The sequence below is a fragment of the Pelodiscus sinensis genome, chromosome 19, assembly GCF_049634645.1.
Source record: "Pelodiscus sinensis isolate JC-2024 chromosome 19, ASM4963464v1, whole genome shotgun sequence".
NCBI classification, from domain to species: domain Eukaryota; kingdom Metazoa; phylum Chordata; order Testudines; family Trionychidae; genus Pelodiscus; species Pelodiscus sinensis.
In genome coordinates, this window is record NC_134729.1 from 17,535,018 (window position 1) to 17,814,412 (window position 279,395).

At 54.0% G+C, this 279,395-nt stretch overlaps 7 protein-coding genes and 1 long non-coding RNA gene across 24 annotated transcripts in view; 5 read left to right on the forward strand and 3 right to left on the reverse strand.

Annotated features, from left to right (window-relative positions):
• The window catches only part of PLK5 (polo like kinase 5 (inactive)), a 12,201-nt gene extending 11,589 nt beyond the window's left edge, over positions 1–612 (forward strand). For all 5 annotated transcript variants that reach the window (XM_075902726.1, XM_075902725.1, XM_075902724.1 and 2 more), the window contains one exon: positions 1–612. This exon is cut by the window's left edge and continues 31 nt beyond it. In XM_075902726.1, the coding sequence (XP_075758841.1) occupies positions 1–155 (155 nt within the window). In that variant the 3' untranslated portion in view covers positions 156–612.
• A 2,401-nt stretch (positions 613–3,013) lies between these two features.
• On the reverse strand, positions 3,014–19,174 carry THOP1 (thimet oligopeptidase 1). Of its 2 annotated transcripts, none has more exons than XM_075902713.1 (13): positions 19,017–19,174; positions 17,656–17,859; positions 15,950–16,098; positions 15,204–15,311; positions 14,126–14,228; positions 13,654–13,814; positions 12,654–12,789; positions 12,202–12,568; positions 11,275–11,476; positions 8,612–8,798; positions 8,129–8,257; positions 7,692–7,828; positions 3,014–7,455 (listed from the first exon to the last, which is right to left on the reverse strand). In XM_075902713.1, the coding sequence occupies exons 1-13, from the start codon at positions 19,030–19,032 to the stop codon at positions 7,297–7,299; spliced, it is 2,058 nt and encodes a 685-aa protein (XP_075758828.1). In that variant the 5' UTR covers positions 19,033–19,174; the 3' UTR covers positions 3,014–7,296. The 2 variants fall into 2 exon arrangements, with proteins under 2 accessions (XP_075758828.1, XP_075758827.1); XM_075902712.1 differs by lacking the exon at positions 19,017–19,174 and having other exon boundaries at positions 3,014–3,480; positions 7,279–7,455; positions 17,656–17,995.
• A 186-nt stretch (positions 19,175–19,360) lies between these two features.
• Positions 19,361–34,454, forward strand: SGTA (small glutamine rich tetratricopeptide repeat co-chaperone alpha). Of its 2 annotated transcripts, none has more exons than XM_075902734.1 (12): positions 19,361–19,517; positions 23,624–23,760; positions 25,191–25,294; positions 25,559–25,643; positions 27,066–27,165; positions 28,983–29,087; positions 29,284–29,422; positions 30,293–30,355; positions 30,745–30,782; positions 32,114–32,203; positions 32,635–32,757; positions 33,053–34,454. In XM_075902734.1, exons 2-11 carry the CDS (start codon positions 23,661–23,663, stop codon positions 32,747–32,749), a joined length of 939 nt encoding a protein of 312 aa, XP_075758849.1. In that variant the 5' UTR covers positions 19,361–19,517; positions 23,624–23,660; the 3' UTR covers positions 32,750–32,757; positions 33,053–34,454. The 2 variants fall into 2 exon arrangements, with proteins under 2 accessions (XP_075758849.1, XP_075758850.1); XM_075902735.1 differs by lacking the exon at positions 33,053–34,454 and adding an exon at positions 32,867–33,046.
• Positions 34,455–36,065: 1,611 nt separating this feature from the next.
• Positions 36,066–47,466, forward strand: SLC39A3 (solute carrier family 39 member 3). Of its 4 annotated transcripts, XM_075902733.1 has the most exons (4): positions 36,190–36,208; positions 39,788–39,887; positions 41,647–41,983; positions 43,221–47,466. In XM_075902733.1, exons 3-4 carry the CDS (start codon positions 41,777–41,779, stop codon positions 43,959–43,961), a joined length of 948 nt encoding a protein of 315 aa, XP_075758848.1. In that variant the 5' UTR covers positions 36,190–36,208; positions 39,788–39,887; positions 41,647–41,776; the 3' UTR covers positions 43,962–47,466. The 4 variants fall into 4 exon arrangements, with proteins under 4 accessions (XP_075758846.1, XP_075758848.1, XP_006125012.3 ...); XM_075902731.1 differs by lacking the exon at positions 39,788–39,887 and having other exon boundaries at positions 36,066–36,208; XM_006124950.4 differs by lacking the exons at positions 36,190–36,208; positions 39,788–39,887 and adding an exon at positions 39,579–39,634.
• An 8,082-nt stretch (positions 47,467–55,548) lies between these two features.
• DIRAS1 (DIRAS family GTPase 1) lies at positions 55,549–72,176 on the forward strand. Of its 2 annotated transcripts, none has more exons than XM_075902737.1 (2): positions 55,549–55,673; positions 67,785–72,176. In XM_075902737.1, the coding sequence occupies exon 2, from the start codon at positions 67,809–67,811 to the stop codon at positions 68,403–68,405; it is 597 nt and encodes a 198-aa protein (XP_075758852.1). In that variant the 5' UTR covers positions 55,549–55,673; positions 67,785–67,808; the 3' UTR covers positions 68,406–72,176. The 2 variants fall into 2 exon arrangements, with proteins under 2 accessions (XP_075758852.1, XP_075758851.1); XM_075902736.1 differs by lacking the exon at positions 55,549–55,673 and adding an exon at positions 55,854–56,003.
• A 13,271-nt stretch (positions 72,177–85,447) lies between these two features.
• LOC142818999 (uncharacterized) lies at positions 85,448–139,013 on the reverse strand. Its single transcript, XR_012896683.1, has 4 exons — positions 138,941–139,013; positions 112,086–112,210; positions 90,302–90,358; positions 85,448–86,104 (listed from the first exon to the last, which is right to left on the reverse strand). It is a non-coding gene; the product is annotated as an uncharacterized LOC142818999 (long non-coding RNA).
• Positions 87,383–229,284, forward strand: GNG7 (G protein subunit gamma 7). Of its 7 annotated transcripts, none has more exons than XM_075902746.1 (6): positions 87,386–87,467; positions 114,910–114,986; positions 175,897–175,921; positions 215,433–215,472; positions 220,827–220,944; positions 224,388–229,284. In XM_075902746.1, exons 5-6 carry the CDS (start codon positions 220,864–220,866, stop codon positions 224,511–224,513), a joined length of 207 nt encoding a protein of 68 aa, XP_075758861.1. In that variant the 5' UTR covers positions 87,386–87,467; positions 114,910–114,986; positions 175,897–175,921; positions 215,433–215,472; positions 220,827–220,863; the 3' UTR covers positions 224,514–229,284. The 7 variants fall into 7 exon arrangements, with proteins under 7 accessions (XP_075758863.1, XP_075758861.1, XP_075758858.1 ...); XM_075902744.1 differs by having other exon boundaries at positions 87,402–87,536; XM_075902743.1 differs by lacking the exon at positions 215,433–215,472 and having other exon boundaries at positions 87,387–87,467.
• A 41,676-nt stretch (positions 229,285–270,960) lies between these two features.
• GADD45B (growth arrest and DNA damage inducible beta) lies at positions 270,961–272,942 on the reverse strand. The gene is made up of 4 exons (XM_075902740.1): positions 272,712–272,942; positions 272,484–272,585; positions 271,981–272,197; positions 270,961–271,716 (listed from the first exon to the last, which is right to left on the reverse strand). Exons 1-4 carry the CDS (start codon positions 272,753–272,755, stop codon positions 271,603–271,605), a joined length of 477 nt encoding a protein of 158 aa, XP_075758855.1. The 5' UTR covers positions 272,756–272,942; the 3' UTR covers positions 270,961–271,602.
• Between the last annotated feature and the right edge of the window lie 6,453 nt (positions 272,943–279,395).

A 279,395-nucleotide genomic window follows, 5' to 3' on the forward strand; every position in this document is an offset into this window, starting at 1 on the left:
TGCTGGGCTGCCCGGGCGGCGGGCGCCTCCTGACCTTCCTGGACCAGCAGCGCGTCGGGGCCACCTTCCCGCTGGGCGCCCTGGCGGCGGGGGGCTGCGAGCCGGCCCTGCGGGAGCGCCTGCAGTACGCCCTGGCCCTGGCCCGCTGCCTGTAGCACCTCCACTGCCCCCCAGCGCCAGGCCGGGCAGGGGCACGGACGGGGGCGGCTGAGGTCACGGCGTGGCCCGGGGCAGGCCCATGAGGGGCCCCCATTGGATGCTCCCGGGAGAGGTGGGTCCTTTCCTCTCTGCCCCTTGCGCCCCTGAACCCGGAGGTGCCCAATGCCAGCTTCACCCAGCCATCCAGGCTCTGGGGCACTATCTGGGCCGTGGCCTCTGGGGGTGGCTGGAGCAGCCGATGCAAGGGAGGGGCAGGCCAGGGAAACCCCAGAATGGCTGGGGGCGGCAGACAGTCGTACTGGGGAGGTTCCCGTGGGGTGTGGGGCTGGGCCAGGCTCTGTGCTGGCCGAGGACAGGGGCTGCCAAGCCAGGATCCCGCCCGTCTTGGGACCAGGCCGGGAAGGGGCACTGAAAGCCAAGCTTACGCCATGTGGGGGAGGCGCGCTGAGGAGGCTGGCAGCTCGGGGGGTGGGGGGGGAGAACCCAGGAGTCCATGGGAGGGGACAGCAGGGGGCCCATTGAGTCTGAACCCCTCTCCCCACCTGAGGAGACAGCCCGGCCCTGCCCAGGCTGCGGGTGAGGGTGGCACAGGGACCGGGGGGTGCTAGGGCTGGGAGGGGCCCTTGGCGCACATGTAGCCCAGCGCTGAGGGGTGCAGTGAAACAGATGGGATGGGGGGGCATGCGTAGATAGCGAGTGGGGGGCTATGGCAGAGCTGGGGGCGGGCAGGACTGGGGGCTGTGGGGCAGGAATGAGGGGCACTGGCAGAGCTGGGGGCGGGCAGGACTGGGGGGCAGGAGTGAGGGGCACTGGCAGAGCTGAGGGGAGGCAGGACTGGGGGGCACTGGCAGAGCTGTGGAGAAGTCCAGACGGGGGGCTGTGGGTCCGGCATGGGGGGCAGTGGCTGCAAGAGCAGCAGACACTCAGCCATTTGTGCGTGTCCAACCCCAGCCCCACACGTTCCCCAGAGGCGGCGCGCGGGCCAGCGGGACCAACAGGCCGCCAGCCGCAGCCCACGAGCCGTGTGCGGCCTGGGCCGGCGTCAGTCACGGAAATACGGTTTCCAATTAAACGCCCGTGGGCCTGCTGCAGGAGTGTCTGATTTGGAGGGCTCTGGGGCAGAGACATTGGGCTGCAAACCTGCCGCCGAGCAGCAGGCCTAGTGGCAAGAGCACGTGGCTGCGACGCCGGAGACCTGGGGGCCGCTCCCGCTTCTGCCACTGGCCTAAGGCAAGTCACGGCCCTGCTTCGGCCCTCAGTTCCCCCCCTACAATGGGACAAGGCTGCTGCCCTCCTTTGCACAGCCCCCTGCCCCTCCTTCCGGGCAAGTCCAGGGTGCGCGGCTTGGGCCCTGCCACTGCGCTGAGCCCGCCCTGGGGGCAAAGGGGCATCCGGCCCCACTTGGCCACTGCCCTTCCGAAAGGCCCTGACTTAAGAGCTTCGCCTAAGCATCCCAGAGGACCCAGCCTCTGTGGTGGAGGCGTGTGAGAGGGGGGTGCAGCCAGCTGGTGGGGCAGGCAGTGGTGTCTAGTGGTTACAGCTTGGGTATCTGCTGGCAGCGCTAATGCTGCTGGCAGTAGCGGGGCAGGACGGGTGCTGTCTGACCCCCTCCCCCCCAGCGGGTCCTTGCCAAGAATGCGGCACCCAGCTCACATGCCCGTGTTTGCAGATTAGCCCCTGGCGTGCGACAGGGTCCCGGAGACGAGGCTATCGGGTCCTCTTGGCCGAACACAGCAGAGGAATGCGCCCTGCTCCCCCCGCCCTGCTCCAGCCAGGACGCGTAGGGGCCATGCCCCTGCCAGGCCCCGTGGGAGAACCACCAAGGGCTGCAAGGCCCAGTCCACCGGAGCGGCGCGAGGGCGAGGTCCTGGCTGGGCTGCATGTGGCTGTGCCCGGTGGGGGACACCCTGCTCCATGCCCCCGGCAGGCAGCCCTGCCCAGCGGGAGGCGCCAGGCAGGACAGGGTATCCCATGGCACCAGTTTCCCTTCCCTGGGAGGGCAGGGAAGTGGGGCTTTGCCCAGGGAGTTGGGTGTTTCAGAGCAGTAGGCGGGGGAGGAGAGAGACAGGAGCAGACAAACTAAGGTGATCCTGGCAGCCTGGGCCTTACTTCGGGCTGGAGGAGCCCAGCCAGCTCTGGAATCCATCACGTCTAGCTCAGCTGCCCCTTTGCCCCTGCGGCTGGAGGGCTCGTTGTGGAGGGCGACGGGGGTGGGGCGACCTGATCCTCTGCCCCCAGCGGCTGCACTCCCGGCTCCGCAAATAGAGCCCAGGGCCCTTCCTGCAGCTCGGATTCCAGGAGAGACAGGCCAGGCCAGGCCCGGCCCGGAGCCCCGCACGGAAAAGCGACAGGCCAGCCCCGCAGCCCAGGGCAGAAAGCAGAGTCACGCTGCCCCCTTCCGGGGAGATGTGCTTCCAGCAGCAGCACATGACAGTCCCAGGAGCCGTGCCCCTCTGCTCTGCGCAGAAGGAAAGGCTGCCAGCCAGGCCGCAGGCTGGGAAAGGTGGATCCAGGAGACACCCTGTGGGAAAAGCCTCTGACCGCTCAGTGTCTGACCACGGGGCTCTTGGGTTTGTGCAGCACCCAGCACGGGGGCGGCTAAGTGCAACCGCAACCACTGAGAATGGAGGTTTAAGGGTGGAACAGGGTGGATGTGGGAGACCCAGGTTTGATTGCGGCTCTGCCACTCTCCGTGTCCCTCTCTGTGCTACAGGGAGCAAAGCCCTGAGCGGCCCCACGGCCGAGCAGCGAAGATGAATACATTAGCAGTCCAGGCTTTTCCCTCCCCCCCCCCCATGCTGCATGGCAGGGGGGCGGCGAGCCAGGGCCCCGGCAGAGAGCGAGCGACATCAGCTCCATTTACAAAACCCTCTTTATTAGTGTTAGGAATCCTCTCCAATCCAACCAGGCTACCACACAGGGCTGGGCGTGACGGTTACAGAACCCAGGCGGCCGCCCTGGCCTCGGAGAACAGGAAAGCGCCCGCCCTCGCCCCGGCCGGATGGGGGAGGCGAAACAGGGCAGAACGGAAAGTGGCCAGTTGGTGCCGGTGGGTTTGGGTGCTCGGAGCACCCCAGTGAATTCCAGGGCTAGTGAAGGGAGGGCGCACAGCCCGGCTACCGTGGCAGCGGAGAACCCACTGCCTGCTGCCGGTCCAGTCCTGAGCCTGGTGTGAACACAGACAGTCAAAGGGGGGTTGTGGGGGATGATAGGAGGGTTCACAAGTGAAGGTGCCCCACCCTCCATGCTCCAGGGAGAACGAATTCCAGCCTCCGCCTGCAAACGGCCAAGGCGAGGTCTGAGAGCAACAGCACAGGCGGCCTGGGCAGGAGAGAGCAAAGCGGACAGGTTATCCCATCCCAGTTTATTCTGAGTGGGGCGAAAGGAGGCAGGAGGCAAATCCCTTCCAGCCCCCAAGCCCCACCACTGAGTCCAACCGCAAGGAGCCAGGCGTGCACGCACCCCCAGAGACAGAGCTGGGGCTCAGACCGGGGGAAGATAGAAAACATGAAGTACCCAGCGGGCACCCAGGAGCCACATGGCTGCCCAGGGACAGAAGGGCAGGAGGCAGCTATGGAGAAAGGATCCCATGGTCGATAGAGGCCCCAGGAGGGGCAGGGAGATGGGGCTGCCCTGGTGATTTCACCTGCAAGGGTCATGCAGCAATTTTTGCTGATCCCTTCCTGGGTCTGGAGTTTTCTGTGGCGAGTTGCATCGCGCCAGGCGTGGAGAAGGGAAGAATACAGATCCCGAGCGCTGCCCAATAGAAAGGGGCTTGCATTGAACTTCTGGACAGAGGCCTGGGGTGGAATCCAGGGCTCAGAGGTCTAACCCTGAGAGGGTCTGAACCCATCCCTCAGTGTGGGATTCTGCTCCAATCCCGGATCCTACGCCCGGGGCGCTGGGCTGCACATGGCAGCAGGTGGCCGAGTAACAGCACAGCCGTACTCATGGCAGGACTGAGCTCTCGCTATTGATACTCATGGCAGAAGGAACTCAGAAGCGGAAGGGAAGAGGGAGGTGGGCAGGACCCGGAAGCTGGTACTTAAGGGTGGGGTTGATTTGCAATTCAAAGAGGGGGGCTGGACAGACAGCTAATGGGCGGGGTCCTGCCAGAAACTATAGGTTGTTCATGTTTGCAGCAGCTGCCGTGCCAACAACCGCCAGAAAACAACAGTCTCCCCTTCACCGTCAGAGGTCAGGGACAATGGAAAATCTGGGGGATGCCAGATCCTGCCACTCCTCACAAGGCGCTTGGCTCCCCGAGTTCAGTTTCTATCCTTCCCTGCATCTGCGGCTCAATCAGTGCCACCTCCTGCTGGCAAAAAGCAGCGCAGGCCTGAGCGGGGTTTCTTAGGGCACAGGCTGGGCGGGAGCTCCCGAACCAGGCACTGTAAACACGAAGGTTGTTAATGGGGCAAAGACATCCTGAAATTCAGGGAGGAAAAAAGAACTAACACCGGTTACAATTTCTACCACTGTCCCTGGGGCCTTCTCCAGGATGGGTCAGCGTTTACACTCCTGTTTTCTTTTGCGGAGAAAGAAAAATGTTCTCCCGCCTGTCATGGAGGCTCTGTCTCTGCTGCACAATTTCAGTGTCGCAGCTGCGTTGCTAAAACTCGGGCTGCACAGCTGCTGTTTGTCAGGAGAGCATTCCTGCCACAAACACGCCCTGTACCCTGGTGTTTGCCACGGCAACACTTCTGTCTTTCAGGGGAGCGAGGGGGGTTGGCGCTCAGCAGTCAGTGTAGACAGGCTGGGAAAGCCGAAACAAGGGGAAACTGAGAACTGGGGTTGCCATCCTGGTCACACTGAAGTCAACGGAAGCAGGGTTTCCCCATGTGTCTAGTCAGTTTCACAAAGCGCCGTCAAACGCACAGAGTCGGCGTGAAAACGTAGGGAAGATATCCCCTCCCCACCCCCTCCCGGATCTTTCACTGACGGCGATTTTAAAGGGGAAACTTGGGGGGTAACAAAAATCCAGGCAGAAGTGAGATTTTTAAAGGAATGGGGTAGGGATGGAAATATCTATTCAAAGAGTGAAACGATTCAAATTATTGCACCGTTGGCAGCCTGACGCAGACGCGGCCTTGCCTGCTGCCCCGACATGGCCAGGGCTCAGTTACCCGGCAAGCAGTCCAGTAAGTCTAATGATTACCAAGTACCCACTTAACCTTTTACAGCCTAGAATGGAGGCCCTACATGTGCTGTTGTTTTTTAAACCTAACCAGGAATGGGCACATTTTCAGACGGCTCCGAGGACTGCACTGGGCACCTACAGCTCCAACTGAAATCAGCACTCCCAGAAAAAACATCAAGCTCATAGAGGCTCATGTCGGGTCCCCCACAATTAAGCTCAAATTCAGTGGCTGCGTTTGAAAACGCTGCACCTCTATCTGCCCTCACCTTTCCCTGCGCAGGGCAGGGGAGTTTGGGGAGTTTTGGGGGGGGGGGGCATTTCAACAGAAAACAAAGAGGTTTTTGGGGGGGGGGTTGGCCCCATTTACCAGAGATGGCTCGATAGTGGTTTGGGGCACAGTCACTGAGAAAAGGGAGTGGGGATGAGAATCCATTTACTACTCAAACCTTATCCTACGGGGAGGCTTCTACCATTTAAATGAATTTCACGCTTTGCTATGGTCCTTAAAAGCAAAGCTTGTGCTAAAGGGAGGTGAGATTCCTGCCTGCAATCCACAGGGCTTTTCTGTAACACTTGATCCAGCAGCAGCAATTCACGTTAATAAGCAAATAAATATTTCAGCGAGTCTCCCTGTCTTGCATCTAGTATCATACTATTCCAAAGTAGGAATCAAGTAGGACAGGAAAGGCCTGGCCCAAAATTTCAGAGAGGGGGAAGAGAAGAGGTTTTCCCTCGAGCGAGGAAAAGAAGACGCAATGACAGCGGGCCGCCGTCTCTCCTCGGGATCAGGTTTTCCCCAGGAGAGTGAGGACTGAAACAGCGTCTCAAAGGATGCACCAGTCAGTCAAGGGTCTCAGCGACCCGCCATCACAGAGGGCGGAGACCAAGGCCCCTGACGGCAGCCTGTGAGAGGGGCAGAGGTGGCCGGACAGCAGAGGCGGCACATGACACCAGCCCTGACTTTGAGGCCCCCTCTGCATTAGAGCTAGTTCTAGGCAGTATCCGTAGGCCCTGGCTCCCACAGGCTGCAGTGCTGCACCCACCACCTGGCATTAAAGGATCCCTAGCCAGGGCCCGAGGTGTTAGTACCCCTGTGAGCCATGTTGCTGTCGTCTGCCCGTGCCCCCTGGACCAAACTCTGCGTGCGGAGCGGGGAGAGGCAGCAGCCCAGTCATGCTGCGTCATCCGGGTGCTCCCAGCGTCACGAGCGTCTGAGCCTGCACAGTCCTGACTGCGCCCAGGAGGGTGCCTGGCACCTTTGCGGGGTGGGGTCCCTTCCAGCTCTGAATACACCAGGGGAGGAGGAGGAGAAGGGACAGCCCCCCTTGTGACTTGGGCTGGAATGACATTTGCTTTGACCAACGCAACAGGGGGAAGTTCTGGGGCAGGAGGGGACTCAGCCCCCCGCAGGCCGGTGGTAGGGAGCAGGAACCCCACCGCTCCTAGGGGTTCGCGAGGCTACGAAGTCAGCACAGGAGCAGCTAGTGGCTTTGGGCACCTCGGCGACTCAGCCAAGCTTATTGGGAGGTTTCCGATCAGAGGCCAAACCGCCCCGTCCTTTCGTTTCTCCCTGTTCGTTTGTTCTGCGCTCAGAGCCGGGAGCGGCGCAAACCAAGCTGAGGAAATCCCAGCTCTTAAACAACGGTGCCACTTCGAAAAGGAGAAACCTAATTGTTACCACCCCCCACCCCCGACGCAGACACACTAGGTGCAAAGTTTCAGCTTCAAGCCAATTTGTTCCGGCTACTTATCACGCCCGCAGACCCCACGCCGAGGGGCGACAGACAGCGCCACCGCCCCTTGGCATGGCTGTCACCACAGAGGAAAACTGGCAGCGCCGGACCGAAACCCCTCTGCCCGACGTGAGGTCTGCGGAGGAAGAGCAGCCGCCGGGCAATGCTTGAAGGACAGAGGAATGTGGTGTTGCCTGGTTCTTTGGCTCAGGAGGACGGGCATGTAAAGGAGCTGGCTCTACTCACAGGGCGGCGGGCGAGGTTTTAGCAGGCGGTCGGCAGCGAGCCGGACTCGACCTTCAGCCCTTTACTAGCCAGGAAGGCGTCTTCTTTGGGGTCTCGACCCAGGAACTGCCTCAACATGTCAATTGCGTCCAGGGACCCTCCGGGCTGCAGGATGTGGTTCCTGTAATCCGTGCCCACCTGCAGGGGAAGACCAGTCGGCAGGTGAGGGAAAGACGGGGAAGGGGCGGGAGCGGGACTCAGGGATGGGAGGGCAGCGAAGCAGCCGATGCCCGTGCTGTCTCCTTCCTCCCGCTCTGGGCTGGTCACTGCCAGAGAGGGTCTCCCCGCGGATCCCTTGCCCCTCCCGCGGCAGCCCCACAGGGCCGCATTTCTACAGCGCTCGGGGGAGAGAGACCGACCGGAGCTTCCGCTACCTTACAGTTCATGATCCCCTCCTGCTTGAAGCGCGTGTGGAACATGTCCATGGAGTAGACTTCGCTCCAGAGGTAGCCGTAGTACTGGGCGTCGTAGCCGCCAGCCAGGTGGCCAAAGGTGGCCGGCATGTTGGTGCCTGCAGGAGTCAGACAAGCATGCAGCCCGCTGAGGAGCAGGGCGCGACCCCAGCCAGGGAGCGGGGTGGGAAACACCCTTGGGCCAAGCTGCAAAAACCCAACACGGACGGTTTACTGGCCCAGGCAGCAGGTCAGCGTCCCCGTGATCATGGGGGGATTTTCTGCCAGGCTCAGCAATGGCTCCATTGGAGCGAATTCCCCAAGCCCGATGCTCCTGGGTGGACCACCCTGCCGTGCCCACAGGGAAGCCGCAGCCCCTGGAGTCCGAACACGCGTGTCCACGAGTGCCAGGTAGGTACCTGGGGTGGCAGGGATGCCCAGCACCTCCTTGCACAGCCGGGCGTACTCCTCCACCGGGTCGGCTTTCGTCTGGGTGTGAAGGGCCTGGTCCACCTTTGCCAGGACGATCTGACGCAAGTTGAACAGCCCTGCTCCGGGAGGGAAAGGGTGAGCCAGAGGGGGTGGCCCCGGCAGGCGGGTAGCAGCCAGCAGAGGCTAGGTGAGGGTGCTTGCACCCCACGGCCCCAGCAAGCCTCTCCTGCAACCTCCCACTGCTCCAGTGCTGAGCCCCCCAATGCCATCAGCAGCCCCCCCACCCCAGCAGTTCCCCCACAGTGACTGCTAGTGATCGCTGCACCCCACACAGGCACACCAAACCCATTTCCCACCCCCCGGCCTACGTCTCCCGCCTCCCAGAGCCCAGGGAGGCACCGCCCTGCCCGGGCCCGGGGTGCACGGCCCAGTGCCAAAGCAGGAAGGGGGAGGGGGAGGGGAGCTCCTACCTGTGTTCGCCTGCCGGGATTGGATGAGCTTGTCCTGCAGCTCGTCGGGCATGGGGCTGCCGGTTCTGTAGTGCCTGGACATGCGCAGCAGCGGCTCCCTCTCCCACACCCAGTTCTCCAGCATCTGGGACGGGGCTTCAACAAAGTCCCGCTCCACATGGGTCCCACTGAACATGGCGAACTCCGCCTACGAGGGGCACACGGCGGGCTAGGCGCCAAGATCGCTGACCCAGAGCCCCCCTGCTGCGGAGGGAGGGGAAACCTGGCCGAGCTGCAGGGCCCTGGCGGGCTCCTAGAGGCGCACAGGCAAATGACCGGGTGTGTGGGGCATGGGGACTGGAGTTTAGCACCTCCCTCAGTGGAAGTGAGCCGAGCCTGCTGCTCCCAGCCTTGTGCCTGGGAGAAATCGCTTGCCCCAAGCCACTGGGCTCTTGGGCACAACTGCCGGCTGCGGCGCGGGCGTGGCAAGGGACTGGCAACGCGGGGCTCTGCAGCCCGATCCCAGAGCTGGGATAACAGGGCGCAGGAGGGGGGTTCCGCTTAGAAGGGAGTAGAGCTGGTGGAAGGGCAAAAAGTTGGGGTCAAGGGGCATTGGCAGAGCTGGGAAGGCAGGAGACCCAGGGCTGGGATAGCCAGGTTTGTGGGTGAGGACGGAGGGGCGTGGCAGAGCTGTGTTGGGGATTCCCTGACGGGGGTAGCCGGGGGCTGCGGGTGAGGACCGAGGGGCGTGGCAGAGCTGTGTTGGGGATTCCCTGGCGGGGGTAGCCGGGGGCTGCGGGTGAGGACAGAGGGGCGTGGCAGAGCTGTGTTGGGGACTCCCTGACGGGGGTAGCCGGGGGCTGCGGGTGAGGACCGAGGGGCGTGGCAGAGCTGTGTTGGGGACTCCCTGGCGGGGGTAGCCGGGGCTGTGGGTGAGGACAGAGGGGCGTGGCAGAGCTGTGTTGGGGACTCCCTGACGGGGGTAGCCGGGGGCTGCGGGTGAGGACAGAGGGGCGTGGCAGAGCTGTGTTGGGGACTCCCTGACGGGGGTAGCCGGGGGCTGCGGGTGAGGACAGAGGGGCGTGGCAGAGCTGTGTTGGGGACTCCCTGACGGGGGTAGCCGGGGGCTGCGGGTGAGGACCGAGGGGCGTGGCAGAGCTGTGTTGGGGATTCCCTGGCGGGGGTAGCCGGGGCTGTGGGTGAGGACAGAGGGGCGTGGCAGAGCTGTGTTGGGGACTCCCTGACGGGGGTAGCCGGGGGCTGCGGGTGAGGACCGAGGGGCGTGGCAGAGCTGTGTTGGGGATTCCCTGGCGGGGGTAGCTGGGGGCTGTGGGTGAGGACCGAAGGGCATGGCAGAGCTGTGTTGGGGACTCCCTGGCGGGGGTAGCCGGGGGCTGCGGGTGAGGACAGAGGGGCGTGGCAGAGCTGTGTTGGGGACTCCCTGGCGGGGGTAGCCGGGGGCTGCGGGTGAGGACCGAGGGGCGTGGCAGAGCTGTGTTGGGGACTCCCTGACGGGGGTAGCCGGGGGCTGTGGGTGAGGACAGAGGGGCGTGGCAGAGCTGTGTTGGGGACTCCCTGGCGGGGGTAGCTGGGGGCTGCGGGTGAGGACTGAGGGGCGTGGCAGAGCTGTGTTGGGGACTCCCTGGCAGGGGTAGCCGGGGCTGCGGGTGAGGATGGAGGGGCGTGGCAGAGCTGTGTTGGGGACTCCCTGGCGGGGGTAGCCGGGGCTGCGGGTGAGGACAGAGGGGCGTGGCAGAGCTGTGTTGGGGATTCCCTGGCGGGGGTAGCTGGGGGCTGTGGGTGAGGACAGAGGGGCGTGGCAGAGCTGTGTTGGGGATTCCCTGGCAGGGGTAGCCGGGGCTGCGGGTGAGGATGGAGGGGCGTGGCAGAGCTGTGTTGGGGATTCCCTGGCAGGGGTAGCCGGGGCTGCGGGTGAGGACCGAGGGGCATGGCAGAGCTGTGTTGGGGATTCCCTGGCGGGGGTAGCTGGGGGCTGCGGGTGAGGACAGAGGGGCGTGGCAGAGCTGTGTTGGGGATTCCCTGGCAGGGGTAGCCGGGGCTGCGGGTGAGGATGGAGGGGCGTGGCAGAGCTGTGTTGGGGATTCCCTGGCAGGGGTAGCCGGGGCTGCGGGTGAGGACCGAGGGGCATGGCAGAGCTGTGTTGGGGATTCCCTGGCGGGGGTAGCTGGGGGCTGCGGGTGAGGACAGAGGGGCGTGGCAGAGCTGTGTTGGGGATTCCCTGGCGGGGGTAGCTGGGGGCTGTGGGTGAGGACAGAGGGGCGTGGCAGAGCTGTGTTGGGGATTCCCTGGCAGGGGTAGCCGGGGCTGCGGGTGAGGATGGAGGGGCGTGGCAGAGCTGTGTTGGGGATTCCCTGGCGGGGGTAGCTGGGGGCTGCGGGTGAGGACAGAGGGGCGTGGCAGAGCTGTGTTGGGGATTCCCTGGCGGGGGTAGCTGGGGGCTGTGGGTGAGGACAGAGGGGCGTGGCAGAGCTGTGTTGGGAAGTCCCAGGCTGGGACAGTGGGGAAGCAGGATCAAGACCCATCAGCAGAGCTGTGTGGGAGTCTGTCTGTCCCCCTTGCACTGTGTGTGGCTCTGGCCAGGGCTGCAGCCTTCTCCCCCAGCAGCACTCAGTGTGGCTAGGAGGAGCCCGCGCCCCGCTGCCCCCAGGCCACCCCGCCCTCACCTGGGAGCAGAGCTGGTGCATGACGTGGCCGAACTCGTGGAAGTAGGTCTCCACCTCGTCGTGCTGCAGCAGGGACGGCGTGTCCGGCGTGGGCTTGGTGAAGTTGGCCACCATGGCGGCGATGGAGATCTGCCGGCTGCCATCTGGCAGGAGGCAGCCTGGCTGCAGGCCGAAGCAGGCCGCGTGGCCGTACTTCCCCTCCCTGGGCAGGGGGAGGAAACTGTCACAGGGATCCCCCCACACAGCCAGCCCCGGCCCAGCCCCCTCGGCAGCCTGGGAGGTGCAGACGGATCCATGCAGGTCTGCTGGGCCAACCAGGTCTCTCTGCCCTTGCATTGGGGTCTAGGGAGGCAGGAACCGGACGGAGCAGGAGCAGAGGGGCCCGCAGCAGATCTCAAGCTGACCCTAGCAAGGGGTTTAGGGTGGCCAAGGCCCATCTGCCCCCTCCCTCCCCCGTGACCTGGATGTTGGGGGCTGTCTGTGCTGCTGTCAGGCGCCCCCCCCACCAGATAAAAGAGGCAGGAATCAGGCCCTCCCTGGCCTCATCTCCAGGGGTCAGCTGTGACCGCAGCTCACAAGGGATGGGGAGGACACCCCAGGGCTGGGTGGGACAAGGACACACCCCAGAGCGAGGCGCAACGGAGAGCTGCTGAGCGAGAGTAGGAACCCGCCGCTGGGCAGCATGTGCCCGCCATCTTGTAGCCCAGCCCTACTGACTGCAGGAATCAAGCCAGCGCTGCTCCCAGGGGCAGGGGGGCACTGCTGGGGCACTGCCGGGGGGAAGGGGAGGGGAGGGGAGGGGACCACCCCACCCCACCAGCCGTTTCGCACAGGGGAGCAATCCAAGCCCTGTAACCTGCTGCAGGCAGACTCCCCGTGATCCAGCCCCACTGCCCCCTCCTCCACTCCGGCGCGATGGGGACTCACCGGGGGTACAAATCCAGGTAGAATTTCCCGATGGTCTTGCCCGAGGCAGCGTCCTTCACGGAGTAGAGCTGCACGTCCTCGTGCCAGACCTGGGCGTGCTCCTCCGGGTGGAAGCTCAGGCCCAGCAGCTCCTGGTAGATGTCCAGCAGGCCAGCCGTGACCACCTGCATGGGGAAATACTCCTTCAGCAGGTTCTGGTCCACGCTGTACACCGTCTCCTCCACCTGGTTCATGTAGTAGCGCATGTCCCAGGCGTAGATGTGGGCGTCAAACTCCAAGCCCCGCTTCTCGCACTCCTTCTTCTTCAGGTCCAGGATCACGGCCCGTTCCTTCTCCCCCAGGGGCTTCAGCTTCTGGGCCAGCCTGTCTGGACAGACAAAGAGGGGGCAGCGTGACAGCAGGAGGGATGGGAGAAGCCAGCCCGCCCCCCGCACCAAAGCCAGGGGCAGTACCTAAGAAGGAAGCCACAATCTTGCTGGTTTTCGCCATGTTCATTTCCAGCACGAAATTGGCGTGAGTGTCAAAGCCCAGGAGGTCGGCTTTCTGAGCCCGCAGGTCCACCAGCTCCTTGAGGATCAAGCTGTTCTCCTGCAAGGGAGCAGGACGGAGAGCTCAGCCCACGGAGCCGGAAACGCCCAGCAGGGCGGAGGCACGAAGTCCGAGGGAGCAGAGCAGCCCTCCCGGGAAAGCGGCGGCTCGTACGTCCCCTCGCACCTGGAGGATGTTGCAACTCCTTCCCCTACAGCAGGGCTTTCCACTGGGAGCCCCAGGGGCCGCGATACATGCCGAGGGCCGCAACTTAAGTGGGGTTGCATAGAGGTGCAAATATATATGTAAATATATGCAAATAGCTTTTCACACTGACGGGCACGAATAGAAAGATTAAGCCTTAAACCTCAGGGCTGGACCCAAACGTGGCTAGTGAGAGCCAGCTGGCACCTCTCTGGCTCTGCCCACAAGGCTAAGCAGCCAGCCCGTCCCACAATGCCCCAGCGCTCCCGGCTCCTCCTCCCCGGGGCTAGAAACGCCGACACCCTGCACCCGTCTGTTCCTGCCAGCCCGTCCCCTTGCGTCTTTCACTGCTCGCCCCGCCTGGGAGACGCCTCGCCGTCGTGGGGGCGCGTTCCCGGGGCGGACCACGTTCAAAGGATGCCCACAGGCCGTGTGCTGAGCCCCACGTAAACCCAAACCGCCCCACGGGCCGCAAACCAATGTACCGCGTGTTGAGTAGCCCTGCCCTACAGCTTAGGCCGGGGCATCCCCCCAGCCCCCGCCCATTCTAACCCTGGGCTTCTCTGCCGAGGCTGCTCAGTGGGCCCTGGTCTGGGCTGCTGTGACCTCGGCCTTGTCCCCGCCATCACAACGCTCCGACCCGATGCCCACGTCCGGGAGGCTGTTGCTCTCCAGCCTAGCGGGTCTGCACGCTCTGGCTCCAGACCGTCCCCTGCCTACCTCCTTGCACCTGGAGTTGAACACCTCCTCCATCTTCTGCCGCGTCTCTGGCACCCAGCATTTCTTCATGAGGGGGAAATAGTGCGGGTACTTCAAGGTGACCTTCAGCTTGCCGTCCTCCGTCTTCTCCAGGGAGTTCAGGAAGTCGTCAGGGAGCCCGCCTGGGAGCGGAGGAGACAGACGCTAGCTGCAGCCCCCCTACCCCCTCCCCGTGCCGTGCGCGCTGGGCAGCCCCGTCGGGAAGCAGGAGGATGCACATCGGCCTGCCGACTGGCGAGTGCACCGGCCAAACGGGGCTTCGATGGCAACTCAGCTGCTGCCCAGACCAGCAGCTGCCAGTTGCTTCCGCTGGCTCTGGCCCTTAGCCAGCGAGCTCAGAGAAGGGGCATCCCTGGAGACTTAGCACCAAGGGAAGTAAATCTGCCCGAAGGCTCCAGCAGGCCAGATTCCTCCGTCCCAGAACAGCCCTTACCCAGTTCCTCCTTGGAGAAGGGCAGGGAGGTGGTGTCTTCGTTCAGGTTCTTGTTGAAGTCGATGCACAGCAGGCTCAGCCTTTTCTTAATGGCTTTGATTTTCTTTAAAAAGACACACGCGGAATCAGACAAAACTAAATCAGACGGGAGGAAGATGAGCAGAGTTAGCTCTGCACCATCCCCTAGAGGCTGATCATGCCCCCCCCCAAACAGAGCTGGCCGTGCAGAGACACAGACACAACGGGGGGACAGGCGATTGCGGCTCACGCCTGGGGGGAGCCGGGGCTTTGGCGTGATGGCTGGGCTATTTGGGGACAGTTCAAGGAGCTGCGGGTGTCTAAGGCCTGTCCAGATCTCATTCCCTCTGCTTGTCTGTTTTAAACCTGGTGTCAAGCTCCCCTCTGATCTGCTAGCTCCTACCTGCTGCAATGAGGCCCATGTGAGTTACCCTACTCAACATGTGACACTCCAGCTAAATCCGCTCGCCGTTCCCCAGACGCTCTGCCCCGCTTTTGGGCTGGATTCATCCCTAGGCAGCTATGTCCTATTGTGACTCCCCACCAAGGATCGCACAGGGAATAAAGATTAGCTCCCCGGTATGACAGGGTCCCGGCTGAGAGTCTAAGAACATAAGAACGGCCGTACTGGGTCCGACCAAAGGTCCATCTAGCCCAGTAGCCTGTCTGCTGACAGTGGCCAGCACCAGGTGCCCCAGAGAGGGTGGACCGAAGACAATGATCAAGCGATTTGTCTCCTGCCATCCCTCTCCAGCCTCTGACAGACAGAGGCCAAGGACACCATTTTATCCCCTGGCTAATAGCCTTTTATGGACCTAACCTCCAGGAAATTATCTAGCTTCTCTTTAAACTCTATTATAGTCCTAGCCTTCACAGCCTCCTCTGGCAAGGAGTTCCACAGGTTGACTACACGCTGTGTGAAAAAGAACTTTCTTTTATTAGTTTTAAACCTGCTACCCGCTAGTTCTTCTATTTAGGGAACTAATAAATAACTTTTCTTTATTATTTAGCCGTCAGATCTCTCTGTACAGCTACTGAGGGTTACTAGTGATAGACTCACCTCCTGCGTCTCCTCCGGGAGGTGAAGGCCATTTCGTTTACCCAGTTTGATCAGCCTCTCTAGATACCTCTTGGCTTCAGGCCTCAGGGAAGCAGATTCCCTCTTCTCCTGTCAAACAGAAAGGGGAGTGTCGGGAGCCGACAGGCAGGACGTGGCGTTTGCTAATCTACAGCCGCCACACAACCACAGCACATTGTTTGCGTCGGTCCTATGGCTGGAGGGTGTCAATGTCTGCAGACCCCAAACTAGACGAAAACAGCCCCCTAGAAGAGTCAGATTCAAGAGACTGGTCCCCACTAGATTGTTTTCAACACGGGTCTCAAAGCCCATCCCAAATTGCTAGCCGATGTCGGGCCTCTATGGGATGTAGGGCAATGTCACCAGCCTCCTTTTACAGAGGGGGAAACTGAGGCACAAAGGGACAGGACTGGCTCACAGTCACACAGCTGGTCTGAGATTGGATCCCAGAAGGAAACTGAGGCACACAAGGACAGGATGTGCTCATGGTCACACAGCGAGCCAGAGGTGAGACTGCATCCCAGAAGCCCCGAATCCCCAGTCCCTTGCTCTAACTACTAGACAACATTGCCTTCGTGTTGTAATTTAGCTCTCAACTGAACAGGAAAGGTGGTAGGGAGAGGCACTCATGGAAATTACAGGGAGGCCCGCAGACACTCCCTGTTGGGATGCTGGACCTGCCATCTTCTCAGCACTGAGCCACGCCGGTTACCCCTCCCCAGCCGAACCTGGAGCCAGACGATCCTCTGGTACACGTCCTGCCTCATGCTCATCTCCACATCGAACTCCGAGAGCTTTTTGTCCGCCTCCGTGCTCGCCGTGCGGATATCTTTGTGAGGGGAGACGTGCTGGGGGAAGTCCAGCATGTTCCTCTGAACTGCAACGACAAAGCCAGGAGCTCAGACTATAGCTGGAGCCGCCAGGTTAGGGAAGGAAGTAGGCGGCAGTTTCACAACCCGGAGCCTGACATGCACCCAATCGGCGGGGGCAAGGCAAGCCACTCCCACCGACATGCCCCACACCCAACCTGAAACAACCCTCTCTAGCACTGAGCTCCATCATCCACAGGTCCTGGAGTCAGATCTGCCGGTCAACTCTACACTGCAAGTTCTTGCTGCTCCGGATAGGATCTCACAACCCTACAGCTCTATTTAGCAATACCATTGATAACACCTGTCCCTTACAAAATGGCCTGAGACCAATGTTCCCTCTATAGTTTTGTTGACAAAAGTCCACTTTTGTCGACAAAACCCTGTAGTCTAGACACACTCCTAGTGATCAGACTGAGGAAAAGATACTGTTGTAGGATTTATGCACCACAGAAAACAGGTGTTACCCTCTGGGCCAGCTTCCTTTACAAACATGGTGTTACTTTTTCAGAGCATTTTAGCTGGAGTCGTAAAGAGAAATAAATTGTTTGCACAGGAAAAGGAACCAGACACACACATGCCTGCTCCTCCCACACCCGATCATAGAAGTTACAGCTGGAAAAGCCCAGACTGGTCATCAGTGTGCAAGCTGGGGAGAGGTTCAAATCTTGCCCAGCTCATTAGCAGGTTGCCCACAGCTAGGTTTGTGTTTCTATGGGGGGTACACATTCGCACACGCCCCAGCGTGCATAAAAATGTATTCCGCACATGGCTGGAAAAAAATGCACACGTGGCCGGAAAAGATTAGAGGGAATATTGCTCGTCACCCAGTCATCTCTCTGCCAACACATGGCTGATCCCTACAGCACATCGCCTAGCCTTTTGTCCAGATACTGAAGCAATTGGCAACTTCAACGTCTTAAATGTTGTTTTTTAAAATCACAACTAGCGGGGCTTCCAGCTTGGAAACCATCCCATTGCCGAAGTCACCAATGGGCCAATTTTTCCCGACATTCTTTGTTTCCCCATCCACAGACTGGGGGTGGTGGGAAACAAAGGAGGCAGATGCTTTGGGATCTAGTGATTCAAAGGAGCCCTTTAAATTGCTGCCTGGAGCCCCTTAAATCACCGTTTGGAGTACTGTGCTCTAGGCAGCTCTCAGGGCTGCCTGGGAGGTCGGGGCACCACAGAATCCAGGCAGTGCTGGGGAAATGGGGGGGGGGGGAGGAGCACTGTGGTCCAGGCAGCATGGAGGGCTGGCCGCCCCCAGCTCTGCCCCCTCCGTGTGAGGTCCTGCCCCTCCGGGGGCTTCCTGCCAGCCATCTTGCCCAGAGGCACTGAGCACAGCAGTTGGATCCCTGCCCATCCAATTTCATCCTATTTCTCCAAGTTACACGCTTGTGTAGAAACCCTACATTTCCTCCAGGTAAGACAGGCTAATGGAGTTACACAAGGAAAAGCCAATGATTCAGTTGACCAGAGACGCACACGATCTAAAAACCACTCAGCGACTAACAAAAGCTAGAAGGGTTCCAGAAACAGCCAAATCCTGTTTGTCCACATACCTGTATACTCCACTTCCACATCAGCTAGAATTTTGAGAGTATTTTCATAGGAGACCTCCCCCTGCTCCTGGGAGCCCACGTGGTCGTATACTTGCTTGGTCTTCTCTAGGAGCTCCACGGTCATGTTTTCTATTTGCTCTGCTGTCAGGTCCCATCTTAGCCGATTCACTGGGAGTCTGTGGGACTGGCTGTCCACAACGTTACCTGAATAGGTTGGAAAGAGATCCATCTCTCAGATATTGCCCTAGAAGAGGGTGGAGAACTAACTCACAGGGACTCAAGAGACAGGTACGGCAAATACCGCAGAGCTCAGAAGAGAACCTGATCTGTTTGAACCAAAGAGTAAAAAGAACAGTTGCAACACTTTATGCCTCCTATGTATGGCAACTCCTGGGTAAAACTTGATTCCTTAATTAGCTTGCCCTAGATCAGGTTTGCTATTGCAGAAGGGCTGGCAGAGATGTGTGGCAGAACCTTGCAACACTGGTTTCGGGGTGGGGGAAGTAACACACAAAGAACCCAGAGAACTGGTGCAGGAGGAGGCAGATGTTGGGAAGGCAACACTCAGCATAGGCTTAATGAGAAGACAAGTGACTGCAGCAGACCCAGCAGCAGAGCTGCCACCCTCCCGGTGCTGGGAGTAACTCCATGCTGGTGAGCTTTCTCTCTGAGACTCATTCCGGCTTGGCAGAGCTTTGCAAACCTGGGGAGGAACCTCTTCTTGCTTGTAGGGGGATATTTAAGGGTCATGCACCCTGCCCCCACCTTCCTATCCCCATTCCCCCAGTCATGCATCCTGCCCCACCTCCCCAAGCACTGTCTCCAACACACGTAAGAGTTACCTGCTCTCCCCACCCCTCCCTCCTCCTCCATCCCACACTGCCCCCCAACTCCACATCGTCTTCCCATGCCCCCGCCCTACTCCCCACTCTAGACTTTGCCCCCTTCCTAGATATCCCACCTCCCTATCCACTCACTGCCCCATCACCCCGCCCCCACTGCCACCCCCTAAATATACCCTCCCCCAGTACCCCTTCAGCCCTCCATTGCCATCCCCTAAATATCCCCTCCCCCCATCACCCCACCCCCACCCCCAAAATATCCCCTCCCCCCCACTGCCACCCCCAAAATATCCCCTCCCCCCATCACCCCACCCCCACCCCCAAAATATCCCCTCCCCCCCACTGCCACCCCCAAAATATCCCCTCCCCCCATCACCCCACCCCCACTGCCACCCCAAATATCCCCTCCCCCCATCACCCCACCCCCACCCCCAAAATATCCCCTCCCCCCATCACCCCACCCCCACTGCCACCCCCAAATATCCCCTCCCCGCCCCACACGCGCCAGCCGGGCGGTACCTGTGGGGGGCGCCATGGGGGGGCGGGAGGAGGCGCCGCAGCCACTGACGCTCAGCCCCGAGCACGCGGGCCGGGGGGGGCGGCGGGGAGGAGAGAAGGAGGCAGCGCGAAGGATTCTGGGAGGGTGGAGGACTGCGCGGGGCCAGCCGGGGGCGGGGGGAGCTGCCTTAGCGCCCCCTCCCGCGCTACGTCTCTATGGTCAATCGCGGGGAAGAGGGGCCCTGCCTGAGCGATCCCACAATGCATTGGTTCACCCGCCCCCATGGCGTATTTCCGCTTCCGTCTGGCGGGGGCGGAAGGGGAGGCCTGTTGCGCATGCTCGCTGGCTGGCATGGGCGGACCCGCTGCTGGGCGCGTGAGTCGCTGCGAGCGGCGGAAGTGTGGGGATGGAGGGCGGCGCCGCCGAAGCCTTGGCGCCTGCGCAGTAAGGGGGAGGGGCTAGCGCGCGTGCGCAGCGTGCGCCTGGCGGTGAAGGGGCTGAACGCAGCTCGGAGGCGCCTGGTGAGTAGCCGGGGCCCGCGGGGGGGCTCAGTCTCCGCCCCCCCCTTGTCTCTGGGGCGCTTGGCTGGGCCCTGGCCCGGGGGGCTGGGGGCCTGGCTGGGGGGAGGGGGGTTGGGGGCTGGCTGGGGGGAGGGGGGTTTGGGGGCTGGCGGGGGGTTGGGGGCTGGCTGGGGGGAGGGGGGTTTGGGGGCTGGCGGGGGGTTGGGGGCTGGCTGGGGGGGCGGGATTTGGGGGTTGGGGGCTGGCTGGGGGGGCTGGCTGGGGGCTGGGGGGGTTGGGGGCGTTGGGGGCTGGCTGGGGGGAGCGGGGTTTGGGGGCTGGCGGGGGGTTGGGGGCTGGCTGGGGGGGCGGGGTTTGGGGGCTGGGGGGGGTTGGGGGCTGGCTGGGGGGCGGGGTTTGGGGGCTGGGGGGGTTGGGGGCGGGGTTTGGGGGCTGGCTGGGGGGCGGGGTTTGGGGGCTGGCTGGGGGGCGGGGTTTGGGGGCTGGCTGGGGTTGGGGGCTGGCTGGGGGGCGGGGTTTGGGGGCTGGGGGGGGTTGGGGGCTGGCTGGGGGGCGGGGTTTGGGGGCTGGGGGGGGTTGGGGGCTGGCTGGGGGGCGGGGTTTGGGGGCTGGGGGGGCGGGGTTTGGGGGCTGGGGGGCAAGCAGGGGCTATGCTGATTGTTGAAACTGGCTTGGGGTGACTGTTTCCAATAAAAGCTCTTTCAGGAAGGTGGCTGCTGGCCTGGACTTTGCTTTATTTGGGGTTTAAATAGCAGCTGGCAGCTGGGTCTGTTAACTTGAAAGCAAAAGTGACGGTGGAAGGTCTGATGGGTTTTTCGTCTCCTGTCAAAAATGATGAGTGAGCTTTTCAGCTGGGGTGGGGAATCTCGTGCCTGGGGGCCGGAGGCAGCCTCCAGCTTGTTTGGATCCAACCCTCAGGGCTCCCCCCAACATTGGGGAACTCATGCTGGCACTGCAGCTCCCCCGCCATTGCCCTACAGGACTGGAGCACACAAAATCTGCTAGCCAGGCCCCCCTAAACTCTAGTGTGGGAGAGGAATGTGGGGAATGTCTTTCTCCTCAATCAATTTTTGTTTTTTGTTTTTTTCTTTGCTTTTCACTTGTGTGTGGCCCTCAACTGATTTTTCTGTGCATCAGCAGCCTCTGACCCGAAACAGGTTCCCCACACCTGTTTTAGCCATGTCTAAGCTAAGAGTGCCTTACTGGTGTATGGATACCGGTATACTATACCAGCAATGTGCTGCCAGTGTGATGCAGTTTATACTGGTCTAGCTTATTCCACTCACACTCGGACAAAACCGGTAAGCATGCAGTTACTTCAAGTATCTGCCTTAAGGGCTTCTTCCAGGACACTGGTTAGTCAAGGATCACACCTCTGTCTAACATGGCTATGCTGGCAGAAGCCTATAGTGTAGAGAGGGTCTCTGGGAAAAAAAGTATATCCTGCGGGAGTTTCTGGGCACTGGTGATAGCATTATATGTTCTCATAGTTCAGTAAAAGCAGGGGGGGCTATTCTGTATGAAAAAGCAGAAGTAGGATTTGAAACTTTCCTGAAGTTTAGTGTAAGGATGCAAAATCCTTTTTAATTCGTTAACCAGTTAAATGTTAAGCTTAACTGTTAACTGATTAAATGGGGGTGGGCGGGCTGGAGCGGCCCATGGGTAGGGGCTGTGTCAGGCTGGTTGCTTCCACCCCATGCTGGCCCCCGTGGGCTGGGAGCCGGCAGCCAGCCCTTCACCTGTGACAGGCCCTGGCCTGCTCCCAGGCAACAGATAACTGTTACCCAGAAAGCTTTGTCCATTAAGGTGGGCTTAAATTTGGGTTCCCCACTCCTGAGATCATGTAGTACTTATTGTTGCCATGCAGTGAAGTCTGAGAACCTCTGCTTTAGTTAACAAAGCTGATTTATTTAATGTCTCTGGATGTGCTATCATTTAATTCCATTCAGTGCGAGGCTGAGCAGACTTCCTCTGTGCTGAGGAGCAAGTAGACTTGCCAATGGGTATAAGTATCTTACTGATTGATTAAGTTATTCAATTATAGGTGGATTTCTACTTAAAATAGGTAAGGGTTAACGTTCATTGCCGGGGGGAGGGAAAGCACATGGGGAAACCTGTCCTGTTGCTGCACATGCTTTGTCTGTCTTTAGTGGATAGGGGACTTTGGTTGCTGGTAGGGATGTGAACAGGTAACTGGTGAACCAGTTCCCAGGGAGCAGCCCATGGGAGAAGGGCTGCTCCAGCCCCACCTGGCCCCAACGGGGGTGGGGTGGCAGGGACTGGGAGCAGGAGCCCTGCAGGCTGGAGGCTGCTTTAGCTGGGCTAGAGCGATTTCCCCCACCCAGGATCCTGCTTAGTTGGTTAAATGTTACGTTAACCGTTCCTGGTGTTAGTTGTCATTGACGGGTGTGACCCCAAGTCATGAGTTTGACATGAAACTTTCACCTATTTTCTTCCCACTTTGGAGATCAACTTGTCCCACTCTGCTCTGCTTGGTGCTTAGCAGGGTTACTTTTGCAGGTGACTGTTGTTTTTTTCTGGCATCTTATTTAAATTTAGACTCTGCAAAGTTAAATTGAATCTTTCTCTGCTCCCACGCTAACTGCCTGATCATCTGTGCAGAACTTCTTCTAACGCTGAACTAAGTCTTTTATTGTTAACCGGGTCGAGAAGTATAAGAGCCAGCGATATCCAGGGCATGGTGGGAAGTGTGATAGTGGACTGGCACATGACTCCCAGTGCGGTCTTCCTGAATTATTTCCAGCTCTGATATTAATGTTGGGCAAAGGATTCTGCCTCTTGCGCGCAGTTTCCCATCTCTGAAATGGTCGTATGTGTACCGAGCAGGGGTCGGGCTAGATTGTCAAGTGTCTTCTGCCTAGGCCACAGGTGGGCAATAATTTTTGATAGGGGAGGGGCACGCCATGATTTTGGTAAGTGGTCAAGGGCCGCACTTTTCTATGGAGTAAGTCTGGGGTGGAGGTTGGGTGCAGAAGGGAGCTCAGAGTAGGGATGTAAGCAACTAATCGACAAGCTTATGGTTATTGGATAGTTGATTAGTGATGTGACTAGTTGCTTCCCCCACTTGCTGCCTCTATCAGAGAGAGGCAGCAACTGAGGGGAGCAGGAGTCGGTGTTGTGGGGAGCCAGCTTAAAAGCTGGTTTCCCTCCCAGCACCATCTCCATGAGGGACAGGGGAGGTAGAGGCACAGCGGGGAACGGCATGAGTTGGGACTGAAGAAGCACCTGGAGTGTGGGGCACTTCCCCATGTTCCCTGCGGGGCTTCCTTTTGAAATGTACAAGAGCCTCACTAGGGCTCTAGTACATTTCAAAAGCTGAGGCTCTTCAGGGAACCAGCAGGAGTCCTCCGCTGGCCCCACACTCCCTGTGGGGCTTTCATTTTTGAACAGTAGCAAGAGTCCGGCAGTTGCTGCAGTTCAAAGACGGAGGCGCCCTTATAGACTAATCATATAGCTGATGGAAATCCTCTCCACTATTTGATTAATCTAAATGTAACATCCCTAGTAGGGGATTTGGGTGCAGGACAGGATGTGGGGTCTGAGAAGGAGTTTGGAGGAAGGAGGGTGTTGTGACCTGGCACAGGGGATTGGGATGCAGGATCTGGGAGAGGGTGTAGGTGCAGGAGAGAATTCTGGCCTGGGGGAGGGGGCAGAGCTGGCCAAGCGCCAGAGTTCACTGTCGAGGGCCGGTTAACCAGTAGGTCTCGGGCTTACCAGTATGCTTACTGGTGAACTGTTTAACATCTCTATCTTCACTGTTGTATTCAAGGTGCGTACATCACTGTAGTATCTGAGTGCTCACAGTCATTAATGTTCACCCTCATAGCACCCCTGTGAGGCAGGGCCATGCTAGTGTCCTCATTTCACAGGTGGGAAACTGAGGCAGGGAGAAGTGACTTGCCCAGACTCTCACATGGACTCTGGCAGAACTGGGTATTGAAGGCTTGAATTATAGGGCAGAGCCCTAACCAGTGGACCACCCTTCCCCTCCGTATAGATGGCCGTATTTTACTTAGCAGAACCTTTCTGTTTGCCCTGTTGCTCATTAAAGGGAACCATTTTTTTCCTGCCAATTTTTTTCCCAGGAGAAATAAGAGCAAAAAGTTCTGAGACACACACAAAATGGCTGACAAGCGACGCCTTGCGTATTCCATCATCCAGTTCCTACACGACCAGCTACAGAATGGGGGCCTCTCTCCCGATGCCCAGGAGAGCTTGGAAGGTAGGTGGGTGGGTGGGTGGGCTCCTTTCCTGTTCATGCCTTCTGGAGCAGAGCTGCTTGACCTCTGCTCCATGACTTCTGGGGACACCTAGATGATCAATCCCTCTTACCTGTGCAGTTCCTGCGGTTCTGCGGTACCCCACCCTTCCTAATTGTCCAAGTGCAAGCTTGTCCCATGCAAACTACTGGTGAGAAGCTCTGGCAAACGTTAAGCAGTCAGACAGGAGAACAACTTTCCTGCCAGCCTCTGCCAGGAGAAGCACAGGCTAACCCAGGGAAGGAATAGATATATAGTAACTGAAAGACTTACCTGACGTTGCCTGTGTCCGGAGCTGGCCTAGGTGGGTGGGGCCCATGCAGCCTGCCCAGGAGTGCACGGAGGTCATGCAGCCTGGGCCTGGGCTGGCCTGGAGTGAGAGGAAGCGCATGCAAGCCACCCACTGGCTTCTTCCTGGCGGTGGCAAGGGCCACGTGGCGCACCATGGCAGTGGCTGCTCCCTGGGGTTGGACAGTAGAAAACTGTCCTACCTGTCAGGGAGGTTAAACACTGAAATAAATTGCTTAGGGAGGTTGTTGAATCTCCATCACTGAAGAGATTTAAGAGCAGGTTAGACAGACACCTGGCAGGGAAGATCTCTAGATGGTGCTTGGTCCTTCTGGGAGGGCAGGGGACTGGATTTTGACAACTTCTCGGTGGCCCTTCCAGTTCTAGGATTCTAGGATTCCATTGTCCTGGTACAACCAAACCCTGGCCTTGCTTTAAGTTAGAGGAAGAGGACACTGCCTACTGAATTTGGTGGGCCTAGTTCTTACCATTTGGGAGGAGTTCTTAACCAAACGGACTCAGATGGGCAGACAGATACAGGGAAACTGGAAGTGCCGGGAAAGGGACTGTTTTCCATTACCCGGAAAGGGGAGGAAGGCTGGGCTGTTCGGAGGGCCACTGTATTCATAGTGGCCACTGGGGGTAGCGAGGCTACAAGGGAAGGCCATCCTGTATTCCATGGGTTCCCAAACCGGGGGTGTGAAGAAATTCCGGAGGGGGGGGGGGGCGCGAGGCGACCCAGCCCCCTCCCCCCATCAAGTTTTGCTTCCCTGGTCAGTTCCTTTTTTTTTTTTTCTTCAACCAGTTTTGCTGCTATTTGGGGCAGAGGGGGTGTGAGGGTTTCTCAAAAATCAAAAAGGGGGTGTGATGCCAAAAAGTTTGGGAACCACTGCTTTAGACTGTCTGCTAGAGGCAGCCGCACCACTAAGGGAGTGGCCAGCCAGGGCGGGGCTCTGCCAGCCCACTGGTTAAGTAGCCTCCCTGCCCCAAACTCTTTCCCCCCCAGCTCGGCCTTTGGCTAGAAGTTCAGACGCCACTGGAAGGAGGGAATGAGACAAACTGGTCTTTAGAGGAATGTTAATTGTCGACCTTCCTTCCCACTCAGTCGCGATCCAGTGCCTGGAAACCGCCTTTGGCGTATCCATGGAAGACCAAGATCTGGTCGTGTCTCAAACTCTCCCTGAAATTTTCGAAGCTGCTACAGGAAAGGTTTGTGTCCTACCGACTTCTCTGATCTACTAATGAAAATCAATGTCTAAGCAACGTCAGAGCATTTATTAATAATATTGTAGACCCGAGACTTCAACTACAACAGGGGACAACTACCCATTGTGCTTAACTTTACAGCTGTGTCACCCTGTGGGGGGAGTTGAAAGGTGGGACTATTTAACCCCTCGTGGACATTGGAGCCTTGGTTTATAGTAAATATCGATGCTAGAGCATAACTTCCTTATTCTTCTTGGATTTTATAAGGAGCCTCATTACGTCAGAACAAATTCTGAGCCAGTCACCCCCTCGGAAGAAGACATGGCTGAAGCTGAAAGACTGAAGACTGAAGGTAACCACATACTGGACTGATGTATTGACAAGGGAAAGACTACATCAGGGGATGCCTGGATCCGTCCCCCAAGGCTCAGCCCCCCTCCCCCCCAGCATTGGGGAGCTTGCGCTGATGCTCCTGCCACACCTCTGCCCACTGCAGGGCTGGTGCACACACAATCTGTTAGGCTGCCCCCCGCCAGGCTCTGGTGGTCAAGGGGAATGTGGGGAGGGTCTTGCTCCACAGCTGGGGGCCACGTTAGTGAGGGGTATTTTTGCTTCTCGCTTGTGTGCGGCCCCTGACTGATTTTTCTGTGGATCAGCGGCCCCGACACAAAAAGGGCCCCCCTCCACCCCCCCCACCCCATCCCTGGCTTGCAGTGCGGGCATCTAACGATGCAGGAAGCAGGCTTATCTCACAGAGTGTCTGCATGTCTACGCAGCGAGAAGGGAGAGGAAGCATGCGGGCTGATGTAATTAGGAGCAGTGGGGTGTAATTAAGAACCGTTTCATTTCTGTGTATGTATGTCCACAGGGAGTCAGAGAATGCTCCGCCCATGTGGCAGTTCACCCGTTTTTATGCTCAGATTGAAGAGCATGCCTTTCAGCCCCCAGCACTGCTGCTGAAGGGCGCTAGGCCGTTGCTCAGACTATAGGTATAAGAACTGCTTATTTTTTCTTGACTGTCACCCCTTTCCCTGCAATGTCAAGGAAAAGACAGTAAAACGCTCCCCATTCTGCAGCACCCCTAGTGGCCAGTCAGAGCGCTGCTGAATCTGTGGCTATAGACTGAAAGCTGTTGCAGCATAGGGTCCCAAATTAGGGGGCTTGCCCCCCTGGGGGGCTGTGAAGAAATTCCAGGGGGGGTGCGAGGCTACCCAGCCTTCCCTCCTTATAAAGTTCTTTTTGGGGGACTTGGAAGATGCAGAAGAGAAATTAATGGAGGAGCCTACAGGATTAACCTGGGAGCCCCATAAAGCCCAGATCCTACAGTTTCCTCGATGGAGATTTCGTCCTGCAGAGTTCACTGAGCAGGTCTCCCAGTTCCTCATACTCTAAGGCTGTGGTCACCAACCAGTAGATCACGATCTACCGGGAGATCTCAGGGGCTCTCAGAGTAGCTCTTGAGCCCTCTCGGAACTGCACACCTGCGCAGGACATTTACATTAGATTTCCTCATGTAATATAGGCGGGGCTTCAAGGAAGGGGCGGGGCAGTAGATCTTCGCCTCTTCTGAGACTTAAAAAGTGATCTTGGGTGTAAAAAGGTTGGAGACCACTGCAAAAGGGGTCTGCAAAAGGGCGGAGTCCTCAGCCTATCGACACGCTCCTTTCTGCATTATTTTTTTAAGCAGAGGCCAAGGAAAATTGAGGCCTCAGCCCGCTGCTCGAATTGCTTCATCTGTTTGGCTTGTTCCAAAGCTCTTTGTTTTTCTGTGTAGGAAACGAACAAATGAAAGCAGAAAACTTTGAAGGCGCTGTGGCTTTCTACGCAAAAGCAATTGAATTAAATCCATCCAATGCAGTATATTTTTGCAACAGGTACTGGCGCTTAACTCTTTCTTGGCAGGTTTTTACATTCCCATTCTTATATTTTGAGTCTTTCCTTGTTTTTCATTGTTACTCAGCCATCGCGTGGTCGGGTGCGTGATTTGTTCTTCGTTTGTTGCCCTTTGTCGTTTGTAAACTTGTCCTTTGTAAACCCGCGTTGACACGTTTTCCTTTGACTTCTGCCTGCCTTGTGGCACAGGCATCTCTAGCTCGGGCTGGCTTCCAAATCCCCGTCCTATTAAGCCCTGGGTGAGATATATTGATACCAAGTAAAACTGACTGGCTCTGCTCAAGTAGCCCTTTCTCACTGAGGCAGACAGCGCAGGTTTGCGTTATTAATGGCCAAAGCAGCAAAACAAGATTTGATCTTGCAGAGACTGAGGACTGAAGAAATGGATTTCAAGAAAGTTGGCCTGCTGTTGTGTGTACAAAACACAAGAAAACTGTAGGTCTGAGCTAATGTTCATTGAAATGAGTGGAAAGACACCCATCGGTTCACTGGCTCAGCCTGTCTGCCCAGCTGATACATACTTGTTTGCAGCTACACAAATGGCCATGCAAATAACCTGTTACAGTAGACTTCCAATAATCCGGCACCTTTGGGACCTAGGTGGTGCCGGATTATCGGATATGCCAGAGTATCAGGGGGTACTGCATACTCCCAACCCAATTCCCCTCAACCTTATGCTAGGGTCCCGGAGCTGCCGGTACAGACGCACATCCCCCTCCAGGCACTGGGGCGTGTCCCCCTCCAGGCACTGGGGCGTGTCCCCCTCCAGGCACTGGGGCACGTGCGCTGAGCATCCGGCTTTTCAATCAGTTGGCTGGGATGCCGTGCGCAACCCAGGCCCCCTCCCCTTCCCCTTTCTCGGAGCCAAACACTTCTCCCTGCTGTAACCCAATCCCACCCCCACCCCACCCCAACCTTAAGCTCGGTCCCGGTACAGCCACATGTCTCCCTCCAGGCGCTGGGGTATGTGCGCTGAGCGGCCGGCTTTTCAATCAGCTGGCCGGGACGCCATGAGTAAACCAATCCCCCTCCCCTTCTCCGGAGCCAAACACTTCTCCCTACTGTAACCCACATGAGAGCGGCTGACCTGAGCGGTTCTGGGTTCCATTCTGGTTCCATCAGGAGCACTTGCCATTTTGATGCCGGACTGTCGGGAGTGCCGGACAATTGGGTGCTGGACTATTGGAGTTTTACTGTATTATTATTATTAGCCTCAATAAGCCTCCGTTTTCTTACTCCTGAATTTTCCCTGTATCCGGTGACCATTGAGGGCTTGAGTTTATGAGGTGCTGAGCACCTACAGTAGAAGTGGCAGGACTGAGGCATGAACAAGCATATTCCAGTCATTATATTTTAAAACCCCTTTTTTGCCTCTGCCTGTGTGCGTGGTGGGGGGGGAGGAGGAGAAGAGCACAGAGGAAGCAGAGCCATTATTGTTACCTGAGAAATCAAGGCGTAGAGCTGTGATATTTTTGTACTAAAGATCTACTTCCATCCTGAAAAATACAGATCTACAAACCAGTGAACACTTCTCCATCACTAGTCGCTACCACGGGTGGAGCCATGCTCCATGGCACTTTTGAGACAGAAAATAAAGGAGAAGGATACCATGTTTTTCCCTGAAACTACCGGGAGAGCTTAGGATGGCAGTGGGTCGTTACCCAAGTTAGAATCTGAGCTGATGGCAGATTTGAAGTTTAAACCTTCCCTTGGACGTGGAGGAGGGAGCATGAAGGGTGACTTTGACTGGCGTATTCAGGCCCATAAACATTCTGTGCGTTCTTTCCAATCTTTCCAGGGCTGCTGCTTACAGTAAATTGGGAAACTATGCTGGAGCAGTCAGAGACTGCGAAAGAGCTATAGGCATTGATCCGAACTACAGCAAAGCTTATGGCAGAATGGGGTAGGTATTGACAGCTGATTGTTTATAAAGGCATGGATTTAAAAACGCATGGCGGGTCCTGTGGGGGTGAGAAGGGTAGTGGTGGAATGCGAACTAGGTGATATCCACTGCTTAGGGGGGTGTGGATCATGGAAAAATCCACACTTTGATGTGTAACCTTCTATGCAGTCCTTCATTTTGTGTTCTCTCTCAATAGCTTAGCCCTCTCCAGTCTAAACAAACACACAGAGGCTGTTGTTTACTATAAAAAAGCCCTGGAGTTGGATCCAGACAACGAAACTTACAAATCAAACCTTAAAATAGCTGAACAGAAAATGAAAGAAACGCCTAGTCCGGTAAGTTCTTTCCCACCCTGTTTGAGGGCCAAGCCAAGAATTACGCTGGGAGCAGTGTTCTCTGTAAAGCTTGACTCCGGACAGATTCTGATGCCACCTAGCTGATTAGCAGAGCGCCCACAGCTATCTTTTTGTTTCTACTGGTGGTGCGCATGCATTTGTCTCGGTGCATGTAAAAATATTGTTCTGCACATGGATGGAAAAAATAGAACATTGGCTCGGGGAGGGGGTTGATAAAGTAATGTCTTCATTGTGCTACTTTACAGTGTTACTGACCAGTTCTAAGTGCTACGTTAACGTGTCTCAGTATCCAAAAAAGATGTTAGCTTGGGGTAGATCTGGAATAAAGGTGTAATGCAAAAGGTGGCGATGGTGGAGAGGAGTAGGGGGAAAGGCAGTATATAGATCCTATCTCAAGTAACGCAATTCAAACCCGGTTAGAATAACTTTCCTGCAGTGCTGTGAACCCAAACACCACAGCGTTGAGCTTATCGGGAAAATGCCTAGAAAGAACACAACTAAAATGTGGTTTCACTACCCTAAGCAATGTTTCCTCTTTTATTGCACTTTCATTATGAAAATCTTCATGTTGGTCAATTCTTCTTACTGGCAAGGAGGAAGGAGTTCTTTGAAGTATGTTTCTATACCTTGATGGCTTTTTTAAGGGGCAAACTCGAGGGGAAAAAAATCTTTGCTTGCACTCAGTGTTTAAATCACAAATCCGTGTACAGAATGATTCACACCTGCAGGGATGTTCTGTTTCAAGATTCGCCCCCTTAGGTTAATGGCAACGTGCCACATGCTGAACTGGAGGCAGTTAGATGTTGTCAGTGTGCCTGACTAAATGTATGTTGGGTTTTATCCTTGCAGACGGGAGGCACAGGAGGATTTGATTTAGCCGGATTGCTGAATAACCCGGGCTTCATGAGCATGGTAAACTTGCACCCATTCGATCCTGGCCAGCTTGTCATGTGTCTGTGTGTTGGGATGTGCGGAATGAAACGCCTTGCTGCATGACCTCGGGAGTGCTAGGTTTCATCCGCAGCTGTGTTTCCATTTCATTCGTCACAGGGTTGCTTTGAGGAGACTGAATTAAAGGGAAAGGGCCGATGACGTACCGGCTCTTCAGTGGGAGATGTGAGGGCATGATGGAGGCTCCCTGCTCTACATGACCAGCCTTGTCTTGTGCGTTGTACTGTGTGTCTCGTCTCGCTCCTCACCCTGTTCACATAGCTTTGTGGAGTTGCATGGCATGACGCGTGCATATCCCCGCCGGCACGCCTGACTAAAGAGGATGTTGTCTTTTTTTTCTTTTTAAATAGGCCTCTAACCTCATGAACAACCCACAAGTACAACAGCTGTAAGTCTGGTGCCATCTTGTATTTCGTCTTTGCAGCACTCATTTGTCTTTGTGCTTTGGTTGGCTGGGGACTTTGGTGATAGGGCCCATTGACATGTATGAAGGCATTTAAAGCAACACATCGTGGCTGTGGTGATCATTATGGAACTTGTATAGCCCAATAGAAGAGTTAACACAGAGAGCCAGGCGTAGGGAAGTCAACTGTCTGTGTCGCTGGCGTGTCACTTCACCTCTCTCATTCCTCGTCTAGAAAAGGGGTTATTTCCCTGCCTCACAGGAGGGTGTGTGAGGACAAATTCATAAATGTTTGTGAGGTGCTCAGAGACTGAGGCGTGTGACTCCTCTGTCCCCTTTAAAGCATGATTGCAGTTAGAAATGGGGCGCACTACTGCAATTCTGGGGAGGCTATAATTATTGTGACTTCCTGGTTTCATTGGCTTGGTTCACAAGCCAAAGATCTGGTGTCCCCATCTCCACTGGGTTCTTTCTGCCTCTTCCATCGTCGTCGTTAGAGGTTCTGCAGTTGGAATTCCACTGACAATTTTGTTGACAACACAAAAGGGCGTCTCTTAACTACGTTTAAAAGGCAGATCCGCAGCAGTCTGGACCCAGCGCCCCATCTGGGACTGCTTGGGTCCCGCACTGCATCTCTGCCTTTTAAATGTATTAAGAGCTGCAGTGGTCCGGACCTGACACAAGCCACTTCAGTCCCGGCTTGTGCTGTGTACTGGACCTTCTCCCGCTGCTGTTCTTCAGTCTAAATGTAGTAGGAGCTGGGCTGCTTGTATGTCTGGTTCCTTCTACGTTTGAACTGCAGAACCACAGTGGCTCCCTTTCAACTCATCATGTACTCGATACAAATTGTATCGAGTACACGATTAGTCATTTACCGGCTACTTAACATCCTTAGTTGTCATAACTTGAAGACACACTGAGCAGATCTCTTACTAAGGTGCATAAATTACAGTTAATCTGCAGCTGATTAAATTAATACCTTGTGAATTGGCGAGGTTCTGCTGTAGCTGTTTGATTGTCACAAGACGTTAAAGAGCAGAAGGCAAGGGTCAGAGGTTTCAACAAGATTTTCCTGCATGGATGACCAAGCATTCGGGGGTTGAACAGAGGAGGAGGAACAGGATGACACTTCATCCCATGAGAAACTCTGGCTCCCCCTCCACTTAAATTGAATCCCTAGCCAAATCATTTTCTCCTTAATCATGAAACTGACATGAATCGTACTAAAGTAACGGTTGTCCCTGCCCGAGAACTGGTGGGAAGTGAAATCTCCGTGTCTCCGTATTCTGAGCAATAAATGTTTTGGGTTTTTTTAGGATGTCTGGGATGATTTCAGGTGGCCAGAACCCTGTGGGAGCAGCAGGAGCCAGCCCTTCCCCCAACGACCTTGCCAGCCTTATCCAAGCGTAAGTAGAGTGGCTTTGGAATAGTCTGTAGACACATTTCAGTTGTCTTCCTGCATTTACAACTGAGCATCTTCCATAAAACTTTAGTCTTTCCCCTTGCCTTTCAGCAACATAGCCTAGCTGCTTTTCTTAGACAGAGCAGGGTCTGGCTCTTTTGCTTTTAGAATTACTCACAGGGTATGTCTAAACTACATGGCTCCGTTGACGGAGCCATGTAGTTTAGACATACCCACAGTGCCTTATGCTGCCCTGACCTTGGAGCGATCAGACAGCAGGTGTGAAAAATAGGAACAAAGCATCTGGGGCTATGAGGCACCTGTATAGGACAAAGCCCCGAAAATTGGCGCTGTCCCCGTAATATCGGAGCGTGGGCACCCTGCCTGACGTGGGCTGAGAGAAGCTGATTAGAGGTGTCGCTTTCTCCCCTTCAGAGGCCAACAGTTTGCTCAGCAGATGCAGCAGCAGAATCCAGAGCTAATAGAACAGTTGCGAAGTCAGATTAGGAGTCGAACCCCCAGTGCCAGCAATGAGGATCAGCAGGAATGAAAATACAGGTGAGTCATAAGCCGTACATTATAATTATTGAGCAAGGACTTCTATGCTGGGTCATTCAAGATCTGTCTCATTGACTTCACCCATTCTCTCTGCCTATTTTCCTCCTAGTAAATGGGCGTGATATTGTACCGCAGAGAGAGGCACTGAGGGTTAGTGTCTTTGAACAAGATCAAGTTTCTATTTACACATCCCTCGCTGGCCATCAAACAAACAAGTCTCAAGTCTCAAAGGAGTTAGGAGAGGAGTGACTTAAATAAAAAATCACAAATGCGTCTTGACGTTCTGTCTTTGCAGTGCTACCCATGGGAATTCTTCACTATAAAAACTGGAAGCCATGCGTGTATTGCCATTTCTTCAGCCGGAAATGTCCGAAAGACAAAAAGGAAAACAAACCAGAAAAAAAACTTTTGACTGCATGTTCAAGACAGATTCTCGTTTTCCTCCCCCAGTCCCTGAGCTTGTCCCCAGATCACTCTTTACTCTCTGGAAAATCCAGCAAACATGAAACAGCATCAATTGTCTTTCTAGAACTCAGAAAACCAACCACGTACCCGCTACTTTGGGGATTTTAATCCATTTTCAAGGACACAGCACTGTAAGAAGCCTCCACCTTCCTGACCTGCTGCTTAAAAGGGGTGAACAGCTCCATTCCCCCTCTTTAAGTCTTTTTATCTTGTTTGAGACGTCCGTGTTTAAACACAATTAACCCGTTGCAGGTCACCGAATCTCCTTGCACCCAACAGTGGGGTGTCAGAACTCACTTAGGTTCGCTGCGTTGCTCATTCAGGGGCATAGCGATATTGCCGATGCGGTTTCTACCCAGGAGACCAAGGTGGTGGACCTCTCTAAAGGCATTTGTGACTGTAAGTGTATCTCGGGGGTGGGGTTACCAAGAGGAAAGACCATTTTCTGTGAGTCCTTCAAATTGAGCATTTTTGATACACTTTTTTCAGCTCTTTTTTGCCAATAATGACACAATTTGTCTAGTGTTTAAAAAAAAATCATGGTTCTATCTGTATCAGCAGCCCTCTCTGCAGTGGTTGGGCAGGGAGAGACGATTTGAGTCCTTTTAAGTGTTCAGAAGTGATTTTTTTAAGTTTTTGTCTCTTGCATGTGAGTGGTCGCAGAGATCAGGGCTTCTGTGGTTGAGCAGGTGCCTGTTTCGGAGGGGCTCAAGTTGCTGAATACATGGGCATATCAGCTGGTGAAATAAAACTTCTGACTGGTCACTGATTCAGCTGTGGGACTGGCAAGGAGCTCTTCTGCCTCAGTGTATTATGGGCAGGATGAGGAAGGACCCATGTAATTTACCAGAATAAATATGCTGCATCTACCAGGACCGCTAGTATTACCAAAATGATTTGATAGTTCAGGTGCCCGGTAGCAGACTGTCTTCACAATGGTAAGTGACTTCCCTGGAGATCTCACTAGTCAAGCGCAGAAAGAATTGATAAACCTGAGGTTCGAAATAGAGAAACACAAAGGTTGTGTGTGAAGTGTTATATTCCCAGGTGCAAGAAAATCTAGGTGAAAGCTTAGTAGCGTAAGAGATTAAAAAGCCTGGAGGATAAGAGAGGCGTGGGAGGCAGGTGTCCAAGTAAATAGGTTTCTGTTGTTGTTTTGATACCCTCTGTAATCATTTTTTAAAATATAACTGGTCACTGTAACTTGTGGAGAATAAAATTCTTTGATGCTCTCTTTGTCATCCTTTTTGACCAGAGGTGACCAACAAGGCCTAGAACGCTTCAGTTTAATTGGCTTGCCCGGGTCTTCACTGGAATCATTAATTTGGGCCCCATTGGTGGCATAGATAGATTGCAAGTAGACTGTATGGAGATCTGCTTGCCTCAGCAGCATCTGCCCAGGTATACAGCAATCCACCCTGGTGGCAACCTTGCAGAATCGAGGCCTAGCTTCCACTCTGCAGCAGTCACAATTAGACTAAACCTACATGTGCGTGTTTTCTTTCCCTTTCACTCCCAGTCTTCAGTGCGTGTTTTGCTCCTGTGCGTGATGTTCTCTCCCAGTATATTTCTAAGCAATTTGACAAAGGGAAATCTGACAGGATCTTGTATAGTTAAATTGAAAATGAACAAGGGAGAGGTGCCAATTAAATTCACAAGCTGCTTAGAAGTCTGTTTATTCATTTGGTACCAATTTCACCAGAGATTAATACAATGATAAATAAGCTGCATGGAGAGGAAATTAGAATATTAAAACATTTAAATTGTATTTGGCTCTGCTTGGCTATTGAAAATAAGCTTGTTAGTTTCACTTCATTTATATGCAGCTTCTAATAGGTGTCTCAGAGCGGCACAGTGCTGTAACCCTTGGGATGCAATGACTGCAGCAGGATGCTGCTACATTGAAAATTAACTGGTCCTAAAGCAATTTTTTTGGTAAGAAATGGTGGAAATATTAGGTTGCACTAGCTGATTTTTAATTAAGCTCCTGGAAAATATACAAGTAACGCTCAAGATTATTAGAAATGGAAGAACTCGGTGACAGTGTGTTTTATTCCTGTTTCATTTTGTACATTTGATAGCATTGTGTAAAGACAGTTTTGTTGCTTCCCCTTAAATTGTCCGTGTCCTTTGTTTGGGTGGGTCTTTCCCAGTGTCGTGGGAGAAGCCATTTGAAAACTGGGAATATGAAATGGAAGGCCCACACAGGTGTGTAGGCTAGAGTTTACAGCCGCCCCAGGGCAACGTGTGTGGGGGAAGGGAATGGCTCCACACCCCAGAAGAGGTGGGGGCTGACTGCAGGCAGTCTTTAGCTTGGCCCAGGCTACAGTGCTGCTTCTGTCTAACTCTGGTACGTGTAAAATCCCATTTAATTGGCTAAACCATCAAACATTAACTGGTTAACCCATTAAAGGGTAAGCAAGGGCCTACTCCACCAGGTTGGAATCCCTCCCTGCTGCAGGTGGGGGCTGCTTGGGTCCAACCAGAGCAGCCTGTGTGGGGTGGCCCCTGTCCCCTGCCCCCCGGGGCTGGAGCAGCCCCCCTGCGTGTGACAAGCGGGGTGCCGGTTAGGGGGTTGAAGGTTCCCATCCCTGCCCCCACCCCTGAGCCCCCTGCCAGTGGACACCCTCCGGGGCGGGGGCTGCAGCAGGGCCCAGGCCCGCTGCCCCCAGGCCGCCTTCAGCACTAAGTGCCCCGGACAGCGCTGCGGCCTCCAGAACAGGCCCCGGAACGTCTCCCCGCGGGCGCTTGTTTCTCGTCGGGCCGCTCTGAGCGTCGCACGCTGACACGGGGAGGGAGGGGGCGTTTTCCTGTTCTCATGGGGGGGGCGTGGCCAAAGGCGCTGATCGGCATCCGCTTCCGCCAGTGAGCCACGGCGGTTTCTCCCCTGTCGTCACCAGCAGCCAATCCCAGGCGGGCTTCTCCGGAAAGGGCGGGGCTCGGTGTTCGGGGTCACCGGGGCAGGAGCCGGCCGGAGATCCCGCGGGTAAGTCAGGCGGGGCCGTCCCGGAACCCGGGGCGGGAGCGTGGGGCGCCCGACGGGGTGTGGGGGCAGCGCGGAGGGCGAGGGGTGATATGGGGGGGATGGGCGTGACAGACAGGTGAGGGCGGGGCTTAGAGGAGCACTCAGGGGGTTGGAGGGGAGCTCAGGTGGGGGCCCTGGGGGAGGGGTCAGGTGGGGGAGGGGGTTGGAGGGGAGCTCAGGTGGGGGATCCTGGGGGAGGGGCCAGGTGGGGGAGGGGGTTGGAGGGGAGCTCAGGTGGGGGATCCTGGGGGAGGGGCCAGGTGGGGGAGGGGGTTGGAGGGGAGCTCAGGTGGGGGATCCTGGGGGAGGGGTCAGGTGGGGGAGGGGGTTGGAGGGGAGCTCAGGTGGGGGATCCTGGGGGAAGGGGCCAGGTGGGGGAGGGGGTTGGAGGGGAGCTCAGGTGGGGGATCCTGGGGGGAGGGGTTAGGTGGGGGGAGGGGGTTGGAGGGGAGCTCAGGTGGGGGATCCTGGGGGAGGGGCCAGGTGGGGGAGGGGGTTGGAGGGGAGCTCAGGTGGGGGATCCTGGGGGGAGGGGTTAGGTGGGGGGAGGGGGTTGGAGGGGAGCTCAGGTGGGGGATCCTGGGGGAAGGGGTCAGGTGGGGGAGGGGGTTGGAGGGGAGCTCAGGTGGGGGATCCTGGGGGAGGGGTCAGGTGGGGGAGGGGGTTGGAGGGGAGCTCAGGTGGGGGATCCTGGGGGGAGGGGCTAGGTGGGGGGAGGGGGTTGGAGGGGAGCTCAGGTGGGGGATCCTGGGGGGAGGGGTCAGGTGGGGGGAGGGGGTTGGAGGGGAGCTCAGGTGGGGGATCCTGGGGGAAGGGGTCAGGTGGGGGAGGGGGTTGGAGGGGAGCTCAGGTGGGGGATCCTGGGGGAAGGGGTCAGGTGGGGGAGGGGGTTGGAGGGGAGCTCAGGTGGGGGATCCTGGGGGGAGGGGTCAGGTGGGGGGAGGGGGTTGGAGGGGAGCTCAGGTGGGGGATCCTGGGGGGAGGGGTCAGGTGGGGGAGGGGGTTGGAGGGGAGCTCAGGTGGGGGATCCTGGGGGGAGGGGTCAGGTGGGGGAGGGGGTTGGAGGGGAGCTCAGGTGGGGACCCTGGGGGGAGGGGGTTGGAGGGGAGCTCAGGTGGGGACCCTGGGGGGAGGGGTCAGGTGGGGGAGGGGGTTGGAGGGGAGCTCAGGTGGGGACCCTGGGGGGAGGGGTCAGGTCAGGCGAGGGGAGGGGAGCTCAGGTGGGGGTCCTGGGAGGGTCAGGTGGGAGGAGGGGGCTGGAGGGGAGCTCAGGTGGGGGATCCTGGGGGGAGGAGGTTGTGGGGGGGAGCCTAAGGATGGGCCATTAGAGGATTTGGGGGACTAGGACCCTGTGGGAGGCAGAGACCCAGCAGCTCTCTGGGACCCTGGGCAGGCGAGAGCCTTGGTGCTGGGGGAGCCTGGCACTAGGGACCGTGGGGCCCGTTTGAGGGGATGGGGGGTGGCAAAGGCAGGGGTCAGGCCCTGCCAGCCGGATGCAAAAAGAGGTGACTTTATCTGGCTATGGCCCAGTTGTGTGAGCTGGGTGGGATTTTCTCCCACATCCCAAGGCTGACAGGGCTGTAAGACCGTTCCAGCCTTACTTTGGGTGCAGGGGGATGGTGCAATGTCCTGACCAGAACAATGTCCTAGAAAGGCAGCAAAGCTCGGCGGAGAGTAGCCCCCCGAATAAGGGACTAGCAGCTGCTGCTACAACATGCAAGTGGGGTTCCATCCCTCCTGTCTTGGGTCAGCATTTTTGATTACCTGGGAAGGCCGGAGTACCCGTTCTCTGGCAGAGAGCTGTTCAATCTAAGTTTGCCACGTTGTACCCAATTTGTTAGGCTGCCTGTGAGAAACATTCCCAAGTGTTTTCAGAGATCCCAGGTTGGTCTTGTTTGTATGACCACATAAGCATGATCAAAACATCATCATGACTTGGTCCTGGAGGGCAAAGCCTTTAAAAATGTCAAACTTTGTTCGTCACTATCTCTTTTATCAAGACACCACTGGTCCAGATCTCATGCACCTTTTGGGGAGGCATTAAAGCAGTCTTTGAGTCTGGTACAATGTTACAACCAATGATTTTGTTCCAGGAGAAATTATCTACAAAATGGTAATTCCCCTCTGCTATTAGAACCATGGCAACTCCGAAAGGAAAATATTCTACACTGTTCTTAAAAGGTTGTACGTTGCTCCAAAGAAACTAAAGGTGTTTCCAGCTAGAGTGCATGTGTATTCAGATATCAGAGGGGTAGCCGTGTTAGTCTGAATCTGCAAAAGCGACGAGGAGTCCTGTGGCACCTTATAGACTAACTGAAGTGAGTCTATAAGGTGCCACAGGACTCCTCGTCGCTTTTGTGTATTCAGAATCCTCTGTGAACTTTGATTGCTAATTACATAAGAACATAAGAACGGCCGTACTGGGTCAGACCAAAGGTCCTTCTAGCCCAGTATCCTGTCTACCAACAGTGGCCAGCACCAGGTGCCCCAGAGAGGGTGGACCGAAGACAATGATCAAGCGATGATCAAGCGATTTGTCTCCTGCCATCTCTCTCCAGCCTCTGAAAAACAGAGGCCAAGGACACCATTTTATCCCCTGGCTAATAGTCTTTTATGGACCTAACCTCCATGAAATTATCTAGCTTCTCTTTAAACTCTATTATAGTCCTAGACTTCACAGTTCCACAGGTTGACTACACGCTGTGTGAAGAAGAACTTTCTTTTATTCGTTTCAAACCTGCTACCCATTAATTTCAATGTAGTTCAATATAGGTAAGACTGCTAATGTTGAATATGATACCTTTAGTTTGGTTTGATACACATTCATTGGGGAAGATATTTTCCTCAGGTGATTTGCTGTGCTGGCTGGATTGACAACTCTGGGGAATAAAGTTCTCTCTAGCTCAGGGGTCTCTAATTCCTGGCCTGTGGGCCATCTACAGCCTGAGTTCTTCCCCAATCTGGCCTGCAAAATATTTTGAAAAATGTATTTAATCAGGACCACACAGCTGCTGGCCTGGGGAAGGGTGAGTGGGGGATGGCATGGAGACTCACTCGTGCACATGGCTCCCAGTGGCAACCAGGCCCTCTGTGCTCACATGGTCCTGGCTTCAGAGTATGTTGCTCAGTCCAGGAAACCATGCTGGTCCCGCTGGTCCAGGCAGCCCACCTGAGCTGACACTGCCGGCAGGGTGGGGCTGGTGGGTTTCACTTTCGGTTACCCTAGTCGGGTGGGGATCACAGTGCGAGGATGAACATGTTACTGGGAGGGGGTATCCCGGTGCAAGGACATGGGGGTGTCAGGAAGGACTCAGTTGCAGGTCTTTTGTAGGATCTTGGTTTCTATATGGACTCCTGGACGCAGCAGGAGACACAATCAACTTGCAGGTACTTTTGCCAACCCCAAGAGTTCAAAACTCATGAATCCGCCTGTCCCAAAAGAGAATGGCTTCTTGAAATCACAGTCTGGCAAACGCTAAAAACTCTGGCAGGCGAGGAATTGTATAAAGTTGTATGACAGATTTTTTTTTTATTTCTAAGAAATTTGAAATAAAAAATAGAAGAAAACTTTTTTCAAACACCATCTTCAGCAACATTATTGTCCTGCTAGGAGGATTTGAGGACTGGCACTGCCCTGCAGGTAAATTGAGTTTGAGACCGCTGCTGTAGCTACAGATCAGGTACAACAGATGTAGTGGCAGATCAAACTTAACTGGCAGTGTACCTAAGCCCTGACCTGCCTGGGCCACCTTGGAACCACGACAGAGGAGTTCTGTCTCTGCATTTGTTTGCTCTTTGGCATCTCTGCTAAGTTTGAAAATGGATCCACTTGTCCCACTCGCTGGAGAGGTATTTCCTCATGATTGGACATGCCTCTCTGCTGAGAACTTGATTGAGATCCATCAGCTCACGTCACACATGCTGCCAGACAACCCTCAGACAGTAACCCCTTTAAGTTGCTACTGGCTTGGGGTTGGATTTGTACAAATAGCCCCTAAACCCTTTTATCAGCTCCACAGCCATTTAATTTTTTTTAAAATTAACCAAAGTGTAGAATAATCCAGACCAATACACACAAATAAAGGTGATGATAAACATTCTCACCTACCACTCAGGGAAATCTTTTGCTCCAAAGTTTTTTTGGTTTCAGTCTCTTTTGCTGGTCCAACTAGGTATCGATTATCTACCTTGTCCATCACTGGTTTGAGCATTGGTATGGCTACAAACATTTTGTCTTCATTCATTAAAGTGAAGTGGTTCAGATTAATGAGTGAGAACTTTTCAATGTACCATTGACTTGACTTTGTAATTTAGTTTGGTGTATTAGCTAAGGGAAATCAGCTACAATCATAATTGTACTTCTTTGTAATTTCTAGACCTCGAGGAAAACACCATCAATGGCAGTATACCTTTAAAAATGTTTAATCTTAATTTTACCTATTTCTTCTTGTAATGTGCTTTGTAAAATACTGGCTGCATATGCCGCGAGGGGGGAAATCTTGGAGGTTTCAGAGTAAAATGTTCATCATAATCCAGGGATTTTGAGTTTTACATCTGTGTCTTCTGTGAAGCTACCATCTGTTTGTTCTTTCACCCATTTGTTTTTTTGTGCTCTGAGAAAATAAAGAATAAACAGTGAATATCTGCCTAAGGCTTCCCTTTAAAGGGGGATACACAGAGGGTTTAGGTTTGGTTTAGGTTTTTGCCAAACAAATATAATCATATTTCAAAATCTAACAATACCTGTGGCTTTGGGACTGCGTATTCATTTAATTAAAACAAGCTCTTCAAATAATCCAGCTATTTACCTGCACAACTGGCAGCCCAAACATTGCCCCAGGATTTTCAGCCCAACCATAGCAACACTGCAATACAGGCATAAGAATCTGAAACTGATCAGCTATGTGAAATTTAAAAAGAAAACCACATAAATGGTGGGCTTTAAAAAGTGTAATTTCCACAACATAACTACATAGGTGATGTAATAGTCTTCCAGGGTGGCCTAATTAAAACCTTATGCTGCTGTTGGATTTGGATGGCTATGAAGTTCAGCCTATGGGGATCCAGTTGCAGGACTGGTACCTAAGTTCTGTGCATTTTACGGTGGCCGAGTCTCTCAGAGGGTGCCTTAAAACAAAGGCTGTCTGTATTCAGTATTGAAGATCATGTAAGTGGCCTGTGTCCTCACTTTGAAAATTGTTCCTTTTATTTGCTTACTCCTGTTTGTGTGCGCTGGTTATTGGCTTCCCTCCAGCCTCGAGATGGCTCCATTTCAGTGGGGAGTGAAGTAATTCCTGTATATGGGCTGAAATGCAAGTTTAGAATGAAAGGAGCTATATTAGCTGTTAGCGCTATTTATCAGCATTGGAAAATATCATTTCTCTCGCTCCTTTCCACAGCTGGTGGCCTCGGAACCACGCTTCTCCGGATGCTTGTCTTAATGCTGATGTAACAATTAAAGTAACTGAAGGACGCCAACAAACTCACTTTCCAAAGAGTCCCTGGCGGGGTCTTCCCCAAGGAGACAAGATGAATATTAAAGCCGCCAAAGTTCTGTGCCTGCTGGGGGTCTTTTTCCTCATGCTGCTCGGGTCCCTCCTGCCCGTCAAGATCATAGAAGCAGATTATGAGAAAGCTCATCGCTCCCAAAAGGTCATTGCCCTCTGCAATTCCTTTGGAGGAGGGGTCTTCCTGGCCACCTGCTTCAACGCCTTGCTCCCCGCCGTACGAGCAAAGGTAGCCGTGGGCAAACTCTCTGGGGCTTTGTTTTGCAGCCGTAGTGACTCCTGATAGACCTTGCAGGTCTGACATGGGGATTTGGGAAAGCCCTCTGTGCTTAGGCCAGGCCTACAGTGAAAGGGAAGGTCGACTCAAGATACGCAACTCCAGCTACGTTCATTCCGTCCCTTGTTTCAGGTTTTCCCCACAGCGGGAAGCCGGCGGGAGCAAACGCTCCCGTTACTCCTTGCGAGGCGCCCTCTGAGTTCAGTTCAGTGAGTCTCAACTAGACTCACTCAGTCGAACTCCGGAAGATCGATCACAGCAATGAAGATGTGGCCTTAGATGATACTGCTTGCAGATGTTCAGTACGATAACGGTTAGGGTTGTAATAGTGTAGTCGAATAACTGATAAACAAAAGCTTATAGGTTAATGCTATAGACTACATGCATTCCCTTGCCCTCCCCCCCCGCCCACCACCCCCAGCAGCCAGGCTCAGCTTTGGCTTGCCCTGGGTCCAGGAACTTAGACATGCCCCTGGACAGGGGCTGCTGCCACCGCATGCTGCTGCCTCTTTATCAGAGGCAGCAGCACATGGCGACAGGCAGCCGGTCCACAAGGGGAGTTGGTTTTTAAACTGGCTCCCCTTGCGGACCAGCTCCCACCTGGCACCCCACACTGCTACCTCTGGTACTGGCAGGGGGCTCCTCAGGAGCGAGGCCGGAGCGCACTGGCTGCCAGCCAGATTCCCAGAGACTAGAGTTGAGTCACTGATCCAAATTCATGAGGTTACTCGACTATTCAATGAACCGCTATTTAACATCCCTAATAACGGTGCCATAGGCCAGAGCTTCCCAGTGTGTTCAGGAGGCTCCCATCTCGATGGACTAACCCTCTGCTTTGCCAGCTGGTGCCGTTTCAGCTGCAGGCCTCGTCGGGACTTCTGACCCTTGTCCCTAAGCGCACGTATGGGCCGCCTTCAACGCCAGACTCCTCGCTGTGAAACGAGGCAGTCCCCGTTCCTTTGCCGATTACACTTTGCCCCAGTAGACCGACGCCACGGGATCCCAGAGCCCCCGGGCCCACACCGGATGTATCCTGGCGGCGCCCGTGCTTGGGACCTGCTGCGCTTCCGGCCTTTCCACTAAGACCGTGTAAAACTTAGGGAGGAGTCTGTCCCCCCCGCCCCTCCCCCCGTGTCCTTTCGAATGGTGCAGCCAGTTTCACGGCAGCTGCCCTTTTCCTGTGTTCCAGCTCCAAGAAGTCCTCAAGCTGGGGAACGTGACCACAGATTATCCCCTGGCCGAGACCATCATGCTGGTGGGTTTCTTCATGACCGTGTTTGTGGAGCAGCTCATCCTGACCTTTCGGAAGGAGAAGCCTTCCTTCATCGACCTGGAGACCTTCAACGCCGGCTCCGACGTCGGGAGCGACTCGGAATACGAGAGCCCCTTCATTGCCTCTTCCCGAGGGCGCGCGCTCTACCACGAGCACAGCCACCACGCCCACAGCCACGGCCTGAACGTCCAGGAGCTCTCCCAGGCCAGCCCCTGGCGGCTCTTCAGCCTGGTGTTCGCCTTGTCTGCCCACTCCATCTTTGAGGGCCTAGCCCTGGGCCTCCAGGAGGAGGGCAGCAAAGTCATGAGCCTCTTTGTGGGCGTGGCCATCCACGAGACGCTGGTGGCTGTGGCGCTGGGTGTCAGCATGGCCAAGATCTGCTTGACGCTGAAGGATGCTGCCAAGCTGGCCCTGACGGTGAGTTTGATGATTCCCTTGGGCATCGGGATCGGCATGGGCATCGAGAGTGCCGAGAACGTGGCCAGCAGCGTGGCCTCCGTGCTGCTGCAGGGCATCGCCGCGGGCACTTTCTTGTTCGTCACCTTCTTTGAGATCCTGGCAAAGGAGCTGGAGGATAAAAACGACCGCCTGCTAAAGGTCCTCTCTCTGGTGCTGGGCTACACGGCCTTGGCGGTGCTCGTCTTTTTCAAGTGGTGACAGCGGGCGCGGCGGGCGGGCAACCCCGGCGCCTCCCCATCCGCCAGTGGGGCCGAGCGCAAGACCCCTTCGCAGCCGAGGCGGGAGGCTGAGAAACAGCCCCTGGGAGGTGTTTAAACATCGACCTGGCAAGCAGAGAACTGTTCCCTGGGGGTGCAAAGGGAATGCGGTTGGGGCAGGTCCAAACAGGCTCCACATCATGGCATGGAGGGGCCCCCCGTTGGAAAATCAGATGGGCAAGTTTGTGCAGAGATCGGGGGGGGCCGTGGCGAAGTTGCTGCTTGTAACGTTGCCACCAGGGACCTCGTTAGCTCTTCGTTCTGCCATGTGTCTAGAGATTTCCTCCCCTCCCCCCGCAGGGTCCCCTGACTTCACTGGGTCTCCTTCAATTTCTGGTTCCAGGGCGGGGAAGTAATGGGAGAAATAGGACAGAGCGCAGGCCGGGGTATTGGCTCACAAGTCAGCACTAAGCCGCCTGGGCCAGTTTTGAATAGAAACCTGCCTGGTGTTAACTACCTAAAATACCCACCATTCGGGGATGCAGATGTCTTTTAAGTGTGATTTCGGCCAGGCCGCTCTGCTGGCAGAGCTTCTGTTAACCCAGAAACGTCCATTGGGTTGTTACGGTTCCTCAGAGATCAATCAGAGAAACAGCCCAGAGCCCTTTTTCTTCCCACGGGTCGCGTTCCACGACTCTTGTCTGGCCCTTCGTTTACGTGGTCTGAGGTGGAGTTTGGGCCACACTGGGATGGATCCGAAATGACTCCCAAAGCCATGGCGTCTGGGCTACCACGGTCACTTCTGTCTCAGCCTGCTCCGGGAATGAACGGCTGGTTCAGTACAGGCAGAACTTCCTCTGCCCTTGCCAGATGGAGACTTTGCTTCTGGGGACGCTGTGGGCAGTGTCGCTGGACTTCAGATCCGACTATTGGACGTGGGGGCTCCCTCCTTTAATCCTGAGAGCAGACTCTCAGTCCGTGGCGTCCCTCCTGTGTGTGTGCACGTGCGCTCGGGGGAGACGGGCAGGCGATCTCAAAATGTCCATCAGTTTTGCTCTGCAAATCGTAAGGCAATAACACTCCCTCCAGGGCCCTGGAAGTTCGTGTGTTGTAATCACATGCGGCTGCAGGAAAATCGCAGGCTTCCGAGAGGCGAGTTGAATCCTGCGGCTGCATTGACAGAATGTTAATAAGGGCTTACCGCAGCCTCGTCCTCTGTGCCTGCCCTGTCCAAGCCAACAAGACGGCAGTAACTCTCCCCGCGCTCACACTCCGCAAGGACCCAGAATGAGCCCACGGACAGTCCCATCGAGCGCAGGATTTGCAGCCAGCACCTGGCACGTCTGTCCCATATGGTGACTGACAAGGACCAACTGATGGTGTCTGGCGACCAATGTTTTAATTGCTGCAGAACATCAGAGTTAATTAATCTTTGAAGAAGCTGGGGGGATGGGTGATTGTAGCTTTAGATGACACCATTTAGCAAGGGCCAATTAAAATACCCTTAATGTGTCAGTTTGGTTCCCAAATACAGAATGGCTGGCAAGCAGCACTAAACTTGTCTCGTTTATCTCCCGCTAGTCGCCAAAGGGAGATCTGGCTCCCACGCCGCGATCACAGCCGAGCCTGCCGCTTCTGCGGCTCACCCTTCGCGCTGGCCTCTTCGGAGCCTTCGTGGCGAGACGTATTTCTAAGAGCTGCTTCCTGTTTTGCTTGTAAAACCGCGCACTTGGATGCGAAAACTGCACAACAGCTGCGGAACACGGGTGGCGAGGGAATGTGCTCGGCAGGGGGGTGATGCCGCAGACTGTGAATTTCCTGCTCTCGTGCCACCTTGGCCCTGTATCGGGGGATCAGTCAGTTGGGTTTAGATCTTAAATCGTCACCACAGTGGGGACTGAGGCCAGGCTCATGGGCCTTGACGATCCCAATTGAATTCTGACAGCCACAGGCTGCCAGTGACCATGGGGAAGTCTTTCCCGCCTGTGAAAAGGGGCTGCTGCTCCTTCTGCCCCCGGGGGTGCTGGGAGAGTTAGCCAGTCAGTGTCCCTGCTGCGGAAGGGCTGAGTGTTAGCGCTAGAATGTGCGCTGAGAACGGACCCTGCTGTGTTTGAGGTGAAACCAGCGAGGCCGGGGGCCCGTCTCACCGTGCTTGTTCATCCGTTCAAGGCAGTGGCAGTGGGCGGGGTCAGAGTACCTACTCAATTGGTCAAGAGCATTTGGTTTTCTTCCTCTTCCCCGTTTGGGATCCTCCCTGATGCCCTGTGACTGGGGCTGTGGGTTTGGGGGTGACGTGACCTGGAGAAGTCGGATCTCCCGTCTGCCATCAGCTCTTTCCTGGAAGGAGCCGAAACCCCCAGGTTGTAGCCTGCGGGATTCTTCTGTCAAGAACGTCTACGGTGCTCGTTTTAGCCCCATGGCCCGCCCCCGGCAAGCCAGAGTCAACTGACCCAGGTTCAGAGACTCCCCTCCCCCCCCGGGCTTTTCTTTGTAGTGTAGATGTTACCCCATGACGCCTAAAGGGCTGATGGTCGAATGTAGAACTAGCCCTGGGAAGAAGGCGAAGCAAACGGCAGTTCCTGTCCTCGCCCAGACTAGGAAGAACGACTTTGTTCGTCTCTCTCGTAAATACTTGATTTCTCCCAAGGCCCGTCAGTTTGGGAGCAGGGCTGTGGTGAGAGAGAGAGAAAGAGAACCCGTTAGGGACTAGAACCATCCCCTTGGCAGGGCAGACGGCGCGTCCGCTAGTCAGCTACCCGAGATGAACCTTCTATTAAAGGGCGAGTGAACTGTACCCCTTTGGCGTTGTTTTAAAACAGCTTATTGTTCAAGTATCAGCCCCAATTCCGCACACATCCCATCACAAAGTGGGGGCTGCCGTTCAGGGACAAACCACCAAGCACGCTGGGGCATCGCGAAGTTGTGATCTGTCTCCGGCGTGGGCCCGGGTGAGGGTTGCTACCCAGGCACGCTGGCCGACCCTGCTCCCTCACCATACACCACTGTGCTCTGGGGTAACGTGTCTGAGCGACACCAATGCAATTAGTTGACTAGAAACTGCTCGGAGTTTGAGACCGCCCAGTCCCGAGAAGGGCTCGGTGGAAAGTGAATTCTCGAGCACGGCGCGGCTCCGTCTACCCGCTTGTGTCACGTGCGACGTGGATACTTGTGAAAGGGGCACGGCGAGGGTGCGGCAACGGCCTCCGATAGACTCCTCGGAAGAAGAGACAGACGCATCTTTAACCAAGGGCTAGGCCGCCACAGCTGTGACCTTTATAACTGGGGGCAGTGGTTGTAAATAGCAATGTTGGTACCAAGACACTCGTCTGCCATGGGACGGATCTAGGTCCCGGGTTAGAAAATCAGGGCGCCCTGGATTTAAAGGCGTGTTTGACCCCTGAGCCTTGCTGGGTGTGTTAGATTGTTGTCTCTGCCTTGGGGAACTTTCTGTGGGGAAATTCGCTTGTGGCCCGTCTACCCCCCTAGCGTCCAAGCCCCCTCCTTGATCCTCCCTGCCCCCTTCGGTCACTCTGGCCTGAGATGGTTCTCTCATAACAGAGGGGCCGGGTTCAAATCCTAACACCAGACAGCCCTAGCCATGAGGTGTCTTTAAAAGAACTCGGTGATGTCCAGGGGCCTCCGCTCAGGACGGGCAAATCTTGGAGTGGACGCCGTGCTGGTAGCAAAAGGCACTTTCAGCTTGCTGGGGTAGCGAGAGAGGCGGATACGGTTTAAAATTCTCGCGCGGGGGGCGCTGTTGGAAGCGATTGTGTTGACAGCAGAGGAAAGTGGCTGGACAGAGCCCGTGGTACCCGTCTGCCCCTCGGGTGACTTGCCAAGTCCCGCTGCTGTGGGCTCAATTCCAGCTCTCCGGCTCCCTTGGCCAGGGACAGAAATCCTGCGAGGGGAAGCTCCTAGCGAGGCTAGGCGACGCCGCTGCCCGAGGCCCCTGTCCCCCCATGAGAAGGGTAGAAAGCTGCGCTTGCCGGGAGCCAACGAACCCAACTCGTTTGTGTTTGTGGGGACCCGCTGGAAGCACAGCTGGGCTGGAGGGAGGGGGGATTATCAGGTGACAACGGGAACCAACATGCCGTCCAAAGGAGGGGTAGCTTATGGATAGCTCATTGGCCTGCTAATCTCAGGGTTGTGAGTTCAATTCTCGAGGAGGCCATTTGGGGCAAAAAGCTGTCAGGGATGGTACTTGGTCCTGCTGTGAAGGCAGGGGACTGGACTCAACGACCTTGCAAGGTGCCTCCCAGCTCTAGGAGAGAGACAGGCTCCATTCATATCGTATTCATACATCCTAGGAAGACAGGTACCTGTTAATGTTCCTGCAGGGGGGCCCCTCGGAGCTGGAGCTGGGCTTGGGGTGTGCAGGGCTGGTCGTTCGTCCTTCCTCCTTGGGTTCCCGTCGAGCTGATGGAAGGGGTGCATTTTGCAGGTGGTTCAGGGCTGCTAAAAACACTAAGCTCAGCCCCTCTGACTCTGCTGTGCTCCACAATGATCCGGGCGTGTGTGTTGGGAATATTTATTGGCTGGCCGAGAGGGCCCCGTGCGGTTATCAGGTGGAGGGTGATGCTTTGGGTGGGAAATGCGGAAAGTGGGCCCCTGCTCCCAAGACACTTGGCTCTTTTCTTGATTCGTTGCATCTGTTCTGCTCTTCGGGTTTCTGGGTTGCTCCGCCTGCTCCACCGTGCTGGGGACGTGCACGTGCCCTTTGCCTCACTGCGTGTGCATTTCACGTCGGGTCAAGGGGCCCAGCACTGGCTGAGCCTCCCCAGCTGTGGCCCAATTCCAGATTTACACCCTGGGCCTCTCACACTGCCTCGGTTCACACCTGCTTTCCATGGAGCTGTGTCTGCTTGACCCAGGCAGGAATTTGGCTCGTGGGGGCTGGCACACGGCTCCCCTTCTCCTCTGGGTGTGTCCATAGCGCCTCTGTGCGACTGGGACTGTCCCAGGCACAGGGCCAGGCAAATTAGCCCACCAGGTCGAGAGTAAATTGAAGAGCAGCTGGGGCAGCGCATGGGGCTGGGTTCCCTAGGGAGGGGGTGGAGTCTCCATCCCTGGAGGTGTTTCAGTCTCGGCTTGACACAGCCCTGGCTGGGTTGATTGAGTTGGGATTGGTCCTGCCTTGATGACTCCTGAGGTCTCTTCCAGCCCTAGGGTGCTCTGATACAGTGCTGGTGATTTCTTTGCGCTGCGGCAGCTAGGCGCTAGGCGCTGTACAGGCGGAACACAAGCCGGCTGGTGCGCCCAGGCGTCGGGGTAGGGAGGGGACGTTCCTGGTGGAATCCAACGCGCTTCCCCAAGCGGCGAGCGGGATTCCCTCCGGCCGGAGCCGCGGGGGGGGGGGGGGGGAAGCTCGTTTAAATGACCAAGGAGCCTCGAGTTCGTGTTTTAATGAACGACCGTTCGGCTCATGCCGCTCCGGCCTGCGACAGCCGAACAACAAAAGGCCAGGACTAATCCGCATGCAGGGGACCCGCCTCCTGGCCCTGGGTCAGTGGGAGAGGAAGAGCCTGTCCTCCCGCCTCCAGCGGCCCCTGCCTCTCCTCCCTCGCAAGCATGGCGTCCCCAGCAGGAGCCTGGCGTCCCCTCTCCAGGGAGGAGTCTCCCCAGGATGCGGCAGCCCCTCCCAGCTGGCCCTGGGCCGTTCCGCGCCCGTGTTTCTCAATGGGAGCTGGGCTGACAGCTGCGTGGGGGCCGCGCTCATTCAGCGCTGGCCAGGCAGCTATTAATAGCAGCTGCAGATTTTAATTGCCGTGGCGCCAGCGCTGGCGTGAGTCATCCGGTCCCCGGGCGGGGATTTTGAGAGGCGCTGAGCAGCCTAGCGAGCCCAGTCCCCCGGGGTGGGAGCTTGCGGGCCCTCCGCAGAACGAGGCCTGCCGCCCTCGGCTTCTTCCCCGGCTCCGCTTCCTTCACGCAGCGAGAGCCGCCTCCTGCCCGACTGGGCTCCGGGCTGCGCTCAGGTCCCTCCGAGTTTTGAAGAGATTTCTAAAAAGAATCCACCCCTCCCCCAACCGCCAGCTCCCACCCCCGAGAGGCAGCTTCACAGCCACGTGGTGCTGGGGGGCGCGCGTTTCCCGTGAGCAACTGGGTTCCTTTCCCAGCTCTGCCACTGAGCAAGTGGGTGTCCCCAGGCAAGTCATCCCCTCTCCCACCCACCCATTGGCTTGTCTGTCGGTGCCGTATGTTGTTGGGGACAAAGACCCTCTTGCTGTCTGGGCGCTGCCGGGCAGGATGGAGCCTTGATCTCAGTCCACTGTTCGGTCCTAGTAACGCCCAGAAAAACGGCTGGCGCTGAGAGGCGCGGGGCGCTGTGGTTGCCTGTCCAGGCAGCCTGGCCGCCCTGAGCAGCGTCTGGCTGAGAACTCTGGGGTAGCAGCTGGCAGCAGGCCCCGCTGCGGGCAGCACGACGACCAGAAGAAGAGTTGCTCTGGTGCTCTCATTGGAAACTGTCTACATAGCTCTAGGTGGCCCCTCCCGTCTCCTGTGGTGTTACCCTGGAAGGACTCCCTGCCGGCAATCGGGATCCCTGCTGAAAAGCTGAGGCCGGGCGCAGGTGCGTGCTTGGAACGTATCCAGTCCTCTGGTGACAGCAAAGTGGGTGTCCTTGACTTACATGTGGATTGAAATGAGGTTTACAGGGATGTCGGAATAGCTGGCCCGTTATTTCGAAATCACAGGCTGGTTGGAAAGACGCAGAACCTCCGGCATCCCGAAATAGCGCCGCAGTCTAGCCCAACCCTTGGGCTATGTCTACACTGCAGGCTTCTTGCACAAGAACAGCCGGTCTTGCGCAAAAACGTGCAGAGGATCCACACTGCACATGCGTTCTTGCGCAAGTACATTTACAGTAAAGCGTTGGAACAGAGGGCTGCTTGCGCAAGAGTTATTCCTCTCCCCATGGGGAATAAGCCCTCTTGCACAAGAAGGCAGTGTGGACGGGCAACCGGGGTTTCTTGCACAAGAGAGCGTCCGCACTGCCATGGACACTCTTGTGCAAAAGCACATGGCAGTGTGGACGTGCTCTTGCACAAGAACACTTGCGCAAAACAGTTCTTGCGCAAGAAGCCTGCAGTGTAGACGTAACCTTAGTGTTTGGGAGACTTGAGCGCAGTCTGCTCCGCTCAGCCATGGGCTTCCCGGATGACCCCGGGCAAGTCACGACTCTCTAGGCCTCGTTTCCCATCTTGAAAATCAGGATAATAGCACTGCCTTGAGCCACAGGGAGTTGCTGATTTTCATTGGGGATTTCTTAGAAAAAAAGGAACGTGAAAGGTGATCCACGTGACGGAATTCCCATTTAAAACGTTTATTTAAAAATTAAACTTTTTTTAACAATCCCTTTTTTCTAAAATCCCAAATGAAAATTAACATTTAATTTGTCAATTTTTGTAATGGTAATTCCATCAAGGGTCTAACATCTAACAATCCTTTTTTGAAAGAAATCTGAAATAAAAAGTAACTCCATAAAGCGAACACTCTTTTTTTTTTCATTTAAATAAAGCGTTGCTCATTTTCCTTTTACTTTCCAAAACTCCCCTCCCCCCAGAACCCTTCATTTTGGTACAGACCTGAGCAACTCGGGGTAAATCTGCTAGAATAAAATATTAGTGACGCACCTCCCATGAAAATGAATGCTTATCCAACAACCGCAGCAGTATAGCTTATGTTATTAAAGGGTTGTAAACACACTAAGTTAATCTGTTGAATTTAGGTTAGTAAATACAAAAGAAATGTCACAGAAACAAAAAAAACCCTTATTATGTTAACTAACGTAAGCTGTTTCAGACAGCCCAAAGGCACCAGACGCTATCACACACACCCCCAAACACCAGAAGATACCAGTATACAGTGAAGGAACCCCCCAAGCATGAAGAACAGACAAATGAAGTGCTTTATACATAAGAGACTGGCCAAATACATTTTGCTCTTCCACATGCGGACAGTTGAGTTGGCGATCAGCTGAAAGCTACAGTCAGTCCATTTACACCTGGCTACGGTGTAAAAGAACCTAGATGGTTGCTGTGTTGGATTGTTGCCGTACGCCATGTACAATGTGCGGAGCATTGCTCAGCTGTTTAACCAACACCAAGATAAAAATCAACAAGCGAGCAGCAGCAAGCGACATGACGGAAGCGGGAGGGAGGTGGAAAAACCAAATTGGTGAAGAAATGAAATGTTACACTGTGATTACAAATGGTTGGGTAAACCAATTCCCTGTTGGTGCCAGTCATAATTTGGGTCCGTGGCACTTAGCCTAACCGAGACCCGTGTTATTCTGAACAGCCTCGTTCAATGCTCGGCTATCCACGCCAAATCCTGACACCGTGATTCTGGATTTATTGGTTACTGGCCGGTCAGTGGGTCTCTGGAAAACCGCCTCCGTAAGAAACAAGTCCATCCCTGGCAGCTACCCCTCAGCACGGTGACCCATGGAACAGAGACGCTACCCACTCCTGTTTCCTGCCCCATGCCGCTTAACCCAGAAGGTGACTGCCACCCCAGCAGTATGGGACACGGGGAAACGAGGGCACGAAGACGCAGTTCTGGGCAGTAACGAATGACAAGACATTTATATAGAAAGGCTTCAGTTGTATAGAGGTGTAAAAATCGTGTAACAAAAATCGTGAAAATCTCAGCGGTTCCAAGGGTACCCGTGTGGCGGGCTCTGTAGTACAAATCTTAGCGTTATTCTGCCCAGCCACCATGACGCCTCCGCCCGGCTCCTGGAGAGGCGGCTTCACTGCGGGTAACCAACACGGTAACCGATAAGCACCCGCTTTTCGGTTAAACGGTTAGTCATTTACATGCCAACATCCGTCATTTGTAAGGCCATGAGTCCACATTTCTGGTTTATTTCCCGCACACGTAGCGCTGTGGGGAAAACGTCCAAGCCCAGTAATTCAAAACACTCAGCCTGTTACCAGTAATGCTACTGGGGATAGCGGCAGTTGCCCTGATAGGAGGGTGTAGCTTTCTGGGGTACAAAAAGGGCCAAACCACAATCCCAAGTTGGAAAAGGATGGTTATGTTTGATGTAGGACCGGGTCATATGTGCACATCCATACTATACAAGCACACCCATATGCACTGCAAATATATACACCAGATCCATGTTGTTCAGCTCTGGTCATTATTTGGGAGTTTTTTAAAACCTTTTTTTCAAAGCAATGATGTAGGAAATGCTTTTTTATGCCACGTGCCAGTGGAACTCATTGCCACAAGATAAAGCGGAAGCCCAGAGCGCAGGAGGATGCACTGGACGTTTTGATGGAGAATGAGAGCAGCCACTGTTACAGCAGGAAGAGGTATTTGTTAATTTAAAAAACAAAACCAAAATGCTTGGGAGGACTCACCTCTTCCCCCTGCCCCTCCAGACTGGACAACACACTGGAGAGAGCCAGCTGGCCGTAGACAGAGAAACCAGAATCACACGACTGGACTCTTCTCAGGTACTTTTCCTGGGTAGATCTCAAAGCTTTTCACACAGGAAGGTAAGTGTCCTATCCAGTTTGCAGGGAAACTGAGGCACAGGGCACTAAAGGCTAGGATGGAATTTCTGCTCCATCATTGACTCCTTTCAGCATCCCAAAAAAGTGACTCACCAATGTCTCCTGACCCTGACTCCACTGCATTGACCACTAGGTGATGCTACCCAGAACTCTGTTGAGCCTCAGACTTTTCTGAAGGCTACAAAACAGCCTCCGTTTCCCACCCTTCCCCTTCTCCTTGTTTTCAACAGGCTTATAACTGCCCCGGAAACTCACCTGTGGAGACGAAATGTTCTTGGGTTGGCGGGAGCCGGAAGGTGCCTTTGTTTGGGAAAAACGGGGCGCCTTTCCCCCGAGTTGCTGCTGAGTTGTGGTAGAGGAAGGGTGTGTTTGTGTGTGCAGTGGGGTGTGAGGAGCAGTAAATGCAGAGGTTCTACAGTGGGAAAAATGCATCGTATTTTTAAAAAAACATCGGCAAACCCCACAGGGGCGGAGCGGCACCGTCGGTGGGTTGGCAGAGCCGCGCACGAGGCCGGGCAAGCCAGCCTGCTGGGCCTTTTTTCATCTCCAAGGTGCATTGGTGCAAAAGTTTAGCGAAGGGTGAGTGACACTTACCCCCGTGCAGAAGCCCCAGAAAACCCCAGTGAGGTAGAAAACAAGGTTTGCCAAGGGGAAGGTGCCTCTGATGCGCACTGAAGCCCCCCATCCCCATACCCCTCTGCCCCCATCCCCATTTCCCTAATCTGCATCCCTGGCAGCACCACTGTGGAGCTAGGCAAGGCTGGGGGCTAGTAAATTACCATACGTGGGTGAAATTTACCGCCATGCAGCAAGGCCTGGGACCACCTGCACCCTTGTTGAAGGAGTTACAGGCTCCCTGCTGGCCTTCGGCCCCAGCTGAATTTCACCCCAAAGCCACAGTTTGCTGCTGCCGTCCATCAGGGTATGTCTCCACTGCAGAGTTTGTCCAGAAAGACAATACTTACGTCCACACTGCTATTGCCTTCTTTCAGCAGAAAGGCGGAAGAACGGAGGGTTTTTTCCGACGGCGGTAAACCTCATTCTACGAGGAAGAAGGCTTTTTCGGAAAAAGGTGTGTGTGGACGCGGCAGAGAGAGTTTTTTTGAAAGAAGAGGCCTCCAGGAAAAAGCACAGGTGCCCTGGTGGCCATTCTGTCCATAGTAATCACGACTGAAATGCGAGAGAGCGTCCAATCAATGGGGACGCTCTCTTTCGAAAAAGCAGATTGCTTTTTTGATGGGCTTCGGCCGTGTGGACGGGCTCTTTCGAAAGACGTTTTTCCTGGAAGATCTCTTCCGGAAAAGCTTCTTCCGAATGAAGCCTGCAGAACAGACGTAGCCTCTGCCGCGTTGGCCCGGAGAGAGGGCATGGTTGGGATGAATTGTTTATGCCACTGCAGCCCGTCGGCGCTCCGGCCATGGCCAATGCACTGGGCAAAGACAGGAGTGAAAGAGGGGCCGGGCCAAACAGGGCTCCCATCAGAGGAGCGGGCTGGAGACGGTGGGGGGAGGTCCCAGGGGTCAGCGAGCCCAGGTTGGGTGATATTCCCTTCCCTTCCGACACGCCTAGGAAAGAAACTGCAAAAACCACCATGCAACATTCAAGTGGTACAAGAACATCAGAACGGCCAGACTGGGTCGGACCAAAGGCCCATCTGGCCCAGTGCCCCGTCTGCCGACAGTGGCCAATGCCAGGTGCCCCAGAGGGAGGGAACAACAGGGAATCCTCAGTGATCCCTCCACTGTCGCCCACTCCCAGCTTCTGGCAAACAGACTAGGGACCCCCTCCCTGCCCAGCTGGCGAATAGCCATTGCCGGACCCAACCTCCACGAATCTAGCTAGCTCTTTTTTGGAACCTGTTCAAGTCCCGGTCTTCACCACATCCTCTGGCGAGGAGTTCCACAGGTTGGCTGTGGGTTGGATGAAAAAGCACTTCCTTGTGTTGGTTTTAAACCTGCTGCCTGTTCATTGCACGTGCTGACCCCCCCCCCCCTTCTTCACTTTCTCCACGCCCCCCTCATGATGGTCTTCTAGACCCCCCCCCCTCCTCCCCCGCCCGCCCCGCGTGGCCGAGGCAGGATGCGGCAGCCACCCAGTGAGCTCATCACCTTAACGCTGCCCCTTCTGGCGCCTGCCCAGCCTTCCAGCTGCCGTGTCCAGCCTCGCCGCGGGGACTCGCCGCCGGGCGCCAGGTGAACCCGGGAAGCAGCTTCCAGCAAGGTCACCCGGTTCTTTGGGCTCCCCCCCCCGCCGGCTCCGGGGCTGCCCTAGGCCCGGCGGGCGCCACGCGGGGGGGCAGCCCCCCTGCTGCCGGGGGGGCTAGTAACCCCCCCCCCCCCCGCGCCCCGTGGGGGCTGCAGCACCCGCCTTGCGCCAGCGGCCGGGGGCGGAGTTTGCGCGCCGCGGCGGCCGGTGTCAGGCGCTCGCCAGCCGGCTCGGTGCGCAGAGCTGGGGCCGCGCCGGGCGGGCAGGGAGGAGCCGCTGCCCCATGAGCAGAGCCCCCGCGGGCGGCCGGGCGCACGGTAAGGCGGCGCCGCGACGAGTCTTCAGAGGGGGCGGGCGGGCGGGAGCCCCCGACCTCGGGCCCCCCCGTCTGCAGAGCCCCGGACCCCTCCGCCCCCGCCCCCTTTTCCCTGCCCCATCCTCGGACCCCTCCGCCCCCGCCCCCTTTTCCCTGCCCCATCCTCGGACACCCCTGCCCCCCCCCGCCCCATCCTCGGACACCCCTGCCCCCCATTTCCCCTGCCCCATCCTCGGACTCCCCTGCCCCCCATTTCCCCTGCCCCATCCTCAGACCCCTCTGCCCCCGCCCCCTTTCCCTGCCCCATCCTCGGACTCCCCTGCCCCCCATTTCCCCTGCCCCATCCTCGGACCCCTCCGCCCCCGCCCCCTTTCCCCTGCCCCATCCTCAGACCCCTCTGCCCCCCCCCGCCCCATCCTCGGACACCCCTGCCCCCCATTTCCCCTGCCCCATCCTCAGACCCCTCCGCCCCCGCCCCTTTTCCCTGCCCCATCCTCGGACCCCTCCGCCCCCGCCCCCTTTCCCCTGCCCCATCCTCAGACCCCTCTGCCCCCCCCCGCCCCATCCTCGGACACCCCTGCCCCCCATTTCCCCTGCCCCATCCTCAGACCCCTTTGCCCCCCCCGCCCCATCCTCGGACCCCTCTGCCCCCCATTTCCCCTGCCCCCCATCCCCAGACCCCTCTGCCCCCCATTTCCCCTGCCCCCCATCCTCAGACCCCCTGCCCCCCATTTCCCCTGCCCCCCATCCCCAGACCCCTCTGCCCCCCATTTCCCCTGCCCCCATCCCCAGATCCCTCTGCCCCCCATTTCCCCTGCCCCCCATCCTCAGACCCCTCTGCCCCCCATTTCCCCTGCCCCCATCCCCAGACCCCTCTGCCCCCCATCCCCAGACCCCTCTGCCCCCCATTCTCCCTGCCCCCCATCCCCAGACCCTTCTGCCCCCCCATTTCCCTTCCTCCCATCCTCGGACCCCTCTGCCCCTCCCCATTTCCCTGCCCCCCATCCTCAGACTCTCTCTGCCCCATCCCCATCCTTAGACCCCTCTGCCCTCCCATGTGCCCCATCCTCAGACCCCATCCCCATTTTCTCCCTCCCATCCTCAGAGCCCCTCTATCCACCTACCCTCACACCCCCCCCCCCCCGTCCCCACACCCCGCTCTGTATCCAGTCCCTTCTCTCCATCCCGCCAGCCATCCCACGTCACCCCCCCCCCCCCCGCGGTCTGACCGGGTGCGCCCCTCTCTGCAGTCCTGCATTCCTAGCACACCTCTACCTTTGCGGCCGGAGAGGCACCGCGGCGCGTGGGGGGGAGACGTCCCTGCACAGGGCAGCCCCGCGGCGTGTGCCGAGGTGCAGAGATGGGCTTGGGGCTGGATTGTGGTAGCGCGCTGGCTGGCTCTGCTCTCTCCTCCTCCCCCCCTCGCGTGCCGTCTCCCCCGGGACTGCGAGGCCTGGAGCGCCAGCCCATCCCGCGTGCCTCGTCCTCCGCCAGCGCTTCCTCACGCCCCCCGGGAGGAGCAGTCCTGTCACCGGGGCCAAGCGCCCCTCGCCCATCCCGCCCTCCGGCGCCAGGCGAGCCAAAGAACCTGGAACTGCGCCAGCTCCGCCGGTGCCGGGCACCCCCCAGATCAAACCCTTCCATGACTCCTTCCCACGTCCTTTCCTAATCGGGGGGGGGGGGGGGGGAGCTAACGAAGGGGAAGGGGAGCCGCCAGGGAGGGCTGCGGTCAAGGTGGGTTTTGTTTTGGTGCGTGAACAAAAGCAGGCGCAGCAGGATGAGCCCTGCGCAGGCCCTCGGGGCGGCTGAAAAGGTGCGTACGTGTGTGGAAGCAGGTGGGGTGTGTGTGTGTGGGGGGGCTATGTACACAGCAGATCCACATGTATTAGCGCGCTCTGTGTATAGACATACGTGTCACACGGCTGTGTATCTAGAGGGCATATCCATGTGCTTGTGTGTATCTAAACCTGTCTCTGTGTACATACCTAGAGGGACACACACACACACACACACCTTGAAGCACAGGGTTTGACCCGACGGCCTGCTGAGGAAGGTGGGTCCAGGGGCAGCCCCCCTTCCTGGCCATGTCCCCCCCTTCCGCCCCCCAGGGAAGTGGCTTTGGAGAGTTAATCGCCAGGAGTTGCTCTAAGCTCCCAAAACTTGCCCTCTGGCGGATTCTGCGGCCGGGGTGGGGCGGCCGGGGTGGGGCGGCCGGGGTGGGGAGGGCTGGGGTGCCTCTGATCCCACCCGCCCTGGATGAACTGAGGCTCGCCTGGTAATTGTCTGTAACGTGAGGGTCGCTGATTCTGCCACCGGCCAGGGGCTTTGCTCCCCTCGGAACGTACCTCGGCAGCCGTTTGCAGCAATGTGCCCAGCCCATCGCTGCACCCAGCACCTGGTCCCAGGGAGCCGGGCGGTGTCTGCGGAGCAGGGAGGGAGCGAGGCCTCGGGGCTGGGGGGCATCACTGGGACCCCATGAGCTCTCCCTGCTTCGGTCACCTCGTCACCGGGGGGTGGAGAAACCTGGGGGCCAGAGGCTGGTGTCGCCCGGCGGGCGAGACCAGCTTCCCATCTGAGGTGCTTCTGTCTCTCTCCGGTACCACGGGCCCGAGCGCCCAGCAATCGCTGAAGTATTTACCCCCCATGCCAGCAGGGCAGGGCTATTGTGCCCATTGCACAGATGGGAAACCGAGGCATAAGGCCCTCCCAATATTTAGGCACCTGACTCCCATAGGAATCAATGGGAAGGAAGCACCTAAATCCCTTTGAGGATTCGGACCTAATCCTAAATGTGTTAGCTGCTCGCGGTCAGGCCAGTCCCTCGTGGACCAGACACGACCATTCTGCACCAAGGGCAAAATGTTGTTTATTATGAAGGCAGCTCCTAGAGTCCCCAGCTGAGATCAGGGCCCCGTTGGGCCGGGTGCTGCACAGACACAGCGAGAGACAGGCCCTGCCCCGGCTGAGATCAGGGCCCCGTTGGGCCGGGTGAGGACAGACACAGCGAAAGACAAGCCCTGCCCCGGCTGAGATCAGGGCCCCGTTGTGCCGGGTGAGGACAGACACAGCGAGAGACAGGCCCTGCCCCGGCTGAGATCAGGGCCCCGTGGGGCCGGGTGCTGCACAGACACAGCGAGAGACAGGCCCTGCCCCGGCTGAGATCAGGGCCCCGTTGTGCCGGGTGAGGACAGACACAGCGAGAGACAGGCCCTGCTCCGGCTGAGATCAGGGCCCCGTGGGGCCGGGTGCTGCACAGACACAGCGAGAGACAGGCCCTGCCCCGGCTGAGATCAGGGCCCCGTTGTGCCGGGTGAGGACAGACACAGCGAGAGACAGGCCCTGCCCCGGCTGAGATCAGGGCCCCGTTGGGCCGGGTGAGGACAGACACAGCGAGAGACAGGCCCTGCCCCGGCTGAGATCAGGGCCCCGTTGGGCCGGGTGAGGACAGACACAGCGAGGGACAGGCCCTGCCCCGGCTGAGATCAGGGCCCCGTTGGGCCGGGTGAGGACAGACACAGCGAGAGACAGGCCCTGCTCCGGCTGAGATCAGGGCCCCGTGGGGCCGGGTGCTGCACAGACACAGCGAGAGACAGGCCCTGCTCCGGCTGAGATCAGGGCCCCGTTGTGCCGGGTGAGGACAGACACAGCGAGAGACAGGCCCTGCCCCGGCTGAGATCAGGGCCCCGTTGTGCCGGGTGAGGACAGACACAGCGAGAGACAGGCCCTGCCCCGGCTGAGATCAGGGCCCCGTTGTGCCGGGTGAGGACAGACACAGCGAGAGACAGGCCCTGCTCCGGCTGAGATCAGGGCCCCGTGGGGCCGGGCGCTGCACAGACACAGCGAGAGACAGGCCCTGCTCCGGCTGAGATCAGGGCCCCGTGGGGCCGGGCGCTGCACAGACACAGCGAGAGACAGGCCCTGCCCCGGCTGAGATCAGGGCCCCGTTGTGCCGGGCGCTGCACAGACACAGCGAGAGACAGGCCCTGCCCCGGCTGAGATCAGGGCCCCGTTGGGCCGGGTGAGGACAGACACAGCGAGAGACAGGCCCTGCTCCGGCTGAGATCAGGGCCCCGTTGGGCCGGGTGAGGACAGACACAGCGAGAGACAGGCCCTGCCCCGGCTGAGATCAGGGCCCCGTTGTGCCGGGTGAGGACAGACACAGCGAGAGACAGGCCCTGCCCCGGCTGAGATCAGGGCCCCGTTGTGCCGGGTGCTGCACAGACACAGCGAGAGACAGGCCCTGCCCCGGCTGAGATCAGGGCCCCGTTGTGCCGGGTGAGGACAGACACAGCGAGAGACAGGCCCTGCCCCGGCTGAGATCAGGGCCCCGTTGTGCCGGGTGAGGACAGACACAGCGAGAGACAGGCCCTGCCCCGGCTGAGATCAGGGCCCCGTGGGGCCGGGTGCTGCACAGACACAGCGAGAGACAGGCCCTGCCCCGGCTGAGATCAGGGCCCCGTTGTGCCGGGTGAGGACAGACACAGCGAGAGACAGGCCCTGCTCCGGCTGAGATCAGGGCCCCGTTGTGCCGGGTGAGGACAGACACAGCGAGAGACAGGCCCTGCTCCGGCTGAGATCAGGGCCCCGTTGTGCCGGGTGAGGACAGACACAGCGAGAGACAGGCCCTGCCCCGGCTGAGATCAGGGCCCCGTTGTGCCGGGTGAGGACAGACACAGCGAGAGACAGGCCCTGCTCCGGCTGAGATCAGGGCCCCGTGGGGCCGGGTGCTGCACAGACACAGCGAGAGACAGGCCCTGCCCCGGCTGAGATCAGGGCCCCGTGGGGCCGGGTGCTGCACAGACACAGCGAGAGACAGGCCCTGCCCCGGCTGAGATCAGGGCCCCGTTGTGCCGGGTGAGGACAGACACAGCGAGGGACAGGCCCTGCTCCGGCTGAGATCAGGGCCCCGTTGTGCCGGGCGCTGCACAGACACAGCGAGAGACAGGCCCTGCCCCGGCTGAGATCAGGGCCCCGTTGTGCCGGGTGAGGACAGACACAGCGAGAGACAGGCCCTGCCCCGGCTGAGATCAGGGCCCCGTTGTGCCGGGTGAGGACAGACACAGCGAGAGACAGGCCCTGCCCCGGCTGAGATCAGGGCCCCGTTGTGCCGGGCGCTGCACAGACACAGCGAGAGACAGGCCCTGCCCCGGCTGAGATCAGGGCCCCGTGGGGCCGGGTGCTGCACAGACACAGCGAGAGACAGGCCCTGCCCCGGCTGAGATCAGGGCCCCGTGGTGCCGGGTGAGGACAGACACAGCGAGAGACAGGCCCTGCCCCGGCTGAGATCAGGGCCCCGTTGTGCCGGGTGAGGACAGACACAGCGAGAGACAGGCCCTGCCCCGGCTGAGATCAGGGCCCCGTTGTGCCGGGTGAGGACAGACACAGCGAGAGACAGGCCCTGCCCCGGCTGAGATCAGGGCCCCGTGGGGCCGGGTGAGGACAGACACAGCGAGAGACAGGCCCTGCCCCGGCTGAGATCAGGGCCCCGTTGTGCCGGGTGAGGACAGACACAGCGAGAGACAGGCCCTGCCCCGGCTGAGATCAGGGCCCCGTGGGGCCGGGTGAGGACAGACACAGCGAGAGACAGGCCCTGCCCCGGCTGAGATCAGGGCCCCGTTGTGCCGGGTGAGGACAGACACAGCGAGAGACAGGCCCTGCCCCGGCTGAGATCAGGGCCCCGTGGGGCCGGGTGAGGACAGACACAGCGAGAGACAGGCCCTGCCCCGGCTGAGATCAGGGCCCCGTGGGGCCGGGTGCTGCACAGACACAGCGAGAGACAGGCCCTGCCCCGGCTGAGATCAGGGCCCCGTTGTGCCGGGCGCTGCACAGACACAGCGAGAGACAGGCCCTGCCCCGGCTGAGATCAGGGCCCCGTTGTGCCGGGCGCTGCACACACACAGAGAGAGGCAGGCCCTGCCCCGGCTGAGATCAGGGCCCCGTTGGGCCGGGCGCTGCACAGACACAGCGAGAGACAGGCCCTGCCCCGGCTGAGATCAGGGCCCCGTTGGGCCGGGCGCTGCACAGACACAGCGAGAGACAGGCCCTGCCCCGGCTGAGATCAGGGCCCCGTTGGGCCGGGTGAGGACAGACACAGCGAGGGACAGGCCCTGCCCCGGCTGAGATCAGGGCCCCGTGGGGCCGGGCGCTGCGCACACACAGAGAGAGGCAGTGCCTCCGCCGAAGAGCTGACCATCGAAATGGATGAGATGAAGGCCAGGAGGGAAACTGAGGCACCGTGCAGTGCCGTGACCTGCCCAAGGTCGCCCCGCAAGGGAGAGGCAGAGCTGAAACTAGCCCACAGGTCGGCTGGCTCCTAGCCAAATGCCCTCCCCTCCTCTCCCCTGCCCCCCAGCAACACGGCCTCTGCCCGGGCTTTCTAACGCGCTCTGTGTACCCTGTGTAGCCTGGGCCATTCAGATGGCTCAGTGCTCGGCATCTCGGGTCCAGAATAGCAGCATCCCCTCCCCCCCCGCCTTCGCCTTGCCCTGATCGTCACCCATCACATCCTGGCGTCTGCCGAGGGATTCCCCCCTGCTCCGGGGGAGCTGCCCAAGATCCCAACCAGCGGGGCTGCCCAGTCGTACCCGCTCGTTTTGAGGCCAGGCTGAGCCGGTCGCGAGTTGAAAGCCCGTTTCAGGCTTGGAGGCCGCTGGTGTTCTGCTCAGGAGAGCGGCTGAGGATAGGAGCTGCGGGGGGTGGGGGCGGCACAGGACAGGGCAGGCAGGTAGATTCCTGCGCGGATGAACCGCCAAACCAACTCCCCCCGCAATAGGATCGTGGATTCCCCTCCCCCCTTTTGCCTCTAAGCGATCACCTCACCCACCACGAACATGCAGCCACCTCTGGGCTGGAGCGCAGCAGCTGTTGAACAATAATGCTTTGCCACAAGCCTGGGTCTGTCTTTCCTGGGTCTGTCTGTCACTGGCAAGATATTAACGAGAGAAAAGGCCTAGCCAGTGATGGGTTAAATACACCAAAGGGGAAGCCGCCAGACTGGGAATTAAACCCGCTAGAGAGGTGTCAGGTGCACGGGGAGACTTTTCCAAAACAGATCTCCCTCCCCAGCGCTGGCAGGGACGCGCACGGAGGTTTTGAGAGCATCCCGGGAGGGAGCCTGCCTCAGCCAGCTGGCGGATGGAGGGGCCTTCAGCCTGCATCGGCCCTAGCGCTGGGGAGTGACAAAGGGTTATCCCCCTTGTCCCCATCCTCCCCTCTGGGTTGGCCCTTCTCCGTAGGAGGTTCGTAGGCCCTCAGCTCCCATTGTTCTCGGTCAATTCCCCATTGTTTGGGGCGGGGGCGGGAGGGAATTCACCATTGTTCTCCAGTGAGTCTCCATCGTAATGGGGGAGGGGTGGTGAAGTCTCCATTGTTGCTAATTTCGGGGGGGGGGGGGGATTCTCCATTGTAATGGGGGAGGGCTAGTGAATTTGCCATTGTTCTCTATGGGGGATAGAAGGGAGGGGTTCTCCGTTGCTCTCAGTGGCGGGGGGGCGGAGCGGAAGGTGCTGTGGTCTTAGCAGAGTCTGGCCGGCGGTGCTGATGCGGGTTTGTCTCTGTGATCAGGAGGCCCTGAGAGGAAGGGCTGAGACCGCGCAAACTCGTGACAGTAGCTGACAGTCAGGGGGAGGCAGGTTGCAGCTGGTGCCCTTGGGAGGGGGTGTCTGGGAGAAGCACTTGGTTCAAGCCCCATAGCAAGCACCCCCACCTGGGGCAGGGGAAATGAGTCCCCGCCCGGCTCTGCCTTGGGCTCAGGTCGGTGTGTTACTGACAAAGGGAGCCCCCCACCCAGTCGCTGTCTCCACTTGCCTGGTAGATCCCCTTGCTGGAGGCACGTCTGGGTCAGCAAAGGTCTGGGCTTGATTCTCAGGGCACCTGCTCCTTGCGCCGCCATTCACACCCGTGCGAATCGGCTGCACGGCATTCGCCCCTGGGCCCGGTGGCGTTTCACCACCACTGCAGGGCGAGGGGGAGCCGGTCCCCGGGGCCGGCTGGGACGTGCTCCGGTTCACAGTCCCTTGGAGGCCAGCTGGGGGGATGTGACGTTCGCCGTCCCTGTCTACACTGAGCGCTGGGGCCGGGCAATGTACGCGTTTCGGCACCCGTCTGGGAATCTCCACGTTGAACCTCTCTAGACCGGCACCCTGGGGACCTGAGCGGCCGAACCAGAGGATTTCCCAGGCCCCCGGAGGTCAGTGTTGTCTAGCAGCACGACCAGCACGGCCCCTGCTCCCTGGGCGCTGAGAAGACACCAGGGGGAAAACTAGAGCTAAGTAACAGCCCAGAACCCTGCGAGCCAGGCCTGGGGGCTGTGAACAAACTTTCTGGGACCACGGGAAATTTGGCCACGCTAGCCTGTCTCCCCGAGGAAGTCGTGACGTCCCGGCGCCGCTCTCCGTAGTGCACCAGCTCGAGTCTGTCCCTCCGGCTCGCTCCCAGCTGCAGTGGAGACGCCCGTGTTCCGGGTGTGCCCTCGTGCTTTACGCAGCCAGTGTCGGTCTCTTGCACAGATGGGGAAACTGAGGCGTGGCAGTGATGTGACTTGCCCAAGGTCACCACCAGGTCAGTGGCAGGGCAGAGAAATAGACGCAAGTGTCCATATTGCTACATCAGTGCTCTACCCACTAGACCACACTGCTGCCCAGTCAGGTGCAATTTGCAGGGCAGAGCAGCGTTGGCACGTTCCCTCCTCCCCAAACCTGCCCGGATTCCGACGTCCCTGTTCGCTCTGACTGGCTTTACCCCGGGGCCCTTCGCTCACTTCCCTGGAGTTGCTCCTGACGTGCGTCGGCGTAAACGCCCGGGGATCAGACCGGCCAGTGCGCTCTGTTCTTGGGAGCGATTTCCTTCCGTGGCCGAGGGACGTTTCTGAACTGTAGGCTGCATCTCGGCGGGATTCGGGGCGGCTGGGTAATGCAATCCACCGGAGGGGTGATTAACCGCAGCTCCCGAGGGGGCTGTTGTTGTTCACGCTGTCCCCGGGGCTCGCAAGCGGCTGAGCGACGGGGGCTGCGAAAGACTCTTTGGAACAGGCACGAACGTGCGTGTGAAAATGGCAGCTGCTTATGCAGCAGCTCTGCGCCTGGCGTGTGTGCCGGAGTCGGGCCTGCGTGCAGCCGGCGCGGCTCGGGGTGGCATGAATAAAATCCCGGTGTTAGATGGAAGCGACGCGAGGCAGCGGAGCCTGTGGTGAGCACCAGGACTTTGGATGTCAGCTCCGCGGGGGTGTAAAATCCTGCTTAGTCGGTTCACCGGTTACACGGTAGGATGGACCGATTAGCGGGAGCCCCCCCCGGACTGCTGACTTCTGCTGCCAGCCTCCCTCCCCTCCTGTGCCGCCCCCCCCCATGGGGGTCCCGGTTAACCCTTGTTCAGTTAATACTTGTTAAGGGTGATGCTTCCCGGGTAACCAGTTACCTGTTCACACCCCGATAAGTCCCCCACGCCTTCTCTGGTTTGTCTAGTTAAGCAGCAAGCTGTTTGGGGCAGGGCCTGCCTCTCGCTGCGTCTGTGCACGACGGGGCCCTGATCTCTTCTGGGGCGTCTGAGCATCCTGTGCTCGCAGCAGGAGTCTGTCCCGGACCAGCAGCTCTGGCTGGAGAAAATGTGGGTCCCATTTTCTTCAGCTTCGTGGCAGCATTCCCTGTCAGCTGAGCGCTTGGGCGCCCACCCAAGAGGAATTCAAATGCCACCCGGCTGATGAGCAGAGCGCTCCCCGCCAGCAGCGTGTGGTTCTCCAGGTGGTGCACATCTACACCTGCCTTGGTGCACAGAATAAAATTTATTCCACATGTGGATGGAAAAAAAATGTCGTGTAGTCGTTTCAGTGCTGCTCCCAGTCCGACAGGCCCTTGCAGTCTTTTAGCACTGGTGTAAGTGACCGGACAGGCCCGGAGGAGTCTGTCCCTTTGTTCCCAGCGTTGAAGTACAAAGAACGGGGCAAGACTTTGCTGACCCAGGAGGGATGTGACACTGCTGGCGAGGAAGAAGCCGTCGCTGTCCCTGCGAGTCTCCCTGCGGAAGGGCAGAACGCTTAGACTGAGTCGAAAGTCACCTTCCGGGACCCGGGCAGGCAAGGGCAAATGGAACGTCTCCGTCAGAGCAAGCACAGGGCGTGTCTCCTGGATCTGCACGGAGACCCCCTGGCTCTGAGCGGCTCCCCTGGGGAGAGGGCTTAGGAAAGTTGGGGGGCAAAAAGCCCCCCAGTGTCCCAGCGGCCTCCCCCCCACACACATCAGCAGAGCCAGCCAGGGCAGGGCGGATTCCGGAGGGGGTTTAACGAGGCCCTTTGCTCTGATCATTCCCAAGCCGGATTCGCCCTGCACGGGCCGCCGGGCAGAGAGGGGAGCTGGCTCTCCAGCGGTCCCAGGCCCCTGAGTGTCCGTGAGTTCAATTCCCCAGCTGGTTAGTGCGGGGGGGCCCTTCCTCCTGCGCCTGGCCTGAGCCCCCCACGCTCTCGTGTCCCCTGGCACGGCGATGCCGCCGGCTGGCCCGCATTGGCAATGTGCCAGGGCCCCCTGTGGCCACCGGGGCCTGCAGCCAGCCAGCCTGGCCCCTTCCAACGCTGCGATCGCCTGGCTAAGCTGCGGGGCCGGTGGCAGCCCCGGCCATATGGCCGCACAGGGGCGTCTTCTAAAAATAGGACGAGCTGCTCTATTCTTGGGTAGGGCCCCCCGGGCGGCGAGGCGGGGCCGGGCACCGCAGCCTGCTTGTTCTCTGGGCTGGGGCAGGTGCCCGGGGCTTTCTCAGCGGGGGCGATGCCAGCAAGGACGCTGCAAGGGCACGCGGCCGGCACGGTGCTTGTGTGCTGGGCCTCCCCCGCAGGGGGGCGGCAGTGCGTGGGGGAGGGGGGAGTCAAGGCTTCTGGGCGCTAACCCGCCAGCCCTCCCCCCCAGGGCTGGAGATGAAGTGGGGGGCTGGGAGCCAAGGCTTTGCCGAGGGGTGAATCGCACCCAACGGGCCCTTGATGGCAAGGAGAAGGGAATTTGAAAGACCCCCCCCTCCCTAATTGCAGCCCCCCCCCCGTCACCGCCTTTTTCCTTTTAAATCACTAAAACAGCTGGGCAGGCCTGACCCACGGTGCAGGACTGCCGGCCCCTCCCCGCCCCCCGTTGCTGGCTGGAGTGGCTAGAAACCAAACCCCCATGGCAGAGTGGGGCTGCCCGCGGGGCGGGGGGGGGGGGCACAGAACTGCAGCCTGGGGGGTTCAGTGTTCCAGGGCGGGGGGAGCTGCCGCTGGGGAAGGAAGGAACGGGGAGGGAGCCCCGTGGGGCGCACTTGGGGACCCGATGGGCACGTGGCCGAAGTACCCACAAGCCGAGAGGAAAGTTGCTTTTGGGGCTAGGGGAGCGGCTGGTGCCTTCCGTGGCCCTGGCAAGTTACGCAGGGGCTTAGGCACCTAAATACCTTCCAAAGCGTGGGCTTTTTGTGCCTCAGTTTCCCTTCTGTGAAATAGGGTGGTTCCAGGTGGGCGGGATACAGGGCCAGCAGGAGGATCCGGGGGTAGCGGGATGTAGGGTGGGAGGTTCCAGGGGGGGCAGGACACAGGGCGGGAGGTTTCAGGGTGGGGTGCAGGGCCAGTGGGATGATCTGGAGCGGTGGACAGCTGGGGGGGTGTCGATGGTTGGGGCCCATCGGGCAGGTGCGCTGTGCACCACCCCGGGCGCGCAGGGCCTACCGCCAGTGTCTCACCCTCCCCAGGCGACCCCGGCGAGCCAGCCCGTCCCGCCCCCTGCCGGCCCTCCCCTGTGACTCTGCCTCTCTCCCTCTGTCCCGCCCCTTGCAGGTACGTCCGCGTCCCCGGGCCAAGATGCCGGAGCAGAGCAACGACTACCGCGTGGTGGTGTTCGGCGCCGGCGGCGTGGGCAAGAGCTCCCTGGTGCTGCGCTTCGTGAAGGGGACCTTCCGGGACACCTACATCCCCACCATCGAGGACACCTACCGGCAGGTCATCAGCTGTGACAAGAGCGTCTGCACCCTGCAGATCACGGACACCACGGGCAGCCACCAGTTCCCGGCCATGCAGCGCCTCTCCATCTCCAAGGGCCACGCCTTCATCCTGGTCTTCTCCATCACCAGCCGGCAGTCCCTGGAGGAGCTGAAGCCCATCTACCAGCAGATCCTGCAGATCAAGGGCAGCGTGGAGACCATCCCCATCATGCTGGTGGGCAACAAGTGTGACGAGACCCAGCGGGAGGTGGAGGCCAAGGAAGGGGAGGCCGTGGCCAAGGAGTGGAAATGCGCCTTCATGGAGACCTCGGCCAAGATGAACTACAACGTCAAGGAGCTCTTCCAAGAGCTGCTCAACCTGGAGAAGCGCAGGAACATGAGCCTCAACATCGACGGCAAGCGGTCCAGCAAGCAGAAGAGGACAGACAAAATCAAGGGGAAATGCAGCCTCATGTAACGCACCGGACTGGCCCTCCCGCCGCCCCCGCCCTCCCTCCTCGCTGCATCTTCTCACTGTGACTGCTCTGGGGACTGCGCCCGGCCCCCGTGGCCTTTCCGACGCCCCCGCCCCGGGAAGGGGGATCTGCAATATTGGCGGGGGGGTCCTTTGGCCGCGGGGGGGAGCCAAGGAAACGCTGCAGGGGGAGACTCCTCCATTCACGCCGCCTCTCCTCCCTCCCCCCCGCTCCGGCGTTTGGCTCCAGCGGTGGCCACCGCCCCGGGGGGACCCAGCAGGGCCGGGAGCCCCAGCCCTTCGCGGCCACGCTCACGAGACCGGCCCGAAGCGAGCAGAGAACGCTGAGCACCCTGCCGACTTCCCGCAGCGGCGCGGGGGCCAGGCCTCGCTGGGTTCCCGAACACGGCGGAGACCCCGACCCGGCGGCGAGGGAGCAGAGCCTTTCGCAAGACCCGTCCCTGCCGGTCCAAGGAGCCCACCCGATTCCCAGCGGGCGGGTCTGATGGGCGTCGCTTCCCCGGAGACCTGGACAGACTCGCTGGGCGCTTGGCGTGTCCCGGCTGGCGCACAGACTGGCACAATCCCACAGTCCCAGCTGGCCAGGGGCCGCTCTCCGCTTGTTCGCCCGCGTTCCAAGAGACGCTGGTTGGTCAACCAGCCTCCGCACCAAGCCCTGGACGCGGGCCGGTCCCTGAGGGAAGCCGGCAAGGACATGGGGGCGCTCGAAGGAGGGGTCCCTGAGATGCCCGATGCCCTGGCTGTGTGAACCGGGAGAGACACAATGCACGGGATGGGCGGGAGGCAGGTTTAGCTGGCCATGGCCAAGTGAAAGGGAGGAGACACAGGTCCTAGGACAGCGGTTCCCAAACTTTTCAGCATCACGCCCCCTTTTTGAGTTTTGAGAAACCCTCATGCTTCCCCCCCCATACCCCCCCACCCCACAGCAAACTTTGTTGAGCAAAAAAAGAGGAACTGACCAGGGCCAAAAAACAAAAATAGCAGCACAACTTGGGGGGGGGGGGAATTAATGGGGAGGGGCTGGGTTGCCTCACCCCCCCCCCCGAATTTCTTCACGCCCCCCCAGAGGGGCACACCCCCAGTTTGGGAACCCATGTCCTAGGAGGGGCCGGTCAGGTGAAGCAGCAAGAAGAGACCAAACCGTGGGGGAGGGAATTGTTCATGCAGGGGCAGGGTAGCCAGAGACAAGTCGTTTCCTCCCCCCCATCTCCCGTTTGCCTTTTGCGGTTGCCAGAATGCCAGCATGGTGCGGGGGGGGGGGGAGGAGGCGATTGCAGGATCAGCACATATCGAGCCGGGCCGGGGTGCCGGAGGAGGACGGCGTGCCAGCCGCGACTCGTGGCGTGTTGGACGCAGCCTGGAGCCGGCTGCTTTTTACGCTGTGGGTGGGATTTTCGGGGTACCCGGGGGCCGAGCTCCAAGCGGCTGGGTCCGAGTCGCAGCCTGCAGGGAGCTGTCCTTGGCCTGTCTGCTGCCAGCCCCACTGTCGGTGCCAGCAGCGTGCAAGCCGGCGGCTCTTCCTGCACAATTGGGGGGGGCGGGGTGCAGACCAGGCTGTTGTGCTCGCACTATGCGAGGGGAGGGCGTGCCCTGTGCACGCAAACACAGGCCCCCGCAGGCTCGATTGCCTTTTGGTGCGTGCACAAGTGCGTGTGTTGGGACCCCCGGTTTCCACCCTTCCCCTTTTGCATGCCCCCGCCCCCCCCCCCCCCGCCCGTCTGCAGGGGCCGTAGGTGCCCGTTTTGTGGATGGTGGGTAAATCTGGCTCGAGAGCTCCAGCGCTGCCTCCCCCGGCGGCCTCAGCCAGCAGAGAGGCCCAGTCCGGCCCCGTGACATCTGAATCAAGCACAGGGCTGGGGGGGGACCCTTTGCGCTTAGCCCCCCCACACCAAATCCCCGTGAGCCGGCCAGCCAGCTGTGACAGACGGCTCAGAGTCTGCTCCCGGGGGTGCCAGGCAGCTTAGAAAGACCCTCCACCCGGCTCTCCCGGTGCCACCCTACCAATGCACAGCAGCCGGAGGCCCCCACCCTGGCTCGGCTCTGCTCTCCGGACAGCCCCACGCACTGCAGGGGGCAGCCACGGCGGGGCTGTTTTAGCCCCACGCTCCCTATGGACCTGCCCAATGGGGCCCCAGGGCTTTGAACAGCCCCTACGGCTGCAGGGGCTCGGTGGGGGGGAGGGGGAGGTGGCCCCCAGCCACGTCCTGGCTGGAGCCAAACTGCACCCAGCCCTGGTGGTTGTGATAGGCTGACCCACAGCTCTGCCCCCCTCTCTGTGGCCAGGGCCCTGGCGCTCAGACCCCCCACTCACCAGCCCCCCCGCCCCCAGACTCCTTCACCTTTCACGGCCTGGAAGCTGCCGGCTGAAGCACAACATGTCGGGCTCCCCCGGAGCTCTGACCTAGCACAACGGTGGGGAGGGCTGGCGGGCGTGCTCCTGGGTTTGCGGGGCTGGGCCCTGGGAGGGAGGCTGGGCCTGATGCACACCCCGCCTGCCGGAGTCTTGGAACTCTTGCATGCCAGGTGGGTCTGGAACTGGGCCCAGTGCCCTCCCCCACCCCACAACCGCTAGATGCCCCTGGGACATCGCCACGGCCAGGTGGAGGGGACAGTGCAGGGCCATTACGGAGGGTAGGGGGGCAGCCCCCGAGACTGGAGACGCCAGCAGAGTCAAAATTCAAAGCAGCAGGGAAGGGGAGACTTCTGAGCCGCCTTCACCCCGTGCCCCCCTCCCTGACACTCTGGTGGGGGTGGGGGGGGGCAGGATTTGGCCTCCTTGAGCCTGCAGCCTTGGGCAGTAAATCTGCCCGGGGCAGCCCAGCCCAGGCCCTGCTGGTGTAAATCCCTGCGGATGGGCTGGGACGCTGAACCCCCGCAGGGCGACCCAGCCCTGGGAACTCGGAGCCAGCCGCAAACGTGCACAGTAAGGGGTCTGAGCAGAGAGGGCCCAGGCGGGTGGGGGGTGCAGCTGGAGGAGGAAGCGAGGGATCCAGGCGCTCGCTCGGGCAGGCAGGGCAGGATCGGGGGGCTCCCTTGTGCCCAAGGGCTGTTCTCGCCCAAAGCACTAGAGGTCTCCCCACCTTGGGCAGCACGTGGGGTTCGCCAGCTGCTCCTGCCTCCCCCGCAGGGGGTCCAAGTGGCCAGCTGGGGGGCTGGGCGCTAAGGGGAGGGGCCATGGCCGTCCCCGGGGCTGGCACGGCTTTGCCAAGCCCCGGTCCCTCCCGCGTTCCCGGGCGGCGTCTGAGCCAGCGGCCTGTGGAGAAGCTGCTCCGCTCGGGAGGCCGATCCCTCAGGAATTGCAGCTCCCCAGGGGAGCTGGCCGGGCCCCCGGCGAGGAAGCGAGACTCTGACTCAACAGTCGCCCCCTTGGCCCAGCCGTCTCAGCCCTTGTCTGACGGGGGAGCCAGGCCTGGGCCCAGCCCCTTGGCCTGTCTGGTATCGAGAGCCGGGCCCAGCAGGGGAGGGGGCCGGGCCCCCGCAGGTTTGTCCAGGCTCTGACCCGTCCGGGATAACGCCGTGCGCCCAGCCACGGGGCTGCTGTCTCGACTCGTGTATGGTGCTTTGAAACTCCACTCTCGTACCTTGCCTTGTACGTCCCCCTCCTGCCTCCCCGACGCCAGCATGAGATCGCTCACTAGCTCCCATGCACGGGCTTTTTCAAACCAACCGACGAGGGAGCCGAGAGGGAGGAGCGCGGCGATGTAGCCTTTCTGCTAGAACTAGTCTTCCTGAAATAAAGCCGTTACTCCTGCAGGCCCGTGTGCGCGCTGCTTCCTCGCACGGCTGGCTGGGAACCGCTCCGGGGGACAGGGCGGGAGTCCCCGTCGGTCGGGGTCTGTCGCCCTCGCTGCAGCCCTGCCGGGCCCAAACGGGCGCCTCGCTGCCCACCGGAGAGGGGCCGGGCCGGGCTTTGCCCGTCTGAGCTGGCTCCCGGCCTGCCTTGCCAGAGCCCCCCGGCAAATGGGCCCCGGAGGCCGCCTCCTTTGCCCCGAGGCAGGAGGTGACTCCCTGCCCCCACTGTGGGGCACCCTGCTCCGTTGGGCTTGTAGCCCGGGAGCGGGAATGCGCCTCGGGGGGCCCCAGGGCCACCCCATTACCTGGCCCAGGGCCACCCCCTCAGCCCTGGACACAGTGGCCAAGTCCCAGCTACTGCCTGGGGCGCAGCGGGCCTGTCGCCCGGGGCCACTTCCCGGAGCCAGCGCCTCCGGCATCTCGCCCATCTCGCCGGCCTGCGGGATCACCCTGCCCCAGAAAAACCCAACCCCCCAGAGCTGCGGGGCAGTGGGGAGGGAGAGACAGTGATTTGCCCAAACAACAACCCCTGTGTGGGGTGCCTGGGGGCAGGAGCAGGCAAGGTGCAGGGGCCAGATGTAGGGGCAGGGTGAGAGGGGACGGGCTGTGATGGGGCAGGCGGAGAGGAGAAGGGGGTGTGATGGGGGCAGGGCGAGAGGGGAAGGGGTGTGATGGGGCAGGGCGAGGGGACGGGGTGTGATGGGGAGGGGAAGGAGTGTGATGGGGCAGGGGGAGGAGAAGGGGTGTGATGGGGGCAGGGTGAGAGGGGAAGGGGTGTGATGGGGCAGGGCGAGGGGACGGGGTGTGATGGGGAGGGGGAGGAGAAGGGGTGTGATGCAGGCAGGGCGAGAGGGGAAGGGGTGTGATGGGGGAGTGAAGAGACACCGGCATGGGTGCACGCCCTGGCACGTGTGCCTGTCCGTGAGGAGGCGTGCGTGTGCGTGCACCCCCGTGCGTCACTGTCCCAGCTGCGCACACTCCCCGGCCCTCTCCGTGCCAGGCCCCGGCAGGTGCCAATCACCGCCCCTCCCCCTCTCCGCCAGCGCGGTGGCAGGGTCCCCGGAGGGGAGAGGAGCTGGCGGTGCGGGAATGCGTCATTCGGCCTGTTGCCATGGAAACCATCTGCTCCCTGGGCGCTGGAAGCAGGCGGCTTTGGCACGTGGGGGAGGGGGGCCCAGGTGAGCGGGGGCCACGATCCCGGATCCCTCCCCTGCCAGGCCAGAAGGGTCCATCGAGGTCGGCTCGTCCGCCCCCCCCGGACCGTCCCGAGGGCAGAGCCAGGCCGCCACCGGCCGCTTGTCCAACCGCTCCTCCCCTCCCCCGGGAAAACTCCCCCCGTGGGCCCACCCTGCAGCTGCTGCGGCCCCCCCGCCCTTCCCGAGCGGCCAGGGCCCCCCCCCGCCTGCAGCGCCCCTAGACAGCGCCTGCCCGCAGCGGCCACACGGCTCCGATTTGTCTTTCCCTTACGCACGCCTCCCAACGTGGCCCGGGCTCATCAGGCCGCCCGGGGAGCCCACGGTCAGCTCGTCTGGCTCCCCCCGCCGCGTCCCAGGGCAGGGTGGTGCACCGGCGCCCTGCCCTCTGTGGTTCCCCTCCGCCCCGCTCCACGGCGCATCGCCCGGCATACGAGTCTCTTTGGTCGCGCTGCATCGGTGCCCCGCCCGCCTGGGGGCTGGCCACGCCCCCTCGTTTTGTGCCATCTGCAAACTGTATCGGCCACGGCGGGGTGGCTTCTGCCGGGTCATGGCCCAGCGGCTGGCGCCGGTGGGATGCGGGAGGCGCCCATCTCCGCCGCTGAACAGGGCCCGTTGCCCACCCTTGCAAGCTCCCCCCTCAACCCCTCGCTGGCCTCCTTCCTCCCTGCCCAGGCCTCCCCCTCCAGCTGGGTTTGGCTGCAGGTTTCCACGGGGCCCTCACTTGCTATCCCGGCTCCCCTCTGTCGCCTCAAGGTGCCTTTGCGGGATTGCTCTGCCCTTGCTGGCATCCAGCCTCGTGACCCTGTTCCCAGCCGGGCAGGCCTGCCTGGCACCGTCCCTCCCCCTAGGAACGCCAGCCACACCCCCGCAGGCCTCAGCCCTTCCGGCCACATTGCAAGAACCAAGGGCTCAAACTCTCCCTTCCACCGCTTAGCTCCACGGGCTTCCCCGGGGTTTAGGCTGCTGCAGAGCCCCCTCAGGATCAGGCCTCAGCTGCCCTCCCAGCTGGAGAGTGACCCGGCCGAAGCAAAAAGCAACCACATTGGCCTGGAGTGATCTATTCCTCCCAGCCCCTGCTGCCTGTTCCTCATTAGCAGCGCTGAGGCTATTAGCACTGCCCAACCCCCACTGCTCACCTGTGCTACAGGTGTGCACATCAAGCAGCAAGGGGCTTCCATTGCAGCCAGGGAGGTTGAGGTTGGACATCAGGAAAAAGTCCCCAACTGTCCTGGTGGTAAAACACTGGGATCAATTGCCCAGGGGGTTGTGGAGTCTCCATTGCTAGAGATAGCTAAGAGCAGGTTGGACAGACACCTGGCAGGGACGGTCTAGACGGTGCTGGGTCCTGCCATGGGGGCAGGGGACTGGACTCGACCTCTGGAGACCCCTTCTGGTTCTAGGCTTCTATCAGCTGCAAGGGGCAAAAAGGGGCCATGGATTTGCTGAGCTGTTGCCCTGGCTGCATACGCCCGTCCATGGGCTCCACCTGCTGCTGGGCGTGATCCGGGGGGGGTTGATTCCTGGGACTGGGGTAGCGCCTGGCAGGGTGAATCTAGGCCCAGGGCCCCAGAGAGCCGAGGGCTGTTCAGAGACAATCCCTGCCTGGAATCACCCGCAATCGCTGTTTCCGGTGAGGGACAGCAGGCGGCCGAGACAGACAGACAGACAGGAGCCGCAGGTGAGCGCACAAGGTGCAGTGTCAGGAGCAGCCGCCCGCCCGCGGCCAGGGGCAGGAGGAGAGACAGAAGGACCCAGGTGCTTTTTGAGTCCACACCCCTCCCTGCAGTCTGTGGCTGGAGCTCATGCAGACTTTGCAAAGCCAAACAGCCCCCAAGCCTGAGCCAGCTGCTGCGCTGGAGGAGGGAGAACAGAGGCCCTGCCCGGTGGGCCGGAGAGGCCTTGTCCCCCAGAGCTGGGCTGCGGGCGGGCTTGTCCGGAGCAGGGGGAACGGACCGGCTCGTCTCTGTCCCCGGCATCGGCCCAGCAGGGTCTCTGCGCTGGTTGTGTCGAACCCGGCTTGGCCACCTGAGGGAGGAAGCCAAAGATCCGGCCTGCTGCAGCCCCAGAGGGGAGATCTGGGGGGGCAGCGATGGCTTTGGCTCCCACTCTCCCCGTGGGGTTCCCGGCTGCCCCAGAGAGCCAGCCGGCTGGGACCAAGCAGGAGAGACCGCCTGTGAGTGCCGCCCGGGCTGGTTCTGATCCAAGTCACCCCGAGCAGATCCGCTGTCGGGGGAGTGACCTGGGGGGCGACCGGGCCGGGGGTAGGGAGAGGGGGTGGGCCAACACAGGGGCTCTGCCAGAGCCAGGGAGTGGCAGGATGCCAGGGGCTGGGTCCACCCTCTGCGGGGGGGAGGGGGGCTGTGTAGACAGGGAGGTTCATGGGGGGGGGGGTATTTTTTCCTGTTGAATCCAAACCCCCAGTGAATTCCAGGAGGCCAGGAAAATTCCATGGGGGGGGGTAAGAGTGTGACTCTGCAATGAATGGGGCCAGTCTCCCCAGCTCTGGCGCTGGGTGCTGGCTCATATCCCCTGCAACGGAGACCTTGTCAGGGCAAGGGGGGCCACTGTTCCCTCTAAGCTGAGCACATGTGGGGCCTGCTCAGGAGAGAGTCCAATGCTGCCCGGCAGGTTAGCCGAGCGCCTGCAGCTAGGTTGGTGTGGTGCACGTTCACACTCACCTTGGGGTACGTAACAAAATTTATTCTGCACGGGGTGGAAAAGATTAGTGGAATGCTAGCTCTGATGGGTGCTTCCCACCCTCCCCGAGGGCAGGCTGACCTCATGGCACAGGGAGCCCTGTCCACCCTGTCCCCCCACTGCCACAAGCCCTGCAGGCAGGGAAGGGCCTGGATCTCTTCCAGCTATAGAGCGGCCAAGCCCAGCATGGAGATGTGGTTTTGTCCCAGGAGCAGCGACTCCCTGCACTGTGATCATGCACCCACCAGCCAATCCTAACCAGGGCTAGAACCCACGACCTTTCACTCCAGAAAATCTGCCTCTATCCCAGCTGAAGGTGCTTCTCCCAGATCATCAAACAAAGGGCTTCTACCTTGGCCAGGGGTTTGCAGACAGCCCACATGAGCCAGGCTGGCACGGTAGCCAGCAGGGGGCAGCGGTGCCCCTGCACACAGCCCAGCCCTACCACCGCCTGGCTCGGGGAGACCTCCCTCCTCCTCTCTCTCTGCATCTCCCAGGCACTGGCAGCTTGTGCTACTCCCCTGGCGGGTGGCTGGCACCCTGGCCTCAGCCCTGTCACCTCCCACATCCCCGGAGGTGTCTCAGCCCGGCATGCCCACGTGCCAGGACTGCTCAGGTGCAGAGCAGAGGGCACGGTCTGGGCGGCAGCTCTGGAGCCGGGCCGGCTGGCGAGAAGCCCCCGTGCGGGGGGGGGGCCGAGTCGGGCTCCGGTGCCTCTTGCCAGCTGACCCCACCTGGGAAGCACGGAATGAGCCAGGCGGAACCAGCGGAGGGGAGCGCGGGGCTGGCTGGGCGAGGAGTGGGAGACGTCTCCACGGGGTGTTGGAGCAGTGCCGCGGAGAGCAGGGTTGGGTTTCCAAGTCCCCGTCGCCCCTTCCCTTTAAGGACCCCATGCTGGTTCCTAAATTCCATCTGCTCCTAGTCCTGGGTAGGGCCTGGCTGCATATGGCCCTGCCTGCCCCCCTGCCATGAAGTCAGCATGCTCCTGCCCTTGGGGAGGGTGGGAAGCAAGAACAAAACCCTGGTTGAGGGGGTGCAGGGAAGGAGGCCTGGGTCCTGTGCTCCCCTTCACCTCTAGGCTGCCCAGGGTCCTGGCTTCATATGGAACAGACAGTGCTTCTGAATGGGGAAACTGAGGCACGGAGCACTGTCGCGATCTCCGCAAGGCCAAACAGGGCCAGATTTCCAAGGACTCCGCACCCACAGCCAGGGCCAGATCTTCAAAAGAGCTCCCATGTATTAGCTATATTGTGGTAGCGCTTACACGTCCCAGTCACGTGCCAGGCGCTGTACAAACACAGAACCAACAACGGTCCCTACCCCCCGAGAGTTTACTACCTTGGCCTAAGACTGGAGACAGACAGACAGAGGAGAACAAGGAAACTAAAGATACACCCGCACTGCGTTTCAGAGCCCTGGTCAGCTGGTCCCACCTAATGGGGCCAGGCCGTGGGGCTAAAGGTTGTAGTGTTGATGGAAAGGTTTGGGCTGGAATCCAGGCCATGAGACCCACCCCTCTGGGACCGAATGTATCCCTGGGTCTGCACTGTACACCCTGCGAGTGAGCATTTGAAAATTCCTACTGAGCCAGTCATTAGTGTCCCGATGACACGTGTGGGCAACAGGCTTGTGAAATGTTTTTCCAAACTCATTAACAAACTAGGGAAATGTAGGAGCTCCATCTAGGCTGGACGGTGGGTGCATAACTGGTTGCAAAACCAACAACCGCTCCCAGAGAGTAGTTGTCAATGGTTCAGAGTCATGCTGGAAGGGCAGAACAAGGGGGGTTCTGCAGGGGTCTGTTTTGGGACTGGTTCTGTTCAATATCTTCACCAGGGATTTAGATATTGGCATTGAGAGGGTGTTTATGAAGTTTGCAGACAATGCCACGCCGGGAGGGCTTGCGGCTGCTTTGGAGGACAGGGTCATAATTCAAAATGATCTGGACAAACTGGAGAAACGGGCTGAGGTCAAGAGGATGAAGTTCAATAAGGACAAATGCAAAGGACTCCACTTAGGAAGGAACAAGCCGTGTCTCACATACAGAACGGGAAGTGACTGTCGAGGAAGGAGCCCTGCAGAAAGGGATCTAGGGGTCAGAGTGGACCAGAAGCTAAATATGAGTCAACAGTGGGACACGGTTGCAAAAAAAAGCCAACGTGATTCTGGGCTGCATGGACAGGAGTGTTGTGAGCAAGACACAAGAAGTGATTCTTCCGCTCTGCTCCGCGCTGATTAGGCCCCAAATGGAGGAAGAACTGGGACTCCGAGGTTTGCAGATGCCGAGGAGCGAGCCAGACCAGGTTAGGTGTGTAGGCTGGCGGGGGCTGGGCTCCGAGGTTGGGTTTCTCACCCGGTGGGGCGCAGAACCAAACTGGGTTGCTCCGATGGGTCACAGGGCCACGTGGGGGACTTTGTAGGGGATGCTGCGAAGTGGGGTGGCCACCCGGTGGGCCTGGTGCTCGCCATGAGCAGAGGCACGGCTGCCCGACCGGAGAAGCCCCCGTCTGCGGCAGGCCCAGCTTGGCCCGGCATGCTGCAGTCACGGGTGCTCCAGCCCAGCTGGAACAGGCCCCGTGTGTGGCACGCATGGGCTGCCATGGGGGGGGGGGCGCACTCCACCCTGCCATCGCGGGCGGGGGGGCACTCCAATCCAGCCCCTGTTTAATCAGTTACCCAGTTAAACATAATGTTGAACCAGTTAACTAATTCAACAGGATTCTCCATCCCTAGCTGTGATCTCATGCGCCAGGTTGAAACGCCGCTCACACAAACTGGGCCTGCCCCCCCAGCGGTGCTGGGACCCCCAACAGACACTGCACTGCCCAAAGGAGGGAGCTGGGCCAAGCCAGCCCCCCCAGCCTCCCCGAGCAAGAGCAGCAGCCAGGGTAGCCACGGTGTACTTTTTCCACACCTCCTATGTTCATGTGTCGGTTGTGCTTCGTGAGCTGGACGTGTTTTGTTCTCCAGCTGTTCACAGGGTCACGGCAGGCTTACGAATCCGTCCTGTGTCCGAAAGGATGGAGAGCGACTGCGCTCCTGGAGCAGCTTTCGACCTGTGGTAGCATCGCAAGGCCTGGGCTGGGCTGTGTGGTTAACTCACCCAGCCGGGCAGAAGCAGCGGCCGGCTTTGTGCTGCAAGGTCAGGGAATTCTCTCCGGCACCGCAGCGCTTGCTGCACGTCCCTCAGGATCTGGCTGGCTCGGGGCGCGACAGCCACCAGCTGCCGCTTTGCTTTACGTGCGAGAGGAACGCTCCACGGCAAACGGCGAATGGAGGTTTTCCTCGGGGCGGACGGCTCCTTATAAAGGCCAGACGGAGCGTAGCACCGCCTTCTCCTGCAGCACGCCCCACTTCCCGCCCCACAGGAGAAGTCGGTGATCACTGAACATTCCGGGGGGGCTTTGCGACCAGCTGTCCCCAGAGAGAGGCTGCCACCCAGGCGGTCTCCTGAATCTGCGTGTGCTCCCAACAAGGACGTGGCGTAGGGAGGGCGTGCGGCCGCCGGGTCAGCCCCGGGGGCGCGTTCAGAGCCGTCGAACCCAACTGCGAACATTGCGTAGGAGGGGAAGCGCTTCCGCGGGACTGCGGCGCGTCACGGCCCCCTCCCCCGCACGTGCACCCAGCTGAGGGCGCTGTAGCACGCCAGCTGGGGCTGGAATAGGGAGCATGTTTGTGCCAAGGGAGGGCCACTTTCCCTGCATGGTGGCGAATTCAGTTTCTCACTGGAGAGCGTCTGTGAAGAGTAGAAAGCACCAGGTCTGGGATGGGGGGCTGCCCCTCCCGCCAAGCAAAGCTGATTGGCAGATGGCAGTGCCACACTTGACCAAGCAGGCAGGTGGGAGATGCCAGAGACCAGAATCAACAAGCCAGGAGTCAAATCCCTAAGCTTATTTATCTTCCTTTTTCTACACAGAATGATAGCTGGGATTTACTGATAAGCCTGGTTCCTAAGTCACTTGGTGTGACGGCGCGTTGGGGGTCCCCCGTCTCCTGCACCCCGAAATGGCACAAACAGACTGCACCAGCCGGTGGAATAGAGGAAGTTTATTGCCTCTCCAGGATACAGCACAGCACAGATGGAATCTGGTCACAGAGCTGGGCTAGGATGCCTCAGGCCCCCTTGAGATGGGGGAGACTGGGCCCCTAAACTCCAGCCCCTTTCCCTAGGCTGTCTCCTCCATGCTCCCAGCCAGCAACTAACTAACTCTCTTCCAGCCCTGCTCCCCAGCCAGGGCAGCATCCACCTTCCTTTGTTCCTCTCCATGGGGGGTGTCTGGCCATACTGGTTGAGAGATCCCTTTGCATAGTGAGTGACTCATCCTGTTTTGCTGGGTCGTGGTACCCACGGCAGCCAGTGGGGGTTCCCCCAGAGCCAGCAGCATAGAAACCAGCCAGGTACCCCCACTACGTCACACTTGGGCACTTTGGAAACTACCAACTGGCAAGGAGTAACATGTGAGCTGTCCTAAAGAGTTTAGCTGGGAACCCCCTAAGGATGCTAGGAGTTAAGAGTCGGAAATCCAGCCCTTAAGCCCTGTTCCAGCTCCTCACGTAAGCAACTGCTTAACTTTAAGCGCATAGCTCATCCCAGGGATATGGAAGCAAATATTTAAGTGCTTTGCTGGATCTAGGTCTTGAATTATTTTAATTTGAACAGGCTGGGGGGTTGGGGGGGGTTGTAAATCTATTGACTCATCGTTTGCTACACTGAAATAATATTAAATTACAGTCGGGGAACGAGGCAGCGAAAGGGCTCTCGTTACAAATCTAATTGACTTTTCTGTTGATTAGGCTCCAGTGCGCTCGGGTTGGAAGAGGAGAATTGGCCTGGTCATTTCACATACGGTTTCTCGTTCATTTCCCCCGTGCCCTAGCGAGACAACGCCACATCTGTTCTCCCTTCTCAGTCCCATCTAACATCCTGTAAATCCGGGGGTGGCATCTGGCCCTGGATTTAGCAGCGGCTGCGAAGGACGAATTAAACTCATTTGTGGCCGAAAAAGCTTATAACACCCGTGCAGATGGGGCCAAACTGGATTACAGCTGGGTTAAGCCAGAAAAATAAATCTGTCTCCAAGCCTAATTCTCTACCTGGACACGATGTAGATCAGCTACTAGAAGACTGACCCAGCCTTGCTCAGGTTCTTAACTTAATTCATGTTTATTTTTTGGAAAATAAAGTGAAAATGTCCAGGTTTCATTTAAATCCTAGCTCTGGGGCGAGGCTGAGGAGGAGGGGTACAGGGTGCAGGCTGCCCCGGGGAGAGACGACACTCCTGGGTCTCTCTCACCACGGTAGCTTGGGGCCAGGTAGGAAGCCACAGCTCCAGTGGGCACAGCTGGGGGGGGGGGAGGCGGGCATGTCCCCCAGCTGGGGCAGGTCCAGGTTCGTCTGGCCCCAGAGCGAGGGATGCAGAAAACTGTGCACTTCCCCCTCACTCCCTGATGAAGGGAACGGCCAGCAAAGTTCCTGTACGAATGGGGTGCGGGGGAATTGGGGAGAGGGGATGCTCAGGACTGGGGCAGTTCTGGACAGTGGGGTGTGCCCCCCCCAGCCCCTTTCATCCGCCTGGTGATTCTGTCTGGTTGTATAGGAAACAATCCCATTCCAGACCCCGTCCATTGTCCTGGTACAACCAAACCCTGCCCTGGCTTTAAGTTCGGAGAAGAGGAAGCTGCCTTCTGAATTGGGTGATCCGACCTCTTCCTGCTTAGGAGTCCTTGAACAGGCCGACAGACAGACTCGCAGACAGACAGACGCCCTGAAATATATAGTAGCTAAGATGGGAGTCAGTGCTGCAAACACAGAGGAGGGCTCTGGGAATTACTCCTGGCTAGAGGTGCTCCAGCGGGCCCCCGAGGTTTGTAGGATCAGGCCCTCAGTTTGGCTGGCTCTGTGCATGCTCGGGAGACGGGGGGAGGGCTCTGCGGATGGACGCCCGCTGGGGGGGCTGGCTCAGCCTCTGGCCCCATTTCGTTCTAAGCCACAGCTGTTGCTGTCCGTGGCGCGGGGAGGTGCCTACTTTGTGGCCCGTTCGCACCCACCTCGGTGCACGGAACAAAATGTATTCTGCACATGGATGGAAAAAATCCACACGCGGATGGAAAAGATTGGTGGGAACATTGCTCCTGCCCCCGACTGTGGTTATTTCCCTCGGCTGCCTGCCTGCTTCTCACCGTTCCTTTGAGCTTGGATTCCCCCTTCCCGGCATCCTGGCCGAGGGCTGGGCTGTTGAACCTCCGCTGCCTATTGCTGTGCAGGGGAATCTCTCTGGCACAGCCCCAGATGTGGGGGACTTGTAAACCACTGGGTAGGCTCTTTTATTTCCTGGGGACATTCCCTACAGGGTCTGGCAGGTGACGTCTTTGTGGTTCTTATTTATGTGCATTACGGCAGCTCCCCGGAGCTTTGCGCTAGGCGCTGCACGTCATCATTGCTATCGATGAGTTACTCAGGGAGTCCACCGCAGGTGGAATTTGGCTCTCGGCCATCGATAGACCGCCCCCGTCTTTCCAGAGGCCCTGGGGCAGGGAGGTAGTAACGCCTGGTGCAGGCACAGGTATGGGATTGTCTTGGCTGCATCCTCCCCTGCACCGTGACGTCACTTTGGAGCCTGGTGGCTGTTGCCATCAGGGAGCCGGGGCCGTGCCAGCTGCAATTAAAGACTCGATTTTCCAGTCGGTTTCCCAGAGCCTGCACGCGAGGAGCGCTCCCCCCCGGGGGGACGGTGCAGATGGCTGAGCCGAGCTCGGCGGGCGCCGTCCCCTGCGAGCTGGGAATAAAAGCACCGTTGTGGCAGGGAGGGGGAGACGCTTTCCCCCCTTGGCTCTGAGCAGCCTGGGGACGTGGCCGGGAGGCCAGATCCAGGACGGGGCAGATTTCTGGGCAGCTGGGGCCTGACTCTTGGGGACTCCCGTTGTGCCTGCCTGCCAGCTGGTGGCCAGATGCTAGATGGTCCTAGTCGAATAGACAAGTCCTGCGTTGGGGGGAGCTCGCCCTGCCTGTGCTGAAGTCTCTGGGGGCTGTGGGTGGCAGCTCCCTTGTACTGAGCACACACTCCTGGCAGCAGGGGCTGGGCTGGCCGGTGGCAAGCCCCCAGACCTGCCCCCCAGTCCCGCCCCTTCTGCCCAGGCCCCACTCCCCACAGAAGCCAAGCCAAGCCCCCCCATAGCACCATGGGGAGGGTGAGCGGCTCACGGCCCCAGCTCCCTGGCCCCAGAGCACAAAAAGGGCAGGAGCTAGGGGGCAGCCACGCTCTGCCCCCAGTAGCCTACAGCAGGCGTTCTGGGGGCAGAGCATGGGCGGGACCAGGCTGGTAGTTTGAGAAGGCAAGGCCAGAATCGGGCTGGGGACCTTGCTCAGGCCGGCACAGCTGGCCAGTCCCCTGGCCAGCGCCACAGGGAGACTGTCTCCTCCTCTGCAATAATCTGCTGCTTTCTGGATCCGCCCCAGGGCTGGAGTCCTCGCCCGTCGGCTGATTAACGGCCTCTGTCTGGGATTCGCAGCTCAGCGAGCGCCAGAGTCCCCGGCGACCGCCTGACGGGTGGATGGGCAGCCTGTCGCTGCATCCCGCCTGATGCCGTCTGCAGGGAGCTCAGAGGGTGGCACGGAGGTTGGCTCCACGTCTCGCCGTTCCCTGCGAGCGAGCCACGCCGCTCGCTGTCGCAGGTCTGCTTCTCCGCAGGGGAAACTGAGTCAGGGGGCAGTTGAGTGCGTAGCTCTACATCACCCAGCAAGACAGGGATGGAGTTGGGACGGGACCCCAGCAGGCCGACGCCCCAGCTGCCTGCGGTAACCATGAGGCCGGGGTGAAAGTAACGTGACATTTCCTATGGGTGCAGTCCTATTGCAACCCGCGTCCCTGCCCGATACCTGCTGGCTTTGGCCGCAACTCAGCCAGCTCTTGCTGTGGCCCCCGCATCCTTTCACCTCTGCATGAGACCAGCCTCCCGTTCCAGAGCTGGGCACAGAAACCAAGACTCCTACTTCCCGGTGCCTCCTGCTCCATCCACCGGACTGCTGTGGGCTGGGATGGGTGCTTATGTGACTGCTTCCCACCTCCCGGGACAGACCGTTGCTCGAGCTCCCTCTCTCCGGGTAGGGATTGTGGGGCATGGCCTGCGTGCTCCCCTGCACTCAGCTCTCCAAATGGGACCTGTGAGACGGGAAAGGCACCACCCACCTCGGATCGTTAGTGCCTCAGTCGTCCTCCTCACCCAGTCATGAGGCTGGCAGCTGGCCGGGGGGATGGGGGAATGGTATACAAAGCCTTGATTCATACGCCAGCCCGGGAGCCCCAGGGAGCATGACTTCCTGCTCCTGAGCAGGGAGAGGGGGAGGCAGCTGAGAGCCTCCCAGCCAGATCTCACCCTTGCTCTGCCTCACTGACACCCATGTGCCTGACCAAAGGGTCTGGCCCGGAGGGGAAAGCCAGGGCCTGATTCTCAGTTCCTGGGGAGGCGTTCCTTGCATTGTGGGGCTGTGCAGGAGCTAACCTGACCCTGGGTGTATGTTGGAGCAGTCACAGAGACTGGGCTGAAGTGATCTTCTCTTTCCCCTGGCCCTCGAAAGGCGTGTCCTGCCTGAGGGTACGTCTACGCTGCAACACTCTTCCGAAATAACGAGCGCTGTTCCGAAATCACTTCGTCCGCGTCTGCCCAGCCGGCGGTTATTTCGAAATGGTGTCAAATTACTGTCGAGCTGGAGGACGTCTTACTCCGACTCCTGTACCTCTCGCTGTACGGGGAGTAAGGGAAGTGGGAGGAAGAGGGCTCTGTTTCGAAAGAAGCGCTGTGTAGACGCGCCCAATTTCGAAATAAGATCCGCAATTGACGTCGCTCCATTTGCATAGCTTATTTCGAGGGAAGCCCTGCTGTGTAGACGCACCCTGAGTCAGGGCCATAGAACCAGGGGCTCACAGAACACTAGAGCTGGAAGGGACCTCGAGAGTCATCGAGTCCAGTCCCCTGCCCTCCGGTAGGACAAACCCCACCTAGATCATCCCTGATGGATGTCTGTCCAACCTGCTCTTCAATCTCTCCAGTGATGGAGATTCCACAAGCCCCCTAGGCAATTTATTCCAGTGCTTCACCACCCTGATAAGGCACCTTGGTGGAGTGGCTGGGTGTGTGGGGCTGGGTGTGTGGGGATGCTTAGCCCTGCTGTGCTTGTTCAGTCAATAATCAGAGGGCTTCAGCCTCCGCAGGGCTGCAAACTGGGCATCTTCCAGCAGTATACTGGCAGCTGTCGATAACACACACCTCCCCCCCCGCCCGCCTAGCTTGAGAGCGAGACTAAGGGAAAGGTGGAGGAGGAATAAAGGTTTTATTGGCACATGTGTGGGACGGTCCCTTTCCTCACCAAGCACGACGGGGCTACGTGTGGGTGAAACGCTGGTAAATTTCACACCAGACAGCACTGGTAGTTAAAAGCACAAAGAAGTGAAATATCAAAAATCCTCCACCGACCCCCCAGCTCTTGCTCTCTCTCACTGTCTGTCTCCAAGAGGGCCCCTCTGACATCGGATGAGTGGAGTGGCAGAGAAGTGCAGAAGCTGCAAGACCGAGCTGTATAGTAAGAGGGTTAAAGTTGCAGCCAGAAGGACAGGATGCGAAAGGGGTTGGCTTTCTGGTTTCCGAGATGCTTTGTAGCAGCATGAATGTCTTTCGTCTAGTTGCATGGAGCCAGGTGGCTTTGAAATGCCTCCTTCCGGACCCCTCCTTGTGCACAGCTGGCTCTAGTGGTTACAGCAGGGTGTAAGTGGTTTAAGCACCACTTACACCATTTACACAGGGGACTGGTAGTTAGAAAAGTCATTGTTTGTGCCCTGCTCTGTGGCTGACTTTGGGTGTGAGGTTGGTGGTGTCATCTCAGTTCTCGATCTTGGTTTCCCCCATCTGTGGAGGGGGGTTATATGTATCGACCTTCATGGAGCACTTGGAGAACCTCAAAGGAAAAGCCCAGCAATGGATTTTACTTCTGGCTCCAAGAACCTGTTGGGGAGGAGGTGCAGAGGGTTCTATGGGTGTTTGCTTGTCATGGGGCAGCAGTCTGCCAGCCGCAGCATTAACTTGGGACCAAAACATTAATAAACGTCAGCTATTCAGCAAGGAGGGAATGCATCCCCAAGCATGGGCCAACATCACAGACTACAAACCCTTGGTGCCCAGGTGGGACACAGTCAAATGTTTATCAGAGACTTCCTCAATCGGCTCTGTCTTCAGCCAAGGGACCACTAGAGGGAATAATGATCTAACCAAGTTGGAGTCTCTTGCCATCTGTGCACTCAGGAGTGGGATCTTCACTGCCCTGCCCTATGCTTCCTCCTCTGTACTTTGGTCAAGTGCTAGTTGGGTTTCTCCTGAACAGGGCACCACTAAACGAAGACTGATTCTTGGACCAACACACTTGCATCTTTTGGCACAATCTTGTCACTATTGGTGCACGGGCCTCCTCCCGACAGCTGGGCTAGATTTTTGGGTCTCTCCCCCTCTTTTACTCTGACTCCAAATCCCTAGGCCCACATCTGTTCCGTCTCTTGCTCAGCTCCTCTTTCCCCTCTGCTGTCACCCAATAGCTCCCTACCCGTGTCACTTCCCGCCGGGAAGGATTTGGGGGAACGCAGGGTGAGAGGTGGAAAATAAAATAACGATGAAATGGGGATTTCCTTTTGCATGTCTGGATAGAATTTAACGGCCGGATGGGTTTATTGCTAGATCCTGGCGTGTTTCGGGCCCGCGTGTGGCGTCATGAGGTCAGTCTGGGGCAGGGGGGAGAGGGATGGTTTTAGACAGGCAAAAGCCCCAGTGTAGATGCAGGTCTGTGGACTTTTGCGGTTCTGGGGTGCCCCCTGTAGAGGCCTTGGCCCTGCCTGGCAGGGGGGCTGAGCCCCCGGGGGGGGGGCTGGCCGTGACCCCTAGCACAGGCGGAGAGATAGGCCAGGCTCACAGCAGGTGTGAATGACCATGCACGAGGGGGCCATGCACCCTCTCTGACATAGTGGCTCATTTAAATACATTTAAATAAAACACCCCAGCCAAGACAACCCCACCCCCAGGACCACATTGCTCATCCATATGAAGAACCCTTCATTTGAATGGCCCCGCCTCCCTCGTGTCCTGATTGGCCGCTTGCCTCGTCACTCCTTGGCCTGCCTCCCGGCCCCGCCCCGCTTGCTCCCCGTTACTTGGAGGCCCCGCTAAGCAGCGCGCAGCCTAACTCGCCGGCGGCGCTGGGCCCCGCCTTCTCGGGTGGGGTGCTGGGCGCTGATTGGCCGAGCCGGGGTGTCGCTCACGCCGCGGGGGCTCCCCCTGTCCCCGGCTGGGGCTCGGCAGCAGGTTGCGTTGCGCGGCGGAGGTTGGTGTCTGAGGCGGCCGCGGCGGCGGGATCCCTCCTCCGCCCCCTCGCTGCCCGGCCCCACGCAGGGTGAGCAGCGGCCGGGCCCGGGGCCTCGCCCCGCCCGGCAGGGAGCGAGGGGAAACCCCGGCGCAGGCCGCGGCCTGGCGGAGCCCCCCCCCCCAGGAACCCCCCCCGCTGGGGGAGGGGCGGGAGGGTGGGGGAGGGGCAGGTACTGGGGCGCTGAGGGGTGGGGGAGGGGCGTGGGTGAGGACTGGGGGGTGGGGTGGGTGAGGAGTGGGGGAGGGGCGAGAAGTGGGAAGTGGGGGGTGGGCTGGGGGTGGGGGGAGGGAGGAGTGGGAAGTGGGGGGGTGGGCTGGGGGAGGGGCGAGGGGTGGGTGAGGGAGGAGTGGGAAGGTGGGGTGGGGGATGGATGAGGAGTGGGGGAGGGGCGTGGAGTGGGAAGTGGGGGGATGGGCTGGGGGAGGGGCGAGGAGTGAGGGGTGAGGGAGGAGTGGGAAGGTGGGGGGAGAGGTGTGGGGTGGGGGATGAGAGGTTTTGAGGGTGGGGGATGGTGGTGGGAGTGGGGGGATGGATGGGTGGGGGGGATAAAGGGTATGAGGTGTGGGCAGATGGGGGTGTGAAGGGAGAACTATGGCGTGGGCGTATGGTTGGGAGAGGCACATGAGGGAAAAGGCGGGTAACAAGGGGTACTGGGGTGATAAAGGGAGATGTGGAAGTACGGAGAGGGGGATAAGGGCGTATTGGGGGATAAGGGGATTTGCATGGGGGAGAATGGAGGAGTGGGGGCGTGCCAGGGTACTGGTTGGATAACAGAGTAACAAGGGGTACTGTGGAACAAGGGAGGTGGGGGTCTGGGGAAGGGGATGTCTTGGGAGAACTGAGGCAAGAAGAGTGTGCATGTGGAGTTGAATGATAAGGGGAAGGGCATGTGGATGGGAGCGTAGCTAGTAGGAGGCATGTGGGGCTACTGGTGGGAATAAGTGGTTGGGGAGTGTAGGATAATAAGGGGGCATGTTGTAGTCCTGGGTGGAATAAGGAGGTATTGGCATGTGGATAGTTGAGTTGGGGATAATAAAGGGGTATATGGGGTACTGGGGTAATAAGGCAGTAGGTATGTGGAGTGGGAAAATAAAGGAGCATATCAGGGTAATTAATGCAGGAGACGTGAGGAGTTAGATAAGACCGTTTTTAGGTAACTGAGGAGCGGGCACTTTACGATATAACATGGCTATTGGGGACAGCTATAGTGGGGTAACTGGAGAGCATGAGAGTAATATTGGTTGTATGTGGGACTGGTAACATGCATGCATATAAGATATAAATACACTATCGATATATGCCATGTATATGTGACATTGTGAGGGTATTCTAAGGGTAATATGAGGGTTGGAAGGTAGCAAGTATGGAGCATTATTAAATGTGTGGGTGGCGTACACCGCTGGCAAGGAGTTGATGACTGGTTGAAGGTAGTAGTTTTCCTGTTCTTTTGGGGAATCTTTGGAAGGGGTGTATGATGGATTGTAGGTCACTGGCTAGCTTAGGGAGGAGAAGTTCTGATAAATCAAGGTTTTTCACTTTTGGAGGTGAGGGGAAACCAGATACTGGCATGCGTTCTGGGACTGTAGGAGGGTATAGGGAGGGAAGGGTTTTTGTATGAGGGGGTGCTATGGCTCATTATGGAGGCAGTGGATTTCCTCTCAAAGTTGTTTCATGAGGCTGTGTTGGAGAATCTAAAACACTAGTGTTTTCCTTTGTACCAGGCCATTACTAACAGATGTGATCTTAAAATAGAAAGAAAAGGGAAAATAACTAATTAGGTTATATTCTAGTGTTAGATTTATTTTGTTCTTTGTATCTTTTTATATTAGTGATTGTTTTGGATTATTCAAATTCCCTGTTAGTATAGCGTTTGGGTGGAATTGCACTGGATGGATGGTTCTTGGTGAAATTGACTACCTAGGACTATCTGTTTTTTGTGTAGGTGTTTAAAAACATTCTGACAAATACAACTCTAGTGACTTTACCAGTAGAGGAGCTGACTTCCTGACAAGCCATAGGAGTCAGTAACTTAATATTTAAGAAACTTAAAAAACAGCAAATAGTTCTGTAGCCCCTTAAAGACCTAACAAAAAAATGTAGATGGTGGTATGAGTTTTCGTGGGCACAGCCCACTTTTTCAGATGACTTGAGTTAAGGGGTCCAGAGTACAAGTAAATAGCAGAGAAAGAAAGACATTTGATATTTAATTTTAAACTTTTGATGTTGAGTCTAACTCTATAAGAGAACTTGAGGTCCTTCATGGTAACTGTTCTTGTGTTGGTTATGTTTTGGAGCACAGTAGCCTGCAAAACATCCTTAATGAACTAAGTGCTACATAGTCCTGTATTTTGTTTAATGAAGTAAGACCGATTCTGCAAATTTAAAGCATATTGTTAACTTTATGCACTGTTGGCTTCACATGTGGGTAACATTTTGTAGGACTGGAGCTAAAGTCACCATCAGCTTCATAAACAATCTACTGCCATTTAACTCTTGTGTTAAATACAGTTGAAATAATCTAGGTTATGGCCAGTATCAAATATATTGCACAAATAACTCTGGTTTAATATCTAAATACAGTTTTTGTGCACGTTTCTCTCATGCCTTTTGGAAAACAAACAGGAATATCACTTTTTGTTTGTGGTGATCCAAGTGTTGTAACGTTACACATTCCAAGGGAAGCAGTTTTCAAATGTAATGAATGTGTTCCACTTGTAACACTTATTTCCCTCTTATAGTATTTATTCGTATCATTTTGTCAAATATTTTAAAAGCATTAACTAAATACTCACAACATAGAGGGAATCTTGCTGCTGGGGAAACTGAGGCACAGAATGTCTTCTTCTAGTCTGGGATAAGCAGAAAGGATGATGTAGTGGTTAGGGTACTAACTTTGAACTTGGGAGATCATGGGTCAGTTCCAAACCCTATGCCGACTTCCCCCGTAAGCTGAGTGCTTGGGCTGCCAACCAGGAGTGATTCAGGTGCTGCCAGCATGTGTTTCTGTTGGTGGTGCACATATGCACTTGTCTTGGTGCACATAACAAAATGTATTGGTCACATGGATGGAAAAATTAGATGGAACGTTGCCTGTGACTGTGGACAAATTGTTTTAATCTTTCTGGGTCATAGTTGCTTCTCTAGGGCTAAGGGCAGTATTTCAGAGGTAACAAGGATAAATACAGTAAATATTATGAGGTATTTAGATATTGCAGTAATGAGGGGCTGGATATGTTCTTAAGATATGGGAAACTCAGGACTGATGAGTATTTGGGGAGTTCTAGCCCCTGGCTCCCAGATTCATAACTACTAGACGCTGTTCTCCTCATACTTGAGCAGACTCAGGCTTTCAGAAAATATTAAATCCTATTTTGCCCTGACCTCCGCTGCTAGTGAAAGTAGCTTGCTATTTTGTAAAATGACAACCATGTAACTGAATTTGCCACTTTTGGTAATCATGGTTCCTTATCTGGAAAGACAACCCATTAGCACACTGACATTAAACACACTGGGGTGCTGGCAAAATGCCGCAGCTTAACTAGTTATCATTAGAATAGTTTATGATTTGTGCAAGGCTGGAAATAGTCACTTGTCCTCTCACCAGTAACTAGTGGGAAGTTTCCCCTGACATGTTTGAAGGGGGTGGAGAGAAGCAGAATTTAAGCTGCCATTAAAAAAACCTTCTTGCCCTTTCAGTTGTGTAGAAATGTGGGCCTGTGTAGTACTGTCTTACTGCATTTGCAGACCCTGGTGCAGTGTAGAATTGACAGGAGATCAGTTTCACGGCTGCTGTTCAGAACCCTCGGGGTAGAAGTAAAGCTGAAAAATAAGTAATAGGGTGAAACTGTCATGCTACTTGGAAAAGGCAGGCTCTGGGGGAGGATGGTCCAAACATGGTGGCTTCAAGAAGAGCGGAGAAACTGTCTACAACAGGTGAGGGGTTCTGTGGTAGGGCAGCGGAGAGGTAGCAAGAGAGTTCTCTGTAACAGCCATGGGGGACTTAATTTGATCAGAGCCCTGCTATGAGAATAGTGATATATGAAAAGTGAACCCCTTGTTGAGTTTTGAGCAGGGTGCTAAGATCACTAGGATTAGAGGCTATAAAGTGCAGCTTGCTCCAGTCATCCATATTTTTCCTGTAAATGCTAGAGGTTTGCACAGTTAACTACAGTGGTGGCTAGCGATGAATGCTTGAAAACTGACAAGGTGTCAGTTTCCCCATCTCTAAAAATGGATGCTAGGGCTGAAGCATTGAGGCTTGACTTGCTACTGTTTGAACAAGTGCTTTGAAATGTAAAGTGTTAAATGATCATTTGCCTTGTCTGACGTGTTGTAACCCTTCTGATAGTGTTTACCACCTGTTAGTTCTCTTAACCTGTGTTGCCAAGGTGATGTGTCATGCTCTCCTCCTCCTTTATGGATCTCTTAACTTGATGTGCAAAATGTCAGAAGAAATTAAAGAGGGAAGGGAATGATGTTAAGAAAAATGTAAGTAATGTTCCTTCCCAGAATGCTCTGTGGTCTCACCTGATTAAAAATTGTTAGAGGACTGCCAGCAAAGCTGAAGAGGGCATCAATTTTACCCACAGGTTTTCACGCTAGCATCCTCAGCTTGTTAGAAAAACATTGATCACGAAAACTTTTGCAGCATAGATAAAATTCAAAGGGGCAAATTTTGCCCTTGGATTTATACATGACATTTCTTTGACTTCAGTGGGAGTTGTGCATTGCGTATGCATATCTGATGGTAGAACTTGTCCATAATTTCTCTGGGCTAGCCTACAATATTAAGCCCAGCATTTAGTTTTATTGCGATAATCTGAACACGTCACTTTCTCGTTTGTTCTGGTTCAGCTACATAGGTAGTTGTGTGGTGGTGGTGGTGGCCCTGAAGCAGCTCTTGCTCTCTTTACCAAGTAGAATTTTCAGCACGCTTTGGTTTGAATGTGGCTTAGCCTTCTTGGGGGAAGGGGTACTGACGTCCCTATGTTTCAGAAGGGTAGCAGTGTCAGTCTGTATCTGCAAAAATAACGAGCATCTGCAAAAATAACCTTGTAGACTAACAGACTTATTTGTGCATAAATTCTTATGGGTAAAGTCTTTGCCCACAAAAGCTTATGTCCAAATAACTCTGTTGGCTTTTAAGTTGCCGCAGGACTCGTAAGAACGGCCAGACTGGATCGGACCAAAGGTCCATCCAGCCCAGTGTCCTGTCTGCCCACAGTGGCCAATGCCAGGAGCCCCAGAGGGCGTGAACAGAACAGGGAATCATAAAGTGATCCTTCCCTTGTCACCCGTTCTCAGTCTCTGACACACAGAGCCTAGGGACACCATTCCTACCCCATCCTCATGATTGATGACCCAACCTCCATGAATTTATCTAGCTCTTTCTTGAACCCTGTTAAAATCTTGGACTCCTTGTTTTTGAAGTTCCTATGTCAAAGACCAACAAACAAAAAGAGAATCTTTGGGTGTGCTGGCTTTAACTTTTAGCCTCCTTCCTCTCCGGGAGTCCTCAGCAGCAGTGACTTTGCTTACCACCTACCAACCACTTCCTGGTAACAAATCAAACGAATAGTCTGCCTGACCTGTCTTCCAGTAGGAAGGCCCTGGCAGTACCTAGCTTTCCCCAGGCCGCCACCTCAACGTGGTGACTGCCAGTCTGCTCTCCTTCACAGTAAGGGTCCAGCTGAGCGGTCCTCTCCCTACTTTGAACTCCTTCTTCCATGTCTGATGCTCAACACAGTTATTATGGAGCTGGTGTGCAGCCACATGAAGCTCTTTAGCCTGTTCCTGATCAGTGTGGGGTTCATATACCGTGTCAGGGTAGCTTAACAAAATAAATGTGACTGAAACATGGATGCATATGTTTAATTTTCTTTAAAAACAACAGTTACACAATTTTATTTCATGCATGAGTTTACCAGCATTCTAGACTGTAAACTTCATATTTGATGGGATAAATTTTTACGGCAAATGGGTGGTGTTTAGACTCATTTTAAATATTGTATTTTGTCTCTTCCCCCCCTTCCCCTCCCCTCAAAGAGATTAGAATCAAAATTATTTTAAGTCATGAGAAGAGATTACAGATGGTCTGGCAAGTCAAGAGAAAATCTGCTTAGTTTTGAAAAAGCTGAATATTCATTATATGGGCATTTTATTTTAATAAATAGAAATCTTAGACATACGTCTTGTCCTTCTTCAATACCAATGTCTGCCTTTGCAAAGTGGAAATATTTGTGTGTGTGTGTGTGTGTGTGTGCTTTTGTTTAATATGGAAACCAGATTTTTTCTTCTGAATTGGGCTTCATGTATCCAGCTGATCTTAAATATGTGTTTGTGACTGAAATAGTGCCAATAACTCATTATTATCTTTGATCTAAACTTGTTCTAAATACTTTCTATGAACAGCCTTTTAAAACTACTGTTTACAAAAAAAAAGAGGAAATTCAGGCAAACTGTTAGTGTTGAGACACAAGGCAGGAAACTTAGTTAAGGCAGATGCTGTCTCATGATGTGCCCTCTCCTCCCCCCCCCCCCACCTACTCCGACAGACCTAAGTGCCTCAGTCTTATCCTGACATTTCCTTAAGATTTTCAGGCCTGTATTTGAAAATAATTACTTTTGTTTAAAATTATTTTAAAATGTAAAATCTGAGAATTCTTGGGTCATCCATATGCTGTTCCATTTGCTCATTCCTATAGTAGGAGGAAAAAGCTAGAACACGGATTTGTGAGTGTGTGCTCTTAGAAAATAACCCATACTTTTGAGTGTGAATATGACAGTAACCGAACTGCAGGTCTCAGTGCAAAGAGGATTTCCTTTCCTTTCTGTCCCAAAGCTAGTGTTAGGAACACAGGGCCCTGTGCTGGTGGCAAGATATTATTTTTTATCAGACTCTGTACCTTACCCAGTTCTGCTGCTATCACTGTAGAGACATGACAGCCCTCTATTTTCCATTAGTCCTCATGGAACAATCAGTGTGTGAAATTGACATTCTATTAAAGTTCTTCAAAAGGCTTTTCAATTTATCCCATTCAGAGGGTTTAACATCTATTTTTAAACATATAGAAGAGATGAGGTTGGTGGTTTTTGTTTTTGTTTTTTCCCCCCCAAAGCCCTGCAGGATTTTTGTCCATTTCTGCTTGAGCGTTTAATCCTTGGGTGTGTTGTGATTTGTCCCTCCCCCTCCTGTTCTACATGTGTTTTAACCCTTTCCCAGCCACGTCCTTATTTTTTGATACTGTTCCTTCAAAATCAGGCAAATGTTTCTCTGCAGATGTCATTCGGAAATTGCTTTTACAGAAAGTACAGGTCAGACCTGTCTAATTTGACACTCTGTGGTCTGGCATGATTTTAGTTAGCTAGACGTCCACTTATCATGGGTGTGACCAGGTTTCCCACGGTCCCATAAAGTTTGCTTACAGACACTAGTCCTAGCTCTCAGTGTTCTGTGCTGTTACTTGACTCTTATTTACCCCTAAATGTCTTCTAACATCCCATTAAGCAGTGGAAGTGTTGGTAATGCTGCTAGACAATATTGACCTTCCATGGTCCAGCAAATTATCTGGTTTGGCACCAGTCTGTTCCCGAGGGTGCTGGACTAGAGAGATTCAACCTGTAGTTTTTTTTTCTTCCTAGCTTGGTGTCTGATACTATGATCTCTGCTATATGCTGGTGGTGAAGTTTCTGTTTTGACTGGCAATAGAGTGGTGCTTTTGCTCAGTTAGGTCATGACTGTTAGTGGATTACTGAAAAGGAGAGTTGTGGTACACCACCTGGCTATTCCAGAACACAAAATCTAATAATTTTAAGGTTATAGCTCCCCTTGCTGCATCAGAAGTCAATCTTCTGGCATTTGTTTTAGTGGGTCTAGTAAAGACCTTCTAAATCGAATGCTGAGTGGGCCTCAGTTGGTGCTGGTACTCCTAGCAGTCACAAAGAGTAAAGGAGCTGACCGGGAGCATTTGCTCCTGTTGACTTCCCACTGTGAAGACGGCGCTAAGTTCCGCTTAAGGTATGTCGACTCCAGCTACGTTATTTATGTTATTTACGTAGCTGGAGTTGCATCCTTTAAGCTGACCTTCCAAGTCTAGAATAGACCTGGCATAAAATGACTATGTAATTCTCTTCTTAAAAACAGTTTTCTGAGGGCAAATAGTTACTGAGTTTAAATGTAGAAATTTTGTTAAGGTTAATGATTACAATAATTTCTCTGATAGTATTGTCATTATTATACTTTATAAAATACGTTTTTACTTTTGTGATATCAACCACTCAGCCAGACAGCATTGCTTGGATGTGTAAGGGAAAATGTCTCCGCCGTTACAAGGAAAAGTTTATTTCATTGAAGAGGCTGACCAGTGGGACGGTAGGATCAAGCTTTCAAAATGATCACTGTTCCTTTCCTGCAGCCTCATCACAATAGGAAGTTCATAGGCTATCTAGAACAAAATGTTGGCAAATCATTTTTCCTGTGACACATGAGTGTACTGAGCCCCTGTGGTGACATTCTACAGAAAGCTTTGTGTTAGACTAATACAATCCGATTTAATTGCCAGATAATCCAGATTAAACATTGTCGTCATTCCAGTCATCAAGCCGTATGTGGAGTTATGCTGTTAATCCTGACCTATAGCTTCCTATTGTTATAAAATATTGATTTTTAAATCTGGAAACAAAAGACATTTTCAGTGGGTAATACATAAAGAATCATTGTATAATACTTGTTAAATATAGTAAATGAAAGGGGAACAAATCTTTTGGCACTAGGGATGTTTTCTGCTTGAGAAGTAAAACCATGTTGCTTGGAAATGGGGAAACAAGTGTTTTATTTATATATATATATATATATATATTTTTTTTTTTTTTCTTTTTCAATGAGGTGGTGGTGACAAGTGAGTAGGGATCAGAAGAATGTGCTGAACCAAGGGAATAATATTTGAAATGTTTTGGAGAGGGCTGGCCAAACACGTGGGACGGTGTAGGCAAGTTTGGAAGGAAAGCTGTAGAAAATTGAGACCAAAGCTGAAAAAAGAGTCCAATAGTTGAGAATCCCATTTAATCTGCGTGAAATCTATCAATTTGGTTTTATTGATGTTTTGTAACTGACTTAAATTGTTGCTAACTGAGAAGGACAGGTGCAGCCCTGGAAATAGTGGTGAAATGAAACTGTGCAGACTGTACTGTAAACTGTGCAGACAGAAGCATCTTGTTTAAGGCCAGGCTTATGCTACAAAGATTTGTAGGTACGATATAGCCATTGGTTGGGGCGAGAAACCTGTCAGCTGTGCGTGTAGTTGTTTCTGTGAAACCCCTAGTTGTAGAAGTGGTTATGTTGACAGAGAGCTTCTCTTGGCATGACTAATGTATGTGGGAAGGTGGGTGTTACTATAGTGGCAGAAACTCCTTGTATGAGCACATGCTGTGTCTACACTAGGGCCTCTGCTGATAGCTATACGGATTAGCTATACTTACCTGCAAATCCTGTGTAATGTACAAGGCCCAAATCTGTCTTGGATAATGTAAAGGTTATTAGAGGTTGAGTGGGAAGAATGGATGTTGAACATTATGAGAATAAGGAAAAGTTCTGTCACTTTGCTGTGACCAGGGTATGAAAATTCAGTGTCTGAACTATCGAGCCTTAGTATCGAACCTTAAGTCTAAATGACTGGATTTCAAATAATTTTTTAATTGCAATAATATAACATGTTGGACTGATATGTTTAAATCTCGTAGTTATTTTTTGTCTAGCGAAAGGGTGTAGTACACCAAACTAAATTACTCCTTCAGAGGTTTTTTTTTTTTTTAAATCTTGATACTGTCTCTCTTATTGATAGTAAAGCCACTGACTTGAAAGTTTTTGTCAGACATTAAGTTGGAGCTGGGACAGACCTGGAACCAAGCAAACAAACCAAAATTTAAATAGGACAATTGATCCCTTCTTGCTTTTGCCACATTTTTCCAGTTTACAAATCTGTTACGCTGTTTTTAGCACTTTGCAAGTGGATTCTACAACTTGGTGTTTTGCAAAGACTGATGCCTCTTTCTAAAAGGTGTTGGTCTGGAGCAGTCACAATGCTCTCAGCAGAATGTTTGTATATAAAACACTGCTCTTTGCACTTCATGCCATTAGTTTGGAGGGTCTAGAATTTCTCATGGATTTAGAATATGCTTTGTTGCATTCTTTGTTAGATACAACCATTTAGTTTGGGAAGCCAGGCAGCTGACAATCTCCAAGAATGCACTTTACTGCACTAATTGTGTTGAAACCAGGGCCCTCCACTTAATCTCAATTTATCATAACCAAAATCCACCACACAACTTGATTTTTTTAACTAAGGATTCGAGGGTGGGGCTTGGATCTGACCTTACATGAGAATAAGCAAATGGTTCAGTGCAGCGAGGCTGTGCATTAAAAGCAGATATTATGTTTTTAAAGTGCATTGTTCCACTAGCTGGATATGTATAAAAGGTTCTGTATTTTTTTTTTCTTTTATGGGGAAAGCAATTTTGTTGGTGGCTGCTGCTGAAATAGTAACTAGGCTTCCTTATTCTCTGAATTGATGGCAAAGGATGGGTGAAGGGAACCTTTTTTGGTAGTTTACTTAATGTTCAGGTATGTATTAGGTAAGGGTGTGAGAGCAGAAATATTTGCTTTTAGTTAATGAACAAAAGGGAGCGTTAAAGCTTTACTTTAGCCAAAGGAAAGAGAAAATACTAGCCCAGCCGGAAGGACTGCAGTAAATACCCAAGGGGCTCTCTTCCTTCATGAACACAGCAGGTTGTCCCTGATAGACTACTCCCTCCTCTCTTTTGGAAAGAGACATTCTAGGGTTGATGAAAGCAGCCTTTGTCTGTGTTGCAAGCCCTTTCCAAGCAGGGGAGTGGTTCGCCACATGTATCATTGCGCTGTCTAATGGAAAGCTGTTTCCTTATCATATATAGGTAAGTACATCATGTAGATAGATGCTTAATTTCATGGTCTGGGGTTATTTTTTGGGGTGGGAGGTGGTGGAGGACCTGGATGATTTTTTTTTTTTTTTTTTAAGTTTGATTGTTTTTTTTAATCATTCTTTTATCTTTATGGGCTTGATGATAAATGTTGTTTGCATCTCTTCCTCTTGCGATGAGACAGTTTTTAATTCTGTGGTTTACTATGTATGGACAAATTGGGATTCCAGATCTTATTGCACTGTGGTGTGTCCCTTCTCCTGACATCCTAGAGGTAGAAAGAACATCTTTTATGGTGTAGTCTGGTTTATTTTCTTTTTCCCCCAGAGCATCCTAAAATTGGCAAGTTTGTGTATTCTTTTTTTGTGTGCTATAACAATCTGAAATGACAGATGCAATTCAATTTTGAAAGAGCTTCCTTTGGGTACTAAGTAATTTATATGTGTGCTTTTTTTCTTGACCTTGTGAGGTGGTTCTGATTTCTGTTGGCCCTCGTAAGGAGCTGGGCTGCTCTGAATTTACACTTTGCTGGTCCAGACTCCAAACCGTGCATATTGACTCTTTAGCTGTTGTAAGTGTAGTAGGCTGGCTGGATATTGAGGGAAAGGGTATTCTGGGGTTTCAATAAGCAAATCAAAGCTCAAACCACATTCAGGTGTTCAAGGAAGAAAATCTGACTAGCGTGTGACTAAGGTCAGTCTGTAGGGCTCATTATATCTGTCACAAAGAATAGTGTCCCTCAGATTGTGCATTGTGTATCCTGCTCATTTGTATGAAGATCTATTTTTGCTGCTGCTGCGGAGCCATATATGTTTGCAAATAAACTGCAGAAAGAATGTCCCCAGTAGGAATGGCAGTAGAACTTTTTTTTAAAGTTTTCATTTCAACTCATCTGAAGTATGTATCTCATTCTCCTGAGATTGGTCCTGTGTTCTGAAGATGCTCACTTGCAGGTGTTCTTCTGGAGAAGTAACTCTCCTGCAGATGTGTAAATCTGTAAATGTGAAATTTGTGTTATTTACGAATGCTCTTGACACAGTGCCACATGGCAGGCTCATAAGCAAACCAGGGAAATGTGGTCTGGATGAAATTACTGTAGGGCAGGTGCACAATGGGTACAAGACCATGCTCAGAGTCGTCATTAAAGGCTTGCTGTCAAACGCATGGCCCCGTAGGGCTCTGTACGGAGTTGAGTCCTAGTCAGTATTTTCATTAAGTACGTGAATAATGGAGTGGAGAATCTGCTTTTAAAGCTGTGGCTGCCACTAATCTGGGAGGGGTTGCTTGTGCTTGGCAGACAGGGTTAGAATTCAAAACCGCATTGGCAAATTAGAGAATTGCTCTGAATTCAGCAAGATGGAGTTCAATGAGACACGGGCAAAGCACGCCTTGAACCTCCGTACTTGGGGCATCCCTGATCCGGTATTGACCCTGGCAGGGGGAGGGGGAAGAGGCTCTGCTGCTCCCCCTCGACCCCCAGATGTGGGAACAGCAGTGAAGCGATGGGCTTCTTTTTATACTTTCCCTGCTGCTCCAGGAGTGCGGAGCCATGTGTGCCCCTGGGAGCGGGGTGCCAGGTAAGCGCCTTACTCCCATCCCTCTCTCACCCAGATCTCCCTGGAAAATTCTTTGGTCAGGTACACCCTATTATCCAGGGTTGCTGGATTAAAGAGGTTCAAGTGTGCTGGTTGGACTCCCTGGTCTGGCACTTTTGGGACCTGACTGGTCCCGAACAAGGGAGTTTGCTGGACCAGGGAAGGTCCCTCCCCTTGTGGCAGTGCTGCCACTGGAATGGGGTTCCAGCCTGCCCCTTCTATTGCCTCATAGTGCCCCAGCCAGAGCTCTGCAATTGGCTCCACAGCTGGGACTAGAATTCTGTGGCTGAGGCGGAGGGATGGGGTCAGAGCTCCCTGGATGCCCCTGGGATTGGAGCTCTCCAGGTGGGGCCGTGGCTGCGGCCAGGCTAGGGCTCCCCAGCCGCTCATGTCAGGGAGCTCTGCTGGGGCCAGAACTCCATGCCATGCTGTCCATCACTCCCCTCCCCCCCCCCCCCCCCCCCACACACACACTGGGCTCTTGGCTGAGTCGCTGGTGGCCCTTACTCTACGCCGCCAGACCTCCCTCTTTCTGAGCTCTGTGGTCCAGGAACATCCGTGTTCCATACCAGACCAGGGAGACCTGGTTAAAGGAAGGTAGAATCTGTACTCCACTTAGGAAGGGAACATCAAATATGTAATTACAAAATGGAGAGTAACTGGTTAGGCACTGTACTGCTGAAAAGGATCTGAGGGTTATAGCAGATCACAAATTGAGTGAGTCAGCAATGTGATGTGGTTGCAAAACAGGCAAGTATCATTCTGGGATGTATTAACAAGAGTGTTTTATGTACGACATGGGAGGTAACTGTCCTGCTTTGCTTGGCTCGATGAGGCCTCAGCTGGAGTACTGTGTCCGGTTCTTGGCACCACACTTGAGGAAAGATGTGTACAAACTGGAGAGACCCCAAAGGAGACTGATAAAAGGCTTAGCAAATATGACCTGTGATGAAAGTTTAAAAAACCCCAACAACAAACAACCTGGGCATATTTAGTCTTGGGGGAGGAGGGAGGGGAAGACCGAGATAGGACCTGATAAGGCTTCAAATATCAAGGGCTGTTAAAAGACAGTAATCAGTTGTTCATGGCCACTGAAGGTAGGAAAATAAGTAAGTGGGTTAATCTGATTTAGGGCGATTTAGGTTAAATATCAGAAAAACTTTCTAACAGGGTTCTAGAGTCATTTTGCAAAGCAGGTTGTGGAATTCCCTGTCATTAGAGATTAAGAATAGGCTAAGCAAACATCTTTGGGGTGGTGTAGGAATGTTTGGTCTTTCCTCAGCATAAGTGGCTGGATGAGATGACCTATGACTGTCTTTTTCCTCTTGATACACGTTACGGGAAGGGGGATGCAGTTTTTTCAATAGATGTACAGCGTTTGCCTAACGGAAGGAGCTGTGTAAGAACTAATTAAGGTTTGGATTCTGTTCCTTAAACATGGGATTATGTTCAGGGGTCTTAGAAGATGACTAACTTCTGTGAAAGGCAGCAGCAAAGTTGGGTTATGTGCAGGGGGTTGAGCATAGAATGCTGTAGTCCAGAAAAGGCTAGGATCTCAAGGACAGCGATGGCTCCATGCTTGCAACATACCAGGGTGGAAGAACCACAGGCAGTGGAGACGGCAGTTGTCCAGAATCTGAAATGGTATGCTGAAAAAACTGCCTTTCTGGCTGAAAGTGTGGTGGAAATTGAATCAGGAGAAGGTGCGGGGGCAAACTCTTGGGGCCAGCAGGCACCACCCGTGTACAGAAATAGCCAGTTGCCTTTGTAGAAAAGCCCCTGTTATGGTGGCATAGGTGATCTGGTAGATTCATCTTCAACAGCTCATTGCTACAGGATCTATTTACAGGTTCTTCTCGTTATGGATCCTACACAGATCAATGGTTGGGAAGAGAAGAGGCTCCTTATTACATTGTGGTACCTGTCCTTACCAAGAATGAATGTAAATAAGCAACCATATTTTATGCCTAACATCTGTTGCCTTAACACACCACATTCTCTGCCGTTCCTCATAGAGATGGACCTGTGGTAATATTTTCAAAAAGCTCTTAAGTCATGACTTTGAAAATTTGACCCCTAGACTAACAAGCCGCTCAGATTTTTAATGACGCAACAACATCAGTCACTACTGACCAGTTTACCACACATCTCATTTTGAAACTGGAGGTACACAATCAGCAGCAGCAGAGGTCTCCCCCTCACCCAAAGCCAATACAATACAGTACTGTGTTAAATGAAAACTACTAAAAACATTAAGGGACAACAGCATTTTTCTTCTGTGTGGTAAAGTTTCAAAGCTGTATTGAGTCAATTTTCAGCTGTACATTTTTGAAAGAATAACCATAATGGTTTTTTTCAGCGTTACAAACAACTTCTATGCCCAAGGTCTCGGTAGATCTGAGACCAAGTCCATGCTACAGCCAAAGGTTAGCTTAAGGTACGCAATTCCATCTATGTAAAAAACCGTAGCTGGAGTGGTTGTACTTTAAGCCAAGCTTCAGCACTGACCTCACAGTAGGATGTCGACGGGAGAAATGCTCCTGTTGACTTCCCTTATTCCTTGCATCGTTGATGGCAGGGGACCCTGAGCGCTTGATTTATCAGGTCTTTACTAGACCTGCTAAATTGAACTCCGGAAGATTGATCGCTGCAGCGTCGGTCTTCCAGGAAGTGACAATGTGGCCTGAGCTGCTACTGCAAAATTTTTGGATTTGATCAGAAAATTTTATTTGAGAACATTTGATCTCTCCTCTCCCTTCCTGCAAGACTTTCTGTTGAATCATATTGGTGCTTTCAGAGTCCATTTGGTTAAACATCCTATGTTTATAAATATTTCTGGGGATTGGTCAGGTAATCTGGGGATTAGGTCTTTTTGAAGCACCTGAAAGAAAATAGTATCTTTTTACATTTTAGTATGTGGAATAAAAATGATTTACATATTGGCAAAAAGAATTTTGTTTGCTTCTCCCATTCTTTTTGTTTTGGAATTATTAATCATTTCAGTATTAAACTTTGAAAAGATTGTGTTAAGGTAGGGTAAACAGCAACATGTTTTCTACTACTTTCTTTGAACTACGAAAGGGTGGTGGTGGTGGTCTCCTGGGATACGTCTAGACTACAAGTATCAGAGGGGTAGCCGTGTTAGTCTGAATCTGCAAAAGCGACGAGGAGTCCTGTGGCACCTTATAGACTAACTGAAGTGTAGGAGCATAAGCTTTCGTGGGCAAAGACCCACTTCGTCAGATGCAACTGTCAGGTACTGTCGACAAAGCGTGTCTAGACTACATCCAGTTCTGTCGACAAAGCAAGGCGCTTTGTCGACATGACGGTGTAGACGCAAAAGACAGTGTAGATGCAATAACGCCTTCTGTCGACAGAACTCTGTCGACAAAAGGCGTTATTCCTTGCAGAATGAGGTTTGCAGCCGTTGACAGAACTCAGCGGCAGTGTAGACACAGGTATAGTTTTGTCGATAAAAGTCCACTTTTGTCGACAAAACCCTGTAGTCTAGACACACCCCTGGGTAAATGCATCAGTCTTTCGCTGCTGGGGAGTTGGATTTGTGTTTTGGTGGGTTTGCCCTAATGAGTATCTGGAAATATTGCACAGCTTTGGTACAACGTTGTCAGGTTCTGTTGGAGAGGCACAGGGCTTGTAATAGCAACAGCTGCTAAAAGTCAACACAGTACCAGGGCTATGTACCAGCAGCTTCTTGTTTTTAGAATCTCATTGCTCTAGAAAAAGTGGCATATCTGCTAATAAATATGCCAAGAGACTGGTTGTGCTCTTAGGTTGCATGTTGCTGTAAGATGCCAAGTTACTCCACTCTTGAGTCTCTTGTGGAGTTGCTGTGGTTTCATTGTAGCTTGAGAGTAACCGCTTCTGAGCCTCTTTAGTAAATAACAGCTGGGAGAGATTGTTTGGGTAACACTATCAGTACTGTTACTTTGCTGGTGAAATATGATCTCTTTTGCAGCTCAGAGCCATTTCTTTCAGTTACCATGATTAATAGTATTAAAGGAAGTGTTTATTACCAAACTTTCTAATGTTTTCATATGGAAATTGTGCTAATATTAGAAAAATTAAAATATCTCCACCATGATCTGGAAGTTATCTGAGGAAAAAGTTGTTGGAGGACAGGACATTTTATTAAATCTACCAAAAAGCCAACAGCTGTTCCTCTAGGATATTCAAAGTTGTAGTCAGACACTGGCAAAACAGCATGATTAGCGGGTGTGGTTTCAGCTGAGACAGTATTTGGGTCATCTAGCAATGCAATATACTTGTTGTCAGGGCCGTTCCCCACTCTGGCACTCTGAGAGCAGAAGGCGGGGGCCCACAAAGACTTTAAATATACCTTGCCACTACAGACACTGGTTACAAAAACTTCCCCCAGAATCACAATCCACAGATTTTGGGGGAGTGTCACTGCTATCAAGTGATTTTTATTCCTAAAACCGGGGCAAACACTTGAACCTACCCCCATGGTACCCCAAGGTCAAATCATCACCTTAAAGTGATGTTTATTACAAAACAAAAGATATGCTTGATAAAGCATACGGAGTTGCTAGAAGTTACAGAGCAACTAAGGGAAACAAATTAAAAACACAGAGAATATCTGGGAACAATACTTAGGTGGTAAATGGGGAGGGGAGGCATAGATTCACACAGAGCAGTTCAAACCAAACCACAAAAAAAACCCCCCCACAACCCTGATTGTGACTAGATTCACTTTTTTTTCCTTTTATTACTCACAATCTTCACTTTGTTCAGTCCACTTCCATGCCCTGAATTCCTTGGAGGCATGGTAGTCCTGTCTGGGTTGAAATCATTCAATGTCCTTTAACTCTCACACACAAAGAAAACCGATAAGGTACCTTATACAATTCAATTTCCAGCACTCTTTTTCGATTGGTTCTCCTGGCCCCCTGGCCAACACCTTTACTAGCTATCTCAGTTTAACCCCTTAGACACCAGGTGATGGTTAACACTCTGCCTGTCCAATACGATTGTATTTTGCTGCTTTGACTTTTTGTTAAAAAAAGATAAGCATAAAATCCAAATTAATCAGCTGTTTTGAGTTACTTTTAAACGTTGACCCACTGTTGTTTCTCTGCCTTCCTTACCCTGCCTTTTTTTCTGAATTTTAATCTGATTTAAATGTTTATATCCATTATTTTTTAAGCTTAAAATCAAAGGGGCTAGCAGTGAAAGTGCTGGTATAACCATTATTATACTCTTTGTCTAATAAAAACCTTGCACTGCTGTATGAAAATAAAACCCTTGACCATTTTCCTACATAATCTAAAGACTGGCTGATGTGTTATGGGTAGACTGGCTAAAACAAATATATCATCAGTATTTCTCTTCCTCCATTCTGGTTAATGGTATCCAGGAATCATTTATGTGCAAATAATGATTTCTGAGAATTTGTGGTCTCGCTATTGTCATGCATGCAGAAATTGGGAGATTGGCTTAAATCATGAGATTTTAAAATATAACACGTTAGATTTATTTTATTGCCTTGTGTATTTTGAGCCCTTAAGGCAGGAATGGGCAACCTAGGCTAATGAGTAGGCCGCATGTATGGCCCTCCTTCATCTCAGTGGGCCGCAAGTTTGCCGTAACCAAAAAGGTTTCCCTTTTTATGATAGCTTTTCTAACTGCACTCGTGTGTGTAGAATTTGTGTGCTGTGCTGAATGAACCGTAGCAGCGCTTTGATTGGATGCAGAGGGTGCGCATGGCTCTCAGTCAGTGTTGTGTGCAATCAGAATACACCTTGCTTCACATGCCCTTGCTTTATGGCTATGTCTAGACTGCTGAGAAAAGTCGGAAAAAGATACGTAAACTGCAACTTGCGTATCTCTTTCTGCTTTTTTTTCCGAAAGAGGCTTTTCCAAAACTTGGCCCATCTACACTGGGCCAATTTGCAGAAAAAAGTCCTCTTTTGTAACATCCCTTATTCCTTTCACAGATATGCCAAAAGAACAGACCTGCTTTTTTGGAAACTGTTCCGAAAGAGTGGGTGCGTTTCTTGGACTCGGCAGAGGTTTTCCGGGATCTCTGCAGTCAAAATATAGCCTCTGTGTGTGTTGCTTTAGTAATATGGGTAGGGAAAATAAAGTTTACTGTCAAACAATGGAATGTGGCAACAGTTTAGCACCCCGCTGTGCCGCATGTGGCCTGTGGGCCTCAAGTTGCCCACCACTGTCTCAAGGCTTACATTTTCAATTATTTTCTGGGCAGCCTTGTGAGCTAACATAAATACATGATTTCTTAATGAAAGAAATGTTTTCATGTACTTGCCTATCTCCGTGTGTTGGAGATTTAAGAAAAACAGAGTATTTTGTAGGGATGCTAAAATGCATTTTAGGTAAGCGTGTAATTGCTGAAAAGTGATTATACATGACGATACATTGGCTCCCACCTGTCCCTCCTCCCCCCCACCATCAGAGGCAGCAGCATGGGAAATGAGGGAGCATGTGCGTAACCGTGTACACATTTACACTTTCACATCCATAGTATTTTAAGGGGTTAGCAACACTGTCAGGTCACTGTCTGTGACATCCTTCTGTAGGTGATTGTTGTGGAAATGACTGATAAGGAAGAAAACCAAGGAACAGGTGAACTTGCTTCAGATCACAATATTTGGAGACATTAGGGACATTTAAGACATAATGTTCTAGTTTGTAACAGAAGAACATGTACTATAAAGAATGATTGGAAGAAAGTACAGAACATGTACCATGGGCAAATTTGTTTCTAAATACTCTTTTCAGAGTGTTTTGTGAGCTGTCAGTGTGTTTTCTATTAGAGGTAGCCGTGTTAGTCTGAATCTGCAAAAACGGCGAGGAGTCCTGTGGCACCTTATAGACTTAGTGTGTTTTCTGTAACAGATAACTTTGCCAACTTAAATCTTATTTATTAATAGAAGAAAACTACATGTAGATTTATGGCCCATCTCTTGTCCTTGCCACCAGTATCTGACTAATAAGCTTCATATTTGTAGAAAGATGTTTATTTGCAAAATTAGATTTACAAAGATCCATTGTTAATCTGCTTTATAAATATTAGTTTACTTTGTCTGTAATCTGACATTGTAAACAGATCTAATTAAGGAAGGAAAAGCTTTCAAATGCTCTAGAGAACCCATTCTTTTGCCAATGGCAGCTGTTGCTCCTATTTTTATGGGGATTCTGAACTTAATTCCAGCTTTATTTGCCTGTTTATGTGATTGCTGTAATGTTGTCCAAGTTAGATGCCCAGAGTTGTAGAAGAAAAAGCTTGCCCAAAGCCATCTTGTTTCCTTGAATGTTGCAAACAAACTGTTCCAGAATCTAGATAGTTTAGCACACAGTTTTGGTTCTTGGCATCTGATAGAATGGTCATGTAGAGCATGGCTCGTTATGCACGGGGAAAACCTGTAGCAGGTGACATTTGGTTATTGTCCTGCAATGTTCCCCAAACTATTGCAGTGAGTGGTAATTCGAGAGACGATGTCCAATGAAAGGGTTGCTATCAGTAGGTCGTTAGTGGTATTGGGAGCAATGATTTCAGAAATACAGGCAGTCCCCGGGTTACATGGATCCGACTTACATCGGATCCCTACTTACAAACGGGGTGAGGCAACCCTGCACTAGCTGCTTCCCCCCCAGCAAACCAGGGAGACGCAGAACAGCTTTTTTCAGCAGACACCTCAGCTTGAGAATAAAGGACTGAGGGAAGTGAGGTGTGGGAGAATAAAACTGAGCTCTGGAGAAATGTTTGGCTAGAGTTTCCCCTACAATATGTACCAGTTCTGACTTACATACAAATTCAACTTAAGAACAAACCTACAGTCCCTATCTTGTACATAACCCGGGGACTGCCTGTAATCCCAATACCTTTGGATCATCTTCCTAAGAATATAATTGATCTTGTTTGTCACTACTTTAAACAGCGTAATCATGTCTAATCTGGACAAAACCCACTTCTAACACCTTTAGTTAATGTAACACTAAAACGTGTTTCAAAATTGCAGGTCAACTGGTGCTCTTAGCAAAGACAAGTGAACACACAAGAGAATTACTGACTGAACAACTGAACTCTAGTTTATGTAGGTAGTGGGGAAGATGCCCGTTTGGGAAGGGGAGATAAGTATTTTGGGCAAACAGGGTAGAAGAGACATTACTAAAATTTCTAGTAGGCTACCTTTTATTAGGAGATGGCTTTGGAAAAGCAAAGTTCTTTAATTCTCTAGGGTAAAGTATATAGGAGTTTTAGGTCAGTCACTATTACAAGGAAAGATCTTGTTTGTTAAATATGAGTCAACAATGTGACACTTGCAAAAAAAAAAAAAACCAAACCCGATTCTGGGCTGCATGAACAGGAGTGTTGTGAGCAAGGCACGAGACATCATTCTGCTGCTCTGCTCTGCACTGATCAAACCCAAATTGGAGTATCTTGTCCAGTTCTGGGCACTGCATTTCAAGAAAGATGTGGAAAAATTGAAGAGGGTCCAGAGAAGAGTAACAAAAATGATTAAAGGTCTAGAAAACATGATCTAGGAGGGAAGACTGAAAGAATTGGGCTTGTTTAGTTTGGAAAGAGAAGACTGAGGGTACATGATAGCGGTCTTTAACTACCTAAAAGGGTGTCCCAAGGGGGAGGGAGAACAATTGTTGTTCTTGACTTCTGATGCTAGGACAAGAAGAAGCAATGGGCAAGGGAGGTTTAGGTTGGACATCAGGAAAAACTTCCTAACTGCAGGGTGGTGAAGCACTGGAATAAATTGCTTCCGGAGGTTGTGGAATCTCCATCATTGGCTATCTTTAAGAGCAGTTTGGACAGGCATCTATGTGGGATGATCTAGTTCTAGATGGTGCTTGGTCCTGGTGTGAAGGCAGGGGTAACCTCTCGAGGGCCCTTCCAGTTCTAGCATACTGTATTTCTGTGAAATATTTAACAGTTCTAAGGATTTTGGTTAAATTGTGGTGGTGTAACTTGCATCACCACCAGATCACATTGTTAGAACTCTAGTCAATATACTGATTTAATATTCTCAGTGGTTCCGATAAAGAAATAGATTCTTAATGTTTCTGTTGCATTGCTCTGCAAGGGTCCTGATATGACACCCTTGTAATAGTAAAAAGGTATTCTTGTTGTACTATACAGGTCAAGTTTTAAAGAATTTCTATAGCATTCTGTCACAAAGACAACTGATTTAAGAACTGCTTTTATGCTCTGATTCTCTTCCAAGTTCTTCCTGGGTCCTCATTTAGTAGATACAATACTACTTCACCATTCATTGGTCATAACAGTCCAGTCAATGTACTGTCAGGCAGCTGAGACTTCCAAAACCCAGAATTGTGGGGGGAGCAAGGATTTACTTTATATAAAGTGCTTAAGAGCCTTAGATGAAAAACCTATAGATGTGCAGGGTATTGCTATTTTATAAATAGACTTTTTACATGTTCGGAAAGGGTTATTAGCCAGTTTATTTTGACAAGGCTCTCTCTCACAATACTGGTTTATGTAGTGAAAATACTTGGATAAATACACAAGGCTTAGAGATTATGTGATTGCTTGCATTGCTGAGGCAGATAGATACTAAATGCATTTAATTATATGGTAATATCTTCCAATGCTGTATGATTTATCCTTTAATATTACAAGGAGTGAAATACTGGAATAATCTGGGGTGCCTAAGTGAGTGCTCTGAAGTCCTTATTGCCATTTCATTGCACGGGATTGTAAATCGGATGGAAATGGATAGTGCTTTTATATGTCTTTGTGCATTACATGGGCTTTTGTCACTGCATTAAAGAGAATAAAGCAAGTTCTTTGTGGCCAAGCGAAGATGGCCAGTATTCTAGAGGCATCTCCTGGCAAAGAACAATAGTTCATGTACAGATGAATGCAGGGCCTTCAGCAGTGAGTTTCTTAGTTTATTGTTCAGTGGCCAAAATGAGGCTAGTTGTACAATGTTGCAGTTTCTGGAAGTGAACCGGAGTTGGGTTAACATGCTGTTACTTTTCTGTGTTTTATTAAAGAGATTTTATACTTCTGTTGGGTTAGTGCTCTTCAGTTTATTTAGTGTCTGCTTTTAGTGATTGTTCAGTCAGGTTTTCTTTCTCCGGTTTGACGCTAAAGTCATAAAGGGAGTCGAGTAGAAAAACTGAGGAGGAGGAGGAGGAGGAGATTTTTATGGTGCTCCTGATGGAACTTCCGCTCCTCTGCTTATTATGTGAAACTTTATGGATTTTCCATATATTCTTGGAGGCATGGAGCAGCAGCTTACTGAGAGCAAAACTACATTGGTTAGCTCTATTCCATTTTGTGCTTTGTTGTTTTTGCCTTCTCCAGTATCGATTGCGTCCCCTCAGATTACCATAGCACTATCCTTTTGCAAGATCTCACAGTAGGAGGGTTCCCCATTCTTTCTTCTCCCAAGCTAGATATTTGGGAATTAGAAACCTGAAGTTCCCATTTAACTCAGGATTCCCTATGCTCTTTGATGGATTTTACTTCTAATTTATCTCTGGACTACAACCCTGAGCAGGGTTGCCAACCCACGAACTTCATTTACGGACAAAACGGGAAAATGTACGGACAGACATTTTTTTATGGACATAATTTTTATACTATATTAAGATGACATAATTGGCCAAAAGTGAAAAGTAATCATTGTCATTCGTACATCACAAGAACAATATGCTATTTAACTCACTTTCATTTAGTTAATCATGGTCCTGGAAGTTTTCCATTTTGTGATCGTACATCCGAACACTGACACTGTTAACCATAGCTGAAGTAATTGTCCCAGATCCATTTCTGACCGTTATTAGTCCTTCAATAATTGCTGTTTTTTGAAATTTTATTGCACTTTTACAAAATTTACAGACATCTACATTTTTTTATGGCCTTTATGGACATGTCCAATTTTAGCTAATATTTTATGGACTGTCTTTAAATTTACTGATGGTTGCCAATCCTGACCCTGAGGCTATGTCCACACTGCCTGTTTTTTGCAGAAGAGGATATGCAAATGGAACGCTCATTTGCGTATCTTCTTCCAATTCCTCAAAAATCCCTTATTCCTCAAAAATCGAGGTTTACAGGATCTTGTGAAAAAGGGTTTTTTTCTGACAAATGGACACGTCTACATGGGACTTTTTAGCAGCAAAACCTCTTCGCCCCCCCCAATCAGAAGATATGCAAATGAGTGCTTCATTTGCATATCCTCTTTGGTAAAAAACCCCACAGTGTAGACATAGCCTGAGAGATGAGGGTATAGATGAAAGGATACAAATTAGACTTTAATTAGGGATGCAAATGGTTAACTGGTATGCCTAATCCTTAATGGGTGAGGGTTACTGGTCCCAGTTAACGGGTAGGGGCTGGAGCAGCTCCCCACCTGCCCCAGTCAAGGGGGCAGGGGACCCATTGCAGGTAGGCTGTCCATAGTAAGGTTTCCCTCTTCTCTCCCCCCCCCCCCCCCCCCCCCCAATTGCAGGTTACATGCAGGCTGCCCAGGAGCAGGGCCGGCTCCCAGGGAGGCTTTTCTGCGGGCTCTGCAATATAAAGCTTGTTTCTGCTTTATACTGCAGAGCCTGTAGCACAGGGGTGGGGAATCTTAGGCACAGAGGCCAGGTGTGGCCCCTGGCTTGCCTGGATCCAGCCCCCGAGGCTCAGAATTGGGGAGCCCACAGGGCTGGAGCACACAAAATCTATTCGCCCCCACCCTCCAGCTCTGGTGTGTGAGGGGAATGTGGGGAGGGTCTTTCTCCAGTGGGGAGCTTCTCACTTGTGTGCAGCCCCTGACTGATTTTTCTGTGGGTCAGCAGCCCCCAACCCAAAACAGGTTCTCTGCCCCTGCTGTAGTGTGTGCAACCACTAAGATTTTTAGCGGTCATGCAGTTACATTTTTAAACAACTTTTTACATCCCTAATTTTAATAGTGTTTTGTAGACTTCTCCTCCAAAGCAGCATGTGGAATTACTTTCCCTTAGACCTCAATAACTGTTACGGACACGTGACCATGTTTACCTTAGCACCCGGAGGGTAGCAGTATTCTTGTAATGTCCCTTCCATTTTAAACCATGGCAGTGATATTTCTCCAAATCCATGATTGTTTCCAACTCTTGATGCTATTTCCAGAGCACCTGCTTTCCCTGCAGCAGAAACACAAATGATTCACAACAGGGATAAGTAAACTTTCTTAGCTTTCTGGTGATTATCAGTAATGACTCCTCTGACTTTTTAAATCTTGACATGTATCGCTGTTTCAGTATGTCCAGCCACCTCACTGGCTGCACAGAGGTATTTTTTAAACGGTTAATGATTAAAGTTGTAAATAAAGCGTCTGTTTAGGAGGAAGGAGCTGCAATTACTTGCTATCCCATGAGCTCACAGCATCTGTTTCTCAATTCTTGCCATTAGGACTGATATTATTACACTGTGGCTTAGCTAGTAGGCCACTGATTATATGGGTTGTGGGGGGATTTTTTTGAGCCCAGATGACAAGAAGCAAAACTTGAAGAGATTTGAGAGACTTCCCCTATCTCCAAATATAACGAGAGCTTGATACGCCATTGTACTCCCCCGTGCTTGCAGTTAACATGCATTTTAATTAGTAGCTATCACTCCCCTCCTCTCTCAGGAGGAATCCTGTTGGCTAACCATTCCCTGAGAACATAGGGCTGTCATGGAAATGCTGAAGCAACTTCCTGTCATCCTGTATTAAACTACTTATATAACAACTGAAGCTGTGGACACAGCGTAAATGCAAGGATTGTCGTTCTGACCCCATTGAAGGCCATGACAAAACTCCTTTTGGCTACAAAAGATCTAAGCTTTTGCCAAAGGCTTTTTGTTGTAGTAGGTAATAAATTAAACCCAATAAATAAGGCAAGAAACGAGGTTTTTCTCTCCTGCAGAAATGTCTGTAAAATAGCAAACATGTGTGAGTATATAACAAATAATTCTGGATTCTCACTCGGCTTGCTTGGCTGTATTTTGAAAACGTAGCAGAAATAGTGTACTCTCAACCAGTCTGGCTTATGTTTAAAAAGTATCTACATTCGGGATGTTGGAGTATAACCAAATAACAGGGTGGGGAATCTTTTTTGGGTTGGCGGCTGATGATCCACAGAAAAATCAGTTGGGGGCTGCACACAAGTGATACGCAAAACCCCCCAAACAAACCCTCACTTACATGGCCCTGACTGAGAAGGCGAAAGACCCTCCCCACGTTCCCCTCTCACACCAGAGCCTGGGAGGGATCAGGCTAGTAGATTTTGTGTGCTCCATCCCTGTGGGGGGCTGGAGTGCCGGCGTGGGCTCCCCAATGCTGGGGGGAGCCCCGAGCCTCGGGGGCTGGATCCAGGCAAGCTGAGGGCTGCATCTAGCCCCCGGGCCTTAGGTTCCCCACCCCTGCACTGATGCAGTTTATTGATTAATGGTCTCGGTTCCACTCAGCCAGCTCCTGGCTTCGCTGCGGCAGGGCAGTGAAGCTGCCTTCTCTATAGCTGGGTAGGCAGGGGCTGGCGGCCCTAATCCAGGTGATGTTTTGCTGCAGGCTCTGCAGTATGAAGCTAAGCTAGCTACAAGATTTATACTTCAGAGCCCTCAGTGTGGGTAATTGTGTAACCATTGAGATTTTCATGGGTTACACGGTAACCCTGTTACACAGTTTTTAACATCCCTAAGCTAGATAGCGTACCCTATAAAGTGAGCTATCTTTCTGTGTCATAATGAATCAAAGAACCCTAGGGTTAGAATGGACTGCTAACCTAGCCCTCTGCTGAGATGCAGGATTTTTAGCGTCTAACTGGCCTAGACAAATAGCTACCGGCCTCTTTTTGAAATCCAGTGAAGGTGCTTTTGTGACTTCCCAAACAGTTGGTTCCTTTGTCCTACTGTTCTTACAGTTAGAACGATTTTCCTGAGTTTTAATCTTAATCTGCTATGATATAGATTGAACAGATTGGTGCTGTCCTCTGCAGTAAAAGAACAACACAAGAGGCTTGCATTTCAGCAACTCTCCCTGCCTGAAAATGTAATTCTGAAAGGGTTTATTTGTGAGCTTTTTTCTGTGATTTATGAGGCTTAAAACAAATATGCAGGTTGCATGTTTGCTCTGAGGAGGAGGCATACAAGAATAATGTTGTAGGTGTGGCTTATGGCTAAATCTTTCTTCGTTTTAATTTTTAATGACTGCTTTCTTGACAGGTTTCGTGTTAACCATTTTGGCTGATTTCTCTGAAATCTTCGGTTTTGCGTCTTTAGAAAAGCATAATGCGTATTTGAGCGGTTCCATGGAATCCATATGACTCTCATCAGCAGGAGGGAAGTTCTTTGTGATACCTCCGTTGATAGCTGACTAAGCACTCGGAATATTTCTTCATTCCGTACATGCCTAACAATAGATTTAAACAAACCAACCCTGTAATTATGAAGGCCCATCCTTTTGGTGAGGGAGCCATCTGCAGGCACAACTAAGAATTACTTAGAGCTCCGGATACTCCATCATAATTATTAAATATTTTTGCACCATCCACACTTAAGCAGTTTAATAGAGGGAAAAATATTCTCTTTCCCACGCACTGTCTGATACATCAGTGCAAAGAGGCTCTCTCACCCACTTGGCCAGTAGCCACTCTGTTTGTGGCCTTCACATAATGAAAGCCTGCCAAGTAGAATACGTGGTGTCTGTCTGGGCTCGGTGTCTTTATGCTTTAGTACTACATGGGGCATCCGGTGTTGTGGGAGCAGTGATGGCTACAAAGTACAGTCAGTGCAAATGATGCTTCTTGTCAAACACAGCTAACCATGTCTTGATCAATGTAAAATCTCTTCTGTTTTTGTTAAGGAAAAGCGTCTTCACTCAAGCCGGAGAAAGCAGCTCCCTTGGTGCTGAAACCAGTAGTTTTGACGTCATCTACTCAGGTACATTTTGTGTTACAGTACTCCACAACGTGTGGCTAAAAACTGCTGTGCCTCTCTTCGGTTTCTTTAGCCTACGGACCCTGATGTTCAAAAACTGAGTAGCTGGTTAATCACTCCTCCAACTGGCTTGAGGAGGGGAATAGCAATACACTTAGAATCCAATCCGAAAGACGGCCGGCACATGTAAGAGTTGTCCCAGGTGTGTCAAATATTGTTCGAATGTTCTGATTTTGTTCTGTCCCCTGTAAAGGTTCTGGGGCTCAGTGGAAAGGCACTAGGGGATATCTGGCAGAGTGGAGCTGGGGAGGGGAGGACGGTATGTGTGACATCAGGGAGTGCCAGCTCTCTTTAGGGGTTGTCCACCTGCTGCCCTTATCCATATGCTCCGTATGAGACTTTTCTTGCTGTGAACTTAAAATAGTTGTGTTTACAGCTGGTGGTTGCAGCACATTCTTATGTTGCAGAAAGCGGTATCTATCCCACAGGGTAATTTTTCACCACTGGGTACAGAGATTTAGTTGAACAGCTGTCTTTTGTGCTATTGGCAGTTAAATGCTAAATCTTCAGGCATTGTGCTTGAGCTGCACCCTGAAATGCTGAAGCAGCCATTTGCTGTCTGGATGCTGCATTTTGTAGGATGTGTCAGGCTGCGACTGCACTTCAGGCATCTTTTAATAGGAGAATTGTAACAAGCCTTTCTAGCTTTGGCATAATAGTATGAGTGTGATAGCTCATGGGTCTCCTAGCTAACGCCAAGCCGAATTTAGCACGGAAAGGATGACTGATTGAACGGTGTACCGTTTTGATCACGTCTGCAGATTGTGTCCAGAACAGTGTGTAGAGGCTTGGTGAAGGGCACCGTGCACAAACAACCCCTTCGTGTGAAATGGTACGAAAAGGCCCAGTTCTGTCTCTGGGTGGCTCCCTGGCCCTGAATGCTCACAACATTGTTGTAAAGCCCAGGAACATTGCTGTCTGGGGTTTATAGACGGGAATGGAGTCATAAAAAGGCTCACTGACTTTCCCAAGGTCACACAGAAGAATCTGTGGTAGAGCAGGAAATCAAAACAAGGTTTCCCAGATCCCAAGTTAGTGCCCTACCCAGACCTGCCAACAGCACTTCTGGGCCTCAGGACAAAACAATCAGTCCTTCTCTCCCTCCCTTGGCCAGAGCCGCGAGCCTCCCCCCCTCCCCTGAGAAACCCTGAGCGCTTCCTCCTTGAGAGAGAGGCCCCTCTGGCCGGCTTCAGCCCCATCCCCCACCTGCCTGGAGGACCCCTGCATCTGCTACAGCCGCGCCTCCCCTCCCTTCCCCAGAGCCAGCCTAACGGTATTTGCTACTTATGGGGTAGATTGTAAGTGGCTTTGAGGAGACAAAGCAAGAGCAACTTGGGTCTGGGGGAGAGAGGGCAGGGATGGCTGGGGCTGGCCTGGGGCTCCTTTGGTGGGGAGAGCGCTCTGGGGGCTTCTCCAGGCAGGGGGGCCTAGGTTAGCCCGTGACTTCTCTCCTGAGGGGAGGCTCTGGGGGCTTCTCTGGGAGTGGGAGGCTTATGGCTCTGGCTGAAGAGGGTGCAGGGAGAGTCTCCTGGCTCTGGCCCCGATGAATGGGTTTGGGTGGAAGGAGTGGAACCACGGGCTCGCCTCCCCAAAGGGGGGCTCCACCTACTGTCCATGCCTGGACTCTTTAAAGGCCCCAGAGGCGCTCCTGGCTGCCACTGCCATCAGTGCCCTTTTAAACTGCCGTTGCTCCCCCCACCCTGGGCCCGTCGGCACACCTGCCTGACCCTTCCCTTCCTCATGCTGAAGAAAATGAAAAGTGATGCTTCATAAAATCGTAATGCTTTCCCAGATCTGACTGCTTGCTTGTTGGCCATCGGGCCTGTCCCCAAGAGACAGTGCGGGATTGTGGGCCCCTTCTCGTGCTTTGGACAGTCTAGTGTTAATAGGTGTGTTTATGGGGTGAGTTCTTTGGCAGACTTTTCAAAGGCTATTGGATCATACTGTTCAGATTACATTCCCATTCGGCCGAAATTTTCCATTTTAGTTTGCACCCATTCGAGACCCTGATGTGTTATGTTCCTAAAATCCTCTTCCCTCCTTGATGTTCACATGTTCCGTTTGCCTTCCACACAGTTTGTTTCATTGCTTAGCTGCGCCGGGGATAGTTTGTAGTAGAGATGTTTAAAGACTGGGTAATTGTGTAACTGCTGAAAAGCTCAAAACTTAAAAGCCGGCGCCTGCCTGCCAGCCCAGCTCCTGGGGAGCCAGCTGTTGCCCCGATGCAGCTATTCCGATCATTACACAGCCTCGGGCTACTGATACAGAGGTAGCAGTGCGGGGTGGCAGCCGGCTCCCCAGGAGCTGTGCAGGAGGTTGTGTATAACTGTGGACAGTAACAGCTAAGCCCAGGCTTGTCGGTTATCTGTTTACATGGTTATACTTTCTAGCTTTTATTTCTCCCTCAGAAACCAATCTGTCCAGTCTCTGGTTGCTTTTTGTTGGGAAATGCAGGGAAGACTGTTATGCTTAAAGAACTGCACGGGATCTTTTTCAGGGGGATAAGGCAAAGCCCCACATTTATTGGTAATACATGTATCCATCAACACTGTACCATACGCTTATGACATATTACGCTCATGCACACACATGTGCCCATTCCGCCTTGTTGTTACCAGCTGGTTGCTCCCCCTAACTTCACTGGCCAGATGAGTTAGATAGGGAAGGAAGAAGCCAGCCTTTTGCTGATCTGGATCATGCTCCAATGTTGACAAGATCCAGGGTCCCCAGCAAGGCACCTTACATGTATAGTAGCTTCCCTCTCATGTAGATCTATTAGTCCTCTTTAACTGTTAGTCATTTGTGGCGCCTTCTTCTAGGTGGTGTCCTCAATGCTGCCACATTCATCTTGAAAGAGATTTTGAATTTGCCTCCAAAGAAGGTGCTTGCTTCTGACTCCCAAGGCCGTCAGTATGTCTGATCTTTCTCTGTGTGTCCACCTAACTGGTCTTATTATCTGTGGATTTGGTCCTATTTCCGTCTTCAATTGTTGCAGCTGTTTGGAGGTACCACCTTCCATGCCTCATTCATTCAACAGGGCAATCAAGTAAAGGGGAGAGATCTATTCTACTTCTAATACCAAGACTTTTTCTTTACCTTAATTATTCTTAGGGACTATGACATTAAACCAAGATTTACTACACATTTTCTATATAAAAAGGCTTAATACAAAGTTACATGAAAATGCTTAATCCAGAGATTTATCTACATGTTTTCAATTACAGTAGTAAATACTTGATTTGCCTTCCTTGATGTGCGTACTCTTGTGACGAGCCAGGCCGGTTTGGGCATAGCTGAGGGCGTCCGCTCAGGGTGAATTGCTCAAATTTGAGGCTCCTTACAGCCCCCAGACTGGAGACCTTCCCAGACAGGCCACACACCAGTCCCACAGAGCGCTCCAGATGCCTGCCTGAAGCCTCATGAGCAAAACCCCTCCGACACCCTAGCCATATTCGTGCCCCAGATGGCCCCAGGCCTCATACGCAGGTGAGGGGTCTTAGAACCCAATCCCACCTACCCTGAACAAGTTCTGTCCGGTTCCAAGAAACCAGCCACATTCCTGGTCAATTTACCCTCTGGACCTTACCCACAAATCACGCTGAGCCAATCCTTTAGAATCTAACATCTAAAGGTTTACTTCTACAATAAAGAAAAGCATGAGAGCAAGGCTGTTAAAGGATAGTACGTTACATGCATCTCCCAGTTCTCGATGCAGGCTCTAGCAGAGATGTTACAGCTGCTGGCTTAAAAGTCCTTGTTGCACATCCTAGGATCAGGATGGGTCCACAGTTCTTTCCGGCTCTTCGATCCCTGCACTGCTGCATCTGGGATGAAGTGCTGAGCTGAGTACCAAGATGGAGTCAGCCACATGGCCTATTTATCCCTCCTTCCTGGTCTCTTCTTGGCTACAGCAGGTCACCTGGCCCATGGCCTGTCCCTGTGTTCCCTGCTGGTAGCTCCTAGGTATGAGTCACCACTCTTGAGGTGTGTCCTTGGCCTATAGAGGGCTATTGTTCCAGAGCTTTGCTCATTAGCATGTCCATAGGCTGAGCTGCTTTGCCCATAGTTCAACCACATATAGAGAAACATTTGGTATCCACACAATATATGCTTATAACTTCACATACCAACATTATCCAATCACATGAATAGCATATATGGAATCAGAAGAAAGTAGGCTTCTATTTGACACCTCACATGGCCCCAAAAGTGGCACATAGGGGGGCCAACACCCCCCCATGGGTGCAGCAGTGTTCTGGCTGCTCCCCTCAAAATCCAGTAACATGACAACTCTTCAAATGTTTCTGTACTAGAAAACTTACTTTTAGACTTGCTTGCTTGGGTCCTTCAGGGAAGAGAGCTGACCGGGTGTGGGGGGACTCAGTATAGGGGGCAGGGGACTGGGTGGGTTGGGGGGCACAGGCCGCGGGGGTGCAAGATTCAGGGAAAGGGTTATGGGGCTCAGGCCAATGGATTCTCAGGGAGGGGGCTGGAAAGTTTGAGGGTGGCTGTGGCAGCATGGCGGTTACCCCTCCTCCCCCCAAATCCTGCACTCCCATCCGCAGCAAGATGAGCCTCTGCAGCCAGTAGAACAGAGAGGGTTTATTGCTTCTCCAGGATACAGCACAGACGTGATGTGGTTACAGGAGTCAGGGCCAGACAGTCGTAGACCCCTTGGGGTAGGGTTCCACCTGCCCCTTAACTCCCAGTACTCAGCTTAATCTTCTCTCCATGTTTTTCCAGCAAAGACTGCCCTTCTCCAAGCCACACCCTTCCTTTGCTCAGACCCCTTCCCTCATCAGGTGAGGACCTGCTGGGCCATGGACTAAGTGACATGAGGACCCTCAGGGCGACTCCGCACTGGGCAGTGCTTACAGATTCAAGCCAGTAGGGGTCGCCCACACAGCAACCAGTGAATGCTAACCAGAGTGGGCCTAGGGACACATGAGTAAACAGCCACCCCAAGTACATCACAGTGGCTCACTAGGGCCTCCCGCAGTGGCAAGGACAGCATTGCAACTGCCAGTCCCCTTCCCCCTGGCTCCTCCAGGGAGGCCATGGCAGCGGGGCCATCCGGCACCAGGCAGAGGTTTGGGGGCAGAGGGGCCACTTATCCATGGCCAGGAATATGGAGAGCTCTGACCCCAGCTAGCCACTCTCTCTCTGATGCAGTCGTCCCACTATGGTCACTCTGCAGTCTGACTTGTTCCCTGCACTTGCTGGTACCCAGTGGTCACTGTGGAGCATAGGTGCCCCTGCTTTCAGCGCCTCCCCCCCCTTCCACGTTATGGAAAACAGACGATTCCAGGCACAACCAAATCCCGACCTTTCTTCAGTTCAGGATGCGAGGAAGCTGCCTACCACGTTTCGTGGTCCTTGTTCTCATCTTTTAGGAGGGAGAGAGAGAGAGACTGACTCTCTCTAATTTATTTATATATATGATTAGAAGACTTACCTGGCATTCCCTGGGTTGGGGACCATGCACCCTTCCCTCTGGCTTATCCCTGTGGCCACCCCAGGGTGGGAGAGGAGCTGCACTCCCTGCCCACTACCTTCTCCCCAGAGGGGCTGCGCTGCTGACCAGCGACTGCTCACTGGGGCGCATGCTACCTCCTGCAGTTATTCATGAGTATCTGTCCCTGCTCTCTCACCTCTCCCTTCCCCTGTGATGTGAAACATTCACATTCCACTCTCATCCTCGTATCCTAGCACAGACAAGCCACGACCATGCTTACCTTACGATCAGAGGTAGCTGCATACCGAATTTGGGGGTCCTAACTCTTACTGTTCAAGAGAAGTTCTTGTACACATGGATTCAGGTACACAGATGGCTGTGTCTAAAATATATCGTAAGAAGAGGGCAGATGGCTCCTTCAGAGCCACTTTTGTCAAGCAATGATTGTTTTTCCTTCCTTGGATCATAAAATAGTGATATGGGGACTTAAAATCCTGTTTGGTTTATTAAATAAAACTGAACCACCTTGCAGGTGATTCCTCTCTAGACTGGTCCCGTGCACTCAGGTGACTCGTCCTCAGACTGTCTTTCTTCCAAACTCCGTTCTCATGGGACAGAAAGCAAACAAACTAGAAATCAAGGGATTTGGAGAAGAGATGCTTTCACAAAACAGCTTGCTAGTTTCGACTTGTCCTCTTCCAGTACTTTCAAGAGAGCAATGCCTTTGGGGTGCTGGTCCCCCATGTCACTGGTAATAGATTCTGGCTAAAGAATTTGAGCTGCCACAAGAGGGCAGTGTGTCCCTTAGCCTTGTGCTTTGCAGCATACAGAAAAGCTGTTTAGTTATAACTGGCCAAGGACTGATTCTGCTAGTGATTTGAGAGAGATCCTTGTCCCCAGATATGTTAGCAGGTTTTCACTTGCTAAAATGAGGCCCAAGTGATGGTTGTACCAACTAAGCGTGGCTAGAGCTGTCCATGTTTGTATGACTGACAGTGCCCCAGGTTTCTCCAAATGGTAGCAGAAGTGGAGTAACACTTCCTGTTGCTGTGTATTAACCAAAATGGCCCCCTAGCCTGCTTCACTGAAAGGGTAGAGTGTAAATCAACACACGTTCTTTTGTTTGTTCATCGTCGTTATCTCACCTCCCCCATTACTCTGCTGTTCACCTCGGGTACGTCTGCACTGTGGCACTATTTGGGTATAATTCCAGTATCTCGAAATAGTGTTTTCCACGTCTTGACAGCGCGCCCGTTATCTCAAAATGTAATCGAAACCTCGTTCCACGAGGATTAAAAGACATGTTGGAATAGCAGTCTGTTTCAAAATTTGGCGCTGTGTAGACAGTGCCAAATTTCATAATAGACTATCTTAAAATAAGTTTGAAATAAGGTACGCAGTTTGCATAGCTCAAATTGCGTAGCTTATTTCGAGCTAGTGCCGCAGTGTAGACGCACCCCTAGTGTGCTGAACTGAATTTGGTGGACAGAAAATGTATCCTAAGCAGCATTCAGATAGCTGGCAGAGTGTGCCCTCCAGTGGACCAGAATGAAATGCTGGCTTGAGTCACAGCATAATGCAAACTGAAAAATGTAATGAAAACATTTGTGGATTAATTTTCTGTTGTTCACTGCATGTTGCATTGGGCTCGACTAATCTGGCCCACAGGCTAACATATTGCTAATTGGTAATCTCTTTAGTAGGTGCTAATTTTATAATTCCAGAGAGGAAATATGTTTCAACATGTAGAGACTGTCTATGTATATCCCTGCACACAGAAATACAAAGTTACGTGTTCACTAGAGTAGAGAGTTGTTTCGGGGGCTTAGACTCTTTCTTCAGCTTCGCTTCCTACCCCTGCTGTGTGGCATTTTTTCCCCTCTTGAATTAATTCCTGAAGTAGGGCACATGTTTGAAATGTCACTGCTAGATTTGGCTTCTATTTTCAGGATGCATTTAAGAGAGCCCTTTTGTTCCATTCAACTCTTCTAGATGAATAACCAGTGCTTTATCAATGGAATTCATTCAGAGGCCTCTGCGGAACCAGTATGTCTTTAAAATATAACTGTATTTATCTAGCAGCAAAAAAATTTTTAATTATTTTTAAAATTTCTGGTGATTCTTGTCTTCCTGTTGCTGACCTAGATCCAATAGAAATAATGTTGCCCTGTTCCAGTTATCACTGTTGCATCCGAAGTATCGTGTTTACCCAAGATTCATTAAGACTTTATTTTTCTAGCTTCTTTATTAATTGACCCTCTGAAATAGCTTGTCGACTTCAAAGCAGCCTCTAGAAGTTAGGGCACTTGTATAATATGAAAGTACATTGAAATGAAACCTCAGAAGCTCCTCTGAACATGAAACCTGTCCTGGGAGAAACGTGTAACTCTAAACAACACTGTTAACCTTGTTTCCATGTCTTTCCCTATTTGCTAAAGAGATTTTTCGACTTCTCAATCTCTCTTGTAATCCCTCAGTCCTATATACAAAACTGAATGTTAAATGTTGCTCTAATGATGGATGAAGGTCATCCCTGAAAGTACAACTTGGGAAGGGAGGGGCATGTTACTTTAATGGTTTGGCCTGGTTTGGGAGGCAAATCAGACTTCTTTGATTCCTGAATAATTTCATTATAGGAGCATGTGCTTTATTCCATTTGGCCTAATATTGCCAGTCTTACTCTGGAGTGGTTACAGTTCATTGCACATGTTGGGCAAAACTAAAATTAAGCGACGCAATTTGAGCTACGTCAATTGTGTAGCTCAAGTTGAAATAGCTTAATTTGGCTTTTGGCGCTGTCTACACAGCAGGAAGTCGAAGGGAGAGCACTCTTCCTTCAACTTCCCTCCGCCCTCGTGAAATGAGGGTTACAGGAGTCGGACTAAGAAGTCCTCCAGCTCAACATTATTTTGAAATAACAGCTTGCAGTGTGGACATGTATTTTGGAATAAGTGCAGTTATTCTGAAGTAACACTTCAGTGTAGGCATAGCCTTGGAGAGACAATGGTTCACAGTCATGTTGGAAGGGCAAAACAAGTGGGATTGTGCAGGGATCAGTTTTGTAACCCATTCTGGTCAATATCTTCATTGATTAGTTAGATACGGCATAGAGAGGATGCTGATAAAGTTTGCAGATGATACGAAGCTGGGAGGGGTTGCAAGTGCTTTGGAGGTTAGGGTGATCATTCAAAATGATCTAGACAAACTAGAGAAATGGCGTGAGGTAAATAGGAGGAGATTCAAGAAGGACAAATCAGGGCTGGCCCGAGCCCTTTTGGCGCCCTGGGCCCGGGCGTGTGGCACCGCCCCTGGGCGCAGGGCACATGTGCAGGCCCACCCGTGGAGCGCGGGCCCCCCCCGCCCCCCCCCCACCCCCACGAGCACGGGCCCACCCTCCAGGGCACACGGCATATGCGCGGGCCGGTCACGGTCGCTAGCACGCATCCCGGTGCCCACCCCCAGGGCACACAGTGCATGCCTGGCCCGGCTGAAGGGCGCTGCTGGCCGGCGCCACGGGGATGCGGGCGGGCTGGCACTACGGGAGCTGGGCGCGTGGCTCCTGATGGCAGCTGTAAGGGATGCCGCGTGCCCCTTACAGCTGCCATCAGGCGCCCTTCATTGGTTGACGCCCTGGGCACTGCCCGGCTTGCCCATGCCTCCGTCCAGAACTGGGACAAATGCGAAGTGCTCATGAGTTACACACATACAAAGTGGGAAGTGACTGTCTAGGAAGGAGTACTGCAGGAAGGGATCTAGGGGTCACCGTAGACAGCAAACTAAATATGAGTCAACAGTGCGGTGCTGTTACAAAAAAAGCAGAAAACATTCTGGGATGAATTAACGGGACAGATGTAACTAAGACAGAAGTAATTCTTCTGATCTACTCTGCACTGATTAGGCCTCTGCTGGAGTACTATGTCCAGTGCTTGGTGCCACATTTCAGGAAAGATGTGGGCAAATTGGAGAAGGTCTGGAGAAGAGTAACAAAAATGATTAAAGGTCTAGAAAACGTGACCTGTGAGGAAAATTGACAGAACCGGGTTTGTTTAGTCTGGAAAAGAGAAAACTGAGATGAGATATAACAGCTTTCAAGTATCTAAGAGGTTTCTACAAGGAGGAGGGAAAAAATATTTTCCTTAATCTCTGAGGACAGGACAAGAAGAAATGGGCTTAAATTGCAGCAAGGGAGGTTTAGGTTGGACATGGACGGTATTTGGTCCCGCCATGAGGGCAGGGGACTGGACTCGATGACCTCTCGAGGTCCCTTCCAGTCCTAGGATTCTATGATAACCACCCTGACAATTAGAAAGTAAAGCACTGGAATAAACTGCCTAGGGGAGGTTGTGGAATCTCCATCATAGGAGATTTTTGAGAGCAGATTCGACAAGCACCTGTCAGGGATCTAGATGGTCTTAGTCCTGTTGTGAGGGCAGGGGACTTGACTCAATGACCTCTTCCACTTCAAGTGTTCTCTGTTGAATATTTAGTACAAAGCATTGTATATCCAGCTTATGGGTACAGCTATATTAAAATATACCTTTCGGGTGGCAGTCACTAGATGAGAGAGAAAACCTGACCATTAATAATTAAAAATCACATGGTACTTTACAAATTGCTAACTTAATTGTCCCAATTAGGTTTCAACTTTGGCATTTACAGTGTACCTTTTTAAATTCTCTTCCTTTCCAGTTGTATACCCTTCTTCCTCCAGTTGCTCTCTGAAACTGTGGTAGGTCCGGGTGCAGTTTAAAAAATTTCCCAACTTTGAGAAGGCCGAGTGTCATGTGAAAAAATCCCTTTGATTGCAATGTAGTTATCTGACACAGGCATGGTTAGTTAATATTTTTAAATTGCTAAGAGCTCCTCCAGTGAAGCTGCAAGTACAAGAGATTTTGAAGTGTTTCTGGGCTGCTTTGAACACCTAAATAACATTTGTCCAAATTAAAAGTTCTTGGAAATACTTATTCTGCATAAAATTTTAATTTAAATCTCACCCATTATGGAGCAGACACTTTTTGCTTTGCTAATCAAAACCTAAATAGACTTAAATTTAAGTATTTAAAAACAAACTCCCAGCTTGGAACATGTGCCATATCCTTAGGTGACTTGAACACTTTTTTCTGATGGAAATGCAGATGACTTTTGATTGAATCTATTTTGCCAAATTGTGGATTGTCTGACTGTTTTATATCCTAGGCATATTTTTAGGGTTTTTATCTTTTCCCCCACTACTCACTTTTCCACTAATAGAGGAAAGAAAAATGCTATTTTTGCTGATGTTGTTAGAGACTGAGAGATCTGGAAATCATCTAGCACATTTCTTAGCCAAGGAAAGAACTATTATTGTAACACACTTTTTTCCCTGGTGTTTTTATAAATTTAGTTTTCCAACTAGTTGGAGGAAACTGCCATGCCTGTTTAATGTTTTTGAAAATAGTTTTAAGCGTTACCAGTGAAACACAAATTCAGTTTTCCATGGATGCTGTACTCTCCTGAGTGAGCTGCAGTGTTAGCTAGTTAACTATCGGCAATGTTACACTTTTCTAAGGCTAACAAGATATTGTTAAGCAGACTATAGAACACCAAGTGTTTATGGTGAAAGTAGCTTGTTCTGTTTCTTTAGAGAATGAACTCTTGCAGATACAGTGTGGCTGTCTGAAGGGTTTATGGCGTGTAACCTTTTCCCCATTGCTCATTAATAGAAAGACAAAGCCTGAGAGCATGGGTGCTTGTTCTCAGTATCCCAGAATGCTTTTATTAATGCCACATCTCTACTTGCTGCACCAGAGATCGATCTTCTGGTATTTGATTTAACGGGTCTAGTTAAGACCTGCTAAATCAAACGCTGAGGGTGGCTCCAGTTGGCGTCGGTACTTCTCGCAGTCGTGAGGAGTAAGGGAAGCCGACAGAGGCGTTTTCTCCCTCCAGCCTCCCACTGTGAAGATGGCACCAAACTTGGCTTAAGGTAAGCTGACTCCAGCTATGTATTTTATGTAAGTAGAGTTGTGTACCTTAAGCCGACCTTCCGGGTCTAGTGGAGATCTGGCCTACAATACTGGCAGTGAAATGGCTGAGTAGGCAGATGTGGCTGCCATTGTGTGCTTGCCTTGAACATCTGAACATGCCTTTGAGAGGGTAGGTTGGCTATTTCTCCTCCCTCTGCAGGAGCTCCTTGCTATTTCAGTTCCTCTTTGCCCATTGCTGCTTGGTTTCTGGGGAACTTCTGTCACCTGTTACTCTGTGCACCTTCCCTCCTGAATCCCCTATGGAACCACTACATGCGCAGAGATCCCTTTCTCCTAGGTGCTGATGGCACAGGCTCATCAGACTGCTCTCCTTGGCTTTCAGCAGCTGACCTATTTAGAATGTTTCCTACTTTTCTTACTGGCTTGCTGAGAAGCCCACAAACAGATGTGATTAGTGCTTAGTAGCATATTTCCTGGTTGCTTCAATGGTTCCTGTGGATTTCCATCTCTAAATACTGATCCCTTGAGGTATAGAGCGCTAGCAGTAGGAAGGGAGAAAGAGAAAGCTGCTTTCTGTTTTCTCAATCCCTAAACCTCCCATTTTCAGGAATCCATTGTCTTTAGAGCCAGTTGCCAGAAAACAAGCTTCCTAACAACATCACAAGGGGCAGGTTGCTTTAGCATCCGATGCATGCGGAAATGCTATGGCAGCTGTCTCTTCCTGAGAATTCTGGGTCAGACTCTTAGCATTGGACAAAAATGTGAAGCCTGCGGGGATGAGGAGAGGGAATCTGATGGTGGGATTCTCAGCTTCCCCTGTAATTGGGGTGAGTGTACCAGACCTATAGTGTTGGCTTGCCACCTAAAACTGTCTGACAATGCTGATTACATATGTTGGGCTTCTTAGAAAACTGACATAATTTGTCACTTAGCCTGCGACTGGATTGTGCGCTTTCATTCTGGTATGGAATGCCTGGATAGCATTCTTACTGTCCCATTACAATATTTGTATGTGGAATCTTTCTCCTGCGCAACTGCTCCTTCAGCAATGCATCACCCCTTTAGGGTCATGCAATGCTGATGGAACAGTGAAGTATGAACTCCAGGTATGGGTCTTGGCTCTGTGACCTTCTGGCCCAGAAGGGAATATTACAAAATGAGCCAGATGATTACTTCACAGACAATTACAGTTCTTCCATGATTCAAAATCATGCGAGCATGTGTCCCAGTGTCTGAGTCAGCTAATTGAGATCAGTGGTGCTTTAATTAGCCTATTGTACACTATGTAACAGGTCCCTAAGTTACTTGATTAGTGATGTAGCAAATCAAATCCTATTTGCAGCCAACTAACCTTTTGCCATCTGCCATTTCATCTTCTGTGAGTTTTGTACATACTACAGCTCAGTGATGAAAGACAGCATTGTCCAGTGGCTGGAGCACTGGGCTAGGAGTTTGGAGACCTAGATTTGGTTTCCTGCTGTGCAGCTGATCTCCTTTGAACTTGGGTGCGTCACTTCACTTCGTTTTCTCCTCCCCTCTGTCTATTGTAAATTCTTTGGGGGCTTTGATTAGGCTTGGGACTTGTTAGTGCTACTCTGGTACAAATACCGACCTGATTCACTATCTGTACAAATAGCTGGTGTATCCAGTCTGAATTTGTGCTAAAGCATAAGCACAAAAACTTCATAAAACTGCTGTGGGGTTGTTTTGCTGATATGAATCAAGCTGTTCTGCCACGGGGCTGGGTGGGGTGCTGGAAGCTGGACTCAGTGCACAGGAGAGATTGCCAGCTTCCTGTGTTCAAAAATCATGTCAGGCCTTCACCCCCAAATCGTGAGATGTAAAAATAAAAGATGAGCGTTGGAGGGACTTTCTATTGGTCTCTTTCGGTTCATCCCTTTGTTAGGCTCAGACTCATTTTCAGGCCCTTTTTTCTGAATCTAGAAGGGCTAGAAACTTATAAACCAAATCCCTGAGCGTCTTTCATCACAAGATTCCAGAAGGCTGATGCTTAAAAATAAAATAAGTAAAATATTGAGGTTTAACAAAATCCCAAGATAAAAACAGATACGATCATAGGGCTTTGCAACAGCTGTTTCCTGCCACTCCCCCTCCCACAAACTGCCATGTTTGAGGTATGTCCTATAGGGATGAGGCAAACCCTACACCTGGCAGAAGGATTTGGAAGAGATTCATCCAGAAACTTCCTCCCACAGAATTCCCACCTGTGGGGTTTTCCCTGGGAAGGAATCTTCCCGGCCCTGCCTCTGCATTTGCATGCCTTCTGTTTGCATTGACTTTGAGAATTTTAGAAGCTATTCTTGGGCAAGTGCATTGCTGGCCGTGTACGTTTCTGGGTGACAGACTGGAGTGAATTTGGATTACTGGGTGTCTTCCAAAGGGCCTTACTTGGCTTACCAGGAGTCCCTGCATGTTTATGCACTAGCCTGGGAAGATTAGAGCAGGGCTTCTGGCCTGAAATGCAAGGCACAGTGCAGGAGGGTCGAAATGTGGCATGAAGGATCTTTCAAAGCCTCCTGGCAATGAATGAAGGGTGGAATGTCTGTCCCAGCATTGTGTGAGGGCTGAGAGTCAGTTAAGGGACTAGTGGTCCATTTGCCTTCCTGCAAACCTTTCAGCAGCCGAGAAATTATGAGAACATAGTTTGATGATCTAAACCAGAAGCGTGCCCAGTGCAGGTCATTCTCTTGGCTCTGGGACCTGGGTTTTTCCCTGCAGGGATGTGGGCCGTAAACAGGAGTTCTTGCTGTCATTCTTTCTGTTCTCGGTCAGCTCGGTCACTGCATGATGTGTCTGCTTTTACCTTTGCACTGGGAGAAAGGGAGCAATGTTTGTTTCAGCAATCTGAGGTCAGGCTTGTTTTGGCCAAGCAAGAACAGGCTAGCCTCTGGAGTGGAATTCTGCAAGATCTGTAAACAAAAGGCTTATTTCTGTGGAAAACACCAAAGGTGGCACTTTGTTTATCAGGAAGATTAGAGTAGCATTTCTGAGAACTGCTCCAAATTTATGCAAACTCTTTCACCTCTCGGTTCTTGAGTAGACTTTTGGACTGAATATGCATGAAGATTACAGCAGCCACACGTGTTATTAATCATCTCTGAGTTTAGTATCTGACGTGCTTGCACTGTTTACAAGCCAGTCGGGGAAAACGAACTGCAGCAACAAGCTTCTATTCAGCATAAACAAAACAGCACTTTGTTAATGACTCGTAAAGTAATCTTGTAGTGGGCCCAGAAAGATGTGTTGCCTGGCTGAAGTATCTTGCAAGGACCCACGAAGCTAATAGTCCAAACATATGTTTTGCTGGCTTATTGTAAGCATATGCTGCCTATCCTCTTCCTCATTAATAATGAATAGAAGCTCTATCTTGAGGTATCTTGAGTTGCTTGTCAGGTTTAGGATTCCCTAGTACAGGGGTGGGGAAACGTTTTTGGCTTGGGGGCTGCTGACCCATAGAAAAATCTGTCGGGGACCAGGAGCTGTGGGAGGGGGGGCCTGGAGTGCCAACACGGGCGCCCTAATGCTGGGGGAAGCTTTAAGGCTCGGGGGCCAAATCCAGGCAACCCCCAGGCCTTAGGTTCCCACTCCCACCCTAGTGTTTGGTGCAGTATAAATGGTTCCAGCCCTGAAGACCTCACAATCCTGAGGGAGTAATTTAAAAGCCTTACAAAGTCATTTGGAAATATTGCCAAGAATCGGAGCCTGCTCCTTTTTAAATAACCAGAAAGGAAATGTTAATCAAACCTTTCCACTCCTCTGTTCTGTGTGGCTTGCTGCAATGGGGCTGGAGGAAAAAGGTTTAACATATTTTGGAAGTGTATTTGCTGGGATTGGAAACTGGAGCTAGAGCAGGTGATTTAAAACCCTTAATGTGCCTCTTGGGGTGTGGAGGAGGTTGTTACGGTCAAACTATTCCTTACATTTGGCCAGCTGGTCCAGGATGTGAATCCATACCCCAGTTGCATCTGCCTGCTTTGCCCTTCCTGTGTAAACTTGGGGTCATCTCCCTTCTGCCAGCCAAAGATTTGTGACGGGCTTATGCATCTGCTGATCACTAGATTAGTGGAAAGTCACAATTACACTTCTCCAAAAGATGGATTGCAGAAAGGAACAGGCTCTAAAATTGCCGCAGGGCTTGTGAAACAAGCTGGCCCTAATGCTCCATTATGATGGAGAACATGGACCTAGGGGCTGTAAAATAAATGAGCTTTTACAGTTGTTAAAAGATTACAGGTGCCTCTTGGAATCGTAAGAGTTTTGTGTGCTGGGCGGTGCTGTTGAGTCTGATGTGTGCTCTTTAATGCCTGAAATGCTCATCCGCCTCAGGGGAGTGCATGTTAAGGAGGTGACAGTTACTGATAGAAGGGTAAACCTGAGGTGAGCACTTGTTTTGTAGCCCTTCGGATTTGCCATTAATTAGGTGTAAACATTTTAGGAGGTTCGTGTTTGGTGGTGGTGCATGTACCCTAGAGTCCTGTGTGGATACAAAATGTGTATCCGCATCCCTATTTGCACAAATGCGCAGTGGGTGGATACCCAGGGATATCCTTCAGATGTGCAGGGCTCTACATACCTGCCAAGGGTGGCGCAGGACTTGTTTACGTTCATTTGTTGAACTTTCAAAAAGTCACTGCTGAGGGAGTCTCACATCTCTTCTTGTGGTCCTATCCCTTGGGAGACCAGTTGACTCTCCTCCGTGCAGCTTCATCGCCTGCAAATGTAGCTGTGCTCTCCTGTCAGTCTTCAAATAAAGCAACCCTGAGCTTCCCTCTGCCGCTTGAAAATGGTGGCTGACTCCTTTAGCAGTTGCTATTTATCTCTTCGTTATTTATCACCTCTTACTGAACACCCGAAGCATTGAAACAACTGTGCATGCTTTGCCCGGTCCAAGTAACTTACTATTTAAATCTGTTTGCAGATTAGAAGCCCTAATGCTCGCTGCAATTCCATGGGATAAAACTGCAGGCAGTAGTTCTGACCCAGCTTTGGGGTTTTTTTTTTCCCCATGTACAACTTTGTCAGGAAAAGCAGAACAGATGTGCATTGCTTGCACTGATCTGCACTCGGGCCCTGTATTATTGTGAACTAAACTCTGTGGACACTGGGTATGTTGGGAGACTCGTGAGGTTATTTGAGGAATCCACTTACTGAATTATTGTATTGTCCTTCTTATCTGCTGACTGAGCTGTTCTGACCATTATTACTTTAATATGTTTTGTGTAGGGATGTGTCACGGAGTGTGGGGGAGTCCCCGGGCCCTGCACCCCCATCCACATCCAGACATGACTCCCAGCCAGAAAGTAGAACAGAAGGGTTATTGGTTCACAGAGACACCGCGTAGTTCAGATTTGTTATTACAGGAACCAAGAGCATTCCGTACAATCCATCTTGGGGAAAGGGGGGCCCAGAGCCCCAGCTCTGGGCCCCTACCCTGGCCCCCCCAGGGTAGCTAGGCTCCCTTCTCCCTGAGCCAGCTGAAAAACTAATTCTCACTCTCAGCCACTGCCCACAGCCCTCCAGGCTGCTGAATCCTTCACCTAGCTCAGCTGGCAGGCTAGCCTGGACCATTCCCTATGTGCCTGCCCTCAGGAGTTTCCCCCCAGAGATCCCATCCCCTGCTGGGCACTATATATGTGTGTGTATAGACACACGCGCACACATGCACGCACACACAGCAGAGCAGCATAGGACAGTTGGAATCCTACACAGCACAACAAAGCAAATAGTGACTGCAAAACCGAGTCAACACCGTGGCTACAAGAGCGAACAAAATTCCCACTACGTCACATGATGTAAGAGTTTAACTGTTTAAATGGTTAACCGATAAGCATCACCTTATAGCTTTTGTTATGGGTAAACTCTTTGTGTGTGTGTGTGCGCCAGCTCCCGGCTGCTGGCCCTATTCCTAGGCAGCTGGCCGCTGCCCCAGCCCAGTGTGTATTCTGCATGTCCCTCAGCACAACCGGCTCTCTGGGCGTGGGGCTGAGAGCTGGTACACGCTGGGCACTGGCTGCAGTGCAGGGCAGCAACTGGCTCCCCAGAAGCAAGGCTGGCAGCAGGGAGCCAGTGGGCGTAATCCAGCTCCTGGTTCCGCACCCAGGGAGCCAGCTGCTGCTCCACACTACGGGCTCCGCAATATAAGGCTTAAACTCCAGAACCTGCAGCCTGTGTAACCGTTAAGATTTGTAATGGTTACACCGTTACCCGTATTTACATCCCTAATTGAGTGCTGTTGGACTGGGCGAGAGTGAACATTTTGGGTTTTGGTGAAGGTAAGGGTAGTTCATAGTAATGGACTGGTTAAAAACTTTGCCGTTTTGGGGTGGGCAATACAAGTGACTCTAGTGTAGTCTGAGAGTTAAGAGGCCAGCTCTTGCACTTTGTTATACAGAGACACTAACTAGCAAGAAGCAGCAGCTCATCTGGGAAAGTGATTCATTCCTTTCCCTTATAAAAGACACTTGATATTGCATAGAAATAGCCTTAGTACATTGTTGCTTATCAATAGTTTAAATTACAGTGGCCTGGCCTAACATCCCCTCTGCCTTCTAGTGATTAGCTGTGTGGGCTGCAGCCCTTAGTAATGCAGGCTGGAAATGCCTCTCTCGTGGCAATGCAGGATGATCAGTGGACCGTGCTGTCTTCAGGAACTGGTTTCTCCACATCCTTCATGGCTGGAGACACATCTCGATTCCCTGGTCTTCCAGTCCACCCGTCACTGAAATCAAAACTGTGCAGAGGTAGCAGGCAGTTCCTGCAGAGTTGAGCTAATTCTGCAGCCCAGTAGCTCCTGCCATTGCCCCCCTCTCTTTCTCTCCTTGACTGACTTAGTGCTCCCCCTACACTGAGAAGGAATCACTGGGGCGTATTCATTGCTGGGATTTGAATTTGGATCAACTGAAGCAGGTCCTTGCTGCTTTGGTGAGAAGCTGGTGCACCAGCCGGCCTGTTATCCCAAAGAGGGAGGAACGAGGGGAATTCTAACCACCTGTTGTTGCCCTGCTAGCATTGGTCTGGTTAATTCCTCAGAGGGTCACTGGGTCCAAGGTTGCCTCCGAAAGGATTGCATGGCCAATGGTGTGGAAAATGTCACTGCACAGGAAGTATGGGTACAAGCTGAGCGCGGGAAGGTGACGAGGGTGCCTTGACCTTGTACTCTGTCTCTGTCCCCACTGGTGGGCTGAAAATAAGGCTTTTGAGAGGAGCCACTTGGATGCAGTTTCTGTGCTGGTGGTAGCATTCAGTTGCTGTGTCCAGTCTCAGCTGGATCTCCCAGTCTCTGTGCTGTTGCCCCAATGCTGATTTCTACAAGCAAGGTGCTTGTGTTCAGACAGTGTTTTGTGTCTCCTTGCCTCTTCCACCCTCTTTTCTCCTTTGTCTAAAGCCTGATTGTCTTGCCTAGGACTTGGTGTTTGGGGGCCTGATTTCTTGAGTCTGCCTCTTGCCCTGGGCGGGGTTACACTGTGATCAGTGGAGGTGCTGTGCTGCATTCCCTCTAGAAGGACAGAGGAGCTGGCTGTGTCTGTTCTAAACTTGCTCTTTTCACCAGAGTCATCCAGAGTCTGGTTTCGTTAGCCTTAATGCGAGGTCCTTGTTGAGGAGTGCAGGGTCTGATAACTGGAGTTCTTCTTACATTTACTTTGCACATAAACAGATTTTTTTTCAATGAATAATTAACTCTACTGTCCCGGGAACAGGAAGGGGTGCCTGTTGATGACATGTCTGCCAATATGTCTATGGATAGCAGAAAGGAGAGTGCATCTAATTCTGAAAGAGCTTCTCCACAAGCTCATAAAACAATACTAAACTGTTACAGTGGATCTTTGTATAATTATCAATCTCAAGTTTCTTTCTCTTCATCCCTACCTTAACTTAGTATTGGAGGAAACAAAGGGGGAAGTACTACATATTTCAGCACCTGCAAAATTCTTTGCCATTTCTAAGTATTCGTAGTGATAGCTGGCCATCTTGCCTGTGATCCGGCACTTGCAGCAATTCTTGTCTATTCTCAGTAAAATCTGATTAAAACCCTTCCCTCCAGCCAGGGTGCAGAAGGTGTGTCCCAGTGACCGAGATTTCAATAAGTCAGAGGAAAATGAAGTTGAAAGGAGCTAGGTATTCACGGGCCCAGACTCCAGCGGAGATACAAACATAAGTGACATGTGTTTGCTCCACAAAACATTGTTGTGTTCAGGCAGTAAGTGGGAAAAACAAGCTGACTTAGATTTCAGCTCAGCTGGGTTCTTGGAATCAATCCAGAACACACACACACACACACACATTACCTTTGTCTTTATTGCAGTAGGCAGGGCAGACCGGAAAGCGGTTGAGCAATGTCTTACTGGTAAGCAGGGCGTCTCTTCCTAAGGAGAGTGGGAAGGTGATGCAGGAGAGGAGATTCTCAGGACATATCAAATTGTGCCTTTAGTGTTTCCTCTCTGGCTTTTCATGTTCTCTTAAAATACAGCATGCTTCCAGGCCTGGAACATCTTTTGTTCTTGCTGCTGGAGAGTGTTAAACTTGCTACCAGAGCTCTTTGTAACCATCCAGACTCACAGGGGCTTGGTAAGTGCTCTTGTGTAGAATCCTCCCATCAGCATTACATGGGTACATATTTTTCTGTTAGCATTTGTTTAGATTCCCTTGTAACGGGGGCAGGGATGGTGTCAGAGCTTTTAAAGCACCAAACCTGGTGTTGCTACACAAATAATTTAATTAGCCAGTGAATGTGACGAACTAACCAGACTGCAGAGAATTTGAGAGCAGATTGCTATTTCTAACTGAACTCACTCATCCAGTACTTGAAATTGGAGATGACAGATCTGATGTTTCAGATGCGGCCAAGTCAGATTGAGCATCACAAGAACACAGCTTGACCTCTGAAGCATGCACATACTTGATGTTTTTTTTAAAAGGATCCCTTGCCAATGGTTTTCTGGCCTATTCAATAGGAGACCTGATCAGAAATGCTTTAAAATTCAAATGAACCAATCTGTTCCTAGGTATACTAAATGTACATAATTCGTTGTGGATAGACCGTTCTCGTTGTTCTAATAAACAAGGCCCTGCGTTCACTTTGATCAAAGTATCAGTACAATAAAGTCACTGTGTAAATAGGGTAAAATCTAGTGCCCCAGTTTGTGACATCAGTAATAATACATTATATGGATGATGCATTCAGTGACTATTAACCGCGTGAATTCCAGTTCATTTTATAAAATGGCTCATAACTTTGAGCTCTCAAACACTGACGCTAGCTGTGCTGAAGGAAAGCTGGAAGAAGTTTATTATTGCCAAGATGACAAACGGGGAGGAGGGGTGGTTCTCTAATCTTTCAGATCTCCCAGTGGCAGTTCAGTTGTATTCTAATTTGCATTGGCACTAAGGTTTTGCCTGCTTGCAGCTAAAGGTGGCTTCCCTGTTTAGGTGTCCTGCTGCCAGCCGGAGTCTTGTGGTCAGTCTCTGAGCAGTTCTTGACTCTTCTAGTGTCTGGCTGCTCTAATTTTCTTGCTTCCTTCCAGCTGTGACTGTGGCTGACTTGAGGCCTGGCCTGTTGACTCACCTGGAATTGTGCAATGGTGATCACTCATGCCTCTTAACCAGAAGTCTTGCTTCTGGGTGTGTAGAAGAGCAGCACAGGAGCAAAGGGAAATAGGGAATTCTTCTTATGCGGCATCTCCAATACAGGACACTTGCCTGATCCGTAGGATCCTCCTGGTAGTCTCTTTATGGATGAGTACAGTCCTTCTGAGCCATCCAGGATGCCTCCCCATCCATCCAGGATCTTTTTCTGCTTCATGTTCACTCCCAGCGCCTGTAAACATGCTTTGCTGGCTTTAGCTTTCAAAATGTGCCCTGCAAATTGCTTATATCTGCAAATATCTGCTTAGGTTTAAGTACCCATTCTCCAGATATTTCCTGATGCTCTGTCTCCGTGTTCCCCTCCCCTCCCCCTGCTTTCCCTCTCCTATTTATTTTGAGTGTTCACATCCCAAACTCATAACTCCAGTCATCCAAAGAAGTGGGCTGTGCCCACGAAAGCCCATGATCCCATCTACATGTTTTGTTAGTCTATAAAGTGCTACCAGACCATTTGTTGTTTTTTTTCTGTAGCAGACTAACTCAGCTCCCCCCTGAAGCTCCTGAATCTAAGTTGTTCGTCTAAGATGCTACAGGACTGCTTGTTTTTACAGTTACAGACTAACACGGCTACACTTCTGAGACTTCTGTGGTTAGTCATCTCCAGGACTTTTGGGGAATTGCTTTAATTGGGTGGCAGGGAAGCTAGATTTTTTTATTTTTTTTTAACCCTTGTCCTCTTTGGACCCTGGTATTTGATTAACCAGTAGTACGGGAACAGCAGCTATTGAGCACAGTGACTTTCAGCTGCAGTGTTACAGGATTCATTACGCTGCACTGGAACATGAGATGTCCTGGAAATGCCAGTCCTTCCCCATCATTTTTTAATTAAGCAGAATGGCTGTGGTGGAGGCAGCAACCTCAATAAACGGTTTAAGTGCCAAGCTTCCCTGAACATCGATGGTATCCCATTGATTGTGCTGAAGGCTCTCTTTCTGGGACGTGTCTAGCAACACAAAACTACAATTTGTCCCATTGTTGTCCTGAGCCTTGAGTTTGCCCCTTTATATTCTGTCCAAATGATCAGTTCACCCATTCCAATCTTCTGAGTACACATTCAGCATTAAGGTATTGTCCCGCAGTGCTGACTAACCCTGCCATAAGTGAACTCCAATTAATATAATGAAGCATGGTTGTAATTAAAATCCTGTGACTTTTATATAAGGTGGAATAACAAGTTACATATCAGTAACATTGTTGAATCTAACTGTAATTCGATAGGATGGTGATGTTCTGGGATCGCTCTACGTAACCTTACAGTCTTTGCCTCCTTGTTCCAAATTCTTCATGCTATCTGGCTTTTCTTGGAGAGTGTTCCCTCTTCAAAACTCTAACTCTTAATCTGGAGCAATTTATTCCTGATGTTAAGATGCTGCTGAGAATTCATTAAATTCAGAGATTGGTAGAGCTAGGTGAATGAATTTGCAGCTCCTTGGAAGGAGATAACATTAAGCATTGAGCTCACCCAGACTCTCTGGAATCACTTGACTCCCTAGAGGGTAGACACAGGCTGTCTATCTCCCTCAAGTAGATAAACTGAGTTTCATGCAGTTCTGTCCTGGGTGAATCTTTCAACTTCAAGAGGCTGAAGATTCCCTGGGACTCATGATGTCAGGTGTCCACACCCCCCCCCTCCCCAGGCCCCACTCACAACTACTGTGTTGTGCATCTGGTGTCCTGCCCTTTCATTGGTGTTTGCCTGCTCAAATAAAGTGCTATGAGATCCCTCTGGAGATGTTAAATACTGCTCCTCTGCAGGGCACCTAATATGAAATTTGTGATTTATTAAGCGCTCTACACACTGTGTGCGTGGAACTCGGGTAGCGTCCTGTTCCTTTTTGCTATGGACTATGGTGTACTGCCTTGTTAGGTGTTAAACATTGATCCAAACACCTTGTGTACAGAACTCAGAGGACTTTTCAGCTGTTACTTAACCCGTATATCACTTCTGACATAAACAAGTGTTCCCCATTTTTTACAGAAGGTGAAACTAAGGCAGAAGTGAGGGACTAGGTAAGATGAGGTAAAACGTGGCAAACTTGGGACTAGAGATTAACAGTCCCAGTCCTGTCCCTTAATCAGACTGGTTTGCTTTTCATCTGCAACGTAGCATTGGTTAACCCACTGGAAGTGCTAAAAGTTCATGGAGCTGCACAAAATAGACCACGGGAATATCATGGGGGACGCTTTGAGGGACCAAACAGCAGCCTTTGCAAACTTCCCGTTTTTACACAGCTGATTTCGGTAGGAAAGAAGGGAAAGGCAGCTGCATGCAGTGTAGCTATTTGCTCTGCAGATGTCGCTGTTAAACCACTTACCTGGTTTCAGAGATTGAAATGCTGGTTTTTTGAATTCCAAAGCTATTGCTACTGGCACTTGTATCTAACCTTAAAGTATGCAAGCTTTGAAAAAAGCCCTCCCAAAAATATAAACTTAAATTGCTTCTGACTTAGGGTGCAATTGCATCTCGTGTTGCCGCAATGCACTGAGTCCAGTGAGGATGTTTGTGAGTCACTTTGTAACTATTTGGGAGCCAGAACAACTGCTCTGAGCTAGAGATGTGAAAGTGTAACCGTGTACATGGCTAACCTCGTCGGTTAACCTTCCGGGTTACGCACAGGCTCAGATTGCACGCAGGAAGTTGGCTTAAAAGCTGGCTCCCAGGGAGCCGACTGCTCCCCCGGCATGTAACTGCTGAAATATTCGGCAGTTTTACATTTGTTTAATTTAAACACATTGTCACATCCCAACTCAGAACTCTCTAGAGATGTCCAAGTATGAGGCGGTTTTGCAGAAAGCAATATATTTCAACTTACGTTTTCAATAAAAGGCAAGAGCCAGCAGGTGGCAGCATTCTTCCTTCAGTTCCATCTCCTCTGTTGTGTTGTTTCTGGCCCACAGATTCCAGAATCCCATGGACTGAACACCACAGTCTAGACTAACCAACAGACAGAATTCTTCTCCTGTTAGGTAAGCAAGGAGTAGACACCAATTATGCAAATTCTCAGCCATAGTCTTCTCTTTTAATTATACATTTTTCAAACTGTCTAAAGGAAGTTGCCGTTTCAGACAATGAAAATCAGAGCCAGAAAGGAGGATGGTTTGCAGCTGCACTTTGCACATTAGTAATGCTTTCAAGGGGGCCTGGTCACTGCATGCTGAGCATTTTTGCTCTTGATGTTGAGTATCTGTAAAACTGCTGAGAAGTGGGCTTGAAAAATGGGTTTCAATCTAGTATGGCAGAAACAATCCATTAGCTTTGAGAATTATCTGATGCTGATTAACTGTGCAGTGATCCATACAGAGGTTATTAAATACTGAAGCATTATTCACATACTTGATCATGAATAGGCATAGTATTGTTTGTGCTCTTCTATACTAATACTGGGAGTGACTCAGGGACTGTTCAGAGCCTTTTACATCTAGGCTACTGAATCAGGACTGAGTTGAAAATACTCTTCAGTTAGTATTTGACTATTCTGTTGCTTCTGTGAAATGAATTTCTTCCAGGGCACGTGGGGGAGGGGGAGCAAGATATCACAGTTGATAGTCGAAAGCAGCCATGAACACTCAATTCACTTATTTGCTCTAGGGGCAGTGGTGGGCAGCCTGCGGCCCGCGGGCTGCATGTGGTCCATTGGGATTCTGTGTGTGGCCCATGAAGCATTTTGATTACAGTTGCCCACAAGCAGTGTTGCCAGATTTTGCTGGTTTCCATCAGAGTGCTTTTTTTCCTACCAGTACTGCTAAAGTGACATACACATAAAGCAAGGGCACGTGAAATGAGGTGAGTACTGACTGCACTCATGGATTGTGAAATAGGGATGTTAACGTGTACACGGTTAACCGATGAGCCTGGCCTCATTGGTTAACATGCATGCTTACGCACAGACCCTCTTCTTCCCTCCCCTCCCCCCAGCCTTGCTGCCTCTGTATCGGAGGTAGCAGGGCAGGGGTGGGGGAAGAGTGAGCAGGCAGGATCTGGCTCCCCTGTAAACGTGTAACTGCTGAAATTGTCAGCGGTTGCACATTTACATAAATGTATTCTCACATCCCTACTGTGAAAGCCGTGCACTCCCTCTGCATCCAGTCAAAGCGCTGCTCCTCTTCAGTGGGCTTATCCTGCAAATGCTGAGCACACAAGCGCAGGGAGCAAATCCTGGGAAACCATTTTGGATATGGCAATCTGGCAGCCCATTGGGATGGAGGCCTCTCATGCAGCCCACTCACTAGCCTAGGTTACCCATTGCTGCTCTAGAGGAATAAAATTGGCCTTCTAGTGCTGAGCTGCATTGGGTATTTCTGTCCTTGTACATGGATTCCAGATAAATGGAAGGCTTCAGTGCTGCGAATTAGCATTTTCCACAATCAGTCTCTTTACTGTTAGATTTATAATATAGTTCTGTAATTAGTTTCCACTCTGAGCTTATTTACAATCTTTAGATCTCAGCCTGCATTTTGGGGAAACCCATTCCACTACTTTGTCCAGCACGTCACTCATTTTAAACTCCGTGCCATCACTTGTCCCCGGGTCATGTATTCCCTGCGTCTGCCATTTGAGTAAATCTTATAATTTCCTCATAAATAGAATCCTTTTGATTTTTGCCTGTTACCTAAGGAAGTCTTTCTTGCAGAGCAAAGACTGTTATGTGCATTATCTAGTTTAATAGATAGATCTCTCTATACCATCATTGAATCTAATTTTTTTTTGTCATATTTGTGCAGCATATGTTTGTGGCATAATAGAAATCTGATAGTTCCCACAGAAGTTTGCTGAAGACTGTAACTTGACATAATTAGCTGGAATGGGAGATAAACATGGTTTTATTAAATCTCTACTTATTTGGTCAACATTTAGCAGATCACCAACAAGATGAAAAGGTTACTACCATGTGATGATCAAATCTCTTCCCAAGAAAACATTGAGGGGAAAAACTCCTGTAACATATTAGACTCACTGTAGGCATGTGGTTTTCTGGGAACTAGCTGAATGCAAAGCAGACTGCTTAAACTGGGTATCAATATGCATATGTATGTGTATCTTCAAATACATGATGATGAAGCAAACTGATTTTGCATTTACTGAAGAAAAGTGTCACTGCAAATTCAGTGTCCATTTTCCTTAACTTCAGTTAGTCTAGAGGACTCCCTGCAGGGCCAAAGCTGCAGAATGTTCGTGTGGACTCCTACCTGGCCCCCAAAAGAAAGACCTTTACTGATCTGAACGCTTAGATTCTTTTGGAGGTGGTGTCTTAATGAGTGTTTATCTCCATGGGGCATATCAGCAACTATCACTTGTATTGATATGAAAGGGGAGACGGAAGCACTGGATTTGTAGCTAGAAGCCAGGGCTTACTGTGTCCTCAGGTCGAACCACTGGCTCGCTTGCTTCCATCCTGCTGTCTGAGGGATATATAGATATCTTATCTAGCCTCCTAAAACCCTGCGTGGGAAGGATGTCCTTCAGTAGCACTGACCCCCTGAAACATATAGTGTGAGGTTGCTTATTGAACAAAGAACCCTGTTGCACCCCTGACTCAGAATACAGTACAATTTCTAACCACTCTGGGGCCAACTTCCTAACACGACTGACATCTGCCTTCCCTGTAATCTCTGAGCACAGTAGGTTTGTCCTAATCTAGACCTGTTATATAAACCATCTCCAGCTCAGCGTCTAATTTGCAAGTGTGTTTAATGTCGCCTCTTTGAGATCAGAGATAATGTGAGGGGGTGAGCTGTTTGCTGAGTCAAACCTTACTGCCTCTTGTTTTTGCCCTCCCGCCCTCCTACACATTCCACCTGCATGCTGGTCTAACCTTTAGCAGCTGAAATCTTGATGTGGTTTTTCTCTGTGCAATGGGTAGCAGTCAAATCATCTTTGTTTTCCTTTTGCCTAACCGATCAAATACAGTTTGTTTTTCACAAGGAGAAATGGGTACAAATATTTTTGGAGGTGCTGCAAGGAAGAGAGGTGCTGGTCCTACTGAAGCGGGAGCAGTTGGCCTCCTAGGCTGTCTCAGGGTTGGCAAAGAGCCAGAATAATCCAAACATGTCTTTCCTTTTAAATAGCTACACTCCTTGCAGATATGAATGCATTCGTGTTCTAGTGGCAGCCTAATTACCAAGTTGGTACTTCACTGTCTTAAAACATAATGAGCACAGCCCACAGAGCTGGGTTAGTGTCATCTCATGGACCCTAGTGTAATTTAGCTCGGTAACGCCTTCCTTTAGTAGTCCTAGATGGAGTGGAAATAGATTTGATTTCTGCTGTCCCGTGGAACATAGCAATTCATTTCTTATGCGCATAACAGGTGATGTTGCATCTGTGTTGGTCATGCATGTCTGAACTGTCCAAAATACAGGGTATGTTGCGTTTGCTTGAAGCACTGCCATGCAGCCACTAAACTGTTTAGTTAGCCTATATTAAAACTGATTTTTTTTGTCTGAATTCCAATACATTCCTTAATTCTTGTGGCATAGGAGCTATCTAAAATCTGGTCTGCATTCTGCACAATAAAATGCAGACTTCAGGCTTAAACTAAGCTCATTGTTGTAAAAAGGATAGGAAATCTTGGCTGAGTTGCTCTCTTCCATCTAGTTTATAGTCCTGTCTGAACTTGTAGACCAGACAAGAAACCTCTTTGTCCTGCTGTAAACTTTTGGTCTGTTTTTGAAGTGCAAATCTTTTGAGGTGTTGCTGGAGGATTTAACTGAAGAATCTAGCCAGGGCACTATTTTTATATTTGTCCTAGTGGGACCTGATGTGGAAGCCCCTATCGGATGCCAGACCCTGATTTTTGTTGAAGCTATGGAACTGCAGCGCATGGAACCCTGAGATTGATAGGGCCACTTACTTGGGTCCTGCAGTGGTTGGATTTCTCTAACCTAGATGCACTAGAAGATTTACTTGGCATGACTTGGGTCCTTAATTGACTTAATTTTTGTTCATTTAAATCATTGCTCTAGGGTGGGGCCAGGGGTTCAGGATAGGGATGTAATAGTATAGTCGATTAACTGATTACGAGCATTTCTCCTCTCCTCCCCTCCCCCCCCAGGGGCGGCCCTAGACTAGCTGCCAGCAGCTAGCACCCTAGGCGAACCATGCAATCGGTGCCCCCACCTCCAAACCCGTCAATGATATTGCGCCACCATTTGGCACCCCATTTAACTTGGCACCCTAGGCAACCTCCTAGTTCGCCTATGTGGATGGGTCGCCCTTGGCCCCCGCCAGTATGTTTTTTAGCAGGCTGACCAGCAGCTCAGCTCAGTCCTGACTTTCACTGGGTCCTGGACTTACCCCTAATGCAGCTCTGCATTTAATGTGTATTAGGAGCCAAGCGGGCAGGCAGCCGGGCTCAGTTCCGGCTCATGCCGGGTCTGGGAGCCACGACCGCCTCCCCCTCCCCCCAGACAGGGGCTGCCTAGGGACTATAGACTAGTCGACTAACTGATGATAATTCGTGAGGTTAGTCGACTATTCAGTTACCCGATATTTAACATCCCTAGTTCAGGACACAAGCTTCCCCGGGGAGAGAAGACTACCGCAGCAGCTTGAGGCTAGGTGAGATGCGCCTCTCCATGGCTGCCACATCTCAGTGGACACGGCTGGGGCAGGTCCAGGTTCATCTGTCTCCCTGCACTCCCTAGCCAGACTGAGGAATGGACCAAATTGTGCCCTTTGCCCTTGCTCTCTGATGAAGGGGAACACCAGCCGTGTTTCTGTACAAATTGTGTTGGGGGAAGGGATCAGCAGGCCTCCCCCCACCCTCTCTATAGGGAGCCTTGGGGTGGCAGATTTGGGGGTGGGGAAGGATGCCACCAGCCAGCCCCTTTCATCTGCCTGGTGATTGCCTCTTTTCTGTGTGGTTTTATGCGACGCATCATGCTTCAAGATATGAAAGGAAGCTGCGTACCCGGTTTGGTTGTTTAAGAGGCGTACTTGAACAAATGGACAGACCCGCTCGCTCATTCAGGCAACAAACTCAAATATACAGTAGAAGTGCTTCAGCAGTGTTAACTTTGCATCTTTGTAGTTTGTCTCTGTTCAGGGTGCACTACACAGCTCCCTTTGGCTTGGCTTGCTCTTGTCTCCGAGCTTGCATTCCACGGCCCTTAGACCAGCATTCCTCCTTTCCTCTACATTGGATCATTTCTTTAAGATCTGTTTACATTTTGAATCCTAGGAACTGTCTTAAATGACCAGATACCTTTCTTAGTTACATTCAAGCTTTTTCCCCTGTGGCACTTGAAGTCTCCTTCCGACTTACTAAAAAAGTGGATTTTGGCAACTTTAGGTTGTGTTGCTGTAGCTCAGTGCACTGAATTAATTTTTGAAACCCAAAGTACCATCTGATTAAATGTTTTTGCAGTTGGCTTATTAGGGCAGCCAGCGTGTTCAGTTACTGGTGTGAAGGGAAGGTTCCTTATACTTTGACTGGAGAAATCAACCTCATGTTTTGAATTCTTCCTCCTCATATTGTGCATACAAGCCTCTTTCCTCTGAGAAGAACTTTTGCTTCACAGCCAGTCCTAACCAGAGGAATTCAGTATGTTGTTATTGCATGCCTTGTAGCTGTGGAAGGGCGCAAGGCAAGTGTATGCAAGAGCAGCTCTGTGGCCAACACTTAAAAGAAATTGTTTGGATATGAGGCTTTTCAATCTGAGGTGCTCCCCCGTTTTCCACTCGGCACCAGTGTTTGTCATTGCTAGTAACTTTGGATATTTTTTTAACTTGTGCTCGATGTTACACATGTTGTTTGAGGCCAAGTCAGTCAGTGTAAGTATAACTCTTCTCCAGAGTCAAAAGATTACAGTACATCCTGTTCTACCAGTCTTCCTTGATGTTATTCCCAACATAGTATTTTCTGTTTTCAGTGGCTGAAGGTTGATTTGTGTTGTTTAGTAGTTTATATATTCAGTAGAAGAAAACTTTGTATTTCACTTCAGTCTCTTTGGGCGAGATAAGACCCTCGATTCTGTCAGATAGGAATGCAAAAAAAAATGCAATTAGCCATTCTGAGGAACACCAAGTAGTTCTACAAAAGTTAACTAATAAATGTCAAAGGTGTCAACAGGAGCACAGCAGTATTTCTGTCTTTATAAATTGTCACAGGCACCTTGTGCCCAGGATGGGGGCTTTTTGTAGAACCCTACAACTGGAAGGCACCTCGAAAGGTCATCAAGTCCAGTCCCATACACTCCTGCAGGATCAGGTACCATCCCTGACAGGTGCCTAACCTGCTGTTAAATCTCTCCAGTGATGGAGATTCCACAACCTCCCTGGGCAATTTATTCCAGTGTTTAACCACCCTGATGGGTAGGAAGTTTTTCCTCATGTCCAACCTAAACCTCCCTTGCTGCAGTTTAAGCCCATTGCTTCTTGTCCTAACATCCAAGGTTAGGGAGGATTAATTTTTCTCCCTCCTCCTTGTAACAACTTTTAGGTACTTGAAAGCTGTTATGTCTCTTCTCAGGCTTTTTTTCCAGACTAAACAAACCCAATTCTTCCAGACTTACCCTCATGGCTCATGTTTTCTAGCTCTTTAATTATTTTTGTTACTCTTCTCTGGACCTTCTCCAATTTGCCCACATCTGTCCTGAAATGTGGCACCCAGAACTGGACACAATATTCCAGCTGAAGCCTAATCAGCACTGAGGAGAATGGAAACTTGACCTGCAAATTATGAACACCTTCTGCTCCTCTGAAAAGCCCAGGGAGATGTCTTCAACTAGAGGTCGCACACTTGGTGCTAGCCAAGCTTCTTGCACACAACCAGGGGCTCCTTGCAGCACTTGCTTCTCCAAAAGCTTCATAGGGTGCCATCCGTCCCTCCCCTTCCTTTCAGGGACTCCCAGCAACTCCCTAGTCTTCCCTGTGTGCCCCTTGTTTTCTCTAAGGACCGTTATGCCAGCCAGACTGACATACCAGGGTCTCCCAGTCCCTCCCATACCAGCACCATGGCAGAGGTTCTGTGGGTACCAGCTATGGGGGTGTGTGTGAGAAGGCAGTCTCCCTCCATCAGGCGGTGGTCCCCCATGGCAGAGCGTGCTTTCCCTCCCCACGGTTCTTTGTTTTCCATTCCCTGTACCAGGGTCCCACGTTCCACCCCAGTGCGAGGGTGCATGTGCCCGCCCTCATTGCTTTTTGTGTTGAGCATCAACATGTTAATTTCTGTCGGGAGGAGGAGAGCGATGAGATGGGGGTTGCCGAAGATGTTCATGGGGCAGTGGCTGTGCCAAAGAGCTGTGGTCTAGGTGTTCTTGACTTGCCCCCCCTTTGCTTGTTCAGGGTTCCCCAAAACCAGCAGGATTCTGGCCATTGATCTCTAGAACGTTCCCTGAAACGTAGGAATCAATTCTCTGCCCTTTCACAGTGACAGACGGAGCAGGGCGGCCCAGCTCAGTTTAAAGTCTGTACAAACTCGATCCTTTTCCACAAGTAACCAGGACCTCTTGATTGAAGAGAGCTGCACTTCCTCCGGCTAGTCAGTCCCCTCGGTGCCATGCCGCTACACTGCCCCTCAGATGACCGCTGCAGCACTTGGCATATTCCAGCAGATTTCTGGCCATTAATAAGCAAAGGTTGGTTGGAGTCTGGCTGTGGAGGACCTGTCTAAGGGACTCTTGTGCCTCTTCATAAAAATCCTCCGGTCTTGCCTGCTTTTCCTTTTCCTGTGAATGGAAGCAGTGGTTCTGCATTCACAGATGGTACATAGCTCGTTTTACTGCCTTCCAGCTCCCATCAAGGTGAATGGTGGTTGCCGGGCTGGGAACGGACACTCACTGGGGCAGGTTTAGAGAAATACTCCTGCAGTTAGTCCTCAGGTACAGTATACTGCAGGGATGGCTGCTACAGTCATCTCATTGGAGAGCCTCTGAAATAGAATGCAGAAAACGTAGCAACAGGAACAGAAATCGCATCATCCACGATATGTCCTTATAAAGTATTGGTGGGGCTGCAGAGCACTGCCAGTAGGAGGGGTCCATTTTGCCAGGAATTACCCTCCTTTTTCCTTTCTCAGTGACAGTAAAGACATGATTTCTGCCAAATCCACACCCTCAGCAAACCGATTTGTGTGGGGATTGCCGAGATGTCTGCAAAATGCAGTTATTGGAATTGTCGTGTCTGCAGCCTCAAGCATAACACCCGTTGCAAAACAAATGTTTTGTCCGAGGGTGCATGTCACCCACCAGCTTAGCCATTCAGACCAGCAACAGAAGCGGCTTTCCAGAAGCGTTAGGATTTCTGGCCACTGTGGAAAGCAGCATTTTATTCTCCCTTCTTGCCATCCTAAGTATAATGAAACCTAGGGTCACTTACATTGCTGAAGCAAAGGATTGTCAAAAGCAAACTAAGGCATGTTTCTGTGCTGCTTAACTGTCTCACTACTAGAGAGAAATGTCTGGAAAACAAACTGCTGGTTGTAGGAAAACTACCACCACCTCCGCAGCGGCTGGAGCCCTGCACTGAGAGCTGGGTGGGGGGTGCTAGCCTCCAGCCCTGCCCCTTCCAAGGGCCTAAAGCCCCTCCCTGCCCGGGGCATGGTGAAATGTCTGCTCTACTTGCATAAGCGGTGCCTTAGCATCCAAAGGCCTGTTGATACCCTTGCCGGATGGGGTGTATACTGTCTGTACTCGAGGCGCGGGAACAGCTGTAGCCCTAGCTTTTTATTGTAAGATCTCTTGGGCAGAGACCCATCCTCTGTGTGTATTCTGGGAAGCACTTAGCACACCTGGGAACACTGATTAAAAAACCCTGTGCCATCTGGAAATCAGCAGGCACACAGCCAGATGTGGGAAGTGTACTGATTTCCGGGGTGAGCGGCGTTTGTATGACACTGACGGACTCTGCCTGGGAAATCCACACAGTGGGAATGTTTTCAAAGCTGGCATGTTTCTGGTGGGATCGCTGCCTTCTAGAACCTCCCAGCAGAGCTGCCGATCGACAGCCTGTCCTTTTAGGACCGGGAGGCCACCTATTTGCCTCTTCAAATGAGTTGACACGTCTCTGTTTTCACTAGCTGTGGAAAATGGCCCCCCTCTTCCCCAGCAAGGTGCTAGGTTTGACAGTTTCCCAGCCCCTAACCATCGTGAACTTTGCATCTGGAAAATGGATTCCTGGCAGCCCCCAGGTTAAACGAGCCCATTGCTGAGCTGAAGGGGCCCTGCCACCCTGGGTTGTATAGAATCAGCGTTGCAGATCTGGGGGGCAGTGCAGCACTTCAGCGGTGGAGGCATTTCTCAGATGTTTAAGTGCTGGAGAGGGCAGTGTAGCCGTGCCTTCTTCTGGCGATGCGTGGAGAACGCTCACTGCGCTGTCCCTCCTCTGGCCCCCGGCAAAGATAGAAAGAGCAGTTTAGATCAGAGACGGGGAACCTCAAGTTCGGGAGCTGGATGTGACCCTCAGCTTGCCTTATTCCGGCCCCCAAGGCTCAGCACCCCCCCCCCAACATTGGGGAGCCTGCACTGGTGCTCTGGTTCCCCCGCTGCCTCCTCGTGGGGCTGCAGCACACACAATCTACTAGGCTGGGCCCCTCCCCAGGCTCTGCTGTGCGAGGGAAATGTGGGGAGTGTCTTGTTCCTTCTCATTTGGGGGGCACAGTGAGGGGTTTTTCCTGCTTCTCACTTGTGTGCAGCCCCCGACTGATTTTTTTTTCTATGGGTCAGCAGCCCCCCACCCCTGGTTTAGATGGTGAGGCCCTGCTTTGGCAAGTGTGGATGCTTCTGGGTACGTGTCTCCATATGGCCCACGCTCAGCCAAACAGCCTCTCGCATCGGGCTGCTGGATCCTTCCCCGCAGGAGACGCTGCCGCAGTGGGGAAAGGTGACCCAGCAACCACCCTGCACTGCTGCGCCCTGGTGTGCAGTGCAGACAAAAGCCCTTCATGACCTTGTCGCCTTGGTTTTTGGGGGAAATTGCCCGTACTTGTGCGCTCCCCACTGCTCCGTCTCCAGTGTCAGTAGCGATGACTAGGGAGGCCGGAGGGCAGACCTCCATACTGGGCAGACCTCCTTTAAGCCATCTCGGATGACGTGCGGGTTCCGAATACCAGTGCCCCAGCTGTAGTAGCACTCTGCTAGTCGGTGGTTGCAACGATGGCAGACGTCACCAGCAAGTCTAGCGTCCACTCCTAGACGTGCCTCCATCAGGCAGCTGGCAAAGTCGCAACGCAAGAGATTTTTGTGCACAGTGCCTCGGAAGGAGCATCCCTTGAGCTAGGAGTCTTCCATTAACGCACAGCAACCAACTTGTGCTGCAATGTAAACGTGGCCAGCATGGCGTATTTTGTGAGGGGAGCCGTATAGAATTTGCTGTGTGTCACACCTTGGAGTGTAAACCCTGAGTTTAGAGAATACGGTCCTATTAGCGGCTTGCTCTGCCACTGTGGGGAAATGAATTTCTTTTACACCACCTGCTTTAACTCTGCATAGACTGAAAATATACTGAATGGTTTCTGTGCGAGGGGAAACGAATGTCTCCTTGCAGTTCCTGTCTGGCTTCTGTTTAGTGGCCTTTATGGAACATCCTTTCAGGGGAAGTGGTTGCATGATTCAGAGAAAAATAGGGATTCTTGTTGTTGATCTCTGTGCTGTTAACGTAGCCTGTTGGGGTGGGAGGAAGGGAGTGTGCACCGGGAATATTTTGTCCATTTCTATCATAGACAAAGCATCTCGAGGAAGTATTGTTAACTGGCAAATTTTGATTTTATTTACATCTAGGAACCTCACAGGCAGCTGAAACAAGTGTTACTCACCAGCATCGTCACATGGCAAGCGTTCTTGGAGAATGGGAACTAGATATGAGAAATGTATAGTATAGAAAGTGTATTGTTCAAAGGGTTGCTGAAACAGACGAACTTTGTACCTGGGTATTTGTAGGTACATCACTACAGCCAAGACCAGGTTCTGGTCTGTGTCCTCTAGTTGTTGTTAGCCTGAAGAAGCCAATGGGCCCTGCTGGTCAGAGTACCCCACAGAGTAGGACGTAATGGCTATGGATTTGTCAATAGCTATTTGGAACTTGAAAGAAAAATATAATTGTTTAGTCCCTTCCCCCCCCCCCCCCATTTTTCTGTTTAAGTGACTCCATTAATATACTAGTGCTCAGGGTGCTGTCACTCACTAATTTCTGGCTTATGCACTTCCTTTTAAAGCTGCTGGCCAGCAGAGCCTGTTTGGAGGAGCGCACACAGCTAGACTCCTGGCAGTGAAACGCTACTCTGAGTTTCTAGCAAGTTTGGGAATTGAAGACAAAATGCGGCCTGTCCTTAGGTAGCTGAGATTATGCCACAACTGTCTTGGTGAAAACTATCAGAGGGGGAGCCGTGTTAGTCTGAATCTGCAAAAGTGACAAGGAGTCCTGTGGCACCTTCTAGACTAACTCAAGTGTAGGAGCATAAGCTTTTGTGGGCAAAGACCCACTTCGTCAGATGCATCTGACGAAGTGGGTCTTTGCCCATGAAAGCTTATGCTCCTACACTTGAGTTAGTCTAGAAGGTGCCACAGGACTCCTCGTCACTTTTGGTGAAAACTGTTACACTGTGCAATTATCTTTGCTGCCCGTTTTTCCCAATCAAAGCTTGTTTTATCCCCTTTGAACATCAGCCAGTTACTTCTGGTTTTAAAACTGGGTCCAATGCCAAGAGTTGGTTTCCTTTCAGGTATTCAGACTATCCCGCCACCGCACTTCAATCCACTGTGCTTAAAAGAAATAAGCTCTTACTGTTGGGCCTTTCCCACTAGGTCATACCAGCAGCCACTTCTCAGTACTCCTGTGGCATCCCCAAAAATGCCCTGCTTGAGCTTTGCTTTCCATCTCCGAGATCCCCTCCATGCTTCCAGTTCTTCCCTCTTGGTTAATTGAACGTCTGTGCGTGAGACAATGGAGCTAATGTTGTCTTTGTTTTAACTTTCATCTCCCTTCCTTCCTTCCTTGTTTTCAGTTCAGGATTCCAGGGGGCTTTTCAGGGCTTCTCTTCTTTTTGGAGAGGAATTGTGCAGAGCCTGCTTTGCCTTGATTCTTCAGTTGGTAGCAGGTAAATAAGCAGCGGGTACCTGGGGATCAAACTAACCAAGAACATAAGTCTCCGCCGCCTTTTCAACACGATTTTTCCTCTAGCTGTTTCAGTAGCTCAGTTAACACGTTTACAGCGCTAAAATGCCAAATTCACGTGTATAAAATCCTGCCTGCTGCTGGACCCCAGCCTCGCTGAGGAGCACAAACCTGAGCAAAGCCAGTAGCCCTGAGCAGCTGTGTGATTTGCAGAGACTGTCTTCATGCAAAACAAGCCTGTTGAATCTGTTTTTAGCCTTTGGTTTGTAAATAAATTTGCCACAAAACACTGTTTGTTGGAAAGATTATCTCTGTCCAGACACCAGCGCCTTGCAGTAATTAGCCTGTTCCTTTGGGTTCCTCTCCGTAACCTCAGGTGCCCTCGCTGTGTCGTGCCCTTCCAGCGACATTACGTAGCTGTTTTTTTCACTAATTTATTGGTTTGCACTCTGCATTGCCCATGGGTCTTTGTGGTGGGAAAATCTTTTGGGTTTTCAGAAAGATGCCCAAGTCTGTTACCACCAGTTAGTACTCTGGGAACTGCCAATACAAAAGGATTAATGGCAAACAAAAGAGCGACTTGTGCACTCCCAAGAAGAGCGAATAAATCTGTGTTGTAACAGCCTGTGCTGAAGTACAGCTCCGAGCCAAGCCTGTGTATGTTGGCTGACTGCTGTGCTCAGCAGAGCACCATGAAATAAACCAAAGGGAGAGTTGAATGTGATGGGTTTCAAGGGCTTTCTGCTGTGACCTGTTGCTTTTGCTGCTGACAAATGGGGATGCTAAGCACGTGACATCCAGATCAACCATAGCCTGTCCTGTACTGGTGTGTGTTGAGTTAAGCCCTTGAGTGCTTCACGTCCGTTCACAACTCAGCGGCGGCGGGGGGGGGGGGGGGACACACCGGGATAAATCAAATGCTTATTTCACCAAGGGCAGGTTTTTGAGGGTTTTTTGGTTTTGCCTTGAAGCAGCCAGGACATCAGTTAATTTTACACTAGCACACGTGGTATTGAACTTAAGTGCTGTTTTCCTTCTAATGCTGAAAAAAGATGCAGCTAATGTGTGTGTCCACTTCCCGAAGAACTCTGAGAGCAGCTTTCCAGGAACCCAGATAGAGTGTGATGTTTGTTCTGCTCTCCGAACGATGCCCTATCGTCAGCAAATTGGCATGCAAGTGTAGTACTGACTGCTCAGCTCCAAACTAACGTTCCTACAATTTACAGCCAGGCCCGTTGAGAAGGGAGAGAGAAATCTCCTGTATGTGATTGGGTGGCTTGGCATTCTAGTATTAGAAAGTGCAGGGTTATTTGCTGCTGCTTGTGAGAGGTGGGTGGAAGAGAAAAAGAATTCCGTTCTCTTTGGGTAAGCAGTAGAAGTGCATGGTAAGTATTTACATCCCTAGTCGGTAAGGGTTGGAGCAGCTCCCGTCGCCTTGGGGCAGGAAGCTGCTCCAGCCCATCACAGGCAGGCCAGAGCAACCCCAGCCCTGTCCTTGGCGGGCCCGCCTGCCCCCTCACCTGCAAGATTATATGCCGGCTCTTCAGGAGCCGGGCAGCCCTCACTGCAAGTTCTGCCGTATAAACCTTATTTAAGCTTTATTCTGCAGCGCTCTCAGCGTGTGTAACCACTCGGGTTTTTATCGGTTACGTTTTTAAATGGCTTCCTACATCCCTCGTGCATGGTCACCTTTTGGCTTTCCAAAATGGTGCTCTGAGCTTTCCCTGAAATTAGCCAAACCGGTTCAAAGCTGCTGAGTTTACTTCTAGGTTTTTCATGGGAAGGGCTAGTGGATTATTAAGGCTGAGCAACAGCAAGGGACTAGATCAAGCATTTTTATCCTTTTGCATGGGCTTGCCTTGCTAAATCCACTCCCTGTGTCTGCAACAAGACAAGTCCTTGGGATGTGTTTTGGGAGCAGCCTGCTGACCTAGTCTGAATACACTTTTGTGGCTCTCCGTCTTGGAGCCAAAGTAGCACGTTCCACATAAGGCCAGGATCAGCTGGAAAAGCACAGCCCTTTGTTGAGGGAGGCAAGAAGTGGCTAATGACACCCCACACCTCAGTTGTTTGTTTCTGGTAACAAGTTTCCCACATTGTTAGCAGGGCCGTAAATTCACAGAGGAGCTCAGTTTCCCAGAGCCAGAGAGCTGTTTTGTAATGGAAGGAGGGAGTTATTCTCCTGCCAGAGTCTGCAAAGAGAAATGTGCATTCATGTAAGCTCATTGAGGCTGGGCCCATGTGTTGCTCTTTGTTAGACTTAACACACTGGGGTCCTAATCCTGATTGGGGGCCTCTAGTTGCTGCCACAGTACAAGTAATAAAGTTTATAATTAGTCTGCAGTTGGGTTTTTGTTCATCCATTTACACTAAGTTAAGGTCCCAGCTGTGCACACTTTCAAACAAGCAGTTTTTAACTTTCTGGATTTACAGCCCATCTCTCTAATTAGTAGTGTTGTTGTCCTGACCTTGGTCCGTCTGTCACAAAACTCCAAATTCACTGCGGACTTGTTTGCATTCCTAAGAGAAGGCCGTCTGGTGTGAGAGCTACAAAGAACCCAGGGAGACGGTAGTTTTTCAAGGCTCACAATGTTGCACAAGGAAAGGTGTACAGGTTGGACCTCCCTGGTCCAGCACCCTCGGGACCCCATCGGTCCCAGATGAGGGATTTTGCTGGACCAGGGGAGGTCATTTCTGAACCCCCTGCTGCTGGCCTTTCCTCCTGGCCTCCCTGCTGGCTCCTCGCCTCCTGCGATCCCCACTCCCATGCCGACCCCCTGGGCAGCCATCACTGCTCTGGCTCTGGGACCCACAGCGTAGCTGCACGCCATGGCTCTCTGCCCCACTGAGCTACTTTAGCTCCCAGCCCCGTGTGTGTCTCCCAACCCCACTTGGCGGACCTGCTGCCATGTGCTGACAGTGGACTCACAACCCTGCCAGCCCCAGAGGGATCCTTGCCACTGGCCTTCCACTGGGACACCCTGGTCCTCAATATCTGTGCCGGACCATAGATGTTGCCGGACCAGAGAATCCCGGTGAAGAGAGTTTCAACCTGTATTATGCAAACAGGCGTGGACGTTAATTCCAAGCTTGAGAAGAGGAAGGGAATATTGGCAATAGGTTCTTGCATAATGTGGCAGGCAACATAATCTTGTAAAGGCAGCTGGAAAGGCAAAACTAAATGAAACGTGCATGGGGCTGGAGAATTCTTCTTTAATAGGTCCAGGCTATGCACCAAGCCCCAGGAAAAGGTTTGTGTTCCCTTCCTGCACCCCAAATCTCCAATATGAGGTTCATGCTGAGCTCCAGAACATGACCCAGTCTGTCTTGCAGGTAGAAATTTTGTTGCACTACAAATCCAACTCATAAGGAGCCCGCCGCTGTGATAGCTCGTGTTCACTAGGGATGTAAATAGGTGTTTAAAATGTAACTGCTAAAAATATGAACGGTTTTTAACGATTAAGAGCCCTGCGGGCTCTGCAATACAAAGCTTATTTAAGCTTCATACCGCTGAACCTCCCTGGGAGCGGGGCCGGCAAGGGCAGCTGCCAGCCCTGCTACCGGGGGGACTTCGTTGGGGGCTCAGCTACCGGCTCCTGGGGAGTCAGTGTGTAACCTGCAGCGGGGGTTGCAGCCAGGGCTACCATAGACAGGGGCTGCTCTGGAGCGTGCTTCCCCAGATGGGCAGGAAGCTACTGCACCCCCTACTGATTAACCAGAACCCGTTAACCTCTTGAGTCCCTAATAGTCCCTCTGCTTTTCATTTGCTGTATGAAGCAGTCATTGGAGGGTTACTCTTCCTGTTGACTTCATCTACCCGTAGTGTGAGACTGGTTACCTTCCCACTGTCTTTTTAAAATGAGCTGGGAAAACTTGGTAGTTGCAGGGTTTATGAAGGTTAAGGGTTGTCTGTATTAACCATACTGGGTCAGAAAAGCTGAGTCGGTAAGATTTTCTTTGCAGAGGGGATGTCTGATGGATGAAATTTACACCTGTAGGAAACATCCAATGAAGTTGAGCAGGGATAAAATAGTGGCGATTAGACACCGTAGCCCGCTGCATGGTTGTATTAATTGTTTTAGGAGTAGTGGATGAGTCCTATGTCCTCAGAATGCCACAAACATGCAGTGGTCTTACGGAGGGCTCCATAATGCTCTGGAAGCCACAACACTGTGTCCTTGAGATGTTAACTTAGTTCCCAGGTGGGTGTTAAGTGATATCAACGTGGAAATCATGCACTCCTTTTGCAAGAGTTCTGCATCCCTGGGACACTGGCTTCCCCCTCATCTTGCATTCCCATGTGTAATGTCCCATGCTGCCTTGCAATCAGTTGGAGGGAGTTGCTATGCAGTAATGTCAGATCTTATCTGCCAAGCGCCTGCCCAACATTCTTGTCTCCTGGGACAGGAAGCAAAGGCTGAAATTGAGAACCGGATTCGTTTCCTGATCAAATGCTTGGCACTTCCCAAAACATAGAGTTCTTCCAGAGCTATTTTACTGTAGTAGTAAAGCACTCTGCTTCTCAGAAAGAGATGCATTTGCCATCAGTTGAAAGACTACCCGTTCTCTGTAGTCAGTGTGGAAAGATGTTCTGGCTTTGGGGAGGGTTAGTTCTGCAGGTGCTTTGCACTGTGTGCAAGGTGACTGTGGATTTCAGAATTTGTTGCTGAGCTCAGCTGCAGGATTCAAGCTGGCGTCCTCTTTTAATTTTAACCACACAAATAGGACTTCTCCCATAGTGTTAATTGTCTTCTACCTTTTGTCTCGACTTAGCCGGCATTTATCCTTGGAAGCACTGAATTCTGGTTTTTGCTAAGTTTTTTCAGTCACACGCACCCTAATAAAGACAGTACAGTGTGTGCTGGACACACCCGGCAGTGCTTGTATCTGTGATTACTGGATGTAACTGGCATGTGTTTAAACTGAAGCTGCAAAGGTTCAAAAAGCAGAAGGTATTTGATCTTCCATCTGCCTTCTTCTCTTTGGCGTGTACAGTAAATGGCTTGGAGTTAACTCATGAAAAATGCTAGCTAGTTCTTGTTAATTGTGCAAATTTACTGCAGAATGATAAACTGACCCTCCCTTTCCTGGATTTGTTTTCCCCACTCATCCTGATGAAATTGGCCATATTCCTTTCTAAAGTGCAGAAGAACATTTAGCACTTGACTGTCCCAGGAATGCAGTTTTGAGGCTTACAGCATAAGGCCTGATATTAAAACAGCCTGAAACTAACATAGTAGGCCACCCTTCAGGCCCAGCCCTCCTTGTTGTGCTGTGCACTGAGCCTGGGGGGGACAGGCAGTGCATTAGGCTCCAGGTTCGGCTCAGTTGTGGGCACGGAGGCCAACAGGATGCACAGTGGGATATGCTGAGGGAGAGGGGTTCTGAGCACAGGGTAAGGTGACAACCTCACGAACCCACCTGGCTCCTTCCTGGTGTTGTAGCCATGTGTTCTTTTGAATTTCTAGTCAGTTGCGTCATGGTTAACAATAGCATCTCATGCAGGTTCCATCTGCACTATAAGACCACCACAGCTCAACACGTGGCTGGGTATTGCTTGGGAGTTGACATGAAATTTGGTTACTTACAGTCCTGTGCAAGTCCACGGCTGTAGCACAGGTTGAGTTGACAATTACATTTAAGTCTAGTCCTTTATGCATTGCAAGCTCAAACTGGGTTTTCTCCATGTCCCGAATGTAACAAGTGAGCCCCTGCAGTAGAAGGGATAGCAGTGATGACAGAAGGTAGGATTTGATAGAGAGAATACGTAGTCTGGTGTGGACCATTAGCCAGGAGGCTTTTCTTGGTATTGTATTCCGTGCTCCTTACTGCGCCTCTTGTTGGGTTTTGCCTCTTCCTTCATAGAACCCTTCTTTCAGGTCTACTCATTGCAATCCCCCGCTCAGAACAAATGGCTTAAAACAGCAAGGTCTAAAGCAACTTGTAACGTCCTGCAGCAGTGCTGCATGTGATCCTTTACGCAGCCGTGGAATTTTTGACCTCGAATAGGGCTGATGCTTTACAAAATGTGACACTGCTAGAAGAGAAAAGCCTGTTGGGTGAGCCGTTGCTTATTGTGACCGGCACAGCGATGCTACAGCACCGCTGACAACGTCGTATGCCTGTAAAGGAAGACTCCTGTTCTGTCCTTGGTCAGAACACAGTCTGCTCTGCTGTTCTCTCTTCTGTACCAAAATAGACAAGCTGTACTTCTCGTTCAAAAATGGGTCACGCTGTCTTCCAGATTTACTAGAGGTACTCAAACCCTCACCGCTCTGGAACGTCGCTGCTCAGAAAGATACAGATCTGTAAAGCACATTAAAACCTGCCTGCAGTGTATTGTCCAGCCCTGTAGAGAGCTGGCAACTTCATTAAGGATCTGAATGTGTAAACCGAGCATGTGGCTGACTTGAACCATGTGATTAGCCCATGGAGCAAAGATACCTGCTGAAGTGTTTCTAAGATTGAGTGGTGGGGTTGCAGCTGACTTAGAGACACTCTGAAATGGATTTTTAAAATAGCCACCCAAGAGATATGCACAATCTTTATCTATTTTTGTAAACAGATTTTTGCTTAATTTGTGCAAATTGTATAGAGACAACCTGCTAGGTTATGCTGGGTAGGTATGTAAATGTATAACCATGCAAACGGGATATACCTGGGGCTATTGGTTACCATTCACAGTTACACACCGCTCCCGCCCCAGTCCTGGGGAGCTGGCTGCCACTCCGTGCTGCTGCTGGCTCTGTATTAGAGGCAGCATCCTGGGGGTAGCAGCCAGATCCCCAGAAGAAGGGCTGAAGGCGAGAGCTGCTGGTGCGTGTAACATCCCTCATTCTAGGTAAAAACTTGGGCTCTACAGCGAATATTCTACTGTAACAATATTGGGCTTCTGCAATGTACAAATACCACCCCTTGTCCCACCACACACAGGACAAAGTCAACCCACTTAGGGTTGGATTAAAAGGCCAATTTTATGCTACTGGGTCAAGCTGCCAACCTACTGACTCCTCAGCATTGGATGGAAGCTTTTTCTTTTGTGACTGTTTGTTTCTTTTCTTGCTGCCTTGCATTTATTAGCTGCTCTGTTTTTGGAATAAGGTTTTTTTTTCCTTCCCCTGAAAAAAAATCAGAGCAGTATCAAGTGGACTATTTACTTTTGCTTGTGAGAAAAAAATAAACTAAATCTTTTTCATTTCACAATAACTACATGAGCAGAGCGGACAAGAACACGATTTAATGTCAAAGGTATTTCCCAGCCTGCATGGCTGGTGACCTTCATTTTTCATGGTTGCTTCTTTAATGCACAGGAGTTCAGGAGTTAATCTGAAACTACTAGAAACTGATGCTTATATGAAGATTAAAGTCAGTGACATTTACCAGGCACTTATTGGAGAAGCTGATTGGGAGCTGGTGGATGGGGCCTGGGGATTTTTTTTTTATTTTTTAGCTGCCTCTTTGTTCTGCAGGGTTGCTAATATTCCCACATGCAATACGCTTTTATCAGTGGCATCTGCGGTGCACAGCCTCTGACTCATGTGCTCTTTGAGTAAGGATGACAAATGGAGAGCAAAGATAAACAACTCCCTTGGCTCAATGAGCACTCTGCAAGAGGGGGAAGGAGGTAGTGGTCATTTTGGAAGGACCTTGATTACCACTCTGCAGCAGAGGAATTGTTTTTTCCTAGTGTAGAGTCTGCTGCCTGTGTGGTAGGGAAAAGGGAGTTGATCCCCCTAGTTGATGGAAAATTCAGGTGGGGTTGAGGTCCCTCTTAGGTGAGTCTGGCAGTCTGCAGAGACAGCATTGGTCAGAAACTGCCCAGGGACCTTTCTTTGAATGTTCATGAGCCATCACTTGTCCCTCCCAGCCCACACTGAAACTTTCTTAGTGTAACTGAGGACTCTGTGTCCTTCCTTGTTTGACTCTCTCAGCCCAGAGTAGTCGTGCACCATGCTGCAGCAAATAGCACGTCAAAGGATTCGTCCCATAGAACGTAGCTGTTCTTCCAGCAGAAGAATTGACAAAAAGGGGAATACCCCTTTGGCACCAAACCACTTCAGTCAGCGGCACCAGGTCATGTATAAAGAGAAGATACTGATCGCTGAGCTGTTAGATACTTTCCTTCTGCTAATAGGCTAGAGAGTCTGTTTTCCAGCCCAGTGCATCAGATTGTTCATCATTTTATCAGCTGAAATTCCTGTGATGCACTTATGCAGTTCCTATGAATTAACAGCAAAACTCTAATTGCCAGGTTGCCAAATCAGATTCCATAGTATAGCTGGGTGTTTCTCAGCTGCGACACCTGGGGTGAGTGTGTCCTTTCTTTAAGCTGCTAGGACTTGGAGGCAGCTTTTTATTCATGAAGAGGCTTGTGCTAGGCAAAGGAGCCAGACAGTCTGCTAAATTACTTCTAGGTACATCAGTCCTACCACCCTGCAGTTGGACTCTGTGTCTGTTCCAAAGATCAAACTAAAATCAGATCTTCTTACATGTTTGTTAGAAAGGCAAACGAATATCAGGAGGGTGTTTTTAATTAAAAAAAAAAAAGCAAATCTTGTTAACTTAAACCAACCCTAGGATAAAAAGAATCTCAGGCGTAGCTGTGTTAGTCTGCAACTTTAAAAACGAGTGGCACCGGAGAGACTAACCACAGCGTGTGGACTCGTGAGCTTTTGTGGATAAAACCTACTTCATCAGCTGAATTGCAGTGGAAATAACAGAAACCAAGATATATATGCAAGCAGGAAAAGTACCTGTCCATTGTAGGACCTGTATTATGAGGCTAATTAAGTGGGCTGGATGTGTCCCATACATTGCTTTTGATGTGGAAATGCAGACTCCGTAATTGGCTGATGAAGTTCCTTTGTAGAAGAATGACTAATTTTTAAATCCCTGATTGAGTGCCCACGCAGGTTAAAATGTCCCCCTACAGGTTCCTCTGTGTTCCCATTTCTGATGTCTGAGTTGTGTCCATTTACCCCTTGTCACAGACACTGTCCGGTTTGGCCAGTAGCCATGGCAGAGGGGCCTTGCTGGCCCTTGGCTAGCTGATATGTAAATAAAGCTGGACACGCTTCTCGGAAGGGAAAAACTGACATACGGGTGTCCTTGAAACACATTGCTTACTTGCCCATGTCCTCCTCTGTGCTAAGTGAGGAGTGTATATATTTTTTTACTCAAACGAATATATTAATTTGTGGAATATGCTGATTTCTAATCCATGGGATTATGGCCTGGCAATTGTTACCCTGTCCCGTTGGCTAAATATCTCTCCTCCTTCTCCCATCGCCAATCTTGGTGTGGGCGCTTTTAACACCTGCTGGTGACGGCCTGGAGCTGATGATCTTGGCCTGCTTACACTCTTGATTTGTTCAAAAATCTTCCAAAACCTTCAGTCTTACAGTGATCCTCTGCTACACAAGGTGGCATAGCTCTGACACACTCTTCGTACTCTGCCTGCTGGGCAGTGGGCTGTGGTTAGCCACTGCCAGGCAGTACAAGTCAAAGGACTTTGAGCGATACGCACATCAGTAGGAGACCTTACCTGGCACACATTGGTGTCTCCCCATTTGCTGTGTGTGGAGTGCTACTCCAGCTGAGGGCCTGGCCCCCGATCTTCAAGCAGTGGAACGCTGTGGAGTCATAGCTTTCAATTCTGGAGAATAACGTGTAACCAGCTTCCACATCATGGAAAGATGGCCTTGCTAACTGCCACAGCATTACAAAAATGCTGCTCTGCGTTCAGAATTTAGCTTTTGTATTGGGCGAGGGGGAGCTAGGAAGAATAGAACAACTTGGAAATAAGGTTTTCAGTGCTGATCTTGGTGAGAATAAGCTTTTCTTCTTCGAGTAGTTGCTCATGTCCATTTGAATCAGGTGTGCGCACCTGATTCGAATGGACATGAGCAACACATCTTGAAGAACAACAGTTACAGGTTATCATTTCTGCACTGAAAATACGTAGCCAGTCTTCCACCAATGCACGAGCATTTGACACTGCTCCGACTCCAGACAAGGGCTGCAAACTGCTGAAGGTTCTCTGCAGACAGCCACCTACGAGGGGACATCTTTGTTGCCAGAGGAGCACAGTGAGTGTGCTGCAACCATCTGTAGTTAGGCGCAGGGGTGATATATCTTTGCCTGTTGTGCTAAAGGGTGCTTAGGTGGCTGACTTTTGAAACTTAGAAGCCTCCAAAAGAGAATGGGGGATGGATAGGGGAGTTTCTGTGTTGATTCATGTTCTGAGCTGAAGTTGAGTATCCAACAGTCTTGTCGTGTGGGTGGGGGATAAAGCACCAGAAGGGGGTCTGCCGTATGTTTCTGGGAAAGTGAGATCCTCATTCTGGTTTGCTTAATGGAGATTGCCCTCACGTCACCCTTCTAGTAATAGATAGTGTGAAATGTTGTTGCCTTTCACTTTGAAGATGTTGAATTTGTCTCTCGGTAGAACACTCTTATGTATGAATTCCAGAGGGACCTTAATGCTGACAAACCATGCCCCTGTCTTGAGCAACGCCTGTAGCTCGGTATGGTTTTGCGTGCTGAAGACAGGCTTGGTGCACCTGTGCATTGGCACTTCGTTGTAAAAGGGCTACGTGCCTAGTTGTTTTCTCACCATGCACACGTGGACAAACGTGGCTGTATGCAGGCTTGGAGGCGAGGGGATAGCGGCCTGAGAAAAAGGACTTGCATAGTTCATTCCTCTGCTATTGACTGGAGTAACTGTGGGGTCAGTTTTACCCCCTCTGTAAAATAGTGCTGATTCCCACTAAGGACGATACAAGGCTTGATTAAAGAACAGAAAATTAGACCCTGTGTTCCCGTTCTGTGGAAATGCACATTGGAGTCTGCCACGACATGTTGAACGTTCATTGCTAACCATTCACCAACACTAGTTGTTTAATTGGGAGAAAATATCTGAAAACAAAGGCCAGGCAGATGGACTGTGGGGTTTTTCCTTCTTTAACAGTTGCTATGGCCAGCCTTTGTTAATTTTATTTTTGCAGGCAGGCTGCTCATTCTGGGGAATGGTTCAGTGGAATGTTCCATTTGCTGTAATGGACTGCAGTCATCAAAGGAATGTGGAACACGCTCAGGAAAACAATGCTGGAGCAGTGACCTCTGCTTCACTTTTGCAGCTCGTTATTCAGCTCCAGGCTTAACTTTTTCCTATAGTAATTTCATAAGAATGAGGGTGACCGTCCCGGGTTCAACCAGTGGGCCAGGTAGCCTGGTTTCCTGTCTTCTGACAGATGTCAGTGCCACGTGCTTCAGAGCAGAGCAATTACGGAGCAAGCAATCCCCTCTCATCCAGTTCCAGTGTCTCGTGATTAGAGGTCTTGGGACCCCCGAGCATGGGGTTGTGTCCCTGACCATCTTGGCTCCTAGCTACTGATGGACCTATCCTCTGAATTTACCTCATCCTTTCTCGAGCCCAGTTGCACTTTTGGCCTTTACAGCATGCTTGGGCAACAAGTTCCACGGGTTGATGGGGCATTGGGGGAGGAAGTGCTACCTTGCATTTGTTAATTTCCTTGGGTGACCCCCTGCTACTTGAGTTGCTGAAGAGGTAAATAACACTTCCCTTTTCACTTTTTCCATGTCAGTCATAATTTCATTCACCTCCATAGAAAATATCTTCCTTTAGTTCAGCTTAGAAAAAGATGATTATCCCAGTCTTTTTAATGTCTTTTCATATTGAAGCTTTCCATGTCCCTAATCATTCTTGTTGCCCTTGCTGTACTTTTCCCAATTCTAATGCACCCTTTTTTTTGAGATTGGATGACCAGAACAAGCAGTATTTCAGGTGTGCAGGTACCGTGGATTTAGAGAGTGGCATTTTATCTTATCGACCCCTTTCCTAATGGCTTCTGACAAGATTAGGTTTTTTGGACTGCTGGTTTCAGAGAACTATTCACGTTAACACCAGATCTTTCTCTGTATATGTAGTTGGGATTATGTTTTCCAACATCCATGACTTTGCACTTGTCCACGTTGACTTTCACCTGCCATTTTGTTACATGGTCTCACAGTTTTGTGAGATTCCTTTGTAAGTCTTCACAGTCATCTTCAATCTGGACTGTTTTGAATAATTTTGAATTATCTTCAATCGTTGCCACTCCACTGTTTATCCCTGGAACGGGTCAAGCATTCACTGCTGTGGCGCACTGGGAATTAGCTCAGTCCTCAGCATGACACCCCGGCTGCCTGGTGTCTCGCCCGTCGCTGCTCTGCGCTCTCCCCACGTTCTGTTCTAGACCCATGGCGCCCCTTGGATCATTGCAGTCTCTTCACTACACTGCTTTCTTGCCCCTTTTCCAGGGCAGCAGCAGTCCTCAGTCTCACTTGCCACTGCAGCCCCAGTCTAGCGCCTCCCCTTGGAGCAAGCCACAGTCTCTCTGCCGCCATCCTTGCTGGTGAAGTGTGGTGCAGGACGGGAGGAGGACGACTCGGGCCTGCCCATTACTCTGGGCCCCAGCTCAGGGACCCTCTGGCAGCAACCTTGTCCTGCCCTCCTCCACTTCCCTTCCCTTCTCTTTCTCCTGTTGCCTTTCTCCACTCTTCCCCTGTGACCCTTGCACCCTCCTGCCCATGATGCTTGCTCTCAGTGCCTGAACTCCAGCGTCCAGAGCTTCACACACTGTGGCTTTGCTTTGATTTTTTTTATCGGCAATGGTGAGAGGAGCTCTTCAGCTTCCATCCGATGGTTGGCTTTGATTCACTCTGCCAGCAAGAGGCTCACATGAAGCAGTGTTTAGTCTTGCAGCAGAACCTGCTTGTCTGCAGTTCTGAACCACGCACGTGTGGGTTTCAATATTCATCTTGTTTGCCGGTTGCAGCACGGTTCCTAAATTATCAGCCAATTGTGTCTGGCATCAGACTAAATGGGTTTTGGTGGGGAGGACGGAAGTATTCTCTCCGCTCCAAGTGATGATTCATGCGTTGCAGGTTTAAAGTACACCTCCATCTGAAGTGAGATCCCGACCTGCAGAGTGGCTTTGAAGTAAACATGTTTTTAGTTTTGTTTACTTTAATCTGCTGGATTTAGGAGAGGGGGCCCAGGCCGGGTCTAATTCTAATTTTAGGGGGAGAGTGGGTAGGACGTTGGCAAGATCCCTTCAATGAAACCTAACCTGGATTCAGCCGTTTCTATGTTTGTGACTCAGTTTGAGTTGTGTGTGTTGTCTGGTTGTCCTATTTAAACCCTCGCTGCTACTGCTCCGTTTTCCACGAGCTTCCTGCTGGAGCCTCCTCTGCCCTATGGTTTTTCTGTGGCATCACTTTTTTTTGTTTTTTGTATTGACCCCTCGGCCAGTGGGTTGTGATCTTTCACTCCTCCACCCCGAGCAGCTCATGGGAAGACCTCTGGGAGCAGAGCGTATGTGCTGGGCGCGAGGGAAGGAGCCTGCCTCACTGCTGCCTGCTTTGCTGCAGACTCCAAACACATGGTGTGCCTGATGTGCTGAACTTTCTTATTTTTAACTCATCCTATTTTAGAGCCTTTAACCGAATCCTCAGTCAGTCCCTCCATTTGGCACTGCCATGGCTTACACATGGCGTACTGCCTCACTCCTGACGGTTCAGTCATTGGATGAGGCATTAATGTGCTTCAGACTCCCACTCTGACATTTCAGAAAAATCAGACTCCTGCTGCATCGGAGTAATCCAGGACTGAGCTGACTGACACTGATTCATCTGGTACTAATGGGTGTTTGTCTTCCAGCGGGGTGTATTCCCCCACAGGGCTGAGCTGCAGAACAATCTGCTGCTTAAAAACGAGCTTGCAGGAGCATTGAATCAGAAACCCTGCTGCACCACTTTCCCTCTCAAGCCGCTGCAAAGGCGGAAGCAATGCACTGCAGCTGGTGGCCCAGTAGATGTCATATGACTTCATGATTGCCCAGATCAATAGTCGCTGCTTCCCTTTTCGCACCCGAGCTGTATCGCTGTGCCCTGGTCTTGTGCTGCTAGTCCAAGCCTTGATTCCAGCCTGCCTCAGCCCGAGCTTGTGATGCCACAGATGGACTCGCTTGTGGTGTTTTTAAACGTGGGGAAATTGTGTCATTAGTCACTCCTGCAGAATCTGTACACTCAGGAGGCCAAAGAATGCATACTGCTCTCCGAGCATTGGCAAGCAGCACGTTTGCTGCTGTCAAACATTTCTTACAAGTTACTAGCCGCTTGTAGCTCTCAGTAACTAACCTGACGGACGAGCACACTAGAAATAGCTGTGGATTTTACTGTAATTGGAGCAAGCAGCGTTCTACAGAGCCCTTGTGTATGCTGGGAAATGTCGCCAGAGGTGATCTGGAGGAAACCCTGCGTGTAGAAAGGCTATAGATGCAATAGGCCACAACTTGCCTCACAGGCGGTTGACCCCTGCTTGAAACTGACCTAAGCTGTCTCTGGTGGTAATTGTGGTTTATAGCCTCTCTACATAAGAAAGCTGCACCTATGCAAACCCAACTGTTGCTGGCTGTCATCCTCACTGTCCAGTTGACTCTCACCGAGTGTAACACAGGTTAATTCCCACTGTAGATAAGACTGGAATTTCTGATCTTTCCTTTGTCTAGAATTGCTGCACGGGAAGAGGAAGGGGAGGTGATCAAGCCTTTTTAATAGCGAAGCTTCTTGACGGGGGGAGGAGGTGCATCTACAATCTCTGCAAAGCGTGGTTGAAAGCATAGAGCACCTTTTGTCTAAAGATCTGTTACAAGTGCCAGTTTGCTTCTGCAAACGACCCACGGACCAGGAGGAGTAAGAGGAACCTTGTTAACCATTTTAGGTTGGCCACGAACTGTTGACTTTGTAGTAGTTAACTTCCTGCATGAGATGCTTTAAAGTATATTCTTTTGGGTGTCGAGCTGTGGACCTGATGTTGTGCTCACCCCAAGGTTTATATGAAGAACCTAACACAGCTCGCTCTGTTTCCTAGGAGGCTATGGAGTGGTCTTCCTACCTGTGAGGGGTAGAAACTGACCATCCAAAAGGGCGCTTGAGGGACCGTTTTGCCCATTAGAGGTGAAATGGAGGGATGTTTCCCTCCGATGACACAACACTAGGGGTCAGAACAGACCCATCTCCTTACTGCTCATTCTTGTAACTTGCCTATGTCTGGCCAGGGCTTCCTTTCTTTCGGGTGAATAAAACCAGACCATGGGAGTTTCACCGTTATTTCGGCTGGACATTTTTGTGTGCGATGAGGCCCTTATTTCTACCATGCTGGGGAGCAGTTTCCTTGTGACCTGATCATCTACCTTCATACTTTCAATTCCATTCCAGGGGAGCTGCTTGTCTGTTGTCAGAGCAATTGCATTCTCCGGCAGGACATTAGTTTTACTTCATTTACCTTAATGCTGGGCTGCTCCGCACATAATGTCTGTGGAATATTGAAATCTCTGGTGGGAGCGAAGGGGGGTGATTAAATGTAGGCATGTACTAAATATATTTTGATTGTGTTTTTAGACTTGAGTGACTTATCCCAACTACTATCTGCGTCTCCTCTTACCTTTCCTATGAGCTAGTTGTGTAATAGCAAGACAGGCTATCTGGGGCCTGACTTCCCCTCCATCACAGTAACCCACACTTTAAATTGCAGCACTTGTTTCAGGCCTACATTAGGTGTTAACACTGGGTGGAAGCAGGGAGCAGCTTCAGCATCCTGCTGCCCTCTCTGTCATTGGAGGCAAAGCATTTAACTAATCTTAAACGCTGCCAAGAAAGAGCATCGGTGTGTCTGAGTAATACTTAAGCCATTGAAAGTCGCCCCTTGCTGTGACCTGTTCTGTTCTTTCAGGTAAAAGCCTTTTGCTCTTTTAATCCAGAATTACCCTAACCTATCATACGCATAGCATGAAAGGGGGGTTTTCCCTCCTTTAGCCTTTCCTCCACCCTGCCAGGAATAGCTCTTTAGAATCATCTCAGGAGCCCAAAGGCCTCATCCCAGTGAGATGCCAAGCGCCCCCCATGCTGGCCTCAGCGGGAGTTGAAGGCTCTTGGGGGCCCCTTGGGAATGTGCCTCACTTGGATAGTTCATTAACCCACAACGGTTACAGCTTTCTGTAACTTGTCAAAGTGTGGCATTCCCTGAGAAGACTTCGGGAGCTTTTCGTATGAACTTGCTCCTTCAGGTTTCTGAGATCGGAGGGAGTCTGAGTCAGGCGAAGATTAGACTTTTTTCAAAAGCAACTCTGGGATTTAGGAGCACATGTCCAAGTGGGTTTTTTAAATCTTTGCCACACACTTGTTTCTTTTTCCCATTTGTCAGTGGGTTTGTTAAATATGAATAAGATGATGGATTTTCTTCTTGCTCTGCACCTTTTGCTGCAGAAATCAAACCTCAGACCCGGGCTGCATGTGTGCAGAGGAGAGAGGCTCTCACACAGTTCACAGATTCCTCCAGGCTGGGGGAGTAAGCAGTGCGACTCACTAGCCTCAGCTGCTCAGCTGACAAATGTAGGCATCGTTTGACAAGCAGCCCACTCGGAGTGGAATGTGTGGCAGTTTTACTCTGAGGTTGAGCATGATGGTGACCTTCTGGAGAGGGTGGGCACGGTGGGTGGATGGGGGAGGGGAGCAAGACTCTGAAGACTTAGGCATATTCTTCCTGAGGGTTTTTAGCCATAGGAACAGTTAATGTCAAAGCAGCTGTCCGCCGCCTCCAGTGCACCCATGTACATGATCTTTGCTGTCCCTTTGCTGTCCCTGAGGTTTAATGTTGCAGACATAGGAGGTTCGAGGTATAATCCCATCAAAACTCAAATTCAAGTGAAATTTTAAAACTCATTTTTGTATTGTCAACAATTGCGGTGTTGGTTGGTCCCTGTGCAGGTACTCTCTTTCAGAGTGTTACTTCTGCATGTTGCAGACCGTGCTCTCCACTCCGTACTGACCCGACAGGGCCCCTCTCTGCTTTCACACATTCATAATTATTCTTATTGGTAACTGTTCTTCAGAGAATATTGCGTAATGCTTTGTGATGGGGCAAATAACCCCGGAGTCTGCCCTGCTTTTCCTTCGGAATATCAATGAATCCTTTCTTTGAGCTGAACCACTGCTGCTAACCATGCACGTCCCAGTCTAGCACTCGATGAGCATGTAGAGTACTAACAAGTGTGTGCTAGGGACTCTGTACAGCTTTTATGCCCAAGTTCAGTTTCAGAATTTAAGGGCAACCCAAGATCTGCCCTGTCCCACTCCCTCTCCCCCCATCCTTAATCACTTTTACTGGGCTGGGTGTGGGGTTCAGGAGGGGACTGGGGTGCTGGCTCTGGGAGGGAGCTTAGGACTGGGTGCAGGAGAGGGTATGGGGTACTGGCTCTGAGAAGGGTCAGGGCTGAGGCAGGGGAGTAGGAGGGGCTGCTGGCTCTGAGATGGGGCTGGGGGTTGCAGTGCGGGCGCCCACCGGGCAGCACTTACTGCCCATGGCTCCCAGTCGTTGGCGCAGCAGTGCCGAGGCAGGCCTTCTCCTGGAGCCCTGCATGGATCCAGCTGTCTACCCAAGGACAGACGCCCATTTCTGCTGATCCGCTGGGCTCTGCTGCCAGGAGCGGGTACGGCCAAACGAGAAGCGTGTGGGCCACAATTCCTGGGAGCCTGTGCTGGCAGCTCCTCATGGCCATGTGGCTGCCCTGCTTCCAGCCGTGTCTCCTGTCTGGGGTCATGCAGCCCTGTTGGCAGCGGTGCAGCCACATGGATAGGAGGAGCTGCTGGTGCTGGCTCCTGAGAGAGGCAGCCCCCCACGCCTCTCCTTTGGCCACAGCATCTCCTGAGAGCAGATCCCAGCGTCTACCCATGGGTATCAGCCCAGAGCCCTATGTGTCCCAGAGCCCGAGTCTCGCTGGTATAACCCCCCGTCAGCTCCCATTGGTCAGTTTCCTGTTCCTGGCCTATGGGAGCTGCAGGGGGCAGTGTTTGTGGGCAGGTCAGTGCGCTGAGACTTCTGCCTTCCCCCGCCGCCTCTGCACACACGGGGCTGCGCTGGCCATTTGTGGGCACGGGGGCTGGGACAGGCAGGGAGGCTGCTCAAGTGCCAGCCGTGATCAGGATGGAGCAGACCATCGGGGGGGGAGGGGGAATGGACCTGTGATGTGCAGAGCTGTCCCTGCCCTGAAGAGCTCCCTGTCGGAAGCTGTGTAAAAGCACCTGCTGAAGAGACCGATTATACTGTGTTGTCTTCTCTAAACAGTCCTAGCTCACGCGTGTGGAATCTGAATCTCATGCGTGCTCGGTTTCTTCAGTGGGACACTGCAAAGAGTTGCCTGTTTGCAGGGTCCAAAGTGATGGTTTATAAGCAGCTCTGGTCAAGGAAAATGTCCCTCTTAATCACTATACATCAACAACCAACCTCTAGCAGTAAACCACTGTGCTAGCAGTAGAGAGGAAATTGCTTTAGTATAGTTTCCAGTGACTTTATAGAAACAGACTTCACTTATTTTGAACTGTGGTAGGAAAAATACCTTAAATGTCCCTAAATCAAATTCAGACTTTCTCTACTCTGAAGACTATTTTCAGAACTAATTATGCTGTTGGTGCTGTCAGTCTCAACACTAACTCTACCTTGCTCCCAGAGTCCGAAATGAGGCGTTTCTGTTGTCAATATCGTGCTGTTTTTATGCATGGGATCTGTTGCATGAGACCACAGGCCACACTGGCAAAGGCGTAAGTCATCTGGGTGTGCTCTTGCAGCAAAACTCCTTGATTTCTCCATAATCTCCAATTTTCTGGCCTAGTGTAAAAACACCACTAAAAGACAACATGGTCCATGCTCTGGAATCTGATCCCTCCAGAACCTGTGGCAATTTAAGGTGCAGCAGCAGTGACCTGCTGTTCCGAATGGCTGCTTTTTCTGCTGCTGTTCATTCTGGGAGCGAAGAAGAAAAAAGTCTGCCCTGGATTGAGTCAGTGTCAGTCATTACTGCATTAGAGCAGGAGGAGGGGTGAACTTCCGTCTCATGGATGCAGATCTAGATTCACACTAGAGCTCAGGATGGGTTAAAATAAAGGGGGAAATGAAACTAAGTCCTTTAACTAATTATTGGAATTTGAGGCACTGAGAATTACCTTTCTGAGAAAAACATGGAGGCTAGAAATTGCCTTACTGGTTTAGTTAAGTCCTGTCTTTTTTTTTTTTTTTTGTATGTTTAAGTTCTGCAGACAGTCAGGAGCCAGTTGCAAAACACATCTCTAACAGATATTTAATATCCTGTATTCAAATGCAGTTGCATGGAAAAGCTTGGTGTTAAAGCACGTGTCCATGCCGTCAGAGTGCTGCTCTGCACTGCCTGACTGGCTGTGAGTAGAAATACTCATCTGAGTGCACGATGGAGAAATCTCAATGCACTTTCTGCTTTATCCCTGAAAAATCTGCTTCAAGGGGGGACTGACTGGCATGGAGACCAAAATAATTCTGCCTAATTTGTATACATTAAACCAGGAATCCCAACAGAGTCGCAGGTTCGTTGTGTAGCAGCAGAAGGGCACGTGGGACTTGTTGCATCTTTTGTTTGGTGACCCCCTTCGAGGTCTCAGATGAACTTGTGAGTGGCTCGGTATTCAATTACTGATTAGATTGAGACAGCTCAGTCCTTTGCAGTGTCACCTTTTTATTGAACCTTCCAAACAGACTGGGTGTTTTACCATCTTACTCGTGTGTGTGTAAGTGTATGATTCAGCTTTGTCCTTTCACTCAAGTGAAGAGTGATGCTTTGCTTTTGCTCTTCCTCCTCCTCCCCTCAGAGCCTATAGAACGCAGGACAAGAACAGTCAACTGAATTCACTGTGTGGGCAGTGATGTGTTGTAGGAGGGTTCCCCAGCCCCACAGCCTCAGCAGTGATGCAGCCCATTGACGTAGTTTGTCCTGCATCAAAGTGACTTGTTGCCTAGCTGCCTCACTGCGCCGGTCTTTTTTGTTTTAATGTTCCAGAGCAGAGCTGTGAAAAGCCCACATGCTTTTTTACTCTCTGAAGCCACGTTGGCTGCATGCCTGCAAAACCTTCTCTAGCCGTTGTGCAAAGAATCCCATTAATTTTTACAAATATTTTTGTTTCCCCCTCCCCACCCTTCTCTTCAGAGATTTACAGCAGTTCTCCAGATAACTTGAGACCTCGTTTCACTGGCTGGCAGAGGCTGAGCAATCTAGATCAACCAGCTTCAGTGCTGCAAATCTAAATCTGAAACCTAACCACATAGAAACTAAACACGTATCAGGCTGTTTTTACCTGTGATGCTTTTCCCTTATCACCAAACACCTTCAACTAGTTGCATTGTTGAAAGGGTATACTCATGTATACTCTTTGAAACAACAGTGCCCAGGGTTATAAGACACTGGGTCCTGGCAGCTGTGTTGGACACTGCTGGTTATGTGCATGTGCATCAGATTTTAAGGTGTAAACTGTAATATGGTGGGTGGGATTATATTATCAAAATGACTGTAAAGTTCCTGAGAAAATGCTGGACTGTCCATACTTTGTATTCTTACAAGAGCGGGTACCGATTGTATTTTTGATCAGCTGTAAGAAAAAGGACGTCATTACACTAGTTGTAATCTTCTTGGCAGGTGGCAGTAGTACTTGAATTATAAAAATGTACCTGTAACTTTTCTTCTCCTCCTTTTCTTCCCCTCTTCCCCTCCAAGAAGAAATTCAGTAGCCAGCGATTCTGCTCTTTTGTCATGGATTCTAGGGGGACTTCATCCCTTCCTCAGCAAATTATTCAACATTGGTTGCTATTCCACACTCTTTTGGTAGATAGGCCATTGGTTGCAGTGCTGGATTTATGCACAAGCTAAGTAAGCAACAGTTTAAGGCCTCCGATTATGAGGGGCTTCGAAATACAAAAAAAGACTTTTAGTTGCATCCTCTCCTGGGTACCAGTCTATATGCAAATAAAAAGCTTTATTTCTATTTGCATTGCCCTTTCTGTTAGAATAGTGCAGGCAGCCCCTGACTTGCGACGCTTCCCCAGGAACCGATCGCGTCGCAAGTCGGAGGTGTCCTAACTCAAACCCGCATTTACGATAGGCGCTACTGGAAATGTGGACCAAGGACATTAGTTGGGGGTTTTTGGCCCCCTCTGCACTTACAAAAATGGTCGTGTGTGTGTGTGGGGGGGGGGGGTGTACAACTTGGGCTGTCATAAGGTGGGGGTTTCCTATACACCATTTTTGGTAATGCTATGGGCCTCTTCAAACTTGCCATAGCTTAGGGCCTCAGTCCTGATTGGTTGTCTTCAGTCTATCACTTTAGCAGCACTTTTACATTCTGTCCCATGGGATAGAAATGTGTGGGCTTCCTTTTAACAAGTTAAATTAGGAACTTGAATGCAAATTGGGGCTTAGAGGGACATGGCCAGGTCATATTTGGTTTTTTTCAGTGACACTTGTGCTGTGTGTACAACCTAAGCTTTGCAGAATTCAGCGATAGCATGAGAATGTGCATGACCACTCTCCATGATGAGAGATCTGTTTCCTGGACACCACAGTACAAATCACAGTACAAATTTAAATGGTAAATTAGACACCACTCTCTACAGAAAACCCACTGACTCCTACAGTTACCTACATGCCTCCAGCTCCCATCCAGAACACACCATACAATCCATCGTCTGTAGCCAAGCCCTTCAATACAACTGCATTTGCTCTAATCCCACTGACAGAGACCAGAAACTTCAGGATCTCTACCAAGCATTTATAAACCTCAATTACCCACCCGGAGAAATAAAAAGACAAATTGAAAGAGCCAGACTAATACCCAGAAACCATCTACTTCAAGACAGGCCCAAGAAAACCAACAATAGAACACCACTTGTTATCACCGATAGCCCCCAACTTAAACTGGTACAACACATTATCAATAAACTACAGCCTATACTGGAACAGGATACTACACTCCTGCCTTGAGGGCGGGGGGCTGGACTCGATGACCTCTCGAGGTCCCTTCCAGTCCTATTATTCTATTCTATGACTCCGAGAGGCTCTGGGAGACAGACCCATACTTTCCTATAGACAACCACCTAACCTCAGGATGATTCTTACCAACAACCACAGGACATATCACACTAATACTAATCCTGGAATTTTCCCTTGCAACAAACCCCGGTGCCAGCTTTGTCCACATATTTACTCTGCTGACACTATCATTGGACCTAGCCAGTTCAGTTACAAGATCAAGAACACATATTCCTGCTCATCCAGAAATATAATTTATGCCACCATGTGCTGACTATGTCTGTCTATGTACATTGGACAAACGTCTCAGACACTTCACCAAAGAATCAATGCACACAAAACAGATATCAGACAGTTTCACAAAGAAAAAAGTTTCTTGCCATTTCAACCAGAAAGGGCATTGTCTCAACGACTTGACTACCTGCATCCTGCTTCAAAGACATTTTAACACAAGACTTCAAAGAGAAACCTCTGAACTGTCATTCATGCTTAAATTTGACACTTTACGACTGGGCCTTAACCAAGATGCTAACTATCCTACCCGTTACAAAGATAGCTTCCCCAATTATCACCTCTAATATCATTAGCTCACAGACAGTAACTTCCTCCCCTCACCCCCTCTGTTCTGAAATTTGATTTGTCCTTTTTATATGTGTTCACTTTTTTTGATTGTATCCCTTTGGTATATATGGTCATGCCAATTTTCTTCCACAATTTGATCTGAGGAAGTGGGTCTGGTCCACGAAAGCTCATGACCTAATAAACTATCTTGTTAGTCTTTAAAGTGCTGCATAGTCCTGTCTTTTGTTTCAGCATGACCACTCAGATTTTCCTAAATCGGTCCAAAGGCTTGTTTTAAAGAGAGACAGGTAAAAATGATGGAAAAGTAAAATAGATGCTTTAATGTAAGATGCGTGTGTAAGGAGGTACGAAAACCTGCATTTTAATGTGTCCTTTTTAAAATGAGCAATGTAAATGCATGGGACAAATAGCTTCTGTGGTAGGGGTTTTAATGTAGGGCCAAATAACATCTATACAGTTACAGGCTCTGCATGGCGTATCCAGCTTGCTCCTGCACTTGTTGAACCTGTAACAGGGCCAAGTTACGGTCTAATAGTTATTTCAGAAACAAGTCAGTATTGTGTTTGGTGTAAATGATTTGAGTAGCCTGGTAAAATTCCATTAATCCCATCTAAGACCACCCATTTCCTAGGCCATTTCAAGTGAGCCAATCATGGGATACAAATTTCCTGTTGCCTTCATTTGCCCCCACTACTCAGTGTAATAAAACAGCATGCCAGAAAATCAGGTTGGTTCCTATAATGATGTTCCTGTCACTTGTTCCATTTTAGGTTAATTTGCTTGATAAGGAGGTTATAGTTTTCCAGCTTTCAGCTTGCGCCAGGTTCTCTGCTAGTTTTTTTTTTTTAAAACTAGAGCCCAAAGCTGGAAGTACACAAAGCTTGTTAGTTTGTAAAGACATTTGAAGTATTCAGTGTTAACAAATGGAAATTTCTGGTTTAAAATTTTTGCGTAGAAATTATAGTACAATGTCATTAAGAATCTTTAGCACCATGCAAAGCCAGCTGAATTTCCTTAAGTATCTTACTTGGGGCTGTGATTCATTCTTTTTCCCCTTGTGTTTTTGAAACTGAAGCAGAATAAATTCTTGAAAAGACAGACTCCCCAAAGAATGCTGGTTATGTCAAAAATGTACCGTGCTCCAGAGCCATGCTGGTTCCGTCCCTTATCTGCCCCCTTATCCCTGCCAACATGGAGTGCCTTAGGCGTAGGCTCTGCCGTTTGTCTGAATACAGCCGCTCCCCGAGTTACGACCATCTCCACTTACGAACATCCGCACTTACGACCAAAGTGGTCGTAAATGCGAATCCGAGTTACGAACGGTGATCGGCGCTTATGAACAGCGCGGTTGCCATGGAACTCTGTGGGATCCGAGTTCGTAACTCGGGGAATGGCTATACCTTCTTGCCGCATTGCTGCCTTCAGTTTTGGTAGTCACTTGTATCATTTTGACTTGCAACTTAGGAATGTTAAATTTCCATTAATCAGCTAATCGAGTAGCCGATGAAATTTCGATTAGTTGATAAGAGGGAGGTGGGGCACTTGCCTCTGTAGTAAGAGCCACCTGCACCTCAGGCACAAGCACAGCCGGGAACATGGGACAAGCAGGGACTAGACAGTCCCCACTTGCCCTGGTTCTGACTCCTGCACTTCTGCCTTTGAAATGTAGCCCCTGGGGACCTCTTGCTACATTTCCAAAGGCAGAGGCGCAGCAATCAGTACCTGGCACGAGTGGGGACGGCTTCAGTCCCTGCTCACGGTATTTCCCCGCTGTGCGTCTGCCTCCCCTGCCCCCGTGGAAACAGTGCTGGGGGGAACCAGTTTTTAAGCTGGCTCCCCCCAGCACCAGCTCCTGCTTCCCCCCCAGCTGGCTCTCTTTAATAGAAGTGACTAGTTTAGTCACTACTCGACTACCCGATAGGCATATGCTTATTAGGTGTCAACTAGCCGCTTACTTCCCTATTTCAGCCCCTGCCTAAAAAATGACTTACAAAATGTTGTACAGTTGAAGCAATCCTTCTTCCTGGCAGGTTTATTTTGTGCCATCAGATACCACGAGACTATCTCCTGAGGGACTTCCCGTACCTGATGTTGCAGAGTTTTCCTGTGAAGGGTGTAAATGTGTACTATGTGCTAAGTCGTTATGTGTGATCATTTCAGGATAACACTTGTCCAATGTTTTTTCTTTCAGGAATTATCCAGAAACAGTGAGAAAGGTATGTACCCACTGGCCATTTTGAGCCCTTTCCTTAAAAGCTGTACAACTACACATGGCATGCTGTTTCATGGCATAGGTGTATGTCTGGTTGGAATCGTTTCTAGTCTGTAATGCTGCTTGCCCTAAGAACTGACAGTTCAAACACAGATTTCTAATGGGACTGGTATTCCTGATGCATGGAAATATGCTATTCAGAATACTTTCAGGTGCGATGTCAAATAAGTTTGTCCTAGAAAAACTGATCCTACATCTTAAAGTGCCCCTGCATTTTTTCTGGGCTTAGTTGCTAGAATTAGTGTTTAAAAAAAGGGGGGGAGGAGGGGGAGTCAATATATTTGAATTTATGCTTGAATAATTTATACTTACATTTCTCAGTATAATTGCCTGACTTCAAAATATAAAGCACGGCCCAGAGGTGGCAGTTTGTAAATCACAGGACAAGTAAGTTACTTTCCAAGCTTGCCTCAGATTTACACTAAAATCTAAAGACTTGGCATTCCAAGTGTGGAACAGGGAGGAATAGAAATAGCATGATCAGTCATTCCTCTCTATTAGAATGAGTGTTAGAGGCACTGAAACCCTTGAGAGAAGATGGAAGAGAATGGAAAAGGCAAATTACAAATGTATACTCAGGTTTCTACTATGACGTGGATTGGTGTTTGTAGAATGCCCAGCTTAAAATACTGATCTTCCTTTGTGTAAAGTATGACATGGTGTATCCTGTATCTTTTTCAGTATCTATTTTTAGCCATTAATTTATTATTTGCAATCTCTGAAAATTCATCAAGCATATGAAATGTTCCAGTGTGGGGTCCTGAAATGTGCCTGGGTCTCGTTGAGCTAACAAAATGGCATCTACCATCCATTGGTCATGATTTGAATGTTTTGTTCGAACTACAAAGACACTGAACGCATGCAAATTGAAACCTCCTTCCTCATTCCGACCAGGCAGGCCAAAGGTCGGAATAAAAGCTAACTTGCTTAAGGCTTTTTCTAACAAGATTCTCTGTGTCTTTTACATTCTCATTTGTAACATAATAAGATTCTGTCATCCACCCCCAGAGATGTAGAGAAGTACAATTATATATAAATAGTTCACAGAAATGTATCTTGCGTAGGAAGGCTTGTTAACATTCAAATGGTACAACCTTCCCATGCTATTCCCAGAGGAGTGCACGTTGGGAAGCATCTCGAGATCAGCTCAGGATGCTAGGTGCTCAAGGGTGCCTTGGGCACCCCCACCTTTGCCAGTCTAAAGTGTCTGGTTGGGAAATTGGGGGCACTGGTCCTTATGCAAATTGTGCTTCCTGCAAACTGGACCCAAGGCAGCAACGCTCGAAGGGTGAGGCTGCAGCTTTGGAGTTAGACCAGCAGTGGATAAGCGAGGTCTCGCAGGATCGGGCAGTTGGCTAACTGCATGCGCGTGCCTAGAGCAGGGGTCTCCAACCTTTTTAAGCACGCGATCACTTTTTGAATTTAAGTGCAATGCAGGATCTACCTCAAACCCAAACACCCTTGCCCTGCCTCCTTCGTGCCCCTTCTCCAAGGCCCCACCCCCTGCTCACTCCATCCTCCCTTCCTCCCTCCCCCATTCTCACTCAGTTTTATCGGGATGGGGACAGAGGTCAGGGGTGCGGGAGGGGGAATAGGGACTCTGATCTTGGGCTAAAGGATCTGGAGTGTGGGAGAGGTTCTGAGCTGAGGTAGTTGAGCAGCCAGGGGGGTTCAGGGTGCAGGCTCCGGGGCGGAGAGGGGGTTGGGTGCGGGGGGACTCAGGGCTAGGGCAGGAGTTTGGGGTGTGTGACGTAGTGGGGGGGAACTTGCTGGTTTCTATGGGTCTGTGGTAACCCCCACTGGCTGCCGCCAGTACCACAGCCAAGAAGGACAGGGATGGATCATTATGCAAAGGGATCTCGCAACCGGTCTGACCAGCTAACCCCCATGGAGAGGAACAAAGGAAGGTGGATGCTGCCCTGGCTGGGGGGCAGGGCTGGAGGAGGGTGGGTTAGTTTCTGTCTGGGAGGATGGAGGAAGCAGCCTCAGCAACAGGCTGGGGGGTTTAGAAGCCAAGACCTCCCCCCATCTCAAGGGGGGCTGAGGCATCCTAGGCCTGTCCTGTAACCTGATGACATCTGTGCTGTGCTGTATCCTGAAGATGCAATAAACCACCTCTATTCTACTGGCTGGTGGAGTCTGTTCGTGCCATTCCGGGGGTGCAGGAGACGGGGGACCCCCGACGCGCCGTCACAGGGTGCAAGAGAGGTTCAGGACTGGGGCTGGTTGTGGGTTCGGATGTGGGCTTCAGCTGGGCACCACTTACCACAGGTGGCTTCTGGGTGGTGGTGCAGGGGACTAAGGCAGGCTCACCCCCTACTCCCAAAAGCAGCCAGCAGACTTCCTCCATCCCTGCTCCCTCTGCTCTGTGGAGATGGGAGACAGGGTGGGTGGAGGGTCACCCTGACATCAGCACCCCCTCCTCTTCTTCCTGTACCCTGTGCAGCAAGCAAGAGACTCCCATGGGTGGGGGGCAGCTCCAAGGCAGAGGGCAGGAGCAGCAGATGAAGGGCCAGCACTTGACAGCCTCCCGGCCAAACCTGTCAGGATCACCTGTCAAAGGCTCCAAAATCTACCAGTAGATCCCAATCTACTGGTTGGGGTCCATTGGCCTAGAGTTAGCAGGGAGTGTTGGCTGAACCGTAGCAGCGCTGTGACTGGCTGCAGAGGGAGCGTGCAGCTCTCAACTGTCAACGGAGCGTGCGGTCAGAACTCACCTTCACCCGCCTTTGTTTTACGTGCGTGTTGCTTTGGTAATCCTGGTGGGGAACAAAATGACGTGGATGGAAACCAGCGGGCTTGTTGCTCGTGGGCACTGAGAAACAATGTCTTACAAGCTGCACACACAACCCCAGTGGGCCATCTGTCACCCTCAGGCCAATGGTAGCCCTCCACTGAATTAGACTTTTGTGTCCAGTTTTATTTAAGCCTGAAGTTGCAACAAGAACAATGCAGAGTGAATTGTTTTGCCTCAAGTCAGCCACTTGCTAGGCAAAGTAGGATCTAAATTTGGTGGCTTTGTAGTAATGTGAAGGAGGTATTTAAATTTTTGGAACACATTTAAATCCCTGTCAATCTGCTCTTATGTAAACTTTCTTTGGAGCTGAGGCAGTGGGATGTAATTATTTTTAGCAGATTTAAGGCTGGGTAGGTAGAGTCCAAGTACTTAGCTACACACGGAAATGTTTTCTCACTAAGGTAGCAAGTGAATTTAAAATGACAAAGATTTATTGTGGAATAAGGATCCACTCGTGGGGGGTTAATCAGAGTGAATTTGAAACAACTCCGAGCTGAGACAAGCTTGTATTAATTCCCTCATTAGCCGATGATCAATCTTCCTTGTACTGAAAAGCTCCCCTCTCTACGGCTCAGAACAGTCCTTTTTTGGTAGCTCCACACTGAATCTTCACTAGAAACCATACTGTGCCTCTGAGATTAGCACTGGGTCGTGACGCTGACAGGAGGTCATGCACCACTGTTTCTTGCCAAGGGCCAGATAAATTGGTTGCCGAGACACCTACAGATGCCTAGGCTGGAATCTATTTTCTACAGTGATTGGCGCATGGATTTTTGGCTGAGAGAGAGACAGGTTTCCCAGGAAAGGTAAACAATTGTTTATTAAATCAATCCCTTCGTTTTATTTAGATCAGGATTTCTGTATTTAAATGAGATTTTGTTTTTAGAAAAGTAAACCTGTTCAAAACTAGATTTGAAATTAATCAATTAATAAAGTAAATGTGGTGCATCTGCCTTCCAGATAAGTAAACGGGTGCTGCTCTTCTATATAAAATGTATGCATGGGGAACAGCTTTAATTTTTTAGCTCAACTCAAGCATCGCAAATAACATCACGATGTCACATGCTGCATTAAGTATCTATATTTTCAGTTGTTACAGTGGAGTGAATGCTGGTTGTTAATTTTTTTCCAAATGCAAGTACGTTGAGTGCCTGAAGTGCAGAAAATCTTTTATCTTAATTACTTCTGGGTTCAGCTCAGCCAATGGGTGCAGAGAGAATACTTTCTTCACTTGGACTAATTCATTCAAAGTTGAGAACCCGATGGCAGTTTAAGAAGCAGAACAGTTCGTTTTCCCGGTTCAAATCAAGGAATAAAGGCAGGTTTGAGAGGAAGAGATCTACTAGATCTTGAAGGACATGAGACGCAGAATAGGATTTTATCAAGTACCAAAATATAGGCGCCTTTAAAAATCCTGCTAGGCTTCTATCTGCAGCTTTAGGTGCCTTTGCAAATCTGGTCCCATGGTGAACAGAGACAGTTCATTTTCAATAGTTAATATTTAGTTAAATACAGAATAGATTTGGATAAACTTGGTATGCATCTTTGCACACTTAAAAACTATTTTTAAAGAACTAATTTTAAAAGGCCTGTTTTTGTACATTTTAATTGCATTTCAGTTTCCATCCAAATGCAACTGGACACAAATCCCAATAAAATCTATTAAATAAGAACTGCATCATTCACCACTTACTAACATAGTGTAGAAATTAAGAATTTGATGTAGTAAGCTACATAAGAACGGCCATGCTGGTTCAGACTGTTGGTCCAGCTAGTCCAATATAGGGATGTTAAATTCAAATTAATTGGCTAATTGAATAGTCAATGCAATTTGCATCGACTTCGATTAGTCGATAAGGGCGCTTCTGCCTTTGAAGTGTAGAAACCGCCCCAGAGCTATTGCTGCACCTCAAAGACGAAAGCGCTGCGGGGAGTCCCCCTCTGGCCCTGAGCTCCCCGCAGCATTTCAAACTGGCAGCGCCGCATGGAGCTCGGGGTCAGCTGGGGACTCTGAGTGCATAGGCTGGTGCTGCTTTGAAACGCCTCAGAGAGCCCGGCGTCAGGCTCCACGTGGTGATTCAAAGCAGCAGCGCTGTGTGGAGTCCAGGCAGTAGTCAAGAAATGCGTCACCTGCCATCCAGTCCCAGAATCCGGCAGTCAGACACGCAGCTCGTGGGCTTGCACCCGGCCCAGGGTCATTGGCAATCATTGGTGGGCCATCCTGCTCTGAATCCAGGTATAGCTTTGGCCTCCATACCGTCCCCTGGCAGTGATCGCTGCAGGCTGGCTGCATTGCGGGATGGAAGCGCTTTCTTCTGTGATTAAACCTGCTGCGTATGAATTCCATGGGTTCTTGTAATGACAGGGACTGCGCTAGCAGGTGCGGACGACGTAGCTCGGGGCCTTGCCTGCAGTGGTGTTCGGGGGTCGGTTTTTGTAAATGAAGGGGAAATTGTGCCTGCTTTCCTTACACGATTGTATAGGGCCGGGGAATGGGAAAAGGGGGTTCAGGCATGGGGTAGGGGTGCAGGACTCTGAGCAAGGGGCCAAGGGCAGGGAATGAGGAGGCTGGGGAGAACTTACTGGGGCCGGCGAGGGTGGTGCTGCTGTGGCAACAGCTCATCCAGGAGGCTGGGGCTGCGTAGACTGGCCTCAGCCCACAGCCTGACAGGGGTGGGGGACTGAGGCTGAGGGACAGCCCCAGCCCATGGCCTGCAGCCTGTCCGGGAGGTGGGGGGACGAAGCTCCAGGGGCCAGTCATGACCTCTAGTGGCCCCAGTTTCCTGCAGCCTGTCCTGGACGGGGGGAGGCTCCCTTAGCCCCGCCATGATTTGCAGGCTCTCTGCACTGTGGGGCGGGGGGAGAGGGACAGACTCTGGGAGCTTCCCCCAGCCTGCAGTGCTGTCCCCTGCCCTGGTGGTCTGCAGGAAGGCCTCCAGGGGCCCCTTGCAGTCTGCAGGCTGGGAGTGGGGGAGGGCCTAGGGCTGGCCCCAGCCTCCAGGGCCCACCTTGTCATGCAGGCTGACCGGAGGGAGAGCAGGGCTCAGCGGCCTAGCCCCAGCCTTTAGCACGCCCTTCCCCCATGTTGTCTTGAAATGTGGGGGGGGCCCCCTGGTGGCCACTCTCCTATCACATCCCTCCAAACAGCAGCCCCTCCCTTTGCACGGTATGGAAAACTGTCCTTTTCCTGGGGCTTCCGGTTCTCCTGGCACAGCCAACCCCGGACCTTGCTTCAAGTTAGGAGAAGAGGAAGCTGCCTGCCGAATTTGGTGGCCCTGTCCCTTACTGCTTAGGAGGAGTTCCTGAACAGACTCGCAGACAGACACACCCTAAAATTAGCTTCCCTGTTCAATTTCTTCCCACCAGTCAAGATTTTAAAGACTTCTCTCGTATCTCCCTTAATTATGTCTCTCCCTGCTGAAACGTCTAGTTTTGTGAGATTCCTTTGTGGCTCTTGGCAGTCTGCTTTGGACTTAAACTGTTCAGAGTTTAAAAAAAAAATCTCTGAAGGGTCATCATGTTAGTCTGTAACTTTAAAACCGAGTGGTCCTGTGACACTGGAGAAGCAAAACAGATGCTGAGCTTTTTGTGGGCAAAACCTCTTCATCAGACGGCGATCATCGGTGTTCCCTCCAAGCTGCCTAGCTTCTCTGGTGATTCATAAGCCCACCCAGTCAGTCAGCTCCTGCATGGAGCCCTGAACCGCTGCCTGGGTGGGCGGATGAATCCTCACTGCTTAGAGGGAACACTGCCGACGACCATCTGATGAAGTGGTTTTGCCCACAAAAGCTCCTAATTCTATCTGGTTTGGTCAGTGTCTAAGGTGCCGCAGGACCACCCGTTGTTTCGAGTAAGTTTGTATCCTCTACAGACTTCCCCCTCACTGATCACTCCTTCTTCCAGATTATTTATGAATGTTGAACACCACAGATCCCTAGGAGACTCTTCACATCGCTCCATTCTGAAACTGACCATTTACTGCTATCCCCTTGTTTCCTGTTTTTTAACTAGTTGCTGAGCCATGAGAGGGTTTCCCTCTTATCCCATGACAGTTTGGTGAGGGACCTAGTCAAAGGCCTTCTTGTAGTCCAAGTACCGCCACTAGATTGCTCTTGTCCACATATTTGTTGACTCCTCCCCCTTAAAGAATTCCAATAGATTGGCGAGGCGCGAGATTGTCTTTTCAAAAAGCTGTATTGACTCTTCCCCTGCAAATCTTCTTCATCTGTATGATCTTTCTGTGCTTTGCTATCGTTCCAGCGAAGGACATTAAAATGCGATTTGGCTAGACTAATTGTATAGTCCATACAATTTGTATCGACTGTACAACGAGTCGATAAGCGCCCCTGCAGAGCCGCAGCTCTGAGCAGTCCTGGCTCGTGCCGCCTCCAGAGCCCCCTGCGCTACGGCTCTCCATTTTAAATGTAGCGAGAGCCACTGCAGCTGGGCTCTTACTACATTTAAAATGCATAGGTTCAGTGATTGACACACGCCGGGACTGCTCGGTCCCAGCTCGCGCTGAGTCCAGCAGCCTCTGTTCCCAGTGGACAACCCTGTTCGTGCCTCCAGGGCTGGCCGTGGGCAGGGGCTGTGACCCAACCCCTGTCCATGGCCAGCCCTGGCTGCTGCAAACAAAGACTGCTCCAGCACCAGCCCCTGTTCATGGCGTCCAGGACTGGCTCACGCCATTTCCCTCTGTGCCTCTGGCCTCCCTTGGCCCCCCGCAGAGATGGTGCAGGGGAGAGCTGGCTTTACCAGCCCCGCCCCCGCCCCCGCCCATGCCCCTGCCCTTTGCTGCCTCTCTCTGCTAGAGGCAACAAGGGTGGGGAAGCAACTAGTGGAGTTACATTTGCTTATCGGATGTGCGACTACCCACTTACATCCCTAGTTCCAACCAATTTGCCTGGCACTGAAATTAGGCTCAGCAGCCTGGAAATAGCCATGATTGCCTCCATCACATTCGCTGTCCTCCGGGCACCTGGTGCTGATGCCGGTTCAAATGACCGGTTGCACCCCACAGGGAATAGTTCTGCCGCCTCATGTTCGTGTTCCTTCAGAACTCTTGGGGGATCCCATCTGGGCCTGGTGACCTGTTGCTGTTCAGTGTATCCATTTATCCCGGGCACATTAATTGCGTAAATAAATGTGTATAGACAGCGTCAGCAAAAGTACCCAATCTGATGTAAAGTCTATATTTGGCTGCAGATAAGCGGGTCTTAATGGTTACCAGCCAATGAGAATGAACCTTCCTTTAGGAAAATAAATAGAAAGTACAAATGTAGAAGTAGATTCAGTAGCATTTCTGATAAGGATTTAAATCAGTAAACAGAGAAGTGATCTAAATTGATTTAAATCTACCCTGCTTTGATTATTCTTTCTCTTCTCCCTCAGCTTAGGTCTTTCTCTTTCTAACTGCAACTCAGCATCCATCAAGTTAGAGCCAATGCTGGCAGATAAGGGAATAGTGCTAATCTAGAACATCCTATTAAGTGCTTTCAGGTTAAGTTGTGGTGGGGGAGGGAGGAGAATAAAGGGTTTTTTTATCATGCTGCTGCTGGTAGCAGTTCTGTGTCAGTGTTGGATGAATAGCCTCATTTGGGATGTGTACTGTACACAGAGAAATTGCTGCGTGGTATAAAGCAGTTCTCAAGGTGTACTGGTTTATAGGTCAGGTCAATATGACTGTTTTCATTTTGAGTGTTTTTGCGGAACACTCACTAACATGGCGTCTATTATAGCCGGGGTGGGGAACCTTTTTTGGGCTGGGGGCTGCTGGCCCACAGAAAAATCAGTTGGGGGCTGCACACAAGTGAGAAGCAAAGTGAGAGGCTCCTGTCTGAGAAGGAAAAAGACCCTCCCCACGGTCCCCTTGCACACCAGAGCGCTGGTAGATTTTGTGTGCTCCAGCCCCATGGGTGGCTGGTAGGGGGATCCCTGAGCCTCAGGGGCCGGATCCTGGCAAGTGGGGGGCCAGACCTGAGGATCCCTGTGTTACAACATGGATTGCCTACTCTAGAGCATTCTGCATGAAGCTGGGAGAAGTTTGAATGGATTGATATTCTAGTGTACTAGATCTTCCAAACACGTGCAGCTCTACAAAAATGAGTAAGCTGAAGGTCAGCTCTTACATGCAGATTACTTGTTTCTCTCCTTGTATAACCTGCTGTGTAATTCGTCAGTGTCTCTTTTTTTTTTTCTCTCTCTCTTCTCTCTCTCTCTCCCTCTGACTGGAACTCTTTTAAATTGGTTACAACTCCCCAGTCCTTAGCTCAGCTTCTGAACCCATTCCAAGGCCATGTGATGTGACTTCCTGTAATAGAGACAAAAGAAAGCAACTTTCTGCTTCCTTTCCCTGCCCAACAGAATCCATGGTCCATGTGGGAGTTGCTCCTCGGTTGCAAATCCTCACATGATGTTGCAGTCATCAGAGTTACCAGAAGACCCAGGCTTCCGTGCAAACAGCTACACAGACACTGCAGTCACATGCGGCACTGTAACTCCTTTGATGGATGAAACAAGCGCAAAGGAGTCATCCAGTCCATCAAGCTGCATTTCCATCTGGGTTAGGGAACAAGTCTCCTCCTCTTGACTTGCATGCTGCTGACTTAATTAAGGGCTCTTGGCTTCCCTGCAAATCTATTTTGAGTCCTTGTGGGCACCTCATTTGTGCCCTCTGCAGACCTAGCCCTGCTGAAACCAAGGTTCAAGGGAGTGAAAGCAGTGGCCACAGGCCTGCTCGGGTTTGTTTTGTGCCACATGAACAAAGGCAGTAGTGCTGCTAGTGCTCCTGTAATGGGGCTGCTTCTAAAGGTCAAGCACACTTCTGGAGACATGAACAGGAGCTGGCGCTGAACGGGGCGAAGCCGCTTCAGACTGTGCACGAGAAGTCGTTTCTGTGCTCGCTGGATGCGAGTAAGGGAGCCTGCAGAGGAGTGTGCTTGTGAAAGAGGTTGCCAGTAGACTAAAAACCAAACCTATTGTCAGACTCCCAGGGCACCTTGCCTGACCCTTAGCACCGTGCTTCCCCATTGCGGGGGCCTGGCTTGGGGCATGGCAAACCAACCCAGTGGCTAAGGCGCTGGACTGGGATTCAGGAGACCGTGGTTCTGTTCCCAGCTCTGCTACTGAGCTGCTGGGTGACCATGGCCAGCTCACTCCCTCCCCGTTTGGCCACCCCCTTCTGCCTTGTTCATCTCTAGTACAAGCTGCTGGAGGCAGGGATTGCCTCTGTGTTACTAGTGGGACCCTGGTATCAGCTGGGGCCTCGAGTCAGAGCCATCCCTTCACAGGTCGGTTTGAGGCGGCCACCCCAGGCCCTGAACTTTGGGGGGGCATCTCGACCGTACTATGGGCAGGGCCCAGGGCAGACCAGGGCGTAGCCAGGGGGCCTGGTGTGGGGCAGCAGCAGGGGTTGGGCCCCCCTGCGCTCACCACAGCAATCCGGCAGCCTGCTCTGCCTGCCTGCGCTCTGCTTCCCCCCATCACAGTGGAGTGGAGCAGAGCAGGCTGCTGGGTCGTTCCAACTCCTGTCGCTGCATTGAGTGTAGGGGGGCTGTGACCGCTGCTGCCACGCCCCATGCAACCCCCCACCCCCACCCCCACCCCTGGTAATTGTGATGCTTGGGGGAGGGATGCAATGAGGGGGCAGGGGCGGGGCTTGGGCCAAGTGTGAAACAGTGGTAGAAAGGAGCAGGAGGCAGTGGTAGGTGTGTGGTGTGGGGGACATTGCCCTGGGCTCCATGCCTGGGGCACTGGGAGTGGGGGCTCTTCTGGGCCCCACACCTCTAGGCACTGCTAGGACACATCTGAAAAGAATTCTCCTGTCATACCATTAGGGGGAGATGCCAACCACAGTTTCTCCTTCAGATGTCATGGAAAGCAAACACCTCCAGCCACTTCCAGAGAACTAACTTGCATAGAAAGTGATGTTTACAGGTGATCTGCTTTTTCGGTGTCCTTAATGAATGCCTATTACGTGTTAATTACTGCTGCTGTGCTGTGCTACCTACAGGCCAACAAAGATTGGCCCCCGGTTATGCAAGGTGCGGTGCAGAGCAGTGGATGATCCCTGTTCAAAAGAGCCCTACAATCTAAACCCAACCGACCCTGGGTGGGGGAAGGGTGAAGCACGCAACCGGACTTCTTTGTGGCATGGCCACTGCTCTCCTTGGCGTCGCGTTGATTCCCGTGGGACGGTTGTGATGCAAGGCTTTCCAGAGCGCGCTGCGGGGCTGCACCGGAAGGAGCTGCAGGAGGCTTAGGCGGGGATTGAACGTGAAGCCAGGCCTGCAAGGGGGAAAGGGGAGCACACACAGGGTGTTTGGTGGCTCTGTGAACGTTACTGGGGGAGCGATTGCTGCTGAGTGAGATTGAAACCCGATAAGCAAAGGTCACCTCGCAATGCCGGTGAATCAGAGATTTATAAGAAAGCAGCAGGCAGGCTCTTTCTGCTTCCTTTGGCTGGGCTTAGGAGCACTGAAACGTTGTGGGGCTACTCACACACACGTGCCGGGGGGCTGTGCCCTTCTGTGGGTACTAGTCACTGGTGCCCAGAACGCTCAGTGATTTGTCCTTTGTCTTTCTGTATAAGTCTGGAGCCGGTTTGACATATTTTGCAAAATGCTGTTTCCTCTCCGGCACGCTGCGCATCACTCCCTGTTCCTGCCTTCGTTTGGGCAGACAGCCCCAGATTAACAAATCGATACTGGGGAAGGGCTTGCGGAACTCAACGCCTTACGGGTTGGGCTTTTCAAAACCATCAGTGGGGAATTATGGAGCCTACTTTTCCCAGTGTGGACAAGGCCCCAGGCTCCGCTTTTTGAAGACTCTCTTTTGTCTTTGTAAAGCCCTGTCAGCTGTACAAGTCGGGGAGCTAGGGCTAGTGAAGGAAGCATTCAAATATGGCTTGTTACAGGTGCCAGCAGTTTCCCTGTCAATGTTCACAGAGGCTGAATGATTTCCGGGGCAAGCTGATTGCTTAATTCTGTCTTGAATCACTGTCTTCCTAATTAGTAGCTTTAAATAGCACTTTGTGCTGCCATCTGAGATGCTGAATCTACCAGAATGGCAAGTGTCATGACACAGGCTGGGGGACTCTGTGATTCGCGGGGTTAGGTTAGAAAATGGAAACTGCCCATCTTGCACTGCTTGCAGTAATTTTCACTGGTATCTGGATGTCTTGCCCATAGCTTTTCAGCAAAGTCTGGTACATTTCCAAGTCTGTTTTGCAATATGTAAATTCCTTTAGAAACAGACTGTCTTGCCACCTTGTTTTCAAGAACTTGTTCACCTCAGTTCGTGCTGTTTACAGTGTCCCTGCCACAAGGGTGTTAACAGAGAGGCTATTGCTGCTGTCTTTTAATTGATTCCTATGGTTCCTTGGAAATTAATTGTGCCACTTGAAAAATGCTTACCTCGAAATCTGCATCTTTCCCAGAATTCTTTACATGCTCACTTACTGTCCCCTCCCCAGAATTCTTTGTTGTCTTTTGCTTCTCCTAGATTGAAAAAGCTGGTGTCAAGGGACGGGAGAGTGCCCCCAAATGACACGAGAGATGTGTGTAACTGTTCTGGCGTAAGGCAGAAGTCTCCATTGTTCTTTTCCCAGAATGCCTTCTGATATGATCCCACCACCCTCTTAGTTGGGTTTCACAGCCTGTGAAATGAACATCTGACAATTTGGGACTGTCCCATGTTGCACGTGAAGTCAATAGTAAAGAAACTGTCACTGTATTTGCACAGCATAGCTTGGTTAACTTAAACAAGTGCAGCTGTAGTAGAAATAGCACGTTGTATGAAGAGGCTGCTCTTAAGTAAGAAATCAATGACATTTGCTCCATGCTCTTCAAGGAAAGGCCTCTGAAGCAGTTGATTTTATCAGAAGGGTTCCTGTTAGAGCAGTCCATTAATCACATGTGACTAACTCAAAAATTGTGACTCATCACAGGTTTAATGGTGCTGGTAAACAGCAGAATACAAATTGAAACATTAACTATTTTGGATGGTTTTTATAAATTGTCAAATATATTGATTTGTTACAACACAGGATACAAAGTATCCAGTGCATAATGTATATCATTTATATCATTATTACTAGAAGATGTACTCAGCCTTGCTTGGGTCCTTACTCTGTGTGTGTGTGTGTGTGTGTGTGTGTGTGCGCGCGCGCGCGCGCACGAATCACGGGGGGGGGAGGGGAGCTGAGGATAGGGGGTGTGGGTGCAGGAGTTAGGCAAGGGGTTGGGGATGGGGGACTCAGGGCAGGGGCTGGTAAGTCTGAGGCGCTCACAAGGTCTACCTGTGGTGGGGAGGGCCATACTGGGCCAGCTGCAGTGGCTCCTGGGGCCACACTGGGCCAGTGCTGGCGGCTTGGACTCCCTCTGTGACAGGGTGGTAGGGGGATAGTGGTGTGGTCGCCCAGCTGTGGTCCTAGCAGCCCCCTTCCTTTCCATATTGTGGGAAAACAATCCCATTCCAGGCACATCTTGTTTTCCTGGCACAACCAAACCCAGACCTTGTTTTAAGTTCGGCGAAGAGGAAGCTGTATCCCGATTCTGATGGTCCTAGCTCTCACTGTCTAGGAGGAGTTCTTGATCAGATGGATGCACAGATATGCACACTTCTAAAATACATAGATAATTATTGATTACAGATGGTTGCACTGTAAAAACAATACAAGAAATATTTTTCAATTTGCCTCACACAAGTACTACAGTGCAATCTCCCTGTTGTGACAGCGCAACTTACAAAAGTAAAATGTTGTTACATAGCTGCACTCCAAAACAAAACAATGTAAAACTTTAGAGCCTCCAAGACCACTCAGTTTTATTTCTTGGTCAGCCACTTAAGACAGACATGTTTGTTGACGTTCACGCTCACCACTTCTTATCGACAGTGTCACTTGAAAGAGAGACCAGAGATTCACGTGACAGTTTAGTAGCCCATGTTGCAAGGTGTGTACGTGCCAGACGTGCGAATTGTTCCTATGCCCTTTCATGCTTTAGCCACCATTTCAGAGGACATGCTTCACTGCCGATGATGCTCATTTAACGAAAACGCATGAATTAAATTTGTGACTGAACTCCTAGGGGGAGAGCTGTGTGTCACCTGCTGTTTTACCCGTATTCTGCCATAGATTTCACAAAGTCTCAGTCTCAGATGATGACCCAGCACTTGTTTTTCAAACACTTGCGTAGCAGATTTGACACAACGCGGAGAAGGTACCAGCGAGAGTTATCTAACGATAGGCACAGCTCTCGACCCAAGGCTGAAGAATCTGAAATGCCTGCCAAAATCTGAGCGAGATGAGGGATGGAGCATGCTTTCAGGAGCCGTAAAGGAGAAACAGTCCAGCGTGAAAACTACAGAACTCAAACCACCAGAGAAGAAAATCAGCCGGCTGGTGGTGGCATCTGATTCAGCTGATGAAAAGGAACATGCGTGCGCAGGCTCTGCTTTGGATCGTTGTCGGGCGGAACCTGCCCTCTGGAGTGATGTTGAAGCATGATGGGATATATGGCTCTTCAGTGCCTCTGGCAGGTAAATACTTTGCGACACCAGCAACAGCCTCACTTTCAGGTGACCTTGTAGACAAGAAGGGGGCAGCAGCATCTTCTGCACAATTTAACTAAACTTGTTCAGCCAATCGCTCAAACAAGACGTAGGACTGAGGGGACTTGGAGACCTAAAGTTTTACTTTGTTTTCTTCTTGAATGCAGGTGTTTGTGCCTAATTCTACACCTGAAAGCTCCGGGGTGACTCCCCCCAAAACACCATGGGCAGGAGGGGCAAGGGACCAGAGCCTGTGTGCAGCCCAGGGGATTAGCGGGGGGGAGGGGGAAGGGTGGCACCCACACTCATTGGCGATGCAGCTCTGTTCCCCCAGCCCCTGTCCATGTGACTCGGAGTGGGGGGTGGGATTGCGCCCTGCATGCACCAGCCAGAAGGGAAGCAATACAGCCAGGAGCCAGTGAAGCAGAGTGGGCGAGGGAGTGTCCCTCTGCTTTGCGCTGCTGCTGGCCCCAGGCCCCTGCTCGTTCCCCAGGCCAAGTGAGTGGGGCAGGGTTGGGGAGGAGCAGAGCAGCAGTGGGAAGAGGTGGGATCGGACCCTCCCTTGGGTTAGGGATGGCAGGGGGAGGAGTCACATGATGGGTGGTCACATGGCCAGTGCTCCCCCATGCCCTTCCTCGTCAGTCACCCCTGCTGAAGGTTTTGTGATCGAGATTGTGCTACAGGGAGCTGAAGAAAACAGTGTTTTGCTTTTTCCGGTGTAATTAAAAATGAAGTGAGCGCTGTTCCCTTTGCTTCTGTGTGGAAAGCAATACATTTGAAAATGTAGAAAAGGTCCAAAAATATTTAAATTGTGTTGTTAACCCGATCACTCATGGGACTAACTGCAATTAATTTTAATTGCTTGACAGCCATAATTCCTGTGTGTACTGTACATATGCTCCTTCGTTTCTGATACAAACCTACTTTCAAACAAACTCACAGTCCAGTGGCCCTGTAGCAGGGGTTCTCACACTGGGAATCATGATCCCTCGAGGAAGTTGCAGAGTGGTTACCTGGGTGTTACGAGTTGTCAGTTCCCAGGGCCAGATACCCTCAAACTTCCATTAAAATTAAATTATGCCCCCCATGTTTTATTTATGTATGTCACACTCAGAGGCTTGCTGTGTGAAAGGGGTAGCCAATATAATAAGTTTTTGAATACCATAGGTCTCAAAGACAGTGTGATGTTAAAGATGTCACATCAAAATTGTTGGACCCAAAATCTTGGTTGCTTTTTTTCCTCCTGATTTCTGTGATCAGAAAAAACATGCCACTTTTGGTTGTGAAGGGAAAATCTTTTAGTGAACTCAACACCACATTCGTGAGAGCAGCTTGCAACCACAAAGTAAACACATATGATGTCAGGGAACAGCTCACATTTCAAACTTCCAAGGAGTTGCAATTAACAGGTGAGGTGGTGTTAATGGGAGGGGAAATTGCCTTAATTGTACTGTGCAGAAGTGCCCAAACTTTCCAGAGCACTGTGGATAACACTTCACATCCTCTCTTCTGGGTGGGAAATGTAACCAAATGTGTGAATAGACAAATTGTACCGGCAGAAAATCTTGTGTCCTGGCTTTAGTTTGAGTCTTCCTCCAGTGCCTCACTTCAGTTTTTTTCTGTGCCTTGATTTCTTTCCCCTTGTCTCTTTTTCCCTGAGTTTGCACTTTCCTGCCCTGATCCATGCTGTCCAGTTCTTCTTGTCCTATCTCTCCCTCCCCCCCCCCCCCCCCCAGGCTGCCAAAATCTGCCATGCATGGCTTAAGGCTGAATGGGGCGTGAATCCAGCAAAAGGGCTCATAGCTCACCTTCTCCCTAAGGACCCTCCTTCCCACTTCTCCCCCTTCCTCCTGGAGCTTGAATGCTGGGAATCAGCTGTTTGCAGCACTCCAGAAGTGCTGGCAGAGGAGGGAGTTATCAGCATCTGAGAAGCACGGAGGGAAGGGTTGGGGTGAGAGGAAACTTGGTGTTGGTGGGTTTTACAGGTTTTACCTGTGGGTGCTCCAGCCCCCAAAGACCCATGGAGTCAGCATCTATGCCTTGAGTAGCAGGGAACATGACAGTGAGTGATGTGAGCTGGAGACAGTTACTTACCAATCATAGTGTCAAACCTATTTAAATCCGTAACTGCACTGAAATCCCTGGGCCTACTCTTCTTGTAGCCCCAGGTGTTCAGTGCTCACAATGTTCAGCGCTCCTTTCTGACCCAGTAAGTGATCGTGTCACTGACAGACATGCAGGCACGGCCAATGCCACCGTGGGCCATCGAACTAAGTTACTGAATTTCAGCTAAGCGAATAACGTAGCTGAAATTGATACATTTAGATCTACTTACTGCAGCAAGTCGATGAAAGACGCTCTCCCGTCGACTCCACCCCTGCTACTTATTCTGGTGCAGTACCAGAGTCGACAGGAGGGTGCTCGGCAGTTGATTTTTCATGTCAATTATAGACCTGATAAATCAACCCCTGCTGGATTGATTGCTGCCCGTGGAACCAGTGGTTTGTGTAGACATGCCCTGAGACACAAGAACGTAATGGCTGGGCAGTGATGGAACACAGATTAGCAACCTTTGTTCACCGACTTTTGTAACACTGCTTGAGGCTCAGCGCTTACCCTGCTCTGACCAGGCGCTGCTGTCTGCAAGATGAAGAAAAAGACCCTTCCTGTATGAGAAATCTAGGTCGAAGATTCTTGAGAAAAGAAATATATGCCTGTAGTAGTTGTGCAAGTTTGGCTGGTCAGAATGAAATCTACTTCTAAAAATAGAGGTTGTCAATATTAACTGTGTAACATTTGCCCTTTACAATGTCACAAACCCTGAGTGTCGCCAAATTAAATCATGTCCTTTGTGGGCAGACACTGCATTGAAATTCATAGACACTTCCTTATGTGAGATCTCTGCCACCATACAGCGGTTCAGTAGAGACTGTCGTATCAGACGCTTGGATTTTGTCCTCGGCGGGCTGGCAGGTTTTTGGCTCCCGTTTGGCGGGAGATGCAGTCCGAAGCAGGCTCAAGACAGCGAGAAACGCTCTGGGCTACTTGTTCAGGAGCAGCCTTGTGTTCTTTAACCCCCTGCAGTACTTGTGCTATAACTCTAGAGGGGCCCGAGGTCTCCTTCTTCCGCGAGGGTGAACGTGCAATTGTAACCGCCACTGGGCGGATTTGAACCAGGAACCTCTGGAGCCTCTGTCACTTGAGCAAAAAGCCAGCTGGCTCTCAGCGTAGGCTGTAGAGCTCCCTTATTCATCTCTCTCACGGTAAGTGGTCTAAGTGCCACTGCATGGGACAGTGACCCACACTAGGGGGGTGGGTTACACAGCTGCAGCCAGTGACTCTCCGAGCAGCGCACACTTCTGTATCTGCCTTGCTCGCCCTCACTGGAGATATTTTTAACACCCAATATTGCAAGTTCAGCTGAACCTTTAAGTCAAATGGGGCTCGGTCTGTCACTCACACCATCACCTGTCATAATAGTTCGGTAACGGGACCGTAGCTCATTGCGTGGGCAGGGATGGAACCGCTTTGTTCCTGCAGCACTGTAGTGGATCTGCAGCAAAACGTGGTGTGGTTGGCAGTGCTGCTGGCAAACTCGACCCAGATGTGCACACAGCAGGTCTAAGGAAGGGCCTCGTTCGTACAGTCACTTCTGGCTAGAGCTGCATTGTAAAGCAAAGGAAAATGTTCTCACGAAGGGTCAGAGGTCACACTCTCTCTTGTACGAAACTGGAAAATTAGCTGTTCTGTGCAAATTAATTAATGCAAATGCCAATTCACAGGAGCATGTTAAGTGTTCTGTTCGACTGAAAGACATTGAGAGTTCTGCTGGGATTACTACCACAGAGGCCCTGTCTGGAAGATTGTCTGACTGCTGACGTCAGCCCCGTACAGCTCTCACTTAGTCTGGTAAAACCGTTGATGTCAGATTACACCGATGTGCACTCGTTGGCTTGGCAGAGCGGCCCTAGCTGCACGTTCCAAGAAAGACATCGCCTTGGACTCTTCCTGGGAAGCAGGGCCAGGGAGGCAGTTCTGGTAATTCTGATTGTTCTGAGTTGGCTGGGCCCAGCTCTGTAGTTTAGAATCTGCCGTTAGTGCCAACTGACAAACATTTTCCTACAAAACAGTACATGAGAAACCCCACTTGGTGTTCAGATGGAGCAGGGGGTGGAGAGGGAAAAACTTCCTAACTGCAATGATTGCGCAGCTCAGCCAGTCTGGCCTTCCACATCATCGCTGTCCTGGCAAGCACGCTGTCCTGCAGAGCTGAATGTCCAGACTGTGTGTTTTAAATGCAGCATTGGGGCCACAAAGTCTCCTTACAAACATACCATGTGCGGAGGATCATCCTCTGACAACCAGAAAATACACTGATTTATAAGCTTTATTGGGGGTGAAGGTAGAGCTGATGTAGCAGACTGTGTATCAGGTTTCTGAAAGCACTTGAAGAGGTTAGAGTATCTGTTTGCCGTTCATGTTCTTGGAGAATTTTTTTATGGGCACATATTTCACCAAGTCGCATCCAGGGGCCGCTTGGTGTCATCTGTATGCTGGTTCCTAGAAATGTGGAAGCGTAACTAAGAACGGTTGTGTCAAGCTGCTATTTTATTTTGCCCCGAGCGGAGACAGAGGCCTTTTCCGTATTAAGTAAAGATTTGTCACAGAACAACAATTTTTGCAGCCTTTTGGCTGGTAAATATCTAAGCCAGGAGCCTCCTTGCACAGGTACTTGTAAAGGCTGAAGATGTGGTGTCCAAACCTTATTTTACAATGGACTATGTTTATTTATGGAATTTGTGTGCTGCATGGGGTGATTGTCATGATGTTTATAGAGAAATCTATTGCTTACACTTTTATTTTGGAAGCAGCAGAAAATGTCAAAGGAGCAAAACTCTTCCCCTTCTCCCCCCCCCCCCCATAAACACACACTGACTCCTTGTGCTTACTAAAACCTATTCAATTGCACATCTGTGTGTACACACTAGTCATGCAAGGGACAAGTCTCAGGACAGGCTGCACTCAGTAAACCTGTCTAGCCCAAAGTCTGAAAAAAGAAACGAGTCTTGAACTGTGCCCTAAAGGCTAACAAGTGAATGTAAAGTGTGCCAGACCAGACGTAGCCAGCTCCTCTGGGAAGGACGTCTTGCCATGAAGCAGCTGACTGCCTAATCTTAAAATTGTAGACCCCCAACTTCTGGGACATCTCCGAGATGGTGACTTCCTTGTTCTTCACCACGTGGGTGTTTGCAGGCCAGCGTGCAGACCTGTCTGAGAGTAAATGGGCAAGATTCTTGCAGGGAGAAGGATCTGGCTTGGGTTTCAGGAGGAGACAACCCGCAGTTAGGTGGCTTGGTTTTAAGTTGAGACCTTTCTTTTGATATATAGCTAACCCTCCCCAGTTGCCACCGACTTCAGCTGGGGCTGTGGGTACTTAGTACTAGTTCTGCACGTCAGGCTGATATCTGGTCTAGAGGAACCAGCTCTCTTAGGTGCTTTGCAGGGCTGTATGTAGACAGGACCAGCAATCCAGTCCCACACCGGGATTTGGGTGCAACACTGATCTGGAGGGAAGACTGTTCTCACTAAGCCACTGGCATGGATTCACGTAGCACCTTGGGTACCTCTAATCCCAGTACTGACCAAGCCTACTCTTGCTTAGTGTGGGCTAGCATGCAGGGACAGATAGCAAGCAGGCTAGCAGAGAACAAATAAGTGTTTGTGTGTTACTAACATTTTGCTTAATAGAGTAGCTGGGGGGTAAAAATACCTGTTTGGGAAACTTTGAAGTCTTTCTGACAGGGCCAGCCAGCATGGGATTTCAGTAACATTGCAAACCAGCTGTGCTTCTGCTGAATTGATTATTTAGAAAACAGAATATTGCTTGCCAAGTACCCGCAGTGTAATATCATCAGAAGCCAAGGCTTTTTCCAGTAAGCAACATGCTTATGGACATATTGCACCAGTTAAAGTGTTAATGGATACGCTACCGTGAGTATTTACCAGTAGTCTTAGTGTCTCAAGTAGCAGTGACTGAACAAAAGATTGCTATGCCTCACCGTACAATGAGGATATTATAGCTTGTGGTTCTGATGTCATTCCCAGCAAACTCACTTTCCACAGTCAAAACTTAGTCCTATGAAACCACAGGCCCGAGACTCTCCATGTGTCTCTCTCAGAGCTGCACAGAGTTTCAGTAACTATGCCCCCTGCTTATTTTCTTATGCTGCTTTTATTCCTAGAGCTCTGACTGTCCCAGTGCCACTTGTAAATCAGTGCTACATAAAGAGTGATGCACACTGGTGTATTCCTCACAGTAGATGCTTTGACTTATCTGAGTATTGTGCGGGGTATTTTTATTATCGCTCTCTAATAATACGCAGCTAATTTGCATTAACAGCATGATCCTATTTCTGGGAGAGAATAAACTTTAGTGATGACTTTCTTTGTAAGCAGCATTCTGCTTACAGATGCTGAGCAAAGATACTTGACATTTAATTGCTTAATGCCTACTTCCGTGTCCAGTATTTTTAGCTTACATCTGCTGTTTATGAGAGTAGCAGCTTTTATTCTGGTAAATGACATGAGTTTGCTGCAAGGAAAGCTGTGTTTGGAAGACCATCGATAACCTTTATCCTCTAGCTACAGGGACCTAAACGTGCAGTTCAGTGTTTGCTCTTTTACTATATTCAGTGTCTTGAATCACTGCCTTCATCTCTGTTCCCTCTCCCCTCCAATTGAGAAATGCCAAACTTCCCTTAATCTCCCAAATGCTGGCTACTCGGGGGGGGGGGGGGGACTTGCGTATAGACTGGCTGAAAAACTGAGTGTTGAGATTCTGTGTAATGATGCTGAAGGACAGGGCATGCAGGCGTTGCTCTCTTCCCATAAGGGTTTGGCTTCAATTGTGGCTTGTAGTCATAAGCCATTTTGGATCCCTCGTGTTCCTGGTGGACAGAGGACAGCCTAGCTGGGGTTATACCCGGTGGATGTATCTGGCCCGTTTTACTTTGTATCCAAGTTCAGGTGCAACTTAGTGCCAGGCTCCTGCTGGGCTGCTGAAGGTGAGAGTTTTGCAAACGTGTGACATTTAACATGCTGTTTACGACCCTCTTTGTAGGGAGGGAAAGCAAATGTGGCTACTGGCCTCGGTGGGGTTTTCCCATCTGGGTGCTCTTGCTCATATTCGGAAAACAAGATGAATTTGAAAACCTCTCCGCCCACTCGAAACATGTAGAGGAGCTGCAGAGCAGAAAAGGAAAGATGAACATTCTTTCAGCTGGTGCCAGTTTAGATCTGGGACACATGCTTTGAAGAGCAGGTTGGAGCAGAATTAACTTTCGTGGGTAGAGGCAGCTTTGTATCTTCACTGGCTTTGCAAAATCTCCTACTTGGTCTCTTTGCATAGGACACTTTAACCGGCCTCCCTTCTGTTCAAAGACCTCATGATTCTACTAACACAGCCCAGTGTGTAGCCATCCTTAGTCCAGCACGCTGTTCAAAGCTTTGTCCTTCCTGGTTTAATGTCTGACATGCTTCCACCATTTCCCAGTTCGGTCAAATAGACTATGAAAACGTCAAGGGAAGTTTCCCAGTATTCAGCCTAAACTTCCTCTTCCTTATGTAACTCCTGGTGATACCCTCTCACTCCACTCTAAAAACCCTCTTGAATTTCCTGTCTCTCTGTTCGGTGTTTACTCCTCTGCTATCAAGCCCACCCACCCCTTTCCCACCAATTACAATGTCCCTGGGGGTTTAGCCAAAGCCGTGCATGCTCAGCTCTCGATCTGCTCACTTAAGCCAGTCCCTCCTTTATGGATCCAACTGAGGTCAGTATTTAAGCACAAGTTACTCAGTGGAACAGGGTTGCTCTCCTGAGTCAAAGTATAAAGACTTGTGTACAGTCACTTTCCAAAGGAACAAGACTTCTGGAATGTAGTAAGCTCAATAGTACAGAGCTGCCTTTCTGGGATGCAGAACAGTACCAATGCTTGTGGCCTCTTCTTCCGAAAATGGATTGTTTTTCTGTATATACTATTCTCACTTGTGTTTTGCTGTTCGGCCAAATGTCACTGCAGAACACCAGGGCTGAGTTTTTGTAGGACTTTCAAGGGAAAATCCAGTACATCATTTAGTTACGCCCTTATATAGAACTGGCCTACTGAAATGCTTTGCAAAATGTATCTATGGCAGGTTTTTAAAAAGTCAACACTAATTCATTGTTGTGCAGTACGTGATGCTCTTAACAATAAGATGAACACCTGGATAAACGTTCTAAGACTTGAAAATTACTGCGCCTCTTCAACATTTAAAAATAACTCCCCAAATGCCTTTGTACGGTGTAGCTATTTTCATAAAAACCTTTTCTTTAGGCAGTGTTGCAGATTTATTTGGTTACACTGGTTACACATGCTGTTACCATGTCTATTGCTTAAAGGTCATAAATATCTTTAGTTTTAAAAGCCCTTATGCAAAAGGCAGTTAGATATGTAGCAGAGAAAATTAAGCAGCTGTGGGGTTTATTATTGGAGCCCTGCACAGATACTCTTTGTGTCCACAAAAATGAGCATGGATATCTGCAAATCTGCAGGGTTCTAGATGCAAAATTGGTATCTGCATCCATTTCCACAAAAATGAGTCGCGGATATCCACATCCACGAATGCTGATAGCCGTGGATATAAAGCAAATATCCGTGGCTTTGCAGGGCTCTATTTATTATGTCCCATGAGCAAGTCTGCAAACAATTTGAGGATTTTATTACATCAGAGTAAAAAAGTAACAATCCTGCCCTCTCTGCAGCATGGCTTCCTGAGTGCTATGGATGAAATTGAGCACTAGATGCTAGTAAGGCTTCAAAATAGTCCTTCTAAGTAGGACATAAGTGATTCATGTGCCTTGTCATGGCCCTCTGCACATGGGCAAATTTCACCACAAAACTAGATGTGTAAGCAACAGGGAAAGCTGTGAATAAACCACAAGCGAGCAAAAGTAGGAAGATTTAAAGCAAGCGAGACTCCAATAATAGATGATTTTTTTATGCCCAGTTACACAGCGTGGAACTCTGCATTGCAAACTCTGTGGACGTAGTAGAGTTGTAGTACTGTCTCTGATCCGCAAGGCAGCTCTTACTCCTCAGGCGGGCTACAGGGTTATAGCCACTAATTTTCCTTTTTCTCTTCTCCCTTCCCTCCCAGACGGCAATGTAATTAATACTGACCAAAACCCTTTGGTTTGCAACTGTTCCAAAGGGCGGGTTAGGAGTGGGTACTCCGTGGCCTGATTTTCAAAGGCAGTGAACACATGCCATTCCAGTTAAAATTAGTGGGATCTGCAGGAGCTTAGCGCCTCCTGCACGAGCAAATGGCCTGTTTTTCAGTGTATGTTATTCCATGACTGAAATTAACTAAAATGTACACAAGGGAAGATGCTGAAGTTGAAAGTCTTGCTCTGCTCCCAGATCCTTACTATACCTCTTCCAAAATCTTAATCCCTCCCCATCTTGAAATCAAACTCTGTTAGCACAGGTTAGGTATTCATCTACCCTAATTTGTGCAGTGGGGTAGCTGTAATATAGCTAGTTAGCTGTCTTACACCACAGACTAATATTAAAACCCTGGGGCTAGCTTCGGATCTTCAGAAAAACAATCAAATCTGTCTACTCAGATGAGTGAGCTGTGTTGGCTGGTTTCAGGAAGTAGATGGGATGTTAACCACACTAATTGCGTGGCTCTCGTGCATGGGAACACTTGTAGGTATCTGGGAGGTGGCTCAAATAGGTAGCTCATGTTGAGTGAGCATGCATGCAAAACGGAAGCTTCTGTTCTTACATTTCCAGGCCAGTACAAAAGAACTCCTGGGTGGTGAAACCAGGTAGTGGCTTGTGCATGTATTCAGCTTCATGCTTTTGCTGCTCTTGCTGTTTTTTGTTGTTGTTTTTTAACAAAACATACCGGTTAGAAGTGTAACTGCAGTGACGTTGAGAAGTAACTACTGCTACTGAGTTCAATTGTGTAAAGGTTAGGATTGTGAAAAAATGCATTGACACCAGAAGTCTCCACCTCCCTGGCACCAAGGGCTTTTTAAGGATACAATGAAAAAGGTGGAGGGTTACTTTTACCACCAGGCCTACCTGCAGCAGCATATATGAAATAATCTACTGCCTTCTGTGGAATCTTCACGTTTTCCATGTAATTTTGCACATGGCCATGGTCTGATGCAGTTCCAAATCTGTGGGGTTTTTTAATTCCTGTGCGTCTTAAGTGGCTGATGCTGCCGTAAAGAATTTCATAATCTCCCTAGCAAATAACAGTCTTCTTTAACAGGAAGGAAATGGAGCTATAGACTTCTTCAGATGTATTGTCCTCCCAGAATCCTTTTCCGAGTCTCTTGAACTGTTCCAGTTTCTAAACATTTATGCAAGTAGCCCCTCTTAGAGGGGGTGGCTGCTATTGGCCTCTTTCCACATATTATCACTTACATTGATGCTAATGTGTAAGTCTGTGCCCTGAATGAGAGCAAATCACACCAGAGAACTTAAAAGAAACTCCATGGAGTTGAAAATAAGTCTGGTTTGTGTAATTGTGTTCCCCTCCCCGTCGTATGAAAGTGCTAGTTCCTTTTTTCTCCATGCTCAGTGCTTCCAGGAACAGAGCTTGTATTGCTTCCCAGAAGAGGAGAGCGACACGCTTTTTTTTTTTTTTTCTTAAATATTCTAGTGACCTTGCATAATGTCACTCAGTGCTGCATTTTAGCATGAGATCACCTGTGCTTTCTGGCTGATTGAATTCATTGCAGCCAGTAGCTACGTTGAAAGCTCTGTCAGCAGCAGGCTAGCCAATGATCTCTTCTCCTCAGCCTGGGGTGGCCGTTTTGACAATTTTGGGGCTTTCTTAGCTGTAAACTACAATGCCCAGCCGTACACCTTTCGGTAGCCAGGTATCAATTAACACTTCCTTTCCCTCACCGCAGAAGCTCTTGTTTTTACGTCAAAGAAAACTGCTTGTCATTCTTACAAGGGCTGTACAGTTGTAACTTGGCAACCCCATTTTTGCTGCATAGCTGGTTCTACAAGCTCCGGTCTTGCTCTCCCACTAGCCATACGTTTACTGGACAGGAGTAGAAAGTAGTTCTGTTGCGAGTTTGCTCTGTGCCCCTTTCTCATTGGAGTCCTTGACTTTTCTTTTCAGAATAGCAAGCCCTTCTTTGCTTTCCAGAATAAACTGAAAAATCCAATGTTGGTGTTGCACCCGACACTTCCTTTCCAGAAAAACAATTGATCCAGGTTGGTTTTGTAACACTGCCCGTGTTTATTTTAGGGTGATGCTGAGCTATTCTGAAATGCTGGTATGAGGTTGTTACCAAACACATGGTTAGATTTTGGTTCAAAATCCAGCTAGTGCAGGCCTGCACAACTCGGAAGGTGGCGAGGGCCATATTACTCCAAAGAAAACAGCTGTGGGCCGCAAGGGTAGGTTTGGGGGAGGGGGGTGATACTTTATTAAGAATTTTTCAATTAAATCAGGCTTGCACAACGTACGGCTCCCAATGCCCTTACCCTCTCCTCTCCCAGCATCACCCTGTCCCCCTTCCCACTGACACCTCCCCTCCTGCCCTTTTCCTTATTGTCTCCACTTGGCCCCCTGGCATTTGTCTCTCCTGCACCCTGCCCCTTGGTGCCTTCCCCTTTCTCCTGACCTGCCCCCTCCCCTCAGCACAAACCCGTTCCCCTCCCCTACCTGGCTTCTGTCTTCCAGCTTGCAGGGCTGCTGGAGCCTTTTTGAATCCTGTGGTCGCCGGCCGTGATGTCATGACGCCACGTCATGCCAGCATCCTGGCATCTGCTGGTGTCCCGCCCACTGGCAGCCCGACAGCAGGAATCGCCGCACTTTCCCCTCCCCGATGGCGCTCCGCTCCTCCAACCGGTCGGCTGATCAGATGGGGCCGCACCACCCATAGTTGTCACGCGCCTCACAGTGAGCCCCTGCGGGCCGCATGTTGTGCAGGCCTGAGCTAGTACGATTCTCAACTCAGACCTTGGACTGGGAGAAAGGTCTGTCCTAGCTGGTAATAGGAAATTATATCTTTCAGCTTCTTCTATGTAAAGTCACATACCTTTCAGCATATTGATTAAATCCTTAGAAGCTAGTTTTTCATCCCCTGTACCCTCTAAGTCATTTACTCTAATAGATCAAGAAATGAATCCAAATCATAACTAAACCCAGAAAATCAAACTTGGAACAACACAATTAAATGAGGGCTGAAATCCACGAGAGTCTAGATCTGGGGGATCATGATGGAGAGCAACTCAGGGGTCCTCTGAATATAGTCCCGGTTCTAGATTCTGTTTTAATCCAAAAACTGAGGGTCGGAGCTTAAACCCGTCAGCCCCAAAGGGAAAGTGATAGCCAGCTTCAGATACTCGGTTGTTGCTTGGATTCCACTCATCTCATGAAACACACCCCTGCCTGGCAGAAGAGCTGATGAGGACAGCACTCTCCTTCAGCAAAGAGGGGTTACCCAGGCAGCGGTGGTGCTGTTAGGTCCATAGTGCAGACACAGCCTAAATTGCAAGTCCTCTAGGCAAGTATCCTCTGGGAGATGTTCAGAGCCCAGCGCTGTGGAGTCCAGCCCTAGACACAACACATAGGGTACGTCTAGACTACAGGCTTTTGTCGACAGAAGTTTTGTCGACAGATAATGTCGACAAACCTTCTGTCGACAAAGAGTGTCTAGACGACATTCAGTCCTGTCGACACAGCAAGCCGCTTTGTCGACATGACAGTATAGACGCAAAGGACAGTGTAGATGCAATAACGCCTTCTGTCCACAGAACTCTGTCGACAAAAGGCATCATTCCTCGTAAAATGAGGTTTACAGCCGTCGACAAAACGTCAGTTATGTCGACAGAACTCAGTGGTAGTGTAGATGCAGGTATAGTTTTGTCACAAAAGTCCACTTTTGTCGACAAAACCCTGTAGTCTAGACACACCCTTAGCAGAATATAATTATTTACTGTTAGGAAACTAGACGAGGTTAATTTCACTCGCTAGTCCTCATGCACTGGCACTGGGCTGCAGTGCTTGGACTGTAAGTGCTGCAGGAAAATGTTTAAGCCAAAATCAAAATGCAGACGCTTCTCTTGGGGTTGTTAAATCCTCTCAAAGAACAACAAAAGTGAAATGGGTGTGTGTGGAGGGGGTGGGGGACTTTATTGGACACTGTCCCTTTAAGACTGTGGGCCCCAACCCAAGGTATGGCTGCCTGCAGGGATTCTTACTGCATATTGTTTGTCGCACCCATAGAAATGTGGAGGTTTAAAAAAAATTACAGCTCTCAGGAAAAATGTCAATAGCTCATTCAGCTGTTGAGCTACTGCTGCAGGAAGTGTAAAAGAAAAGTGGAGCCTGCTTTGTTCTTCCCAGACAAGAAGTAAAAACCATCATCCAACAGCCACTCTGTTCCAAAAACGCATGAGGTCATCGGTAAAAGAAATAACCCGCAGCTGAGGGTACACTCGGCTCCCAGTCTCCATCCCCCTCCTCCTTCCTGAACACCCGCCTTGCTCTGGGATCAGGACTTGTGCAAAGTCTTAGTTCAGTAACATGTGCGTTGCCTCCTGTCAAGTCCTGCTCTGCTCTGAAGTAGCTGCCAGGCACTCCTGGCTCTCCTCCAGAAGCGGTGTGGGAAGAGCCCTTCTTCCCTCCACGTTCAGTGCAGGTCAGTGATCTGCAAACCAGGATTTTCTTTGGAGCCCTCACTTTATATATTTAAAAAAAAAAAAAAAGTTAGGAGGCTGTGCAATTAAAAATAGTCGAATGTGCATAAGCCCTGCAGATTGGATCCGTCTTGCTATTCAAGAGATGAGGTCATAGCTTTCAAGCGCCACACAGCTCTTCCTCAGGTCAGGGGCACAGCTAAACAAAGGTCGGATGTGTCACTTAGTACAAGTAATAAGCACGCGTTCTAAGGGGCTGTGAAGAGGCTCGTGAATGCCTCTGGAGTCACAGGACAAAAGGGGGGTAGCAGCTTAAAGATTGTTGTCATAAGACAAATCCAGTCTCTTTATTAAGAGATTGTCAGTGTCTAGTCAAGTTATGAATTTAAGTTCCCAGGCTCATGTTTTGAGAGTGTTGTGTACGTTTCCTTTGAGCACGAGGATCAGTAAGTCAGGTATCAGAGAGAGATGAGTGTAGCTGTGTAAACAGGCAACTGATATGCTCGAGTCCCCCTATGTAACTGCTGATGTTTTCAGTGGTGACACGTTTACTTGATTAAACACTTTTTAACATCCTAGTATCTACACTGTACTACAGGGACTTCAGAAGCCAGGTCTCTGCTCAGTGGTCTGATATGTGCTTTCTGAGCCATAGATCTGTGGAGGTTTTGGTTTTGTCTGGTGGGAATATTATGTTCACCATGTCTGCTAGGCTTCTCCGAGATTGAATTGTAGGTGGGAATAATGTACTCTAAGCAACACTCGGAGGAAAGCAGTCCTAGGTCTGAGAGGGGTTTTTTCAAGAGCCTGTACTCTCAACTGTGGGGCCGATTTCTCAAGCTCCTGTTTGGCCCTCTCAAGGCCGTTCCCCACTCTAGACTTGGACACTTTAAAATACCTGCCGCTAAAGGTTTCCGATTTAAAACTCCTCAAGGTCTCAGATTCCCTGACGGTGAGCGGGACGCTTGAGAATTCACACTTGAGAATTTCACCTGGTGGGGTTCCCTCGCCCTCTTTAGCCATCCTGCTGGACGCAGCTTGAAAACAAACTGCAATTTCTTACTAACTGCCTTGCGGTCTCCGGGACGTGCACAAAGAGCCTTCTGCCTTCTCGGACACAGGAATCGGATCATCGTCTTATATAGGTGATTTTATTAACAAAACAATGACGACCTTCTTGGTAAATCGTACATGGTTGTTACAGAGCAACTGACAAAAGGCAGATTGAAAACTCAGAGAATTGCTTCCCCAGGGTGCAGTTTAAAGGTTATATAGGGTGGGGTACATGGACTCAGCGCAGGAATTCAGCAACCCAAAAATAACTTGATTGCATCTGACTAAACGTTCCCTGCTCCACTTACATATTTGTTGTTCCAAGGTTTAGCCCTTCCCTAGGCATGGATATCGCTGGAAATTCCATGCCTTGCTTTTGGCTTAACTCGTCTCTCCCAGCTCTTGCTCTGATTGCACAGACTGAAGCAGGAGGGTCCTGTTTCAACTCAAACTACCTACTCTGTTTTCATTGGCTCTTCTGGCTCCCTGCCAGCACTTCCTGGAGACTCTGTAGGACCCACTGTCTCTGGGTTTAACCCTTACAGGCAACGCAGTTACCTGGCTGGGATGTCCAGAAAAGGACAGTACCTCTCCCATTCATCACAGGCCCCTAATAAGGGGTGGGTTTTCAGGAGCTCACTAATCTAGCCACTATTATTTGTGCCTAGATGGGAGCTGAGCTTTTGAAAATCTGGCCCTGGTTGTGGGTGCTGCTGTTCAAAAGCTTGGCCTCAAGTATGTGTTGAGAAGGTGAAGGTGGGTGGGTATAGCATTATTTGATAGTGCTTCACCTCACACTTGTTCGAAGCTATAAAACTTGCCTGTCTCCTCTATTAAACATGGCAAAATTAAGATGTTTTAAAATGAGAACTATAGTCTCTTCCAGCTGTCAAATCCTAAAGAGCCTGAGTCAGAGGGTTCCCCGACCTAGCTTTTTAAACTGCAATGCAGTGTGCTTCCCTGGAGACCTGGTGCCTCTTCAGCTTGTGCCCTTTGTACCTGGGATTAGATTGTGAGAAGGAAAGGAAGGAAACAGCCGAATTTGCAGGTTCCTTTTTTTCCCTTCTCTCCTTAAATCTCTGATTGTTGTCCCCTGCTGGGCACAAATGAAATACAGAACCTCCTTCAGGCTGCCCGGCAGGATTGCTGCAGCGTGCTGGTGATGAAAGCAGTGCTAAGTCACTGATTCAAAAAGATGTTCACATGTGGGATGGCCTCTTGTGTGTGTGTGTGTGTGTGTGTGTGTGTGTGTGTGTGCACGCGCGTGTACACTTACACATAGCTCCATGTCTTGCTAATGGCTTCCTTGTAAACTATTTTCTTATGCTGAATTACACACTCTGCTGTAGCAAGGAGATTTCTGACATGCAGCAGCTGGTTTACACACTGCAGTAAATTAGAGGCGGGACCCACCAAAGGGGATCTTTGTTCTTCTCTCTCAAACCTCTCTCTAGGCATCTGTTTCATAAATAGACTCCCCAGGGGGGCACTGGTTGAATTATGCCCCGGTCAGCTCCATTAGCTCCTTGATGGGCTCAGTCAGTTTCAGAGATTTGGGATGTGAAACCCAAGCAAGCTTCCTCAGCATCGCACGGTGCATTCCTGAGATGCTTTTCATGTCGCGTGTTGAACTCCGTGACATCCACAAACATCCCTCTCAATTCAGTTATTTTTATTTAATATTTTAAAAAAACAAAACCCAAACAACGCCGATGTTAACTTGTTTATGCAGCCAGCTAGGAGTGGCTACTTCCCAGCTATGAGAGGTATGGGAAGAATTCCGAAACCAGAGGGATCAATGCATATTTATTCCCTACTGTCATACTTCCTGTCATTAAGCGCGAGAGCACGCTGTGGGAGGGAGGGTGGAGGTGGCAGGGATTGCACAAAAGAGAAAGGGATTAGTTGTTGAGCATTCCATTTTATACAAGATGTAAATGATTAAACTGCGTTGGGTGTCAGCCCGGTGGTGTAATGCAGCCCGGAACACCTCGCCTCAGACCTTGCAAAGGAGACCTGTCAGGGCAAGTCAGGTTTCTCGGTGGTTTTTGCAGTGTGTGCTTTGAATGTGGCAGCAGCATCCTCTGAATTTGGATGCTGTCTATTCAACTGCTTTTGCAAGAGAAAGCAAGGAGCAGCATGGAGGGGTTAGTGAGAGGCATGTGCAGCACTTTGAATGCCCTTGATATAGGGGGAGGAAAGGAAAAACGAGACTCCAGATGCACAAAAGGATTTGTCACTTAAGGCTTGTCTCAACTTACCAGGAGATCAAAGCTGCGGAGATTGAGCTCCTAGGGTTTGATTTAGCAGGTCTAGTAAGGACCCACTAAATCAACCGCTGATGGAGCCCCGTCGATTCCAGTACTCCCCCGAGTCACGACGAGTAAGGGAAGTTGACCGGAGAATTTCTCCCGTCAACCTCCCACAGCGGCAATGCCATGGAAACTCTGCCTAAGGAACTATGCTATTCATGCAGCTGGAGTTGCATATCTTAGGTCGACTTTATCCCGCAGCATAGACCTGGCCTACACTTTTGCCACCGCACTGAATAGAGCACTGCACTTGCGTCTCACTCCTGAGCTCGTTTTGAAGGCTGTGTTCAGACAGGCAGGGTGTTTTGATGGAAAGGATTTGGGGGGCTGAAAGTGGGCAAATAATCCTTAAGAGGCAAATTAAGATTGAGTGCCAGGGTGTTATGTGACTCTTGTGTTCCGCCCCAGTGCTCTCGCGTACTGAGTCACGATTTCTCACAGCTGAGTGCAATTATCGCTGGTTTCATGCATTGTTTGTGACTCAGCAAAGCAGTTGTTTTGCTACTATAAATTGTAAAATCAGTAGAATTGTAAACTACCTTGGGCATGACAAATTGCTTTGGGACTAGAGAAACTGTAGGGAGGAGTTCTGAAGATTATCTCTAGTTTATGGGAATAACAAAGCAGGAGTTGGAGTGATCTAAAGCTTGGAGGCTTCTCGGCGTTTAATGACTAAATATTTTTCAAATATTTATTTCATTGCAACTTACGGATCTCAAACCAAATACGTTAGCAGGCAAGCCATAATAAACATTGTGCAAAGCATTTTATCGTATCTTAAACTCTGAAGAAACTTAAAGTGAATTTATATATTTTAAATAGAGAAATCCGTGTTTTGGTCAGCCTTGTTTTGAGCCTTTCCGTCGTTTGATTTATTCATGGAGCTGGATTCTGTTCATTCACAGTTAGATGTGCAGAAATATTCCCGGGTTTTTCCAGCCAACTGCTAGCCAGTCATTAGCTCTGAAGAACCGGTTTGTGGGCAGTGGTGTCTATCATATGCCTCTGTACATCAGTGAGGTTTCTTTTATATCCTGTGTGAAGATGGGATTCAATTAACTGATGGGCATATTTTGTTAATTGAGAACAGGGGCCTTCCCACAACTCAGTCTAGCTTTGCTGTTGGGACTTGCTCTTTGTTCTTCATAATCAGTTTTGCCTTCAATCCTGTTCCTGGAATTCATGCTACCCTCCTCACGTCAAAATTCTCTCTGCTTGCCTGGTTTGCTGCTGCTCGATCCCTCACCCCCATTGTTGATTTTTCTGCCTGGCTGCTGCAAGACGGTGCAGTCCTTCCTCACTTCTTTCATCCCTTGTTTCCTAAAGACATTTCCAAACACTGCCGCTTAGTCCACTACTGTGTTGCATTTGCATACGTGTTTTTAATTTCATTGATCACCTTCTCGCCCACCGGCTGCCTTCAGAATGCTTTGCTTGCATTCTGGATGCTCTTCTTTGCACAGGTCTGGCTGGCTGCTGTAGCATGTGTCCTACGCTTACATCACCTCTTCCACAAGGAGTTTTCAGGGACCAGGCGATCCCGACCTGTTGTCTGTTCCCTTTCTCAAGCCATCAGAGGGCTGTGCTGTTAGAGGAGGAATGGGGAGCTAGGCAGAGAATTTCAAGACTGCCTAACTTTTTGAAGCTTATGACTCCAGCCATGCTGTCATTGCTCACACTACGACATGACTGTACATATAGGAGCGCTTTAACGTGCTGTGTACTAATACAAATGCCCCTGAAACTCAGGCCATTTTCCCGATGGAAGCTCTTGTCTCTCTTTGGAGTGCAGGGTCAGAGAAGGGAGAGGTGGAGTAGGAAGGGAGTTAGGCAAAGGAGGAGTGAGGCAAGAGACTTTTTTCAATTGCATTGCTTTTCTGAGCCCTGATGGGAAAGCAGTTTGCAGTAACATCTTCTATTGGTGCGATACCTGTCGTATTTATACATGTAATTGGCTTCCATCTCTCTCTGCAGCTACCTAAGTAGTAGCAATAAGACAAATAGCCTTGTCTGTCTTTCATCCTGGGACCAACAGGGCTCTAATGCTGCAAAGAACATGCCAGATATTGAATTGTGCTGTTTCTAAAATGGAAACTTCACAACGCGAAAAAGGAAGCCAGACGAAACAGAAACGTCTGCTTCCTGAGGCAGCATCCCCAAAGGCCTTCCCATCTGTAACCACTGACCACTAGGTACCACTTCAAATGTGCAGACGGCTCCGCAGGACGACTTCAGAGAAGCTGCGGAACCATCTCCTGCACGCCACCTCCTTGCTCAAACGAAATGGTCCCAGGCTGCCCTACGCTGGAATCGGAAAACCTGGTCCCCAGGTTGGTTCAGTAGAAGATATTGCTGCCCCCACCCTGTTTCTCACCTCAACCAGAATCGTCTGGGGAATGTGAACCGCCTTCAGGCCTGATCTGCCTTTGCAGAGCCACAAACAGAGATGTCACCGAACGGAAACGTCTTCTGTGACAGTCTGACTGTTCCTCCATGCCTCTGCCTAGCCTAGCAAGTATCCTGCTGAGTTACAAGTAGGTACATTGGGTATGAGCATCACACAGCTAACCAGGGGCGGAGACACGGACTGCAGCCCAGGGTTCCTGTCTCATGCTTCCTTGATTGTTTTTTAAATTGTATTCCCAAGTACAAAAGGCCTCCTTGGGGTGACGAGGGGAAGACTAATGGCCTAACCCTCCTTCAGATACGAACTAGCACAGGACCCAGGCCTGCCAGTGGAGGGGGCGGGGAGGGAGGGAAGAGGGAGCCAGCAAAGGGGACAGTTGCTCCGGGGCCTGGCAGTTCACAAGGGCCCAGAGCTTCCAGCCGCCGCTGATGCTGCGCGCTCTGGGCAGCTGACTGCGGGGGAGCCAGCGTGGCACACTCCAGGCAGTGCTTAGGGAGGGCTGGCCGCCCCAGCCTCACCCCTATCACCCAAGGCCCTGCCCCTTGCCGGGGCCGGCAAGTCTGTCGGCTTCCCCGATTTGTTTGAGCAAAGCCTTTATGATCCTACTTCCACAAGGGCCTCACGTGGGGAGTTGTCTCCCGTATCCATTATAAATCTGCGGAGTGACATCTTTAAGAGTTGATTTGAGCTCCTTAAAGTAATCCAAGCCTTTCATGTGCTGTGCAGCGAGCGGATGGATCTTTTGTGTTCATGGTTTCCAGTTGCTAATGACGCGTTTAGTCAATTATTTACCGGGGTAACAGAAATCTTTTTTCAATACTTGCCTGACAAAGCAGCCCTGGAATGTGACCCGTGTCCCAGCCTGGCTACCTGAAACACTCCGCTTGACAGGCAGTTGAACTATCCACCATGTCTTCAAAGTGAGACGCTCTCAAAGCCCAGGAGCACATTGCTACCCTGCAGCTCAGGCTGGATGTACATTGACACCAGCCTGTTTCGCTTGCTGCCCAGGCGCCGAGCGGGTATTGAATGGGTGCGTGCGGGGGCAATGGGAGAACAGCGCATGCGCAGCACCATGATCTACATTGCATAGCTGCCGTCTCATCCAGTGGCTGAGTGATTCATTTTATTGCAAACCTCCAATGGAAAGCTACCTGATGTGGAGATCAATACTCAATTTCTCACTGAATTTTGAAAACGCTGCATGGGGAGTTGTGCGAGGAAGCCATGCCGTGTAGCTTGGAAATGCACATGGCTGCCGTGCTGGTTTCTTAGGCCTCTCTTCCTTGCAAAGGTCCCTTTATAGATCTTCACGTTATCGCTGAAGAAACTGATCCCAGCGGGTTAAGCCACCTGCCTGTGGTCCCACCAACTCTTTCTAATCCCAGAGGAGAGTCCATAGCTCCCTGGCCCTAGCAGCTGCACCGTTTGGTAACATCAGCAGGTGGGGGTGCTACAGCTAGAGCCTTGTAACAGCTGTCACCTCGCCTCCTCAGAGCCAGTCTCCACCACACACCGACCACCGACCAGCGGCGCGTTTCTGCTCTCATCAGTGCCTGCCTCAGTGGTAGCAATGATGGGAAAAATTGGTATCATGTGCATAGACCCATGTGCATCTGCAGCACCACTGTTGGAGTTCCCGCCCCCTCCCCCCCCCCCCCCCCCCCCCCGGCTTGCCAGCCTGTTCACGCAAAGCCTCCTGGGTTATAAGCAGGCCCGCAGCTCCATTGGCAGGAGAAGCAAGGTATTCTGACTTCTGCATCTTGGCACTGAAATGCTCTCCAGGCTGAGAACACTGTCGGGGGGGGAATTGCCTCATCCTTTCACCAGGACTCCGATTGCTGGTCTAGACGTGAAAATGAAGTTACTTTAGAAGGAAACTAAATGCAGGATAGAGGCGAATGGCGAGGGAAATGAATTTTCCCTTTTGTCCAACTGTGAAAGCGAATGGTACAGTAGACTTTGGTGCTTCTCAAGTACTCTTCAAGTGTATCTTCTTGAGTCGACAAGAACAGGTCGAGAGTGTGAGCCCATATCCTGGGAATTCATCTTCACAGTGTTTTCTTCCAGCACAATCAGCTCTGCACATTTTATTCAGATACAGTACGGCACTTGGAAATGCTCAATGTGTGTTGGGCACGAAGGCATGGATGGTAGCAGTTTGTATTTTTAAAAGACAAGAACGACAAGTGCATCAGTCAGAAGCAGAAACAATGCCGGTCTACCTTGTTACACCAGTCAGAGATCCAGCTGGTGGCTTTGTGCCATGCCAAGGGTCAAACCCCAGAAACTGGCAAGAATTATAACAAATCAGGATGGCCCCTCATTTCAGTCCCTATGCACACTCACGGTAAGGAAAACTAGTCCTCGTCCTGCAGAATGGCACTCAAGAGATAGGAGCTGATGTTCTTGACCCTTCGCAGAGCTGGGTACTAAATGTTCTGCACTGATCTGATCATTACAAAGCAACTCTTAGTCAGATCATCTATAGATAATCTCAAATTTAAGTTAGGATTGTAGTTTTAGCTTCCCCTGTGGTCCTACTGGCTATAGTAGCTCTCTAACCTCTTTGTTAATACAGGCAACGCATTAACTGATAAAGGGGCATAAATCAGTGGGGGAGGTTTGGGAGATTTAAGCTTCAGCAGTGAGTTTAGTGCAACTTTTACTTTTGTAAAAAAAAAAAAAAAAAAAAAAAAAAAACTTCAGCTTACTAAGGTGATCCGAAACTTTTAAGATAAAGCAAACATGGATGAGTGAGTTTTATGTGTAAAGGAGATCTGTATGGTGGTGATATGGGAGAGGAAGCACTATTTGAATGCCCTCTGTAAAAACCAGGAGTCAGGCTTGCTCCCTTGTCTACTTAATATTCCCATTGTGCACACACAATTGCTGCAGAATAGAGACTGTTTTCTTGCACTCTTCCTAGCCAGAAGACAAAAGATAAAGGGACAGATTCAAGTGACAAAGTCCTAGTTGATGCCCATGGCTTACCTAGTGTTGGTGTTCATGCTACAGTGGAACTGTGTGTGTGTGTGTGTGTGTGTGTGTGTGTGTGTGTGTGTGTGTTCTCTCAGTTTGGACAGTTAAATTAGCTGAGTCACTTTCTGGTTCTCACACAATAGCTCTGCACTCACTGTTTGGGTTGCAAACACTGCAGGGGACAGTCGTCTTTACTGTTCCTACTTGGTAAATGTCACCCATGGTCCTTATGTTTACGGTATGTCCGTTTCAGACAGAGCTTCACATGACTTTCATGTCCAACAACTCTAGGAGCTGTTCTGTAGCAAGGGAAAGTTTGTATTTCCTTTATCGTACAACTGCAAGCTCCCGTACATGGGCATGTTTCCTTCACTCTTGCTAGCATTTAGCAAGGCAGGGTGCTTCTCTGTCTGTCTAAACAATACAACAGTCATAAGTGCCTGGAGTCCTCTTTGAAGCTACTAAAGTAATCCGACTGGAACTTGGTCCTGTGTGGGTAGGTCGGCTTCCTTAGACAAGTGGTAGCTTTCTCAAGAGCCCTAGGAGCGTGCGGCTGCATGCCATGCACACTTTGTCGGTACAGAGAGCATCGAGCGCCATTGTACTAATTCATTCTGTCTCATGATATATCAGGCCTGGAGCTTCTTGCTGTACATACGTTTCACTGTCCTCGTGCCTGGGCAGTTGCGTGCGGCAGATCCACCGGCAACACTCCATCGCAGAGAATTTCAGCAGTAGGTTGTGAGGCCGAGCTATACTGACTACGCTCCGGAGTGGAAACCAGGGCACTTCAGAGGGTGCCGCTTCAGGCCTGAAAAGGAGGATGCTGAAAGAGAGGACAGTTCAGCTCTGGTTTGGGGGTTGTGGGATCTTCCATATGCATGTCACAGTTCACCGAACTCAGGCATGAATCCAGCAGCAATCATCAGAAATCGCAACATACAAGCGCCCAAGAAACCTAGATCAGGTTAGAGATGCCGCATTATGCCAGCGGTGCTGAGATGGTTACAGATCAAACTCCGTTTCTCTGCTGCTTTTCAGCTTAGCGAGTTCCCAAGTGCATAATAAATAGTTCGCGCTTTTCGAGCACTTTGGAATTGGAGCGAGGGGAGTGGTAGAACCTCCCCTCCACCTGAAATAATTCCAGACTAGCAGAATGTTTCCACTAGAGTTACCATCAAAGTAGCACAGTCTATAGTAGCCATTTGTCATAATGAGGCTTCAGCGTTAACTGGGGCTAATTGTCCTGCTTTACCCTCTGGACATTTGGAAAGAGATCTGTCTCCACAGACACACAGACTAGCAGTCTTTTTTTTAAATGGTCTTTTTAAACGAAAGCTTAAATTCCACCCAAATTAGCAGGGGCCAGAGAAGTGCTGGCAGACTACGCCATACCCTCCCTGTGTTGCTTGGGTGTTGGGCAAATAGATGATCTCCCCATTTCTCAGAAGAGGAAATTGATGTGCAGAAAAGAGACTTGTCCCACATCGCCTGCAAAGTGACATGGCATGGATTAGAAGCCTCTGTTAAGATGAACTGTCATTCATGTTAAAATTCGACACTCTCCGGGAAGGAATGAACAAATGCTCAAACTATCTTACCCATTACCCCAATTATCACCTCTAATACCATTAGCTCACAGACATCCCACTCTCCCCATCTCTTATCATCAATTCACAGACACTTACCTTCCTTCCTCCCCCCCCCCCGCATCCCCCTCCTGTTCTGAAATGTGATTTGTCCTTTTCATATGTGTTCATTTTTGTAATTGTATCATTTGGTATATATGGTTGTGACTATTTTCTTCCCCTATTTGATCTGAGGAAGTGGGTCTGGCCCACGAAAGCTCATCATCTAATAAACCATCTTGTTAGTCTTTAAAGTGCTACATTGTCCTGCATTTTGCTTCAGCTACCCCAGACTAACACGGCTACATTTCTATCTCTGTTAAGATGGTAATTGTGTCCCATCACGCTAGACAGCTGGTTTCATGGTGCACCGTGAGCCATGTACTTTCATTCACAGGAATGCAACTCGCCTGTGAAAAAGCAGTTGAAACAGAAAAGATGCACAATGGAAAGGCAGACTAGCATGACGTACTCTTGCAATAATGATCAAGTGCTTTATATCGTAACTGAAAGCAGGATTTGCTTAAGAACATCAGAACGGCCAGACTGGGTCAGACCAGAGGGAGTGAACAGAACAGGGAATCTTCAAGCAATCCCTCTCCTATCCCCCATTCCCAGCCTCTGACAGAGGCTAAGGACACGATTCCTACCCGTCCTGGCGCATAGCCACTGATGGACCTAACCTCCATGAATCTATCTAGTTCTTTTTTGAACCCTGTTAAAGTCCTGGCCTTCACAACATCCTCTGGCAAGGAGTTCCACAGGCCAACCATGCAACTGTGTGAAGAAGAACTTCCTTTTGTTTGTTTTAAACTTGCTACCTATGTTTAAACCAAGGTTAACTCAAGTTCAAAAGCCCTTCTGTTTCAGAGCTGGCTGCACCTCCGGCTCCTCGTTGCTTTCTCTGCCCAGCCACGAGCGTGCTGCAAACGAGCAGAAACACACAGGGTCCTTTTGATGTGTGCATCGTGTTGATGTCCGAGAGGCTTGATCTGTATTTTTCTTTTGCAGTGTTGTAGCAGTGTTGGTCCCAGGATCCCAGAGACACAAGGTAGGTGAGGTAATGTCTTTTATCGAACCAGCTTCTGCTGGTGAGAGACAGGCCTTCCAGGAACTGAATGTTCTCCAGGTCTTTTGTCTTTTCAGAACTTTTCTAGTTATTATTTCAGCATCTCTATTGCTTGAATAAGCAAAGCAGGGGTTAGCATATTCCTTGGGCTGTTCTCCGTCTTTAGCAATTATTCCTCTTCAGGACATACCAGGCGAACGTTCCCAGGGAAATATGACCCTCGGGATGAGTTTCTCAGCAATGTAACAATAACATACTTCATGCCTAGCCTGGGTTTATCTTGCTCTGCAGTTTTTTATTTAAGGGATGCTTTCGGCTGTGCTTTTTCAAACCATTACCTTGCACCAGCATGTGTGTGTGCCGTTACTTCATGTGCTTATCTAAGCAGACCATCCTTCTGATGGCATCCTGCCTCCCCGCTTCGTGTCCCATCGAAAGCTTAGATTGGAAACTAGCACGGGCCTCTTGTTCTGCCTCATCTTCTCATTGCAGTAAATCTGATAACCATACCGGCCATGGCTCTTAGTGGTCCTCAGCTTTGAAGCGGATAGAATGTGGAGTATGTTGCTCTCCAGTTTCTGTCCCTCTCCGCGGGGGAAGTTTTTTTTTTATCAAAGAATATCTTCTTCCGTCGATAGAAATCTGCTTTACCTTTAAAAGAAGGCGTTCTTTGTTGGCTCTTCGTAAACTAACCTTCAGAGGGATTTCTTCTGCACTCCTTGACGTGACTCTGAAACCTGATCCATGGGTTATAAGTGATTTTGTGTTGCAAGCCATTGCTCTCAGTGGGCAGCGTGTACGTGCCAATGGACTCCAAGGTGAGGGCGGAGTAAAGACGCTTCCCCTTTGCAAAAAGTTTAGACTGTCGGCTTAAGGACTCTAAAGCTGGTACAAGAGGCAGTTAAGTCTGTGGTGCCCAGAGACAAGATCTGCCCTTTGCTGTCTCAGATTTACATCCCACAGCTGGAAACTAAGCTGACCTTGTATGTAAACTCGTTCAAATTTGCACTTCCCGGTGCAAGGTACTGCTTAGTGCTTAGGGTGTTACTCCATCTTCGGGCTTGTCTATGTTGCCATTTTACTGCATTGTAACTTCCTCGCTCGGGTGAGAAAAACCATCCACCTCCAAGCACAGCAAGTGACATTGCTGCCTATCGCCAGTGTAAACAGGCTCCCAGCACTGTTCACTACCCCCTCACGGGTCTGATTTACCAGCAGAGCAGCTAAAAGCTATGGGTATATCTAGACTACAGGCTTTTGTCGACAGAAATTTGTCGACAGATACTACGGACACAGCTTCTGTCGACAAAGAGCGTCTAGACGACATCCAGTTCTGTCGACACAGCAAGCCGCTTTGTCGACATGAGAGTGTAGATGCAAAGGACAGTGTAGATGCAATAAAGCCTTCTGCCCACAGAACTCTGTCGACAAAAGGCGTCATTCCTCGTAGAATGAGGTTTACAGCTGTCAACAAAACTGAGTTCTGTCGACATTATGTTGACAGAACTCAGCGGCAGTGTAGACACAGGTATAGTTTTGTCGCAAAAGGCCACTTTTGTCGATACAACCCTGTAGTCTAGACACACCCTATGTTAACAACAGGCTTTGCCTGGTTCCCCAGGGTTGTTCCATAAACAGAAAGATGTAAAAGCACAAACAGGTGATTTGTTCTGTTGCAAACCTCAATGGCGTCTCCTGGCTTTTATTTCCCCCTCCAACTCCCTATGAAGTCCTTATGCAGATGCACAATTAATATTTTTAACCGTGACTATTTGGCATCTTTATTTCTAGACAGGTCTTGCCAGATCTCTTCCCTGGTCCTAATGCCATTGCATATGCTGCAGTACGTTACTCCAGCATAACTGCCTTTTTTACGACAGATCTGTTGTCTAATAGAATGTATATTTAATCAGTCGGTAACTTCCTGTCTTTAGACGTGTAAATGAGGCATTGCTGATCCAAACACACTGTTGACTACAGTATAACCAGCAAGGAGCAAGGGAAAACTAGCCTACTGTTTGCGCTGTTGTTGCTGTGTTTTGTTTTTGTTTTTTTGTAGTAGTATGACTAATTAATACCGAACTCTGGCTTTAGTACAAGAGCTCAGTGCTGGATAGGTTTGCTTCCTGTTGTTCCGTGGTGTCCAACCAGTTCTGAAGCAGTAGCCATTGTAGTCTGGTGAACTAGCCACGTACAACTTGCCAAATAGCCACATGCAGCTAGCATGTTGGACACCACGGCTATAGATGACACCTGGTCGCATCACACGTCACTGACATTCCTGGTCTGAATTTAGCAGTATTTGTTAGGGAAACTCACGGTTCTTGTGTAGCTCTTCGCACTACAAGAGCAGACTTTATTGATGGCTAGGTGTCCTTAGCAGCTACCAGTTCGTGTTGGTACAATCTAGAAACACTTCTTTTTACAGCAGCTATTTTCAGACCTCTGCGTGAGAGGAAGGTGGAACTGTGGTTGCTTTTTCATGGGAAGGATCAAATCTTGGCACATCCTCCGCTTGCTGTCGCCTTACTCAGACTTTGTCTAGGAAAGTGCTGAGTCACCCAAGGGCTGTGCCCAGGCCCTCTTTAGGCAGTTTCCAGGCAGCAGGTGGTACCAGGGGGAAGCAAAGATTTTCAGATTGTGACATCCAAGTCTCCTGAGGGTAGTAGCATGCTGAGATAGCTGATCAGGATTTTTTTTTAAATTCCAGATACTATGATGCCCTGACCTGCATGGTTGTCTGTATTTGGATTTGATTAGCTGCAGATGCCACCAGTTTAGCACAAAACCTACATTTGTTGCAGACTTTTCTTTTGTTGAGAGCGCAGAAATTCTGTATCAGCTGATTTATCTCCTCCTGCTACAGGAAGGGGGGGGGGGGGGGGGGGGGGAGGGAATCACGCCAGTAGCATTTTAACAGGGAAGGAAAAGCTCTGACTCCAGATTTGCCTGTTGCAGCATGTTAAGGGTTGAGATGTTGCACTGATAACATGTTCCAGTGTGTAGGAAAAGAAACTTCCAAATAAACTCCTCCCTGCTGCATTAGGAGCAGTCTAATAATAGAATTAGTAATGTTGGCTGAACCACCATTTGTTTTTCCTCAGCGTTCGATGTTACAAAACAAAATTCATGAGTAGAATTTGTCATGGATCTCAAAGTTCAATGAGGATTGCACAGTTCTGCCAAGCAAAACAGCCCCAGTGTGTGCCATTCTGGTCTCGAATACACCCTTTTAAGGTCTATATTTAGACAGATATTTTTAAGCAGGACAGATGCCTGTTTTTCCCCTCTTAAAAAGAGCAGTTCAGTGTCTGCTTTGAAGCCGTCTGAGTTGGAAAACTTGTGGATTCAATCTAGCTCCCAAGGAGTCCTGTAGGTGGCTGGCTGGAAGAGCACATCCAGATCTCCTCTCGGGCCTGGTCTGGTCTGATTTGGAGTTCAGTTGTAATTACCAAGGGGTGGCAATTAGCTTAGGAGCTGCCAGAGGGGAGACGATATTGACGCTATCCCTCCTTCCCGGCTCAGTTCCCAACAGTTTCCTTCAGGGCATGGGTGAGTCACTGTCCGATGCTGAGAAGGCTTTTTTTCAGATGCCCCCTCTGTAATTGCCCCGGGGCACTACGAATGTGGTGCCAGCAGAATGCCAAGTCACTCTTCAGCACCAGGCGTGCTGGCAGGAGCAGAGGGTCATTTGGATTTGAATCAGCCCACCAATAAGTAGACAGTGCTGGACATTGCTTTCGTTACCCTTCCTTCACGACCAGAAAGTAGGTCGTTCTCTGCCTGGATTGCCCTGAATGCAGCTGCCTCTGCTCTGCACGTTCATTCCGAGGATGAATATAGCGCAGGCTGAACCTCTCTAGTCCGGCACCCTTGGGGCCTGAGCAGCGCCGAACCAGACAATTTGCTAGCCCGCAGGAGGTCAGTACTGTCTAGCAGCATCACCAGCATTGCCACTGCTTCGTAGGGTCTGGGGAGGCGGGGAGGGGTAAATTAGAGCCAAAGAACAGCCCAGAACCCCGAGAGCCAGGCCTGGGGGTTGTCAATAAACTTTCTGGGACCGTGGGAAACTCAGCCACACCGTGCTAAGTGGATATTCAGCTAACTAAATTGGTGCCGGACCACGGATGTTGCCAGACTGGAGAGGTTTAACCTGCAGTCCTGGACAGCGTCAAATTTTTGCCTTCGCTTTGCTGTGCAGCCCCTCGGAACCATGTTTGTTTTTTCTGAGCCAGGCGATCCCCTTCTGAAACGCCACGGTGATAGCATGGTTGAAAGCCTGCACTGCCCAGCTCCGCAGAGCTACTGGTGGTGTCGGCGGCCCCCTGGGCACGTTGGCATCCAGGTCTCGGTCCCTCCATCCCCGGACGGTACGTCCAAAAACAGGCAGTGAAATCCCTGCATGCTGCGGCCGGGGTCTGGGCTCTTGGCACTGTTCCGGTCGGAGCACTGTGCGCGTGGCCTTGCTTTTCCCGTTCACTCCTGCTCTTTTGCAACACTGTTTGCAAGGCTTCACCTGAGCCACGGGCTCTAAACATCCCCGGAACGGCCTTGCACCAGCTCAGTGACTCAGCGTGCTTCCCTGCGCCTTGTCTAGCCCTGGCCTCCTTGTCGGTCCAGCCCCCCTTTCCGGCATCCGTTGTGGTTCCTGTCAGCTGGAGGAGCTTCCTTGGGTCCCCTCTGCTCCCTGGCGATCCATCCCCGTTCAGACCCAGGCAGAGCCTTCTCTTTGAGTCTCTTGCTCTGCTTTTCAAAGACGTCCCTTTACAAATGGGGGGGGGGGGGGTGACGTGTCATTGTGTGTTGTGCTGGTGCCACGTGGCCACGGCTCCGGGCTACATTGCATGAGGTCCCAGGCACACCGAGCAGAGAAACCGTTCCTGCCTCAGAACCTCCAGTGCAAGTACATGATGAGACAACGAGACGCAGCCAACGAGGAGGCGGGAGCCCCAAGAAACAACAAGGCCCAGCTAACAAGAAATGTTTTGCCTGAGCTCACTGACAAATATTCCTGGGAATTGTTGAGTCTATTTCATTTGGCAGCATTTTCTGTCGGTTTCGCTTTCCTCTGTAATTAGCTTCTCCTTTGCAGAAAAGGCCTGTCACATACGCAGGAGCACGGGAATTCCCTGACTTGCACTGTATCTGCCAAAGCGGGAGGGAGCCACAGCATGTTACATGGGCTCTCCTGCCGAATGCTTATGTGGGGGTCTCCTTGCAGTGCTGAACAATGCCGCCCTATGTGTTTGGGAGGTTATGTGAAGACCAGGTGGTAAAACCCGGAGGCTGGGTGCCTCGCCACGTCTTAACTCCCCCCTTTCTCTCTCTCGTCACAGCCTTCTCAAGTGCGGGGGCTGGAGCTGATGGCAGACAATGTCAACGACTAACAACATAGCTCAGGCCCGGAAGCTGGTGGAGCAGCTCCGCATCGAAGCTGGAATCGAGCGGATCAAGGTGAGGAGAGCGGTTACGTGTGCACGCTGCTCCCGCTCTCTCCGCGCTTACGAGGCGGGGAAGAGGGGCCTCTGCACACAGCTCGTTAGCCTGGGCCCGCAGGGGCTACAGAAACATCCCTCCGTGTCGCTATTGACTCTTGCAGCGAGATTCCTCTCGTTTGGGAGCAGCTAGTGTGTTGTTCTGTGTGAGCTGCCTGCGAGTGCTTCTGTGGGAAACCATCCAGTCCCCATTAGTCACGCTGGGGGTAGGTCCCTCGGCTCGGCCCTTGATCCATGCTGCCGGAATCTGTATGGGCATGGGGTTCGCAGCACCGGGGGAAGTTCTGCTTCCTAAGTGAGCACCACGCAGCCCGTCACAACCTTTCTCTCTCTCTGCCCTGCCGGAGCGTAGTTCACAGCCTCTGCCAAAGGGCTTCCGGCGGCACGGCTGGCTGGCTGTCCTGGCTGTATCTCGCAATACAAAATAAATGCAGCATCTCCATGTACACACCTGCAAGTTACCCTCTGCTATGAGACGTTTTACTATGGGGGTCTCGAAGCCTTCGTTTTGGGCACAGGGAATAGGCCCCCGGCGCCCTCGCTCTGACTTCCAGGAGGCCTGCTGGATGTGCCAATGGACCCTCAAGGATTTTTACCCACAACGGGAGGCTGCTGTATCTCCCTTGAGCGTGCGATTTCCAGGCCAAAGGATCCAGGGGTTACTGTGAGCATTGGCACCTTGTCCTATCTGGCAGCAGTTATTCCTTATTCCTTCTCCTTGCCTAGAGACTCTGCCATCACCTGTGACTCTCCCGAATGCTCCCTCCCAATGAACAGGGTATGCAGGGTCCTTCCTACAACACTTGGCGCTTGTGCTCTAGAAGAATCGCACTTGTTGTCCAGATGGCCACCAGTGTTGCTGTACCCCTGGAAAACAACTCGCCTTGTAGACTCTGGTTTGCAGGAGCAGGAAGACTGTCCAGGTTGGACCTCCCTGGTCCGGCACCCGTAGGTCCTGAGCAATCCCAAACAAGGGAGTTTGCCGGACCAGGGGAGATCAGTTTCTGGACTCTCCTGGGGCTCCCCTCCTTACTGCTAGCGCCAGACAGCATGCCGCTGACTGCCCTGGTGGGGCGCTGCCCCTGGCCTGCTGGCCCAGTGGGCTGCTGGCTGGGCTCCCTACCCCCAGGCCACTGGCCCTGCAGGCTGCTGGCCCACCAGACCAGCTGCGGGCAGCCTCTGCAGCGGGGGCTCTCTGATTAGCAACGTCCACGACCCTGCCGGACCGATGGCTGTTGCCGGCCTGGAGAGGTTCAAGCTGCAGGGTTTCTGCTGGGTGGCTCGAAGCGAAACTCCCAGGGAACAGGGGGAGATGGGGAGCTGCAGAGAAGTTTTCATGGAAGAATCCCGTCCTGCCAGCCAGCGGAGCAGCAAAAGCCTTTGGATGGAGATGAAAGATGCCGTGAAAACGAAAATATTGGGCAAAGGCGCTTTAAATCTTAAACCAGGAGGCATTAAATGCTTCCTGGTTGCAGAATGTTTCCTTGGCCACTCGCTCCCTGCAGGGACAGGCTGATCAGCTCGAGCTTTTGCTGGGGAGGAGAGGCAGCGGCTGCTGCTTTGGCATTTCTGTTTGACCTCCAGCCTGAGGGTTTGTAGCGGTTTTTAGGGGACGTGCTGGTCTGAGAGCCCGGTTTGGGGAAGACGCAACCATTCCGGGTCTCCCTGGCATGGACGTGGCTGCGTCTCCAAGTATCACCGAGTGCCTCTGGCGTTCAGGCCCGAAACCGTGCGTGGCCAAGAGCAAGAAGGGCGTGTGCTTGGGCCTCTGCCTTGTGCTTTGGGGAGAGCTTTGCTGGGGGAAGGAGCTGCCTGCCCAGTAACTCCTGATCGGCTGCAGGCCCAGTAACTCGCTGTGCCGTCCAGCCTCCAGACAGATCATCTGCTCCCTCTGGTCTCGTCCCACTCCTTCGGGTCATGCCATTGGTGTGTACGTCACTTACAGGGGTAGGATCTCTGGCCAGGCATCTAAGCCACCTCCTGGGAGACTGTCAGTCATCCCTCTCCCCTCCCGTTGCTCTGGGGTTAGGAGTCACGCCTGCTCCTTGGGGCCTTGCCCGAGGGGAGCTGGGGTAAGCGGGACGTTTGGCCTTGCCACCGTGTGCAGACCAGGGAGTTACACTGTCCCCGCTGCATTTGGTCGGGGTGGGAAGTGACGGGCGGTGTTAGACCCTGCTGCGAGCCCTGGCTTTCCGCAGCACTGCACCCGCTTCCAGAGACGCCAGCCACATTGGCAAGGTGCTGGGTGAATCGCGAGCAAGTCTCTGCCTCGAGAGAGGGGCAGGAAGGAGAGCTGGTGAGGCGAGGCCCAGAGCGAGCTGCTCCAAGTCCCCGTCTGTGGCAGAGCTCCTGAGTCCCAGCCCAGAGCCTCCCTCGGGCACTTGGCACTCTGAATCAGCGCTCGTCGGGTCAGAGACCGGACCTCTCCCAGCTGCTGACTCTTCCAGGCAAACTCTCCTGCTGCAGGCCGTCCGAGGAGATGTCCTGGCTGCGCGCCCCCTTCATCCCCCCTTAGTTACTGAATTACTCCTACCAGGCAGATCTGAAGTCCTCTCCGGGGGCGATAGCGGGAGCCCCTTTGCTTGGTCAGTGATACGTGGTGCGGCCGGAGCACTAGAGAGGAAGTGGAAGGGCCATTCTGTGGGACCCCAGGGTGTGGAGGGATGAAACGTAGCCCGTCTGTATGCAGCTGCTGACTCCGACTAGGCTGGGTCTGATGCTGAAATAGAGACCTAGACTCAAACGATCCCCAGTGTGAAGAATTGGCAGCTGGGGCCAGAAGGGAGCTGGATGAGGTGATGGTTCCGGCTGCTTTGTACACACCCGGTTATTAAGTCAGTAGCAAAGGATGCAGCGTTAAGTACGGTCTCCCAAGCTGCTGAAACCTACCCCGGCTCCCAGCCTTCTAATTACTAGCTGGGGGTCCCGGTTAGCTGACCTTCCGTCTGCGCCGCACTGGGCTGGTTACTCAGGGACCCAAGTTCTCAGAATAAATCTCTGAGCTAAAAGCAGAATCCCAAGTAACAGCTTCTAATGGGTTGAGTGCTGCAGTTTCCAAACCTCCATTTTTAGCATCAAGGAATGGCCACTTCCACTCAGGCATTATCCCTAAGCCCCTCAGACGACAGACGTTACTTCCGGGGCGGGGGAACGGAGCCAGACAAAGCTCACGCTCTCTCCTAGAGGGGATTTTCCCTTCTGCTGAGTTGATTTGCCTCCAAGCCTCGTTTCCCCTTGTGTCCGGGGATCAGTTGTGTAGCGTTTCCCTGCAAAACATTGGAGCTGGGACTAACCCCCCCCCCCCCGAGAACACTGCTGGTGCATGCCATGCGGGTTGGGTGCGTCCCATGTGGAGGTCCGCGGCGTTCTCGCTCAATCTGTCCTTTCTTTCTGAACGTGTAGGTCTCCAAAGCATCGTCTGAACTCATGAATTACTGTGAGCAGCATGCCAGGAGCGACCCGCTGCTGGTTGGAGTGCCCGCCTCGGAGAACCCTTTTAAGGACAAAAAGCCCTGTATCATCCTATAGCTTTCCTCGCTCTCCCGTGCACACTCTCTCTCAGGCAGGGCACCGCTCGGTATCGATTTAAACCACGTCCCAACCATTCAACTGCACAGAGGGATAAACGCTAACGGTCGGATTCCAATAGAATTTCAAAACTCACATTGGAAGTGTTCAGAGCGATTTCCCCATTGAGAAGGGATCCCATTTGCACACCAGCGGGGGGGCTGGCACGTGCTTCATACCAAGCCTGGGTTCCGAGGGGCAGGGCGGAGGGGAGGAAACGAGACTTTTACTTCATTTGCCTATTTGATTCCCGGGCTCTGAGAGGAAGGCGGAGTTTGACCGTTCAGAGTATTTGGGTGAGGGTCGGGTGCGCTTTTCATTCATTGAGTTTTTCAAAGCATTTCCGTCTGCTCTGTGTCTGGGTGGGTGGGGCTGGTTTTTATTTTTTCTAAATGGGGATTACCAGTGGGTGAATTCAGCATGAGCGGGGGGCAGGGAGAGCCAAGTGACAGCAGCACTGTTGTGTAGCCAAACCCTGAATCGCTCCCCCCCCCCTCCATGAAAATGTGGCCAGTGATTCTGAAGCGTCCTCTGCTCCGCTGGTGTTTGTAACACGCTCCTCCCAGGCTGGGGCCTGTACTTGTCGAGGAACCCGTCAGCCATGAAAACCCAAGTGACTCTCCGTAAGCGCAGCTTGGCCCCAGGCAGCGGAGCCGCGGGTGTTCCCACCCCCAGATCCCGGGTGCGATGTTCCACCCTGTATGCTGTGGCCGCTGTACTTGCAAGGGTGAGTTCTGCTTGTTCTGCCACCTTCGCGGGGGAAGCGGGATTCACCCTGTGCTGCAGGATCCCGTGGGGCCGTGTCTACCCTGACCTCGGCGGCTCCAGGTCCAGACCACTAGCACTGGCTGCCAGTACCGGCCCTGCTCGCCTGCCCCCTCACTCACGCCCCACGGGAGTCTCTTGCCTCCAGGCCTGTCGGTTGGGGGCTGGGGAGAGGCGGCGAAGCTGCCAAGAAGTATTAAACCCAGCCGTTCCCATCCCTGGCAAATACGACGTGTAACTAGTTTGTCACTTTCCGCCATCCCGTACCTGCAAAGTGGGGAGCGAACGTGCCACAGAGCAGGCGAGGGAGGGTCATCTGCGGCAGGATGTCAACGACCTCAGTGCCAGCTCCTCGCTGGAGTGACCACAGCGCCGGGCTGCTCCTTGCAGCCTGCAGGTTCTGAGCCCCCCGTGCAGCCTGAATGGTGCTTGGGCGAAAGATCAGAGCTCAGGGACGTCCTGCTGCCTCCCCCTTGCCGTCGGCTCTGTTACCGGGGAGGGCACCCCTCGCCCAGGTCGGACACGGCAGAGCCCTCAGCGGTCGTGTGGCACAGCCACCGCGCCACTCGCCAGCTTCCGAGCACGCCTGTCCCCTGCCGTGACTGATCAGCCCGGGCGAGCGCCCCACGCCCCGTGCGGAGGCAGGCGTGGCCCACCTGGCGGGGGGAGGCTGAAGTTCCTCATTTCTGATGTTTTAGTGAGGCGAATACTGGCAAGCTCCAGGTGCCCGGACTAGCCGTTGTCACTTGGCTTGGAGGGCGTCCGTTTGGACGCAATTCCTGCCACCCTGAGCCACTTCCCTGGCTCTGCCGGGATCTGTCCTGGCCCTCCGCAGAAGCCCCGTGCTTTGCACTTTCGACTGTCCCCGCGGCCGGCCGGGGAACGCTTCCCGGAGCCAGGCCCGGCGCTGCGCAGACCCTGGGAGGGGAGAGTCGAATTGTGCACGTATCCTTTTCCACGACAATGAGCAATGGGCGAGGCCTGGAGCCCTGCACCCCCTCCCCTCCCCGGCAGCCTGGAAGGGAAAGTGATGCTCTGGGACCCGGGACCCGCTCTCGCCGGACCCCCAGCGAGGAATCCCCACCCCCCTGGCTTACTGGCAGTGAAAAACGGGAGGGAGGGAAGCCCTCGCTTAGCCCCTCCCCCGCAGTGTGTGCTCGGCACCCGTCTGCCTGGGGAGCAACGTGCCAGCCCGGGGGCGGGGCCCAGCGCTTGGAGCCGGCCGGTAGCCGACTGCCAGGGCCAGCATGGGGCAGGGCAGCTATTTTGCCGCCAGCTTTTCCTTACACGATCATTTGCCTTTTGAAACGGGTTTGAAAAGCAACTCCCATCTGTAGCACTCCTCCCAGGGCCGCACCGCCCGGGAGTGGCCGCAGCTTCCCCGGGTCCCTGGCCTGCAATCAGCCGGCAGCCCCGTCGCTGGCTGCCTACGCGCTTTCCCGCCCCAGGAGGGGTATTGCTCCATCTGCGATGCGCCTCCCCCACGGCATGCTCCTCCCACTCCGCTCCGCTCCCTTGCACTGTGAGCCGGGCACAGGGCCCCGTCGCCAGGAAACTCAGCGGGCCTCTCCCAGGGCAGCTGCCATTTCCATAAAACGGGGAGCGACGCCTCCCTTCTCTCGCGGCCCCGGGGGCTTGAGCCTCGGCGGAAGGTCGCTCCTGCGGCGGGACGTGAGCGCGCTCCCGCGGCCTCTGCCCGGCTCTGGCCCATGAAGGTTCCTTTTCTTCGGAGCCGCGTGTGGTTCCGGGCGTCTTTTTCTACTCCCGATTGCTGATCCTTCCCCTCCTTAGACCCGTGCATGGTGCTATCGTGGGCAAGCGAAGCAGGCGCGACTTTCCGGGCCCGCCAGGAGCGCTGGGTTCATCACGTGGCTAGGAGCGCGCGTGGCCCAGGCTACTTCAGAAGTGACCTACTTCTGCTCCCCTGGGGACCCAAGCGAAGGGTGCGCTAGCGCCCCCCCCCCCCCCCGAGGTGATACCAACTCTCTCCCACTCTTCGCGGCCCCCGGTATCCCACGCAGCAGCCAGCTCCTCCCAAAGCTCCTTCTGCTCCCCCTGGGCCCAACTCCCCCGCCCCATGTCCGCTGCGCTGCTCCCTTAGCAACCGGGTCTCCCACAGTTCCCTCCACTCTGGTTTCAGCCAGCCACTGAACATTGGTGCCAATCTTCCTTCTCTCGTCACCGAACCGCCCTCCCGCTTTGAGAACTGGGGGCGGGGGGTGGCCCTGGGAGCCCCCCCATGGAGTTCAGCCCGTGAGTGGAGAGAGCTGGGGAACGGGCGTCCGGTGCCGGGCACATTTCCGGCGCTGGTAGGAAGGGGGCAGGGCAGGTACCAAGCAAGAGCCGGCTCTGGATTCCCACAGGCCATGTCTGGCTGGGTCCCCACGAGAGCTATGCAAAGAATATTGGGAGGAGGCAGGTTAGGGGCAGCCCCCCGCATCCCAGACCACGTTTTCATGAACTTTCCCAAGTGCACGCGCCGTGCTGCCAGCCGTCCCTGCTGCGCCTGGACCTCCTCTGAGGCTGCTGGAGGCCAATGCAAGGCCTTGGCAGGATCTAGGGCAGCGGGGGGTGATGGCCACTGGTTTGGGACCGGGCTGGGCAGGTCGGGAGGAGCCTCGCCACAGGGGTGTCTGATGTATCTTCAACTGGTGACGTGTCTCTCGGTGGAAAAATCCTCAACCTTTTTGAGTTGCCCTTGTCTGAGTGAGTGGGTGATCACACTGTAGCTGGTTTTGTAGAGCATAAATATAAGTGCAAATCACAGTAGCCGCTTGTACTTTGTTGGTGCATTTGCCAAAAAAAAAAAAAGACACTTTCCAGACTTTTTAAGTGCTCTGAAATGCAAAGGGGGCAGCAGGAAGCGGGGCCGGGACCAGCTCCCCAGGGGCTCCACCGAGGCCCATGCGGGTGGTGAGCCCCAGCCCAAATGTGTCGGAAGTTTCTGCAGCAGGTGGGGAGGCTGTGGCCCAAAATAGAAAGGTGGGGGGGTACCCTCGCTAAGCCAGCCTCTGCCCCCACCCCGCTCTTGGAGAGCCATGCAGGGGGCTCTGCCCTGCCGTGTGCCAAGCGTGTGGGCCCCCAACAAACAGGTCAGCGAGAGGACGACCAGCCCTGGCGCCAAAGGCGGCGTGTTGCTTCTAGCTGCGGGGATCAGGCTGTTCGGTGCTGTGCGTCTCGCGGCCTTCTCTTACCGAGTCTCTGTGCTTGGAACCAGGCATGTGGTTGCCCAGGATTTGGGAGTATTTCCTATACCTGGAACTCCAGTTCTCTGCCACTCCAGGATTTATCCTTGGTCCTGTTCCCCGTAGAACAAAGGCAGCTTTCCTTACCCAACTGTGACCAGCATCCTTCCCTCTGAGCCCGCGTCTCCATTAGGAGAGCAGGCCCGCGGGGCATGGCACCGTGAGACCAAGAGGTGCACTGGCAAACAAGCGCTGCACTTTGGGTGCTTCTCCCAAGCCACCCCCTCGGAGCCTTGGGCACCGTGTCCCTGTTTGGCTCCCGCTCCGCTGGGGGAAGGGGGCTTTCAGGAGTCCTGCCCATGGCCCCTAGGAATGCCAATGGGAACTCATCTCTCTTAGCCCAGTTCTGGGAAACAACAATCCCTCTTCCTTTTACGAGTACTTAAAAAGTCGACTTTATTTAACTAGAGTAAAACCAACGCATTTATGTCATCAACACGAGCAGCCAGGCGTCTGCCACTTACCGCTCTTCATTTCTCTCTGGTTTCTATTGATTCTTTTTTGCCAAACTCTGATATTGTTGCCAAATGCAAATCAAGGGTTGTAAAAACTGTATTTTACGAAGTAATCCGTGTCTGTCGTGTAGGTTCTGCATTTTTGGATCTCTGGTTTTTATTTCTGGTGTGCCATAGACCAATTTCTTGCACAGTGTTTAATATTTTGTGGAATTGTTGTTAAAAAGTGACTTGATAACACAATAAAAAGGCTCACTTTTCATTTTACGGGGCGTGGCTGTTAGTCCTTCGGCGCGCCCCTTCCAGTAGCCAGTCCCGGTTCCTGGAGTTGGAGCACCGTGTTACCGTGAATGCCTAGAACGTGCACAAAACCGACGAGGGTGAAGGGGGTCCCGTTGGGGCAGACACAGGCTCAGCCAACGTCGCCCCTGCCCCGCGCTCCTCGCCTGCGGCACGCCGCCGCCCTCCCGGCCCTGGCCCCAGCGCTCCTCGCCTGCGGCACGCCGCCGCCCTCCCGGCCCTGGCCCCAGCGCTCCTCGCCTGCGGCACGCCGTCGCCCTCCCGGCCCTGGCCCCAGCGCTCCTCGCCTGCGGCACGCCGCCGCCCTCCCGGCCCTGGCTCCAGCGCTCCTCGCCTGCGGCACGCCGCCGCCCTCCCGGCCCTGGCCCCAGCGCTCCTCGCCTGCGGCACGCCGCCGCCCTCCCGGCCCTTGCCCCAGCGCTCCTCGCCTGCGGCACGCTGCCACCCTCCCGGCCCTGGCCCCAGCGCTCCTCGCCTGCGGCACGCCGCCACCCTCCCAGAACCAATCGCCCAGCCCTGGGGCCGAGGGTTTGGTGGCTTCCTGGCACAGGCGACGTTGACCAATGGTCTAGGGCTTGTTTGAGGTGTGATCCAGGATTTGAATCCCCCCCCCCCCCCCCTTCCTACGCAAGGATGGATCAGAGCCGGAGCAGCAACGTCCCCTGGTCTTTCCTGCTGCCATCTCAGCTGGCATCACCAGCTGCTGCGGAGGAATTCTGCCCCGCCCCCGCCCTGCCCGCACCCCACTCCCCAAACCCACCTGCTGGGACAGGCGCTTCCCTGAAAGGTCCTGGCTTGGACTCTGCAGGGCCGGCCCCAAGGGCTCGGTGGGTGAGAGCTGGAGCGTCCATGAGGCCGGAGAGCTGAACCCACCTGCCCCCAGTGAGGGGGGTGGGTCCGATCCGGGCTGCCTGCGCGGCTGTTTTCAGGCCCCCACTGTCAGCCCAGCCCCCCGAGCGTGGCTTAGTCTCTGCAGCGGGAAAGGACCCGAGGTGGCAGCCGGGCCCGACGGAGACACAAGCTGGCGCCACGGCAGCCCCGTGGGGTGGGAGGCTCGGCCCCTGCACGCGGAGCGGGGCCATCGCCGGCAGCTTTCCCCCCACGCCCCCCGAGCCTTCGCCCTGCGCGCTCCCCGCTGCTCTGGACCGGCCCCCGCATCCACAAGGGGAGGCTCCCCTGCCGGAGCTCTGCCCAGGGGCTCCCTGTGCGTCTCCGTCGCCCAGCGTCAGAGCGAGACCCCGGCAGCGGCCTCTCCTGGGCCGGGTTTGTGGGCTGCCTCGGCTGCGCGTGGTCTGGGCTTGGAGGCAGGCGTGTGCGGCCCCTGAGCCGCGGTGGGGCTGGCACTTGGGGCGACGCGAAGCAGGCAGCTCCCCAACCCGGCTCTCCCCGGGCACCTCTCCCCGTGGGGCAGCTGGCCCCAGGCCTGGCCGGGCTGTTCTGCCCTGTAAGGGGCTGTTGGCCAGCAGGCTCCTGCCCTGCCCGGCCCGGCTGGCTTCCTGGAACGAAGCAAAGTCCCTGCCAGCGGGTTCGGGGCCGAGCTCGCAGCGGCAGGAATGTGCCTTGCGAAGAAGCCGGCCGGGGCTGGCGGATTCTTGGAATCGCTGGGATTTTTCCGTGTCTGCCCGGAACTGCGGAGCTGGAGCCTAGACAGGAGCAGGGGTGGCTGGAGCGAGAGCGGGAGCCGGGCGCCCGCTGCATGACAAAGCCCAAGGCTGGAGTGAGACCCACCTGCTCCCACGGGCCTGACCGCTGGCTGCTGGGCCAGCCGCATCCCCCTAGACAGACAGACGCACGCTCTGGGTGCTGCTAAACCTGCCGGGGAGAGCCAGGCCCAGCGTGACTCAGGCTGTTCCAGGAGGGAAGGTTCCTGCCCTGGCCAGGGAGGGGGTTTCCCATTTAAGCTGGGGGTGTCTGCGGGCCTGGCAGGGCCCCTCGTGTTGCTGTCTGAGCCTGGCTGGACGGGGCCCCCGGCTGCATCACGTCACAGCCCCCTGGGCTACTTGACCCGGAGCCAGGTGGGGGGTTCTGCCCGGGGGGACAGGCCCGAAGGCGGGAGGGGACGACGGCCCAGCCCGGCTCTCAGCGGCTGTGCACACCCCGGCCAGGGCAGGAGTTCGGGCCCCGGGCGGCTGGGAAGCCGTTTGCCGCGCTGCCCGTGCGCGGGATGGCGCCAGCGACTCAGCGGGGCTCAGGTTTGAGGATCACTAAAACCACGGGGGGGGGGGGCAAGCAGCTGGGAACCATCTGATCGGGGAGAAGCTGCGGGGGAGTCGGGGGCCAGAAGCGCTTCGGTCCCGCCCCGTATCCTGCAGCGGTGCCCAAGGGAGCACGGTCCTGAGTCCGTCCGAGGGTCTGGCCCTGCCCCGGGGGGGTTTCTCCCAAAAGCGCTTCCAGGGGGACCCCGGCTCGGCTGTGGGAATCCCCCCGGCCATGCTGGGATGGGGCCAGCAGGAGGCGCTCACGCTGCCCTGCGGCTCCTGGCCCAGAAGGGCTCCCCGGGGGCCTGGGAGTGCTGAGTAACACGGAGCTACGAGCGCAGGGCCCTTGGGCCTGAGTCAGCGTCTGGTTCCTCGTGCCGCCGGCTTTTCTGAAAAGAGCCGCTGGGGGCCCAGCTGCTGCACAGGGACCTGCACTTGCTGGGAGCCCTGGGCCGGGTGCGGGCGCTGGCCTGGGACTCTCACAATCTGGCTGCACTGCAGGGGGCCTCGGGCAGGGCCGTGCCCTTTGGGTGCCTCAGTTTCCCCTCCCGCCTTTTGCCTAGTCGGGGTGTGAGTGGCTGGAGGCAGGACCGGTGTCTCACGGGGCAGCGCCCGGCTTCCCCAGCCCTGAGTGGGGGCAGTCAGGCCCTGCTCCGCTTCCTTTGATTAATCAAACCTCCGGGCGGTCTGGCTGCGCCCCGGCCCTGGGCTCCGGTTCTGCTGGGGGCCGCGGGCGGAGCGATGGGCCGGTAAGGGGCAGGGGGAGCGGGGGGCTCGGTCACCCCCAGACTCACCATGCGGCAGGATTTCTGGGGGGCAAAGGCCTGGTGGTGAAACTGACGCTGGGCAGCGCGTTGGCCGGGCCCGGGGCACACGGTGGGCGCCTGGTCTGCCCCGTTCTCTCTCCCTGCTGGTCTGGCTGCCGGAGATCAACCCGCTCCCCCCTCCCTCCTTGTGAGGCTCCCTACAGGAATGACCCGCCGGCCTGGCACTGGCTTTGGGGGGAGCCTCGCCTGCCCCCCAGGGCTGCGCTGAGACAGCCGAGGGGCCGAAGCCTCGGCCAGCGGCTCCCTGCCTGCGTCTGGTGCTGCTTTTGCCCTGCCGCTGGGGAGGGGCCGTGCCCACCACGGGGAGGCCGCCCCGATCACCAGGAAAGGGGGGATCCGATCAACCCGCCTCGCCTGCAGGTAAACCGAGTCAGCAGGCGTCCTCGCTCCATCCCCTGCTCTGACCACTTGGCCCCACAACGAGCGGGAGGACCCAGGCGGCCTGGCTCTGTCCCGTGGGGCCCCCCCTCGTCCAGCCCACAACAAAGCTCCAAATCGAGGCCAGCCTGGGACCCGGGGCCGCCCCGGGGCCTTTCTCCCGCCACCCGGCTCAGCTCCCAGGTCCCTGGCACCGCGCTGCAAAGGGAACCTCCAGCCAGGGCGCCAGAAGCTGCGGCTGGCACCGAGGAGAGAAAGTCCTGCCCCGCGGGCGCCCAGGCGGGGGCCGGGCCGGGGAGCCCCGGGCGTGGGTGGGGGCCGCGTGGCCAGGCCAGGCAGGCCCAGCTGGCGGCAGCCCCAGCCCCCGCCGGGCGGGGAAAGTTGCTGATGGAACAAAGCTCCCAGCTGCTGCTCAAAATAGCCCTTGTTCCTCCCCGAGCTATTTTTAGCCCTGCGGAGGCTCCGCTCGGCTCTGGGCGGCGGAGGCCAGGAAACTCCTGGCACCTCGGCCTGCCCGAGCCAGGGGCCCCGCAGCCTCCAGGCGGCTCCAGCGCTAGCCCGGGCCCCGTCTGCGGGGGGGGGTGTCGTGCAGGGAGCCCGGCCAGCGCCCGCCTGGTTCCTTCCAGCCCCGCTGGTCGTGGGGAGCCCCGGGGGCCGCCTGGGGGGGGGCAAAGCGCCTTGTGTGGCCCCAAGGCTGAGGGGCGAAGAAACGCGGGTAAAGAGCTTCCCCTCCCCCAGCTCTGTGCATGGTCCCTAGGCTCAGCGCCCCCCCCCCCAGCTGTGTGCATGGCCCCAGACCCCCAGGCACAGCCCCCCCCAGCTGTGTGCATGGCCCCAGGCCCCCAGGCACAGCCCCCCCCAGCTGTGTGCATGGTCCCTAGGCTCAGTGCCCCCCCCAGCTGTGTGCATGGCCCCAGGCCCCCAGGCACAGCCCCCCCCCAGCTGTGTGCATGGCCCCAGGCCCCCAGGCACAGCCCCCCCCCCAGCTGTGTGCATGGTCCCTAGGCTCAGCGCCCCCCCCCCCCCAGCTGTGTGCATGGCCCCAGGCTCCCAGGCACAGCCCCCCCCCAGCTGTGTGCATGGTCCCTAGGCTCAGCGCCCCCCCCCCAGCTGTGTGCATGGCCCCAGGCTCCCAGGCACAGCCCCCCCCAGCTCTGTGCATGGTCCCTAGGCTCAGCGCCCCCCCCCCCCAGCTGTGTGCATGGTCCCTAGGCTCAGCGCCCCCCCCCCAGCTGTGTGCATGGCCCCAGGCCCCCAGGCACAGCCCCCCCCAGCTGTGTGCATGGTCCCTAGGCTCAGCGCCGCCCCCCCCAGCTGTGTGCATGGCCCCAGGCTCCCAGGCACAGCCCCCCCCAGCTCTGTGCATGGTCCCTAGGCTCAGCGCCCCCCCCCCCCCCAGCTGTGTGCATGGTCCCTAGGCTCAGCGCCCCCCCCCCAGCTGTGTGCATGGCCCCAGGCTCCCAGGCACAGCCCCCCCCCAGCTGTGTGCATGGCCCCAGGCTCCCAGGCACAGCCCCCCCCAGCTGTGTGCATGGTCCCTAGGCTCAGCGCCCCCCCCCCCCCAGCTGTGTGCATGGCCCCAGGCTCCCAGGCACAGCCCCCCCCAGCTGTGTGCATGGCCCCAGGCTCCCAGGCACAGCCCCCCCCAGCTGTGTGCATGGTCCCTAGGCTCAGCGCCCCCCCCCAGCTGTGTGCATGGCCCCAGGCTCCCAGGCACAGCCCCCCCCAGCTGTGTGCATGGTCCCTAGGCTCAGCGCCCCCCCCCCCCAGCTGTGTGCATGGCCCCAGGCTCCCAGGCACAGCCCCCCCCAGCTGTGTGCATGGCCCCAGGCTCCCAGGCACAGCCCCCCCCCAGCTGTGTGCATGGCCCCAGGCTCCCAGGCACAGCCCCCCCCCAGCTGTGTGCATGGCCCCAGGCTCCCAGGCACAGCCCCCCCCAGCTCTGTGCATGGTCCCTAGGCTCAGCGCCCCCCCCCCCAGCTGTGTGCATGGCCCCAGACCCCCAGGCACAGCCCCCCCCAGCTGTGTGCATGGCCCCAGGCCCCCAGGCACAGCCCCCCCCAGCTGTGTGCATGGTCCCTAGGCTCAGTGCCCCCCCCAGCTGTGTGCATGGCCCCAGGCCCCCAGGCACAGCCCCCCCCAGCTGTGTGCATGGCCCCAGGCCCCCAGGCACAGCCCCCCCCCAGCTGTGTGCATGGTCCCTAGGCTCAGCGCCCCCCCCCCCCCCAGCTGTGTGCATGGCCCCAGGCTCCCAGGCACAGCCCCCCCCCCAGCTGTGTGCATGGTCCCTAGGCTCAGCGCCCCCCCCCAGCTGTGTGCATGGCCCCAGGCTCCCAGGCACAGCCCCCCCCAGCTCTGTGCATGGTCCCTAGGCTCAGCGCCCCCCCCCCCAGCTGTGTGCATGGTCCCTAGGCTCAGCGCCCCCCCCCAGCTGTGTGCATGGCCCCAGGCCCCCAGGCACAGCCCCCCCCAGCTGTGTGCATGGTCCCTAGGCTCAGCGCCCCCCCCCCAGCTGTGTGCATGGCCCCAGGCTCCCAGGCACAGCCCCCCCCCAGCTCTGTGCATGGTCCCTAGGCTCAGCGCCCCCCCCCCCCAGCTGTGTGCATGGTCCCTAGGCTCAGCGCCCCCCCCCAGCTGTGTGCATGGCCCCAGGCTCCCAGGCACAGCCCCCCCCAGCTGTGTGCATGGCCCCAGGCTCCCAGGCACAGCCCCCCCCAGCTGTGTGCATGGTCCCTAGGCTCAGCGCCCCCCCCCCCCAGCTGTGTGCATGGCCCCAGGCTCCCAGGCACAGCCCCCCCAGCTGTGTGCATGGCCCCAGGCTCCCAGGCACAGCCCCCCCCAGCTGTGTGCATGGTCCCTAGGCTCAGCGCCCCCCCCCAGCTGTGTGCATGGCCCCAGGCTCCCAGGCACAGCCCCCCCCAGCTGTGTGCATGGTCCCTAGGCTCAGCGCCCCCCCCCCCAGCTGTGTGCATGGCCCCAGGCTCCCAGGCACAGCCCCCCCCAGCTGTGTGCATGGCCCCAGGCTCCCAGGCACAGCCCCCCCCAGCTCTGTGCATGGTCCCTAGGCTCAGCGCCCCCCCCCCCCAGCTGTGTGCATGGCCCCAGACCCCCAGGCACAGCCCCCCCCAGCTGTGTGCATGGCCCCAGGCCCCCAGGCACAGCCCCCCCCAGCTGTGTGCATGGTCCCTAGGCTCAGTGCCCCCCCCAGCTGTGTGCATGGCCCCAGGCCCCCAGGCACAGCCCCCCCCAGCTGTGTGCATGGCCCCAGGCCCCCAGGCACAGCCCCCCCCCAGCTGTGTGCATGGTCCCTAGGCTCAGCGCCCCCCCCCCCCCCAGCTGTGTGCATGGCCCCAGGCTCCAGGCACAGCCCCCCCCCAGCTGTGTGCATGGTCCCTAGGCTCAGCGCCCCCCCCCAGCTGTGTGCATGGCCCCAGGCTCCCAGGCACAGCCCCCCCCAGCTCTGTGCATGGTCCCTAGGCTCAGCGCCCCCCCCCCCAGCTGTGTGCATGGTCCCTAGGCTCAGCGCCCCCCCCCAGCTGTGTGCATGGCCCCAGGCCCCCAGGCACAGCCCCCCCCAGCTGTGTGCATGGCCCCAGGCTCCCAGGCACAGCCCCCCCCCAGCTCTGTGCATGGTCCCTAGGCTCAGCGCCCCCCCCCCCCAGCTGTGTGCATGGTCCCTAGGCTCAGCGCCCCCCCCCAGCTGTGTGCATGGCCCCAGGCTCCCAGGCACAGCCCCCCCCAGCTGTGTGCATGGCCCCAGGCTCCCAGGCACAGCCCCCCCCAGCTGTGTGCATGGTCCCTAGGCTCAGCGCCCCCCCCCCCCCCAGCTGTGTGCATGGCCCCAGGCTCCCAGGCACAGCCCCCCCCAGCTGTGTGCATGGCCCCAGGCTCCCAGGCACAGCCCCCCCCAGCTGTGTGCATGGTCCCTAGGCTCAGCGCCCCCCCCCAGCTGTGTGCATGGCCCCAGGCTCCCAGGCACAGCCCCCCCCAGCTGTGTGCATGGTCCCTAGGCTCAGCGCCCCCCCCCCCAGCTGTGTGCATGGCCCCAGGCTCCCAGGCACAGCCCCCCCCAGCTGTGTGCATGGCCCCAGGCTCCCAGGCACAGCCCCCCCCAGCTGTGTGCATGGCCCCAGGCTCCCAGGCACAGCCCCCCCCAGCTGTGTGCATGGCCCCAGGCTCCCAGGCACAGCCCCCCCCAGCTGTGTGCATGGCCCCAGGCTCCCAGGCACAGCCCCCCCCAGCTGTGTGCATGGCCCCAGGCCCCCAGGCACAGCCCCCCCCAGCTGTGTGCATGGCCCCAGCTCCCAGGCACAGCCCCCCCCAGCTGTGTGCATGGTCCCTAGGCTCAGCGCCCCCCCCCAGCTGTGTGCATGGCCCCAGGCTCCCAGGCACAGCCCCCCCCAGCTGTGTGCATGGTCCCTAGGCTCAGCGCCCCCCCCCCCCCAGCTGTGTGCATGGCCCCAGGCTCCCAGGCACAGCCCCCCCCAGCTGTGTGCATGGCCCCAGGCTCCCAGGCACAGCCCCCCCCAGCTGTGTGCATGGCCCCAGGCTCCCAGGCACAGCCCCCCCCAGCTGTGTGCATGGCCCCAGGCTCCCAGGCACAGCCCCCCCCAGCTGTGTGCATGGCCCCAGGCTCCCAGGCACAGCCCCCCCCAGCTGTGTGCATGGCCCCAGGCCCCCAGGCGCAGCCCCCCCAGCTATGTGCATGGTCCCCTAGGTTCAGCTCCCCCCCCCCCAGTTCTGTACATGGCCCCAGACCCCTAGGCACAGTCCCCCCACCCCCAAGCTCTGTGCATGGTCCCTAGGCTCAGCGCCCCCCCCCCCCAGCTCTGTGCATGGCTGCAGGCCCCCAGGCACAGCCCCCCCAGCTGTGTGCATGGCTCCAGGCCCCCAGGCACAGCCCCCCCAGCTGTGTGCATGGTCCCTACACTCAACCCCCCCCCCCATGTCAGTTCTATGCATGGCCCCAGGCCCCCAAGCACAGCCCCGCCCCCCCCAGCTCTTTGCATAGTCCCTAGGCTCAGCCCCTTGCCATTCCAGCCCTGCCCCCAACCCCCCCCCCCCCCCCCACTGCTGGGCACAGTCCCCCCGCCATTGCTCTGCGTGCGGGATCAGCCTTTCCTGGGGGCCCCAGTGCGGGCGGGAGATCCTGGGGGGATTCGCCTGCCCTGGTGGCGGGGCAGCGTTTCTTGATCCACCCACGTCTTCCGGGCACCCCCTGCTCCTGCCTGGGGGTGCCGGGGGCCCTGGGAATCGCCCGCACCGGAGGGCATCCCCGGCCCCACAGGGCTGTGGGGGAGTCCGCGGCCGAGCCGCCCCCGGCTGTGGTGGGGAACACGCCTGCTGCCCCCGGCTGACGCGCGCTGGACGGGGGGGGGGGGGTCTCCCTGGCGGGAGGCTGCTGCCACGACGCACTGGAACGGCTCCGGGCGGGGAACCCATGACGCCGTCGCAGGCTGGGGACTTCCTGTGTCACCCCCTCCCTGCGCGCTCGGCGCTTCCTGCCGGGGGGCCTCGGCCGGCACGTAGCATCCTCGCCGCAGGCAGGCGCCCCCCCTGGGGCCTGCTCCTGCCCCGCTCGCCCCACGTCGACACAGGATCGGGGCCATCAACAGCCCCCTCTCCCACCAACCCCCCCCCCCCCCCGCAGCATGTGGGCGGAGGGAGTCCTCGGGCGGGGGCAGCGGGGGCTAGTGGTCAGAGCAATGGACGGGGAGCCAGGATTCCTGGTTCCCCCCACGCCATGGTGCCAGAGGCCCTGCCTTGGAACTAGGAGCTGGAGGGCAGAGTCCCCCCCCCCCCACACACTCAGCTGGTTGAAGGGACCCCCCCAGCGCTGGACTCCCCCTCCTTCCAGAAACCCTCTGGGGAAAGCCCCTGGCAAGGCAGCTGCTGGCCCCAGGGAGCTGCGCAGGGAAGTTTCTGCTGAGCTCATTCCAGCCCAGGGCCCACGCTCTCCCCGGGGCAAGGGGGGAGCCCCAGGAAACGGGCCCTGGCCAGGGAACCCCCGAAGGCAGCCCAGGCCCTGGATGGGAGGTGCTGGCAGACCCGGGGCGGCGGGAGGCCAGTGGGGGAGGCAGTGACAGTGCTGAGCCAGTCCGGCCGTGACCCCGCAGATACGATCCAGTCCACTGCTCTCCCTCCCTCCCGCCCCATGCTGTGAAACCGCCGCCCGGCCACACCCCAGAGGTGGCCGCACTGGAATCCCACCCCAGCCACAGCCGCATTGCGGCCCGGGACACGGGTCCTTGTATGCGGCGCTGCCCGGCCCTGCCCCAGAAGTGGCTGCATTTGGGCAGGAGCCTGGTAAGGAGAGGAGGCCATGGCGGGAATTAGGGGCTGCCCAGCCCCCCAGCCCAAGCTCCCCTGCCCTCTGCCTGGAGTGGCAGCCCCTCTGGTCCCCAAGACCAGCAGGGTGACTCTGCCTGCCCGGGGCGAGGGGCTCCAGGCCCCCAAACCTGCCCTCTGGGAACAGGCAAACCCCGCTGCCTCCATCCCCCGTCCACCCCGGCTCCAGGCGCCCAGGAAAGCCAGGCCCACCCAGCCCCGGGGAGGGAGCTGCCCTTGGCCCTGTGGGGCTGAGCCCCACGCATCCATGCCAGCCCCTGCCCCTGCACTTGAAAAATGGGGGGGAGGTCGTGAGCACCCCGTCATGTCGGCTTGTGTGTCTCCAGGGCGCACGGCTCCCCCGCCAGCCTGGGCCAAGTCTCCATCTCAATGGGCCGGCGGGGGGGCGAGGGGGCCACCAGCCCGGCTGGGGGGGCCAGAACGGGGCCAGCTGGCTCATTCCCCCTGCCGGCCGCTCCCTGCTCAGGCTTGTGAAGGGAGACCCGGGGGAAGCTGCCAGACCCGGCCGTGCTCCCAGGTCACCCCCTCCCACGCCACTGGCGCCCTGCCTTCCGGCCAGGCAGCGAGGCCTAGTGGATAGAGCAGGGGCCTGGCGGTCAGGAGGCCTGGCTCGGGTGGGGGTTTTCAGCCAGGACAGGCCCCTTCCCTCTTGCTCCATTTGCGTCCATGTGTTTTAACCCTTCGTTTGCCTCGTCCCCAGAGCCGCCGGCTGCTCGGGGGCTCGACCCCGCTCAGCCTGGGAACCCGGGAACAGCCCCCTGCGCGCCGTGCTCCCGCGGGGGGGGGGGGGCTGGAGGACAGGCCGGGCCCGAAGTCCCAAGCCCGGGGCCCTGGGCAAGGTGGGGAGCAGAACTAGCCCCCCTGTTCCAGGGCCCGGGGTGGAGAGGACGCTGGGACAGCCCAGGGGACCGGCTGGGGACTGGGCCGAACGGGGACCCGGGTCCTGGCGAAGGGGCCTCCCCCGCCCGGCTGCCACTGGCTGGCCCCCTGCAGCCCCCCGGCCGCTGTGCACTGGGCCCCTGCCCCCCTCAGCTGGTTCCCCGGCCGGACGCACACGCCAGACGGGCCTGGGGCAGGAGCATCCGTGTGACTGGGGGGGGGGGGGGGGCGTCCAGCCGGATCAGGGCTTTGCAGCACACGCAAGGCAGGGACCCGGCCCCCCGGGGCCAAGCCCAGTTCTGACCCCCCCAGTGCTTGGAGCTTCACTCGCTGCCTTCCCTGGTAATTCCCTGGGATTCGCCCCCCCCCAGCCCTGGGGAGATCCCAGCCCCATGGGAACAGCTTGGGCCTTGTCATACAAAAGGCAGCCCCATGTAGCCCCCACGTGCCCCCCCCTCCGGCTCTCCCGCCCACAGGCCCCTCCCCTCAGGCTCTCCTGCCCCACAGCCCCCCCTTTGGCTCTGCCACCCACAGCCCCCCCCTCCGGCTCTCCCGCCCACAGGCCCCTCCCCTCAGGCTCTCCTGCCCCACAGCCCCCCCTTTGGCTCTGCCACCCACGGCCCCCCCCCTCCGGCTCTCCCACCCACGGGCCCCTCCCCTCAGGCTCTCCTGCCCCACGGCCCCCCCTTTGGCTCTGCCACCCACGGCCCCCCCCTCCGGCTCTCCCACCCACGGGCCCCTCCCCTCAGGCTCTCCTGCCCCACGGCCCCCCCTTTGGCTCTGCACCCACGGGCCCCTCCCCTCCGGCTCTCCCGCCCACAGGCCCCCCCCTTTGGCTCTGCCACCCACGGGCCCCCCCCCTCCGGCTCTCCCACCCACGGGCCCCTCCCCTCAGGCTCTCCTGCCCCACGGCCCCCTCTTTGGCTCTGCCACCCACGGGCCCCTCCCCTCAGGCTCTCCGCCCCACGGGCCCCTCCCTTGGTCGCTCTCCAGAGTGACTGGGGGGGGCAGGTCCCACCCAGCGCTGCTCAAAGCTCTGGCGTCGCCCAGGCCGAGGGGTCAGAGGTTTCCAAACACACGTGCCCCTCGGCGACCTGGGCTGGGCGGGGGGCCCTGTGCTCTGGGGGTGGGTGCGCCAGGCACAAAAGCAGCCGGCCGGGACGCTGGTGGCTCCTGGCAGGGCTGGGCATGGACGCCCCTGCCCCCCCCGGACACGCCAGCCCCTCTCTCGCGCCTGCCCCGCCTGTCGTGGCCCCAGCACCCCGGGCTCTGTGCGTGCCGAGGGGCTAACGGCCCCGGAGCCCCCTCAGGCGGCCTGTGAACCCACAATTCTCAGCTCAGGGCGGCTGGCTCCGGAGGGGGCCGCGGTCGGGTGCCAGGGCACCAAATGCCCTTTGCCAGGTTTGGATTCAATTTCCCCCGGAGTGGCCAGGCTCAGGCGCAGCGCCCGGTGGAACCGACCTCGGCCGCCCTGCCAGCCGGCTCCAGGTCACCCAGGGCCTCCCCCGGAGTAACCGGCAAGGTGCCCGCCTGCACCAGGGAGGGTATTCCTGCAGGAGGACGCGGACCCGTCCGGCAGGGTCCCGGGGCCCGTGGCGTGAGCCGGTGCTTGGTGCGGCCACGCTGCACAGGCTGAGCCAAACCCGGCGAGGTGCCCGGGGGCAGGCAGGGAGGGTCGGCGCCCGGGGCTGAGCTGAGTCGCTCTCCACGCAGCCTGAAGTTCCAGGCCCCTGGCTCGCCGGGTCTGACGCTCTCCCCTCCAGGATCCCGTCGGGAGCCCAGACGCAGCCTGCAACCCCCCACGTGCCCAGCCGGCTTGTGCCCACCACTGCGGGGCCGGTCGCCCACCGCCCTGCTAAGGCCTCAAGGAGCTGCCTGCGCCCCACCACCAGGAGATAAGGTGTGTGTGTGTGCACGTGCGTGTGAACCGACTCACAAGCGTGTGCGCGCACGGGCACTGTGTGTGAACATACGTGCAGGTGCAGGGACTTGAGCCTACGTGCCGGACTGTGCAGCACGTAATCAATGTGCACGTGTCACGTGCGACATGTATCTCACGTGTCAGTGTGCCGATCCAGCCAGGCGTCTGTGGATGCCGTTAGCCCCGCCGGCGTGGGGACGGCTGTGGACACGCGGGTGCGGCGATGTCGCTGCATTCTCTGACGCGTGCAAATGGGCACGTGGGCACGTGTGCGATGTGCCCCCGGGCGGGCGTGTTTGTCCACCCAGCGTTAGCAGCGGAGGCCGCGTAGCCGCCCCCGGGAGCCTGGATCCGCCGTGGGCGTGTGTTTGCACGGACACTGTGCTGTCAGCAGCCGCCACACTCCGGCCTGGAGGCTCAGCTCCATGCGTGTGCTTCTCAGGGCACGCGTGTGCTTCTCAGGGCACGCGTGTGCTTCTCAGGGCACGCGTGCACTAGACTGTCCGTGTTAGCGTGAAGTCCCCAGAGATGAACCCGCCGGGGCTGGGTTCCCAGTGGCGTCGCGTCCGATTCACGGAGTTGGGGGGAGCAGAATCCGCCTCTTGTCGCCGGGGCTGCCTGGATTTGCCTGTTCCCCGGCTGGGACAGTAGGAGCCAACCCCCCCCTCCCGCCGGCCCCGATCCTGCCTGGGCCCCGCCGCCGCCGTCCCCACGTGCGCCCCACGCCCGGCGGCGGCTCCGCTCCCGGCGGCAGCCAGCAGGCGGGAGGCCCGGACAGGGGGGCTTTGTGCGCCGGGCTGGTGAGACGAGGGGTGTGTCTGCGGCCGGCTCCCCGCGTCTGGGCCAGGCGAGCCATGGAAAGATCGGAACGGCCGGGGGGGGATCCCGAGGGGGAGGGCGGGAGACGGCGGCCGGTGGGGCTCAGACGGGGGCCTTTCGGCAGCCTCCCTCGGCTCGGGGCAGGATCCGTCCGCCCGGCCGGCTCCAGGGCGTCCTTCGCGAATGCTGCCTTTGCAAGGGCTCGGGGGGAGCCGGGGGGGGGGGACTGTAGGGGGGGCAGTGGGGGGGCGGTTGCAGGAGGAGCGGCGGGAGGCTTGGCCTAACCCCCCCTTGTCTCCTCTTTCCTACGCTGAAAAGTCCCCGACTTTTTCATCTCTTCACAGAGCCGTTCCAACCCGCCCCAGGGGGCACTGGGGTCAGCATCCCACTGCCTGGCCCGGCTCCCAAGGAAGGGCTGGCTGCCACCTCGCCCCACGGCGGCCCTGGCACCGTGCCAGGCTGCCCCGTTGCAACCGGCCGGGCGGGCCCCGGTGCCCTCGGCTTGTGGGAAGCGGGGTGGTGCCAGGGGCGCCGGGCCAGGCAGGCCCAGGCAAAGCGCCCCCCCCCCCCCCCCGCCCTGCCAGCCTGGCCAGCGAGGGGCGTTGGACCCGGCACCTCTGACTCAGCACTGACCGGCTGGGAGTCAGCGGCCACAGGGGGCAGCGGGGGCCTGGGGGGGCCGTGGCCAAGGGCCGTGGCTGAGCCGTCTGCCTGGCTTTGTCGGAGCCGTGTTGGGGGCTGCCTGGGGCTCCGTGGGGCTGAGGGGTTTGGCCGGGGGGGGCCAGACTCAGCTCCGGTGCCTCCGCACCAACCCCCCCCCCCCCCGGCTGGGAGCTCCCCCGGCGCCTGCAGCCTCAGCCCAGGGCTCCCCAGCCGGGCACGGGGTGCAGAGCGGGGCAGGGGGGCCGGGCAGGCGGGGGGCCCAGGGGACGGGCTGTGACCCGCTGGCTCAGCCCACGGCTGGGAGCTGGGGTCTGCGTCCAGCCCTGTGCAAGGTCTTTGCAAAACGCCCGTCGGCCCCTCGGCCCCTCAGCCCCCCGCCCAGAGCTGGCAAAGGGGCCCAGGCCGGGCGGGGAACCACATGTCTGGGCAGGGACGGGGGGCAGGGCACGGGCAGGGCTGTGCGTGTGTGTGTGTGTGTGTGTGTGTGTGTGTGTGGCAGGGCACGGGCAGGGCTGTGTGTGTGTGTGTGTGTGTGTGTGTGTGTGTGTGTGGCAGTGCACGGGCAGGGCTGTGTGTGTGTGTGTGTGTGTGTGTGTGTGTGTGTGTGGCAGTGCACGGGCAGGGCTGTGTGTGTGTGTGTGGGTGTGGGTGTGGCAGTGCACGGGCAGGGCTGTGTGTGTGTGTGTGTGTGTGTGTGTGTGGCAGGGCACGGGCAGGGCTGTGCGTGTGTGTGTGTGTGTGTGTGTGTGTGTGTGGCATTGCACGGGCAGAGCTCTGTGTGTGTGTGTGTGGCATTGCACGGGCAGGGCTGTGTGTGTGTGTGTGTGTATGTGGCAGGGCACGGGCAGGGCTGTGTGTGTGTGTGTGTGTGTGTGTGGCATTGCACGGGCAGGGCTGTGTGTGTGTGTGTGTGTGTGTGTGTGGCATTGCATGGGCAGGGCTGTGTGTGTGTGTGTGTGTGTGTGTGTGTGGCATTGCACGGGCAGAGCTCTGTGTGTGTGTGTGTGGCATTGCACGGGCAGGGCTGTGTGTGTGTGTGTGTGTGTGTGTGTGGCATTGCATGGGCAGGGCTGTGTGTGTGTGTGTGTGTGTGTGTGTGTGTGTGTGTGTGTGTGTGGCATTGCACGGGCAGAGCTCTGTGTGTGTGTGTGTGGCATTGCACGGGCAGGGCTGTGTGTGTGTGTGTGTGTGGCAGGGCACGGGCAGGGCTGTGTGTGTGTGTGTGTGTGTGTGTGTGTGTGTGTGGCATTGCACGGGCAGGGCTGTGTGTGTGTGTGTGTGTGTGTGTGTGGCAGGGCACGGGCAGGGCTGTGTGTGTGTGTGTGTGTGTGTGTGTGTGTGGCATTGCACGGGCAGGGCTGTGTGTGTGTGTGTGTGTGTGTGTGTGGCAGGGCACGGGCAGGGCTGTGTGTGTGTGTGTGTGTGTGTGTGTGTGTGTGTGTGGCAGTGCACGGGCAGGGCTGTGTGTGTGTGTGTGGGTGTGGGTGTGGCAGTGCACGGGCAGGGCTGTGTGTGTGTGTGTGTGTGTGTGTGTGTGTGTGTGGCAGGGCACGGGCAGGGCTGTGCGTGTGTGTGTGTGTGTGTGTGTGTGTGTGTGTGGCATTGCACGGGCAGAGCTCTGTGTGTGTGTGTGTGGCATTGCACGGGCAGGGCTGTGTGTGTGTGTGTGTGTATGTGGCAGGGCACGGGCAGGGCTGTGTGTGTGTGTGTGTGTGTGTGTGGCATTGCACGGGCAGGGCTGTGTGTGTGTGTGTGTGTGTGTGTGTGGCATTGCATGGGCAGGGCTGTGTGTGTGTGTGTGTGTGTGTGTGTGTGTGTGTGGCATTGCACGGGCAGAGCTCTGTGTGTGTGTGTGTGGCATTGCACGGGCAGGGCTGTGTGTGTGTGTGTGTGTGTGTGTGGCATTGCATGGGCAGGGCTGTGTGTGTGTGTGTGTGTGTGTGTGTGTGTGTGTGTGTGTGGCATTGCACGGGCAGAGCTCTGTGTGTGTGTGTGTGGCATTGCACGGGCAGGGCTGTGTGTGTGTGTGTGTGTGTGGCAGGGCACGGGCAGGGCTGTGTGTGTGTGTGTGTGTGTGTGTGTGTGTGGCATTGCACGGGCAGGGCTGTGTGTGTGTGTGTGTGTGTGTGTGTGGCAGGGCACGGGCAGGGCTGTGTGTGTGTGTGTGTGTGTGTGTGTGTGTGGCATTGCACGGGCAGGGCTGTGTGTGTGTGTGTGTGTGTGTGTGTGGCAGGGCACGGGCAGGGCTGTGTGTGTGTGGGGGGGGCATTGCACTGGCCGGGCTCTGTGTGTGTGTAGCACATGGCTGTGTGTGGCATTGCCCCGGTGTGTAGTGCACCGGTCCCTGGCCTGGCTGTGGGGCACGGGTGGGGGGGCATAGCACCGCCACAAACCCACTGAGCTCGCCCCCCCCCATGTCTTTCTAACTCCCCCCTCTGCCAGCCCCGCCCTGGGGAGCTCTGGGCGGGGGGGGGGGGGATCCTGGCGAACGTGCCCCAGACCAGACAGGTCCCTGTCTGGCCCGCAGCCCCCTGGAAACTGCGGCTCAGCTGGCGAGTCCCCCCCCCCGCCCCCCAGCCCCCCCAGCCGCTGCCCGGCCAGCTGGCAGGAGAGCAGGCCCAGCCAGCGGGGGAGCGAGGGACCCAGGGCCGGGCGCTGGGTCAATCTGGGGGCCCTGCAGGCTTCTACCCCTTCGCCCTGCTGTTGAGTGGGGGGGCAGGGAGGGGGGGCTGTGTGTCGGGCCCCCCCCCCAGCGCCCTGGGAGGCCAAGGGGGGGCGGCCGGGAAGGCACCGTCCCCCTGTAACATCCCTGGGGGTGACGACCTACCCATGGGTCCCAGCCCCCCACCCCAGCGCCCGGGGGGGTCATGTTGGAAGCAGGGGCCACGTGACGGGGTAACACCCCCCGCTCCAGGACTCCTGGGTCCCCTGGGCCAGTAGCTCATTTCCTGCCCCCCCCCCAGCTAGGGGCGGGGGAGGGCAGCTGCTGTTTCCCACGCCCCCGCCGAACCCCCCTCCCCCCAGCATGAGGCCAGCAGGGAGGGTGGGGGAGACCCCCCCCCACGTGATGTCACTCTCATGTGGTTTCCCCTCGGGGGAGGGGGGCTCTGCTCTGCCAAGCCTCACCCCCCCCCCCCCGGGAACCCGCCACGTTCCCACAGGCCGGTCTGCACAGCGGGGCAGGCTGCCAGGGCCGGCTGGGCTGGGACCGGGCTCCGGGGCGGGGGCCTCCCAGACAGGGCTGGCCCGGATAACGCCCACGGGCGGCCGCAGCCCCGGCCCTCTGGGGCTCAGCGCAGGGGCCTCCGCCCCCTGAGTCACACCCAGCGGGGAGGGGCTGGCTCAGATCCCGGAGCGGTTCCCCCATCTCCCCTTTCCTCTGCCCCCAGGGCAGCACGAGGCGGCTGCAGCCCTGGACTCCGGGCCCCCAAGGGCACGTGTAGGGAAGGGGCGGGCGAGGCTTTTCTTTGGCCTGGCTCCTGGGGGGGGGGGGGGGGGGAGCAGGAACAATGAAGAAGTAAAAAGAACAAAGGAGGGGGAAGGGGATTCCCAGCCCGAAGGGCAGAGAGAAGAGATCACAAGACTGGGAGAGGGAGAGTGTGTGTGTGTGTGTGTGTGTGTGTGTGCGCGCAATGCACCAGCAGGTGTGCAATGAGCAATAGCATGGACATGTGTGTAAATGTGTGTGTGTGCAACGAGCAATGCCTAGGTGTCTGTGTGTGTGTGCAACGAGCAATGCACCAGGGTGTGTGTGTGTGCAACGAGCAATGCCTAGGTGTCTGTGTGTGTGTGCAACGAGCAATGCACCATCGTGTGTGTGTGTGCAACGAGCAATGCCTAGGTGTCTGTGTGTGTGTGTGCAATGAACAATGCACCAGCGTGTGTGTGTGTGCAACGAGCAATGCCTAGGTGTCTGTGTGTGCGTGCAATGAACAATGCTTGGGCTGCTGTGTGTGTGTGTGCAACGAGCAATGCCTAGGTGTCTGTGTGTGTGTGTGCAATGAGCAATGCACCAGCGTGTGTGTATGTGCAATGAACAATGCCTAGGTGTCTGTGTGTGTGTGCAATGAACAATGCTTGGGCCGCTGTGTGTGTGTGTGCAACGAGCAATGCCTAGGTGTCTGTGTGTGTGTGTGTGCAATGAACAATGCCTAGGTGTCTGTGTGTGTGTGTGCAATGAACAATGCACCAGCGTGTGTGTGTGTGCAATGAACAATGCCTAGGTGTCTGTGTGTGTGTGCAATGAACAATGCTTGGGCCGCTGTGTGTGTGTGTGCAACGAGCAATGCCTAGGTGTCTGTGTGTGTGTGTGCAATGAGCAATGCACCAGCGTGTGTGTATGTGCAATGAACAATGCCTAGGTGTCTGTGTGTGTGTGCAATGAACAATGCTTGGGCCGCTGTGTGTGTGTGTGCAACGAGCAATGCCTAGGTGTCTGTGTGTGTGTGTGTGCAATGAACAATGCCTAGGTGTCTGTGTGTGTGTGCAATGAACAATGCTTGGGCCGCTGTGTGTGTGTGTGCAACGAGCAATGCCTAGGTGTCTGTGTGTGTGTGTGTGCAATGAACAATGCCTAGGTGTCTGTGTGTGTGTGCAATGAACAATGCCTAGGTGTCTGTGTGTGTGTGCAATGAACAATGCCTAGGTGTCTGTGTGTGTGTGCAATGAGCAATGCACCAGCGTGTGTCTGTGCAATGAACAATGCCTAGGTGTCTGTGTGTGTGTGTGCAATGAACAATGCTTGGGCCGCTGAGTGTATAAAATGAAAAAGACATGGGCCCATGTGTGTGCAAAGCAAACAATACACGGGCCTGGGCAGAGGCAGGGTTCAGAGCTGGGATTGGCTTTGAGTGGGCGTGAAAATCCGGAGTGTGGGTCTTTACGTGCCCGTGTGCCTGACGACTGCCTGGGGCCCATGGCTGGAGGAGGACGGGCGTGGCTTTTGTTAGGCTGATGTGTCTGTGCTCTAGCTGTGTGAGTCTGGCGCGTGTTACACGAGGCTTGGGCTGTATGGACGACTGCACGTGCAATTGGCTGTGATCGTGTGCGTGTGTTGCACGGTGGCACAGCTATGTGCCCGTGTGTGTGTGTGTGTCCCTGCAACTGTGTCTCACAAAAACCACGACACACGAGGGTGGGCGTGCATGGGACCATGCAAGGCCACGTGCTCTGTGTGAGTGTGCAAAAGCCCACGTACAGCCTGGGAATAATTGGCGGGGGAGGGGTTGCAATGCCCCGGATCGAGCCATGCTGCTGTTTCGCGGAGGGGAGGGCAGGTGGCCGGTATTTCGGGGATGGAGTGAATTTCCCTGCATGCCTTGCTGGAGGGGGACCGTGCGAATGTGGCCCGCTGGTGCTGCTGCTCAGTAGGGACCCTCCTCCCGGGTGTTGCTATTCCCCAGGGCGTCCGCGACGGGTTCCCCTCAAGCACCCTCTCAGAGGAAGGGGAGCGGGGCAGGGCCTGGCTGCTGGCAGGGGGAGGGGTGGCTTAAGTGTGGGGGGCCCCCAATGCAGCTGGGGCGCCCCTTGTTTAACCCCTACACCCGAGGGAAATGGATCAATATCGCCATCCCTAGTTTTTGCAAAGGGAAACTGAGGCACACAAGAAGAAAGGAACCCACCCAGTCACGCAGTGAGCCGGTGACACAGCCAAGAATAGACCCCAGGAGTCCAGCCCCCCTCCTGCCCTACAACCACCAGTCCCCGCTCCCACCCAAAGGAGGGAGACACCCAGACCCCACATCTCCTGACTTCCCTCTCCCTGCCCCCCACGCCTGCTCAAAATTACCGCTCCCCCTCCCCCGCCTACAGTCCTGGCTCCCAGCCTCTGTTCTCTAACCCGCTCGACCCCAGAGGCTCTGAGCTGCCCCATTCGCTGTGGGGCCACCCATCCAGAGCCCAGCTGGGGCCAAACCCTTCCTCATAGGCAACGTGTCGTGTGGGAGGGGCCATGTGGGATCCGTGCAGTGTTCCTGCTCATTTTTTTGCCGCCCATGTGTGGAATAAATGTTGTTGCATGCACCAAGGCAGGTGTGGATGTGCACCACCAGCAGAAACACATGCTGCCGGGCATGGGCGCGCTGCTAACCGTCTGGGTGGCACCTGACTCTCTCCTGGGTGGCCGCCCAAGCGCTCAGCTTGCTGGGAGCACTGGTCACAGCCCCCCCCCCCCAGATTTTAATTGCTGGAGCCAGGGGCCCTCCCTGCCCCCTGCCCCCTGCCCCTTCCGGGCATGGGTCACCCTGCTCCCTGCCGGCCTGCGCCTGTAACACCCCTGGGCCCTGCTCCCTACTGGCCTGTGGCTGTAACACCCCCGGGCCCTGCTCCCTACTGGCCTGCGGCTGTAACACCCCCGGGCCCTGCTCCCTGCCGGCCTGCGGCTGTAACACCCCCGGGCCCTGCTCCCTGCCGGCCTGCGGCTGTAACACCCCCGGGCCAGGAGAGGGAACATTGTCTCCCCATACAATCACCCGGTTCCCCACAGCCGTGATGCAACCCCGCGCAAGTCGGCTTCCGCTTGGGATTCCTTGCCACCCCCGCCCCTCCCCCGGGCTCTTCCCAGGGTGAGGCAGGTCCCAGCCAGCTGAGGAATTTCAGAAGGGATGAGCGAGCCCAACAGCACCTGGAATGGAGGCACCTGCACCCCATCGAAATGTGGACGCCGGGCCACGGGCCGAGCCTTTGATGGGCCCGGCGCTAGCATGGGATGGGGCCTCAGGGCTCCGAGGTTCTGCGGCCGGCTTGGCGGCGGAGCTGCAGGGGCAGAACCGGGTGGCCATGGTTCATTTTCGCGGCTACAGACGCAGAGGGGAATACCAATATTTGTCTCCATGAAGGGCTCTGCTCCTGGGGCTTGACCAGGGATCTGAGGCTTGATCCAACCGGCTGGAGGACCCTCACGAGACCCCTTGGACACCCTGACATCGGCGGCTGTAGCGCAGCGGTGGGGACCCCGGGGGGTTCTGGGTGTGGCCCGTGGGACCGTTTATGTACCGCTGCCAACGCTCAGGGTTGCCAGTTTCCGCTGGGTTCCAGCCACGTCGTTTATTTCCTACTGAAGTTACTAGGGTGGCAGGCCCGGAAAGCCAGGGCCCGGGAAGTGAGACGTGAGCTGATCGCACGCAACATTGTGAGAGCCGGGCATGCCCCCTGCATCCCATCCCAGTGCTGCTCCAGTTCAGCCGGTACCCTCCGCCCATTCTAGCTACACACACACAAGCAGCAAAACAACCCTCGCCCAGGGGCTGTCTTGGTTGGGACAATCTGGCGGCCACGGAGATAAAGGAGGGTGCTCTTTGTGGCCCACTCACTAGCCTCGGCTGCCCAGTGGCCCTCAAAGCTGGTGATTCCTGGGGCAAAAAATCGAAAATCCAAGTGTGAAAAGCTTCCAAATCCCGGGTGTGTGATTTTTTTTTAAAACAAAAAGACTTCGCTCAGTGCAGGAAAAGCAACAGAAACCAGGTCCCCTTTCGGTCCTGTCGGCCGGGTCCAGTGTGAAAACGGGGCCTTTCCCCCTCCGAAGCTGGTTTTAAGGCTCATTGTCGAGGAGGAAGAGTCTGGAAGGGGAGTTGGGATGTAGAACCACTGCCCCCAAAGCAAAACACTCCTGCATCGTGCAAGGGCCTGAAATGGGAAGGCCGGGGAATTTCTCATGCAAAATTGGAGCAAACCTTGGGCAGAGACCGGCCTCTGATACTGCCCGATCGCAAGGATTGGTTCCTTTTCCTCGCCCATCTGCCTGGTGTCACTGCAGCCCCCTGTCTGAGATCGCAAGTGCTCCGGAGCAGGGACCGGCTTTGTGTTCTGTGTTTCGGCAGCAGCTGCTGCAAGGGGGAGTGGGCCGGGACTAGGTGTCCGGGCAGCGACCGTGCAAATAATAAATAGCAGTTTGTTCTTAGTGAATCCGGCACCAGCCCTGCCGTGTTCAACAGTCAGATTTCAAACCTCAGGTCGTCCCTCCGTGATTTCTGGTTTCGGGGCCTTTTGGGGGCCTCCCCGAACAGTGTTGCTCCTGAGCTGCCAGGGCTAGAAATTCCCTCCGGCCTCTGGGCCTCGCCGAACTCTGGGCCAGGCGCTTTCAGGAAAACACCCGGATCCTAGGAAGCTGGAGAACTGGCAGCCCGGCTGGGATCAGGCTGTTTCCTGGGATCAGCTGGGGCTGCCGACCCGCGTTGCTGTGCATGGCCAGTCCTAGCCCTGACACAAAACGTCCCGGCTTTTCTAGCCCGTTAACGCGCTGCCTCAGTGGCTCCGTCATCCAGGCGGCACGGCTCTGGGCTGGGAGGAAGCAGCTCCGGCTTCTGGTCCCCCCCTCTGTTCTGGGACAGCAGGGCAAGCTGCTTGGCGGCTCTGTGCCTCAGTTTCCCCTCCCCCCTTTTGCGCATTCTGACTGTGAGCTCTTGGGGGAAGGCTCTGTCTCTCATTGTGTGGGGGCACAGTCGGGGCCCTGGTCTCAGTGGGAGGGGGTCTGTCTAGACCTCGCTGGACTATAATGAATAGCAATGACGTTTGGGGCTCGCTAGAGGTTTGGGCAAAGCTTTTCGGCCCCGTGCTTCTTCACTCATGGGGAATGTCGCGTGGCACCTGCTACCCCCGTCACGGCTGGGCGCCTCCGGGCTGCTCTTATCTAATGCCCTGAGAGCTTGGGGATCAGGCGTTCGGAGCCAGCCACAGCGATGAGTCACTCGTGCCTGACGCGCTCATCACACAGGTGAATCTTCCAGCTGTTACAGCCACCGGCAGTACGGGTGATGCAGGCGGCAGGAATGGCAGCGCGGAGGCCCTGGATCACAAGTGAAGCGAGTCGGCTGGTCTCAGCGCCCTGTGCCGGCATCTCCTCCTGGCAGGGTGCGGTGTGGGGCCGCTGGGCGAGCGGAGACCGTTGTGTTAACCCTTCCCTCCCCAGGTCTCCGCCGCGGGGTTCATTGTGGGATTCGCTCGGTGGCAATCCCCAAACCGGGCCCTGCCCCATGCCAGCCGTGATCACGTGGCACCGGTGTCCCTGATGGCAGGACGCTGCCGAATCCAGCCCCACCCTGGGGAGCCAGAACTCACCCGCTGCTGTTTTGAGAGCCCCCTTCCCCGCCCCCACTAGCCCTTTACAGCTGCTCTCTCTGAGGTCTACGGGAGACCTGCACCCGGGTCCCGGGCAGGCTGGGCTCCGGGCCTGACAGACTCTCACGATGACACCAGCCCCCGGCTCATGGGTGGCCGTGCCCTGGCGCGATCACAGCTCTCCAGAGAGGGGAATAAACGCGCCCCAGCTAGCAGCAGGTGCCTGCTTTTTTCCCCTTTCCGCCGTGCCGCGGTCTCACCTCTGCTCGCACCTCTGAAACTGGGTCGAAGCGGCAGCGTAGCGAAGCAGCCAGCACTGGGCCGGCTGGAGGGCTGCGGGGTTCGCAAAGCCAGGAGAGCATCCGGGGGTGTGCCCGGCAGAGGTCAGCCTAGGGAGACCAGCCACATGGTGACACGGCCAGGGCCCTGGGCGGGGGTACAGAATCCCAAAGGGCTTGATTCAGAGCCTGCTGTGGGGGAAAGCAATTGGCATTGACCTTGGCACTTGGATAGCGGACTGGGCCTCAGGTCAAGGAGTCGCTCCCGGCTCTGCAACAGAATGCCCATGTGGCCTTGGGCATGTCACTTAACCACCGTCCATGCCTCAGTTTCCCCATCTGAAGGCTGGAATGAATAATGCTGCCAACCTTTGGCTGTAGACACTGAGAGCTCTTCAGCACCAGGGCTGTGTGGGCAGCGCCCCGTACAGGGGGATCCGGATCTCAGCCGGGGTCGCTAGGCGTTACTGTAACATAAATAGCAGTGCTGCTCTGTGTCTCCATTCAGCCACCTTCCCTGCCAGGCAACAGGCTAGGCCGGGCCCATCTGACGGGACTGGGACCCTGAAGCTCACAGGGGTGCCTGTCTCTGCAGGCCATGGCGTGGGGCGGGGAGAGGAGGGCCGGCGAGGTTATGGCTGGGCAGCCTGAGGTTCATGAGTCTCTGCCCGCTGCATCTCCAGGCCGGCTCCTCCTGGATCCACCAGAAACTAGCCCGGTGCTGGGGACCCCCCTGCGCCTCCTTCTCTCTGACAGCGCCACTGCTGCCGCGCAGCACACTGGAGAGGGACAGGCGGGAGCGGATGCCGGACCTAATGGGAGTCGCTGGGCCCTGCTGCCGGGCCCAGCCGGGCGGGCAAGCCAGGCTCTGCTCTGCGCTCTGCCAGGCCCTTCCTGGCTGCATTGCTCAGGCTGGTGAGACCCACGGGGGTGGCCTGGCGTCGGGCCTGATCCTGCGTGGCGCCAGCGCCACGTCATCAGCACCCGGCGAGGGCACGGCGCACGGATCGGCACAGAGCCCAACGCTGTTGCGCCACGAGCCCTGGGAACCATGGCCACGGCCACGGCCCCTGACGGACCGTCTGCAAGAGGGATGTCAGACCTGAATCAATTTCCTTCCAGTCCCCCACCCCATCCTGATACAGCCTGTCTGCCTGTCTGTCTGCCTGCCTGTCTGTCTGTCTATCCATCCCCACCCCCTCTATCTATCTATCTATCTATCTATCTATCTATCTATCTATCTATCTATCTATCTATCTATCTATCTATCTATCCCCGTACACCCCCTCTATCTATCTATCTATCTATCTATCTATCTATCTATCTATCTATCTATCTATCTATCTATCTATCTATCCCCGTACACCCCCTCTATCTATCTATCTATCTATCTATCTATCTATCTATCTATCTATCTATCTATCTATCTATCTATCCCCACCCCTCTCTCTCTCTCTCTCTCTCTCTCTATCTCTCTACCTCACACCTAGTTCCAAGCGCTTTCTGTCTGTTTGCTCTGCAAAGGGCGAAGGAGGATCCCTCCGTTAGCCCAAATCAAATGCCAGGTGATTGCACCCTCCTTCACCTCTCTTTTAATTTCTTTGTGTTTGGTTTCTTTCCTTTTCTGCATGGCTGGGCAGTTGGCCGTGGGGCGGAAGACGCTCTCTCCCCCTCGCTCTCTGTTTGTGTTTCAGAGAGGCCGGCTCCAGCTGACGTTAAACTGTTTTTTTCTTCAGCTGACTGGTTTGAAAAAAGCAAAACAGAAAGTGTTGGCTCCCAGGCGGGGGGAGAAAGCTGATAGGATGGGGGGATGAGTGGCAGAAAGAGGGGTGCTGGGGACAGGGGTGCTATGGGGAGCAGACCAGGCAGAGAAGTGGGGGCCCAGAGGGAGGGGGAAATGGAGAGGGCCCCCCCGAGTTTTCAGGGTTCTGGGCAGCGCAGGGTGCTTCTCCCACGGAGACGCCTGGCCTGGTTGGGCAGGCGGAGCCTGTCAGTTTCCCACGCCGCCCCAGGGGCGTCCGGGAGGGCTTTTCCCAAGTTCCCGGGGAGATCGCTGTCCGGTTTGCGCTGCGATTCCCCGCAGGTCAGGCGCGAGGGCCGGAATCCGGAGCAGGCCAGGCCTAGAGGCAGGTTCCCAGCGGCCCATGGGGGGCTCTGCGTGGCTCCCTCCGTGGGGAGAAACTCTCTATGTTCTCACTGCACAGACGCCAGCCCCATGCACCGCCGAGGCCTTGCCAAGAGCGCCTGGCTCCGTGCCGCGGCGCTGACCTCCCGCCTGTTTGCTGACTGAGGGGAGGGCGGCTGTGACGCCAGCGGGAGGCCCTGGACGTCCCCAGCCGGGGGCTGCTTGCCAGATGGCACTTGGGTTTCCTTGTAACTTACCAGGCATCAGCTGACGGTTCCGTGTGTACACGGCAGGACTGACCCAGGCACCGCTTGATCCGTGCGGGATGCTGGGAAAAGTCGAGGTCACGCTGGGTTTGTTGTTGCACTCAGTCGCTGGCGCAGGGCGGCTTTCTAACCACGGGTACATGCAGAACCATCCCCAGCCCTGACATGGGTGCTTCTCAGCCGGAGAGCTCAAAGCGCCTGCCAGCCCCAGGTGGGGAAACTGAGGCAGGGGGCACGGCAGGGACTTGCCTGGAGTTTCCCAGCTGTGCAAGTGGCACAGGCCTCCCCAGTCCAGTGCTCCAACTACAAGGCCAAGCCGGCTCCTTGCCTAGTTAAGGCAGGGAAATAGCCTGGGGAACAGGGAGGAACCCTCAGCCCCTGTGAGCTGCGGGGAGCTGCACTCCCTTATCCCCCCAACTCCGACCCCCCCCCCGCTAGCATTTCATCCTCAGGAAGCGGGTATTTCTCCCAGCTCCCCCCGACATTTCAAACAGCTCCTCTTAGGATAGTAGCAGGTAGCAGAGTGTCAGCAGCTGCAGAGACCCACGGCGAGAGCCAGGCCTCGCCCTGACGAATTCAATAGAGCGGGAAGGGAAACTGAGGCACGGCGTGTGTGTGGGGGGGAAATTTGCCCACATTCAGCTGCCACAGCTGGGATAAGAATTCAGGTCTTGTGCTGCCTCGCGTGGTGCCCTAGCCACTAGGCAACACTGTGTCCCCCGGGGGGACGTCATGTTCTGGGAACGCTGCCCTAGTGCCTCATTGCTGAACCACCAGGCGGTTAGCAAAGGCTGCGGGCTGTTTGCACAAGCCCCTGCTGGATGATGCAACGTGCTTGCTGCTGAATTACCGAGCTGCAGGAGGGTTTACTGTGCGGGCCGGCTCGGTGGCTGCCCACTCCCCCTCCCACTCTTCACTGTGCCTCAGTTTCCCCTTCTGACTCGATCGAGTGCATCGGGGGAGGCCTGGCTCTCAGCTGGCACAAGGGGGGGGGGGTCGCTAGCTGCCAGCACTTAGCCGAGTCACGTGTGTGAAGTCACTGGCGTGCTCCAGCGGGATGGGGGGGCAAAAGGGAGGGCCCAAGACGCTCAGCTTCCACGGAGAGTCCACCAAGCTACTAGCCCTCCTGCCCGTGGGGAAAAGCTGCCCCTCTCGTGGCAGGAAAGTGAAACCCAGACACGGGCTCTGGTTAAGCTCTTGTGATTTTTAGGCCAAGCTCATGATTCTGATGAGCCGTTGCGGGAGTTGTGAGCACGTGGGGCAGGAAGCAAGAGGGCCACACGCTAAGCTCTTGTGACTTCAAGCTCTTCATTGAGAGTCTCTCTGACTCCCCCCCCCCCCCTCCCCATCTCGCCGGGGGATTTATTCCCTTTAGCTCAGTCCCTCTGCCGCACCCGAGTGTCTTCAGCCAATGGCATTACACAGCCTGGCCTCGGAGACCGAGTGTGTGCCAGACTACAGGGCCAAGACAATGAATTCCTCAGTCCGGCTGTGTTAGCCCCTTTCGTTTGGGGACACGGCCATTGTTGGAGGCCAGGAAGCATTTATCCCCATTTTACAGGTGGGGAAACTGAGGCACGGGGCAGGCGGGGCTAGAACACTGTGTAGAAGCCAGGAGGCCGGACTCGTGCCCCCTCCCCCCCCCACTAGCCACACTCGCCTCACTGCTGAAAACAGAACCCAGGTGTCCTAACGCCCAGCTCCCCCTGTAACTACTAGACCTCACTCTCCTCCCTGGAGTCCTGGCCCCTGGCCACAGGCACATGTCCCGGATGTGTTGGCACCGCAGCGGCCCCCCTGCCTGAGCCAGTTTGCGCCATAAGGGCCCGTTGCCGGCCAAGACGTTTACACGGGCGGCCAGGAGGGAGTCGGCCGGGGGAGGCAGGTGGAACAGGGCGCGTCTCCAAGGAGTCCAGCCCCTTTTCCTCGGGCCGCTCAGGCCAGGCTGCGCCCGGTCTCGCTCCCTAACCCTCCTGCCCTGCCTCCCCGTGGGGCCGGGCCCGTCCAGGCCTGGGGCCGATGCCAGGCGCTTCTCCTGGCTGCTGGCCCCCCGCCAGCCTGCGGGAACTCGCTGTCCTGCTGCAGAGCCGGCCCTGTCCCGGGACTCGCTCCCAAAGCCCTTCGGAGACCCACGCCCAAAGCATGTGGGGGGGGCAGCCCCGGAGCTAGTGAGAGACCCAGCGCCCCCATGTGCTGACGGTCGCCCCCATGGCTCCACCCGCCCTGCTCACACAGCCCGGTGGCAGGGCAATCAGGGCAGAGGGACCCCCGGCGTGGGACCCCCCCCATGATACTGCCCCCACCTCCGCCCTCCCTCTCTGCTGCACGGCCCAGCTGGTTCCGCGGAACCAAGGCTCCCCCGCCCTGCCTGCCTCGGGGCTGGGTTGGCAGCAGTGACCGGAGAGGGCAGGGCCCTGGCCCGTCGCCCCGAGCTCTTGTTCTCTGGCTGCTCCGGGCGTTGGGCTGCTGGGGGGGGGATGCTCCGGCGCACACTCAGGCCCGGCTGTGCCCAGAGGGGCCTGGGTCTGGGTCTGGGTCTGGGTCTGGATCGGTGGGCGGGGCTGTAGCTGCACCCCTGGAGGGGACACCCTGACTCCTGCAAGGGGGAAGGGATCTGTCTGGCCTCCCCCCCCCCAGGGATGTGCGCCCCGTGCTGGGCCAGGCCCCCAAAGCTGCCGCTTCCAATGGGGGGACTTTAATATTGGGGAGGGGGCCGCCAAACAGCCTGGAACCCCCCCAAGCTGCGTTCTGCTCTGGGGACCGTACGCGCCCCCCGTGGGCCTAGGCATGAGCCCTTGCCCGGGGTCCCTCTGGCCGGGACGTGCCTGGCGCTCGGCTCCGGGCAGGTAAACAGCCGGGCAGGCCCGGGCGCAGCTGGAAGAGGCTGTTAACAAGCGCACGGTGGGCGCCCGCTCCAGCCTTGTTGATCTGCAGCCCCAGCTGGTCGCCCTGCAGCTGGCAGCTGCACGGAGCCGGAGGGAGGGAACCGGCGGCAGCGCCACGGAGCAGAACATGCCCCCAAGTCCCCGCTGGTCCCGTGTGGCTGGGATCAGCCCGGACCCCTCTGCACGTTCCACCCCCCCGGCTGGAAATCCGGCAGCCTGCTGGCGCCCCCAGCTCATTGGCCTCCCCTGCTTCAAAGGCGCAAGGTGGCGGAACCTGTCGGCCGGGTGCGGGGCTGCCAGCGCCCCAGCCGGGTGTCATGGGGCCCCGGGCGCCCACGCCGACTCTCTTCCCCTTTGAACCCCTTTGCTGCTGCGCCCCCTCGCTCAGCAGCCCCCTGCAAAAGGCAGGGCCCATGGGCCGGCCCTAGGCGGGACCTCCCGGGGCTGGCGGGGGGGTGTAAATGTTGTTGGCAGATTCCTGGGATGAGTCAGCACCCAAGGGATACAGGCACCGCCCCAAGGAGTTCTGAAGAACATGTTGACGTGGCCAGGCCAGGACTCCTGGGGTCTGTTCCCAGCTCTGGAGGGGGAGTAGGGACTAGTGGCTAGAGCAGGGAGCGTTGGGTTTTACTCCCCACACTGCTGATTGTTTCCTGGATGAGCTTGGGTGTGTCGCAGCCCTTCCCTGCCTCAGTTTCCCCACCTTAGGGAAGCCCCATACAAATGCTGGCAGCTGGCAGCAGGGGACAGCGGCCCCCCCTCGTGCAAGGCACCCTCGGGGATTAGCATCCCAAGAGCAGCAGCTGGGTGGGGGGGGGTCGTGTGTTAGTTTCACGGCCCAGCCCCCTCCTCTTCTGCAGGGCTGTATGGGGTGGGAAAGGGAGGGGGTGGGGAGAGCTCTCTCTGCTCCCATGCAGCGGGTCTGGCTCCCAGGCCAGTCCTTAAAGCGGTGGACCTGGAAGCTGAAAAGGCTGTCAAGTGGGAAGGGTGCTTCGCACCATACTCACTTTGCACAAGTGTGCACAATGGGCAGTGCAAAGCCAGGCCCTCTGGCCTGGGTCCGTCCATTGGCTGGAGCGACCCGGCTTTCCCACGTGTTGCCCCCTTGGAGATATTGCTGCTCCCCTCGGGTGGTGTTTCACACTCACCCCGGGCCTCCTGTGCACTGGTGCAAAGGCACGAGGTGCTGGGAGTCAGGCCCACAGGCTGGATTCATGGGCCTGCCTCTGTCAATGCGAATCAGGAGCACCTCCGTGCAGCCAGTGTAAACAGGCGCCCGTCCGGCCAGCCCCAGGTCTGCCTGCCGCCTGCCCCAGAACGGCTGAGTGCAGCTGCAGGCCCCTCGTGCAAAACGGTGCACTGCCCAGAGTGCAGCTGCAGGCCCTCGTGCAAAACGGTGCACTGCCCAGCGGAAGCATTTCACGCCCCCTTTGCACTAGTGTCAGTGGCTCAGCAACGGGCAGGAGGAAGGGGCTGTGTCCCGGGGGTGGGTCGTGCCCTGCAGCCCAGCACCCCGTTGTGCTTTGAACCTCTCAGCAGAGCAGCCCCCCGCCCCCCGGCCAGCGCGGCTCCGGCTGCCGCCCCTCGCTCCTGAGCGCCTGTGCTAAGGACACAGACACGGCGGGACAGGAAGAGGCAGATCCGGCCCCGCGTTTCTGCCCTTTTTGGGTTTATCTGGGGTCCCCCTGCCCGGTGACCTGACTTCGCGCCTGCGGGGCCGGGGCCTGGCTGTGTCCCCGGCCTGGTAGGGGACTCTGCTGGGGATTGGGGCAGTGTGTGTGTGTGTGTGTGTGTGTGTGTGTGTGTGTGTGTGTGAGGCAGGGGAGGGGCTGGAATGGGACAGGAGCTCTGTGTGTGTGTGTGTGCGTATGCGTTGCAGGGGAGAGGCTGGAAGGAGATAAGGACTCTGTGTGTGTGTGTGTGTGAGGCAGGGGAGGGGCTGGAATGGGACAGGAGCTGTGTGTGTGTGTGTGTGTGTGTGAGGCAGGGGAGAGGCTGTGTGTGTGTGTGTATGTGCTGGAAGGGAATAGGGCAGTATGTGTGTGTGTGTGTGTGTGTGGACTTGACTTGGCACAGGGCCAGCGAGGGTTCCAGCCTGCCGCCCCGGGCCTGGGGTGTTCGTTGAAACGGCTGCAAACAGGCCGGGGGAGGGGGGGCTGCTCGAGGCCGGAAGGCAAACACCAGTGGGCTTGGGCCTGGAGCCGGGGGTGGGGAGCTGGGGGCCGGGGAAGGGGCCAAATCTTGAGCTCGGGGCTCCCCTGGAATGGCCGTAACACCAGTGCAAATAAACCCAAACGTGCGAGAGCACTGAGCTCACCGGGAGGGCAGTGCGAGGGGCAGGGAGTCAGGCCTCCTGGGCCCTGTCCCCAGTTGCAGGAGGGCAGTAGGGTGTAGGGGTTAGAGCGGGAGGGACTGGCAGATAAAGTCCTTGCTGGCCTTGCAGCGGGGTGCTGGGAACCCGCGGTGATGGCGCTGGGGGGGGGGGGGGGGGCACAGCCTGGGGCAGCTCCATGCGCGGGTGACGGGCCAGGCAGCCGGTCCAGGGCCGGGCCGTGCCAGCAGGGGCTCCGAGCTCCAGGACAAGCAGAGGATGCAGCCCTCGGTTTTCAGGGGCCGCAGAGCTGCACCCACAGGCGAGGAAGGACCCCCCCCGCCACCCCGCAGGCTCCTTCCTCCCCCGTCCCGGGGGTGCCTGGTGCATGTGGCCTGGTGGGGGCGAGTGCCGTGGCTCCGAGGGAGCGTGTGGCGGCTGTGCTGCCTCTGTTCCCCGCCCAGCCTGGGGTGAAGCCGGGACAGCAGTGAGCGAGAGAGACTGGGGTTAAATCAGGTCAGGGTACAAGCTGCGTCTCCACCCCTGCTCCTCCCAGCAGGATCTGAGGAGCAATGGAGGCTCCTGTCCCCAGGCCCTCCTGCCATGCCCACGTGCCAACCCGTGCCCAGTGCCCGGCACCACCAGGCCGTGCAAAACCGCCCCGATTCCCACTGCCCGGCAAGCACCCCCTGCTCTCTCTGGAGCCGGGGGGTGGGGTGGAATTCCCCATTGTTCTCTGCCGGGGGGTCTCTATTGTGCCAGGGTGGCCATGAATTCCATGCTCACAGCGCCTGCCCGCTCGGCCATGCCCAGGGCTCTGCCCAGAGCTTGCACCCCTCAAAAGCTAAGTATGGGATGCTCCAGCCCACTCGATTAGCTCATGAGCGCGACAACTGACGGGTTTTTTCTCCCTCCTCCTCCCTTTTTTTTGTGTTCTCAGTTGGGAGGTTCCCCCGTGGCCCCCCTGCCATCTGGGGAAGTGGCTTGTGCCCACGAAAGCTCATGCGACTAGACACAGATTTGTGTTCGTCTCTCGGGTGCTACGGGACTCTCCGCGTTGGTGTTTCTCCGCGCCACCGACCAGCTTGTGAAGATCCCGGGCCAGGCCCGGGCGGTCTGGCTCCCACCGGCCAGGGACGAGGCTCCCACCGGCCCATCCGGATCCACTTATTCATAGAACACTAGGACTGGAAGGGAGAAAAGGAATCATCGCGTCCGGTCCCCTGCCCTCACGGCAGGATCAAGCACCACCTAGCTCAGGGCTACTTGCAGTCCGTTTGTGCACGGCCCGCGGGTGGGGTCTGTGACAGGGCGCCTGCCCTGCACGGGGCCTTTAAGCCCAAGGCTCTGGCCCCGAGCCTGAGGGAAGCTGGAAGACCAGCTGAGATGGTTAGGCTAATGAGCCCAGCTGCCAGCTATAGAAGGAGAGGCCCGGTTGCTGGAAGGGGGGCAGGGCTGACTACAGAGGCAGCAAGAGCTCCTGGGAGGGGTACAGCTGCAGGAGAGGGACTGGAGAGGGAAGCTCTCCCTCAGCAGTTGCCGGGGACTCCAGGAGAGGCCTGGAGGAAAGCAGAGGCGAGTTGGTGTCACCTGGAGACTACCTGCCGAGGGGACGCCGGCCTGGAGATCGCAGCCAGCGGGGCAAGGCCAGGTAGGAAGTGGCCCAGGGCAGGAGCGGGAGGCGCCCCTCTTAGCCCGAGAGCCTCAGTGGGTTTCGGCTAGCTAGCCCCACCGAGGGAGTGACCCTATACCCGGTTGCTCACAGGGCCCTGGGCCGGGACCCGGTGGAGTAGGGTGGGCCCGGGTCCCGCTACCGGGGGGTGCCCAGCTACGACGAGAACCTGTTTGTGGACTCGGCCTGTTTAAAGGGCTGGTATAAACTGCTGTGAAGCCGATGATGAGCAACCCATACAGACTGTAACTCGCCCTGAGATGGGCCATGTGAAGACAGTCAGGGGGCACTGAGGCTACTGGGGGGCGTGCGCCCCATGACAGGGTCCAAAACCAAAAAGTCATCACTACAAGGGTCTTCTGTGGAGGGGCGTTTTAGTAGTTCCATTCCTGGCCTACCACTGCTCATTAAAAGTGCTGCCATAGGGGTGGAAGCCGGATAGTTATTGCATTTGATTGGTATCAACCGAACTGACTTAAACGGGGCCTGCGTGTTGTCGCCTTGCCTTGAGCTTTCATTGCCCGTCAGCGTGAAAGGAATGATTTGCATATATTTGCATGTCTATGCAACCACACTGAAGTCAGCATGTGCTGGGTGTATTATTGTGACCCCCCCGGGGCTTCCAAAGTTGAGTAGCCCTGACCTAGATCCTCCTAGACTAGTGTCTGTGCAACCTGCTCTTCGATCTCTCCAGTGATGGAGATTCCTCAATCTCCCTGGGCAATTTATTCCAGTGTTTCACTGCCCGGACAGGAAGCTCTTCCTAATGTCCAACCTAAACCTCCCTTGCTGAAATTTAAGCCCCTTGCTTCTTGGCCCATCCTCAGCGGCCAAGGGGAACCAGTTTTCTCCCTCCTCCCTGTGACACCCTTTGAGATATTTTTAGATTCCTTTTCCTTTGGCAGGTCATGGCCTGCCCGCTTGCGTCCCAGCCTCAGGACATGCCATGCTCTGCCACCTGGCAGAGCTGCTTGGTGCTGACCAACCAGACAACAATGGGGAGGAATGGGGCGGTAACTCCTCATTAACGCAGGGCGCGGCCTACACAGCAAGCGTGCATGGCGGGGCGTCATGGGCCTGTGCGGCACCGAGGCGCCGGAGGTGAAATTCACCCAGGAAGCCACGCGACACAGCTGCCCTCAAAACAGGGTTGTCAAACCCCCTGCTTCCTGAGCAGCTGGTGAAATTGACAAGCCCCACGGGGCTGGCTGTTTCAGGATGCTCCGCCGAACCCTCCATCACCAAGGGGTTGTGCACCTGGTGTTTGGCCGAATACATGCCCCCGGCAACAGTCCTACCACCAAACTCACCCCATGCCTCAAAACCAGGATCCTGAGGGAAGCCAGAACCAGTTCCCTTCTCTCCTAGAGACCTGACTGCCGAGATCTCTCCAGGCTGCTAGATTCCCCCCCTCCGGTTCGGCGAAAGCTGATTTCAGCGGCTTGCAGGGCGTGAGTCCTTATCTGCGGCAGCCGGAGAGGCGCTAGTTTGGAACACAATGTTCTCTGAGCCTAGGGCACCCGCTCAGCCAGCGTTGGTGTGGCCGCGACAGAGGGTGTGGTGGAAGCGAGGCCGGGCGTGCTGAGGCGAGAGGGCTGGCTGTGGACAGGGAGCACTGGGAAGGGACGCAGAGAGAAAGCCGGCTCTGGTTCAAGGAACCCTGCATCCCCACCAAAGAGGTGTGCACTTGCTGGGCCTCCCAAATGTTTTGCAGAATAAATACTCCTGGACCAGAAGGCTGAAATGCAGCCACTTCTGGAGTGGCGGGCGGGGGAGACTGGGAGGCAGAACTCCTGGAGTCTATGCCCAGCTCTGCTTCTCGGAGTGGCCTCGTGTCAGTCACATTCCCTGCTCTGAGCCTCAGTTTCCCCATCTGAAAGGAAGATATGCAACACTTGGGCGGTGCTAGGAGGCTGCATTTGATCCTGTTGGGGACACACTTGGAGATCTGCGGCTGGAAGGCTCTAGCGGCCCTAGGGGCAGGCGGGCTGTCGCTAACGAGCATGCCTCGTCAGCGCCCGTCGGAACCCACTTTCCCTCCTCCCACGCCAAAGTGGGGCCTTCGTGCTGTGTGCTAATGAGGGTTATTGCCAGCAGGAGCTGTGATGCTGGAAAGGCAACGTAACACCTGCCCCCGAGTGAGGAAGGGAAGGGCGGGGGGAGCTAGGTGCGCAGGGAATGAAACCGATGAGGAGGAAGTGTCGCTGCCCCCTCCCTGTTACGCCAGCACAGAGCCGGAGCTGAGCTGGTTTTGAAGCTGGGTGTTTCCTGCAGGTGGACAAGTGGTGTGTGTGTGTGTGTGGGTTAAAGGGGAAGGGGAAGGAGTTAAGGTGGAAGGAAACACCCATTTCCAGGGCTCTACTCCTGGCTCTCATGGGTACAGATCAGGTGGGAACCCAGACTCCTGGGGATGGTGGAAGGTTGATATTGCCTAGGGGTTGGAGCAGGGAGGGTTGGAGACTTGGGAGCTGGAGCTGCAGGAGGGACCAGCCCACCAGGCAAGTGCAGAAGCCACTCCCCCCCACACACATACTCGTGCATGTGACCCGTGCAAGTGTGCAAGCCCCCGATGCTTGTGCACAAGCGGGGAGTGCAGTGCAAGAGGTGGGTGTGCGTGAAAACAGCTGCATGCGGAGGGCACAGGCCTTGTTGCACACCAGCCCGTCTCATGCCATCCGATTTCTCCAGGCTGGCCTGGGATGAGCTGCGGCCCACGCCCCTGATGCGGAAGACCCTTCCTCTAGCAGGGTGAGGCACACGGCGGCGCGGCTTTATCAGACATGACAACTGCTCTCTGGCGGTGTTGGCTGCACAGAGACCTCGCGGCTGGCCTGGTCCTCAGACTGGGCTCCCCACTGCACCTCCCTCCTGACCCATAGCATCCCCTTGCTCTCAGGATAGCCCCAGGGTGAGCTGGTAACAGGGCCTCCCTGGGCCTGTGGGCCTAAGACAGCCAGGGGGGCGAGGCTGAGACCCAACCAACCTAGTCACGCGTGTGAGCGAGACTCTAGGGTCTGAATGAAAGAAGCTAGAAACCAGGGCTCCAGAAACCAGGCTTCCTGGGCCACCCCCTGGATCCACGTGCCTAGAAGTAGCAGCCCCCTCCAGTGTGTTCCTAGGCCTAGCTCTCCCCACCACACACGGGGGCCTTTGTCACCATTGCGTGTCAGAATGGGCAGACTGGATCCATTTTGCCATCTCTGACAGTGCCCAGAGAACATGCAATGGTCCCAGCAGGGGGCAGAGAGAAAATAATCTGACCGGAGGGAAAGTTGCTTCCTGACCCCCGTTGGTTAGAGGCTGGCTCATGCCCTGGAGCATGAGGGTGAATGGTCCTTCCAGAGCTCGGAGACAGGTTTTTTGAGGCTTGACTGCTGTTATTCTGGCTGGGCTTGTTCTAAAAGCCCTTTGCTGGGCTCTCGGCCTCCACGCTTTCATGTGGCAGTGAGTTCCGCTGGCTCGTTTGGATGAAAGGGGGTGCCCTTTGGCTCGGTTTTGAGTTTACTGCCTTTCACTCGCATCAAACTCAGCCTCGGCCAGCCTGCAACCTGCAGGCCAGTGGAGAATCCCACAATACCCCAGACGTGGCAGCGCCAAGCCTGGGAACCCAACACAAAGCCAGATATTGGCGCTTGGATGGAGCCCTAAATCTCAGAGTATTTGCACCCCCTGAATTCTGGCTGTGGCTGTCACATGAACAGCAGCTTCCTGGCTGTGGCCGTCTCCTTTGCTCCCCCACAGGGCCTCCAGGTGAGCTCTGATCTGGAATCAAACCCGTCACTTCCTTATTGGGCTGTTTGGCCAGCTGGCTTTATTTGCAGAGAACTTTCTACCTGTTCCACAGCAGCTGCCAGGCCGGCTGCCCGAGGCTGCTCTGCTTTGCATGCCACCTTCTCCCTGCGTGTTCTCTGGGGACATTCCCGGCTCTTCCTGCTTCCTGCGCGCTGGCAGACAGGCCTGGGCCACGGGGTTCATTCTGCCCTGCCGGAGTCATCACATAGCTGCACAAGGGTCTCCGGCATCCGCACCTGCGGCTTGGGCTACACGGACAGGTGTAAAGCGCGATCGCCGCAGCCAGGCCTGTCCTGGGGCTCCCTGGAAGCCACCCCCCCAGGGGAGTCACCAACAGCGCTGGCAATCGGTTCACACCGGCGCTTGACAGCGCTGTCGTTTGCTGTGCTCTGGAGGGGGCAGAAGGGTGTCCCCACCCCCTCCCCCCGAGCGAGCGACAGCGCCCATAACTTGCCAGCCTCGACAAGCCCTGAGGCACCAGAGGATGGTGTGGACACCAAGCCCGGCCCGGCAAAAAGCGAGGGTGTGTGGGGTGGGGTGGGGGGAAGGGAGGGTTATCACTCCCATTTCAGAGTTGGGGAAACTGAGACATGGGGCAGGGACGGGGACTTCCCCAAGGTCACACAGTGAGTCAGTGGCAGAGACTCCGGCTCTGACCAGCAGACAAAGTGTCCCCTCCAAACCCTCTTTTTAGACCTGCTCTGTGCTGGTGGGTCTCAGCCCTCTGTGGCAGCCCCCCAGCTAGAGGGCGAAGAGGGATGCTCCAACCCCAGCCCCCTAAAACTGTGCCCCATACGCCCGCTCCGCTGTGCCCGCCTCCCCCTCCGCCTGCGCGTGGGCAGACAGCTCTGTGCCCTGCTTCTAACCAGACCACAGGCAGGGCATGGAAGACGTGGGGGCTGATCCACAGTGAAGCTTCCCTTCGGGGCTGCCCCAGGGTTTGAGGGCAGGGTCCCAGGGAAGGCATAAGGCCATCGGGATGTGCCGCATCCCCCCCTCGCCCCCTGGCACCTTGGTATCGGCCCCCTTCTCCTGCGCCCCTGCGGGCCACGAGTGTCGCCCGCCGCGCGGCTGCCTCCCTCCGGTGTGGTTAGTGGTTGCGGGGGCTTCGTCACGGAGAAGCCGGGTCCCTCCCTCTGGGGGCGGCACGGGGGTTTCTGCTGAGCGCCCTCCCAAGCCGAGTTTGTGGGTGCGGGGGCGGGGCACGTGGGCGCCGAGGAGGCGGCAGGTCTGCTGGGACCTGGAGGGGGGGTTTCCTGGCCGGGCAGGGAGACAGCCTCATGCAGCCGGGGAAGGGGGAGGAGCATTGAAAGGGCAACTGCGACGCCCCCTCGTTCCCCGCCCCCACGAGCCGGGGGCTGCCCAGAGCTCTGTGGGGGCGGGGTGGCAGACGGGGAGGTCACCCGCTGGTGTCTCCTGTCAGTGTCACCGGGCCTCAGCATGGTCCCCTGGGGCTGGAGGCCAGAGCCCGGGTCCGGTCGGCGCTGATTGACTGAGGCCAACAAACTCATCTCACGCATGAGGGGAAGGGCACAAACTGCTCCCAGCTGGGCTCCGGTTGCACCCTCCCCAGCTCCATTGCCCATTCCCAGCCCTCTTAGCGCCCGGCAGCCCCAAGGGGAGGGTGGAGATGGGGACTTGAATAACAAGGACTGAAGTCCAATTACACACGGGACAAGTACACACCCACGGGCACTCCCCACACATATGCCCACGGGAACATGCATGGGCTAATACACAGGGACATGCACACACGCTCACAGGAACACGCACGGGCTAATACACTCAGCCCATGTATGTTCCTGTGAGCATGTGTGCATGTCCAATACACACGGATATGCACATGCCCACAGGAACACGCATGGGCTAATGCACACAGACATGCACACACGCCTATGGGAACATGCATGGGCTAATACATGCAGACATGCGCACACACGCTCATGGGAAGATGCATGGGCTAATACACTGGGACATGCACATATGCCCACAGGAACATGCATGGGCTAATACGTATGGACATGCACATATGCCCATCGGAACATGCATGAGCTAATACACACGGACATGCACACACGCCCACAGGACCATGCATGGGCTAATACGTATGGGCATGCACATATGCCCATCGGAACATGCATGAGCTAATACACACGGACATGCACACACGCCCACAGGACCATGCATGGGCTAGCCCACACGGACATGCGCACATGCGTGACTGTCTCACCTGCAGCTTGCACACAGTGCCTTGCTGCATGTGCGTTTGTGTGCAGTGACCCCTGCCCCGGCTGCCTGCGTGAGCAATTGTCCAGGCACTTTCTTCCTCTACCGTTTTTTCAAACAGCCCCACGTTCTTCCGCGTTATTTACGGGCTTCCAGTTTGGGGACATTTCGTCAGTTTCATGCGGGTTTATGGTAGGTCCGGCTGGGTTTCCTTTCCCGGCAGGAAGCCAGGATGGGGTTGCAAATCTTGCCGGCTTGGGGGGGGGGGGGGGGGGAGCTGTGTTATTTGCGAAGAAGAGGCCCTGACTCTGTTAGAGTCTCTCATTTCAGCTTCCTAGAAACCTTCCTCGTGTCTCCCGTCTCCAGCCAGCCTGGAAGCCCATGGGATTTCCTGTCAGGGTCCGCAGGCAACCCCTGACTCCTTCAAGACTGTCACGGGGCACCTGCTCTCTGCCTGGATTTCGCTTTCTGGAGGCATGGCCCCCTCCCTCAGAACTGAAAGTGATAGCTTTGCTGGGGGGGGGGGGGGTGTCTTTAGTGCATACAAGGGGGGACGTGGGACTCGGAGGCAGCTCCCAGAGAACTCGGGGGCATGGGCCGAGAAGGCAGGCCACCTAGCCATGGGGAGATTCGGGGCTGGCTAGCTCAGCTTGCAGCCTCTTCTCTCTGCAGTCCCAGGAGCTGGGTCAGGAGGACACAGCTGCATCCTGAGCTCAGCAGAGAACAGGACATGCTGGTCTGATGCAACGGGCGCAGGGCTGGCCGGAGCCAGGCTGCAAGAATAAACCGTCGGGGACTGGCAGCGAAGGGACTAGCCGCAGCCGTGGGGAAAGGTGGATGCTGCAGGGCAATTAACCCCCTCCCCCCCAACCCCTGGGTCAAACAAGACCCCGAGCCCCGGAATGGGTCACGCCTGGATCTCCTCCTGACCTATTACCTCACCCGGTCAGGAGAAGCCGGCCTGAGAGGTCAGAGAGTCAGGAGCCTCTTGCCACAGTCTTGCTGTGTGATGTTGGGAAAGTCCTGTTCTCTCCCCCCCCCCCCCCCCCCCCCCGTGCCTCAGTTTCCCCTGGTCCTCTCTGCTAAATAGGGACACCTGCAATCCAAACAGCACAATGTGCGCCTGAAGCGGTGGGGCCAGACCTCCCTCCCCGAAACTGACACAGCAGCAGTGCTCCCGCTCAGGTGTTCCCTCTGCAGGGAGAACACATTTTGTTGTGCGCACCAAGGCAGGTACGGATGTGCACCACCCATAGAAAGACATGCTGAGCTAATCAGCTGGGTGGTCACCTAAGCGCTGGGCTTACAGGGAACCCTGCTCAGAAGGGGAGGTTAGGCCAGCTCTCCCATTAGCAGAGCACGCAAGTAGGGCTTGTTGGATGGGTGCGGTTTCTAGCCAGTCACTGCTGCCTGTAGTTGGGGCTTAGGGCCTTTTAAATACCCACTAACTGATGCCACATGGGCAGGGGCTGGTTTAACACAGGATACTTGGTCCCCCCTCCTTGCTGTAGAGCCATGCGCGGGGGGGGGGGGGGGTGTTCTGCCCGCAAGGCTCAGAGGAGGAGATGGCCATGGGTATTTCCCAGCTGCAGAGGATACTGGGCTAGGAATACCCCAGCACCCCTTGGGCCCAAGGACTCTGCCTGCAGAAATGGGGGGGAGGGGAGGATGCAGAAAAATGGTCTTGCCCTAGCACCAACCCTACCCCCCCACCCTAGGGGCCCAGTCTAACCCCGCTGCATGAGGACCCCCCCCCCCAGCAAGGCTGGGACCTGCTGCCATGGCTCAGCTGGCCTGTGTTGTTTGCACCGCCACAGGCTCTGGAAGTGACACCTGGCCACGGTGCCCATCTGTGAACCAGGAAGGGGCTCCCCTGACGGGTACAGGCCCCTCCTTCACGCAGCAGCCTTGGGCAGCCAGTAGCTGCCGCTCAGCGCAGGAGAAGCCCCGACACGTCTGCAAGGGGCTCCCTTTCTAGGGGCCAGGAGACCGGCGTTAGCAGGAGGCCGGGGCTTGTGCAGCAGCCACGTGGTGCTTACCCGGTGCTAGGGGAGCATCTGTGGAAATCAGGCACCAGCCTAAATGGTCTGCAGCAGGCACTGGGCTGGGAACCTGGAGGCTACGCCAAGGAGGGCAAGATGCAGCCCTGGGGGCAGAGCCAGCCTGGGAAGCCTTGCACTGCAGCCCCTGGCTCACCCCACTAGGCAGGGAACAGCCCCAGGGCTCAGCAGTGCCTGTGTGCCAGGCGATGCTACCGGCACAGTGGGTGTTCACAGCCCATGCACTTCAGACCCCACACCCTTTCTTGCACCCCAAATTCTACCCTGAGCTCCATTCTGCACCCAGCCTCCAATCCAAACCCCACCCCCTCTACAGAAAATTTGAGTAGCCCTTCCCCATTCCCACACCCATCATATCCCACCCCCCAGAGAGGCCCAGGATATCCCCCCCAAAAAGGCATGTTCAGTTAAGCCTGGCATCATGGGGCGCACCGTGATTGAGGGAGAAGGGGCCAGGTGACCCAGAAGAAAGGAACCTCTAACGGGCCCGTCTGAGATACAGAAACTGAGAAGCTGATCTCAGATCCCAAGTTTGGGAGAGAAAAAGCAACTTTGAGGGAGTCAATGGGCTCTATTTGCACTTGTCAGGCCCGCCCCCACTCTCCCAACTTGACCCAGGATTTTCCTCCACACCCCGAAACCAGACAAAAAACCTGCTGAGCTGCCACCGAGGCAGGAGGCGGCTGCAGCCCGGGCGCTCACATGGCATTTTGCAACAGGCCTGCCCTTAATTGCTGCTTGTCTAAGCCTCTGTCAATTTACAGAAGCGGTGGCGCCAGCGAGCCAGTGTTTTGCACAAGAGCAGGGCTCCTGGGTTAAGCACACAGCTACATCCTGATCTAATCACCCAGGACAGGACACCCCACTCTGGTGCAACGTGCAAGGAGCTGGAAGTGGCGCAGCAGGAAGGGGAGGGGGGAGATGCATGAGGAAGTGATATCTGGGTTTTAGACATTTATTGCAAGTTCATGGTACAAGAACAGAGACTCAGCCTCTTGGCTCGAGTGCCAAGAAAAAAAGTCGCCCTCTTGAGTTTATAAATATATACAACATTCTCTCCTTTGAAAAATAAGAGTTCTTTTGCAACTGTCCGTTTCAGTCCTTGCATCGGCCGTCCGCAACACAAAGCGGATGCAACACAAAATATCCAGTCTCCTTCCACACCCTGCCACATCAAGTCTCTGGCAAGATGTTGCTCCCCCGTCCTGCAAACAACGGGGGCGCCGGAAAATCCAGTCCTCCGTGGCCTGCACAGCCAGTGCCACACAGCGCGCCCTGCACACAAGACTCCAGCGCGCCTCACGCTCTCGAGTGTCCATGCACCTCCACGCAGCCATTCCCCCACACGGTCTCCGGCCAGCCCGCTCCGGCGACCTGCTCCTTTAAGATCCCCGCCGTCACAGCCCTCGGGCGACTCGATCGCCACTGCCCGTCCCCCGCCGCACCTCCCTCTCCATGCACACCAGCGCTGCGGGCTCCGCTCTCCGGCACGCCGCAGCTTTCGTTTTCACGGGGTGGGTTTTGGGGGTGTTTTTTAAATGTTGGGTTTTCGAGAAGAGGAATTCATCACTCAATAGGGTAGCTCAGCGCTCCAGCAGCGAGAGGCAGGGGACCCATTGGTTGTTGCAGCGGCTCTCTTCGCAGTAGCTGGCCACTTCCTCCAGACCTTGGCTCTTCCAGGAATCGGTGTGCGGATTCTGCGGGAGGGAGAAAAAAAGAGAACAGGCAGATGTTAGTAAAGCAGGCTTCTCGGACAGCTGTCCACGTGATGGCCAGGCAGGCATGCTCAGGCGGTGACCCACACCATGAGTAATGAGGTACTAGACACAGCAGTGGAACGCCCGGGCCACGGTCCAAGTCACGTGGGGGCGTTGGCCCCACGCTGGGAGACAAGCCACAGCGGAACCCAGCGTGGCTCCCAGGTGCACAACACCCGGCAAACCCCTCCCGCCGCGACTCACCGTCACCAAGATGCAGTGCAGGTCGCGGGGCTCGCTGTTGTCCTGGGGGTTCTCGCCCAGGACAGTGGCCAGGCGCTGCATGCCTGACACGCGCAGGATGTGGATGTCGTTGTCACAGCAGAAGGCCTGGATGAGGGTGAAGTGGATCTGCAGGGCGATGTCGTCCGCGTCCTCTTCGTCCGTGGCCAAGAGGCAAAGCACCACGCTGTCTGGGTCGCTGCGAGAGGCGGGGAGGCAGGTCAGAACCGGGGGGAAGGGGAGAGCCGGTGTCCCCTCCCCATCCCCAGCTGACTTTCCATCTAAGGAGAATTCCAGCCTCCTTCCCTACACCCACCCGCGGCTGCCTGGCAAGCGGCCAATGCCAGAGCTGGGTGGCATGTGGCATCTTCTGCAGCACTCCAGGCACCAGACCCTCCTCCAGGCGATCTGGGCACCCGGGTCCTCCCCACCCCCCACCCCTTCCCCCAGCTACACCAAGGGCTGGCAGCCTCCGAGATACTCACACATTCATGAGCTTGGCAGACTCGTACACGCCGACGGTCAGGCAGTCCTGCCGCTGAGCGGCGACCAGCAGCTGTTCCACCGCTCCGCTGACAATGCGCATCCTTCAGGGGAGACACAAGAGGGGAGGGGAAATCGAGGCACGTTAAGGAGCGCTCCGCAGGGGAAGGTGCTGCTGCCAGTCAGCAGGGCCCGGTGGCGGCTACGGGAGCGGGGAGGAAAGCACTTACTTTTGGGCGGTGTTGTCACAAGCCACCAGCTCTTCCAGGGTCATGATGCAATTGTAATCCACAGCGGCTCCAAATCCGGAGGGAGAAAGCAACCAACTCCAAGCTCCCCACCCAGCCGCAGGGAAGCAGCCCCGGTGCAATAATCCACTCGAGAAACCCGCTCGGCGCCGATCTCCCCAAACGTCAATCCGGCGTCACTCCGAATCCAAAGGCACAGCTGCCTCCAAACGATCCTTTAGCTCCGGCGCCCGCGGCAGGCGCCTTTTATGGCCTCGCCGACAGGGGCGTGGCCTCGCCCTTTTCCTATTGGTTCTTCCGCCAGCCGGAGCAAAAGACACGACGGCCGCCGATTGGCTCGCCCTCGGGGGAAAATTTAGCCGGGCTCCCACGTGGGGCGGGGGAAAGATTTGCAAAGGTGGGGGCCGAGCTCGGCTTGAAACCCAAGGGAGAGTTTCGATTGAATTTCCCAGCAAGTTTTTGTTCCTCTTGCTGGGCAGGGACCTGGGGTTTCCACGGCGCGCGGGGCTGCTCCCAGGGAAAACTTCGCAGGAGAAGCCGGGGGGGCTATTTATAGAGGGAACAAACCCCCCCCCGGCCAGCTGCCCAGGGAGGGGCTTTTGCAAAGGGAAACAAACTCGATTTTCTTTCCCACCCCGGAGAGCTGGGGGGGTCGATTCGAAAAGCCAGCGCGCCTAGTGGCTCCCCTAGGCAAGGCCATTGGGGGGGGGGGGGTGAGTGCCCATTGACTCTCGGAGGCGGCCCGGAGCCGGGTGCTGCGGAGGCGGCTGCGGGGAAAGCGGAGTTAATCATGAGGTTTGGGAGCCAGTCATGGTTGCAAAAAACCCCCCCTGTGTGTGACTCGTTTCACAACAAGCCCTGCAGGGCGCCTCGCGCTTGCTGGGCTTTTTGCAGCTGAGCCCCCCCCTCGCCCCCCCCCCCCCCGGCAGCCTGGGCTTCCCCGAGCTGCCTGGGCGTTTGCAGGCTGGGGGGGTCACTTAGATTTGAATGCATTTTCCAAAGCCAGGCACCAAAGTGTCCCGCAGCAACCTGGAAGGGGGGGGGGGGGAGCTGGGGAGGCAGGGGGGCTGGCGGGGGGGCGCACAAGTTTCTGCTCGCAAAGCAGGTTGGGCGGGGGGTGGTCCAGCCTACAGGCCGGCCTGCCTTGAACTTTGGCAGAGGTGAAAGGTCACCTCCCGCCCGGTGCAAAACAGCCCGTGTTGCAAGAGGCGAGCCCGAGGGAGCCGGGGAAGGGGGCAGATCAGCCCCCGCTGGATTTGCACCCAAAACACCCCCCAGCAACTGCAAATAAACAACCCACCCGGGCAGTTTGCAGCCTGCGTGGCAGGCGCAGGGCAGCTGGGGCTGGAATGACTGGGCTGTGCTTATTGCTGGGGGGGGGCAGGCTGCAAAGGGGCGACCCCCCCCCCGTGTCCCTTCCTGCCCGCGGCGCTCGGGGATGGCCAAGCGAGCCTGGAGGCAGCGACCCAGGGACTTAGCCGGGCGGAGGGAGCGCCAGGCGGGCAAGGCCGCCATCTAGCGGGCGAGGCGTGCAAAGCAGGCGCCCGACGCTCGGGGGACGAGAGGGGGTACTTTGGGGGGCCTTTGCCCCCCAGCCACTCCCCTGAGCTCAGTGCGAGTCCCAGAGAGACACAGCGGCAGGGGGGTTGGAGATGGGGAGGTGCATAGACATGGGGGTGCGCTGCACCTAGAATCCTACAACACTAGAGCTGGAAGGGACCTCGAGGGGTCACCGAGTCCAGTCCCCTGCCCCCGTGGCCGGACCCAGCACCGTCTAGACCATCCCTGGCAGGCGTCTGTCCAACCTGCTCTTCATTCTCTCCAGAGATGGAAATTCCACAACCCCCCCCACCCCCCCCACAATTTATTCCAGTGTTTCACCACCCGGACAGGTAGGAAGTTTTTCCTAATGTCCAACCTCAACCTCCCTGGCTGCAATTTTAAGCCCATTGCTTCTTGTCCACATGGGGATGAATAAACAGAGGGGTGCATATAGGGAAGGACTGATATTGGGGTGTGTATGGGGATGGATGCTTATGGGGATAGACAGGTGGATGTCTAAGGGGTGTGTGTGGAGATCTGGGGGCGGATGCATAGATGGGGTGTGCATGGGGATGGACAGACAGATGGGGGTATATGGGGATAGAGGGGTGTATATGGGGATGAATCGTGGGGTGTGTCTAGGGACTGAGCCCTGCAAATCCGTGGATATCCGCTGGTATCCACGTCCACCGAATATTTTTGTGGACACTGATGCGGAGGCAGACGCAAACTTTGCCTCCGCGCAGTGCTCGTGGGGGAGATAGGTGGGTGGGCGAGGACGGGGCTGGCTGGATAGACAGAGGGACGTGCCTGGGCAGGGCTAGATGAGGTCGGGACGTGCTGTGATAGATCCAGACTCCGCAGGAACGCCATTGCGGCAGTCGTAACAATAAGTGAATCACAGGCAGCCTTTTGGGGACATTGCAGGGCCAGGAGCTAACAGCGGGTCCCGAGGGCCTGACAGTGCCGGTCCCGGGCCCTGCTGCTGGGCTGGGAACGGATCCAATGTGCTTCGTTAGCATTCTCCCCCTTCTTTCTTTGTGGGATCGCGGCACCTCGAAGCGACTCTCCCGGGGCAGCTGCTGTTGTGCTAGGCGGTGGGCGGACTCAGGGTGTGGCCTTCCCCAAGCGTTCAAAAATCAGGCGTCCCCTCCGCCCCCATCACGAGATGAACTGCAAACTCACAAGCCCCTTTTCGTGCGGCTCCTGCCCTGGGACAGGCTACAAACATCGGAGCAGAGACTGCCCTGCATTACCGTGGTTCCTGGAAGCTTGTGGGATACACCCCTGCCCCGGGCACCACGAACCTGGCCTCCTACGCATGGCTAACCAGTGATCAGGTCATACAGCCTGGGGAGCAAATCTTTGCTGATTGACTCCCTCCCGCCCTGCAGAGGATGGTGTCACCGGGTCGCTGGGCTGTTGGGTGGAGCTGGATAGGGCCAGGCTGGACGTGGGCCAGGAGAGGAACTGGGTGCAGAGTAGCCTTGGAGTGAATCGTAAAGCGGCTTGGTGGGGTCTCCAGCCCCGACCGGTTTAAAATCCAGACTGGCTGGATCTGCTGGGTTTCCAATGGGAATTGTTTGGGGGCGAGCGAGGTTCTGCGATGCACAGGTCAGACCGGCTGGTTATGCCAGTCCCAGCTAACCCTGGGATCTCTGCAGCTCGCATTCTTCTAGCCCCAAGGTCTATTAAGCTGCAAAGACTCCAAGCCGGATTCCGGTTAAAACCTCCTGTCTTTTGTTTCCCTGTGTTGTTTGTTGGCCACCGGATCCCGACCTCCACCCCGACAGCTGTGCATAAGGAGCTGGGACCCAGAACACAATGGCTGGGGGTCACCAAATAAAATTAATAGGTCACAGGTTTAAAAAAAGGAAGTTTTTCTTCATGCAGCGCACAGTCTACCTGTGGAACTCCTTGCCAGAGGATGTTGTGAAGGCCAGGATTCCAAAAACAACCTTTAACAGGGTTCCAAAAAGAGCTAGCTACATGTCCCTAGCTTATTTGTCAGAGGCTGGAAATGGATAACATGAGAGGGATCTCTTGATGGGTCCCTGTTCTGTTCATGCCCTCTGGGGCACCTGGTGCTGGCCACTGTCGGCAGACAGGATCTCGGGCTAGATGGACCTTTGGTCTGACCCGGTCTGGCCATTCTGATGTGCTTCTACGGGCATGCCCTCCCACTGGGGAGGGGAACAAAACACTAGTCGGGGGCACATCCACATCCTGCTGGTGGTGCACATCCACACCTGCCTCGGTGCACAGAACAAAATGTATTCCGCAGCCGGATGGAAAAAACGGGAGGGCACTTTGAGTGTGACCCTCCCCAGAATGGAGGGACTCAAAAATCCACCGTCACAGGCCTGGCTTTTGCTCTCTGCCCAGTTCCCTTCCGGCTAGGGTCCTGCACTCCGGGTAGCAGGCTCTGCCGGCCTTCCCTTTCTGTACACAGGTGCGGATGAGACAGGCTCCGGCTCTGAGTGCGACAGCCAAAGGGCTTGGCTGGAGCTGGGCCTGTGTGTTAGGATTATCTAGTTAATACTAGCCGCGGGCAGGCAGAGACCCACCAAAACCTGCCCCCTCGCCTGCCCCAGGTGGATCCGATTTCTCTCTCTGCTCGGCTTGTGGTTTAGGACCAGCCTCCCCATCCTGTTGTTCTCCGTTCCCTCCGGCGGCAGTCAGGGAACGTTCTGTGTCTGCCCAGGGAGGTGCAGGGCACCCTGCCAGCCCCACGCTCTCTGCCCCAGGCCAGCCGCATGCTGGCTTGGCCAGCCTGGTAGTTTTCTCTCAACCGACGGAGATTTATCCTGCAGCGCACTCAGCCCCGGGGGCAGCCGCCCGAGCCCAGCGACCGGGCAGCGGGTTTGTTTCTGGGCGGCAGGGCGTGCGTGTGTCCGACGGCAGCCGGAGGGCCCCCCAAATGCCAGGGGCGCAGCCCGGCCCCGTGGCTGGGGCTTGGGGACGTGCAGAGGATTTGCTAACGGTGGGGAGCCGTGGGCCAGGTACGCTGCTGGGAGCCTGCGGTGTCCGTGGGCACAGGGGCGTTGGCGCATGCCGCCGACGTCAGCAGCCGGGCGGGGCCCACGTGCGCTGGGGACTTTGGCCGCACCGGAGCCGGCAGGACGCACTCCGCCCTCCCTGGGAGGTGCCATCTGGAGCCAGAGCCCAGCTCCTGCGAGGGAGCAGCTTTGGGGAGCCCCTCCCACGGGCTTGGGGGGCTGCGAAGAACCTGGGGGAGGAGGGGCAGGATGGGGCCCTCTTTGGGCCTGAGTCCTCAGACCCTTCGCCCCTCTCAGGCCTCGGCCCTGCTCCTGCCAGGCTGCCTGGGGCTCGCTCTGCAGGGCCTGCTGCCGGAGTCCCCGGTCCTTCCGGGGTGCGCAGCTCAGGTGGCCTCTGGGGTCCCTACCTGGTTGCCACGGCGACAGGGTTTCCATTCACCTGCTTTTCCAGTGGGAGGCTGCAGAGCTTGGTCCCTGCACCCAGATGGGGATGAAGGTCACTGCTGCCCTAGCAAAGTGAGTGTGTGTGCGGGGGGAGGTGTGTGCAGTGTGTGTGATGAGTATGTGTGTGTTTGTGTGTGTTCAGGGTGCATGTGATGTGTGTGTGCCGGCTGTGTGGTATGTGTGCGTCTGCGGGGTGTGTGCGTGCAGTGTGTGTGTGATGTGAGTGTGTGTTCAGGGTGCATGTGATGTATGTGTGCCAGCTGTGTGGTATGTGTGCATCTGCGGGGTGTGTGTGTGTGTGTGCATTCAGGGTGTGTGTACATGAAGTGTGCGGGGTGTGTGTGTGCAGTGTGTGTGTGATGTGTGTGTGTGTTCAGGGTGCATGTGATGTGTGTGTGCCGGCTGTGTGGTATGTGTGCGTCTGCGGGGTGTGTGTGTGTGTGTGTGTGTGTGTGTGCATTCAGGGTGTGTGTACATGAAGTGTGCGGGGTGTGAGTGCGGGGTGTGTGATGTGTGTGTGTGATGTGTGTGTGTGTTCAGGGTGCATGTGATGTGTGTGTGCCGGCTGTGTGGTATGTGTGCGTCTGCGGGGTGTGTGTGTGTGTGTGTGTGTGTGTGCATTCAGGGTGTGTGTACATGAAGTGTGCGGGGTGTGAGTGCGGGGTGTGTGCAGAATGTGTGTGGGGTGTGTGTGTGTGTGTGATATGGCGGTGTGTGTGGTGTGTGACTGTGTGTGTGGCATGCGTGTGTAATTACTGAGAGATGCTCCACACCCGCTCTTGATGGGGTCAGACACCAAAACACTTCCCTCTCTTGCTGCCCCCCCTACCCTCTACCTCTCCAAAACTCCCCCTCTCTGACTTCCCTCCTGCCCTTTCTTGCTCTGTCTGATCAGTGCCACCCTGAAACTAGCGACCCCCTGAAACCTCGCCCTCGGGAGACACGAGAATGCAAAAGCCCCTGATCCTGGCCAGCCAGGCAGCATTCCCTCTACTCTTTTCCATCCCCCTGCAGACTTTTTCCATCTGTGTGCGGAATAAATGTTGTTCTGTGCACCGAGGCAGGGTGGAGGTGCACCACCAGCAGAGACACAAACCTGGCTGCGGACGCTCCGTTAATCAGCTGGGCGGCATTGGAATCTCCCCTGAGCCGCCGCACACGCGCCCAGCTGACAGGGAACACGGCCCGCAGGCGAGGGTGCAATGCACTGGGGAGCGCTGCCCAGGCCTGGCTCCACGCTCGCTGCCCGTGGGGCTAGGGGGAGGCGGGTCCTAGAACCTGTCAGTTCCCTGTGTGGGTAGCCAGGGTGCACCTGGGGGCGGGAGCTGCTCTTTGCTGGCTTGCCCAGAGCAGAAAACACCTGAGGGCCTGAGAGGGGGACCTTGGAGCCAGCAGCTGGAATGTCTCGGGCACGGGCGCGAGACCGGCTGACCCCAGCTGTGGATCTGGCCCTAGGGCCGTTCCCTTGGCTTGGCTCCAGCCACAGCGACTGATTAGCAGCAGGCGCCGCTCGAGTGACCCCATTGTGCAGGGCATGTGTCAGTCCCAGCTGCGACGTGTGCAGGGACCGGGGGATGTGTGGGGCATGTGGGGGATGTCCCCCTGCTTTGCTTTTGACCCCTGCCCAGATTTTCTAGCAACTGCCTGTGTCGTGGCTGCTGCAGTATTGTGTTTAATCCCC

Bases quoted from the DNA above. Each gene is read 5' to 3' on its own strand.
- THOP1 (XM_075902712.1), bottom strand. From the start codon at position 17,884: ATGGATCTCTTTCCAACCTATTCAGGTAACGTTGTGGACAGCCAGTCC. The intron at 16,099-17,655 runs GTATGTGGACAA...TTGTCGTTGCAG, and splicing joins TGTGGAAGTGGAGTATACAG to TTCAGAGGAACATGCTGGAC. The intron at 12,569-12,653 runs GTACTGCCCCTG...TTGTCTGTCCAG, and splicing joins GATTGTGGCTTCCTTCTTAG to ACAGGCTGGCCCAGAAGCTG.
- SGTA (XM_075902734.1), top strand. From the start codon at position 23,661: ATGGCTGACAAGCGACGCCTTGCGTATTCCATCATCCAGTTCCTACAC. The intron at 23,761-25,190 runs GTAGGTGGGTGG...CTTCCCACTCAG, and splicing joins TGCCCAGGAGAGCTTGGAAG to TCGCGATCCAGTGCCTGGAA. The intron at 30,783-32,113 runs GTAAGTCTGGTG...GGGTTTTTTTAG, and splicing joins AACCCACAAGTACAACAGCT to GATGTCTGGGATGATTTCAG.
- SLC39A3 (XM_006124950.4), top strand. From the start codon at position 39,594: ATGGACTCCTGGACGCAGCAGGAGACACAATCAACTTGCAG. The intron at 39,635-41,646 runs GTACTTTTGCCA...TCCTTTCCACAG, and splicing joins GAGACACAATCAACTTGCAG to CTGGTGGCCTCGGAACCACG. The intron at 41,984-43,220 runs GTAGCCGTGGGC...CCTGTGTTCCAG, and splicing joins TCCCCGCCGTACGAGCAAAG to CTCCAAGAAGTCCTCAAGCT.
- DIRAS1 (XM_075902737.1), top strand. From the start codon at position 67,809: ATGCCGGAGCAGAGCAACGACTACCGCGTGGTGGTGTTCGGCGCCGGC.
- GNG7 (XM_075902741.1), top strand. From the start codon at position 117,956: ATGTCTGATCTTTCTCTGTGTGTCCACCTAACTGGTCTTATTATCTGT. The intron at 118,049-175,896 runs GTACCACCTTCC...TTTTTCTTTCAG, and splicing joins ATTGTTGCAGCTGTTTGGAG to GAATTATCCAGAAACAGTGA. The intron at 175,922-189,908 runs GTATGTACCCAC...ATTCTGCCATAG, and splicing joins ATCCAGAAACAGTGAGAAAG to ATTTCACAAAGTCTCAGTCT.
- GADD45B (XM_075902740.1), bottom strand. From the start codon at position 272,755: ATGACCCTGGAAGAGCTGGTGGCTTGTGACAACACCGCCCAAAA. The intron at 272,586-272,711 runs GTAAGTGCTTTC...TCTCCCCTGAAG, and splicing joins TGTGACAACACCGCCCAAAA to GATGCGCATTGTCAGCGGAG. The intron at 271,717-271,980 runs GTGAGTCGCGGC...TCCCTCCCGCAG, and splicing joins TGCACTGCATCTTGGTGACG to AATCCGCACACCGATTCCTG.